Source organism: Cibotium barometz, chromosome 20 (genome assembly GCF_041138505.1).
Source record: "Cibotium barometz isolate CiBa-2024 chromosome 20, ASM4113850v1, whole genome shotgun sequence".
Lineage (NCBI taxonomy): Eukaryota > Viridiplantae > Streptophyta > Polypodiopsida > Cyatheales > Cibotiaceae > Cibotium > Cibotium barometz.
Genome location: NC_141065.1, coordinates 29,557,258 through 29,794,785, shown reverse-complemented (window position 1 = coordinate 29,794,785; position 237,528 = coordinate 29,557,258). Strand labels below are relative to the sequence as shown.

At 46.0% G+C, this 237,528-nt stretch overlaps 1 protein-coding gene across 4 annotated transcripts; it reads left to right on the top strand.

The window, feature by feature from the left end:
- The first annotated feature begins 42,094 nt into the window (after positions 1–42,094).
- On the top strand, positions 42,095–223,458 carry TDP1 (tyrosyl-DNA phosphodiesterase-like protein). Of its 4 annotated transcripts, XM_086814728.1 has the most exons (16): positions 42,095–42,293; positions 50,242–50,427; positions 107,870–108,109; positions 108,220–108,459; positions 109,002–109,062; positions 141,675–141,751; positions 141,944–142,201; positions 142,313–142,402; positions 144,263–144,397; positions 144,600–144,749; positions 153,298–153,401; positions 153,526–153,579; positions 153,726–153,816; positions 194,779–194,853; positions 195,114–195,294; positions 223,021–223,458. In XM_086814728.1, exons 1-16 carry the CDS (start codon positions 42,279–42,281, stop codon positions 223,116–223,118), a joined length of 2,055 nt encoding a protein of 684 aa, XP_086670854.1. In that variant the 5' UTR covers positions 42,095–42,278; the 3' UTR covers positions 223,119–223,458. The 4 variants fall into 4 exon arrangements, with proteins under 4 accessions (XP_086670854.1, XP_086670857.1, XP_086670855.1 ...); XM_086814730.1 differs by lacking the exon at positions 50,242–50,427 and having other exon boundaries at positions 42,151–42,293; XM_086814729.1 differs by lacking the exons at positions 109,002–109,062; positions 141,675–141,751 and having other exon boundaries at positions 42,096–42,293.
- Positions 223,459–237,528: the final 14,070 nt, after the last annotated feature.

Sequence of the window (237,528 nt, the reverse complement as noted above, 5' to 3'; positions counted from 1 at the left end):
CACTCAATGATATTATTGTGGTGAGTTCTCTTGAGATGCCATGACTCACCCAGTAATTGAGTCATCCAATCCTCAGATGGGCACTTGTATTGATAAGTAATCTTAGTTTTCTTAACTACTTCACAGGATCCAAACAAATCTACAAACAAACCAAATGGTACAAACCAACTTAGATGCACATCTCTAGAGCCTGTGGATGGTTTCATGGTAGCATGAACATGAGTTTTTATCTTTACCCTACATGCTTCTGACATGTCTAAGCTAGGATTATACCATTCCTGGGGGTGGCTAGACAACGGTGGTAGTGGAATATACTCCAAACTATGTCTCTCCACATCATACACTGAATCATAAAAGCAAACATTCTGAGATGCCAATTCGCTTGTACTCTTGTTGTTATAGATCAAGGCACCTATCTCTGCATGTAAAACATTTAGCTTTCCACTAAAACATTCTACATTCTGCCATTCATGCAGTGGATGGATATAAAGAGTTGCAAGCAACAAACATGCAGAGTGGATGGACTCAAAGCACAAGGACACAAAGCACAGAGATATAAACTTACTGTTAGGCTTATGTCTTTCACTGAAGTTATCATGATGCACTCTGTGCATATAAACATGTTGAATGAAAGCCTTTGTTATTGTACTCATACCATTTGTGCATCTCCTGAACTCTATGATTCTATCTTTCTATTGCTTGTTAGGGTTTGTTACATCTTTGAGCTTGACCTTGAAATTGCCATGAGTACTTAGTCACACATAAAATCCAATTTAACTTACTGTACTGATCAGGGATCCAGTTACCTTCATCATCTCTCTTGTTAAACACCTCCACTGTGTGAATATTACTGATATTCCTCCTCTTTGAAGACATCTAAATTAATAAAGCTAGACTGCATGATTAATAAATATATATGTTAGATTGTAAGCAACAAATAAAGATTAAAATAAAAAAAATAAATAGCAACTTATTGCTTTGATTTACACAACCTTGTTGCTTTAATTTACACAACCTATGAAAATAAACATAAACACATCAAGACAAAACATTAACAAATCCGCTCCTATGGAAATAAACATAAACACATAAAGACAAAACATTAATAAACCCTAAACCTATGATCATTACTCACATTAAGATAAAACATAGACAAACCCTAAACCTATGATCATTACTGTTGTATTTTATGCCACTTGAAATCATTATTGTGCAGAGAAGATTGTAATAAACAAATAAAGATTAAAAAAACAAGAAATAAATAGCAACTTACTGCTCACAACCTTGTTGCTCCTGTGAAAATAAATAGCAACATATCAAGAGAAAACAGCAACATATCAAGAGAAAAAAAAAACAAATCCTAAACCTATGATCATTACTGTGGTATTTTATGCCACTTCAAATCAATACTGTGCAAAGAAGATTGAAAGCAACAAATAATACTGTGGTATTATTTGTTCATACTGTGGTATTTTATGCCACTTCAAATGAATACTGCAAATGAATACTGTGCAAAGAAGATTGAAAGCAACAAATAAAGATTAAAACAACAAGAAATAAATAGGAACTTATTGCTTTGATTTACATAACCTTGTTGCTCACAACCTTGCTCTAGAGAAAATAAATAGCAACACATCAAGATAAAACGTAAACAAATCATAAACCTATGATTATTACTCATATCCAGATAAAACATAGACAAACCCTAAATATATGATTATTACTCATATCCAGATAAAACATAGACAAACCCTAAATATATGATAATTACTCACAAGAATTTGAAGCCGCTTCACATCAAGATAGCTATCTGTGGTGCAGAGAAGAGAAAGTTCATGTGAGAAAACGAGCATAACTTACAGATGTTTTGTCCAAATGAGATAAAATTTTAAGAGGAGAGAGCTATTGTGTAGAACAACATGACTATAAATTTTTGTGAAGAAAGAACCAGAGTTGCAGAAGATATGGTGAAATTGAATTCCACCAAAAAAAGGGGGAAAAATGAAAAGGTAATGAAATGCAAAAGGAGGGAATGTAAAAAAATAAACATAAAAAATGAAAAGGTGCAAAAGGAGGAAATGTAAAAAGTTAAACATAAAAAATGGAAAAAAATAAAATTCGATTTTCAAACTTCCATGTGCTGACCACAAGATACATTTAACATGAAAGATATGAGATCTAACATTTCTCTATTTTTTTAAGATATGGGCTCTATTATTTTATCGTCTTAAGAGATTTGGGCAAAGATATGACAAAAAGATCCATGTTACATGGATCTAGAATCCTAGCTCTCTCATTGGTTAGGCCAATCTTTTTTTATTCACTCCTTAAGGGGCAAAATGGAGAGTCCATATTTCTCCTATGACTTGCACTTGATTTATAGGGGAGAGATTATATGTACTAGTGACTGTGGCATATGATAGGAGGCAATAATTATAGTTTAGAACCCTATTTTACCTCTTCGAATAATGTTAATGGCTCTAGATATTGTATTATCCACATTGGGTCATATGCTAGGTGGAGCTAGTAATGCTAAAGATTGGCTTTATGCATCTTTATGCATTCTATCGGGGTGGGACTTGATGCTATGTTGCATTGTGGCTATTACATTATGAAGTGTCTCCATTCTTGAAGCACATGAAATAAGCATAAAAAAAGAGAGGTCTTTGCCTCAAGTGTGGGCATTCTATATAGTGTGTTTTGTGTCGACACACAACTTACCAAACCATATCACACAGTGGGTACGAATGAGGATTCTCTTACGGTTCCCTTGGTTGACTCACATGCCATTGTTGGTTTAGCACATATGTCTTCTACTATCATGGGTACAAATGAGGATTCTCTTATGGTTCCCTTGGTTGACTCACACACCATTGTTGGTTTAGCATATAAATCTATTATCATGTCTTGGATTCCCCCCCTTCTTTTTTGTATTTTTTGGAGCTTTTAAAGCCGATGGCACATTAAAAGTAATAGATGGAGTGCGGTTGTTAATTCCATGTTATTTTCTTAAGTTCTCTTCCTATCATGTTATCACTTGTAACATTTTTCACTTGTATATAATCTCGAGGTGATTAAAAGATTAACTTTGGTCCATTAAGGCCCATGAGAAATTGTCACAACATTTGCTCATTATTGAACTTCTCTTGAGGTTTACATCTAGAATTTAAGCACCATAAAATCTCAAATTTACTCACCATGTTTTCCATACTCCTTTTGGCACCACTTGTTATGAATTCAATTATGAAAGAAACTTGCAAGGTAGGATTTCCTATTGATAATTCATTAGTTTTTGACCTTTTCCTCTTCAAAAGAATTGGTGGCCACTCTTGTTGCAAACAAGAGTAGATCCCTCAAACCATCAAGACAAAGGAAAGCTCATAGAAATTCAAGTAAGCTAGAAATCCTACTTTTTCTTTTTAATGGTTTTCTAATTTTTGTTTTCTTTAAAATGAAAAAAATGATGTTATGCCTTGTTGGAAAGGCTTTCCCCCTCTCTTCATTCTTAAATTCAGCCTTTCTTTATCCTAGATAAGCAATCAAATTGTTAGAATTAAAATTTTCATAATGTTTCTCTTTTAAAAGAGAAATTTGATTAGTTTAGAATGCTTTAAACCATTTGGGATAATTTTTAAGTAACTTGAGGATAGAAAAAATTGAAAAATGGTCAGCCATACAAAGGAGGTTATGGCAAAATTTTCTTAAATTTTGTGAAACAAGTTTTATCTTTTATTATTCAAAAAGAGTAATCCCCATCATTTGTGTATTCTAAAAGTGTTATTTTCATTCTATGCATAGAAAGATGCATATTGGAAATAGAAAGATGCATATTGGTTATTTTTTTACTATTATAAAAGAGTGATTTTCATTAGATTTAAATTCTATGCATAGAAAGATGCATATTGGTTATTTTTTTATTATAAAAGAGTGATTTTCATAAGATTTAAATTCTATGCATAGAAAGATGCATATTGGTTATTTTTTAATTATAAAAGAGTGATTTTCATTAGATTTAAATTCTATGCATATTGGATATTTTTTTATTATAAAAGTGTGATTTTCATTAGAATTAAATTCTATGCATAGAAAGATGCATATTGGAAATATTTTTTTAATTATAAAAGTGTTACTTTCATCAATATTGATTTTTATGCATAAAATGATGCATAAAAGAATTTTTTTAATTATAAAAGTGTTACTTTCATCAATATTGATTTTTATGCATAAAATGATGTATAAAAGAAAATTTTTATTATAAAAGTGTTACTTTCACCAATATTGATTTTTATGCATAAAAGATTTTTTTAATTATAAAAGTGTTACTTTCATCAAAATTGATTTTTTAACATAAATAGATGCATAAAAGGATTTTCTTTTATATAAAAGTATTATTTCCATAGAAGTTAGATTTTATACATAAATAGATGCATACAAAATTTTTATATCAAAATAAGAGTTCTCTTTAATCCTATGTTTAAATCCCATGAATATTGGTAAATGAATAAGTAAATACTATGTGAGAGAAAATTCTACCGTTTCATATTCTCTAGGATGGTAATGAGAAAATTGAGAAAAACTATCGAAGTCAGAATTTTAGATAAATGAATAATTTATTCCTCATAAGAATTCATGATTAGTTTTAAATTCAGTTAAGCAAAATACTCAATGAATAAAATTTAGTAAAGTAGTAATTGAAATATTACCCTTCGAGAAAGTTAGTTCAGGGAGAACCTTTCCAGACTCAAACCCTGAATCAGACTATGACCAAGACAATCTCCTTCATCAATTTTAAGAAAAGACAATGTGACCAGTTCAGAAAAATTTAACTCAAATCACCCACCGAATCTGAAATCAAGTTAAGACCCTTGATTCTGATATGAGGATCAAGGTTACAGAATACCCATTGTATTCAAAAGAAAATCAAAACTGAAAACTTGCTTACGCCAGAATGTTGGTGGAGGGAGCATTTGGTATATGTGTTTTTCTAAGGGAAGTTCGGTTGCAACAGCTGGCGGCCGGGGAGGAGTGTTCAAAGGATGGCTCACGCGGCAAAAACCTGCCCAGGTCTTGACTAGCTTGGGTATGGTGAAACAATGGTGTACTTCTAGTACGATGGGCGAGGGCCGACGAAGCGGTCCCTGACGAGTGAAGTGCCAGGACACCTAAGGAGGATCCTGGAGGGTTCTGACCAGGCGATGCACGGGCTCGCGGTGCTTAGGATACCCATGCGTATGTCGTGGAAGATATATATATATATATATGTATGATGACGAGAAAATTATTGTAATCTTTTACTGGATCTCGTTTGCTGACCTGCTGGTCTCAACGGAGAGTCCAGAGTGATACTGTTTTGTGAGAAACAAGGATTGAATGGAAATTTGGAGTTATGACATCTGTAACCAGTAATTGTTTATCAATGGATTGTTTTTAAAAGTTAAAGTTTAAAGAGGAGTGTGTGCGTATCTGTATTCTAAAGCAAAAGTTAAGAAAGGCATTCAATTATGGGTGGGTGAGTACTTGTTTGGTTCTACTAATTCCACTGGTTGGGCAGTGGCTAACCTATGGGCCGGATGGGGTAGGCTGGAATCAGTAGAGTTTTAATAATAAAATTGATTAGTAGGAGTACGCTTCGAACTCGAGTAGTTAAATAAAAGCCTGAAGACTTCTCTAATAAATAGATTAACGGCTGTGCCTGATTCAATTAGGAAAACAGCATTGATCCCTTCAAGTTAAGTCTGTAATAGTTTCCCTTCTATCTGGTTTATTCAGATGAAGGTTAGTTCAGTATCTTGACCTCATTACAAAAATTTGTTAAGAAAATAAATGGTGGAATCGTCCCCGTTTTCCGGGCATGGAAAATTTTCTCGGTTTTCGGTTTTCGGAATGAACCCACCAGCTTAGTCTCGTGCCCAGACATTCCAGGGTGAGGCCCCGAGTGAGAAACCCTGCCCCGCACGTAAGAGGAAGCTACTTCTGCTGGTACCATCTGGGAATCCGGTGCACAGAGGGGGCAGTTGGGATCTCACAGTTGTTGGTATCAGAGCGCTGTTGTAAATTTACGTAACAGCAACAGTAATTGCTTAAAATTTTAAAGTAAATCTGGGAAATAATGTTTTCACTTGTTAATATTATGTTGAATGAACTTCGAAAATTGAAAACTCATAAATTGAATTGTGAATTTTCTAGATGGATACCCCGAATCTATCTCCTGAACTCTCCCAGAGTCAGGATATGATAGCCTTTGCATTCGAGCACCTCATTAACTCTGCTACGACCCGAGTAAGCAGAGTGAGACTCGCATGTCATTTTGAGAGTCTTTACTTTCCTGATCCTATGAGCGACGTCGGCATATGTGGTTCTTTGGAGGACGATGTATTAATGTCAGTACCAGTCATCAGCATCAGAGGCTCAGGCAAAATATTTCCTTAGCCATGATTTTGATAAGGCTAGGGCTTGTTCAACATATACAACTCTTTGATTATTCACCCAGGAACTTCAGAATTTCATGCCGAGTTTTTAGGCTTCTTAGCCGCTTTATCCCTTTAGAAGTAGAATTACAGCACCTCTTTCTGTAATGAATCGTGTGTACCATGGTATGTCTCCTTCACAGTTTTGCTTCTTTATGCGTACGTGATTGAGGTAGTGATTTTGGGAGCCGTGATGCTCTATGTATATATCGAAAACTTTTAATAATAAACGATGTTTTGCAAAAAAAATTTCAAATTATTTTCATGATTGTGAATATGGTTAATAAAATTATCATAGTAAATCTTGTTTCATGAAGTATGATGAAATATTTATCTGTTTAAAGAATAAATCGTAAAAATTAAATAATCATAAATCTGTTGTCAAAGTTAAGTTGACGAAAATCTTGTTTTGTCAAAATCATGAGGCATGCGGCCCGTGCAAGGCAACCGGATCCTCTAACCGCCGATGATGAAGAGTTAGATCCGGATGTTCGAAAAGCCCTGCACAGATCCCAGCCTGGTCCCTTCTTCAAGGGTGAAGGGGAGCAGTTAGGTGAAGTCGTGGAGAAGTGGATTGAGGCTATGGAAGAGTACTTTGATGTAATTGGCTACAATGAGAGAAGTGGATTGAGGCTATGGAAGAGTACTTTGATGTAATTGGCTACAATGAGAGAAGCAAGATGGCTCTCGCCATCTTGGTTAAAGATTCTGGAAACGACCATGGTCGCTTGGAGGAATCACTGCGAGACTAACCGTCTCTCGACCGGAATACCCAAACCTAGACTGATCTTAAAGCTTACCTCAGAAAGAGGTTTTGTCCTCCGATCTTCCTTGAAATTAAAATAAATGAGTTCTTGAAACTAAAGTAGGATAGCCGGACAATTGAAGAGTACCATCAAGCTTTTGCCCTTCTCCTCAAATATTCCCCGCAATTGGATGAAGAGCAGCTAATGGCCAGATTCATTCGAGGAATGAACGAGCCATTGGACACCTTAGTGAAGAATGCCAAACCTGTCTCAATGGCCGAAGCTGTAAGAATGGCAAAGGACTTTGCCAAAGCCTTTGTAGTTAAGGTCCCCCGCACCCTCTAACTTTAAAAGATTCCAAACCCCAGGAAGTACTTCAAACTTTCCTCCCCCAAAGAGGCAGCAAGGCCCAAATCAGAATCAGGATATTGGGAGATTCAGAAGTGAAGGAAGACCCTTCCCACACAAAACACTTTCTCAGGAGCCCCACTGTGAGGTGAAAAAAAGAAAAAAAGGCCATGCCTCTATAACCCTTCACCTCCCAAACTTTGAAATACTAACACAACGGAGGCACCACCAGCCACCGGCTGGAACACTTTTCACTGTTCTCCACCCACCAACACCAAAAAATAGCTCAAAACCACGATAGACAATTGATCATCCAGCAAAAGCATACACAGCACCATACACCATAAACTTTGGAAAATCCAGTGCCATCTTCATCACACTTCAAACAAACTCAGTAATTACACCAAAAACCAAGACTCTGGCTTGGATTTACTGCCAAGGGAATTCACCCTTGCGTCTGACAACCAAGCCTCTCTCTCGGTCTCTACACACTGCACTCTCTGCTTGCAGTCGCCACCCACACAAAAACCACCACTTCTCTCTCTTTAGAGAGCGTCCCACCAGCACCCCTCGACTTTAGCAGCTCTCTCTCTCTGTGTCACCGACCAGCACCCCTGCACTTATGGTACTAGCCCTTCGCACCTGTCTTCAACACTACTAGCCACCTCTGCAGCAAAAACCTTTGCGCCTACGAGGGCGGCTGCTTTATGTGCCAATCACCGTTACTTCCCGCACCAGAGCCACAGCTCCTCTAGCGGACCAAACAAGCGCCTGGCGGCCCCTCTATCTTTGTCGCCAACCCAACACCAAAACCCAACCAGCCTCTCTGTCAACGCCAGCCATACAGTCCTTCTGAGACGGCTCCTTTCACTTTGTCAGCCAGCTGTCCACGCAGCCCTCAGCTTCACTCCACACTGTCCTCTTCGCTGCAGCTCCCTTCCACTGTCGCTAACCACCAGCGGCCTCACCTCACTGACGTCCCCTGGCTACAGGGCTTCACCAAAGCGGCTTCACCTCTGTCGCTACTAGCCTCCAGCCCACTGTACGTCGGCGTCTCCCAGTCGCCCGCAGCCAGCTTCCTTCGCTAGACCGCTTCTCCGGCGGCCCTCTCACCAGTCAGTCGGCGTTGCCAGCCATCTCCAACACCTGTAGCATCCTTACACAAGGTCACCAAGGTGGCTCCCTAGCTCTCGCTTGGCCCTCTATAGCGCACTCTCTGCTGGCTCTCTCGCCTGGCCCTCTGTAACGCACTCTCTGCTGGCTCTCTCGCTCACACACGCTGTCCACCAGCGCTTCACCAAGGCGGCAACTCCACCTTCCCAACCTGACTCGCCAGCCTCTGTAACCCATCTAGGCGGCTCCCCCAGCTACAGCGCCTAGCCTTCTCATCGCCTGTAGCCCAGCTCTCCCATGCACACCAGAGTGCCTGCAGCTACGCCTAGCCATGCACAAACAAAAGGCCACCTTCCTAGTGCTGTGCCCCAGGCTATCTCTCCCATAAGGCGGCTACCACTTCTCCTACGCCTGTGTCTGCAGAATCACCCGAGAGCCTCATCCTGGCACACGACGGCTACCTCCTTTCAAAAAACCCCGACTCGCCCTTCGCCAACCTTCCAGAGGCGACTCTCTGGTAGCAATATAAACCTCCACGTGGTCCTTCAAGCTGGCCACTTATATTATTATTTTTTAATTTTTCTAAAGCCTAGAAGATGGCCGCCAAAAAAGAGACCCCCAAAGCAACCTTTCAGCTATACCAACTCAATCAACCCTGCGTCGCGAACAAAAGAAGCATCCACTCTTTCTCAGAGGCGGTCACCTTTCCACAGCTGCCACTTTTTTCGAATAAGTCGGTGCCCTGCATTTGGCAACCACCCGCACACCATACTGCTGCAATAAAAAACTTCCAAATCTCCAGCATCTGCTCCAAAAAAAAACAACACGCATGTACTAACTCACTGCAAAACCATTCAGTCTGTACACCTGCCAGGGCATTCAGGGCAAAGCTTATTTGCAAACCATGCATCCCATATGTACACAATCTCAAAACACTTCTCAGATTTTTACCTGACACCCACCTCTTTCAAGGATTCAGAGGGATGAGCTCAGAAGTGAGAACCAGTGTTTTGGATGTCAGGGTTTTGGTCACCAGCAGCTGAAAGACTGCCCGACTCCTGCAATGTCAAGGGGATAGGGAAGTCAAGGACCGAGAGTGCAGAGACTAGCCCCTTCCCATCTCATCAGCCATCAGCCATCTGCCTTTGTCCAGAGTAGCCTCAGAACTCTTTCCCAAAACTGGGGCAACCAAAGAGAAAGAGTTCCGCCTCAAACTGCAGCAGCCAGAGCAGTCACAATAGCAGTAGTGGAAGAGGAAAGAGGACAGATTTATGTAGCAATTGAAAACCAAGGGCCGAATTGCCAATCCTTTTAAGCTTTTGATTGATTCAGGAAGTACTCATTCTTTCATTTCCCCAGGATGCTTGCGTAAGCTAGTCTTAGAACAGAAATCAGGGAAACCTATGCAAGTTGAATTGGCCAGTGGTGGGAAGATTCTTTTCACTCACCTTGAGACAGATCGTATTCAGTTCAATCTAGATGGGATTTTATCTGACTGTCAGTTCAGAGTTATACCTTTGGGAGTTTTCGATGGGATCCTTGGAATGGATTGGCTCCACAAAAATCAAGTTGACATTCACTGTAATAATGGAACCATTTCCTTCGCGACCTTCACGGAAATAAAGTTCAAGGAACCGGAATTTCAGGATCCCCAAGCCCAATTGCATTTGAGAGTAAAAAGTTAGACCGTGCGCAGCATAACTACTCGGCTTATGAGCGAGAGTAGCGACAGTTCATGCACTAAAAAAGTGGAGACACTATTTATATGGTGCTACTTTTGAGGTCCGGACGGACCATGAAAGTTTGAAATGGCTTTCAAGTCAAAATGAAGTAAAGGGTAGAAAAGCTCGGTGGGCGGAGATTCTACAAGAGTTTGACCTTCAGATACGTTACCAGAAAGGTAAGTATAACGTGGTGGCAGATGCACTTAGTCGCATGCCACATATTAATGAACTTAGTTTCACAGTCTTCAAGAATGATTTCTTGGAGTCACTACGTGGATTATGTGAGCACGATCCATCTTTTACAGAGGTTTGGTGCGCTGTATGCGTACGCACTTCTTCACAGACGCGACCACCTCCCTCGTTGGCACATATTGCTAGTCCGAAGAGAACAGCCGAAGGTGCAACGGGAAGGGAAGCGAGAGTTACTCCGGAGAGACTAGCCGTGTCTTCTGGGTATAGTTTGGAGCCGGAGAGCTCTGACGTAGGCCCTTCATCACCTTTGACTGCCACGGCTTTAAAGGGGAGTGATAAACTTCGTCGGGGGGAGAAATATGCTAATTACTCCATTGACGACAGGTACTTACTCTACAAGGGTAGAGTATGTGTACCAACTATTGGTGACTTTCGGGCCCACATTCTTAAAGAAAGTCATGATAGTCCAAGTGCGGGTCATCCTGGGATTCAGAAGACCTATGCACTAGTAAAAAGACAGTTTTATTGGCCTAGTTTGTTTAAGGACGTCCAGACTTATATGCTGAAATGCAATAAGTGCCAGGTCAATAAACATGAACGTCTTAAGGTTGGAGGACTACCCGCTGGAGATTCCTCAAGGGAAATGGGAAAGCATTTCCATGGATTTCATTATCGGTTTACCCAAGACGAGTTGAGGGAATGACTCGGTGTGGGTGGTAGTGGACAGGTTAACTAAAATGGCAAAGTTTATTGCCACGAAGAAAACTATTAAAACGCCAGAGTTGGCAAAACTCTTTATTGAACATCTCTACAAGCTATATGGCCTACCTGCAGATATAGTGTCGGATAGAGATAGAAAGTTCAACAGTCATTTTTGGAGGGAAGTCTTCAAAAAGTTGGATACTACTCTGAGTATGAGTACGGCAGATCATCCGGAGTCTGATGGTCAAACTGAAAGAGTTAACCAAATTCTAGAGGATATGTTACGTTCTTATGTTAGTAAGAAGCAATCTAATTGGGAAGAGTACTTGCCCTTATTGGAGTTTGCCTATGACAGCTCCAAACACTCAGCGACTGGATTTACACCATTCATGTTAATGTATGGATTCCAGCCGAGATCTCCGATGGTTGTAGGCCTTGGATACAAGGTCTTTATGATGCAAGTGTTGGAGTTGGTTGCATCTCTAGAACAGATCCAGAGATGTTTTGTAGTGGCTTTAAGATCGGTCAAGGAAATGTGTCTGTGTTTGTAGAGAAATGTGTGAAGGATCTAGACCTTCCCCTTCCAACTATGGATGCAAGAGATCTAAGAGGTGCAGTTTGGACTTCCGTCCGCCCGTTGGCCTAAAGTTATGTTAATGCCTTTTAGAGATTCTCCAAATTTTGGAGAGCAAATGGAAAATGCAGATGGACAAGCCGGTCCTATGGAACCTCTAATTGTGAATGCTATACCAGTGACATCTTTAGAGTCTGACATCAGAACTCGAGAGTCTTGGAAGAGCAAAAATTTCCTTTTATGGGATGAGAGCAACACCCAGATGATGTACAAGGGTTTAATACTGTATGTGCTTCCAGAAAATTGTGTCAACTTTGAACAACTTGGTGAGCATTGCGTAGGTGTGGCTGCTGTTGATAGGGCGCAAGAGGGTACATTAAGTGGAAATGGTTATGAGGTGGACATCAACAACTTAGTTAAGTGGCCTATCAAGAAAATTACAATATTAGACAATACTCCATTGTAGCGCTATGTAGCCTTTGAAGACATGTAGGGTGATGGCGAGCAGAACACTGTTGAGTATCCAACGGTGGCTCAAGAGGTCCCAACCTCAAAAAAGAGAAGCTATACTTTCATAAAAGAACTCCAAATGAGAGAGAACCACCAACTTCGAGTTTCTATTTGTCAATGGATTAGTGGAAAGGGTTGCCTCCATTGATTGTTGTAAAAACAAATGTTGTCAGCTTATAGATCATGACATGATAATGCTCATACGCCAAGATTTTTGGGGACAATCTCCAAAAATTCGGACAGACTATGTATATGATGTGCTCTCTGTGTCTTGGCTACAAGACTCAAAAACAAAGAAGATTAAATATGAATTTAAACTTAATGGGATGGGTGTCTGTTTTGCCGATCATGGTATGAGGTGCATGGAATCCTGAAGACATCCTTTTACTGCTACAGGGAAAAGTTTGAGGCTAGTGTGCGTCAACATGTACATGGAAACACAGGGATAGTCCGAAGAAGCCTTGAGCATACTGGTATGGCTAGAGCACTGCTTGAGGACTTCATCAACGTTAACTCAGAGCGGATGCCTAACAAGAGTAGAACTATGCTAGATGGCTCAAGGGAGACTCAGTTAAGGATACCCGAAACATACAAGCAGGTTGACATATTAGATGAGATCAATACAACGCTTGATCGATTAAAATATGAAAAGAAGTTATCCAAGTCTTGTTTTGGGAGAATATGGAATCAAGAGTATCCCCATGTGGCATTGACAAAGACAAGTGAGTTCTCTAAGTGCAGTTTGTGTAGTTCATTGAGGGCTAGAATGGGAGCCAAGCCACGTCTACAAGAAAGAGTAAAGATCAAGGAGGAAATAAAAGTTCACATGAGTCAGCCAACAGAGTTGTAGAAACATGTACTATGCATGGCGTGCATTTTCAGAGTTACAACCAGAGAAATATGTGTGCATCATCCATGATAAGATGGATCAAAAGAAGACGGCCATTCCTAGACTACAAACGGTACCAAAGGACACAGATTCAACATAGTAGCTGCTGCAGGTGGCATTGATTGGTATGATCACTCATGGACATGGGGAGGGGCATTACGGTCACTTTATCCTATATGGGTTATGGCCATCGGATCTAATCTCACAATTGGATCAATTGCATTGTGTTTGCATAACCTAGAGTAGTTGGATAAGCACCCCCTTGGTGATCTAGCTAGAGATGGGGCTTCAAGGAGAAATGTTTCGCTTCTCCATGCCTTGAGCTCAAGGGAGGATTTGGATTACCACTATGATACTGATGGTAAAGATCTTATGGCTAGCAGGTATTGAGTGACAATACACATGCAAATTCCACAACAACCATTGTTTCAGGAGAACATACATGAGGTCCAAATGATTTACAAGGTGTGTGATTTCAGCTTTTTCGCAGATTGCCAAAGAACTTGCTACTGCAACTAGATAATTGTGCAGGTGAAAACAAGAATAGATATTTGTTTGCATATCTATCTCTTCTTGTTGCAAGGGGGGTTTTTAAAACCGTTCAATTGGGATTTTTAATGGTCGGACACACACACATGAGGACATTGATGCAATGTTTAGTAGGTTCTCAGAAAAATTGAGAGTCAGACAGACCTTCACTTTACCACATTTGATGGACACAACTCAAGCTCTTCACCAGTGCCTTTTTTGCTAACTCAAGTGCCTGACTTCAAGCGATATTGTGATGGATACATTTGTGATGGGCAAGATGCACTTATAGGCCACTCTAGGCCACTTCAATTTCGATTCTTCATGAATGGGGACACACCAGTAATGTAATATAAAGTGCATGTAGCAACACCTGATTGGAGGCCTAGTGACGGAGGTATTCTACTGTGGAAGAAAGATAGTGAAGGTAAGCTAATGTTACCACCAGGTAGTCCACGTTTGTTGTTGATGGTGGTGGCAGAGCATGTAAAGGGGCATGAGGATGTGATATCAGGTATAAAGTATTATATTAGATTTTAGCAAAATCTTAGAAACGGTTCTTTTGTTCCAAGATATTATAGACCTGTGATAGATTACTGGAATAATGTAATCCAAGAGCTTGATAAACCAATTTTAGCATCGAAGGCTAGATTGTACACACATTTTTGGCCAAAGTCTCAAGACTCTCAACAGCGGGACATGGATGCTTCCTTTGAGTATGAAAGGTTCTTAGGTTAACGAGGAGTACAATGATCATTATTGTGGGCCTCAACAAGAGAAACCAAGGGAAGAATTCAACCGAATGCTAGATATCCAGCAAGGGGACTTTATCTTGTTGCTCCCACCAAATAGAGATTTGTATCCTATTTGGCTTGCCATGGCTTAATCAAACATTGATACAGTATTAGGCACCGTGTGCAAGAAAGGGTGGTTTAATAGATGCAAAGGCCTATGCTAATTGTTAGAAGGGGTTTTGGGTGGAGAACAAGGTAGATCCTCGGGTGTGGAAAGAGGCGGATGCAATTGTTTGGTGATGGAGGCCCAGAAAACTAGGGCGTTATATACGAGAATCAAGATACCAGTCAAGGAAGCCAAAAATGCACAAGAAGGAATGCGTCTAGGTGGAGCAGAACAACCTCATGAGAGGAAGACTTTGACAGTGCCTGCCTTGAAGAGTTATGACTTTTGTGGGTGCTATGACTTTTGTGCTTTAAATTTGCATGATAGTAAAAATGCAGCAGTCTCACTTTTGAAATTTTCTATTCCTCACAACCTAATTTGCAAACGAGATTGTTTTTCCACCATCATAATCTACCATCGTACTTGTTCAAGACTTGGTATTTGAATTTAAAGATTGTTTCATTTAATTGTTGCCATTGGAGGTAGAGTTTCATTTATTAGTTTGATCCACAATCATGAAGTCTGTGGGTATTTATGTACAAGACATATGCGGCTTCCTTATTATAGTGTTTATCAACACACCTTCCTACATGATCTATCTATCTCCTTGCAAATATGGAATGGCCCAACGACCATTCTTTATACACGTACAAATTCCCACAATAAGTGAAAAATTCCCAATTTATGTGAAACATACCAATTTCAAAATTCCCAAAATGCAAGATTTTTCCCATTTATCTAATATGGACTTAATAAGTGATACTCATAGATTACTAGAAATTTCACACCATGCTTCATTGGCTTCCTTGTTCATTTTCTTGATAAGCTAGCACGTGCTTTGAACTAGTTCTAATCTAATGATAAGTGTGCCATCAGGCAAACGTTGTGAGGGTGGTCAATTATTCCCCCATAGGTTGTCTCTCCATCTCTCTTTCTCTCTCCAAACTGTCCTTCACAATGATGATTACACCAAGTTAACTTTAAAGAGACCCGAAGTTTACGAGGTGTAAAATTAATGCTAAGGTGCAAGACAATCCAAAATGAGTGATCCCTAAACAGCCAAAACTCAATTCATCATGTAACACAAGCAGCTGCTATACAAAATAAAGGGGGTTACCTAAGATTATGTGTGTCCAAGAGCTTGGGAGTGTAGGGTTTTCCCCTTCTAAGCTAAGTTCAAGGCCAAAAAGATCAAAACTTAAACTTTTGATATAGGAACCATCTTTGAATTAAACAATGAATTGTTTTATATTACAATTCTAGTGTATATAGTAGAATTATAATCTAGTATTGTCTACATATCTATGTGCGTGCATGTGTTTGGTGTGTATACATGTGTGCATGTACACATGTATGCATGTGTGCATGCATGTGCTTGGTGTGTGTGTCTTCGTGTCTGCATGTGCACACATGAATACATGTGTGCATGTGTACATGCATGTGCTTGGTGTGTGTGTGTATACATGTGTACATGCATGTGCTTGGTGTGTGTGTGTATACATGTGTACATGCACACTTTTAGATCAAGTATCCCTTTTATGTCTTGGGTGGTTCAAGATATAGCTTGACGACCCTCATGACTTATGGATTTTTATAAACTTTGTAATTTGCTTTGTTTTCTTTTGGTTTGCTTTATTGTAGAATGTGCTTAAAAATAGTTACAATCTTATGATGTGTTATTCACATGAAACACTAAAAAGTTCTTTGTGAACATTAAAATGATTCTTGAGGGGCTCACTCTATAATATATATATATATATATATATATATATATATATATATATCATGTGTGTTCAAGAGGTATATTTAAAATTCCTTATGGCATGATTTATGAATATTTAAAATGATCCGTTTTTTTAGACAAACTTTTTTTTTCCCAAACTCCATTTTAAAATTCTCTCATGAAGTCAAAGCGTCTTATGCAAGTTAATTTATCACAAAATTATGAATTAAGAAACTCCTTGTGAACTCACATGATACACTTGTACATTTTTAAGTGAACCCCGTAGCAAGGTAAATGGTTGTATTTCTTTCTTGCATTCCATGGGTAGAGTTCTAGAAGGGGGTAGGAAAGGGCATAACAAGCTACAAGTAGCACCCCCATCCTAAGCCCTCTTTTAAACCTCTTTGATAGAGGTGGTCACTCTTTGTCAATCTACTTCAAATCAAGCTTAGTTGATGTATTTGATGCTATGGCCCCCTCCGTTTTAACGTCCTTGTTGGGATGGAGTCATTGACCTATTTGATGATGTGGCCCTCTCCTAATGCCATTGGCCTCTGACTTGTGTCTCTCAATAGAGTTCAAATCAAGCTTCGTCAACCTATTTGGTGCTATACCCCTCAAGAAATGATGGTACACTTGTATGATACACTTTTACATTTTGAAGTGAACCTCTCAAGAAATGATGATGCCATTAGGCCAAGCCTCAATGGCATGCGTCTTTGTGAGGATGAATCGCTTTCATCTAGCTTGTACCCTACCTACTAAGATATAGTCCTTCTCTCAACTTCATGTATCACACTATATGTGTGAGATTCAAAGTGTCTCCATCCTATTTTTAAAAGCAATACACTGTCAACCTAGTTTCTAACTTTGAATATCACAAAATTAATGTCAAGGGGGGGGATTGAGAAGTGGAAACCTAATAAATCATCTATCAAAAACATAAATCTATGCATCAATATGATTGAGGGAAAATAACATTAGGTGACTAATATGTCACCTACATAAGTGGCCTAGAGATGTCTAGTTAGTAGAATATGTTTCCTTGTAGCCTAAGATGCTAACCGATAAAGTTGTAGTCCAAAGAAGGTTGAAAATTAACGCTAAAACACAAGACAAAGTGATAAGCGATAAAGTTGTAGTCCAAAGAAGGTTGAAAATTAACGCTAAAACACAAGACAAAGTGATCTCGAAACAGCCAAAACTCAATTCATCATGCAACAACACAGGCGGCTGCGATACCAACCGAAGGATCCAGATTGATTCAAAGTCACTTCTGAGAGGGGCCGTCGGGAGTATAGTCCTGAGAGGGACCAGAGGGAGGCACAGGGAAGCGTGGGCGCAGGTGGGTGGCGAAGAAGCTGGGGCCATAATCGTGGGAGGGTCCGGAAGGAGGCACGGGGATGCGAGGGCGGACATGGGCGGCAAAGAAGCTCTTTGCAGGAGGCGGCAGGTTGGGCAGAGGTGGTTCATCAGGGAAGCGGAAGGGCGATAGGTGGTGGATGCTGAGGTTGGGAGTGGGCACATCGCTCTTGCTGGAGCCGGAGGGAGGCACAGGCAGGCCGCGACTGCACAGCCCTGGTCCTGCACACTGCAAATTAATAAGCACAACTCAATTGACGCAACGCCACCGCAAACAACAGTAAGTAGAGTAGTTTCTGTAGTTACCAACCTGTGAAGCACGAGAGCATCACTAGCAGCGCTGCTGCGGCGGCGCCGATCAGCCCAATGGAGACCCCAGGAGCCATGGTCCTTCCGCCTGTCGGGCTGCGCTACGTTTATATAGGCATATGCTCATCAGCCGACCAGCCTCCCTCCATTCGAGGTGGCCCATCCTCAATGCCCCCTGAAAGCAGGAGCTCGTGCGCGCACGTGCAACAAGACCGTACAATTCACAAAGGCATGCGCTACGATTCCGGGCTTATAGAAGGAAAAAGATGGTGTGTGTACAAGCCAGAAATACCATTAACCAACTAGAATGCTTGGCTACCTTTATCCACTTGATTGCTTGCTTTTGTGCGTTGTCAACGTGCTTTAAAAGAACGCTTATCATCTTGAAGTGCTCTAATAAACTTGAATTTGAAAGCATACCTAGAAGGAGAGCTAGGCATTCGTAATTGATGAACCTCAAGTCTATACTTATATTTGGCAAAGATCTCAATGTACCTCGGAAGACAAAAAAGTTACAAATTCATTACCACATTTGAATCTGAGTTTTATGTTATTAGTCACGTCATAGGACTTTTGTGCTTGTTTGTGTGAGTGAGGGGAAAAAACAACCATACATAAAGTATGGTGCAGAGTTGGCACAGTCCTCCCCAAAAAATAATAAACATAAGGGAACGTACCCTTCCCCCATTTCCAAAACGACACTTTTGATATCGAAGGTGAACCAAAGATACACCTTCAGTGTTGAAGGTGGCCACCATACCTTCACCACTCTGCATTGCTAAAGTCAAACACCCTCCAAAGCTTAAGAATTTGATACACATTCTACAGATGCTCTAGGAAGGTGTCGTGCTTGTGCCAGCACTCCGACACTCCTATCTCCCATAGCATCTTCATAGACCCTGGCAAAGTCAGATCTATGGCCTCGTACGCTCACAATTTTCTCGTCTTCAACACCTCCCTCATGCTCTAGGAACATGAATCTGTAAACAAACTTGGAAATGGTACTAGAGCCACCTTTAGTATCAATGAACTAGATGCCTACACTTATGATCAATGGAGATTTAGAAGTACCTTGCAAAAAGGATAATTACAAATTAGTTAGCATATCTGAATCTGAGTTACATGTCGTTGTTTAAGTCATAAGAATTTTGTGCTTGTTTGTGCGAGTGAAAAAAAAACCATACATAAGAGAGTTGGCATAGTCCTCCACAAAAGTTTATGAACATAAGGGAATGTGCCCTTCCCTCGTTTCTCAAATAACACTCTCGGTATCGAAAGTGGACCAAAGACACACCTTCAGTACTGAAAGTGGCCATTAGTTTGTTTAATTATAAAAGAGAGAAAAATAGGAATACCTTTGTTAGGGTGCGATACTGAAATCAATGATGTGATAAGTCTCGTGTGATATTATTTCACGATCGTTAATTAATGTAGAGCTATAACCATTGTTGATGTGCACGAGTTATCCGACCTCGTAACTAAAGCCGCAATCTGCAAAAAAAAACATTCAAATCAGGAACAAAATTAAGTTGCAGGCAAAGCTTCTCCTGCAAGTGGCTATCAAGGCTAAAGAGGACATGCTTGAGGAGCTTCTTTCTCCTGATGTTGTTTCTTAGAGTGCACTATTGGCAAGATATGTACAACATCGCCAAGTGTGGTGCTTTGACGAGAGCACCACACTTGGCATACATATCAAGCACTGTCCTCTAAAGTACCATTTTCCATACAAGCACACAAGGGCGGATCACACAAAAACACAACCTAACTTAATATAATAGTAAATCTAGCTCTTCTCACTTTGGAACTCATAGTCTCCTTTCGGCTGTGCGGACTGGGTTTGTGCTTATGATGTGGAATTGACATGTATGAGGTCTTTCCGCCACCTTTTGGATTGGATTTGCTGCTTATCTCTAGAATCAGGATGATGTGATCTTTCTTTCAATTGTTATTGGATGATCCATTTTGTTGTTGCTGACATCTGATCTAGATTATGATAATACTTTTGATGGTTGTGTTGCCACAAGAGTTGGCACGTGATGACTACTGGTGCTTCACATGGACAGTCCCTATTGCCATAACGCTTGCAAAGGTTTCTTCTTCTTGGATCAACACTAAAAAGGGTCTCAACATGGCCTTCATTGCCTATTGTGTTGATTTCTTTGTTTTTTCTTTTATGTGCACAAACATGCGTCTCTATTTTACACTACTTGGTTGGGCAAACATGCGTCTCTATTTTACACTACTTGGTTGGGCAAATCTAGCTCTTATCACTTTGGAACTCATAGTCTCCTTCCGACTGTGGACTAAGAGTAGAAGCGCGTGCGCGCACGCGCACGCGTGTTGGATGTACAACAAGACTGTACAATTCACAAAGGCATGCGCTAGGATTCAGGTCTTATAAAAGTAAAAAGGTGGAGTGTGTAGAAGTGAGAAATACCATGCCCGGGGCCATTAACCAACAAGATGGTGTGTGTAGAAGTGAGAAATACCATGACCACACCATTAACAAGATCAGCTCATAAGTTTTTTCTACTTTGAAAATGAGCTCACAAGTCTTCAAAAACGAAGTAGAATAATTAGCCTAACAAAAACATAGAAAGCCCCCTCATTCTTGAAAAATCGTGCATACCTGAGTGTGTTGAACCTCCTTAAACAAGAACCACCCCAAAAAAAACCTATTTAAAGCCTTAAAAGAAACGTAGAGAGAGAGGGTGAAATCCCAAACTACTTCTCAATCATTTTTGGCATCAATACCCCTCCTCCAATACAAGTAGCAATTAGTTTGAAGTAGCAATTTTGGTGCAATTCAAGCATTCCCAACAAGCGATTACAATTTGCTTCTTCGTTCTTCTCCTCTCCTCCTCCTTATTGTTTTTCTTGTTCCTCGGACATCATAGGACCTCCAAACATGAGATTCTTTAGATCTTCTTTTGTTTAAATTTTTAAATTCACGCCACTTGCAAAGTTTTATTCACCATCCGACGTCGTTCGAGCATGATCGAGTCAAGAAAACCCATACTTTGTGCGTTTGGTCCCTCTTGGAGAAACTTGCTTAGAAAATGTGAGATGAAGCACCATATCTCACCCAAATGACGTCTGAAAACTAAACTTTGGAAGTGTGTGGAGAGAGGTACCCGCACATACTTGCAAAGTTTGGTACCGTTAGATGTTGTGTAATGGGCATGATGGGATCGAGAAAACCCATATTTTATGTGTTTAGGTCCTCTTGGAGAAACCACGGTAAAAAATGTGAGATGGAGCACCCTATCTCACCCAACAACCTCGGATGATGACTAAACTTTGTAAGTGTGTGTAGAGAGGTACCCCCCATATACTTGCAAAGTTTGGTCACACCATTGGACGTCATTCATGCATGACAAAATTGAGAAAATCAATATTTTTACATTTTACCCTTCTTGAAAACATAAGATGTAACACCATATCACGGTTTTGAGAACCCATTTGAAGAGCTAAGACAATGATTAGAGGAGCTAAGAGTATTAGAACAACTAAAACAAAGATTAGAAGAGAAGAGATAAGAAAAGCTAAGATAAGGATTAAGATAACATTAATGTTAAGAGCTAAGATAACATTAATGTTAAGAGCTAATAGGATTAAAGAGACCTTATCCACAAGTATACTCAAATGAGGTTAGAAAGTTGTGTTCCAATGAGCATAGAATTGTGTGCCAATATATAGTAGGAGGTGGAGCTACATAGAAGATTCTAGATTACTATTTTAATATTTATTATTTTTATAAAAATATATTATTTTATCCTTATGTATATTTTTTAATTTCAATAGATAATGTTTAAAAAATCACTATCATATAGTTTTAATATCTAATATGTTCATATATTTTTAATATATTTTTATTAGTTAATATATAATTATTGTTATAATTTAATAATTAATATATATTACTTTTTTACATGTTCTTAATAATATATATAATCTTGTTTTGAATATATTTTTGAATTATTAATATATATTTTTTCTTACTTTAAATGTGAAATATTAATATATATTTTTTCTTACTTTAAATGTGGAATATTATAGTTAATTTTGTTTGGGGTTTATTGGATACATATTAAATTTTAGAAATAAATTTTATGTTAAATATTTATACATTAAACTATAGATTAAAAAATAATTTAAAGTTTAGATGTGTGCATGCATGGAGCCATTGGTGGGATGGAAGATGATGTGGCTTGGTGATTGCCACATGGCAAGGTGATGGTGATGGTGATGTGGCATATTCATGTCTACATACATGCATGACATGGCATCACACATGAGGTGGCATGCCATGTCAACATATGGAAAGTGGCATACAAAGGTGGCAGTAATGAGATGTGGGGGTTTTACATAAGGTTCACCATGCTCCCTTTTTTCTAACAAAGTGATGACATGCCCAGCTCTCTTTAGAGGGGCCTTTTTTTTAAAGTCTAATTTTTACCTAATGGTATGTGCTTTTTAATTCTTTGTTCTACACATAATATTTAAGTAATAATTCTAGAATTTTGTATTTAGTAATGCAAAGAAATTTTAAAGATATTTTGATGGCACTCAAAAAGTGTCATAATGATTTAACACTATATTAGGGAATTTGGCAAGAGCCACATATTCTGGGAACTGTGAAATGGGGAGCCTCCCATTAATTTTGGTCATTTATTGATTTTTGGTAATTTCATTAATTATGGATCTTCCTTGAAATGTGACATAAGGATTAATCCTGGGAATTAAGTGTATTTTTTTGCATTGGGCTCTTTAACATAAGTTCAATGATGGATTAGGTCTCCAATAGATGTTACTCATAAAGCACAATGATGGATCAAGTCTCCAATAGATGTACTCATCATAAACATCATTCATTGCAACATACATTATCATTGCCAACTATTGATTAAAATCCTTTTATAAGTGGTGTTTATAAACATTTTTTAGACCTCATATACTTCAAAAGTCTTTTATTTGTCAAAAAGACATATAAAAGACAAATATAATCGAAAAAACCAACATAGTATTGTTCCACTTTTTTAAAAACAAAAAACATGACCATGGCTTTATTCAGATCATAAAATAAACCAGAGAGCCATAAAAGCATCCTCATGGCCCAGCCATGATGGCCATGCCCACTCCACTCCACACCCATCATCTCTAACCCATTTAACCCCTCCTTTGCAAACAGATGTTTAGTCAAATTTTGATCTTTTGTGGAATCATTTTCCTTTTGTAACTCACGCAAAACACTAACTACTGGATCTTTCCTATTGCGCATCTTCAATATTTATTGCAACAATTGGCATAAACCTAGGCATCACTTGCATTCCATCATTTAGTAACTAGTGCCTAATGTTAAAAACCCTAATATGGGATTGATCATGGTGATTAGCAACATAGATTAAGCATAAACTAAGGTGGATTTAATCACACCAAAAACTCCATGAGAGAGAGAGAGTAGCGCATTAAACAATACTCTTTTGCATATGTTGTTATCCATACAAAGAAAGGCTTCTAATATAGATAGCCATTGACCCAATCTCCTTTACACATCATCATGCCATGTGGCAACTCCTTTTCCACATTCTTTTATGTGGCTCTCACCATTCACATAATATCTTATGTGGCATTCTTATCTTTACACAATATCTTGCACCTTTAGGGTGCGCTCATGTACTCAAGCCCAAGGTTTACTCTCACACATTTTACATAACACATTTTTACACTCCTCCTTAATGTAAACTTGGGTGTGTGCATACAATCTCTCCAACCAAATTTGACCAACTCACCTGTCACCCCTAACAATTTGGCATTGCCAATCTCAACACTCTCCCTCAATGCAAATTGGAGTGTTCAACTGGTGTGTGTACATATGTCTAGCTAGCCTAGACACCTCAAGTCTATTTTAAGCACCATTTTTCTTGAGCGAAACCACCCCAGTGATTTTTAGACACCCATGTGCCAGGGAGAAGGAACCAACCCATAAAGCGCAACACCCATCTCTGCACAACTCAACACACACCACAAATACATCCATTTCGAACACCCATAGGCTCGGGCAAGGGACCCTCATTAAATCTGGGTGAGAGAGTACAATCCTTTTTATGTGTGCAAGTAAGGGTAAGGTACCCACAAAATCCAAGTGGTCAAAAAATACCATGGCTTTTGTAAAGGCGATATTTGCCTGATATTTCAAGGCTATGAAAGGAATAAAAATTACATGTATTAAAGCACATATATCTTCACCAAATATATAAGCCCGTGTGAACAATGCTTAAAAGCTTTGAATATGATTTGACCTTTGCATGTGAGTGGGGGATTATTAAGATCACTTTACACCACATATTTTAGATATTAAGGCTTTTTAAAACGTTATCTTTTAGGTTAAGGTTTTCACTCACACCACATGATTGCTTCGCTGCCTCTAAGAATGACGTCAACAATTGTCTCTCCATGCTCGTTGGCTACTTCAATCGCTCGGAGTCTTTCTTATAGTCCACAATCACCTCGTTTTCAACTTAGGAGACGAATTGCCCTCACCTGCATTCCACGAGCTACGTGTGCCATTTTTGGTGCAAGCTTTTCCTCCTCTCTTCCTTTTTTTGCGCAGTTCTGCAGTTTCTTCCAATTCTCTTCTCCTTCACAGCAACAATGCCGACAAGGCCCACGTCACCTACTTTGTCGGGTTTGGGCTAATCCTTTTATGTGCTATTTAGGACAAAGGAAGATTATTCTCTCTCTTTGAGGGTCAAGATTATGAAGAAGCTATCTTTTCTTATACTATGTCGTGATGCTTTGCTAGGCAAAGAGTGGTTTTTCCATAAGGGCCCTAATGTAGATATTGAATCTATACATAATGTACTTATTTTTAAATACAATAAGAGGTTTAATCTTGTATGTACTTATTTTTAAATACATAAAGAAGCTATCTTTTCTTATACTATGTCGTGATGCTTTGCTAGGCAAAGAGTGGTTTTTCCATATAAGAGCCCTAATGTAGATATTGAATCTATACATAATGTACTTATTTTTAAATACAATAAGAAGTTTAATCTTGTAGGCACCTTATGCCGGTCTCTCTCTCTCTCTCTCTCTCTCTCTCTCTCTCTCTTAAAAACACACACGCACACATATACACACACACACACGCATCAAATGAATGCATCTTACATGTAATGTCTCTTTCTGTCTCTCTCTCTCTCAAAAAAAACACATACACACACACATGCACCCTCTTTGTGTGTCTCTCTCTAAAAAAGAAAACATACACACATGCACCCTCTCTCTCTCACACACACACACATACACATGTATATGTACATGCACTCTCTGTCTCTCACACACACCTACACACACACACTCTCTCAAATGTCGAAGCTCTCTCTCTCTCTCTCTCTCTCTCTCTCTCTCTCTCTCACACACACACACACACACACACACACACACACACACACACTTTTTATAAAAACCATGCTTCTATTATCAATGACTTATGTACAATATAGGAGACGGACTCAAGATAAGTCCATCTTCAAAGAAATTCAGAAGCAATGGAAAAACACCTCAAATTGACTAAGACCAACTATAACCAATCATGGAGGGATCGTCTAAAATTCATTTTAAAGTAAGCATATGCCTCTAGAGGCGCTTGCCTAAACACAATATTTTTTCTCATCTTCCATATTGTCCATATCCCAATATTTACTCCATAGAAAGAAAACATCAAAATTAGGAGAGTTGGGCACATCAGTCCCAACTATCCAAAATTGCTTTCCATATCACCTGCTTGGAAAGCATTGTTACCATATTATAGTAGTGATGTGTGTGAACACACTTAGGACCGCCGGGGCACTTTTTCCCTCACTAGGAGGTTTTTTCCCCCGTGCATTGTATATACGCCCATTATCTTTTAGGGTTGGTAATCTTTTATTTTTTGGCACTCATAATACACTACAGTGTTGTGCTCAAGCTTCCTCATCTTCTTGAAGTTGTGTGTGCATTCCTGCAACCCTAATTCCAACAATTGGTATCAGAGCAGGCTTCCTCCTCCCGGGCAGCATCACCGGCACCTGCCGCTTCATCTCCTCCGATTGCAACGAGGTTTCACGAGCGTCTGCAGGTTAGTATATGCCGTGGGAGAGCCCGTAGGGCTTGTTCGTTTCAGAATTTTGATCTGAAGTCATTTCGCCCTCCATTTTTGCATTCCAAGTACTGCGCAGGCAAAATCGTCCTACTGTGCAGATTTTCTGTCAAGATTAAAATCTGCAGGACAGGTGCCCATTCGTCTGTTTTGGGCTGTGCTACATAGCACAGGTCGATTTTATACAGGTTTACCTCTTACAGACAGCATTTACATCTAGTAGTACAGTCATTGGCCATGGCTGACAACAATGATGTATTCCGCATGTTGGCTGCTGAGGATAAGTTGGATGGCACCAACTATCCATTGTGGGCATATATGATGTGACATGTATTGGTAGCAAAGGGGTTATGGAACATTGTGCAGGGTATTGATGCACGTCCTATTGTGGCTGGGAATGCTGCAAACACATCAGAAACATGTACTGTTGATGCTGGTGCAGGCACAAGTGCTGTAGCAGCTGTTCGAGAACCACCACTTTCAGCAGAGCAGATTCGTTGGGATGGTAGAGATGCGCAGGCTCATGCCTTGATTGCGCTATCTGTCAAACGTACCATTATCCCACATATTCGCTCCTGCAGGACTTCTAAGGATGCTTGGGATGCACTTGCCACATTGTATCAGGCAAGAAATGAGGCTCGTGTTGCTTATCTCCGAAAACAGTTGGAGAGTGAGCATATGAACGAAGGTGATTCTATGGATAGCTTTTTGACAAAGATCAAGGATTTCAAAGAGCAGCTCATTTCTGCAGATGAAATCCTGTCAGACAGTTCACTTGTGCAGACTGTTTTGAATGGTCTACCAGATTCTTATCAGGGTTTTGCTTCCACTCTTCGCTTGATGATGAAAGGCAATCCCAATGCCTTATCATTTGAGGAGTTAGTTTCTGTTTTGCTGCAAGAAGACCAGTCAAGGCAAAACAGGAATATTATGCGTGTCGCAGATCAAGCTTTCGTTGCTAGTCAGAGAAGCGGGAAAGGTAAAGCTGGCTTTTCTTCTAGTAAGCAGAAATCTGCAAATGCTGCGCAACCAAAGAAGGAAGACAAAGATGAGAAGAAGGGTGACAAACAGAAGACATTTTGCAAGTACTGTAAGGGAAATGATCATGTCATCAAAGCGTGTCCTAAGCTGGCTGCGAAAGAGGCTAAGAAGAAAGAGGCTGGTATGGCTGTTGCAGATGCCTCTCCTTCTAACAATGAATCTGCTAATGTTGTGCTAGATACAGAATGGGCATTCAATGCGCAGTGCAGTTATGACCCATCTTTGCATGACACATGTATGTCTGCAGTAGATTCAGATGTATGGTACTTTGACAGTGGTGCCACTAAGCATATCACCTCGCAGCGCAGTTTATTCACTTTCCTTGAGTCTGCTCCCACAGGGAATACTGTCACTTGTGCCAATAACTCCTCTTATCCCGTTGAAGGAGTTGGACAGATTGTGCTGAATGTTGCAAATGGCAACACCTTTACACTTTTTGATGCATTGTATGTGCCAGGGATCAAAAAGAATCTGCTGTCAGTCTCCGCATTTGCCAAAACAGGTTTGGTTGTAAAATTTGTGGATGACAGATGTACTGTTCATGATCTCTCTTGTGGTGACATCATTGTAGCATCTGGTTCACTATGTCGAGGGCTGTATAAGCTCAATATGGATGGCAAATGTGTAGAGGATTCAGCATGTGCTATTATGGATACGCAGGCTATTTCAGATGCAAAACTGTGGCATGCACGTTTTGGTCATCTGAATTTTGCAAGTTTGCTGCGCCTGCAGAAATCTGAAATGGTGTCTTCTTTGCCTAAGCTTGAGGCACCTGTCAAGCATGTTTGTGAGGGCTGCATATTGGGTAAAATGCAGCGTGCTTCCTTTCCCAAAGATGGATCAGTGAGAGCTGAACGCAGATTGCAGCTTGTTCACAGTGATGTTTGTGGTCCCATGCAAACTCCATCATTTGGAAACTACCTTTACTTCGTGACTTTCATTGATGATTTTACCAGGCATGCATGGGTATATCCTTTGAAGGCAAAGTCCGAAGTGTTTTTGTGCTTCAAACAGTTTTTGGTTATGGCTGAAAATGTGTCAGAAAGTAAGATGGGCACCCTCCGTTCAGATCGAGGGGGGGAGTATATGTCTTCAGAATTTAATGCATTTCTGGCTGAGCGTGGGATAAAACACCAATGTACAGTGCCGTATACACCACAGCAAAATGGTGTGGCTGAGAGAAAAAACAGGTCTCTCATGGAAATGGCAAGATGTATGGTTAAGAGTCAAAGTCTACCACATGGTTTTTGGCTTGAGGCTGTCATGTGTGCCACTTATGTACTAAACAGGTGTCCCACCAAAGCATTACAGGTTGTCACTCCATATGAGGCTTGGCATAGCCGCAAGCCATCTGTTGGCCATTTACGTGTTTTTGGTTGCCTGGCATATGCATTAGTGCCTGTGCAACATCGCAGAAAATTGGATAACAAAGCTGTCAAATGTATTTTTGTTGGATATAGTGCTGAGAGCAAAGGCTATCGTTTGTATCATCCACAGACAAAGCGCATTTTGGTTAGCCGTGATGTTGTATTTGTGGAAGATGCAGTTCAGCCCTTGGTTTCATGTACTAAGGAGACAGATATCAGCTCACGTGATGTCTATGATACATTGTTGCCTCTTTTCAGTGGTGCACAGTCAAGTGCAATACCTCATGAGGCAGTTTTTCAGCCTATGCAGGTTTTAAATGATGGCACAGATCAGCCTATATCTGATGCAGATGTGCATGATGCACTTGAGGATGAGAGACAAGAGATTGAGGGCTCTAGGAATATGCCTAGATGGCTGGTGCAGACTTTGCGTGACAGCAAGTTGGATGCCCCTTTGTCTAGTCACACTCGTTCTGGCTCTCATGGTGCCTCTTATGCGTCAGATTGTTATGCATTGGCTGTTTCTAGTATGTGCGATGAAAGTGAGCCTGTTTCATTTGATGAGGCACAAAGTTCAGAAAATTGGATGGCTGCTATGCAAGCAGAATACGATGCTATTATGAAGAATGGTACATGGTCTTTATGTGACTTGCCCCCTGGCAAGAAGGCCATTGGCACTAAGTGGGTATACAAATTGAAGCGTAAGCCTGATGGCACAGTGGATCGCCATAAGGCTAGGCTTGTTGCAAAAGGTTATGCTCAAGAGAAGGGCATTGATTTTGATGAGACTTTTGCTCCCACATGTCGTATGACCACTGTTCGTAGCATCTGTGCATTAGCAGCTCATAATGGTTGGAATGTACATCAGCTGGACATAAAGACTGCGTTCTTAAATGGAGATTTGCATGAGGAGGTGTATGTATCGCAGCCTCGTGGCTTTGTTCAAAGAGGGCAGGAAAACAAAGTGTGCAGGTTAAAAAAGGCTTTATATGGTTTAAAGCAAGCTCCACGAGCTTGGTATGAAAAAATACATGCATATTTGACTGCACATGGGTTTCAGAATAGTCCAACAGAAAGCACTTTGTATGTTAAACGTGTGGATGGTGTACATCTAATCATTGCTCTCTATGTCGATGACATGCTTCTCACAGGACCAAATGAGAGTCATATTGCTGATTTTAAGGCTGATTTGAATGCCTCTTTTGAGATGTCAGATTTGGGGCATTTGCATCATTATTTGGGGATACAATTTAAGCAGTGTGATGGAGGTATTGCTTTGTGTCAGACAAAGTATATTGAAACATTGTTGCGGAGATTTGGCCTTGAAGACTGCAAGCCTATTGCTACTCCAATGGAGACAGGTTTGAAGTTGAGTCTTCATGATGCTGGAGATCACTTTGATGTCACACTCTATCAGACAGCTGTTGGTTGCCTCATTTATGTATGCATTACGAGGCCAGACATTCAGTTTGCAGTCTCACAGGTGAGCAGATTTATGCATAGCCCAGGCATTAAGCATTGGCAGGCAGTGAAGCGTATCTTTCGCTATTTGAGTGGTACTCGGCATCTTGGGTTGTTTTATCCCAAGGGGGGATCATTGCCGCCAGATTTACATGTTTTTTCAGATTCTGACTGGGCTGGTTGTTATGACACACGCGTGTCCACGAGTGGTTTTTGCTTCATGCTTGGAAGCTCATGCATATCATGGTTGAGCAAGAAGCAGCCTACTGTGGCCACTTCTAGTTGTGAAGCTGAGTACAGGGCAGCTTTCACAGCTACGGTTGAGTGTGTGTGGCTCAGACGCCTTATGGCTGATTTGGGTGTTGGGCAGCCATCTGCCACCACCATCTTCACTGACAGTCAGAGCGCATTGGCAGTTGCGCGGAACCCAGTGTTCCATGCTCGTACGAAGCACATTGAGGTGCACTACCATTATGTCAGGGAGAGACTCTCTGCAGGAGAGATCAGTTTGGCTTATGTGCCAACACAGGATAACCTTGCAGACCTTTTCACAAAGGCTCTGCCTCGTGAAAAGTTCGAAGCTTTTCGCAAAGCTTTGGGCTTACTCCCTTTTGTGGATTCGTCCACATAGCTAGACACTTCCCTATACATGAGTGCTAGCTCTTGTTCACCGCATCACTCCAGGGGGGATTTGTTACCATATTATAGTAGTGATGTGTGTGAACACACTTAGGACCGCCGGGGCACTTTTTCCCTCACTAGGAGGTTTTTTCCCCCGTGCATTGTATATACGCCCATTATCTTTTAGGGTTGGTAATCTTTTATTTTTTGGCACTCATAATACACTACAGTGTTGTGCTCAAGCTTCCTCATCTTCTTGAAGTTGTGTGTGCATTCCTGCAACCCTAATTCCAACAAGCATCCTATGATATCATCGGCCAAAATTGTCAAATAAACTCCCTTGTCTCCAAACAAAGCCATAACAAATGTGGTATAGTTTCAGAACAAGCTCCACATCTACTCTAGCTATCCCTCTTTTAGCGAGCATCTCTGTATAATAGGGAGGACACCCACATCGCCAAAGAAACAATCTTTGCTTTAAGGGTAGCTTACTTTTCCATATACCTCGTAGGTATTTTCTCACCATCTTTTGCTCTTATCCATATACCTCGGAGGTATTTTCTCACCATCTTTTACTCTTTTGCATACCCCCATAGAGTGTTGCCATGTGCATGAATCCAAGGTGGTGGAAGTAAATGGTTATACATGTTAGGTGCAATTATCTTATCCAAATTTGCCCTTTTATAGCCTATCATTTTCAACAAGTGGAGGCAACACTTCATATGGCTACTGTAACCTTTTAATCTTCCTCCAAATCGGTCTATGATGGAAACCCAAGTTACTATACACCTACGAAAAGGATAGCACGTTCCTTGTATCATCTGCAACATCTTAGAGCATGCATATACCCACTAGTCTCAAGGCTTTTTTATTTTTCTTGGCCTTCTAAAACAATTCCAAAGCTTCAGACATGAAAGCGCACAAATCTTTCTTTCTCCAAACAAGCAGTGCCAAGTGGAATTGAACTTTACAATGTGTAATCTCACATACAAGGGCCACGTAGATAGCTTCCAATAAGCAAGTTTCGCTTTGAGCCTCTGTAATACCCATTGTGCCACCTTTTCAACATCAATATCCCATCCCGGTGGGGGTATCCAAAATGCCTTACCATTTGATTTAGGTAAAGTATTTGACTTGGCCATAGAAGCCAGTGCCAATCCACACAGCGTAAAGGAAATAACTTTAACTTCTCAAAATTTAAATAAAGTCCCACAACATTACTAAAACAACTCTAAGATACTCATGATGCGTGTGAGATGAGTTGGATCAATTTTAGGTATGAATAAAAGAGTCATCTGCATAGGCATGTGCCATAAAGTGAGCTCCATCCAGTTTTTGCATGCCATGAATCTATCCTGTCTGCGTCAATTTGTCAATGTACAAGAGCAAAGGATGCGTAGCGATTGCATATAGTAATGCACTCAAAGGAGGGCAACCTTGTCTTACTAATCTTCTCAAAATCCAATGTCTAGAGAGATCCTTACCCACAATACATTGGGCAGTGCTATCCCTATACATTGCTACATTTTTGTCCCAAATTCTAGAATAGCCATTACATCGGCTATGGAATCCCATTGCATTGTGTTAATGCCTTCGCCACATCCACCTACATGATTAGCACATCTTGTTTTTGTATATTTGGCGTATTCCATAGTGATATAGGCATTAACAACATTATCCATTATTTGCCTTCTTGGCACAAAATCATATTGTTAAGGTTGTAATCCATCATACAAAGATTGCACTTCCAATGACCATTTGTGTGCCATACATCAATAACGAGATTTTCAAAAGTGTAGTACAATGTATGCTACTTGAGAGAAGCACTTCAAAAAATCCATGAGAGGCCCAATACACCCCATTAACAAAACCCCCTTACAGGACTGCTTTCAACCACTGTGCGAGCCTAAGAACCACCAATCCATTTTCAGAAAAACGCTTGAGAGGGGTGAAAATCGAAGGCATAGGGATGTTATAGTGATGCTCAAGTACCTGATGTTTCCACTACTTTCTGTTATCTGTAAAATCTTTAGCAAGGGCATCATAAATAAACAGCTCTTTGGGAGAAAGACCCACTTTTGTATTAACCAATTTGTATGTACATAGCTACTTATAGCTACATATACATGTGTTCTCCTTCACGATGAGAGTAAACTTGATTGCTAGAATCACCCATGATGAAAACAAAGAGAATCCCACACTTTGACAATCTTCTCTTGCCCCTCACACATACACAATACACACACACACATGCGTGCACACACACAAAGCAAGCGCGAAGAGGCAGTGGGCAATGAGTTATATATATATATATATATATATATACACACACACACACACACACACACACACACACACACAAAGCAAGCGCGAAGAGGCAGTGGGCAATGAGTTATATATATATATATATATGCTTGTCAACCATGCTAAATTGAATTTTCATTTATTCTTTCCCAAACATCAACTAGAAGACTTTATTCAAGTTTAAGGTAATATACACAGCACAAAAATGTGAACGCTATAGCCTGCAGACTGTAGGAAGAGGGGAAGTGAAGGAGAATCTGAGCCGTGCTATTAAAAATCACAAGAAATTTATGTAGCAAGACAGTCACGAACCTGTGACTTCTCTCTCTGTCTCTTGACTGTTCACAAACACACACATGCTCACATGCATATAGAAGAAGAGGCAACACACAATCTCTCTTTCCCTGCACACATATACACATGCGCGCAAGATGGCACACGGCTATGTGTTAAAAAGAGAAGGTCACACGAGGGTCAGAACCAGATTCCACACACACACAGATACACAGGGCACTCTACACACACATACACCTGCATATGCACTAATGCAAACACACTCTCTCCTCCTCCTGCATACACTCTCTCACACATGTACACACCCGCACATGCACTAATGTAAATACACACTCTCCTCCTCCCACATACACTCTCTCACACATAGAAATTCTCTGTCTCTCTATCTATATGTCTGTCTATCTCTCTCTCTCTCTCTCTCTCTCTCTCTCTCTCTCTCACACACACACACACACACACACACACACACACACACACACATCCCTCTCTCTTCACACACACACACACACACACACACACACACACACTCTTCCACACATAGAAACTCTCTCTCTCTCTCTCTCTCTCTCTCTCTCTCTCTCTCTTACACACACGCTCTTACACACAAATACACATGCAAATATATATTATATTTAGACACATTACTTTTAATTTATAATAAAATTTTAATAGGTGGGGATGCTTGATGAGGTGTGCTCACTTTTAAATAAGTGCATCTTAAATGTTATTCAAGGCTCTTAAATAAGTGCATCTTAAATGTAATGCTTTTTGTCTTTTCTTTACAATGAGAGAGAGAGAGAGAGAGAGACCTACAGGTTGAAGTTTTTATCATAACCTTTTATGAAGCTCACCTTTTAAGAAGAATGCCCCTAGTTTTCTCTCAAGAAAATGATTAGGTAAGAAGAGATAGCTCTCCTTTCAAAAATTGAACCGAGATAAGATGAGAATATTCAAATTCACAGAAAGCAACATGAATCTTTCCCATGTCTCCCTTAGTCCTCTCCCTCCTCTCATTTGAGAAGGGATAGCTCTCCTTTCAAAAATTGAAATGAGATGAGATGAGAAAATTCAAATTTGAGAAAGGGGTAGCATGAACCTCTCTCATGTCTCCCTTGGCCCTTTCGCTCCTCCCCTTTGGCCACGTCAAAGGAGAAAACCTTGTGTTTAATAAGACTATAGATAGATAGATAGATATATAATATTATGTTTTTTTTATATTTAGATACATATACCTATACATTTTTTATATTTAGATACATATACCTATACATACATATATATGTGTATTTATAAATAGATTTATATATACACACACATACACATATATAAATAAAACATATACACATTATTTAAATTAATTAATTTTTAATTTAGATATGGGTAGGAATGTGTGGTGAGGTGTGCTTACTCTTAAATAAATGCATCTTACATATAATGTCTTTTGTCTTTTCTTTTATGAGAGGGAGAAAGAGAGAGAGACACCTACACATTGAAGCTTTCATTATGAAGATCCTCTTTTAAGAGGGAGACCTCTATTTTTTTATCTCAAAGAAATCATTAGGTAAGAAGGGATAGCTCTCCTTTCAAAAATTGAAATGACATGAGATGAGAAAATTCAAATTTGGGAAAGCGGTAGTGTGAATCTCTCTCCTCTCCTTTGGCCACGTGAAAAGAGAGTAGCTTGTGTTTAATAACATTATAAATCTAGATATAGATAGATTTCAAAAGGCTCTCTCTCTCTCTCTCTCTCTCTCTCTCTCTCTCTCTCTCGCGTGCGCGTACACACACAGAGAGTTCCTTTTTTTGGGTAAAAGCTTTGTTCTATTACTTCACTGTACAACGAAAGAAGCCCTTCAAAGAAGCAAGAGAAACTTCTTGAAGATTGAGCAAACAAGTCTAACTGCAGTTGGGTCTCTTGTAGTCTATGGCAATCATATAAAAATTAGGGCAAAGACTAAAAGAAGTGTGATTACTTGTGTCAATTTGTGTAGAGTGAAAAATCAAATGATTACGGCTAGTCAGAGTGTCCAAAGTGCCCAAAAACATGTCCAAAGCAAGGAAACTTGCATAATTAGCCAATCTTTGGTGATATCTTCCAAAGATCTAGAATTGCTAGGAGAAATAACATCTTGGAAATCTAGCGGCCAAGAAAGAGATAATTTAAGCAAGTATCCAAATAAGACCAAAGCAAATAAGAGATAATTTAAGCAAGTATCCAAATAAGACCAAAGCAAATGAGACACAATCTCATTGCAATTTCTGCATCTAACACAAGAAGCAAAAGTTATCCTTCTTTGGTCAGAGTTTCACCAATAGGTAACACTCCAATCAAACATTACGAAAGGAAAACCTCCCTACCTTAATGGCAATTTATTGGTCCACATCTGTTGAAGGTTTTATTTCCACCATTTGGCTATCTTGACAATATTCCAAAGCTTATTAGAATAAACCCTAATCCACGGCTAAGGAGTTATCAATCTATATATGCGAGCAGCAGTGAGTTGTAACATGGGCACTTTGGAAAAACCAAGTTCATCTCTCTGTAATATCCAATCTAACAATATGTTCTCTTTGTGAGATAGGTGGAATCACTTCAAATTGCTACACTAAAGCTCTATTTTTCTGCCAAATGGGCTTGTATATATACCCGAATTCCATTTTCTTTGTGCCTGCAAAAATGTAGGAATTTTGCTATTCAGAGAGACTACATCCTAGAGTAGACATATATTTTTAGTGGAAAGAAAATAGACTTTCCTTGGATCTTGAACTACTAGAGGTTCCAAAAAAAATCTCCTCTAGTGAATGCTATCCAATCTGAGTGAGTTAGTTACTTGCCTTTGAAGGTCTTCCAAACCAATGCAAATACTAGAGGATTCTTTTCCAATCAACAAAAACAATCAGTCTAGTAGTGAAGGACAACCCAGTATCTTCCCTTACAACTTACCAAGAAGTAAATCCCAATACATTGCCATTTGTCAAAAGAATCTTTTTTAAGTGTAGTACACATAGCTGATTATGACTATCCAAGAATCTGTTTTAAGTGCAGTACACATATCTGATCATCATGACTATCCAAGAATCTCTTTTAAGTGAAGTACACATAGTTGATCATGACTATCCAAGAAGTACACATAGTTGATCATGACTATCCAAGAAGGCTACACATGGGCAAAGAAGGTGGACAACAAAGTTACTTTTCTTGCCAAAACATGATGATGAATATTTAGAATACTGAGTCCTCCATGCATCTTTGGTGAACAAATCCATTCATATCTCAAGACTAAAGAGCTTTCTTCTGATGTTTGGTTTTCCATAATACTTCCATGGTGTGAGACATGAAAGTAGTAATATGTTTCTTTGTCCATACCAATAGAGGCAAGAAAAACTACACATAAGCCATCGAGATGGATTTTACTATCCTTAGTCACACATGTAAAGGCTAGGTTGAAAGACCCAGTCTGGGGCATTAGAAGCAAATACATTCCACCCCAATGGGTAACCAAATCTCTAACAATATATGTTGGTAGAAAAATTTATCAATACATAATAAATTGTTACTGTAAGTGGCAGTAACTTGGAATCCTGCAGCTCTCCAAACAACTGGAGAGCTATCATAAGGTTTTGCAAATCTTGCGGAGTGTTTTTGGGGAAGAAAAAGGAGTCATCAATATAAGCTTGCACCACTAAATTATGGCCATTAGAAGTCCTTGATTCCTGAGTTTATCCATATATAGAAGTAAAGGGTGAGTGGTAATTGCATATAATAATGCACTCAAAGAGCAACCCTGCCTAACTAATTTACCCAATATCCAAGGACAGGACAATCCTTTTCCCAATATATAACGTGTTGTACTATCTTGATAAAGCCAATAAATGACTCGTTGCATTTTAGGCCTAAAACCAAGTTTTGTCATTTGCAGCTTCAAAATCCTAGTGAATTGTATCAAAAGCCTTTGCTACATCTATCTATAGCAATAGTACATCCTGCTCAATGCCCACACAAGCATTATAGATCTTATCTGTGATTTGTCTTCTCAGTACAAAACCATATTAGGCTTGAGTAGGCCTTTATGCAATATCTTTTTTACTCTCTAAGTGATCATTTTAGTGATGATCGTATAAATAACAAGCATAAGAGTAATCGGGACACCAATCCACAAAGCTAGTTCTTCAATACTAATATGACTAGTCCTTCTTTCCAGGATGTTGGCATAACACCTTATTGTGCCATGATTAATTAATCATAAGCAATAATGGATCCTCAAGCAGGTCCCATAGTTGCAAAAAGAATTCTACTATCAACCTATCCCACCTAGGATATTTCCATTTACCTAAAGCCTTGATTGTATTGTGTATCTCCATAAATGTAAATAACTTTCTCTAGTGTGTGTTTTCTTGTCAAGCAAGAATTGTCGCTAGTTTCTTACAACAATGATCCGAAAGGTAGGTTACTTATTGTATAGTGTGTGCTTATTCAATGGTGGTGAGACTAATGAGTTTGCTTTTGTTTTTGCTTCCATAGTATTTGCTCAAAGAGCTAGAATGTGGTTGTAATTGTAGCATTACCCTTGAAAAATGCTCTCATATGTGGGGATTTTAATAACTCACCGGCAAGAGATAACAATACTCATTGGAAATTCACACATGATTGCAACTGAAAGAGTTGCTTGGCGCAATTCAATGAATCACATGGATGCACTTGATACTTGGCTAGCCACCTGCCCTGACAAGAAGGGGTATACCTTTCATCATAATGCTTGTACAACTTATAGGGCAAGGCTTGATAGATGGTATTTGTTGAATGCAGCCTGAATTGATCCTCTTACTTGTAGAATATGGGTAGATTACTCTTTGCTGCACTCTGATCATGCTCTTGTATGGTTGAGTTTGTACTTTGACATGTCACTAGATGATTTACAATTATTAGCTGGGAGCTTACAAGCTGATTTAACAACAACTATTTGACTAAGTCAAATAATCAGTATTTCTGAGACATGGTTACAGATGTGGTCCTTGCTTTGATAGCTGAAATTTATGAAGATATGGATATTACTTGTTGGTACCATTTTGCATCTCATCCCGTATGCAAGGGGTCATTATAGATTATGGTAAATGGTATATGGGTGAGGAGAGAGAAAATTTAGAAGCTGAAAAATCAATTGTAAACTCTCATTTCTTATCTCCTCAGGAAGATCAAATATGTTATGCCAAGCATTAGTTTGAATTGAATAACTATAGAAAGCTACAAAAATGGCAAGTCAGGTCTAGATAGAAAGGTCTAGATAGAAACCTATCTTGGATAAGGGCTGCTCTTTAAAAGCTTTCTTTAAAAGCTTACATGTAACAAGACAAAGACAATACATCTCATGAGTGCAAAAGGATAATGCAGAGTGGATGCAAAATGTACTACAGTTAGAGTAGAAATGGAGAGTGGACCTAAAATGTACTACAGTTAGAGTAGAAATGCGTAATTGCTTCAGAATGTCAAAGAAATAATGGATGTTTGGGAAGCCTTTGAATTAGAGAGCCAAAACAACTAGTATAATATATACACTATCCATCAAAGAAACCCGTCCGGCCAGCCATAGCATGTTGATTATGTCCTGAAGACATACTATGTCTAGATTCATTCTATGTACATAGTCCCAAACTAGCCTCCATTTATTCAAATTGCTTAAATCCTATACATTATATGACACACCTTCATGACCATGAGGTGCAAGCCATATCAACATCTACTTGTATATTTTGTTGCATATTCTGTGGAGTTTGCATTCCACCTTGAACTGCTGCAGCCCAAAGCTTTCTTGTAACTTCTCCTAATGAGCAAGCTTTACTCTGAGAGGAAGATGATTTAGTCCACATTGTGGTTTGTAACAGTTCGGGGTCTCTGGGTTTTGGGGTCTACCAGCCCTTTGAATCTATGGCATTCTTATCCTTGTTTGCAACATTTTTTACAATCCGTTCAGTCCTAGTGGGCATATGCGCTAGCTGCCCTACTATTGTTCTTATTTACAGCCTGTGTTAGCAACAACTGGCATTGTATTCGCGCTACTTTAGCTCGAGTAGGCTTTTCTTGGCCTAACAATGTTTCCACAGTTGGAGTCAGAGGAATAGAGTGAGCTGGTGGTCTCAACAGAAGTGTAGGACAATTAGAAGCCATGTGTCCAAACTTATGACAATTAGAAGCCACGTGTCCAAACTTATGACAAGTGTATCATGCTCCTGCAAAAACTCCCCATTTTCATAATATTTTTTGCCCATATAGACATCATAAACATCCACTGCAATGGATGGTGGGGTGGGTTTATCTATATCCCATAACACACCTTGCGGGCGCCCCCCCCCCAAAAAAACACACACTCGCTCGCTCGCTCGCTCGTTTCCAAGAATTTTCTTTGTTACACACACACACGCACGCACACACACATATATATTCACTCTAGTATTCAGGAAAAATTATTCACTCACCTTTTAGAAAGAGGACAACCATAATAAAACCAATGATATTTTTATTTTTTCATGACAAAAATTCCTATGGATTCACATTTGGTAGAAACATATTAAAAATGTCATTTTTTAATCTCTCAAGTGATTACAATACCAATTTTCCTTTTTTGGCATAAAGGAATATATTCTAGCTTGTGGATGTTCTCCTCATTGTCACTATCATCACCTTCAATATCATCACCTTCAATATCAATAGGAATATATTCTAGCTTGTGGATGTTCTCCTCATTGTCACTATCATCACCTTCAATATCAATAGGAATGTCTTTCTCTATTTCTATTTCTTTACCCGGTCTATGTGTTTGCTCTTCCTCCATTATTTCAATTGTTTGCTTATTTGTCTTATATAAATTCTCTACTATTTCATCCTCATTAAAGGCATATCTCAAATCATCAACTTCATTCTCATTTCTTTTCCATCTATTTATGAACCAATCTAATCTTGGATGTGAAGCATCGAAATTCTGTTTATTAATAAAAATGTCAAAGATATTTCATTGTTGTGTTGGATGGATATACCATTGTCCTCCATAAAGCATCAACTTTTTGAAGCTCCATTCCTCTTCCTTGATATGGTGTTATCCAATTAGAAGATGGGTAGCACTTTCTTGTCTTGATCATTGTATGAATGGTGGTGCAAAAATTATTGCCTAAAGGATGCTTTAAATAGAACTTCCAAACATCAAGGCTCTATCAAAAATGTTTGTTGGAGTAAGACAAACTTTGTTCTTTAAATCATCTGCAACATATTACATGTAAATTTCTATTCCCATTGAAATATCTTCAGCACTAATATTATGTGACACATTTTGATAATGAGGCTTATCAAGATCTTTCATACAATAGCCTATCATACCATGAAATGTGTGCATGTTCTTCTGCCTTAATGCTCTACACATTATAATGCCACCAATGGGATTATTCTTATCCCATCCAAGATACTTTTTGATGAGCTTATTAACTACAATTATTGACTTTGCATGAATTCTAATGACCATTTGATAGTGTAAATGGAAAACTGTGCCTCCTCTTTCCAATTTCAACAAGGCATTCTTTAGTGATAAAATCATGAAGATTATTTAGTAATGCTTCATCAATGTCACTACCACCTAATGATATTGTCACACTTAGCTCAAGCACTTTCAAGTTGACATTGGATTGATCTAACATTGCATCTTCATTAGACAACTTCTTAGGTCTACCACGACATCTCTTAGGTTCTATGCTTGAAACATCATTGCTTTCATTAGTTGAATTTATGAATTTTCCAATCGTTGTTTCTCTTACTCTTTTTTTCATTTTCAACATTTCACTACAAAATAACAAAAAAGGAATAAGTTAAAAATTCAAAATACATATAGTCAAATTAGTGATAATAAGGTTTATTATTTAAGAAATAATAAGGGCATACCAAATTTAGGAAATTGGTCTAATGCTAGATATCTTTGGCGAATTGTATGAGACTCCGAAAGAACAACGAGCCTAAAATGTACGTGTAATTAATGTTTCCCCAAATTTTTTAAAAAAATAACATAAAAGCTCTTTTCACACTCATCAATGTAGGCCCCTATTCCAACCATTTAAATTTATAATTATTAAATTAATTTTTAAATTTTAATTTTATAATTTTTAAGAGAAGTTGCGATGGATAGTTGAGTGAATAAAATATAGAGACAATACAAGACAAGGTTATGTGCATGGTCGTGAGCTATGTGATGTGCATGAATAGGGGGCCACAATGAATAGGAGTACGTGTATGGTTAGCAAAGGAGGAGAGGCATAAAACTGCAGACATAATGCTTGCTCGATTAAACATGTACAATCAAATGACTGAAAACGTACTGACCATATCTTGATTATACTTTATAATTTAAAAATTTATAATTTTTAAGAGAAGTTGCGATGGTAGAGGGCTTTACCCACGGCGAAGATGCTAATGAGCATGCGTTCCTTCATGTTGAAATCCTCGAAAATGCGTACACGCTCTACGATAGAAAGAAGCGCAAGCTTGACGAAAGCTTGGATGCGATGGACGAAGATCGGTTGCTTGAGTATGTCACCAACTCCGTCAAGGCTAGGCTCCCATGGGGAATACTAATGGTGTCACTGATGCTCCCTCTTCGCAACTAATCTTTCATGTGGTGATGTTTCTTTCAGGTGGACAAAGCGAAGATGAGGCGACAAAGAGAAGATGAGACGAGGAAGGTTGCAACGTTTCAACAATTAAAAAATCCAAAAGATAAAAAACGATCCCATTAACCTCAGCTAACGTTAGTGCTTGAAAACGATAGCTTTGTACGATTAATTGAAAGATTTTTATTTTTCACACATTGTGGCTCCCCTATTTGAGGCGCTTACAAACAAATGAATTGCCTTCCCTACTCTGCATCAACGCGCGAGCGTCATCCTTGGGAGGAGGAGAAGCGCAGGCTAGTTTCACTCGTGGCCTCATGGCGCATTCGCGGGTCGGTGACTACTCTCTCTCCTACACCACAGGCAAAAAAAAGGACGTCTTCCGTTGTGTTTTTTCAGTAGGTCGCGTTCTAACAATATGCTGTATGCTCTCCTACACTACTTCCATGGGCACACTGTGTACAAGTTTCAACTGGAGAGACAAGATGGACAGTTAAGATGGGTTAGATTCAATCATACAGTGGTGATTGATATAGGAACTAGCTGCTGCCCTTAATTCCTGCATTTACCTAACTGATGGTGTGCTTGATGTACCTAATATGGGAAACGAGATGCCCTGCCAGCGACGACCCATTTATGAAATTGGAACTTCAGATTAACTGTCTTCACAGCCTTGGAGAGACAGCTCTGATGGAGCTAGGCAAAACGGCACTCAACAGACATGCCAGATTTCTGTGCAAGACTTTAGAGTGGACCGTTACACAACAGCAGGCACAGAAGCACGTCAGCATTTTGTGCAAGACGGTACACATCAGCAGGCACAGAAGTTTAATGATGATGATGACAGGCTGGTGCAGGAGATGTTGATTCCGCTTTTTCTTTCAGGCAGACTCCACGGTCCAGATCTCTCCTCTGCTGACCCAGCACTGTGATGATCAATGCATGCGATGGGCCCTATGTACGTCCGAGCCGAGGGGTAACTAACCTCATCAAATAGGGTGATGGGACAACTTCCAATGGCTTTCTTACAGTTTTCTGGCTGAAATTCTATATGTGGAATCTCTCATCAAGGATGCCTGTCAGCCATTTTTCTAGTCCTAACATACAACTATCAGTAGCATGTTGTTTTCATGGAGGAGCATTCTGAAGAATGCTGCTGTGTAGCTCCAATGCCTCATTCAGGCTTGCAGAAAGATAGGTCCTCTCTATCTCAGACTGCATGTACCTGGAACCTGCATTGTCCATCCCCAAATTCATCATGCTTGCTTGTTGTGTTCTTGCAAGATCAAAACTTCTTGGAGCATGTCACCCCTCCATGCTTATTGTGAAATCCATGAGAACTAATTAGCCAAGATGATGTAAAACTCATCTTTTTCTCCGGCATGCAACTTGCTCAGCTGACTTGAAAAGTTGCTCACACTGATAGATGACCTGTCTGCCACTGCACAACCTTCATGGAATTGGCTGTCAAATTCTGGCCTTGAAAGCATTTGCAGAAATTCCTCGATTAAGTATTTCTTTCAACACAAGAGACATGTTACTAAAGACAGAGGTGCTTTTTATAGTTGATGAAAGTAGTTGTGCTACTGAGGTGCTACTCGTCCAATCATTTCTTCTTGCTCTTTCCTTAAGGAACTATGTCTCAGAGAACAAATACTTCAATTAGGTATAAATTTAGTACAAAAGCAAAGGGAGGAGTGTAGATTCCTCCTTTCTAAGCCAGAGCGACCTGTGACAATAATAAAATCATGGGATGAGTCAGAAAGGTCTTGCTAAACGTGATCTTTGCAAATCTTGTCCCAATTTCTTTTGAGACCAAGGCATTTACCAAGTTCAATAATCTCGCCTTTCAAATTTGGTGATGTTCTTTGGTCTCACCAATGCCCCTGCCACATTTAATCGTATGATGGATAGGATATTCCGACCCCATCGCAAATTCATAGGTGTATTCTTTGATGACATCTTGGTTTTCTCCAAGAATGAGCAGGAACACAGAACTCATTTGGTCACAGTGTTCGAAGAGTTGCGGAAGCATAAACTTTTCATTAATGCCAAGAAAAGCGAGTTCTTCCTTTCAAAGATACATTATCTGGTCACATTGTATCCAAGGATGGAGTAACAATGGATCTTGCAAAGATAGAGACCATTCGGAATTGGCCAGAATTGCAAAACGTACATCAAGTACGAAGTTTTCTGGGATTATGTTCATATTATAGGCGTTTCATAAGGCATTTTGCTATGATAGCCACCCCTCTACATGATCTCACAAAGAAGAAAATCACTTCAAAAGAACAGGATACTTTCTTGTAGCTAAAGCATGCTATCATATGTGGACCCGTATTAATTGTTCCTGACTTGCAAAAATCATTCGTAGTAGAATGTGATGCTTGTGGCGATTGTATAGGGGCTGTCCTAAATCAAGAAGGGCATGCAGTTGCATACGAGAGCCGTCGTTTGCATGATGCTGAGCTTCATATGGATATCTATGAGAAAGAACTCTTGGCTGTAATTCATGCCTTAAAGATATGGAAACATTATCTTCTTGGGGTTGAATTTGTAGTCAAGACAAATCATCAAAGCTTGAGATACTTTGTATCTTAAACAAAGCTTTCGGAGAAGCACATGAGAATGGCAAACTTTCTTTCCATGTTTCATTTTCAGATCGTGCATACTCCGGGAAAGAAAAATGTGGTGGCAGATGCATTATCCAAGAGGCCTTATGTGGCTGCAGTCTCAGTGGCCTCTCATGGGGACTTATCTGCTATGCGTAATTTGTATCATTTGGATGCTGATTTTTGCTATATATGGACTGATTTGATGGCTGGTCACTCACATGCCTCTTATGTTATCAACGACGGTTATCTTATGAAGGATAATTGCCTATGTGTGGTGAAGGATTTGCGTCCAAAGGTTATGAGGAATGTCACGCTCCATCTTATGCTGGTTATAGAGGTATCATGCCCACTACACGCATGATTGAGAGAGATTTCTTTTGGCCAAGCATGCGTAAACACATTGAGGCTTATGTACGTGCATGTATTACTTGCCAAAAGGTGAAATTTGACAGGCAAAAACCTCCAGGTTTGCTTCAGCCATTGCCTATTCCCTCGCAACCTTGGGAAAGTATTACTATGGATTTTATTATGGACTTGCCTAGATCCCAGCTTGGGAATGATGCTATTTGGACCATTGTGGATAGGTTTAGCAAGCAAGCTCATTTCTTGCCTGTCAAGAAAACCATCAAAGTTGATCATATGGTAAAGCTTTTTCTTGCTAATATCTTCAAGCATCATGGTATGCCTAAATCCATTGTTGGGGATAGAGATCCCAGGACAACGAGCCTCTTTTGGAGGGCTTTATTTGATAACATGGGTACTAAACTTGAGTTTTCATCAGCTTATCATCCCCAAACGGATGGCCAAAGTGAAGCTGCAAATTCAGCCGTGTTGGATTTGTTGAAGTGTTATGTGGCAGATCAAAAGACTGCATGGGAGAAGTATCTTCCACTTGTTGAGTTTGCCTACAACAATACGATCCATGCCTCCACGGGAAAGGCCTCGTTTGAGATTATTTATGGCAAAGTGGTTTTGCCACCCATCCTTCGTATAAAGGATGAGATTTTTACAGCTGATGAATATGTTCGTGACTTGGATGTAGCCTTTGCTCAGGTGCGGACAGCCATTGCAAGGTCACAAGATAAGCATAAAATGGTTGCTGACCATCATAGAAGGGACATGCAAGTCAAAGAAGGTGATTGGGTTTTGCTGAAATTTGAGAAGGCCAGGCTTCGGAAGAGGCCAGGACGAGAAGGATCATATCCTAAGCTTTCTCCTCGCTATTATGGGCCCTTCAAGGTGATTCAAAAGATCAATGAAGTGTTATACAGGCTTGCTTTACCTAGTCATTGGAAGATTCACAACGCATTTTATGTGAGTCTTTTTCGAAAATATGTGGGGCTAGATCCTGATGAGCCTGTCATCAGAGAAGATCCGCCAGAGATTGATGAGCTTGAGGAGATCCTCGAGCCAGAACAGATTGTCTTTCACAAGGAGCGAAAGCTACCTGCAGGAAAGCTTTCCAGGAGATACCTTGTGAAGTTCAAAAATATTGTGAAGTTCAAAAATATTTGCCCATTGATGCAAAGTGGGTAAATGAGGATTATTTTATTGACTACCCACAGTTGTTGCAGGCATATCTTGAGGCTTTTCAATTGAGGACAACTCTTTAGAAGCCCGGGGGGATGTCACCAATTGGCCGACCATTTGGTCCATCTCCAGATTTGTGTCTCGTTCACTTGAGGCCAGGCCGGTGTCTCATGTGACTTCGAGTCACTTGTTTGGTACTGTATTCATCTCAGTTGTACAAGGACATCATCTGGTTCATTGAACCCTTGGAGCATTGTATTTGTTAAATACTCCCAATAATATATCATATATTGAGGGGGGGGGTAGGTGTCCATCTATCAACATTTCATTTCATTTTAAATTTTCAGTTGTTATTAAGTTGTCCATTTAAATTGTGATATTTAAGTTGTGCTATTACGCGTGTGGGTGTCCAACGGAGTCTATTCCCACTTGACGGGATCGGTTTCAGATATCCTCAGCTCTGCTAGTCTCTACTTTGAGGCGGTGGGAGGATACCTTGAGCTGGCCGATTGTGATATGCATAGCATGTGACATGTGTATCTGTATGTATCCTGGGATCTTGAAGAATCCATCCTCGGAGTCTCTAGAAGTGATCTTTGTAGAACTCACACTTCTTACCAATCTCTGACGGAGACACCCATGTCTGGTGTATGTGTAGCCCGAGTAGATCTAACTGGATGATCCGGTTGATTTCTTGTAGTGAGAGATCAAGGTAGGGGGAATCCAAACTATGCTGAAACGGGGGGAGACAGTCCATCTGTATGCCATGTGCATGAAACCACTCAACTACCTTAGAGTACCATGCATGTGTCGGTCATGGTGGTGGCGGTGTCGCTGAGGAGAAGGGCAGTCTAGCTCGTCTCAATCGCTCCCTCTCCCTCTCGCAGTATAATTGCATAGAGGACTCTAGTGCTAGTCTTGGGAGGCGATTTCTGTCAAGCATGTATACATGCTGAATATAAGCGACAGTTTGAAAAAGGACATCTGTAACTAGTGGAGCCACCCCAAACTCTGCATGTAGAATGTCATGTGGTAGAGATGGCTTACTCCTGATCATGCGTGACAACATCATCACCTGTAGCCTCTCTATGCTCCTCCAGTGATCCTTCCCTAGGCCTGGCCCCCAGAAGGTTGCACCATACATAGCCACTGGTTGTAGTAGAGTATCAAAGAGCCAGCACTTAGTGTGAGATTCTTGGAAATGTGCCTGGAAACACTGTCTCTCCATATGGGCTAGGGAGGCATGCCTCCTCGCAAGTCGGTCAGTGGCATCTGTGGTCATGCAGAACAAAGGGCTTGTAAAAGTGACTCCTAGATACACATACTTCTGCACAATCTCCACTGGGGCATCTCTGTATATGAAAGAAAATCATGAGGTGATTGCATAAGATGTGTTGAAGACCATAACCTTGGTTTTGCCCAAATTGACCGTAAGGTCTCTCCCCCCGCAAAATTTGTCCAATGCATTTAAGTGTTTCTGTAGACCCTCGGCTGAATTTGAGATCAAGACAATGTCGTTAGCATATAGCAATATGGGCACTACTGTCTGAGCCAATGGTGAACCTCTACCTTTGAAACTATCCACAAATACTGCGATCTCATCAATGTATAGGCCAAAGAGTGTAGGTGAGAGTGGGCAGTCCTGCCTAACCCCAATAGTGCTACATATATGTCCCGAGGTCCCACGTACTCGGCCGAGTACTGCCTCATATAGTGCCATCACACCCCAGATCATCTCATGTGAGAACAGGAGCTCTTGCAAGTGTCCTATCGGATGGGATTGAGGGATGGAGTCAAAGGCTTTGCAGAAATCGACAAAGGAGCAATACACATGTCTCTTTGAGGACCTCGCCTCCTCTATGATAGCCTGTAAAGTAAAGATATGGTCGGCGTGGAGAAGCTTCTCTTGAAGCCTGCCTAGCATGATGCTCTATTTCCCATCCTCTTTGCCATAGAGCTCATCATGTCCTCTAGTACTTCCCCATAGATTTTGGCCATCGTGTGACCAATCATGATAGTCCTGTAGTTACCTGGGTTTGTGGGGTCAATGGTGTTGGTAGTCCAGGAGGGTGGGAAGCCTTACAAAGTGCTCTGTTAAAAAGACTGGCAAGAATGGGGGCCAATACGTGGTGCTCGTGTGGGCAAAATGTTCCACGCGTAGATCCTCATGATCTTTTGCTCTCCCATTATGCAGCTTTTTAAGAGCCCTAGTGACATTGAAGGAATCAAAGAGATAAGATGATGTAGGCCGAGGGACGTGTGACATTTGTGGTATAGGTTGGTCTGGTACATCATACAACTGTCATGCGTAGGCTTCCCAAAGGCTAGGATCTGCGATAGGTGCAGGTGCTCTTTTTTCTTCAAGAATGTGCCAAGCTTTTGAGTTGTCCTCGCTCAAAAAGAGCTGGTATAACTCTTGTTCTCATTTGGCGAGAAATGCCCGTTTCTTTCGGTGAGTGAATGTACGGAAGATGCGTTGCATCTTATGTGCTGAAATCAGCCCATGTTCCCTCTTGTGTAAGAGGCGAAGCCTAGTGGTTTTGCACTCTTCATCATACCATCCATTCTGGGGTTGGGATCCCACCGGCAAACTTGCTGTGGAGCATGTGGTGTAGGGGAAGCTGGCGTGGGCGGAGTCATGGATGATGGAGGAGAGCTGGGATGTAATGGTGGAGATAGGGAGGGATAAGTTGAGAGCTGAAATGTGGCGGGAGAGGTGGTCCTCATAGATGTCTTGTGGATGACTACCATGAGGTTTTTCTTCTTGCCTAAGCTCCGATCAGTTTCTCTTCTGTTTTGTAAGCAAGAAAAGGAGTACAACAGCATTTTTATTTTCCAAGTTTCTGGACTAGCTTCCTTCCCAATGGATCCAAATCTAGAGCTAGATCGAAGAGGATCATTGGAGATAGTCACCCTCCACACCATTCCAAGATAAGCCGGAGGGGCTGTCACATGTATCAACTCCAATGCTCAGCATGTGTCAAGCGAGGCTTCTCGCTAGGGTTCGGTTTAGGAGCCCATATTGCGAGCTTAGGGGCCAAAGAGGCTTTGAGTGTGAGGCAAGGTACTCAAAATGTGCAACCGTAGGCTGCATACCAACGTGAACACAATTAATGCAAAAATGCAAATTCAAGGCATTTAAAGCAAGTATGCGAGCTGGCCTATGTTTTGACGGCCTTTAAATAGAATAACACTCCCGAGTCACACTGTTGGCTGCTCTTGCACTGCTCTCATGTTCTCTAGAATCCACAGCAGCTATGAGCTGGCCTATGTTTTGATGGCCTTTAAATAGAATCACACTCCCCATTCACATTGTTGGCTGCTCTTGCACTGCTCTCATGTTCTCTAGAATCCACAGCAGCTATGCATAATGCATAGCATGCAGCTTAGATTGCCTATCTCTTCATTAACACATATTCTACAACTCTTTTGTAAGCTGCCAACCAAGGGAGAAAAGACAGAACCGGATGAGTAACGGAAGCAGCCTGCAGAGCAGCAGATTCGGGCCTCAAATAGTAGCAATGAATGCGTATCAGTTGATAACTTTGTATTGTATCAGTTTATAGAGCAACTGATAGAGAGAGGATTTCAGAAGGTTTACTTGCTCTGTTCAAGCCATGTTATTTAAGTCTAGCAAGCAAATTAGTACTTATTAGATTTAGCAAGATTCATTGTAATTGTTCAGTCTAGCATTATACAATCAATAGTTGAGAAAGTAAAGTCTTCCCCTGTTATTCCTCTTTACCTCTTTTCTTATTCAACTTGACGTTGGGAGAATTTTGTTTTGTGCTTGAACAATATTTGCTTGAGCTAAATATACAGAATAGACAACTCACAAGGCACAAGGGAACATCAGTTTGTCGCCTCTCACAAGGCAATCCTCACCTCTATCGCCTCTTTGATAGAGGATTTAAAAGTGGTTTAAGTGTAATTACCTTCAAGTTTTTAGAGGATTTAAAAGTGGTTTAAGTGTAATTACCTTCAAGTTTTTAGAGGATTTAGATTGTATACCCTGGATTTATTATATTTTGGAGCTTTTTGTTTAAGTGTCATATTTATTTGCATTATGTTACGACTCTTTAAAACTCAAGCAAATAATCTTTTGTTTTATTAGATTCAGTACCTTTTTTTGCAGTTGCAAGTTGGTGTTTTAGTTCCTTTTAAAGACGTTGATGTTGTAGACTCCACAATCCAAGCCATCACTCTTTTTGAGGGATTCAATACGATCGGTCGAAATGATTTGCTAGCTGCTAGTAAACAAGTTAGTCGCAAACATATCAGCATCCATGCATCTAATGATGGACTTTTTCAAGTCACAGTGGTAAATTTTCTCAACTTATTATTAACTTCAGTCGTCTTTTGAAAAGTGTTTTGAAACCTCACAAATTTCTCGCAGGTTCCAAGTGCACAGTGCACAGCCAGGCAAAGAGGCATTGTTAACATGTTACCTTATGGGTAGTCACTCTAGGCTAAATGCATACAAGTCTTTTCTTGTATTGAAATGTCACTTGCTTACATGTAATGAAAGGGTCACCCGATGATATTGAAGTCTTTCTTTTTTGTGAGGGAAACAAGACAACAATCTGTTCATTATGGGTGCAAAGCATGGGCCTTGTTTTGTTAATACTTCTTAAATGCTGCTTTGAGATTATTTGAGCTGGACCTTTAAGATGGTCAAGTCATATACAACCAGGAAAGAAAGCCACGTAGAGTGAGCTTAAGCAAAGGGAGAGAATGAAGGAACAAGGTTGTGGGGTTTGTTCGATGATACGAAATAGTGGTGTCAACCAAAGGTCACAACCCTATAGCAAAGTGGGAGCTGTTCAGCTCACTCAAATCTAGGTTAATGATACAAAGAGATCACATATATCACTTTGGAAGGAGCAGTGGCATGGTTGACCTGCTTGGGATGTCAGTAATTTTATGAGGGGAGGATAGAGGGCGGTTGACTTTTCCTCACCTTGACTCAGTACTACCGACATGTTTCATGCTTCTCATTGCAAGGGAGACACAGCTTGTGAGATTATAGCCAACATATCTGCATGGCATGTTTGGAAGGTGACATGTCTACATGCCACTGAGACATCCCTACTTTTCTTTGTAAGTCAAGTTCAGAAGGGTCTTGATTAAAAAATCTGATGCTTGGTACCTGTCACTGCCTCGGCAGCAACTGGATTACAATTGGAATATGGGGTGTCCGCCGCTCCATGTGCTGTTCCATTTGCAGAAAGAACAATAAAGTAATGCCTTGGTAGGCCTGGAAACCGAGGGTGATTGTAAATCTGTGTTTATCTTTGTGGCAGTATCATGGGCATAGAGGGCTTCAAGAAAGCGCCTGTGTGGTAGACTATGGAGAGTCTAAGTCAATCTAGAAGAAACCTTTCTTGAGGAGACAAACATCTTCAAACTACACGATGGTTTCTGAGAGCCATGGATATACCAAGCCATGAAAGAACTGAATGAAAGAAAAATGGAAAAAAACACCAAGGTGTGTATACATCCAGATAGCAGATCATGATCCTATGATCCCTCCTCAGCCAATATCAATCTCAGGGCAGAAAAATGTCAGGCCTGAGAGAGAGAGAAAAGAAGAAGAAGATATATTAATGTCTTGCAAAAGATCCAATGGGTTGATGAGACAAAAGGTGTACAAATTGTCCATGGAATCTCATCATGGAAAAAAAAGACAACATAACAAAAAGAACTAACACTAGTCCCTAGGTTAATGTAGATATGTATGGATCATCATCGTCATCCTCATCATCGTGGATACAAAGTGGGTGTAGAGGATATGGGGGTGTGGGTGTGGAGAGGGAGCTATCTATCGATGTGTGGTAGGGGTCCATACAGGATGTCTAGCATCGGCGAGGGGTGAGGAGGGCCCCTAGATCTGCAGGGCCAAGGAGAAGGTGGGATGAGGTAGCAGCTACAGATGCCAGGTGGCCATCCTGGTATGCTTTTGTCCTCACATGGTTCACCACACAGACTACAGATCCATTTCAGTATGACCCAGACGCCCCCTACACCAGGCTCACACGTGTGGACAGGAACAAGGTGATTCGATATGACTTGCTTGCTACAGTTACACATTCGAGATATATGGATTACCCACAAGAACCCCTACCACCTAAGATGCTGTACTACAGTGACCATTTTCTGAGGCTTATAAAGCATGGATTCATACAGAGGCCAGGGTACCTAGATGTTTTCATGTCGCATGCCATGAGGAAAGCACTTGGTCAGCTCAGGGTCTCATCCCATAGGCTCAAGATTGAGATTGGCAAAGCAGCAGGGATCCCTAGAGAGAGCAGACTCTGTAGATTGTGCCATGGAGTAGAGTCTGAGGAGCATTATATTTGTCAGTGCTTGGTGTATTATGAGATCAGGGGGAGATTCCACTGCCTATTCAGAGAGGGGTTCGGGCCATTATCTCGGGTTATGGAGTATCCAGATCAGTGTTGTCTCGGACTCTTCCTGTTGGAGATCCAACGACACAAATAGTTACTATTCAGAGATCCTCGACCCCGGCACCCATCTCAGTCTACCATAACCAGTTTTTTCCACCCCACAGGAAGACACTCACATGGATGAGGCCACGACAGGGCCCACCATCTCACCCCTCCACTGGAGTTACCCTGCCTCATGCCACCACACTTCGGAGAGCCAGGCAACCTCACCCTCCTGGAGCTTGAGCACCCCAGGCTCACCAGCCCCAAATTGATGAGATCCTCCCCCTCTCTCCGCTATTGCCTAAGAGAACTATAGTGCTAGGTATGGTAACCGTGACCAATCCATGGCTAGTATCCTCTGTATGTACGTGACAGTTTGGAATAAGGCCTCTACCACTATAGGTGATGTACCAAACTCTGCTCGAATGATATGGTGAGGGACAGATGGTCTGTTGCGTATCAATCTGGATAGCATCAAAATTTGTGGACGCACTATGTGCTGCCAATCTGCCGCTGATAAGCATACATTATCGCGAGAGTGACTAGTGTATCGAAAAGCCAGCCCTCCGCCCTGGGCTCCTGGAAGTGTGGTGGCATTATCCCTCTAGGAGGGCAAGTGCAACGTATCCCTGAGATAAAGAAAGAAAGATCATAGTTGCATCCAAACTACGTTTGGATGTAATCCAAACGTTGCAAACGTTTGAAACGTTCACTAACGTTTGGAAACGTAGTGGACGTGCACTTTTGATTTTATAGGTTAAAAAACGGACGCAAGTCAACGCCTTTTTTTTTTCGCTTTTCCTTACGTGCGTGTGGCAGCCAGCCTCTGTGTGGCGCTCAAGTCTTCTCCTGTGGGCGTCTCTATGCGGTGCTCAACTCTCTCTCTCTCTCTCTCTCTCTCTCTCTCTCTCTCTCCCCCCCCCCCCCCCCCACACGCTCAAGTCTCTCTCTCTCTCTCTCCCTCCCGCAAAATTGAAACTAAAGGTCGTATAGTATTAGTAAGTGCTTTAATGTTCATTGATGAATCTTTAAGACTTCATATTTCAAAATTTTATAAGTAAACTCTAAATTTTGTATATATATATATCGGGGGTAGTGTTCACTACGTTTGGAATCTTTTCAGCACGTTTTCCAAATGTACTAAACGTATTGTTCACTACGTTTGGAACCATCTTGAGAAAGATATATTAAACGTCTACTAACGACCCAATGGGCCTATGAGACCAAAGTGATGCAATAATGTCCAGATGAGCTGCCACTTCTTGGAGACCAGATGAGTCTGAGGATGATTTCCAGTCTATTGTTCCAGCCAGACAGCCTTAGTCAGTTGTAGAGGATGAGCCCGAGGCGAGAGGTGAGCCCCAGTAGCAGCAGGAGGCTCCACGTTCTGTTCGAGTACCAAGGTGGTTGTTAGACACCCTTCGGGAGTTAGGTGTTATGGAGCTTCCTTCCAAGTGGACCACAGAGGACGGACCTCGAAGATCGCACAGAGTTCGTGACGCAAGCCATTCAGCAGAGCTCTTACAGGTAAACTATGCTTTGGTGTCTTGTATCATGCGAGACAAAGAGCCCACTTCCGTGAAGGAAGCTCTTTCTCAGGATACTTGGAGGAAAGCCATGCAAGTGAAACTGGATGCCATAGAGAAGAATAAAACTTGGGAGTTGGTTCCGAGGCCGTCAAAATGGTCAGTCATTGGTGTCAAGTGGGTCTTTAAGACCAAGTATACGTCTGATGGGTCGGTGGACAAGCACAAAGCCAGACTTGTGGCTAAGGGTTATGCTCAGCGGCTTGGCATCGACTATGAGGATATCTTTGCACCAATAGCGAGGATGACTACGATTTGGACCGTTCTTGCCCTTGCCTCTTCTCAGCGGTGGCCCGTATATATCAGATGGATGTAAAATCTGCGTTCCTTAATGGTGACTTGCAGGAGGAGGTGTATGTTGAGCAGCCTCCGGGCTTTAAGGTTCCAAGGTCAAAGGGGATGGTTTATAGGCTGCGGAAGGCCTTGTATGGTCTTAAGCAGGCTCCCAGGGCTTGGAATCAAAAGATTGATTCCTTCTTTCTACGGATTGGATTTTAGAGATTAGTTGCAGATCCTAACTTGTATCTCTTTTAGGAACGCGGTTTGGTGAGATGACCGATGTGTGAAGATTTTTGAAAACCCCAAACTCGACTTGTACATGTGTACATGAGTGATGTTCCGTATTGTGGTAAAGTCATGGGAGCACTCATTGACTCAGTGTGGGCGTCATGGATGTGTGGTTATATGTGGTAATCAAGCTTTAGGCTTTGATGGAAGTGTATGTGCAAGGAAAATGATGAGATCTTGGAAGCATAGACTTGTCCAGAGCGTGGTCTGCTGGAGATGGTGTCAATCATTCGGTTGCTCTGTATGTGTGCGTGTCCCAAAAATAAAATGGGTACTTGTAAATTGTATTCGAAAATGTGCAAGTGCATGGGGGCAATTAGTTGTTGGGGGTGCCAATTTAATGTGTGTATGAGGGGTGAAAATATCCAAGATTAAAGGGAAGCATGTGGAAGGGTGATGTGGCTGTGCATGGCTACGTGTGTGCATGAGCTGGTTCTGGAAGGGGAAGGAAAAAGAAAGTGATGGACGTGTGCATGACGGGGGAGAGATGGCGCAGGGAGCATTCGACGGAAGGGAGGATGCCGATTTGGGCCAGGGGTGGCGGTTTTTTGCAAAACGAGGGGGCGGTACCCACGAAGGCAAAAAAAGGAGGAGGAGTGTGATGGAGTGGGCGAGCGCAGGAGCGTGAGCTGCTGTGGGCTGGAACGAAGGACGACGCAGGAGCAGAAGAAAGAGAGCATGGGCTGTAAGAGTTTTGTAGGGACACAGGAGCTTAGAGCAGGAACGGAGGAGCTGAAGCAGCGTGATGCAGCCTGAAGGTCGTCGTTGAATCCGATCATGATGAGAAGGTGTTACGTAGGTCCTGGCTGTTCGTGTGACTGAATGAAGAGAGTCAAGATTTGTTTCGTTGGAATTGTGACATGAGGACCTTCTGTGATGCGATGGTTGTAGGGCTGACTGCTCGTGATATTCTATGAACCAGCTGGAGTATTGACTGATTTTTGTTTCTGTTTGTGGGTGGCTTGTTCCGTGATGAGGAGCATGTTGCCTAGTGGCTGGAAGTCTGTGATTGTGGGTGAAGATAACTATTGTGAGTGAAACACCGTGTTGAGGTGTGTCGCTCGTCGCAGATGTGGGATGTATTCGAGGTGAGCCGAGTTCGTTGGTGTTCTGGGTGTGTTTGTATCAATGTGTGGAAGTGTGACACTCTATAAAGGCATATATAGCTATACCGCTTCCGTGTCATCACTTTTTGGTGCCTCCACTGAGGAAGAAATTTCCTTCGGTTCGTGAAAGAAGACAAGGGTTTGTGTGAAGAAAGATTGAAGAGATGGCTCAGGACTTTCTAGAGTATTGGGGATTACCGCATGAAAGTGCATTTAAATTTCTGGAAAAGATGGAATTTACAGCTTTGATGAAAGACAGGGCAACCCCGGAGATCCTCTCTCAGATTTTGACTTATTGCTTACAGGGTGATGCAAAAGCATGGCTACAGATGTTTGTGACTACACACACGAATGCTCATCAACAGGACCCTGAATATCGTGTAGCTAGAGCTGCATTTTTGGCACAATTTACCTGTGTAAAAAGTCCGAATGATGTGTGGAAAGAGTTGTGTAAAATTCAGCAAAAGGATGGACAGGATGTGGATCAGTACTTGATTGAGTTTGGTAGACTGTGGAGTCTATGGTGTGAGGCTTTGATTCCTGAAGTACCCCCGCAGATGATAAAGAGAGACCGGTTTGTGGCTGGTCTGGAGGCTACCCTCCGTCTGAAGGTGGAGCTGAAAGATCTGGATAGCTTTGAGGAGGCTGTCAGAGTTGCTCGTGAGAAGGAGTGGTAGGTGAGCGTCTGAGGCAGTTGGGAATACAGGAAGAACCGAAGAAGTATGTGAATGTTCCAGAGATGGTGAATGTACATCCTGAGAAAGAAACTATAGCAATTCCTGAACAGGAGGATACTTTGAAGAGAGACATTCATGATGCAGTGGAGCTCATGAAGTCTTTAAGCTTGAATTGGATAGAGTCTGCAGGAAGAGGAAGAGGCATAGGTGTTATGGGAAGGAAGACTGATGCATCATCTGCTTCTGAAGGAAATTCAGCAGATATTGGAAGAGGGAGAGGGTATCCGAGTAATGTGCAATGCTGGAATTGTGGTGAGTGGGGTCATATCAGTCTGCAATGTGAGAAACCAGCCAAAGCTAATGGTGGTATGTATCAGTTGTCTATAGGAAAGAATGATAGGGTGATTGATCCTAGTATGCAGATGAAGGATGCAATTCAGCCCAATGTTCATGAAATCCGTAAGGTCACATTTGTAGACCAGGATATGGGACAGATTAACCTGTTGGAAATGGAGAAGGGTAAGGTTTTTGGAATCAGCCCTGAAGAGTTTTCAGAAGATGAGGAGGAGGAGGATGGAAGTATTGATGATGTGCAGCCAGTTATGATTCAGCCTATGATTAGGGAAGAGATGAAGACTCCACTGTGCTATCTACCATGTGAACAGTTTACTATTTTTTCCTTGCATGTTATCAGGGATGAGGATAAGGATTCCTGTATGTCTGTTTGTCATGATTTTAATGTGGAAGAGGCTGCTGGTCATACTATTAAACAGGCTGAAACTGATTATGAACTTGTTGATTGTACTTCTGACTCTTGGCAGAGAAATCCTGATATGTTGTTTAAGAACATTATTGATGATGCTGTAGATTGTGAAAGTGATGTTAATGCTGAGGAACCTGATGTGTTTGAGTATGGAAATGACTTGGATGATCTCTTTGATTCAGAAATGAGTAATAACTTGCATGTGCCAGTACTTCAGCCAGTCAAGATAGAATGTGATGATCAAAATGTTACTAATGAAGATTCTATGGATGAAGTACATATTGATGATCCGGGTGATGAGTTGGATATTGTAGCTTGTGAGAATTTGGATGATGAACTGAACTGTATTCTTGATAATGCATTGGATGATCTGTTGGAATTGGCTTCCTTGGAGAAGATAACAGATACTTGCATACCAGTTGTGCAGGAAGGGAGTGATGGTGTGATTGATGATGAGTTAGGTGCTATTTTGGATGATGACGTGATAGATTTTGCATGTGCGGTTGTTGATCATAAGGTGTGTGTTTCTTGTCATGCCCAAGAGAATGAGTCAGTTGTCAGTAGTGAGAATGCATATGAGGTTATTGTTGTTGGTCAAGGGGACCAAGATGCTTTGCCTGGCAGTTTAGGAAGCTTAGACTTGGTAGAGATGCCTGTGCAAGATGTCGAGAATCTTGAAGGATCACCAATGGTCTTGAAGCTGGAGAAACTACAGGGAAGTGGCAATGATGAGTCTACAGTGCATGAAGTTGCTATGTTTGATGTTGATGGGCTGAAGGAAAATGAGTTTATGGTGGATACACCTCATGTTGATGCTTAACATATGGATGAGTGGTTTGGCTATAGTCTTAGTTTGGCAGTTTGTCCAGAGGAAGAGTTGGAAACCAATGATGTAGGTTGCAAATTGGATGACCATGAGATGGAAGTTGATGATCAGATGTTTGTTAATTCAGTATATGATCATGAGTGGGATTCAGATGTGTTAGAGAGGAGTAGAGGTGAGGAATGGTTATTTCCATCACAAGACTATGTAAGCTGGTATGGAGGAGGAAATGCAATAGTATATATTGATGATGCCATATATAAAGAACCCAGGGGGTTGCTGAAAATGGAAGATCATGACAGAATGTATCAATGGTTATTTGACAGAGGAAAATGCTTGAAGAATTGGAAGGTGTATGCACCGAGATTTCTGTTTGATCCAAGAGGATAAATAGTCTCTGTTTGTACAGCTGCTGGACATGAATGTCATAGCAGAAGAGTGGGGTTGGGAGCACTCATTGACTCAGTGTGGGCGTCATGGATGTGTGGTTATATGTGGCAATCAAGCTTTAGGCTTTGATGAAAGTGTATGTGCAAGGAAAATGATGAGATCTTGGAAGCATAGACTTGTCCAGAGCGTGGTCTGCTGGAGATGGTGTCAATCATTCGGTTGCTCTGTATGTGTGCGTGTCCCAAAAATAAAATGGGTACTCGTAAATTGTATTCGAAAATGTGCAAGTGCATGGGGGCAATTAGTTGTTGGGGGTGCCAATTTAATGTGTGTATGAGGGGTGAAAATATCCAAGATTAAAGGGAAGCATGTGGAAGGGTGATGTGGCTGTGCATGGCTACGTGTGTGCATGAGTTGGTTCTGGAAGGGAAAGGAAAAAGAAAGTGATGGACGTGTGCATGACGGGGGAGAGATGGCGCAGGGAGCATTCGACGGAAGGGAGGATGCCGATTTGGGCCAGGGGTGGCGGGTTTTTGCAAAACGAGGGGGCAGTACCCACGAAGGCAAAAAAAGGAGGAGGAGTGTGATGGAGTGGGAAGAGACTCGAGCGCAGGAGCGTGAGTTGCTGTGGGCTGGAACGAAGGACGACGCAGGAGCAGAAGAAAGAGAGCATGGGCTGTAAGAGTTTTGTAGGGACACAGGAGCTTAGAGCAGGAACGGAGGAGCTGAAGCAGCGTGATGCAGCCTGAAGGTCGTCGTTGAATTCGATCATGATGAGAAGGTGTTACGTAGGTCCTAGCTGTTCGTGTGACTGAATGAAGAGAGTCAAGATTTGTTTTGTTGGAATTGTGACATGAGAACCTTCTGTGATGTGATGGTTGTAGGGCTGACTGCTCGTGATATTCTATGAACCAGCTGGAGTATTGACTGATTTTTGTTTCGGTTTGTGGGTGGCTTGTTCCGTGAGGACGAGGAGCATGTTGCCTAGTGGCTGGAAGTCTGTGATTGTGGGTGAAGATAACTATTGTGAGTGAAACACCGTGTTGAGGTGTGTCGCTCGCAGATGTGGGATGTATGCGAGGTGAGCTGAGCTCATTGGTGTTCTAGGTGTGTTTGTATCAATGTGTGGAAGTGTGACACTCTATAAAGGCATATATAGCTATACCGCTTCCGTGTCATCACCGACTTAGGCTTACTCCACTTCTTCTTGGGATTGGAGATTTGGCAGACCCAGAGGGGGTTCTTTGTCTCTGAGCAGCGGTATGTTCATGAGTTGCTTGAGGCCTGTGGGATGGAGAACTGCAAGTCTATCACGTCACCGATGGACCCGAACACGAAGCTTACATTGAGCGATCCTTGTGAGGAGGTTAATACCTCTATGTATCGGAAGCTCATTGGTTCATTGATTTGGTTGTTGAACACCAGATTGGACTTGAGTTTTCTCATGGGGCGGTTGAGCTCATTCATGCAGACGCCTTTGAAGACTCATTGGGACGTAGGATTGTGTCTTGCGGTATTTGCAGGGTACGAAGGATCTTGGACTCTTCTATGACACTAGAGGGGGAACGATGGATGGAGTCCGACTCCAAGGCTGGAGTGACTCAGATTTGGGAGAAGATCCAGACACGAGGAGATCTACATCAGGCTATGGTTTTACCCCCGGCTCAAGAGCTATTTCATGGAGCAGCAACAAGAGGCAGCCAACTATTGCCGTGTCGTCTACAGAGGCAGAGTACCGGGCTGCTTGTGGTGCTGCTTGCGAGGTTGTGTGGCTGCGGAGGTTGCTTGGCGAGATTGGGTTTCCACAGAAAGAGCCCACGGTCATCTAGTGCGATAACCAGAGATGTATCGCTATTGCTCGGAACCCGGTCTTCCATGCCCAAACCAAGCACTTAGAGATACAATATCACTTTGTTCGTGAGAAGATCTTGGCTGGTGACATCTTGCTTGTTTATTATTCGCGACGGAGGACAATGTGGCAGACCTCTTCACGAAGTCTCTACCTCAAGCTATGCTCCGGCAGCAGTCCGCCTCACTGGGGTTGGTTCCACATTCAAGAGCTGAGAGGGGGTGTTAGTAGTCATCTCTTGGCTGTATATTATACACTAGGGTCTCTGTTGTGGGGGTGTGCCCGCCCATTTTAGGTGTTCCCCATTTTTCCTCATTTTTCCATTTTTTGCTAGCTGTGGGAGGGCTGTCGGCTGTGTCTACTGCTGGCTGACTGGACTGGTGCTACCCGACTTCTTCCTTAGTACTGGCTGACTGATTTGTTTGCTGGTCGTGAGAATCTCTGGTTGGTGTCGGCTGTTTTTGGGCTGACCGACCAACAGCCTGGGGCCATATATATCGGCGCTACCCCCCACACCTTTTGGTACATTGTGTATCGGATCTTGTGTACAGAGAAGAGTTTCTACAACTTCTCTCTCTCTCTCTCTCTATTCTGCGTTTTGCTTTCTACAGCAGTTGTCTTTCATTTCCATTGTGCATTTTGACAAAATCTTGGCCAAGGTGTGACCAATCATGATAGTCTTGTAGTTGCTGGGGTCCATGGGGTCACCTGCTTTTAAGATAGTCTTGTAGTTGCTGGGGTCCATGGGGTCACCTGCTTTTAAGATAGGTCCATGGGGTCACCTGCTTTTAAGATAGGTACAATAGTATTCGATGACGAGCTGGTGGCGAAGCCCTCACATAGAGCCCTGTTAAACATGTGAACCAGTAAAGGGGCTAGCATGTCCCTAGCATGAGGGAAATGCTTGGTGAGGAGTCCATCATGTCTTGTGCTCTCCGAGTCTGCATCTTGTCAATAGCATCTCTCACCATGCTCAGGTGAAAGAAGGAAAAGTGTGGGGATGAGGTTCGGGTGGATGGGGGAGAGGTGGTTGCTCGGGGGCATGGTAGAGAGAGGTAGCATAGGTGTGCCAGGTGCTGGGTGAAGTAATCGGAGTCGGCAGGGGTGATGAATCATGATCTTGGAAGATCCTCCAGGCCTCCTTATAGTCCCTCCCAAGAAATAGCTAATATAGCTTCCTCGTCGTACCAGCTATTCTGTGGGACAGTCCCTCTTGGTAATGTAGGGGAGGCTCTAGAGTGCGGGAAGGCGGCTGCAGCGGATGTATGGAGGGTGGCTGCGAGTTGTGTGGTAAGCTCATCAAGTAGGATGTGGGGGTCGAGGTCAGAGAGGATGCGGTAGACGTGATCAGAATAGATGGAAGAGGTCTCTCTGGTGAAGTGGTATCTTGGGCGGTGATGGGGCAAAGAAGGTGGTTGTGTGGTGTATCGGCATGTGAGGGAGAACGCCAGGCATGCATGGTCGGCTGCAACACCGATGGGGCGAGGCGAGATACTCTGGAATGAGTGGGATCAGAGAGAGGGATCCCATTAGATAGTCCACTGTACTGGCTCCATGTGCAAAGGGGTAGGAGGTGAAGGAGTTGGATCCAAGCCATTTGGCTAGGCCATTATAAATGGCTGACCTATGAGCCCTGCCGAGGGCTAAGAGATACTCTCCATAGTCTGTGCAGGCTGCTGTATCCTCTGATGTCCGCTCCACTGAAAGAAAAAGTAAAATGAAAACATCAGACAGTACATGTGATCAACAGATGATCCTATGTAGAGTGATTATGCTGTGATCAACTAACGACGATACCCGCCTCGGCCAGAACCGATTTGATGGTGAAGTGAATGTCAAGCCTCTATGATGGGAGCGTGTCATGTTGGCGGAGAACCTCACGAATCTGTCTCTATGTGGTGGAGGGTCCTGATGCTTTGGGTCCGGGACGTCTGGCTCGCAGAATGGATTGAGCTCTCTCGCTAAGAACTCCTCTGGGGCGTGGAGCTGGAACGTGGGTACGGGTGGTGGGCTGAGATGTCGTAGTAACTGTTGTGGCCAATGGATTCTGATGTGGATGTGTGTACCACAAAGAAATCTGTGATGGCTCTCTGTGAGGTGTCCTGTTCAGAGTTGGGGCTGTATCTCAGCATGCTGCCTCAACACTACATCCCTACGTCATCTGAGCTCCATCAAGTACATGCCCAAGCACCTCTGATCCTCAAACTGTATCACCCGTGTGAGTTGTCCGAATCCCTCTCAGAAAAGGCAGTGGAATCTTCCTTGTATCTCATAGTAAGCCGGGCAATTGAACATATAATGGGCCTCATCCTCTACTGCTCCTATGATGCATATTGTGCATGTCCTCTCCTCAGCTCTGCCAGTCTCTACTTTGAGGCGGTGGAAGGATACCCTAAGCTGGCCGATCGTGATACACATAGCATGTGACGTGTATCTGTATGTATGCCGGGATCTCAAAGAATCCATCCTGAGAGAGTCTCAAGAAGTGATCTCTGTAGAACTCACACTTCTTACCAATCTCTGATGGAGACACCCAGAGAGAGAGAGAGAGAGAGAGAGAGAGAGAGAGAGAGAGAGAGAGAGAAATGAAATGAAATGATATATTAACGTCTTCAGAAGGCCAAAATGACCTATGAGACCAAAAAGGTTACAACAATTGGTGGATCTGATACAATGTCTGTGTAAGAAAAGCTAAAAACAACTAAATAACTAACTGAAACTGAAACAACTATGAGGAAAAGTACGGTACTAGGAGCTCCTAATGGATAACATCTGGGAGGAAAACTCCAGCAACAAAGGTAAGCATCATACACATCACTATCCAAAGATGTCTCTCGTCGGTCGATGGCGGATATCCTCAATGTCCTCCATGGTGAATACTTTGATTGGACGTCTCCCATGCCGTGCTAGTATGGTCCTGATCCTCTGTTGTAGTCTCCGTCGATGTCGAGATGGGCCTCTCATCTTGGGGCGCCTGGACCGCCCTAGCTCTATAGCCCGATCAATCAGTGTACCTTCGGTGCGGCTATACTCTGGGGCTATCTGCAATGCCTGCTGGCCTGACTGCTCAATCTCTGGTCAAAAGAAGTCTGTAATCTGCCTCTGTAGGTGTCTCTCCCTCTCTGATCCCCTCCCTCTCAAGAGACCCTCAATATGTCTACGAAGCTCTAGCAAGTATAATCCGAGGCATCTCTGATCCTGGTATCTGAGAGAGAGAGAGAGAGAGAGAGAGAGAGAGAGAGAGAGAGAGAGAGAGAGAGATTAAGCGTCTACTAAAGACCCAATGGGCGTATGAGACCAAAGTGGTTCAATAATGTCCATGGCATATCTCATCATGGAATGGAAAATAAAACAGAAAGAAAACATAAACATAGCTATCTCACTGGGGTGATACAAAACTGTCCATGGAAACTCATAGAGAGAAAGAAAGAAAGTTGTATTAACGTCTTCAAAAGGCCAAAATGAGCTATGAGACCAAAAGGTTACATCATATCCATGAGGTACATCATCCTGGGTACAAAAATTAGTAATAAAGAAAGATAACAAAAATTTGGAACTTTAAAATCTGATCTAGGTACATGAGCAGAGAGCTCTCATATCACCCTAATACATCCCTCATGGGCCGTTGTGACATGGTGCTCAAGGTGGTAAAACTGAGCTGGCGCTGCGATGATGGGAGATGATGGCCCGGATCCTCCTGTGGTGGTGTGGCCGAGGGCGAGGGCCATGGGGTCTGGGGCATCGAGCTCTGCATAACTCAGTGGCTCTGTCGAGTGTCACACCTCTTGGCCGAGCTCCTACACTAGCCTGTGGTCTGGGTATGATGGGTGGATCGGCCCTCGGAGTCCTGGTATGGAAGAAGCTGGTGAGAGCTCTCTGTTGTGCTGGTCCTTGAGCAAGTACAGCTAATCTAGATCTCACTAAGGACTCCCTGTGTCTACGGAGCTCTAGAAGACAAAGTCCCAGGCATCTCTGATCCGGGAAGTCCATGGTCCTAGAAAGTGGTCTGAACCCAGCTCGGAAGAGGCAGTGGAACCTCCCCCGAATCTCATAGTATACAAGGCATCGGCATATGTAATGGTCCTCTGTCTCGGGCTCTGTGTGACAGAGCTGGCATATCCTGTCCTCTGGTGCGGCCGCCCTAGGTCCATATCTGGCAGTCTCCACTCTCAGCTGGTGGGACGAGGTGCAGATCTAGCCGATCGCACATCTCACCCCAAAGGATAGGTGTATGTCCATGTAGCATGGATGAATGATGAACCCATCCTCTGTCAGGCATAGGAGGTGATCTCTGTAGAAGGCCATCTTCGTCCCCAGTGGACGACTAGGTGAATTCCATGTCCTTTGAGTATCCAGTCTGACAATGTCCTTCCTGATAACCCTGTTCCGCTCTGTGCAGCTGAGAGCAAATGACGGGGCCTCTATGTTGTACTGGAAGGGGGGGAGTGCCTCCATCTGCATACCGTGCATGTCAAACCAAGTGCCTACTTGTGCATATTAGCACTCTGTATGTCCCTCGAGTGTCAACTGTCTCGAGGACTCTAGGGCTAGCTGGGGGTATCTATCAAGTGGAAGCTCCCATAGCGTATGCCAATATGTCATTGTCCGGGATAGAGTCTCTGTCACTATTGGTGCAGCCCCCATCCTTGCCCGCACAATCTCATGTGGCACTGATTGCTTACTCCTAATCATGCGTGAGATCATCACCACTAGGGGCCTCTCCACCGGCTTCCACCCATCATATACCTCCTCTGTATCTGTCTCGGTCGGCTCTCTCCTCTGTCTCCTCTTCTGGTATAAGCTAGGACCCCAGATGGGGGCACCATACAGTAGTGCAGGTGTAACTAGAGTATCAAATAGCCAAAGCTTCGTCCTCAGCTCGTGAAACTGTATCTGTGAGCATTGCCTCTCTAGTGAGCCAAGGGTTGCATATCCCCTCATCAATCTAGCGTCGGCCTCCTTCCGCATCGAGAACTGAGGTCCAACAAAAGTGATTCCAAGGTATACATATGAGGTAACATACTCCATAGGCTCTCCACTGTAGATCTACTTATCCACTGTGAGGAGGTGTTAAAGATCACGACCTTGGTCTTTGCAAGGTTCACAGTAAGGTCCGGGCCCGCAAAAGGCCCGTAATGCATCCAAATGCCTTTGCAGCCCTTTTGGTGAATCAGAAATAAGAACAATATCATCTGCATTCAAGAGGATCGATATCAGGACTCCTGCCAAATGTGCTCCTGGTCCTCCTTGTGTGTCTATGTAATCCGAGAGAGAGAGAGAGAGAGAGAGAGAGAGAGAGAGAGAGAGAGAGAGAGAGAGAAGCGTCTACTAAAGACCCAATGGGCCTATGAGACCAAAGTGATACAATAATGTCCATGGCATATCTCATCATGGAATGGAAAATAAAACAAAACAAAGACATAAACATAGCTATCTCATTGGGGTGATACAAAACGGTCCATGGAAACTCATCATGGAATACTAAGAACATAGAAACATGAGAGCAACATCAGCTCCGAGTAGATGGTATACCACTCTCCAAAATATCAAGCATGGGGCTAATGAGTATGGCCGAGAGGTCTCCCTCAGCTATGTCACGTGGAAAGGTAGCTCGATGGCGGTGGAGCATGTCCTGGATCTAGAGCTGGTGAGGTGAGAGAGAGAGAGAGAGAGAGAGAGAGAGAGAGAGAAAGAAAGAAAGAAAGAAAACTATATTAACGTCCTTTAGAGGCCACATTTGACCTATAGGACTAATCAGATACATCCATGTGATTACATTCCAGTTCGGGGGCAACAAAATGAAAATAGAGATAAAACTAAAAATAGTTCAAATTCCCTACATGATCGTAGGAGAATCCTAGATAACATGAAGGATTTCTCTAGCAGCTACTCTTCATTACTACCATGTTTGGTTGTCCTGAAATCTGCAATAACAGCTCTACCTCTACGCTAGACTGCCCATTTTCCTTGTTTCCTTGCTTCGTATACTTTATTGAGTTCTTGTTTCCTGTTTTTTAGTTGAGTGGCTGTGAGTTCATCCGCCATCCACACCTTCGCTCCCTTAAGTGACCTTGTTTGCTTCATGACTTTAATTTTGTCTTTCATATCTGCGTACCTCAAAACCACATGTTTTCCTTTGATTGCCACTGAGGGATCTCCAATGTCGATGAAAGGGATAGCTCTGCACAACTTTCTTTGTAGAATCTCGCATTCCGGGACATAAGTATCATTCGCAATCTCCTCGTCCTCCAATACCTCCACCTGTTCCCAACCCTCTGACAAACCACCCACCCTAATTTCTTTTGCAATCCATTGCTGCTCGTTCTCTTCATTAATCTGTGATATTACTTCTTTAATGAGAATTTCTTTAGGCTGTGGATCAAGTAAATTTACCTGTGTGATTTCCTCCCTGTTTTCTTTTTCGTGTTGTTGTTCCTTAATGTGTTTCTCCAGGTGAAAGATGTTGTTTTGTCTGATGTAGTTTATTTTGCAAGGCTGAATTTGTTTGCTGAAGATGTTGAATCATGCTCAGGAGGTACCGCTCCCATGGTGATGGTTTTTCATTGGGTTTGGTAGGAGGAGAGATAAGGGTTTCGGAGAAGGTTTTCTTGCTGGCCATGTCAAACTGCTGGACTGTTTGAGAGGTTGCTCTTCACGAACCCCACCCCCATGAGGTGCAAGCCCTTACCTGCCTGGAGGTGGGTTACAACCCTACCCTACAACTAAGGTGAGAAATGAAATGAAATGTTATATTAACGTCTTCAAAAGGCCATAATGACCTATGAGACCAAAAGTTACATCATGGTGGATCTGATACAATGTCTGGATAAAAAAACCCAGAAAATGAAAAATAAAGATGATACTACTGGCACCTAGAAAATGAAACTGGAACTGGAAGGTACACTATGGAGGTACCTCCATCTCATAATATGTGCCGCATCGGACACTGGCGGATCTCCTCAATATCCTCTGTGGTCAGCACCCTGACTGGGTGTCTCGCATGCCTCGCAAGAATAATCCGAAACTGCCGCTGCAACCTCCGTCTATGCTGGGATGCCCTCCTCCGTAGTCGTGGGCGTCTGGACCACCCAAGCTCAATCGCACGATCAATCAGTGTACCCCTGGTGTGGGCGGTATCCATGTCCTGCTGCTGCTGTTCAAGGGAGAGGGGAAAGAGGGGAAGACTGCTGTTCAAGGGAGTGGGAAGGAGAAGAAGGGAAAGGAGGAGGGAAAAGAGAGAGAAGAGGAAATGCAGAGGAAAAAGGATGGGAAAAAGAGAGAAGAAGAGAGTAAAGAAGGAGAAGAGAGAGAGTGAGAGAAGATGAAAAGGAAGGAGAAGAAAGAGGAGAGAAAAAGCAGAGGAGAGAGAAGAGAGCGTTGGCTAGAGAAAGAGCAGCATGGGCAGATTTTGGAAGTACATGCGATTTGGAGCACGGGCAATTTGGAAGCTATATTAACATCTACAAAAGGCCAAAATGACCTGTAAGACCAAAAGATTACATCATGTCCATGGACAACATCATCATGGGTACTAAAAATAAAAGAAAGGAATACGAGCTGAAATGCCAAAACTGATCCCAATACAAAGAGTGTCAAGCTCTCACATCACCCTAAAATATATGTTGCAGCATGGTACCCAATGTAGTAAAGCTGAGCCGGCAGGAGAAAGTCCTGTGGTGGTGGGAAATGATGGCTCTGATCCTGCTGTGGTGACGTGATCATGGGCTGGGGTGTTGGGCTCTGCATAGCTTGATGGCTCAGTTGGGTCACTTCTCTCGGCTGGGCTCCTGTATCAACCTAGAGGTTGAGTAGAGTGTAGTGGGTGGATTTTCTCTGAGAGCTCTAGTCTGGAAGAAGGTAGTGAGAGCTCTCTGTGCTGGTTCTCGGGTGGGTGTAGCTGGTTCGGGCCGCAATAAGGACTCCTTGTGTTTGCGGAGCTCGAGAAGGAAGAGCCCCATGCATCCCTGGTGTGGGAAATCCTTGATCTTGGAAAGTGGTCCAAATCCGTCTTGAAAGAGGCAGTGGAACCTCCCCTCAATCTCATAGTATATGGGCATTGGCATATATAGCGGGCCTTTGTCTCAGCCTTTGTATGACAAAGATGGCATATCGTGTCCTCTGGTGCAGCTGCCCTTAGCCCATATCTGGCTGTCTCCACTCTCAACTGATGGGATGAGGTGTGGATCTGTCCAATCGCACATCGCACCCCAAATAACAGATGTGTGTCCATGTAGCACAAGCATATGATGAAACTATCCTCTGCCAAGCGAAGAAGATGATCTTTGTAGAAGACCATCTTCGTCCCCAGGGGCTGAACGGGTGAATGCGAGGTCCTCTGAATATCTAGTCTCACAATGTCCTTCCTGATGACCCTGTTCAGCTCTGTGCGGTTGAGAGCAAAGGAGGGGGCCTCTATGCTGTACTGAAACAAAGGGGGGAAAGTGGTGCCCCCATCTACATGCTATGTATACCAAACCAAGTGCTCACCTGTGCATATGAGCGTTGCGTGCCTCCGTCTAGTGTCAGTTGTTTCGAGGACTCTAAGGCGAGTGGGGAGTATCTATTGTCAGAGTCACGTAGCAGGAGCACACACACCACTCCAAGGCACTGAGCAACGTCGGTGGCTGGGCTCCTATCTCCCAGCCGTTGTCCCCCCCAAAAAGCACGGCCAGAGGAGATATGACAAGGTGCCACCACACCCTATATATGGCTCTTCGACTTCCCATGCTCTCGCATATTAGATAATCTGCCACAACTTCATGCGAGAACTTGAGAGTAGCTACGCAAATTGCCACCTCCAACACCCTCCTTCAATTCGGGCACCTTGATCAAATAGAGGTTAGGACCGCCCAGGACCACATAGGCCAAGCTTTGATACCATGTCAGAGTCACGTAGTAGAAGCACGCACACCACTCCAGGGCACTGAGCAACGTTGGTGGCTGGGCTCCTATCTCCTAGTTGTTGGTCCCCCCAAAAACACGACCGGAGGAGATATCTCTGACAAGGTGCCGCCACACCCTATATATGGCTCTTTGACTTCCCATGCTCTCGCATATGGGATAATCCGCCCAAGAGTAGCTATGCAAATTGCCACGTCCAACATCTATCTGGTGGGAGCTCCCATAATTTGTGCCACTATGGCACTGTCTAGAATAGAGCCTCTGTCACGATCGGTGCGGTCCCCACCTCCGCTCGCACAATCTAATGTGGCACTGAAGGCTTACTCCTAATCATGTGCGAGATCATCATCACTAGGGGCCTCTTCATCAGCTTCCACCCATCATATACCTCTTCCGTATCTGTCTCAACTGGCTCCCCGCTTGGTCTCTGCCTGTGGTACGAATTGGGACCCTAGATGGGAGCTCCATACAATAGTGCAGGTGTGACTAGTGTGTCAAGTAGCCAAAGCTTCATCCTCGGCTCATGAAACTATATCTGTGAGCACTGCCTCTCAAGTGAGCCTAGGGCTGCATAGCCACGCATCAATCTGGCTTCAGCCGCCTTCGCATAGAGAACTTTGGTCCAGCAAAAGTGATCCCAAGATATACATAAGAGGTCACATGCTCCATGGGCTACCCACTATATGTAAACTGTGGTGCTGATCTGCCTATCCACTGCGGGGAGGTATTCTATATCATAACCTTGGTCTCCCCAAGGTTCACAGTGAGGTCCTGGTCCTTGCGAAAGGCCCGTAATGCATACAAATGCCTTTGTAGCTCCTTTGGTGAGTCAGAGATAAGGACAATGTTGTCTGAATACAATAGGATAGGTATCAAGAATCCTGCCAATTGTGCTTCTAGTCCCCCCGTGTCTATCTATGTAGTTAGATATCTCATCAATGTATAACCCAAATAGAGTAGGAGATAGGTGGTGACTCAGAGCCGTGTTTCACCCTGATAGTGTTGTGTATGACCTCCGAGTCACCCCCTAGGGCCCGTGCTCGGCTAGTGGAGAGACTCGTAAAGTGTGAGGATCTCCCAAAGCATATCTGGTGGTATTCCCTTATCTTGAAGTCTCCTCATCAATTTGGCCCGTGGGACTGTGTCAAAATTCTTGCGGAAATCCACAAAGCAACAGTATATCTGATGCTCGTGAGCTCTCCCCTCCTCAATGATCCCTTATACCGTGAAGATGTGATCCAGTGTGGAATGTCCCCTCTGGAAACCTGCCTGCCCTAGTGCTCTGAGCCCCTCGGCTTTTTCGCTGAGCTCATGCTCCAAAATTGATCCATAAATCCTGGCCAATCATAATAGTGTTTATTGTAGCACATTTTGGTGCCTTTTCGCAGGGGCAAGGTGTGATAATGCCATTCCTCAGAATCACAAATGTATTTACACCGCCCGCCCAGTTTTGGAAGCATGTAGTTATTGGGTTCCATGGGGTCACTTACCTTCAGAATGGGCACAATGGTATTAGGAGACCAACTGGTGGGGAAACCCTCACATAAGGCCCTGTTAACATATGAACCAACAGTGGAGCCAACACAGCCCTTGCATGGGAGATGTGCTCGGCAAGCAGCCCATCACGATCCTGTGCTCTACCATTCTGCATCCTATCAATAGCATCTCTCACCATGCTCAAGTGGAAGGAGGAATGGGGGGGTGAAGGCTCAAGTGGGTGAGGGAGGGGTCTGGGGACGTGGTAAAGGGAGGTGGCGTAGGTATGCCATATGTTGGGTGAGGTTATCAGGGTCTGATCCTGGAAGATCCTCCAGGCCTCCTTGCAGTCCCGTCCTAGAAATAACTGCTACAGCTCCTGCTCGAGATTGTTTAGATAGGCTCGCTTCTTCCTCCGTGTGAAACGTCAGAAGATCGCTCGCTTCTGCCGGTAAGTGGTGGAGCAGCCTAGCGCAACCTCCTGCTGCCGGTGGGCACGGGTCTCGCGGCACTCATCATACTAGCTGTTCTGGGGAAGTCCCACCTGGTAGTCTGGGAGTGGCTCTGGTGTGGGAAGGCAGCTGCAACGGATGTATGAAGGGTGGCTGCGAGCTGTGTGGTAAGCTCATCAAGTTGGATGTGTGGGTTGAGGTCAGAGAGGGTGCGGAAAATGATATCCCCTAGGCTGGAAACATCATAATATCATCATAAAGTGGCAGGTATGGAGACTCCCCATGGGTGGCATATCTGGATTTGGCTACTGCAAAGTAGCACACTGCAAGGTAGATGTCTTGGGCCCTCTGCGTCGTGATCCTCACCCGCATGAACTGTGCATCCTCATCTCGTCTGACCACCTGTATCACATGCTGTAGCTCCTCTCTGTATAATATGGCCACTCCTCCTGAGCCTCTCTGCTGTGCGTGGCTTTGGGCGGTGGATGGACTCTCGTCTATATCCCCTCACCTCGGGTAGTCGGCTCCCCTGGCATTGGTTCGTCTCTGTATATATGACCATGTCACGCCCTCTAAATGTTTCCTCAAACAGCCCTGCATCTGTCCGCATAGCGCCATTGCAGTTTCAGACTACAATCTCTAGCTTGGTCTCATAGGTCGCTCACCGTCATGGAGAGCGACGCTCGGTGATAATCACCCTCCCATCTTTGTACACGGCATGGAGAGCGACGCTCGGTGATAATCACCCTCCCATCTCGGTGATAATCACCCTCCCATCTCTGTACACTGCCCACTTCCCTGCCTTCTGCTTTTCTAGTATGCACGGCATGCACTACCTCCTGTGTGCGACCTGGGCTGGTGAGAGATTAATGTCTTCAAAAGACCCAGAGGGTCTATGAGACCAAATTTTTGTTACAGCTTATCCATGATGAAGGCTGAACCATGGAAAATAGAAAACTGTGCCAAACTAGCTACATAAGCAAAAGTATCCATATGATGGTACATGGTGACAATATGTGGTCATACAGTCACACTATCCTCCTCTAGAATAGAATACAAAGCAGCCATAGCATCTCCCCTCTATGATGGGAGCTCGCCATGTTGTCAAAGGAGATCCTGGATCTGCAGTTGCCGGGTGGAGGGATGCGGCCTCTAAGATCTAGGACGTCTGGATCTCAGAAGGGATCGTGCATGCTCAGTAGTGACACCCATCGTGTCTGTGTGGTGCCCGAGGATCACATGTCCGTGTAGGCTGTTGTGGACATGGCTGGTCCTGTTGCTCCTGCTGGGCCACGATAGTTGGTGGCTGTGCCCCAAAGAAATCTGTGATGGAGGTCTGGGGGATTGGTCATACAGTCATACCACAGTGGCACCTGGTTCATGCACCACCCAGGCAGTTCAGTTCGATACGAACGGTTCCGTTCGATTCAAGTGGTTCGGTTCCAGTTCGGTTGAATCCAAGCGACCGTTTTTTTCGATTGTTTTTTTCCCCGTTTTTTGACCATTTTTCTCGCCGTTTCTTGGGCATTTTGGGGACTGTTTGAGGCTTAAGCCTTTGGCCCTTTGCTTGCAATGTGCATGATGCAAGATGCATCCTATATAATAGCCCCTCCCCCAACCCCATCCTCATCACAAGTGCTCATTGCTCGACCCTCCCCTCACAAATACTCATTGCTCAAGATCAATCCTGTCCCTCGAGCTTTCCTTCAAAGCTCAAGCCTCTCTCCCCTCTAGGCTCTCTCAAGCATCTCCCTCTTCCTCAAGCCTCCCCCTCCCTCTCCCTCTCCCTCTCCCTCCCTCTCCCTCTTCCTCAAGTCTCTCCCTCTCTCTCCCTCTTCCTAAATTTCTATGTTTTGGGTAAGTTGTAACTTCTCTAAGTTTTGCATCTGTGTATGTGTGTATAACAATATATATTTTTAAGTATTTTTAAAATGGACCGTACCTCCATCGTATTTTTATTTTCAAAATTTAGCGGTGCGTTCCGAGACCGTATTTGAACGTATCGTACCAAATCAAACTTTTCGTACCTAACAACTATGAGTCATACCATCCTCCTCGAGAATAGAATGCAAAGCAGCCATTACATCTCCCCGTGATGATGGGAGCTCGTCATGTTGCTGAATGAGATCCTGTATCTGTAGCTGCTGGGTGGAGGGATGAGGCCTTTGAGATCTGGGACGTCTAGTTCTTAGAGGGGATCATACACTACTCGTGTCGGGCCACGATAGTTAGTGACTGTGTAATAAAGAAATCTGTGATGGAGGTTTGGGTGGCGACTCGTTGACACCTCTCGGAGGAGGAGGAGAAGAAGAAGAAGAAGGTATATATTAATGTCTTGCAAAAGACCCAACTGGTCTATGAGACAAAGGTGTACAATGTGTCCATGGAATCTCATCATGAAAAAAAAGACAACATAACAAAAAAAACTCAAAACTAACTAGGTAAATGTAGATATATATGGATCATCATCGTCATCCTCATCATGGAGGATTACCAACCTCATCATCGTGGATACAAAGTGAGCGTAGAGCATACAGGGGTGTGAGTGTGGAGAGGAAGCTATCCATCGATGTGTGGTAGGGGTCCATAAAGGATGTCCAGCATCGGTGAGGGGGTGATGTGAGGGCGGCTAGATCTGTAGGGCCGAGGGGAAGCTGGGATGAGGTAGCAGCCATAGATGCTCGGTGGCAGGAGAGGATCTCATCAATCAGGGGCTGGTGAGCCTGGGATGCTCGCGGTCCAGGAGGGTGAGGAAGAGAGATTTTCTGAATGTCAAAAGACTGAAAGGGTCTATGCTACCAAAAGTAATAAATGTGATCTGTGGGTAACTGTATACCAACAAAAACATGAAAGGAGGAAAACTAGCTTTCCAAAGAACAGGCTCACATAAAGAGAAAGAAAAAAAGAAAGTTGTATTAAATGTGTACAAAAGACCATACAGGTCTATGAGACAAAAAGTTACAAAGTTGTGTTACAAAATCTGGTAGGAGATGAAGTGAAACGGATAAAAGAAAATTCGTCTACCTCAAGCCCAAAGCCCAAGGGCCTTGGGCTGTACACACATCATGTCAGCGTTGGTGTGCCATTACTATCCACATCCACATCCATATCCTCAGCTGTAAGGTAGGATACATCCACTGCTAGGGGAGGACGGTTCCGATGTCGTTGAAGTAGATTTCAGATCTGGAGCTGTGACATAGAAGGGCCTTTCCTGTGTCGGGGTCATCCTGCCCGTTGGATTTGACAAGCCCTTTTAATAGTAACTCCCCGTGGGCATGTGTTCATGATAAGGTGGTGGGTGTGCCTGGGCTGAACATCCTCCTGCATAGGGGCACACCGCCTGGTCACCTCCTGTGGTGTCTGGATAAAGTACTTGGTGAGGATTGTGTGTGATGTGTCTCGTCTTGGTCTCTGTGCTCGGCATAGCCTTTCTTGGTGGTGACGCATCTCCAAGAGAAATAGGCCTAGACATTGTTGGTCCTCATAGTCCGAGATCTTGGAGAGGGGGCCAAAAACCCCCTGCAATCTTATCGATGTAGAGGCCAAAGAGGGTGGGTGATAGCGGGCAGCCTTGCTTCACCCCTAATCTGCCCGAACTCCCCCTGCCATAGACTCATATAATGTGAGGACCCCCGGAGTCTTTTGAATAGATGAGCCTTGGGACACTATCAAATGCATTGCGGAAGTCCACAAAACAGTAATACACACGCCTGCCCCTATGCTTGGCCTCCTCAATGATAGCTCTGAGAGTGAAGATCTCCTAATTCCCGCCTGCCCCTTTTCTCATTGCCCGTGTCTCTCTACATGGTTGCTGATTTCTGCCTCCAGGACTGAACCAAAGACTTGGGCTAAGGTATGCCCAATCATGATGGTGCGACAGTTGTTGGTGTCAAAGGCATCCCTGGTTTTGTGGATTGGAATTTTAGTGTTGGTGACCCAAGATGTTGGCATACGGTAATGTTGAACAATTAAACCAGGAAGGGTGCCAAGGTGGCACATGCATGTATAATGTGGTCAGCTTGAAGATCATCATGGTCCTTAGCCTTCCCGTATTTAAGCTTGTGTATGGCCCTAGTGACATTGGCCACAGAGAAGAGAGGATCTGGTTGGTTGGGTTATCTGAGATGTGTCAAAGGTGGGCTGGGCTGGGACATCATAGAGTCTTTATGCATGCACATGCATAAGCGATTGCAGTTTCAGCCATCATCCCTCAGCGTTTTCCTCCTACAGCACTAGGCGCCTCAACGCATGAGCATTCAGCCATCCTGTATCAGCAAAACACATCAGTTCAGCATTCAGCCACAGCAGTTCACCTTGCGTTTTCTGCATCCATACAGTTTTCAGCATTCATCATCTCATCGTTTTGCTCCAGCCACTTGGTGAAGGTAAAACGCAGCATTCATAATCATTTAGAGCATTCATACTCAGTCTAGAACAGTCCCAGACAGTGTGAGCATTTGTGTGACAGGATCCTTCAACACAAATACTTCCGTTGCATGTTACATTGGTATCAGATTCAGCTTGTCCCCACATAGCGTATCCTAGCGTGAGGGCATCCTTGGATGGTCAGATTGCGATCCGGCACGACCACCGACTTCAGAATGATAGCTACAGAGGAGAGTACCCATAAGCCGGAAGAAGTCTCCCCCAAAGGAGACATTGCTCTTCCGACTACAGCAGACACCATAGCTCTTCTTAGAGCTCAGAACCAGGTGCTCATGGAGCTCTCCAACTCTTGGAGGCAACAGCAACACGTCCTTCTCCGCCTCCAGCAGCCCCCGACTACATCTCCCTCTTCTTTCAGATGGAACAACAAATTCAGCACGACCACCGACTTCAGTAGCATATCTACAGAGAGGAGAGTACCCATAAGCCAGAAGAAGTCTCCCCCGAAGGAGACCTTGCTCTTCTCACTACAACAGACACCATAGCTCTTCTTAGAACTCAGAACTAGCTGCTCATGGAGCGTCTCCAACTCTTGGAGGCAACATCAACATGTTCTTGTCCGCCTCCAGCAGCCCCCGACTACATCTCCCTCTTCTTTTAGATGGAACAACAAAGAAGAGAAGACGAGGTCAGACGGAGCGAAGAAAACGCAGAAGCAGAAGCAAGAAAACAACAAGAAAAAGCAGATAGACGGGACTATGAGGAAGCCCAACGCAGGATCGACGAAGACCGACGTCAGGCTGAACTCGCCGCTTGGGAGCACCAACGAGAACTCGATCGAGAACGTATGTTACTCGAGCACCAACGGGAAAAGAAGGCCATGCATCTTAGAAACCAGCACCTCTCCCTAGCCTCAGGTGCCACTAGCCAGTAGTCCGGAGCATCAACTACCGTCATTCAAAGTCAACCAAATTTTAGTAAGCATGATGGTAAGTGTGATCATTTAGCAGTTAATCAGTTCATTCATCAATTTATTGCTCATTTTCCATTAGCTAGGATCACAGATCCTGAGGATAGAGTCCACGTAGTGGCTCCCGATCTCACTGGTGAGGCAGTCACTTGGTGGCAGCATTGGTCTAATCTTTATACAGACTAGACTACAAGTGTCACATCTTTTAGCTGGGATACATTTGTCCATGACCTGAAGACCAGATTCCTCCCGCCCCAGTACATGACCGGTCTGGCAGACGAGTTCTATGGACTCAGACAGAATGGATCCCCAGTGCTTCAGTTTCCCAGCAAGGTTATTACTTTAGGCACAATAGTTAGGGCTATCTGCGCAGGCCAAGATGGAGCAATTCATTTGTGGATTGGATCCTAACATTCAGTTCACAGTTCGTAACTTTGAACCTAGTACATATGACCGGGCTTTGACTCTCGCTCAGAACGAAGAAATGAAAATGAACGGAGGCAAGCGCAAACAGTCATCCCAATCTAGTAACAAACCACAGCAGCAGCAATCTGCTGCACATCCAGGGAAAGGTAATGCATCTTCTAAAGATGCTAAGAAGGACGGCTCCAGTTTAGGGGGTAACAATGATAAAGAGTCTAAGCCTAACAAAACCCCCGATGAAAAGGCTAAAGCAGGCATTACTGGAGGTTATCTTCCTCCAGAGGAGCAAAAGAAGTATCAGTCAGAAAACATATGTTTTGTTTGTCACTTCATAGGGCATGGTAAGAAGGATTGCCACAAATGGCAAGCGGAACAAGCTGCCAAATCTCCTTCTGCCACAATTGCCACAACATTCCCAGCTTCTCCAGCCCCGTCTACTACCACCAATGCGGTTCAACTTTTACCTTCTATGCATCCTATGCCATCCGTGGTATTTGATGCTAAGCAAGAGGATGAGAGCGATGCTGCACAGAAAAGCCTCATCCGAGCTTATGGCTCTGCCAAGGGCCGACAGTTTGTAGTCCTTTTCGATCTGGGCAGTTCTGAGGACGCCATCTCTCCCCAATTGGCTAACAAAATGAGCTGCACATTAGTCCCATATCATCTGGATGTGGACGGGTTCACACCTCGTCTCCGCACCCACATTTCTTAGAAGGCACAACAATTTGCCTTTGACGTTCAAAAGGCCTCATTCCAACGAGATTTCATTGTCTCGCCTTTGTTGGGGTGTGACATGATCTTAGGGATTCATTGGTTCCGTCAGAATGAGCCTATTCCCGATGGGGGGCAGGACACTTTTACTATCTGTAAAGGTTTTCTTGAGCTTGTCATGATTCGTGGGGATAGAAGCATTCTTGGTATCCCATTGATTTCGCATCTCCAGGCCTGACGAGCTATCCGCAAGGGAGCAGAAGGATCACTACTTTATGTTCGTGCTCAAACAGCCTCTACCTCATCCGTAGCATCCATCTCATCTTCAGTCCCTCAGTTTGTCATGTGCACAGTGTGTATCTACCGTGTGCTATACGCACACAAGACTAGCTTCGAGGTTTGGGGAAAAGCTTGGAGCTAGGCAGGCTGATTGGCGAGCCGAGTTAGGGATAGACTAACGGGCGAGCACCCAAGTATGGACGGGCGGGCGTCTAAGTGTGGACGCCCGATGACCGGCCAAGAGCCTATAAAAGGGTGGCCAAGTTTAGTCATTAGTCATATAGAGTCTCGCGTGATTTGTGAGAGCTCTATGGTTAGGAGCCTGGATCTAGTGGAGACGTGCACCTGCTTCATGCAGCCGAGGCCGGCAGCAGTCTCGAGGCCCGCGAGGGTAGCTTCGTGGCGGTATGGGACGTCACGAGGAAGGGATTGGTCGATACGCCCATCTAGTTAGCTCAGCTCGTGGCTCGGTGGGGACAGCCAAGTCTTGTGGCGGTTGTCGTGGTTGGGAGGTGAGTCATGCCTGCACCCCCTTCTTGTTTGTTTGTTTGTTGCAGGTTTTGAGTCATCTACCAGGAGCGTTCCACGAGGAGATCCTTTGGGGATTTGACAGTGGTATCAGAGCATACCTCGTGAACGAGCAAGTCGGTAGGTAGAGAAGATGAGGTCGAAGAAAGGTATGAGTTCAAGAAGCTTGCTGTTTTTGTCTATGCATACTGCTGTTTTTTAGATTAGTATGTTGCTTTTTCATCAAAGAAACCCGTGATGATGGAGAAGATGGTCGGGTAGGGTTGATTTGTTTAGCAAGAAGAAGGCTAGATGCGTTTTTGCAGTCGTATGAACTGTTGAGAGAGAGAGAGAGAGAGAGAGAGAGAGAGAGAGAAAAAACCAGTCGGCTATTGTTGTAAGAGAAAGAGAGAGAGAGGGTCGCTGACTGTTGTATGCGCAGGGTCGGGTGCTGCTGGCCGGGTCTTGCACACGGGCAGTGGGCGCAGGCCGTATAGGCGGGCATCAACAGTGCGCAAGCGACAGCGCCAGCCAGGCGGACGCAAGCGCACATGTGCAGTCGACGTGGGCAGCGTAGGCAGGCAGGTGGCCAAGCCTAGGCGCAAGTAGCCGAAGGCACACGCAGAAGTTGGCGGTGACTTCAGACCCACGCAGGCGACGGGTGGCGCTAAATTCAGGTGGGCGAAGGAAAAAACGTGAAAGCATACCAGCATCCGATTTTAGCTTTTGTTTTTTTTGGGAAAAAAAAAAAACAAAACATACACTTTGCTTTCGTTTTTTTTGGATTAAACCTTAGTAAAGGGTTTAAAGACCCACCTAATGCTTAAAAGTTTTTTTTTAAATTTAAAGAAAACAGAATATATATATATATATATATATATATATATATATATAAACACAAAAGCAAAAGCTCAAGATTGCTTTTGGGGAAGCCTATGTATTCCCCTTAAGCGGGCTTCTTGCCACACATCTCTCAAGTTCTCAAGCTCTCAAGCTCTCAAGTTCGCTAGCACTTTTCTTGTGCAAGATCGAATTTTCTCTCCCCTTGCTCTCTTCAAGATGTCGACCCAAGAATCCGAGTTGGAGCCCCTTATCGAACGTGAAGGCCTGCCGGCTACGGAAGATACCGATGCCGATCTTTTCGACGATTATGTGTCAAAATCAGATTTCCAAGAGTTTAAAGTTTCTCTTGAAGCTTCTTCTTCGGAACGTCAAGCACAAATCGCCGCGCAGATGCAGGCTTTACAGAACTCCATCTCTCTTTTGACCACTACCCTATCTACTCTTTTAGGTATGGATACCTTGGCCTCTGCTTTAGGCCCCAACATTACTCTGAAATAGTTCGGGGGTGAGCAAAAGCAGCATACCAAGGAGATAGTCGACACTTGGCTACATAAGTGGCAAGTCCATTTTCAGTTCCATCCATATGACGATGGGAAAAAGATCCAGCTAGCAGCAGGTTTCCTCTCAGGCAAAGCTTTGCTTTGGTGGAAGGAACTCAACCCTAAGCCAACGACTTGGGCACAATTCGAAGATGTCTTCAAGAAAGAAAGAACTCAAGAACGAGGATGATTATGATGTTGTTGCCCGGTTTACAGCTTTGATCATGACCTCGCAGCACCTCACTTATGAGGTCTACCTTGAGAAATTTAGGGACTTGCAGATGAAAGCTACAAAGATGGATCCCACAACTCTTTTGGGATTCTTTGTAGCCGGTTTACTAGACTCATACCGTTTATAGGTTCAAAATAACAAATGCAAAAAATTTTGCACGAGGCCATTCATTCCGCTCGTATCTATGATGATACCATGGTCTCTTCCAAGTCTAAACCCGTAATCGAGCAGGGGAACAAGCACAAAAGAAAGTTCTCCGCACCAATGGCTAACACGACTGAAGGAAAGTCTTCGGACTAACCTTCGAAGAATTCAAGTTCGACACCAGCGAAGAAGAAACGTCTCCTTAAAGCTTTGAAGCTCAAGAAGGAGGGACGTTGTTTCATCTGCGAAGGAAAAAGGACACATGCGTAACGAGTGCCCGAAGCAAAAGGGTGCAAAGACCAACGCAGGACCCAAGCCAAAGGCAGCTAACCAGTTGTCTTTGACAGGTATGTCAGTTACTGTACTTTCTCGCCCTAGTACATGTTCTGATTGTTTGTTCAACTCTAAAGTTTTTGGCTTGCATGATCTTCTCCGAGTTTATGGAGAAGTGACTGGCCATAGAATCCACATTCTTCTAGACCCTGGCAGCTCACACAACTTTGTTAATTACAAACTTGTGTAGAAATTAGGTCTTGACACAACACCTAGCGATCATACCTATGAGGTACGCCTACCTGCAGGTCAGCAAGTATGGGATCGAAAGGTGGAGACGCTACCAATCCAGATTCAGGACTACAAAGATACTCTGGAATGCTATATTATGCACCTAGAACATGTAGACTTGTTATTAGGGATTGAGTGGTTTAAGACTCTTCAAGTCCAGATAGATTGGTCTAGTCATATTTTTTCTTTTGAACATAGGAACACCTAGTATAGTATCTTAGGTGATTGTATACATCCCTCTCAGGGACCTCTTGTAAATACAGTTGATTTTGGTAATATAATGGATTCTTCTTTGTATACTGTTTTCCATTGTGTATTGATTCCACTTTCTTCATTTCTCATACCTTCAATGGATGTCAATGAATTAAGTATATTTGAAAGCAAAGAATTACAGAAGATACTTGATTCGTTTCAAGATGTATTTCCTAAGGAACTACCATCGGGCTTACCACCTGAAAAGGCAGTAGATCATCGTATTGACCTAATCCCTGGTGCTCATCTTGTCAGTATTCCACCTTACAGGATAAGCCAAGCTGAGGAAGATGAGTTGGCTAAACAACTCGAAGATTATTTGAGGATGGGCAGATCCGTCCAAGTAAATCACCTTGGGGTGCACCTGTGTTGCTTAGGAGAAAGAAGGACAACACCTGGAGAATGTGTATAGATTACAAGAGATTGAACAAGCTGACAATTAAGAACCGTTATTCTCTCCCTAGATCAGATGACTTGATTGACCGATTAGCAGGAGCGAAATATTTCACGAAGATAGATTTACGTACTGGCTATCACTAGATACGTATTCATGAAAGGCATGTTGAAAGAACCGCCTTTCGCACTAGGTATGGCCATTACGAATTTCTTGTATTACCTTTTGGGTTAACCAATGCTCTAGCCACTTTCCAGCAAATGATGAACAATCTTTTTCGTGAACACTTGGGGAAACTTATGGTTGTGTTCCTGGATGATGTTTTGATATATAGTCGTACTCTAGAGGATCATGTTAGACACCTCACGATTGTCTTATCTATTTTAAGACAGAATCGACTATATGCTAAATTAAGTAAATGTGAGTTTTTTATGACAGACATCATTTACTTGGGACACAAGATCACTAGAGATGGATTGAGCATTGACTATGACCGAGTTCAGAAGGTTCTGGATTGGCCTATACCACGAACAGTGAAACAACTTCGCTCGTTGCTCGATTTTGTTGTTTTTCTTCAGAAATCTGTGCGGGAGTACTCTCAACTCACACTACCGATGACCGACTTGTTGAAAGGTCGTGGATGTAAGTCAAATCAGGCTATCACTTGGAATAACAATCTGGATATGGCCTTCAGACTTTTGAAAGATAAAGTCAAGGAAGCACCTATTGTAGCATTACCCGATCCTAGTCGGCCTTATGTTCTTGAAACTGATGCCAGTGACTATGCCATCTGGGCTGCTCTATTTCAAGATGGTAGACTTGTTGCTTTTGAAAGTAAAAAGCTAGACGATACTCAATCTCGTTGGCCAACCCTTGAGAAGGAGCTTTATGCTGCGATTCACGCTCTCAAGGTTTGGAGACATTATTTATATGGCTGCAAGTTTGTGGTATTGACTGATGATCAAGTATGTGTGTGATGCGGATGATTTGAGAGGAAGGAAAGCTTGTTGGACTGAGTTAATGTAAGATTTTGATTTTGAGATTCGTTATCGAAAAGGGTCCATGAATAGTGTTGCAGATGCGCTTAGTCGAATTAGAGAGGTGAATACGTTGTCGTTCACCGAGATTTCTACTGGCTTATTTCAGTCATTGAGAGGGCTTTGCAGGACTGATAGTTATTTTGGTCCATTTTGGCAGAAGATCCAAGACGGGAGCTCATTGATTGACCAAGGCTCGATGACTGAGCAGCTTACCATTCAGGCTGCAGGAGGCCAGTGGATGATTTGGAATGGTTCACTATTCCGTAATGACAAAATTTGTGTACCACAGATCCTGGACATTAGGTCCAAGATTCGGAAGGAGCGTCACGACGCCCCTTCTGCTGGACACCCTGGGGTACACAGGACACTATCGTTAGTGAAACACACTTTTTATTGGCCAAAGATGAAAGGGTATGTAGAAGATTATATTCTCAAGTGTCAAGTTTGTCAAGCAAATAAAGCTGAACGCTTTAGAGACAGGCTGGGTTGTTGCATCCTTTGCAAATCCGAGGTAATAAATGGGAAAGTAAGTATGTCATGTGCAGAGTGTGTATCTACCGTGTGCTACACGCACACAAGACTAGCTTCGAGGTTTGGGGAAGCTTGGAGCTTGGCAGGCTGATTGGCGAGCTGAGTGGACGGACGGGCGCCCAAGTGTGGACGCCCGATGACCGACCAAGAGCCTATAAAAGGGTGGCCAAGTTTAGTCATTAGTCATATAGAGTCTCGCGTGATTTGTGTGAGCTCTATGGTCAGGAGCCTGGATCTAGTGCAGTCGCGCACCTGCTTCATGCAGCGAAGGCCGGGAGCAGTCTCGAGGCCCGCGAGGGTAGCTTCGTGGCGGTATGGGACGTCATGAGGAAGGGATTGGTCGGTACGTCCATCTAGTTAGCTCAGCTCGTGGCTTGGTGGGGATAGCCAAGTCTTGTGGGCTTGCCCACGGCTGTCGTGGTTGGGAGGTGAGTCATGCCTGCACCTCCTTCTTGTTTGTTTGTTTGTTGCAGGTTTTGAGTCATGTACCAGGAGCGTTCCACGAGGAGATCCTTTGGGGATTTGACAGAGTTAGCAGACCTCTTGTCCATACATTAGGACATTATGCTCAGTGGACGATCTTCCGCCCAGTCTCCCACCCTCTCGCCCTGGGGACCATCACATTGATTTGATCCTTGGATCGGATCCTCCTAGCATGTTTCCCTATCGTCTTTCCAAGACTTTAGAGGACGAGTTTGAAAAACACTAATCTGAGCTCCTCCGAACCGGATTCATTCGTCCTTCTTTCTCACCATTTGTTGCACCCATCCTATTTGTCCAAAAGAAGGACAAGTCTGGACGCCTTTGTGTCGACTACAGGGTATTAAGTAAACTCACCATTAAGAATAAGTTTCCTATGCCAAGGATTAAGTACATTTTGGAGCGTTGAGACGGTGCTAGATTTTTCACTAAGATCGACCTCAAGAGTGGTTACCATCAGGTCCGCATTTTTGAAGCTGACATTCCAAAAACAGCTTTGCGGACAGAGCGTGGTCACTACGAGTTCGTAGTCATGCCTTTTGGGCTTACAAATGCACCCGCAACCTTCAACAAAATGATGTCCAGGATTTTCGCAGTCCTCATTGGGAAGTGTGTTTTCATATTCCTTGATGACATAGTAGTCTTTTCAGCCATTGTGGAGCAGCATAAGAAAGATGTGGAGAAAGTCTTGCAACTTTTGCGAGAGGATGAGCTCTACATCAACGCCAAAAAGTCTGTCTTCGACGTTAAGGAAGTTCAATACTTGGGCTATATCATCGGTTCCGATGGGATTAGACTGGATCCATCAAAGGTTCAGAAAATCTTAGATTGGGACATTCCTAAGACCGCCCAAGAAATCCGTTCTTTCGTAGGCCTTTGCCAAGCCTATAGTACCCATGTCCATCAGTTTTCCAACCTTGTAGCACCTCTTACCGACTTGCTCAAGGGGGTAAAGACTCGCAAGTAAAAAGTCTCAGTTACAGGCTAGGCACTTGATGCATTCCGTGCACTCCAGAAAGCCACCTCAGAAGCGCTTGTATTAAACTTAGCATCTTGGGATGAATCTTTCAAGGTCATTACCGATGCAAGCAATGTAGCCATAGGTGCAGTTCTCTAGCAGGACAATAGACCCGTGGCATACTATAGTAGAAAGTTGGATGTCACTGAAAAGAATTATTCGGTTTATGACAAAGAGCTTTTGGGTGTGATCACAACGCTCAAACATTGGAAGCCTTTTCTTTATGGACAGGTCTTCACAGTAAAAACAGACCACCAAGCACTTAAGTGGCCTCAAACTATGCCAAGTGCCCAGTGGAGTGATCGGCAGGCCAGGTGGAGTCAACTCTTCCAACAATTTGGAGGAATGATTGAATACATCCCTGGAAAGCATAACCCAATAGCAGATGCTCTTAGTCTAAAGGCCAACATCAAGGCAGTCCAGGAATCTACCATTCTTGAAATCACGGGGAAGGACTTAGATAGCATGAAAGACCAATATGTTGACTCCCCTGAGTTTGGTACTTAGTACAGTTTGGCCCTCAATTCTGAGCCTGGCCACTATTCAGTACAGAACGGTTGGTTGTTTTACAAGAACCATCTTTGTGTCATTCGAGAAAAGAGAGTAGGTCTTCTCCATGATGCCCATGACTTCTTAGTTGGAGGACATAGGGGTATCAACAGTACCCTCGAGAAATTAGAACGGTCCTTTTATTGGCCAAAAATGAGGCGTGATGTATATTCACATGTTCAAGCCTACAAGATTTGTCAAAAAGTAAAGGTTCCACATACAAAGAAGGCTGGTTTACTTCAACCTTTGCCTATCCCCGACGGACCTTTCATCGACATATCTATGGACTTTGTAGGGCCTCTTCCAGCACCCACCGGAGCCCGGAACACTCAGTGTTTCACCATTGTGGATTGCTTCAGTAAATTCTGCATGCTCATTCCACGCAAGCATACGGCCACAGCCAAGGACGTAGCTCGTCTGTTTCTCAAGCACTGGTACCCAATTTGTGGTTTGCCTAGCACCATTACAACAAGTAGAGATTCCAAGTTTACCTCGCATTTCTGGAGGGCGTTATTTGAAAACTTTGGAACTAAGTTGCAGTTGTCTAATGCATTCCATCCGCAGACAGATGGCCAAACATAAAAAATAACCAGTTGGCCTTTGATGTTCTCAAGTCATATTGTCATGACCAACATCCAAATGGGAACTTTATCTTCCATTGGTCCAAGCTATCTTGAACGACACTCATTCTAGTGTCGGACAGACTCTATATGAAGCAGCCTTTGGTCGCCGTTTCTCTACTCTTTTGACGAGATTGGTGTCTCCATCTCTAGAGGCTAATAAAACCACGGAAGCATTTTCCGAGATCATTGAGTCAGTCAAGGACCGCTCGACCAAAGCACAAGAAGCCTATAGTAGACAGGCAAATAAGTCAAGACGAGATGTCCACTTCAAGGAAGGGGATTGGGTCTATCTACGTATCATGAAACAAAGATTGAAACAAGTGGGTAAATGTTGTTCCAAGCTCTTTCATTACGTAGTTTTGGACCTTTCCCAATAGTTAAAAAGTTAAGTGATGTCTCCATGAAGTTGAAATTGCCTAACAGTTGGACGATGCATGATGTTTTCCGGGTTTCTTGGCTAAAACCATATGTTGGACCAGGAGTGTTTGATGTTTCAGATGAACAGTAGCCGGACGAAGCCGAAGTCATTGAGCTTGAGCAGATCCTTCTTCATCGTTGGAAGCATGGTTCCGGTCGACGGATACGTTAGTTCTATACAAAGTTCCGAGATCGAGGTACCCACGAAGCCGTATGGCTAGACGAGGAATTCTTTCAAGAGTACCCCCAGTTGTTGGCGGACTACTTGGAAGTCATTGTCGCCAAGCTAAGTAGGAGGGAATGTCACATGCACTCTACATTGTAGTGCATGGTGACAAACTGGCTCATCATCATCAGTGCAACATTGTACAGTATTAGTTCCTTTTAGGATGATATTTGTCGTATGCCGTGACCCCATTCTAATCCTCAGTCCAAGATAAGTCAAGCACGAGCTACGTAGGCCATAGCACGTCAGTCAGTCAATCTAAGTCCCTTAACCCACTTGAAGAGACGCATTCATGCATTTACAGTCAGTATGAACTTTAGGGTTTGCATTAGAAAGCATTCTGCATATTGCACATCATTCATTCATGGCATCTAGACCATTGCAAAACCCCCAGATATCATCTAGTATTTATCAGGATATTTACTAGGAATTTTCTGGTATTTTTTCCATCATTTTCAGTATTTTATACATTATTTATGCATTTATTGTGGACATGAGCATTCGGCCAGCTCTGTAGCCAGTCGACTGGCTTCTTTGGTCCATATAAATAGATCAGCATGTTATTCATCCATTCATTCATCATATTTAGCAGTAGAGCATTCAAGTGCTTGGCATCTTCAGCACAAGGAGCATAAGCGATTGCAGTTTCAGCCATCATCCCTCAGCGTTTTCCTCCTACAGCACTAGGCGTCTCAGCGCATGAGCATTCAGCCTTCCTGCATCAGCAAAACGCATCAGTTCCAGCATTCATCTAGCAGTTCACCTTGCGTTTTCTGCATCCATACAGTTTTCAGCATTCATCATCTCATCGTTTTGCTCCAGCCACTTTGGTGTAGGTAAAACGCCGCATTCATAATCATTTATAGCATTCATACTCAGTCTAGAACAGTCCCAAACAGCCCGTCTCTCAGCCTCAGCTTTGCATCCCCTTCTCATTCCATTCGAAAGCGTGCATAGGCTCGAGATTGGACATCATTGGTGCTTCTACAACAGTGTACAGTTCAGCCCAGCTCTTGGTCTTCAAAGGTCTTGCGTTTGGCTTATCGTCAGTCACCCCGTCAGTCTCTTCAAAGATAATAAAGCAAATATTATCTCGGTAACGGGATAGGGGGCCCATCAGTGGGTAATTCGGGACCCCATATGGTGTACAGTTCTCATCTCTCTGTCTCTCATATCTCTTAAAAGTTTGAAGTCTTAAAGTGGATTGCTAAACTCGTGAAACTCAAGATACAAAAGACGGTATGAGGATTTGTGTGACAGGATCCTCCAATACGAATACTTTCGCTGCATGTTACATCCTCCATGCGGGAAACATGTGAATCCTCCAAAATCGGAACATCTAGAACTGAGATTGGAATCTCTGTGTCCATGCATTGGAGTCTCCCACCAATAGGATATCTCCCTGTGTGGAAAAATCTGTAATGTCACTGTAAAGTGGCATGTACGGGGAAGAGTCTTGCTAGAAGAATCTCAATGTGTTTGGTGGGAAGTAGCATACAACAATGTATAAGCTCCGCCTTTTTCGGAAAGCTGAGCTTGACTCACATGAATCTAGCTTCCTCATCCCTTTTCAATACTATGACCTCGTGGCTAAGATGGTTCCTAAACAGTACTGCCACTCCCCCTGATCCTTGAACCCCTCCATCAGTTCTGGTTTCTGCTCTATATGCAGACTCCCATGTGTATCCATTGACCATTGGAAGACCTCTCTCCAAACCCGGATGAGTCGAAGACCAATTGTCACCGCCACGTTGTCTCCATTAAACTGCCAGGATCAGACACCAGTGTCTTGTTGCGATTCCACACTGCTATTTTCAGCATGTCCTTTGTCCCATAGAGCTCGTGCCATCATTGGTGCCTTTTAGTGATGATTACCCTTCTGTCTCTATAGATCGCCATTGGCGCCTTTCAGTGATTACCCTTCCGTCACTATAGATTGCCCATTTACCATGAACTCGTGCTTTTTGGACCTCAGCCATGTGCTCTTTCCTATGTGCTACCTGTATGGGGTTTAAGTCATCTCCTATATAGATCTTTGTTCCTTGCAGGAGAGGTCACTTCCTCAAAAAAGCTTCCCGATTTGCCACCTCTTGGAATTTTAGAATTAGTGGACGTTCCGTATTCCTGTCTTTCCCTACTCTCCATGTGTCTTTGAAGGGTGTCCCCTCAATCTCAGCTATTTGCATACCACCAGACCATCATCCTTAGCTGATGTGCCCTACGGGACGACTCCTACCCTGATATGTAATGCCCTTGTCTTCCTCCTTTGTTCCTCACCCAAGGTGGCATTCATTATCTCTTGGGTATTGGCTGCTGGTGGCTTCTGTTTTTTGACGATCGCTTGTTTGTTTCCTCCTACTAGACTGAGCTTTCTTGGTGATTTCTGCCCATGTGAGTATCTCTTGTTTATCTTTCTCCTGTGCCTCTTGGATGTCTTCAACTTTTGTTTGGACCTCCTAAGTTTGCATGAGGAATTGGGCTTGTAAATCCACCACTTTGAAATTCCAGCTTTCCTCTTGTTGATTGAACATGTTTCAAGCTCTCTAATACTGGTGTTCTTGCCATCTAGTTCAGTCCTCAGGGCTTCAACTGTTTCCCTCATTGTTGCAACCTCTGCATGCAATGCATCTGTGCCTTCAATTGTTTTTTCATATTATTCAGGGCTTGGTCCCATATCTTTTTCTGTGTGAGGCACTCTATCTTCTATACGCCTGGTGTAACGTTCAAGCTGTGCAACTGTAAGCGTTTTCGTGGAGTGGGGAAGAGAGAAAATGGAGAAAAAAAAGCCAAGAACCAAGATCAAGAAGATCAAGAAAACCAAGAACGTTGATCAAGAAAAGCAAGAAAATCAAGGAGAGAGAGAGAGAGAGAGGGAGAGAGGGAGGGAGTAGTTGAACCCTGAAAAGCAGAAAAAGAAAGTCTAAACTGCAGCAAAACCCTAAAATGCAGGGCAGAAATGGTTCAGGAACCCTAGAACAGAGTGAAACCCTACAATACAGAGCGAAATCCTTAATTGCCGGAGAAACCCTAAAATGCAAGTATAATCCCTAAAACACAGGGAAACCATGATGCTAAAACCCTAAAATGCAAGAAAAACTCTAAAACACAGCTTGAAACCCAAAACGAAGAAAGGAGGAGAAAGATACATTAAACATCTATAGAAGGATTTTTGTATTGCATTCAGTGTGCTAAAAAAAAAATTTACAGGATTCTTTTAGTAAAGTTTAAAAAGTTAACTTTTTTAAAATAAAAAGTGCCTAAATGATGGCCATGGAAGGCTACATTGTTAATTTTTTTTTTGACACTCGACAATTTTCTTCAACCAATATGTTGTGTTAGAGAATATTTTCCTTGTAGGGTTTTCTTTGAAACAATATACATTAAGAGATGATTTTTTTAAACGAAAGTCTCTAAAAGCCACAAAAGTGGTTTCTTCTTTACAATACTAGAGTTAATGTCCCAGAGAGAAAGAAAGAACGGAAGAAAGATATATTAAGCGTCTACTAAAGACCCAATGGGCCTATGAGACCAAAGTGATACAGTAATGTCCATGGCATATCTCATCATGGAATAGAGAGAGAGAGAAAGAAAGAAAGCTGTATTAACGTCTACTAGAGGCCGAACTCGACCTATGAGACAAATCAATGTACAACTGTCAATGTCCTCTGGGTGTCCAAAAAAAAAAAGGACAAAATGAACATGAAATAAACTATGAAAGTACTGAGCTAGTGGGGGGGGGGGGTGTGATGGATGGAGCACTACTGTTAGAGGTTCAATATGCAACCTATATGCATAGGGTACACAAGAATGCAATGCAGATCTGTCTAGCTCCAACCAGTACCATAATAGGGGTGTAATATGTGTACATAGGCGATGGCGAGGCAAAAATCCCTCAGAGCATGATCTCCGGGTGTGAGTGTAAGTGAGCTAGCCGCTCCTAGATATGGTGCTGATGTTGAGCCCGTATCTCTGTGATCTCCCTCTGATGTAGTCTGGGAGTCTAGTAGCCTGGTGCTCTCGGTCTCCATCTGGTCCGGAGGTCTGCAGCGCGCTGAAGTGTATCCCCCTCCTGTGTCAGGGTAGGCACTGGGATAGATCTCTGGAGAAATCAGTGAGCTGAGCTGTCACCCACCTTTCCCTGTGGTATGAGTCCGTATCAGTGCCTCTCTGGCCAAATCTGCGCTGGTCTGCGGATTCCATGATGTGGCGGAGTGAGGCATGTCCACTGAAGATGGTGGTGTATCTCTCTCTAATGTCACTATATGCTCTGCATCTGCATACATAATGCTCCTCACTCTCAACCTCCTCCTGGCATAGTCTGCATATCCTCTCTGCTCTGGGGATCCGTGCTACCCTACCTGCCTCAATCTCAAGCTGGTGTGATGACACTCTGGCCAATCGCCACTTGGGCACTGTGAGGCATGTACACATCCATATATCCGGGTCGCTGAATGGATCCATCCGCTCAGATACGCATAAACTGATCTCTGTAGTATAGCATCTTCGGCGGTAGAGGCTGACTGGGTGTAATCCGAGTCTCTTGAGTGTATCGCTGCCATAAATCCTGTCGAAGGACTCTGTTCCTCTTACTGTGAGAGAGCTGGATGTGTGGTACATGTATATCATATTGGAAAGGTGGCAGGTGATCTATGTCGAGACCATGCTGAGTGAGCCACTGTATCATCTGTGAATACCATGATCTCCTATCTCCACTCTCTGCGAGCTGCCTGGACGCCTCAAAAGCTCTATGTGAGAGTCAATCTGATGGCATACCTCTGATCCTCTTTATGAAGCAGATCGTCTTGAAGAGGGCCTCTACTAGCATAGGAGGTGGGGCAAATTCCGCTCGGACAATGTCATGTGGGACGGAGGGTTTGCTGCGGTTAATCCGTGAGAGCACGAGAATCTGAGGCCTCTCTATCTGAGACCATGTGGAAGTGGCGAGCCCAGGTGCCCATACTGCTGCAACATACAACAAAGCAGGGGTGACTAGTGTGTCAAACAACCACCCCTTCGTGCGCGGCTCCTGGAAGTGTGCCTGGTGACATTGTCTCTCTAGCATGGCCAGAGCTGCATACCCTTGTGTGAGTCTATCCCTGGCTGCCTATGCCATAGTAAATCTTCCTGGCGGAGTCACAAATGTAATACCCAACTACACATATGAGTCTACCACCTCTACCTGTCCTCCTGCTAGTGTGAAGATGGCCTATCGTCGAATCGGCCCCTGAGGTGTGGAAAATCATGACCTTGGTTTTCCCAAGGTTCACTGTAAGTCCCCTCTGTGTATAGAAGGCATCGAGTGCATGTAGATGATGCTGTAGTCCCATCCGCGACTCAGAGACCAAAATAATATCATCTGCATATATATATATATATATATATATATATATATATATATATAGAGAGAGAGAGAGAGAGAGAGAGAGAGAGAGAGAGAGAGAGAGAGAGAGAGAGAGAGAGAGAGAGAGAGAGAGAGAGAGAGAGAGAGAGAGAGAGAGAGAGAGAGAGAGAGAGAGAGAGAGAGAGATGAAATGAAATGAAATGTTATATTAACGTCTTCAAAAGGCCATAATGACCTATGAGACCAAAAGTTACATCATGGTGGATCTGATACAATGTCTGGATAAAAAAACCCAGAAAATGAAAAATAAAGATGATACTACTGGCACCTAGAAAATGAAACTGGAACTGGAAGGTACACTATGGAGGTACCTCCATCTCATAATATGTGCCGCATCGGACACTGGCGGATCTCCTCAATATCCTCTGTGGTCAGCACCCTGACTGGGTGTCTCGCATGCCTCGCAAGAATAATCCGAATCTGCCGCTGCAACCTCCGTCTATGCTGGGATGCCCTCCTCCGTGGTCGTGGGCGTCTGGACCACCCAAGCTCAATCGCACGATCAATCAGTGTACACTGGTGTGGGCGGTATCCATGTCCTGCTGCTGCTGTGGTCCATCTGGCGCAGTGATGGCCGGACTAAAGAAGTCTGTAATGTGCCTCTGAGTCTGACTCTCTGTGCGCCTAAGCAGGCTATCTCTATGTCTCCGCAGCTCAAGCAAGAACAATCCCAAACACCTCTGGTCCTGGTACCCCATGACTCTGGAAAGTGGTCCAAAACCCTCTCTGAATAAACAGTGGAAACGACCACGTATCTCATAGTATGCAGTACAATGGCATATATAATGCAGCTCTGTCTCTGGCTCCCCATGGCATACTCGGCATATCCTGGCCTCAGCTGGTATACCTCTATATCGGCCAATCTCAATCTCAAGCTGGTGTGAGGATGTGCGAATCTGACCAATAGCACATCGTACTGCATGAGACAAGTGTACATCCATGTAACAGGGTCTGATCACAAAACCATCTGCTGTGAGCTGAAGAAAATGTTCTCTGTAGAAAGCCATCTTCGTGCCCAGCTCCTCAGTCGGCTGTATCCATGTCCTCCTAATGTCCAGCTGAACTAAATCCTGACGGATGAGTCTGGTAATCTCTGTCCGTGTAAGAGTGAGAGAGGGTGCCTCCAGAGAATACTGGAAGGGAGGCAATCTGTCCATGCTAAAACCATGTGCCTGGAACCAAGATGTCATCTGTCCATACCAACAAGCCGTGTCTCCCTGTAAAGCTAACTGTCGGGAGGACTCCAGGGCGAGGCGTGCATATATGTCTCGGGGGAGATCCCACAAGCCATGTATGTAGGAGACTGATCTCGTAAGAGCCTCAATCACCAGAGGGGCAGCCGCCAGCTCTGCTCGAATAATCTCATGAGGTACCACAGCCTTGGCTCTAATAAGCCTAGCAATCATAGATACCAAAGGCCTCTCCATACCTCTCCACCCGCCTGCGCTGTGATGGCCCACTGAAGGTCCCCATATCTGCACTCCATAAAGCATAGCTGATGTCACTAGAGTGTCAAAAAGCCAGAGTTTTGTTCGAGGTTCCTGAAACTGAACCTGCGAACACATCCTCTCCAAACCACCCAGGGCTGCATGTGCTCTAGTCAATCTAGTCTCTGCTGCTCTCCTCATCGAAAACACTGGCCCACTGAATACTACCCCAAGATATGTATATGCATCTGTATACTCCACAATCTCCTGCCCATATGTAAATGTGGGAGCTGATCGCCTAACCCACTGTGGCGTGGTGTTAAACACCATAACCTTGGTTTTGCCAAGGTTGACAGACAATCCACTATCATGTGCAAACTCATGTAAAGCATCCAGATGACGCTGCATACCCTCAGGAGAGTCAGAGATCAACACAATATCATCAGCATATAACAATAGTGGGATCCATGTACCTGCTAGCTGGGCTCCTCTGTCCCCCAATCTCTCAATGTAGTCAGAAGCCTCATCCACATACATACCAAACAGTGAAGGAGATAACGGGCAACCTTGCTTCACTCCTATAGTAGAGTGAACCAAAGTAGAGACCCCCTCTGGGGTGCGTACCTGTCCTGCAACTGATCTGTATAAAGCCATAATTCCCCATATGAGCTCTGTGGGTACCCCCATCTCCTGTAATCGCCTCATCAATCTGGCTCTGGGCACTGTATCAAATGCTTTGCGGAAGTCCACAAAGCTACAATAAATCCGTCGCCCATGCGACCTGCCCTCCTCAATAATGGCCCGGAGAGTCAAGATGTGGTCAAGAGTAGAGAAACCTCTCCTGAACCCTGCCTGTCCCTCTGCTCGAATGCCAGCTCTCTCTGCCCATCTACTCAACTGCTGCTCAAGAATGGATGCATACAATCGTGCTAGTGTGTGACCAATCATAATAGTGCGATAATTCCCTGGCTGCATAGGGTCCCCTGACTTGAAGATAGGCACGATGGTGGACCTACTCCAAGTCTCGGGTAAGCCTTCGCACATATATATATATATATATATATATATATATATATATATATATAGAGAGAGAGAGAGAGAGAGAGAGAGAGAGAGAGAGAGAGAGAGAGATTTTATTAACGCCTTCCAAAAGACTGAACTCGGCCTATGAGACAAATCATTGTATCTGTGTGGGGTATCCTCTGTCATCCTAACAAAATGAAAAAGTACTGAACTAAAAAGCTGAATCTGGGTGTGCAATAAGTACAATGAGTGGGGGAGGGGATGGAGCTCTACTACTAGGAGAATGCAAAGCTATATGCATGGAGTATACAATCATGATATGCAACCTAGCTAGCTCCATCCTGTATTATACTGGGGGTATAAAATGGTATACATCAATGAAGGGGGTGCCCACAGCTCCTTGAAGAACATGCCTGAGTCTGCTCTGAAGCGAGCCAGTTGCTCCGCACCCTCTCTGTGAATCGGAGCTTTGATCTCGGTCATCTCTCTCTGGTATAGTTGTGGTGTCCGAAAGCCAGGTATCCTCTGTCTCTTGCGGGCTCTGAGTGTCTCTGCTCTCTGGAGAGTAATTCCCTGCTGTGTAGGGGTTGGGAGTGGGGTGGATCTCTGAAAAAATGTAGTAATCTGTGTGTGTCGTCCCCCCTTTGGAGCTGTTTGAGCCTGTAATGATGTCTCTCTGTGACGCTGTATGTCTAGAATGAATCTCCCCAGTATGCGCTGGTCTGCTGCCTCAAAGATCTCGCGTAGGGAATGTGGCTCTCTGAATAAAATGGGATATCTCTCTCTGATGGTGGCTGTATATGCTCTACATCTCCATACATAATGCTCCTGACTCTCCACCTCCTCTCTGCACAATCTGCATACCCTTTCCTCTCGGGGGATCCGTGCTGCTCTGCCAGTCTCAATGTCCAATCGATGTGATGAGACTCTAAGCTGACCAACAGCCACTCGGGAGCCGTGTGGTAAAAAGCCCTCCATGTATCTAGGCCTCTCTATAAGTCCATCATCAGTGATACTCATGAAGTGATCTCTGTAGTATAGCATCTTCAGTGGAAGAGGCTGTGTAGGCGATATCCATGTCTCTCGTGTATAGAGCTGCCATAGGTCCTGTCTCAATACTCTGTTCCTCTCACTATGAGAGAGACGGATATGTGGTGCATCTCTGTCATACTGGAATGGTGGTAGATGATCCATGTCTAGGCCATGCTGTGAGAACCAATGTGTGACATGTGCATACCATGATCCTCTGTCTCCTGCCTCAGCCAGTTGTCTAGATGCCTCAAAAGCTCTGTATGACAATCTGTCCTGTGGCATCTCTCTGAATCTGTCTAGCAGGCATATAGTCTGAAATATGGCCTGTACCATCATAGGAGGCGCAGCAAACTCTGCTCGGATAATGTCATGAGGTATTGACGGTTTGCTGCGTATCATGCGTGCCATCATGAGGGCCTGTGGTCTCTCTATCGTGTCCACCAATGGGTAGCAAGGCCTGGCGCCTATACCGCTGCTCCATACATCAGTCTCGGTGTGACTAATGTGTCAAACAGCCACCCCTTCGTACGGGGCTCCTGAAAATGCGTCTGGTGGCACTGTCTCTCTAGCATAGCCAATGCTGCATATCCCCGTGTCAATCTAGCTCTGGCTGCTGAACCCATGGTGAAGCGCGTGGCTGCTGCAGAGAAGGTAACCCCTAGGTACACGTATGATGTCACCACCTCCACTAGGCGTCCTGCGAGAGTGAATGTCAGCTTACTCCTGCTCTGTCTCGATGTATGAAAGACCAAAACCTTGGTTTTCCCAAGGTTCAGAGTAAGACCCCTCTGTGTGCAGAAATCATCGAGTGCATGTAGATGCTGCTGTAGACCTCCTGGAGACTCAGACGCTAATACAATATCATCAGCATAAAGCATAATATGTACTGAGGTACCTGCTAGATCAACTCCATCTCCGCCTCTCCGTGTAATATGAAGTCAGCCACCTCATCAATGTATAACCCAAATAGCGCGGGGGAAAGTGGGCATCCTTGCTTCATACCAGTGGTGCTAGCAATAGTCTCGGACATACCTCCTGGGCATCTGACTCGCCCAAAAACTTGCTCATATAATGCATAGATGCCCCATGTCATATCTCTTGGTATGCCAAGAGATTGCAGGCGCTGAAAGAGCCTCTCTCGTGGTACTGTGTCAAATGCCTTGCGGAAATCCACAAAGCAGCAATAGAGCTTTCTCTTCCTCACTCTGGCCTGATCAATCATATATCTCAAAGTGAGGACATGGTCAGTGGTAGAGAAAGCTCTCCTGAAGCGTGCCTGCCCTGATGAGCGTAAACCTGCTCGCTCAGCATATAAGCTAAGCTCTTGCTCCAACACTGCACCATAGAGTTTGGCCAACACGTGGCCAACCATAACCGTCCTGTAGTTGCTCGGATTGAGCATATCCCTTGTTTTGTGGATGGGCACTATGGTGTGCATCGTCCACTCCGTAGGCAAACCATCTGCTAGTGCCCTGTTAACAGGTGTGCAAGAAAAGGAGCCAAAGAATCTACTGCATATATGAGATGCTCACCCTGCAGGCTCGTATGGTTGGCGGCTCGTCCATGCTGTAGGCGGCGGATAGCTTCCTTTACCATCGAGTGTGTAAAGAAGCTAGCTGTGGTAGGTTGAGGCTCGTGTGGCTGAGGTATAGGTGGGTGCTGTGGGGCGTGGTATAGGCCCTCTGCATATGTGTGCCATGTTTGTGGGTCTGCAATGGGTGTTGGTGTCCGGGGCTCTCCGAAGTGCCGCCATGAGATAGGGCTATCTATACTCATGAAGAAATGGAAGATCTCTAGCTCCTGTATCTCTGCGAAGGCCCGCCTTTTGCGGCGAGTAAGTCTCCTCATCTCTCTCCTCGACTCCTCCTCTGTGATGGCTCCCAAGGCTCTCTCTATGCGGAGCCGTGAGTATAGGGCTCTGCACTCGTCATCATACCATCTGTTCTGGGGCATAGTCCCAGATCTCGCAGGCTCTCCTGAGTGGACACGATGTGGGAAGCTCTGTAATGCAGCCGCGTGTGTAGGAGTGATGCCAGCTGGGCTGTAATGGTATCCATAGGTGCCAGGGGATCCATGAGTAGGAGCCCATCCTCTACTCTGCCAGTGTATATGTCTGCCATGTCATGTGCGAAGTAGATGGTAGTGTGTGGCGTCGGTATGTGGGGGGCTGGTGATACTGGTGATCCGGCTAGTGAAAATGCCAAGTATGTATGATCTGCCCCAATAGGACGAGGTGGGATGGAGAATGAGGTGACAAGCTGTGATGCCTCCAAAGACCCCATAATGTAGTCTACCACCGTGCCTCCGGTCCGTGTATGACCCCCATGTGGGAAGCATGTCAGCCCTCCTGATACCAGCCATTGTAGCATCCCGTTATAAATAACGAGATGATGCCTGGCTCCCAACTCTAGTAAGTGGTCCCCGTAATGTCCTCTATCTGGTCCAGTGTCCTCTGATGCCCGACTAGCCCCTATCTCCTCTGGATCCACAGGGTGGAGGATCTCCATGTCATCATAGTCATACACCTCACATTGTCTGCTTTGTGTGTGGGCATTGAAGTCACCCGTAAGAAATACCTCCCCTAGTGTAGAATAATGCATAATCTCCTCTGATGATAGACAAGTGTATGGCGAGGCTCCTGTCTCCTCCTCCTGTGGCATGTCCTCTGTAATGACATAGGAGGATCTTGATGGAGGAAAGTAACATAGGGCTATGTATATAACCCTATCCTGTGAGAGCTGTAAGCTGATCCACATGTATCTGGCCTCTGGATCCTTTGCTACCACTCTCAGTCTCCCCTGTAGCTCCCGTATGAATAGAACTGCTACTCCCCCCGACCCTCTCGAGGTACCTTGGTGTGTGGTCCTCCTGTGTGCTGATTCCCACTGGAATCCCTCTACTCAAGGTAGCCCTCTCTCTGGGCTCTGATGTGTCTCTGTCAGAAGTATGAGGTCTCTCCTCATCATAACATGCTCCAGTCGTCCAGGCTGCACCCATAGTGAACCATTACAGTTCCATACTGCCATGTGTATCTCTGTTAGTGGCCTGGTCTGTCCCATAGGCCCCAAACCACTAATCCATGGGCCGGCTATCAATGATGATCCGAGCATCTTGATAGAAGGCCTTCTTACCTTCTCTCCTCGCGTGTAAGACTCGTGGCATGCAAGCTCTCCTATGCTCTAGTTGCATCCTCGTGAGATCATCATCCAAGAAAATAGGAGCTCCCCCTAAGCCTCGTAGTATGACCCTCTTCCTCATGAAGATGGTGCGTGCCTCCACATCCCGAAACTGTATGATGAGAGCTCTCTTCTTTGTCATGTCTTTCCTGGCCCTCTCATAGTGTCCCGTTCCTTCCTCCATCCCTCTTTCTCCTCTTTCCATGCTTCTTTCTTCTTCTTCCCTCCTTCCTTCTCTTTCTCCCTTTTCCAACCTTCCTTCTCTTTTTGTAAAGCTTCGATCTCCTTCTCGACTTTGGAAAGTCGGTTGATGATGTTGTTGATGGCGGAATCCGCCGTCTTCTTGTTTTCTCTAATGGAGATGTTCAGCTTATGCTCCATTTTGACTATCTCCTCTTTGCTTGCACCCTTGGCCATGTCGATGTACCTCGGAGAGATAGAAGCCTAACACTTATGTTGCTGCCTTGGATGCCTGAGCATGGGTAGGTGGGATAAGAGACGTGGAGGGGCTAGCAGATGGGCCAGCATAGCGAGCTAGTCCAGGCGGCGAGTAGGGGCGCGAACAGAAGGCGGACAGTAGCGAAACGAAGGCGGGAGAGTTGCGGGCGGGGAAGAGAAGGCAGCGAGAGAGAGAAAGAGACCCAATGGGTCCAGGCGGCGGCGAGCAGGGGCGCGAAGCGAAGGCGGCGGAGAGAGAGAGAGAGAGGGCAGGGGGGCTGGCGGGAGAGAGGGCGGGGGGGAGGGCTGGCGCAGAGGGGGTTGCTGGTGGGAGGGGGGGCAGAGGGGGCTGGCGTAGAGGGGGGCGACGGGCTGGCGGGAGGGGGCGTAGAGGGGGCTCGCGGAGAGAGGCTTGAGGGGCCTGCGGGAGGGGGCGCAAAGGGGGCTGGCGAGCGAGCGAACGAGAGAGAGAGAGAGAGAGAGAGAGAGAGAGAGAGAGAGAGAGAGAGAGAGAGAGAGAGAGAGAGAGAGAGAGAGAGAACTTTTTAACGTCGTAGGAAACTATCCCAAGAGACCAAATTGATCTATCCGACAAGATTTGAACTCAAGACCTTTGATTCAAGAGGGAAATGAGCTTACCAATCTACCACACTTGGGTGATAGAAAGGTTAGCCCATTTTCCTCTTCTAATTCACACACACACCCACACACCCACACACACATTGAGAAGAGAACTTTTTAATGTCGTAGGAAACTATCCCAAGAGACCAAATTGATCTATCCGACAAGATTTGAACTCAAGACCTTTGATTCAAGAGGGAAATGAGCTAACCAATCTACCACACTTGGGTGATAGAAAGGCTAGCCCATTTTCCTCTTCTTACACACCCACACACCCACACACCCACACACACATTGAGAAGAGAACTTTTTGTCGTCGTAGGAAACTATCCCAAGAGAGAGAGAGAGAAATGAAATGAAATGATATATGAACGTCTTCAGAAGGCCAAAATGACCTATGAGACCAAAAAGGTTACAACAATTGGTGGATCTGATACAATGTCTGTGTAAGAAAAACTAAAAACAACTAAACAACTAACTGAAACTGAAACAACTATGAGGAAAAGTACGGTACTAGGAGCTGAGAGAGAGAGAGAGAGAGAGAGAGAGAGAGAGAGAGAGAGAGAGAGAGAGAGATTTCTGGCAACGCAAGCAGGCTAGCACAGCAGCTCAGGCGCAGCATAGGGGGTGCGCAGCACAAGCAGGGCAGGTCAGGCGGGGATAGGCGTAGCCCAGCGCGAACAGGGCAACGCCAGACGTAGCACAGCCAAGGTGGGCAGCGTGAGTAGGCAGGACCACCAGCGCGTAGCGCGAGCAGGGAGAGCTTGAGAGAAAGAAAGAAGAAAGAAAGCTGTATTTACGTCTACTTGAGGCCGAACTCGACCTATGAGACAAATCAATGTACAACTATCAATGTCTTCTGGATGTCCAGAAAAAAAGGACAAAATGAATATGAAATAAAGTATGAAAGTACTGAGCTAGTGGGGGGGTGTGATGGATGGAGCACTATTGGTAGAGGCTCACTATGCAACCTATATGCGTAGGGTATACAAGAATGCAATACAGATCTGTCCAGCTCCAACCAGGAGAGAGAGAGAGAGAGAGAGAGAGAGAGAGAGAGAGAGAGAGAGAGAAATGAAATGATATATTAACGTCTTCAAAAGGCCAAAATGACCTATGAGACCAAAAAGGTTACAACAATTGGTGGATCTGATACAATGTCTGTGTAAGAAAAGCTAAAAACAACTAACTGAAACTGAAATAACTATGAGGAAAAGTACGGTACTAGGAGCTCCTAATGGATAACATCTGGGAGGAAAATTCCAGCAACAAAGGTAAGCATCATACACATCACTATCCAAAGAAGTCTCTCATCGGTCGATGGCGGATATCCTCAATGTCCTCCATGGTGAGTACTCTGACTGGACGTCTCCCATGCCGTGCTAGTATGGTCCTGATCCTCTGTTGTAGTCTCCGCCGGTGTCGAGATGGGCCTCTCATCTTGGGGCGCCTGGACCGCCCCAGCTCTATAGCCCGATCAATCAGTGTACCTCTAGTGCGGCTATACTCTGGGGCTAGCTGCAATGCCTGCTGGCCTGACTGCTCAATCTCTGGTCGAAAGAAGTCTGTAATCTGCCTCTGTAGGTGTCTCTCCCTCTCTGATCTCCTCCCTCTCAAGAGACCCTCTCTATGTCTACGAAGCTCTAGCAAGTATAATCCGAGGCATCTCTGATCCTGGTATCTCATGACTCTAGAAAGTGGTCCGAAACCCTCTCTAAACAGGCAGTGAAAACGGCCTCGTATCTCATAATATACTTGACAGTGACATATGTAATGTAACTCTGTCTCTGGCTCCATCTGGCATAGCTGACAAATCCTGGCCTCAGCTGGTACTCCTCTGAATCTGCCAGTCTCAATCTCTAGCTGGTGTGAGGATGTACCCATGTCCTCCTAGTGTCCAGCTGAATCAAGTCCTGCCTGATAAGTCTGGTAATCTCTGCCCGTGTGAGAGAGAGGGAGGGTGCATCCAGGGAGTACTGAAATGGAGGTAGCCTTTCCATACTAAAGCCATGCAACTGGAACCAAGCTGTCATCTGTGCATACCAACATGATCCGTCTCCCTGTGATGCCAACTGTCGTGAAGACTCCAGGGCTAAGCGAGCATATCTGTCTCTAGGGAGAGCCCAAGTGCCATGTATAAAGGAGACTGATCGAGTGAGTGCCTCTACTACCAATGGGGGAGCAGCCATCTCTGCACGGATAATATCATGTGGTACGGAGGCCTTGGCCCTAATCATCCGGGAAATCATAGAAACCAAGGGCCTCTCCATATGTCTCCATCCATCAGTGCTACCAGCTCGGCTGTGGTGATCTACTGAGGGTCCCCATATCTCCACTCCATACAGCATGGCTGAAGTGACCAAATTGTCAAAGAGCCAGAGCTTTGTTTGAGGTTCCTGAAACTGAACCTGCGAACACATCCTCTCTAGTCTCCCCAATGCTGCATAAGCTCTGGTCAATCTGGTCTCCGCTGCTCTCCTCAAGGAAAATAGTGGGCCACTGAAAACCACACCAAGGTAAGTATATGCATCTGTATACTCCACTGTCTCCTGACCATATGTAAATGTGGGTACTGACCTCCTAACCCACTGTGCTGTGCTGTTAAACACCATCACCTTGGTTTTACCAAGGTTAACAAACAATCCACTGTCCTGTGCAAAGGTGTGCAATGCATCCAAATGACGCTGCATCCCCTCTGGAGAATCTGAGATCAGCACAATATCATCAGCATACAATAACAGCGGAATCTATGTCCCTGCTAGCTGTGCTCCTCTGTCACCCTCTCGCTCTACATAGTCTGAAACCTCATCCACGTACATCCCAAATAAGGTGGGAGAAAGGGGGCAGCCCTGTTTCACCCCAATAGTGGAGTGAACCATCTCAGATTTACCCTGAGTAGTACGTACCTGTCCCACAACTGTCCTGTATAAAGCCATGATTCCCCAAATCAGCTCTGTGGGCACTCCCATCTCCTGTAGTCTGCGCATCAGTCTGGCTCTCGGTACTATGTCAAAAGCTTTGCGGAAATCCACAAAGCAACAATAAATCCTCCTGCCATATAATTTGCCCTCCTCAATAATAGCTCTGAGTGTCAAGATATGGTCGAGAGTGGAGAAATCTCTCCTGAACCCTGCCTGCCCTGATGCACGTATGCCCTCTCTCTGCCCATCTACTCAACTCCTGCTCAAGAATAGATGCATATAATCTAGCCAATGTGTGACCAATCATGATGGTACGATAATTCCCAGGAAGCATGGGATCCCCTGACTTGAAGATAGGCACAATCGTGGACATATTCCAAGTCTCAGGAAAACCCTCACACATGGCTCGGTTAAACATCATAGCAATAAGCTCTGCAAGCATATCTCTGGCATGAATAAAGTGCTCTGCTACCAAACCATCATGATCATATGCTCTCCTAGTCCTCATCCTGTCAATAGCTTTCCTTACCATCTCAGCAGTAAAGAAAGCACATGTCTCTGGGCATGGCTCCGATGGGTCTGGCAGGGGCGGCTGGCCTGCTGCTATGTACAGAGATGCTGCATACTCACCCCAAATCTCTGTGGAGGTAATGGCTGGTGATGGTGAATGCTCATGGAATAGTCTCCATGCCTTGCTTGAGTCCTGACTCATAAATAACTGATACAAATCCCTCTCTAACTGAGCAAGATAAGCCCTCTTCTTCCGTCGCACTAGGTGCCGGAAGGTAATCCGTGACTGTCTGTGAGTGGTAACACCCATGAGCACCTCTCTCTGTAATCTGATCCTCATCTCTCTGCACTCCTCATCATACCAACTGTTCTGGGGCATGTTCCCAGATCGTCTCCGTGTAGGCTGACTATGGGGATATGCCTCTGATGCTGCAGCATGAAGCGTATCTATCAATATCTGAGTGAGCTCATCTAATGGCCGTCCTGGCTCCTCGGCACATAAGCGTCTGTATATCTCATCCGTGTACACGGTGTCAGTCTCCCTCGTAAAGGTATAACGAGTGTGTGTGGAGACCTGTCCCAATGGAGCGGTGCTGAATTGAAATGTAAGAGTGAAGGACAAGATAGCATGATCCACTGCTATTCCAACCGGCCTAGTGCCTACCATAAAATCCTGAAAAGAGGGAATGAGACTGGGCTGAGCCATAACATAGTCCACTGTACTAGCACCATGCCTATGTGGCAAGGCGAAGAGGGGGGGGGGCCACAGGGCGGCGAACAGCAAAGCGAAAGGGGGGCACAGGCGGGCAGCGAAGAGGGGGGGGGGCACAGGGCGGCGAACAGCAAAGCGAAAGGGGGGCACAGGCGGGCAGCGAAGAGGGGGGGGGGGGGGGGGGGGGGGGGGGGGGGGGGCAATACGGAGACGGACAGGCAAACAGCGAAGAGAGGGGGGGGCCACAGGGCGGCGAACAGCAAAGCGAAAGGGGGGCACAGGCGGGCAGCGAAGAGGGGGGGGGGGGGGGGGGGAATACGGAGACGGGCAGGCAAACACCGAAGAGGGGGGGGCCACAGGGCGGCGAACAGCAAAGCGAAAGGGGGGGGCACAGGCGGGCAGCGAAGAGAGAGAGAGAGAGAGAGAGAGAGAGAGAGAGAGAGATGAGAGAGATGAAATGATATATTAACGTCTTCAGAAGGCCAAAATGACCTATGAGACCAAAAAGGTTACAACAATTGGTGGATCTGATACAATGTCTGTGTAAGAAAAGCTAAAAACAACTAAACAACTAATTGAAACTGAAACAACTATGAGGAAAAGTATGGTACTAGGAGCTCCTAATGGATTAATTCTGGGAGGAAAACTCCAGCAACAAAGGTAAGCATCATACACATCACTATCCAAAGATGTCTCTCATCGATCGATGGCGGATATGCTCAATGTCCTCCATGGTGAGTACTCTGACTGGACGTTTCCCATGCCGTGCTAGTATGGTCCTGATCCTCTGTTGTAGTCTCCGCCGATGTCGAGATGGGCCTCTCATCTTGGGGCGCTTGGACCGCCCCAGCTCTATAGCCCGATCAATCAGTGTACCTCTGGTGCGGCTATACTCTGGGGCTATGTGCAATGCCTGCTGGCCTGACTGCTCAATCTCTGGTCGAAAGAAGTCTGTAATCTGCCTCTGTAGTTGTCTCTCCCTCTCTGATCCCCTCCCTCTCAAGAGACCCTCTCTATGTCTACGAAGCTCCAGCAAGTATAATCCGAGGCATCTCTGATCCTGGTATCTCATGACTCTAGAAAGTGGTCCGAAACCCTCTCTAAACAGGCAGTGAAAACGGCCTCGTATCTCATAATATACTGGACAGTGACATATGTAGTGTAACTCTGTCTCTGGCTCCATCTGGCACAGCTGACAAATCCTGGCCTCAGCTGGTACTCCTCTGAATCTGCCAGTCTCAATCTCTAGCTGGTGTGAGGATGTGCGCATCTGACCAATAACACACCGTACCCCATGAGAAAGATGAGTATCCATGTAGGTGGGTCTAATCACAAACCCATCCTGCGTGAGCTGGAGAAGATGATCTCTATAGAAAGCCATCTTCGTACCAAGCTCGTGTGTCGGCTGTATCCATGTCCTCCTAGTGTCCAGCTGAATCAAGTCCTGCCTGATAAGTCTATGGTAGCGCCCTTGAATCTCATTATATGCTGTGTAGCGACAGATGTAGTGCTCCTCCGTATGTCTGGCTCTATCCAACAAATCTGACATATCCTGTCCCCTGGAGGTATGCCTCTAAATGTGCCTGTCTCTATCTCTAACTGATGTGAAGAGGTGCGGATCTGCCCAATGGCACACCCAGATGGGTATCCATGTAGCTCGGTCCAAGTATAAAGCTATCCTCAGTGGTGCGGAGAAGATGGTCTCTATAGAAAGCCATCTTCGTCCCTAACTCCTGTGAGGGCTCTAGCCATGTCCTCCTAGTGTCCAACTGAATGAGGTCCTGTCTGATGACTCTACTAATCTCAGAATGTGTCAAGGTGAGAGAGGGTGCCTCTAGAGAGTACTGGAAGGGTGGAAGTCTGTCTAAGCTGAACCCATGGAGCTCAAACCAAGATGCTATCTGCGCATACCAACATGAAGTGTCTCCCTCCATGGCTAGCTGATGAGAGGACTCTAAAGCAAGTCGTGCATACCGGTGCCGGGGAAGCTCCCAGGTGCTATGAATGAAGGACACTGATCTTGCAAGAGCCTTACTACGATCGGTGGTGCTCCCATCTCGGCTCGGATAATCTCATGAGGTACCGAGGCCTTAGCCCGAATCATGCTGGAGATCGTGGACACAAGTGGTCTCTCCATCGATCTCCATCCATCGTATGTGCGTCTTGATCGACTGTGACGATCTAGGCTAGGCCCCCAGATCTGTACTCCATATAGCATAGCCGATGTGACCAGCGTGTCAAAAAGCCACAGCTTAGTGCGTGGCTCCTGAAACTGTACCTGTGAGCACATCCTCTCTAGACCTCCTAGTGCTGCATATCCTCTAGTCAATCTGGCCTCTGCTGCCCCCCTCATGGAAAAGAAAGGCCAAAGTGACCTATGAGACCAAAGTTATACAACCATATGACATTTGATACACTATTTGGAAAAGAAAAGAAAGGACTGAAGGTAAGTATCTAGCCCTACAATACATCAGTAGGGAGCATCCGGAAGCAGCAACTAGGGAGAGTGGGAAGCTAATGCTACTAGTCAAAATGGGGTACATGAGTACATGGATACATGAATACATGAATATGGGGGAGTACAAAAGTGACAGATATGGGGGAGAGAGAGAGAGAGAGAGAGAGAGAGAGAGAGAGAGAGAGATATTAAGTGTCTACTAAAGACCCAATGGGTCTATGAGACCAAAGTGATACAATAATGTCCATGGAAATTCATCATGGAATACTAAGAACATAAAAACATGGGAGCAACATCAGCTCCGAGTAGATCATATACCACTCTCCAAAATGTCAAGCATGGGGCTGACGAGAGGTGTGCCTCAGCTATATCACGTGGAAAGGTATTTCGATGGCGGTGGAGCATGTCCTGGATCTGGAGCTGATGAGGTGATCGTGGCCGACGGGGGGGTTGAGGGCTTCGGGCACGCTGGAGTGTAGAGGCTTGGTCCAAGGTAACTCCTCTCGGGCAAGGTAGGGCTAGAGCAGCTCGTGGAGGGTTCACAAGATCCACTATGTCGGTGTCCTCCACCTCCTGGTTCCGGAAGAAACTGGTGATGGTTGGTTCCTGAGGGAGGGGGCGGGGTGGCTGGGGCCTGTGTCTCAAGAAGGTGTCCCTGTGTTTGCAGAGCTCAAACAGGAAGAGGCCCAGGCAATGCTGGTCCTGGAAGTCAACGATCCTGTAGAGTGGACCGAATCCCTCACGAAATAGACAATGAAACCTCCCGCGGATCTCATAGTATACTGGGCAGCGGCATATGTAATGCTCCTCCGTCTCAACCTCTGTGTGGCATAGTCGGCAGATCCTCTCCTCTTGGGTGTCCGTATGAGCTTCCCGGCATCTGAAGATGCGCTCAGCTCTACTTGTCTCCACTCTAAGGCGGTGGGAAGAAACCCGTATCTGGCCAATCGCAATCCGCATGGCATGGGACATGTGAACACTCAAGTAGCATGGCTGCTGGATGAATCCATCCTCAGTGAGTGTGTGTGTGTGTGAGAGAGAGAGAGAGAGAGAGAAAAATGAAATGAGAGAGAGAGAGAGAGAGAGAGAGAGAGAGAGAGAGAGAGAGAGAGAGAGAGAGAGAGAGAGAGAAATGAAATGAAATGAGAGAGAAAGAAAGAAAGAAAGAAAGATATATTAACGTCTACGAGAGGCCAAAGTCGGCCTATGAGAGAGAGAGAGAGAAATGAAATGAGAGAGAGGGAGAGAGAGAGAGAGAGAGAGAGAGAGAGAGAGAGAGAGGTTAACGTCTTCAAACGATTCAGAGGGTCTATGAGACCAAAAAGATAGTACAATGTTTCCATGATGAATATTGAACCATGGAAAAGAAAAAACTGTGCCAAACTAGCTACATAAGCAAAAGTATCCATGTGATCTATATGGTGACAATGTGTGATCATACATTGATACCATCCTCCTCCAGAATAGAATGCAAAGCAGCCATAAGATCTTGCCTCTGATGGGGGCTCGTCATGTAGTCAAAGGAGATCCTGGATCTTTAGCTGTCCGGGTGGAGGGATGAGGCCTCTGAAATCTGGGACGTCTGGCTTTCAGAAGGGATCACACCACACTCAGTGGTAGAGAGAGAGAGAGGCTATGGAATGAAGAGAGTTGCCTGGCAGAGTGCCTGTGGAGAAATTTAAAATTATAAAAAGCAGAGAGCTGGGTAGAAGGATGCTGAATAGGAAGTATTGGATTGAGGGTTGCATAAATATTTTCACTTATCAAGATGAATCAATGAACATCTTGCATTTTCAAAATTCCAGCATGCTAATTACAATTTCACTTTGACTTGAAAGGTTTTTTGTAACTAACGTGTTGTACATGCATATTTGCAGGAAGGCCAAAATCCCATTGTTTTGAGGACGGGAACTGAGAGGCATGAATTGAGGCCTCAAGAAAAGGCTGTCATACACGGTGGAGATATCGTGGAGTTTCTCCCTGGAAAATATGCATTCAAACTAATTGCAGATATTCACGGAAAGTCAGACTCAGAGATGTTTGTAGAGGAAAAGCAGCTCTCGGTTAAGAGGAAGAGACAGGAATTGGAAGATGAATCTTTGGCGAGGGCTCTGCAGGTGAGCATGGCTGATGGAGACTCCAAGATGTGGGTTGCTTTTATCTGACCCTCTTTTCTCATAGGTTGCAATTTTTAAGTATTCTGAACAGATGGTTGTTGTATTTACAGGCCATTGAGGATGAAACTGCACAAAATTCTTACAGTGAACCTGTATCTGAGGCTAGAGTAGACTGTCTAAGCAATGCCGATAGGAAAATGCAAAACAACTCCGCGTCATGTTCAAAGAGTAATTCAAGTTTTCAAGGAGTTACTGAAGGCTACAATCCAAGGACCTTTCAGCTTCTAAAAGTTAGAGGGTTGCCGAATTGGGCAAATGCAGGCTGTGTTGGCATTCAAGATGTCATTGAGGTGATTGTTGAACTTTCTTGTTGAGAGTTACACATGCACTTGAACACATACACAGATGCGTACGCGAGTACGCATGCATGGACATATATTTTTAAGTGTACAGATGCATGTGCGAGGTGATTGTTGAGCTTTTTTGTTTAGAGTTACACATGCACACGAACACACACACAGATGCGTGCACGAGTACACATGCATGTACATATACATTTAAGTGTCAGGTTTCAAACTCATGCCCCCTCTTGGGCAACATGGTACACACCTATGTACGGTTGCACACACACTCACAGCTAGACATCTTACAATAGCCACTCAGCCAAGGGACCCGGTGATCTAACTGGCTCCGAGTATGAGTAGAAAAGATCTCTAATAATGTCTTCTGACTGTCGCAGTCATATGTATGTGTTCATCAGTGTAGTTATTCTTCTACGCTTTGTCTTGCATGCTAGTGTTATCGTTTGGCTTCATGAGTTGCTGTGGTTTATATTACACTGAATGGTTTAGCATCTCTTGTCTCAAATTGCATTTTTATATTTTAATGGCAGGGTGATGTTCTCTTCGCTATGCTCTCCAACTACATGGTAGACCTTGACTGGTTGCTTTCTGGTAGGCATACAGTATCCATGACATTTTATCAGCATTTTCTTGGAGGATGTTGAGGGTTTTTTTTTTCCAAAAAAGATTTAAGAGACTTATTTGAACTATAACAAAACCATACAAGATTCTGAGGTTATCCTGAAAAGGATGATTCCTCATATATGATCATTTTAATGAAGCCATCTGGAAGTTTACAATGCCAAGGATTTCCTGTAGCAGAGATATATTAGTCTCCCATAGACCTTGCGCCTGCACCATCAATGGTGCCTTTAGTGATGATTACCCTTCTGACTATATAGACGGCCCTCAGCCATGTGCCTTCATGCTTTTTGGACCTCAGCCATGTGCACTTTCGTATGTGCTACCTGTAAGGGGATTAAGTCATCTCCTATACAGATTTTGGTTCCTCGCAGGAGAGGTCTCTTCCTCAAAAAAGCTTCCCGATTTGCTACCTCTTGGAATTTCAGAATCAGTGGATGTTCCCTATCCCTGTCTTTCCCTAATCTCCATGCATCTTTGAAGGGTGTCCCCTCGATCTCATCTGTTTGCATACCACCAGACCATCATCCTTAGCTGATGTGCCCTCCGGGACTCCTACTACCCTGATATGTAATGCCCTAGCATTTCTCCTGTGTTCCTCATCCAAGGTGGCATTCATTATCTCTTGGGTATGGTGGCTTCTGGTTTTGAATGATCTCTATTCACTTTTGTTTCCTCCAAATCAGACTGAAGCTTCTTGGTGAATTCTACCCATGTGAGTATGTCCTGTTTTTCCTTCTCCCGTGCCTCTTGGATGCCTTCAACTTCTGCCTGAGGAAATACCTTGTAAGTCCACCATTTTGGAATTCCAGCTTTCCTGTTACTGACTGAGCTTTGTTTCAAGCTCTGCAATCTGGGTGTTCCTGCCATCGAGTTTAGTCCTCAGGGCTTCAACTGTTTCCCTTAGTGTTTCAACCTCTGCATGCAATGCATCTTTGCCTTCCTTCAATTGTTTTTTCATGTTATTTAGGGCTTGGTCCCATGTCTTTTTCTGTGCGAGGTACCCTTTTTTCATGTTATCTTCTATATGCTTGATTTAATTTTCAAGTTTTGTGAGATCCAGGCGGAGAGGCTGAGTCACTTCAGAGGGGGGCTGATTATGAGGGATGACATTCAGGAGGCACTCACTGAGGAGTGGTTCACGCCTTTCGAGCCAGCGGCCCCACGGTGGATGGGAGCCTTTACACAATTGGAGATCCTGAGTGCTGTTAGAGCTTGCACTGAGGATGGTAGATGCCTCTACTATCAGATACAGGATGAGGGCAGACTTCAGAGAGTGGAGGCGGAGTCGCCTTTGGTTGCAGAGTGCATCTTTGAGAGGATACGGGTAGTGGCCGCCGCTTCTCGAAAGTGGCATATTGATCCAGACCCTGCAGATGTGGACTCTGATTGGCGCATATGGGCATATGCTGTGCGCCCCTTGGCCCGGCTCCAGTGGCACCCTGGCGAGTACGAGTGGCATGATCCTTATGTGTCCCCCGAGGCCACAGAGATCACCTTTTTCCTATACACTGTTCGTTTGGGGAGGCATATTTTGACTGCGAGGAGGACGGTCTCTCCAGCTGCATCGGAGTACTGGCGGCTTCAGGGACTCTCACAGGAGTTCCTGGAGGATTTTGGGACCAGGCTCTGGGCTAGCAGACATGCACGCAGGATCTCGGCTTTTCAGTGGGCTGGTTGCCCACAGGTGCTCTGCAGTTGGCACGTGGCTTGTCTACAGTGGCCTTCCGCCGGCCTGCGTCCGATGCGGCCACCCATTGGTGGAGACACAGAGACATTGCCTATGGGACTGTCCACAGGCGCAGCAGATTTGGCTGAGGATGCTGCGCATTTTGGCCCCCCTCTCTCCAGAGGGCATGTATACGTGGGGAGCCGCTGCTTGGTCGGCTTCGTCAGGGCCAGCTCTGGGATACGAGATGGAGCAGGACAGCCAGGCCATCAGATTCATTGGGGGCCAGCCTCGCCTTGTTCCTTCACCGGATTTCTCGACAGCCGGCTGGACACAGGAGGGATATATGATGGGAGCTCCTCAGCAGCCTCACCATATGGTTCACTTGGAGAGCCCGTTGTTTCAGGGCCTTTGAGGGGAGATTGGAGCCACCAGCAGAGACTGTTCGGGCTATCTGGCAGGAGTTGATTCACACCCTGCGAGGACAGCATGACCGCATCCGGGGCGACTCGGATTGAGCGATCTTGCGGCGCCAGGCCTTCCACACCACTTGGCGCAGCGACCCTTTCTATACTCTACACGCGGGTATCCCCCGCTGGCACTATTGGCCACCTGTTTGGATTTCCCCCCCTCCTATTGTATGATATAGCCTCTCAGCTATTTGTACTTTTATTTGTACTTTTCTGCACCTAGGGAGAGTCTCCCTAGGTGCCTTGATTGGATCTCTGCTCTGCCTTCTTATGAGCAGGAGAGGGGTTTTGTAGCCCAGTGGGCTTTTTTATAACTAATGAAAGGATCTTTTCTCGGAATTTTTTTTTTCAAGTTTTGTGATTGTAAGAGAGAAAGAAAAAAAGAAAGAGTTATATTAAATGTCTTCAAAAGACCCAGTGGGTCTATGAGATCAAAAGTGATACAATAATGTCCATGTAATCTCATCATGGTACAAAGAAAACAAAGATTAGAGCTATGAGCTGGGAATGTCAAATCCGAGCCATATGATACAAAGTGGGACCATCATCATCATACAACCTATGGAGCTAACCCCCCGGTAGGGGGAGGGGCCCATCAAGGATATCGAGCATGGGGTTAGCGTGTAGAAGGCTCTGCAGATCCGCCAGGTGTGGGAAGGTAGCTCTGTGCCTCTCAAAGATCTCCTCAAGCTGGGGCTGATGTCTGTGTTGCTAGCGAGGACCTGGGAATCTAGGCCGTTCGGATTGCTGTAGTGGCGTGGCCCGGTCTAGAGTCATACTAGAGTGGGGTTTGGCAAGGGGTCAGGCACTCAAGAATGTATGGCTTGATGAGGCGGTTGGTATGTCATCCATGGTTGGTGGGGTGTCCTCTTGTTGTCAGAAGAACTGAGTGATGGTCGCTTGGGGCCGAGGTGGATGTCTCCCATGGGGTCTCCACTCCCTAATCAGTGAGTCTCTGTGGTGATGAAGCTCTAGTAGGAAGAGTCCCAGGCATCGCTGATCTGGGTAATCCATGATGCTCGATAAGGGTCCAAACCCCTCTGTGAAGAGACAGTGGAACCTCCCTCGAATCTCATAATATACAGTGCACCTACATATGAAGTGCTCCTTTGACTCGACCTCTTGCTGGCACATAGTGCATATCCTCTCCTCACGAGGTATTTGCATGGCTCTCCCTGTCTCTATCCTTAGGCGGTGCGATGACACCCGCAGCTGGCCCACTGCAACCGGCATGGCATGTGACATGTATATGTCAAGATATCTGGCGCTCAGTATGAAACCATCCTCTGTAAGCCTCATGAAAGTATCCATGTAGTACTGCCGTTTGTGTGAGAGTGGCTCATGTGATGTGATCCAGGTATCCTGTATGTATAGTCCCAATAAATCATTTCTGATCACCCGGTTCCTATCATCTTAAGAGAGCCTGATGAATGGGGAGTCCGGGTCATACTAAGGTGGGGGGAGGCGATCCATCCTGAGTCCATACCTCATGAACAAGGTGCATACTCGGCTATACCATGCATAGTCACAGGAAACGACCGTTTCAGTCCCTAGAAACATGTTTCTCCGTTTCAGGACCCCATCCGTTTCCATGGCCGTTTCTTGTTTCCCAAGTAATATTGTCACAGGAAATGGCCGTTTCCACTCCTAAAAACTTGTTTCCCCGTTTCCATTCCTCCAATGTTTCCATTATTGTTTCTTGTTTGTGGTGACTATAATACCATGACTCGTGCCCATCTACTGCTAGCTGCTGGGACGATTGTAGGGCGAACCTCGGGAGTCTCTAGGGGGCCATGGCTTTGATCCTATGAAAGTATGTGACTGTTTGGAAGAGTGCGTCTACTACCATGGGTGTTGCAGCAAACTCTGCCAGGATAATATCATGTGGGACTGATGGTTTGTTGCATATCATATGGGAGAGCATCATGACCTGGGGTCTCTCTATCCTTGGCCATTTGGCCATTGTAAGATCATGTGCTCAGAAGGGTGCTCCATACATCAATGCTGGAGTGACCAAGGTGTCAAATAGCCATATCTTGGTCCTCGGCTCGTGGAAGTGGGCTTGGAAGCACTGTCTCTCCATGGCAGCAAGAGAAGCATACCCTCGCATCGGTCTAGCCTGTGCAGCATGGCTCATCGAGAAGATCGGTCGTGTACAACTCACTCCCAAGTACACATGAGTATGCAATCTCCACTAGGCTGCCCATGTAGGTGAAACTCAGTTAAGATGTGAAAAGAGGGGATGTGTTGAAGACCATAACCTTGGTTTTACCAAGGTTTACTGTGAGATCCCGCTATGCACAAAAGTCCTGTAACGTGTCAAGATGCCTTTGGAGAGCCTCTGAAGAGTCCGCAATAAGCACAATGTTATCAGCATAAAGTAGTATGGAAACAAGGATGCTTGCTAGAGATATGCCTCCCCCCCCTCCTTTATCAATGAAGATCGAAATCTCGTCGATCAAGAGGCCAAAGGGAGTGGGAGATGGTGGTCATGCTTGCTTTACTCCAATGGTATTGGAGATCCCCCAAATCCTGGAGTCTCTGCCATAGTCTGGCTCAAGGCACTATATGAAATGCTTTGCGGAAATCCACAAAGCGAGAGTAAACCTATTGGTGTCGTGCTCTGGCCTCCTCTATGATGGCTTGGATGGCTTGGATGTGATCCAAAGTAGAGAATAACCTGCGGAAGCCTGCCCGCCTTGATCCTCTTTGCCCATGTCTCTCTGCTAATGTGTTGAGCTCAAGCTCAAGTACTAACCCATAAATTTTGGCCAGTGTGTGGCCAATCATAATAGTCCTGTAATTGTTGGGGCCCATGGGATCTTCAGCTTTATGGATGGATGTGATGATATGCGCTGTCCAGGTGGGTGGGAAGCCTTCTGAAAGAGCCCGATTGAACATATGGGCCAAGAGGGGTGCCAAAGTCTCCCCCGCATGTAGAGGAGCAGAGACATGAGTTTTACTATCGTCGTCAGGCCTCTCAGTGGGGACGCAGCTTGGTGATAGAGTGACTGGGGAGTTTTTTGAGATCACTGGACCCCGTCATGCGCGAGCAGGAGTCCGCCAGCTTAGTAGACCGGATGGATCGGTAGCTACTGAGCTCGGGGAGATCAGAGCCATTGCCACTGCATTTTATAGTGACCTGCTTTCAGCGGAGCCAGCCACTGAGGATCGAGATGTTTGCAGACAGACTGTGTGGGCCCATGTGCAGAGGAGGGTCACAGACCATATGCGTACAGTTTTAGGTGCGCCTCTGTCAGAGATTGAGCTTGCCGAGGCCTTGAGGGTCCTACCGCGACATAGTTGCCGAGGGGAGGACGGACTGACGCCGGCCTTTTTTATGCGCTATTGGGACCTTTTGGGGCGAGGCCTCCGCAGGGGCTTTCAGCATGTTTTGGACACTGGGGTGATGCAGCAGAGCTTTTCAGAGGGCTTGATCTATCTTATCCCCAAGGGGGAGGGAGTATCAGATGACATTCGGCATTGGAGGCCTATTACGATCCTCAATACTGTCTACAAGGTCTTAGCAAAGGCCTTGAGTTTGAGGATCCAGCCCTTCCTGGGGGAGTTGATTCATGCTACTCAGACAGGATTTGTCAAGGAGCGCAGTATCCTTGACAACATCTTTACTTTCTGGGAGGCGACGGCCCGAGCTAGATTTCTTGGCATACGATAGAGTTGATTGGGGATTCTTAGAGGGCACTATGCTTCGCCTGGGCTTTGAGCCAGGATGGATCAGAGGGGTGGCAGCTCTGTATTCCACAGCTCGCAGCCAGGTGCTGATTGCAGGAGGACGGGGGCCGAGTTTTGAGCTGAGCAGATTAGTCCATCAGGGGTGTCCTCTCGCCCCTTTCCTTTTTCTCTTCTTTGCGGAGGCTATGAGTATGTATTTGACGGCAGAGGAGGTTGGTTTGAGAGGACTTCAGCTCCCAGTCCGGGGGGAGGATTTGCTTGATGCTGAGTTTGCAGACGACACGGGCTTATTTTTGCATGGCCAAGAGGGCAATCTTATTCGGGCTGAGCAGTCGCTCCAGGTTTTTAGTGCAGCTTCGGGAGCATTGATCAATTGGCTCAAGACAGTGGCCTTTTGGATCAGTAGTGCTCCCACTCCAGCATGGAGCCCGGACCCCGGTTTTAGATGGATTCCTCCAGGCACAGCAATGCGGTATTTGGGATGCTAGATTGGCCTCGATTTGTCACCTGAGCAGCAGATTGCCCCGCTTCTTATGAGCATTCGGAAGAAGCTATTGTATTGGAGTACAGCTCGTTTATCCTTGGCTGGGAGGGTGGTGGTGGCAAATCAGGTGCTGTTAGCGACCATGTGGTACATTACGTCTTGCTGGATTTTCTCGAGCTCTTGCATCAGCCAGGTACAGAGGCTGATCAGGAACTTTTTGTGGTCTGGGCGAGACGGTCAGCCAGCTCGGGCAAAGGTTGCATGGGCAGTTATTACACTTCCGCTGGCTCAGGGCGGTTTGGGCATTATAGATCCAGTCGATCAGAGCAGAGCCTTATTGGGGAAGCTTATTGTTCGGGGGTTGCTTCCAGGCGCTGAGCCGTGGAAAGAGCTCCTCTTGCAGCGACTGTAGGCTCGGGCGCCCCCTGCAGGGGGTACTTGGGCACCAGAGATTCGCTGGATCTTCATAGAGATGAGGAGGACAGGCCTCAGTAGAGGATGGGAGGACAGATTTGCTTTGAGTATCCTGAGAGCTTGGGAGCTGCTGAGACCGGGGCTCTCTCAGCGGCCTCCTTCTTGTGTTGAGGAGCGGGCCAGGCAGCCGCTCATCTGGAGCCCAGCGGTTCGCACGGAGCAGGGTCATATGCTGGGTTCTCGGCCTCGTCTAGCCTGGGGACCTTTAGCGGCAGGCCCAGCTCGTAGTTTTGGAGACTGGCAGGCTTTCTGCAGTCTACCAGAGGAGATTCAGGTGGAGAGGCTGAGTCACTTCAGAGGGGGGTTGATTATGAGGGATGATATACAGGAGGCTCTCACCGAGGAGTGGTTCATGCCTCTCGAGCCAGTGGCCCCACGGTGGATGGGAGCCTTTACACAGTTGGAGATCCTGATTGCTGTCAGAGCTAGCACTTAGGATGGCAGATGCCTCTACTATGAGATTCAGGATGAGGGTAGACTCCAGAGAGTGGAGGTGGAGTCGCCTTTGGTTGCAGAGTGCACCTTTCAGAGGATTCGGGTAGTGGCTGCCGCTTCTCGCAAGTGGCATATTGACCCCGACTCTGCTGATGTGCTCCCGGATTGGCGCATATGGGCATATGCAGCGCGCCCCTTGGCCCGGCTACAGTGGGACCCCGGGGAGTACGAGTGGCATGATCCTTATGCATCCCTTGAGGCCACAGCGATCACCTTTTTCCAGTATACTGTTCGGCTGGGACGGCATATTTTGACGGCGAGGAGGACGGTTTCTCTAGCGGCAGCGGGGCATTGGCGATTGCAGGGACTCTCACAGGAGTTCCTGGAGGATTTCTGGGCTCGGCTTTGGGCTAGTCGACAGGCCCGCAGGATCTCGGCTTTTCAGTGGCTGGTCGCCCACCCACAGGGGCTCAGCAGTTGGCACCTGGCTTGTTTACAGCGGTCTTCCGGCGGCCTGCGTTCGATGCGGCCACCCTATGGAGACACAGAGACATTGCCTTTGGGACTGCCCTCAGGCACAGCAGATTTGGCTGCGGCGGATGCTGCGTATTCTGGCCCCCCTCTCTCCAGAGGGTATGTTTACGTGGGGTGCCGCTGCTTGGTCGACTTCGTCAGGGCCTGCTATGGGCTATGAGATGGAGCAGGGCAGGCGCATCAGATTTATTAGGGGCCAGCCTCGCCTGATTCCGGCACCGGATTTCTCGTCCACCAGCTGGACACAGGAGAGGGATTTACGATGGGAGCTCCTCAGCAGCCTCACCATCTGGTTCACCTGGAGGGCCCGGTGTTTCACGGCCTTTGAGGGGAGACTGGAGCCACCAGCAGAGACTGTACGGGGGATTTGGCAGGAGTTGATCCACACCCTGCGAGGACAGTATGACCGCATCCGGGGCGACTCGGACGAGGCGATCTTGCGGCGCCAGGCTTTTCACACCACCTGGCGCAGCGGCCCCTTCTACACCTTACACACGGGATCCCCCCGTTGGCATTACAGGCCACCTGTTTGGCTATTCCCCCCCCTATTGTATGATTTAGCCCCTCAGTCCTTAGTACTGATGCTTGTATTTTGCAGCACCTAGGGAGAGTCTCCCGGGCTGCCTTGCTGTATTCACTGCTCTTTTTCTCTTATGAGCAGGAGAGATCTTTTGTAGCCCTACGGGCGTTGTTATATAACTAATGAAAGGATCTTTTCTGGGAAAAAAAAAAAGTCTCCCCCGCATGGGAGATATGCTATGTCACCATTTGGTCCATCTCCATTTCTGGAGCCACTTCTATGGGACTGTCACTCCATAGAGCGGCTAGATTTGTGCCATGTTCACATGGGGCCAGGCCAGTGTCCCATGTGAAAGGGCCAGTTTTATGGTGTCACATGGACGGGAGCCAGATCAGTGTCATCCGTGTGCAACCAGTGCTGCGTCACATGGACGGGAGCCAGTTTCGTGTCACCTGTGTGTGATTTGCTTCGTGCTGTATGGACGGGAGCTTGTTGGTGCCACCCGTGTATGGTCAGGATGGTGTCTTACCTATGAGACTATCACTCCATAGGAAGACTAGGACATATTATTTATATTTGTCGCGCCAATTTTGTGCCTGACAAGAACCTCTGGTACAAATTTCATGAAAGGGAGATTTCGTCCATTATTTGTGCACATGTATTTATCCCTGCATGCATAAATTTGTTTTTGCATGACTTGTTTGCGTGTGTCTGCCTGTTATGCCATGCTAGTACACTGGACGGGGACGCCCCCCGTGTACCGTGGAATGCTGTTTGCTGACTTGGTGGTGTGGCGTGTGAACACGTGGTAAGTATTTTCATTTTGCCCTTTTTAAAAGGTAAAATCCATAAACTAGAGTAAACCTTAATTTTTATAAGGCAATGTGTTCACACACATTTAAAAGACGGGCTGGACATTTTCTAGTGTGGGTGCCCATAGTATTAAATGGGTATTAAGGTTTTATAACCTTTGATAAAGCCTTTTGCATGGAACATTTTTGGAAATTTCCCACGTGTGGTGGGTTGGTGGGTTTTCTTTCTCATCATCGCCTGTTGGCTGCCCTTCTTCCTGCATCGCCTGTCTCTCCAAAGGAAAATTTCGGTGCTGTACCTGCCTCCCAACTGTTGCCCCCGCCTGTTGTACTTGAACTGTACCTGCTGCCGCTGGTTTTCCCACGTGCTGAATTCAGTCTGTACCTGCTGTACCACCTGACCAGAACCTGCTGTACCTGCAACTGTTGGCTGCCCATGTGTACCTGCTGGCTGCCCACGTGTACCTGATCAAAACCTGTTGTACTTGCAACTGTTGGCTGCCCATGTGTACCTGCTTGCTGCCCACGTGTACCTGCTGGCTGCCCACATGTACCTGTTGCAAGTACAAAATCTGAATAGTACTTGGCTGGTTGTACTTGCACACATGTGGGGCATCTAATGTACCTGTTGTACCTGCTACAAGTACAGAATTTGAATACTACTTGGCTGGTTGCACCTGCACACGTGTGAAGTACCTGATGTATCTGATTGTACTTGCTCCAAATTGTACCTATTGTACCGGAATTGCACTCATCGTACCAGGTGCCCTCATGTTTTCTCATTTGTGTAATTCTGAAATTTGTTAATTAAAATTCAGAGAATTCTTTAAGTTGTGTAGTGTAGGAGCAAAGCATGTATATGTAGACCATGCTCAAGAATGTTCTTCCTGGTGTGGTCAGTATATTTCCCTGTGTAGTGTTGTTAACCGCGTTCTCAGAGCTTCTGAGAGGGAGTGAAGGTTTGACTTACCAGGGAACTTGGGAGCAAAGCTCATTGGGGAGAACCAGGCCACGTTCCCTCCGCGGTGTACCCCTTGGCCTGCGTTAGTACGGGCGTGCCTGTTGGTGCACGGTCCCGGAAGACCAGTGAAAGGCAGGTGTCCACCTAGTGCCTAGTGAAGGTGGGAATGAGCCTGTGATTTGGGGCTACTTCGACCAACACCACTTCATCGACTTGAACTAGTTTTATTTGGTTGTTTTCACTTCATTGTGGAGAAATCTGGCCTCTCAGGCCCGTGACAGCCGGCCCTTTCCGTCCCCAGTGCTGGTGTCATTTGAATTTTTAGTATTTCCAGTATTTGTGTTGCTGATGTTGTTTCCATTGTTTAATAACAGTTAAATTAAGTGTTCTAAATATGTATATATTGTCTTCCGATCTGTAGGCCTCCTGTAGGGAGCGGTCACATGCTCTGTCAAAGTTTTTGAGTCTTTGGATGGCTCGGGCTACGATGTCGAGAGAGAGAAAAGAAAGAAAGATATATTAAGCGCTTACTAAAGACCCAATGGGCCTATGAGACCAAAGTGATACAATAATGTCCATGGCATATCTCATCATGGAATGGAAATTAAAATAGAAAGAAAGCATGAACATAGCTATCTCACTGGGGTGATACAAAAGTGTCCATGGAAACTTATCATGGAATACTAAGAACATAGAAACACGAGAGCAACATCAGCTCCGAGTAGATAGTATACCACTCCAAAATATCAAGCATGGGGCTAATCAGTATGGCCGAGTGTTCTCCCTCAGCTATGTCACGCTCGATGGCAGTGGAGCATGTCTTGGATCTGGAGCTGATGGGGTGATTGTGGCCAATGGTCAGGGGTCCGGGGGCGTTAGGCATGCTGGAATGCGGAGTCTCACTCCGAGGTAACTCCTCTCGGGCGAGGTAGGTCCGGAGCAGCTTGTGAAGAGAGAGAGAGAGAGAGAGATTAAGCGTCTACTAAAGACCCAATGGGCCTATGAGACCAAAGTGATATAATAATGTCCATGGCATATCTCATGATGGAATGGAAAATAAAATAGAAAGAAAACATAAACATAGCTATCTCACTGGAGTGATACAAAACTGTCCATGGAAACTCATCATGGAATACTAAGAACATAGAAACATGAGAGCAACATCAGCTCCGAGTAGATGGTATACCACTCTCCAAAATATCAAGCATGGGGCTAATGAGTATGGCCGAGAGGTCTCCCTCAGCTATGTCACGTGGAAAGGTAGCTCGATGGCGGTGGAGCATGTCCTGGGGGTCGAGAGAGAGAGAAAAAGAAAGAAAGTTGTATTAACGTCTTTAGAAGGCCAAAATGATCTATGAGACCAAAAGATTACATCATATCCATGAGGTACATCATCCTGGGTACAAAATAGTAATAAAGAAAGATAACAAAAATCTAGAACTGATCTAGGTACATGAGCAGAGAGCTCTCATATCACCCTAATACATCCCTCATGGGCCACTGTGACATGGTGCTCAAGGTGGTAAAATTGAGCTAGTGCGAGAAGGTCTTGGGATGATGGGAGATGATGGCCCAGATCCTCCTGTGGTGGCGTGGCCGTGGGCAAGGGCCATGGGGTTTGGGGCGTCGAGCTTTGCATAACTCAGTGGCTCTGTCGAGTGTCACACCTCTTGGCCGAGCTCTTGCACTAGCCTGTGGTCTGGGTATGATGGGTGGATCGGCCCTCGGAGTGTTGGTATGGAAGAAGTCAGTGAGAGTTCTTTGTGTTGGTCCTCAAGCAAGTACAACTGATGTGGATCTCACTAAGGACTCCCTCTGTCTACAGAGCTCTAGAAGAAAAAGTCCCAAGCATCTCTGATCTGGGAAGTCCATGATCTTGGAAAGTGGTCCAAACCCAGCTTGGAAGAGGCAGTGGAACCTCCCCCGAATCTCATAGTATACAGGGCATCGGCATATGTAATGATCCTCTGTCTCGGGCTTTGTGTGATAGAGCTGGCATATCTTGTCCTCTGGTGCGGCCGCCCTAGGCCCATATCTGGCAGTCTCCACTCTCAGCTGGTGGGACGAGGTGCAGATCTAGCCGATCGCACATCTCACCCCAAAAGATAGGTGTGTGTCCATGTAGTGTGAGCGGATGATGAAACCATTCTCTGTTAGGCATAGGAGGTGATCTTTGTAGAAGGCCATCTTCGTCCCCAGTGGACCACTAGGTGAACTCCATGTCCTCTCAGTATCTAGTCTGACAATGTCCTTCTTGATAACCTTGTTCCGCTCTGTGTGGCTGAGAGCAAATGACGGGGCCTCTATGCTATACTAGAATAGGGGGAGTGCCTCCATCTGCATACGGTGCATGCCAAACAAAGTGCCTACCTGTGCATACCAGCACTCCCTCAAGTGTCAACTGTCTCGAGGACTCCAGGGCTAGCCGGGTGTATCTATCAAGTGGAAGCTCCCGTAGCCTGTGCCAGTATGTCACTCTTTGGAATAGAGCCTCTGTCTTTATCGGTGCAGCCCCCATCTCTGCCCGCACAATCTCATGTGGCACTGACGGCTTACTCCTAATCATGCGTGAAATCATCACCACTAGGGGCCTCTCCATCGGCTTCCACCCATCATATACCTCCTCTGTATCTGACTCGGTCGGCTCTCTCCTCTGTCTCTTCCCCTGGTATAAGCTAGGACCCCAAATGGGGTCTCCATACAGTAGTGCAGGTGTAACTAGAGTATCAAATAGCCAAAGCTTCGTCCTCAGCTCCTGAAACTCTATCTGTGAGCATTGCCTCTCTAGCGAGCCAAGGGCTGCATATCCCCTCATCAATCTAGCTTCGGCCGCCTTCCGCATTGATAACTGAGGTCCAGCAAAAGTGATCCCGAGGTATACATATGAGGTAACATACTCCACAGGCTCTCCACTGTATTTAAACTGTACTGCAGATCTACTTATCCACTATGAGGAGGTGTTAAAGATCATGAAGTTGGTCTTTCCAAGGTTCAGAGTGAGGTCCTGGTCCTCGCGAAAGGCCTGTAATGCATCCAAATGCCTATGCAGCCCCTCTAGTGAATCAGAAATAAGAATAATATCATCTGCATACAAGAGGATCGGTATCAAGACTCCTGCCAGATGTGCTCCAAGTCCTCCTTCTCTGTCTATGTAATCCAACATGTCGTCAATGTATAGACCAAATAGAGTAGGAGACAAGGGGAAACCTTGCTGCAACCCGATAGTGCTGTGTATGAACTCTGAGTCACCTCCTGGAGCCTGTACTCTGCTTGTGACTGACTTATAGAGTGTAATGATCCCCCAAAGCATCTCTGCTGGCACTCCCATATCCTACACTCTCCTCATTAGTCTGGCCCGTGGGACGGTATCAAAAGCTTTGCAGAAATCCACAAAGCAGCAGTATATGCGATGCCCGTGAGCTCTCCCCTCCTCAATGATCCTTCATAGTGTAAAGATATGATCTAGTGTGGAGTGCCCTCTCTGAAGCCTGCCTGCCCCGGTGCTCTAAGTCTCTGCTCCTCGGACCATCTACTAAGCTCATGCTCCAAAATCGAACCATAAATCTTGGCCGAGAGAGAAAGAAAGCTGTATTAACGTCTACTAGAGGCCGAAATCGACCTATGAAACAAATCAATCTTTGGCTACTATATATATATATATATATATATATATATAGAGAGAGAGAGAGAGAGAGAGAGAGAGAGAGAGAGAGAGAGAGAGAGATTAACGTTTACGAGAGGCCAAAGTCGGCCTATGAGACAAAAAATAATACAACTGTGTTCTTCCGATCATTGGAAGAAAAGAAAGAAAAGAAAAAGTGTGCATGTGTCTGGATACAACTGTGAATCATCATGGATCGGTGGAGCCCATATACAAACAATATAAGGGGGGGTGGGGATGTGGATGGAGTGCTAAGGCAAGATGCATCTCTATATGCTGAAGGGGTAGTACAAGCATGCTATGCAGATCTATGTCTAACTCCATCCAGTGCCATAAGAGGGATATAAGATATCATACATCGCCGATGCTGAAGCTGGGAATGGCGTGAGCATGTACCCTGAGTCTGAATGAAAGCGAGCTAGCCTCTCGTGTGTCTCCATCTGGTGTCTCATTTGGATAGCTGCTATCTCTCGGTGACGGAGTCGGGGTGCTCTATGTCCAGTCTGTCTAGGTCTGCTCCTGGCTCTCAATTCCTCTGCTCTCTGTGCGGTCACCCCACGTGGTACATCAGCTGGCATTGGCATAGCTCTCTGGAAGAAATCTGTGAGCTGGGACTGTCTCCCACCCCTAGTGGGAGCGGGTGTCTGGAGGAGTCTCTCTCGAGAACTATGAAGCTCTAGTAGTAGTCTGCCAAGCTGTCGCTGGTCCGAGGCCTCCATCAACTGATGTAGTGAAGAGTGCTCCTCAAACAATCATGCATATCTATCTCTGATCCCCTGGTGGGCTCTACATCTACATACAAAGTGATCCTCAGTCTCCACCTCCTCGCGGCACAATCTGCATATCCGCTCAGCTCTGGGAACCCGTGCCGCTCTCCCAGCCTCTATCTCTAGCTGATGTGACGAGACTCGTAGCTGGCCAATAGCAACGCGAGAGCTGTGTGGCATGTATACATCCATGTACTGCGGTCGATGTATGAACCCATCCCCTGAGATGCTCATAAAGTGGTCTCTGTAATACAGCATCTTCGGTGGTAGTGGGCTCTTTGGTGCTGTCCATGTCTCCTGTATGTAGTGCTGCCATATGTCCTGTCTCATCACTCTATTCCTCTCATTGAGAGAGAGGTAACCCCGTGGAGCAGACTGATCATACTGAAAAGGTGGCAACCGCTCAATGTCTATCCCATGGTGTGAGAACCATTGTAGCATCTGTGCATACCAAGATCCAGTGTGTCCAGCCTCGGCCATCTGTCTGGATGCCTCAAAAGCTCGGCGGGATAATCTCTCCATGGGCATCTCCCTCATCCTGTATATAAAGGAGATCGTCTGGAACAATGCCTCCACTGCCATAGGTGGTGCAGCAAACTCAGCTCGAACAATGTCGTGCAGGATGGATGGTTTACTGCGTATCATCCTCGAGAGCATCAAGATCTGTGGTCTCTCCAGCTGTACCCATGTGGAGGCTGCAAGCCCTGGTGCCCAAACCGCTGCTGCATACATCAAGGCTGGTGTCACTGATGTATCAAAGAGCCACCCTTTCGTGCGGGGTTCTTGAAAATGTGCCTGATGACACTGACGCTCAAGGCCAGCAAGAGCTGCATACCCCCTGGTCACTCTGTCTCGGACTGCCTGAGCCATGGAGAAGCGTCCAGCTGAGCTAGTAAATGTGATGCCAAGGTAAACATAAGAGCTCACCACCTCGACCCGCCCTCCTGCTAATGTGAGAGTAGTGTGGCTCCTAACTGCGGGTGAGGTGTGGAAGATCATAACCTTGGTTTTCCCAAGGTTCACTGTGTGAGCCCCTGCTGTGTGCAGAAGTCATCAAGAGCCACAAGGTGTTTTGAAGCCCAACCTGCGTGTCGGATACCAAGATGATGTCATCAGCATAAAGCATAACATGGACAGTAATACCTGATAGCTCAACCCCAGAGCCTCCTCCCTGTGTGATGTAATCGACCACCTCATCAATATAGAGCCCAAAGAGCGTGGGGGAGAGCGGGCACCCCTGCTTCACACCAATGGTGCTAGCAACTGTGTCGGACAAGCCTCCTGGGCATCAGACTCTCCCAAAGACCTGCTCATATAGCTTGTATATGCCCCACATCATGCCTGAAGGTATGCCTAGTGTCTGTAGTCGCCGAAAGAGGCGCTCTCTGGGCACAGTATCAAATGCCTTGCGGAAATCCACAAAGCAACAATAGAGCCGTTGCCTCCGTGCCTTGGCCTGATCAATCAGGCACCTCAATGTAAAAATGTGGTCGATGGTCGAGAAGGCCTGTCGGAAGCCTGCCTGGCCAGCTGCTCTCAATCCCCCAACCTCTGCATGAGTGCTCAGCTCTGCCTCCAAAACTGCCCCGTATAGTTTGGCCAATCATGATGGTCCTGTAGTTCCCGGGGTCTAGTACATCTCCCGCTTTATGGATCGGCACAATAGTGTGCATCGTCCACTCAGCCGGAAACCCCTCTGACAGAGCTCTGTTGAAGAGATGAGCAAGAAATGGTGCCAATGTATCAATAGCATAGATGAGATGCTCTCCCTATAATCCTGTATGATCTGTCGCCCGTCCATGTTGGAGTCGGCATATGGCCCTCCTAACCATAGGTGGGGTAAAGAAGGTGGAGACTGTGGAGCATGGCTCTGTGGGCTGTGGTATAGGGGGCTGTGCAGGCACATCATAAAGTCTCTCTGCATATGTCTGCCAGGTCTGAGGATCGGCAATAGGTGTGGGAGGACGGGGCTCTCTGAGTCTCCTCCAAGCAGCAGCAGCATCTCTGCTCATGAGCATGTGATGTGTGTCCCAGTACTGAGCCTCCTCATAAGCTCGCCGCTTACGGCGGGTGAGAGTATGCATCCTCGTGCCTGCCTGCCTCTGGGTGATCTCCCCGCGAGCCCTCTGCACTCGGAGACTGCGGTAAAGGTTTCTGCACTCATCTTCATACCATCGGTTCTGGGGCATGCTCCCAGATGTAGGTGGCCGTCCTGTCTGTATGTGGTATGGGAAACTCCTCGCGGCTGTGGAGTGCAGTTCATGTGAGAGCTGGGAGGTGAGCATGGCCATGGGTGCCGATGGATCTAAGGCAAATAGCTGATCATGAACATGATAGTCGTACACCTCGGCTAGGTCCTGAGTGAAGTGAAAGATAGTGCGTGGTGGCTGTATGATGGGTGGGTGGGTCTCCAGTAAGCTCCTGAAAGTGAGGGATAGGTATGTATGATCCGCCCCAATGGGGCATGGTGGTACGGTGAAGTGAGACACCATATCTGCTGCCTCCCGGGATCCCATCACATAATCCATTGTACTACTGCCGCCTCCCACTGGAAAGCAAGTCAACCCACTTGAATCTGGCCACTGAGTCATCCCGTTATAAATAACGAGATGGTGTCGGGCCCCAAGCTTCAGCAAATGTTGCCCATATCCAGTGCTGTCAGCTCCTCCATCAGCGGAGATCCGAGTGGTCCCTGTATCCTCTGTGGCTAGTGGCTCTAGTCTCAAGGGATCCTCAAAGTCATAGATCTCGCACTGTCTGCTCTGAGTCCGTGCATTGAAGTCCCCCATCAAGAAGACTTCTCCCAGTGTCGAATAGTGTAAGATCTCCTCAGATAAGATAGAGTATGGAGACTCACTAGCCTTTCCTCCACCCGGCTCCTCGGTGGTGGCAAACCGTGACCCCTTCGGAGGAAAGTAGCAAAGGGCGATATAAATCCATCTGGTCTCCGAGAGGCGTAAGCTAATCCACATGTATCTCGCCTCCGAGTCTCGTGCTACGACTCGAACATGCTCATGTAACCCATGTCTGAAAAGCACTGCAATACCTCCTGAACCTCGGGAGGTGGCCTGTCTCATCCCCTGTCGGTGAGCTGACTCCCACTGATAACCCTCAACCCGTGGTAAGCCCCTCTCCGGGCTCTCATGTGTCTTTGTCATCAAGTTGATATCCCGGCCCTCCATCACCTCCTCAAGTCTCCTTGGATGTGTCCATAGGACTCCATTACAGTTCCAGATTGCTATGTGTATCTCTTTGTCTTCATGTTGTTTCCTCCGTGTCTCATAGGCCAGATGGCGCTATTCGACCCTCTTCCCATCAATGTAGATGTGACCATCCCTATAATGTGTCTTCTTCCCTTCTTTGCGTGCCACCTTGATCTTCGGCATGCATAATCTTCTGTGCTCCAGTTGCATCCATGTGAGGTCATCATCGAAGTAGATGGGGTCCCCTGGCAAGCTCCTCAAGATAGCCCGTCTTCTCATAAAGCTCATCCTACTCTCCTCGTCCGGGAATTGTAGCACTAAGGCCTTGCCTTTGGTGGAGTCCTTTGGGGTTGTCCTCCATACTCTAGTGAATGGGAGCGGCTCATCCTCCTTTAGTCCTAGCTTGGTACATAGGTTCCGCCCGTCGATCTCGGGCGTGGAGGTAGTGCTCTCTGGTATCCCTGTGACTCGGATGTTGAGGCGCCGGATCCGTCGCATCTTCTCTTCATCAAGAGTAGACTGCATCATGTGTACATCTTCTTGTACCTCCTTCTTGATGTTCTTCTTCGTCACTTGTACATCTTCTTGCACCTCCTTTTTGATGTTCTTCTTCATCAGTTCTACCCATCCTTCGCGGGCCGCCTCCATTTTCCCCTCGAAGAGAGAGAGAGAGAGAGGGAGAGAGAGAGAGAGAGAGAGAGAGATTAACGTCTACAAGAGGCCAAAGTGGCCTATGAGACTAAAGTACTAATACATTCAAAACTCAAGAAAACTAAATGTCCCGAGTAGAAAATGAAAAGCATAAACTGAAAAACAACTAGCTATAACATGTGGCCAAAGAGGAACTAGTGGCGTAATACAACTGCTAGAAAAAGGCATATGTGATAAAAGTGTGGAAGTGGAAAAATGGTAGGCTATGGGAAGCAGCTGAGATAGACTCATTCCATAATGTCTCACATAGGTCGATCCAGCATAGACAAGCTGAAGCGTTGAGGTCATGCTGCACGACGTCGTGCCAATATCGCTTGTATTCTCTGATAATGTCTCGGCTGGGGCCACAGCCCAGCGGGTCATGGACGCCGTGCTCTATATAGCTCTCCAGCTAGGTCTAGGGTGACTCCTCGAGGTGGCTATGTGGGCTTAGTTGACTCGTGCTCAACGGTGCGTGGGGTCGCTGTTGCTCTAAAGAAGTCGGTAAGGGTGCACTGGCCTGTGTCTCGGACATGTCCCCCCTGTCTGGAGCGTAGGATGTGGTCTCGGTGTCTGTGTAGCTTGAGGAGAAAAAGCCCAAGGCAACGCTGGTCTAAGTAGTCCATCACTGTGGACAATGGCCCAAATCCATCTCGGAAGAGGCAATGAAAGTGACCTTGGATCTCGTAGTACACTAGGCACCGACATATGTAGTGGTCCTCAGTCTCTAGCTCCAGCTGACAGAGCTGGCAAATCGGATCCTCAAGGGGAAGGGAGACGGCTCCATATTGACCGGTCTCTATCCTCAGTTGATGTGAAGACGTGCGGATTTGGCCGATAGCACATGTGACTCCAGAATGTCCATGTACCTCGGGCGGACAACAAAACCATGAGGGGATAAGTGGAGAAGATGCTCTCGGTAGAAAGCCATCTTCGTCCCTAGTGGCGCGGCCGGTGTGATCCATGTGCATGCTATGTGTAGCTGAATGATATCCATCCTGATGATCTTGTTGATCTCACTCCGGCTCAACTCTAGGAAGGGGGAGTCCAGGCTGTACTGTAAAGGTGGAAGGTGGTCCATATGCATACCATGTAGCTATAACCATGTGCTAGTCTAGGCATATCAGCACTCCGTGTTGCCCTGTGATGCAAGCTGTTTGGATGACTCTAGTGCGAGTCTAGAGTATCTGTGCCTGGAAAGGCTTCATAGCCTATGTATGAAAGTGACCGTCAGGAAGAGGGCCTCGGCTATGATCGGTGGGGCTCCCATCTCTGCCCGGACTATCTCATGTGTGATAGAGACTCGGCCCCCAAATGGGAGGGCCGTACAAAAGTGCTGGTGTAACCAATGTGTCAAATAAACAGAGCTTCGTCCAAGGCTCATGAAACTGGATGTGTGTACATTGGCTCTCCAGGGCTCCGAGTGCAGCATATCCTCTAAGTGGAGCGAGCACATCCCTCGCCTGGGCTCGGCCATTCTGCAACCTGTCAATGGCGTCTCGGATCCTGCCGACGGAGAAGAAGGTGGAGGAGGTGAGTCGGCTCTCTGGTGGTCGGGGGAGAGGTGGCTGTCCGGGTATCTGGTAGAGCGAGGTAGCATAAGCATGCCATGTCTCCGGTAATGTAATGGGTGTCTGGGCTCTGGGTGTCTGGAAAACTCGCCATGCCTCCTGCTGTCCTGTCCCAAGAAAAGATGGTACAACTCATGTTCCAACTTCGCCAGGTAGGGTCGCTTCTACCTCCAGACATGGCGGCGAAAGATCACGCGCGTCTGGCGATGTGTACACATACCTTGTGCTTCCTCTCGGATGAGGCAGGCACGGGTTTCCTGGCATTCATCGTCGTACCAGCCTTTCTTTGGGACATTCTTGCTCGAAGGTGTGACGAATGGCCGAGTGTGAGGGAAGTACATGGCAGCTGACGTGTGGAGTGTTGAGGCGAACTGTGTCGTGAAGTCCTCCAGTGGTACATGTGGGTTCATGTCCTGCAGAGCACTGTACAAGTGGTTGGCGTAGCCGGGTGCCGTCTCTCTGGTGGAGTGGTATCGGGGGTGTCTCTAGGGGCCGCTCGGTGGTGGCATCGGATCAAAGCGGCATGCAATGCTGAAGGAAAGGTATGCATGATCGGCAGCTACAACGATGGGGCGAGGTGAGATTGTAAAAGACTGTATGTCCGGTATGAGAGATAATGGTCCCAGCAAGTAGTCCACTGTACTCACACTGGGTCTATCTGTCGTGTAGCGCACTTTCGGCCGTCTGCTGTGTGCATGCTTCTTACGTGAAAAGCATGTGAAGGCTTCTGAACCAGGCCATTGAGTATGGCCAATCCATGTGCTCCTCCTAGCTCCAGCAGATGATCTCCATAATGTGAATCCTCCATGTCCTGGGAAGTCCTGTCAAGTCCCAACTCCTCTAGTGCTAGATCTCTGTACATGGGGTTATCACTCTCAAAAAAGGGCACTTGATGCTGTTTCGTACGCGCGTTGAAGTCACCTGCCAACAGCACATCTCCAATGCTAGAATAGTGTATGACATCCTCATAAAGTGGGAGGTATGGTGACTCGCCTGCCCTCTGCATGGGTGGCGTAGGTGGAGACTTTGGGTGCGAAGTAGCATATGGCAACATAAATATCACGTGGCCGATCAGTATGTATGCGGATCCACATGAAACGGGCCTCCTCATCTCTCCTCATGACCTGTATGACATGCTGTAGCTCCTCCCTGTAAAGGACAGCAACCCCTCCAGATCCTCTAGTACCTCCACGTGACCTTACTTGAGGGCGGCAAGTGGACTCCCACCTGTAGGCTCTGACCTCTGGTAAGCGGGTGCCCGGAGCCTGGTGTGTCTCCGTATAAAGTACAATGTCTCTGCCTCTGAAAGTCTCCTCAAACATCCCCACATCTGTCCTCATCATCCTATTGCAGTTCCACGCTGCAAATCTCAGGTGCGTCTCATAGGCAGCGCCCCGTCATGAGCGCGTCTCTGTGATGATCACACGACCATCCCGGTAAACCACACACTTGCCCCCCTTGCGGGCCTCTAGAATCCGCGGCATATATTCCCTCCGATGTGCTACCTGGGCTGGTGTGAGATCATCCTCATGGTAGATTTTGTCTCCCTTGAGGGCTCTCCTCTTGGAGAGAAACCCTCGCCGTGGCTCTAGGTCCGTGAACTTGAGGATAAGTGGCCGCTCCTTGGCAATGTCTTTCCCTACTCTCCATGCACCGACAATAATAGAGGTGTCGGCCACTCCCATATGCCTGCAAATGCCCTTGGCATCCTCCAACGGGCTATCCTTCGCCTTCCATCCCACCACCTGCACGTGAAGTGCGCGGATCTTCCTCTTCCTCTCCTCCTCCATGGCCGCATTGATGAACTCCTCCTTATTCGTCGGTGGCTTGCGCTTCTTCTCTACCTCAATCCACTCGGATGTGGCTTGCACCTCCTCTTGGGCCTTCTTGGCCACTGCCGCCCATGTTTGGATCTCCTTTGCTATGTGTGTTTTGATGTCTTCAAGCTCCTTGGTGACGTGTGTGGGCATGGCCTCTATGATTTCTCCTTCCTCCCCCTTGAGGAGCTTGATCTCCTTCTTGCAAGCGGCCACTTCGTCCTGCAACTCGGCAATGACCTTGTTGCGCTCATGCAAGCACTCTTCAGTATCCGCTTTCCACGAGGCAAAATGTGCTCTCATCTCCTCATAAACTTCCTCTTTCCGCTGCCATTTTCCGGTGGAGGTTTTCGGCGAGCTCGGTGCACATCGTTGCCATGGCGCCTTGTGTGGTCTTTTGGGCTCCCTTGAGGTTGTTTTCGTGGGTCTTACAGATGTCTCGCAACGCCTCTATTGCTTTCTTTTGCTTGCTGTTCGGTGCCACTTCGAGGTAGGTCCATACAGTGGAGTACTTCCCACCACGCTCACCACGTGTACGGCCTTCCGGGGTTGTTCCGCGGACCGCGAGTTTTTCCCTCGGGTGTTGCTCCTGTCATGGTAACCCCTGGACTGAAGGGCTCTCCTGCTGTTCAGACTATATGTGAGTGTGCGCAGAGAGAGAGAGAGAGAGAGAGAGAGAGAGAGAGAGAGAGAGAGAGCAGTAAAGAAAAGCAAGCATTCTTGGCAATGTGTGTGTGCAGTGAGTACCCAGGTTGAAAAGATTGCCGTGTGAACTGTGAGTTGTGTACTTAGTGCAATTCGCTGACCTGAACAACCCTAAGCCAGCAGCCAAAACCCTGAAACGCAGCCATGATGGCCTACAAAACCCTAAAACACACCCATGGTGACCTAGGGAACCTTGAAAACACTAGACAAAACCCTAAAAATGCAGTATCCTGAGCAGCGAAAACCCTAAAGATGCAGACATGATGACCTCCAAAACCCTAAAACAGCCTGCGAAGCCCTAGAGAGAAAGAGTGAGACTCACAAACGGGAGGGCTGGGCGCACAGTGAAGTGGCAGGCGGACTGTGTAGGGGAGGAGTGTGGAGCATAGGAGGAAGCGAAGGACAGAGACAGCGATGGCGAGAGCGGAAGCGGAAATTGAGGGGAGACAGAGGCAAAGAGCGGGATGGCACTATACCAAAGGAGGGAGAGGAAGCGAAGGACAGAGACAGCGATGGCGAGAGCGGAAGCGAAGGAGAGAGAGAGAGAGAGAGAGAGAGAGAGAGAGAGAGAGAGAGAGAGAAATATATATATTAAGCGTCTACTAAAGACCCAGTGGGCCTATGAGACCAAAGTGATACAATAATGTCCATGGCATATCTCATCATGGAATGGAAAATAAAACAAAAACAAAACATAAACATAGCTAAGAGTGATACAAGAGTGTCAGTGTAATCTCATCATGGTACAAAAGAAAACAAAGATGAGAGCTATGAGCTGGGAATGTTAAATTCGAGCCATACGAAATGAAATGAAATGAAATGTTATATTAACGTCTTCAAAAGGCCATAATGACGTATGAGACCAAAAAGTTACATCATGGTGGATCTGATACAATGTCTGGATAAAAAACCAGAAAATGAAAAATAAAGATGATACTACTGGCACCTAGAAAATGAAACTGGAACCGGAAGGTAAACAGAAACCCTTATAGGGTGTGAATATAGTGAGGGGGGGGTACGCTATGGAGGTGAGTGGAGTACAGTGAGGGGATACAATATCATGTGGGACGGGAGAGAGAGAGAGAGAGAGAGAAATGAAATGATATATTAACGTCTTCAAAAGGCCAAAATGACCTATGAGACCAAAAAGTTACATCATGGTGGATCTGAGAGAGAGAGAGAGAGAGAGAGAGCTGTATTAACGTCTGTGAGAGAGAGAAATGAAATGAAATGAAATGTTATATTAACGTCTTCAAAAGGCCATAATGACCTATGAGACCAAAAGTTACATCATGGTGGATCTGAGAGAGAGAGAGAGAGAGAGAGAGAGAGAGAGAGAGAGAGAGCTGTATTAACGTCTACTAGAGGCCGAACTCGACCTATGAGACAAATCAATGTACAACTGTCAATGTCTTCTGGATGTCCAGAAAAAAAAGGACAAAATGAACATGAAATAAACTATGAATGTACTGAGCTAGTGGGGGGGGGTGTGATGGATGGAGCAGGCTCAGTATGTAACCTATATGCGCAGGGTATACAAGAATGCAATGTAGATCTGTCTAGCTCCAACCAATACCATAATGGGGGTATAATATGTGATACATAGGCGATGGCGAGGTAAAAATACCTTGGAGCATGATCTCCGGGTGTGAGTGTAAGTGAGCTAGCCGCTCCTGGGTATGGTGCTGTCTGGGAGTCTGGTAGCCTGGTGCTCTTGGTCTCCGTCTGGCTCGACAAGAGGGAGAAAGAAAGAAAGATTTTATTAACGTCTTCCAAAAGACCGAACTTGGCCTATACCTGTATGGGGTATCCTCTGTCATCCCAACAAAATGAAAAAGTACTGAATAAAAAAGCTGATACAATAATGTCCATGGCATATCTCATCATGGAATGGAAAATAAAACAAAAACAAAACATAAACATAGCTAAGAGTGATACAAGAGTGTCAGTGTAATCTCATCATGGTACAAAAGAAAACAAAGATGAGAGCTATGAGCTGGGAATGTTAAATCCGAGCCATACGAAATGAAATGTTATATTAACGTCTTCAAAAGGCCATAATGACGTATGAGACCAAAAAGTTACATCATGGTGCATCTGATACAATGTCTGGATAAAAAACTAGAAAATGAAAAATAAAGATGATACTACTGGCACCTAGAAAATGAAACTTGAACCGGAAGGTAAACAGAAACCCTTATAGGGTGTGAATATAGTGAGGTGGGGGTACGCTATGGAGGTGAGTGGAGTACAGTGAGGGGATACAATATCATGTGGGACGGGAGAGAGAGAGAGAGAGAGAGAAATGAAATGATATATTAACGTCTTCAAAAGGCCAAAATGACCTATGAGACCAAAAAGTTACATCATGGTGGATCTGAGAGAGAGAGAGAGAGAGAGAGAGAGAGAGAGAGAGAGAGAGAGAGAGAGAGAGAGAGCTGTATTAACGTCTGTGAGAGAGAGAAATGAAATGAAATGAAATGTTATATTAACGTCTTCAAAAGGCCATAATGACCTATGAGACCAAAAGTTACATCATGGTGGATCTGAGAGAGAGAGAGAGAGAGAGAGAGAGAGAGAGAGAGAGAGAGAGAGAGAGAGAGCTGTATTAACGTCTACTAGAGGTCGAACTCGACCTATGAGACAAATCAATGTACAACTGTCAATGTCTTCTGGATGTCCAGAAAAAAAAGGACAAAATGAACATGAAATAAACTATGAATGTACTGAGCTAGTGGGGGGGGGGTGTGATGGATGGAGCAGGCTCAGTATGTAACCTATATGCGCAGGGTATACAAGAATGCAATGTAGATCTGTCTAGCTCCAACCAGTACCATAATGGGGGTATAATATGTGATACATAGGCGATGGCGAGGTAAAAATACCTTGGAGCATGATCTCCGGGTGTGAGTGTAAGTGAGCTAGCCGCTCCTGGGTATGGTGCTGATTTCAAGCCCGTATCTCTGTGATCTCCCTTTGATGTAGTCTGGGAGTCTGGTAGCCTGGTGCTCTTGGTCTCCGTCTGGCTCGACAAGAGGGAGAAAGAAAGAAAGATTTTATTAACGTCTTCCAAAAGACCGAACTTGGCCTATGAGACAAATCAGTGTACCTCTGTGGGGTATCCTCTGTCATCCCAACAAAATGAAAAAGTACTGAACTAAAAAGCTAGAGAGAGAGAGAGAGAGAGAGAGAGAAAGATTTTATTAAGGTCTTCCAAAAGACCGAACTCGGCCTACGAGACAAATCGGAGTACCTGTATGGGGTATCCTCTGTCATCCCAACAAAATGAAAAAGTACTGAATAAAAAGCTGAATCTGGGTGTGCAGGGGATGGAGCTGTATTACTAGGAGAATGCAAAGCTATATGCATGGAGTATACAATCATGATATGCAACCTAGCTAGCTCCATCGTGTACCATACTGGGGGTATAAAATGGTATACATCAGTGAAGAGGGTGTCCACAGCTCCCTGAAGAACATGCCTGGGTGTGCTCTGAAGCGAGCTAGTCGCTCCGCACCCTCTCTGTGAAACTGAGCTCTGATCTCTGTCATCTCTCTCTGGTATAGGCGTGGTGTCCGAAAGCCAGGTGTCCTCTGTCTCCTGCGGGCTCTAAGTGTCTCTGCTCTCTGGAGAGTAATTCCCTACCGTGTAGGGGCTGGGAGGGGTATGGATCTCTGAAAAAATGTAGTAATCTGTCTCTATCGCCCCCCCTCTGGAGCTGTCAGAGCCTGTAATAATGTCTCTCTATGGCGTTGTATGTCTAGAATGTATCTCCCCAGTATGCGCTGGTCTGCTGTCTCAAAGATCTGGCGTAGGGAATGTGGCTCTCTGAATAAAATGGGATATCTCTCTCTGATGGCTGTATATGCTCTGCATCTGCATACATAATGCTCCTCACTCTCCACCTCCTCTCTGCACAATCTGCATACCCTCTCCTCTGGGGGGATCCGTGCTGCTCTGCCAGTCTCAATCTCCAATCGGTGTGATGAAACTCTGAGCTGACCAATAGCCACTCGGGAGCCGTGTGGTAAAAAGCCCTCCATGTATCTAGGCCTTTCTATAAATCCATCATCAGTGATACTCATGAAGTGATCTCTGTAGTATAGCATTTTCGGTGGAAGAGGCTGTGTAGGTGATATCCATGTCTCTCGTGTATAGAGCTGCCATAGATCCTGTCTCAATACTCTGTTCCTCTCACTATGAGAGAGACGGATATGTGGTGCATCCCTGTCATACTGGAATGGTGGTAGATGATCCATGTCTAGGCCATGCTGTGAGAACCAATGTGTGACCTGTGCATACCATTATCCTCTGTCTCCTGCCTCAGCCAACTGTCTAGATGCCTGAAAAGCTCTGTATGATAATCTGTCCTGTGGCATCTCTCTGAATCTGTCTAGCAGGCATATAGTCTGAAATATGGCCTCTACCATCATAGGAGGCGCAGCAAACTCTGCTCGGATAATGTCATGAGGTACTGACGGTTTGCTGCGTATCATGCGTGCCATCATGAGGGCCTGTGGTCTCTCTATTTGTGTCCACCAATGGGTAGCAAGGCCTGGCGCCCATACTGCTGCTCCATACATCAATGCCGGTGTGACTAATGTGTCAAATAGCCACCCCTTCGTCCGGGGCTCCTGAAAATGCGCCTGGTGGCACTGTCTCTCTAGCATAGCCAATGCTGCATATCCCCGTGTCAATCTAGCTCTGGCTGCTGAACCCATGGTAAAGCGTGTGGCTGCTGCAGAGAAGGTAACCCCTAGGTACACGTATGATGTCACCACCTCCACCTGGCATCCGGCGAGAGTGAATGTCAGCTGACTCCTGCCCTGTCTCGATGTATGAAAGACCATAACCTTGGTTTTCCCAAGGTTCACAGTAAGACCCCTCTGTGTGCAGAAATCATGGAGTGCATGTAGATGCTGCTGTAGACCACCTGGGGACTCAGACACTAATACAATATCATCAGCATAGAGCATAATATGTACTGAGGTACCTGCTAAATCAACTCCATCTCCGCCTCCCCGTGTAATGAAGTCAGCCACCTCATCAATGTATAACCCAAATAGCGTGGGGGAAAGTGGGCATCCTTGCTTCACACCAATGGTGCTAGCAATAGTCTCGGACATACCTCCTGGACATCTGACTCGCCCAAAAACCTGCTCATATAATGCATAGATGCCCCATGTCATATCTGCTGGTATGCCAAGAGACTGCAGGCGCTGAAAGAGCCTCTCTCGTGGTACTGTGTCAAATGCCTTGCAGAAATCCACAAAGCAGCAATAGAGCTTTCTCTTCCTCACTCTGGCCTGATCAATCATACATCTCAAAGTGAATACATGGTCAGTGGTAGAGAAAGCTCTCCTGAAGCCTGCCTGCCCTGATGAGCGTAAACCTGCTCGCTCAGCATATAAGCTAAGCTCCTGCTCCAGCACTGCACCATAGAGTTTGGCCAGCACGTGGCCAACAATAACCGTCCTGTAGTTGCTCGGATCGAGCATATCCCCTGTTTTGTGAATCGGCACAATGGTGTGCATCGTCTACTCCGCGGGCAAACCCTCTGCTAGTGGCCTGTTAAACAGGTGTGCAAGAAAAGGAGCTAAAGAATCTACTGCATATATGAGATGCTCACCCTGCAGGCCCATATGGTCGGCGGCCCGTCCATGCTGTAGGCGGCGGATAGCTTCCTGTACCATCGAGTGGGTAAAGAAGCTAGCTGTGGTACGTCGAGGCTCCTGTGGGCTGAGGTATAGGTGGCTGCTGTGGGGCATGGTATAGACCCTTTGCATATGTGTGCCATGTCTGTGGGTCTGCAATAGGTGTCGGGGTCCGGGGCTCTCTGAAGTGCCGCCATGAGACAGGGCTATCTCTATTCATGAAGAAATGAAAGATCTCTAGCTCCTGTATCTCTGCGAAGGCCCGCCTTTTGCGGCGAGTAAGTCTCCTCATCTCTCTCCTCGACTCCTGCTCTGTGATGGCTCCCAAGGCTCTCTGTATGCGGAGTCGTGAGTATAGGGCTCTGCACTCGTCATTATACCATCTGTTCTGGGGCATAGTCCCAGGTCTCGCAGGCTCTCCTGAGTGTACACGATGTGGGAAGCTCTGTAATGCAGCCGTGTGTAAGAGTGATGCGAGCTGGGCTGTAATGGTATCCATAGATGCCAGGGGATCCATGAGTAGGAGCCCATCCTCTACTCTGCCAGTGTATATGTCTGCCATGTCATGTGTGAAGTAGATGGTAGTGTGTGGCGTCGGTATGTGGGGGGTTGGTGATACTGGTGATCCGGCTAGTGAAAATGCCAAGTATGTATGATCTGCCCCAATAGGACGAGGTGGAATGGAGAATGAGGTGACAAGCTGTGATGCCTCCAAAGACCCCATAATGTAGTCTACCACCGTGCCTCCGGTCCGTGTATGACCCCCCATGTGGGAAGCATGTCAGCCCTCCTGATCCCGGCCACTGTAGCATCCCGTTATAAATAACGAGACGATGCCTGGCTCCCAACTCTAGTAAGTGGTCCCCATAATGTCCTCTGTCTGGTCCACTGTCCTCTGATGCCCGACTAGCCCCTATCTCCTCTGGATCCACAGGGTGGAGGATCTCCATGTCATCATAGTCATACACCTCACACTGTCTGCTCTGTGTGTGGGCATTAAAGTCGCCCGTAAGAAATACTTCCCCTAGTGTAGAATAATGCATAATCTCCTCTGACAGACAAGTGTATGGCGAGGCTCCTATCTCCTCCTCCTGTGGCATGTCCTCTGTAATGACATAGGAGGATCCTGATGGAGAAAAGTAACATAGAGCTATGTATATAACCCTGTCCTGTGAGAGCTGTAAGCTGATCCACATGTATCTGGCCTCTGGATCCTGTGCTACCACTCTCAGTCTCCCCTGTAGCTCCCGTCTGAATAGGACTGCTACTCCCCCCGACCCTCTCGAGGTACCCTGGCGTGTGGTCCTCCTGTATGCTGACTCCCACTGGAATCCCTCTACTCGAGGTAGCCCTCTCTCTGGGCTCTGATGTGTCTCTGTCAGAAGTATGATGTCTCTCCCCACCATAACATGCTCCAGTCGTCCAGGCTGCACCCATAGTGAACCATTACAGTTCCATACTGCTATGTGTATCTCTGTCAGTGGCCTGGTCTGTGTCCCATAGGCCCCAAACCGCTAATCCATGGGCCGGCCATCAATGATGACCCGACCATCTCGATAGAAGGCCTTCTTGCCTTCTCTCCTCGCGTGTAAGACTCGTGGCATGCAAGTTCTCCTATGCTCAAGCTGCATCCTCGTGAGATCATCATCCAAGAAAATAGGAGCTCCCTCTAAACCCCGTAGTATGACCCTCTTCCTCATGAATGTGACCCTCTCCGTCTCTCCTGCAAACTGTAGGATGAGGGCTCGCTTGCGTGTTGAGTCTTTCCCGGCTCTCCATGCTTTGGTGAAGGGGAGAGGGTGCTCTTCCTTGTAGCCGAGCTTCATGCATAGAAGCTGTCCATCTTTCTCGGGAGTGGAGTCGGGTGTCTCGGCTATACCTATGACTCGAATGTTGAGGCGGCGGGCATGCCTCATCTTCTCCTCCTCAATGGTGGTGTGAATGATTTGGTTTTCTTCCCTTTGAGTTTCCTCCCTCACTTCTTTACGGATGTTCTTCTTCACCAGCTCGACCCATCCTGACTGCTTGGCTTCGAGCTTTCCGTCCATGTCCTTTGTGATCTCCTTGGAGATCTCTTCTTTGATGGCCGTGAGAGTGTTGTCATTGATCTCCCCTTCTTCCTTCTCAGCATTCTTGATGGCTACCATTTCCACTTTCAATGCACTCACCTCCTCCTTGAGTGCCGTGTTCTCTTGTTCGAGGTTCGTGACCCGTGCTTCGAGAGCTATGATGTGCTTGTGTAGTTTGTTTTCCACCTCATTGAGGTTGGAATCGGATGTCTTCTTGTTCTCCTTGATTAATGCCTTCATTGCCATCTCGAGGGCCTCGGAGCCTCTGGGCCATTCCTCCAAATCACTCTGCAGTCCTTCCCACAGGCAGGGAGGAGAGAGAGAGAGAGAGAGAGTTATGTTGCTGCCTTGGGGGCCTGAGCAAGGGTGGGTGGGGAAAAGCGGGTGGGGAAAAGCGGGTGGGGAGCGAACTGAGGCCTGAGCAAGGGTGGGTGGGGAAAGGGGGGCAGAGAGGCGAATTGGGCAGCGAACTGGCGAGGGGGCCAGGCCTAACGCGAACTGGGCAGCGAACTGAGGCCTAACGCGAAAGGGGGCAGAGAGGCGAACTGGGCAGCGAACTGAGGCCTAACGCGAACTGGTGGGCAGAGAGAGAAATGAAATGAAATGAAATGTTATATTAACGTCTTCAAAAGGCCATAATGACCTATGAGACCAAAAGTTACATCATGGTGGATCTGATACAATGTCTGGATAAAAAAATCCAGAAAATGAAAAATAAAGATGATATACTGGCACCTAGAAAATGAAACTGGAACTGGAAGGTAAACAGAAACCCTTATAGGGTGTGAATATAGTGAGGGGGGGTACGCTATGGAGGTGAGTGGAAGGTAAACAGAAACCCTTATAGGGTGTGAATATAGTGAGGGGGGGTACGCTATGGAGGTGAGTGGAATATAGTGAGGGGGAGGTACGCTATGGAGGTGAGTGGAATATAGTGAGGAGATACAATATCATGTGGGACGGAGGGGTACACTATGGAGGTGCCTCCATCTCATAATATGTGCCGCATCGGACGTTGGCGGATCTCCTCAATATCCTCTGTGGTCAGCACCCGAGTTATATTAACGTCTAACAGAAGACCCCAAGGGCCTATGAGACCAAAAGTAATACAATGGTACCATGGATATAGTGAGCCATGGAAAACTGAAAGAAAAATTAAAATGAAAACATCTGACAGTACATGTGATCAGCAGAGGATCCTGTGTAGAGTGAGATATGCTGTGATTAGCTAATGACGATACCTGCCTCGGCCTGAACCGATCTGATCGCAAAAACTAAAGACCCAATGGGTCTATGAAACCCTAAGTGATACAATAAAGTCCATGGCATATCTCATCATGGAACGGAAAATAAAATAGAAACAAATGAAAACTATCTCACTGGAGTGATACAAAACCGTCCATGGAAATCTCATCATGGAATACCAGGAACATGAAACATGAGATGAGCATCAGCCCTCAATAGATGGTATACCACTCTCCAAAATGTCAAGCATTGGGCTAATGAGTATAGCCAAGAGGTCTCCTTGAGCCACGTCACGCGGAAAGGTAGTGTCACTAATTGGGTGGTCTCTCTGCTTGCGGACCTATGGATGGGCTCCATAGTGTGCACATGACACCTCGTGGCAGGGGACTTACGTCTTCGCCAAGGGTCATGTGGATTGGCACCTCATGGTAGGGGACTGGTGTCTGCACCAAGGGCCAATAGGCTCTATATGAGAGGCTGGGGATTTTGGTCCGCACCCATGTATTCTGGTTGGCCATGTGATGCCCATGAAGCTTGTATCTTGAGAAATCCTTGATAATATGATCTAGACCATAATGGAAATGGATGCGAGTGAAGGTGGAAGCAGGCAGAGCTGGCATGGGTTGAAATGAGGGGCACGAGATAGTGGAGAGGTAAGCGCGTGATCGGCTAATATGGGTGCGGGTGGGATATTGAAGTCCTTTGGGACATAGGAGAGCAGGAGACCCCACCGAATAGTCTACTGTATTGAAGCCTCCACGATATGGTAAACAGATAAGACTGTCTGATGTGGGCCAGCAAGACATCCCATTATATATAATCATCTCATGTATAGCTCCCATTCTCCAGAAGGTGTCTCCCATAATGTGTGACATGTCCTGCATCCTTTGAGGTCCTCTGCGGGCCCATCTCTCCCAAACAGCATGATGGCATCTTCTTGAAAGTCATGCATCTGGACCTATCTCATGGCTGTCTGCGCATTGAAGTCTCTTAACAAGAGAAGATCCCCTTGTTAAGAGCGAGAGAATGAGGGATTATAAAATTCTGTACTTTCACTAAGAAAGTACTTTTAGAGTTTTTTTTTTGGTCAAACATAACCAATCATGTTGATCTTGTGCCCATGTGTTCACTTCGGTACGGTGTTGCAGCTTGTCCACTTCTCAATCGTGTTCCCCAAGTGGTGGTTGTACATGGAGAAAGTGCAGGTTCGCTTGAGCGTTTGAAGGTATGCCATGCATTTGTAGATCCATCGTCTTGGTGCCCAAACACCGGGCTTGCACTTGTCTCAAATTGTTTTTTCTGATGTTCAAGGTTTTCCCCTGATTGCTGGTCTTGTTTCTCCTCATCTCTCACTGACCCAACCATGTTAGCTTGCCTTCTTCTAAAAAGCATTTCGGTCAACGTACTGTATTTGCAGGCAGGGAAGCCCTCACAGTGGCTGTTGCATAAGCCACCACTGCCGCTGTCCTATGGTACGCATCATTCAAAAGCAATGATTCTCATTTATCAAACAGGAGTCCGTGTGATTGTACATACGGCAAACTTGATCTACGTAGACTGGAACAACAAAACTCAAGGCCTATGGATGCAAGATTTTCCTTACAGAAAAGAAGTGAATAAAGGTGCACCATCTCCTTTTGAGGACGATTTGATTGAGTACTTGGAGGCTTTACAGGTTGGTGTGGTCAAAATTTGAACTAGAATTTGTCATAAAAAATGTAATTGCGTCTTCTGGTTGATGCCGTTGTTATGTTCGAAATTGAGAATTTGATTTGCAATGTTTCAGTGGAATGGATGCATTGTGAACCTTCCTAACCATGGCAACACTAAAATCAATGCATCGTTTTTCAGGAAGTTTGACTACAGCTCAGCAAAGGTAGTCAATTTTTCCATTTTGTGTTGTTGAGATATGCTGGTTCCATGTACCCTTTTCAGGATTTTCCTACAGCTCAGAAAAGGTAGTTAATTTTTCCCTTTTGTGTTGTTGAGATATGCTGGTTCCACATTGCCTTTTCAGGATTTTCCTAGTGCACGCAGTACATATTTTTTCCCTCAAACCAAGATGCTTCTAAAGCGTAGATTACAACCCCCTTATAGAGGCAATAAATGAAGTGAAAAGGGGGACTCCCTCCATGGCTAGCTGCTCTCAGAGGGATACCGCCTGCATCAGAGAGGGAGGGAGGGTTGTGTGTGTGTATGTGTGTGTGTGTTGGGGGGGGGGTGTGGGGGTGCGTAGTTGGGCACTGTTAGTGCCAAAAGATGCCACCCTCGTCGTTTGACAAAAAAGGGGCCTAGGCTCTAGGTGCAAAAAAAGCATGACGCCTTGCCTGCATGGCCTGGGAGGATCCCTGAATGCGCTTCTACTATTGGCCATAGAGTGTGAATGAAGTGGGTCGTAGTGCATTCAAGAACCACAATCTTTTTTTTTTTGCCAATAAAAGATCCTTTTATTAGTAAAAGAAGAAAACATCTGCTCAAGAGTAGATTACAATTCTTTATGGAGGTGGAATGTACAAAGATGGGAGGAGGGGGGGAGAAGGCTCCCTCTGGCTTGCCAATCTTGGAGGGAGACTACATCCATGGGGGTGGGGGAATGAGCCACATTAGGGGCCTGTAGTGCCAAATCATATTGCTGCCTTGGGTGTAACAGGGTCCCCAAGTGCAGAGAAAAGCTATATGATGCTCCTGCATCACCTGTCAATCACTCTGTAGTCGCTCCCATCGGCATTGGAGGGTGTGAATGATGTCTGTCCAGACCAAGTGGATGGTCTCTGCGGGAGGAGTGGGGGTCACTAGACCCTTGATACTCTCACTATGGCACGCTCACTAGATATGCCAGGTTGCAATTCTGCTGCTGAGGTCGGAGTGTTCGTCAGCAGGGGGTTAGTGGGCTCCACAAAACTACCAGAACTTCATGTTGTCCAGATAATTAAGCGGATTACCACTCTGTCCAGACTCCATCCTGAGGAGGCGATGAATGCACCATCAGACTGGATAAGCCTTTGGATAAACTCAAAGGCAATGGAGCTGGGATGCTTGAGGGACATCACATCTACTAAAGGTTGCTGGAGGGGTGACTATTGCAAGCCATGTGCCCACTGTGAGGCTTTTGCAGGCAAACAAGCCAAAGAAAGAACGATATCCTCGGTGGATAGAAACTGCTCCACAATTGTTTCTGGAAGTTGGAGAGGTGAAAAGATATACCATGGGCTATCCAGTGCTAGGCAGCCACCCCATGGAGCTGTATCCTGCACCTTAAATGAGCTGAATATTAAAAGAGAGGGTAGCCTGGGTGCTCTGAGGGGTCATGCTAGTGCCACTTATGCCGGTCCTACTGTAGCCAGGTGGGGGGCAACCAAAGCCATCAGGAAGGATCACTGGTGACTTTGACTGGGAAGCGACCAATGTGCCACACTTGCTCACAGAAGCCAACAACTCGGGCCCTCTGGAGGGGAGCAGAGTCGTCTTCCTTTGAAGTATCTTGGCAGCCTTATGGCGTTTGAACTAGCCGACCTCAATGGCCCCCCAAGGGGTCAGGGGAGGGCAAGCCACTCTCGGCGAATGGCCGAGTGGATGTGGTTGATAAGGGTGTTCTCCATCAGCAGCCTGTTAAGGCGCCCTCTGTGTTGTCAGTGGAAGTTGAGTTCCAATCCCTTGCATGTTCATAAATTTATAGACATTACATGTTTGTTGTTATGAATTGTTTATATGTTTATAATGTTCCTGAATTGAGCAGGTGCGGTTGATTGCATCTGTACCTGGCTATCATCAAGGCCATAAAGTTAGGAAGTGGGGACATATGAAGCTTCGTAGTATCCTGGAGCAACATCACTTTAAAGAAGAATTTGTGAAATCTCCTCTTGTCTATCAGGTATACCGATGTGGTGTCTTCAGTATGCATTGCCTCTCTTTCCTGCCCCTTCTGTGGGGCCCCGCACCTCTCCCCTTCCCTACTCCCCTTGTGGAGATTTCTTCCCAGTTTGCATGTAGATTTTTTAACTTCTGGAAGGTAGGTAAGCTATAAAGTGCTTACATGCAATGACTCTTTTACATCGATGGCTTTCTAAATGCAGTTTTCATCTCTTGGCTCTTTGGATGAGAAATGGCTAGCAGAATTCAGCACTTCTACATCTGCGGGATACACTGTCCAAAGTAAACCCTTGGGGCTAGGAGGCTTTCAGATTCTATGGCCAACTGTTGAAGACGTGAGGTGCTCAAACGAGGTAAAAATATTTTTGTGCCTGAATTCTCTCTTAAACTAGGAACTCCTGTGAGTATCTTACCAGAGTCCAGATTGTTATGTGGTGGAAAGTGTGAAGCTCTACTCGCGACGCTTCTGTTGGTCAATTGCTTGGTTAAAGTCAGTGTTGTCAAACATTTCAGAAATACCCTATACGAATCGGGTTGCAGAAACGGTTCATATGTTTTTTATTTTTCAGAAACGTTTCTAAAATATTTCATACAATAAAGGCGTCAACAAATGCTTGATTCAGCCTTGTAAGTTGAAAAATGCAATTTTGTGCATACCCACATATAAATAGGTGCTGCAAAAACACTGAGTTCAAAGTAAAACACCATACAAGTGCATTAAACATGAAATACGGTCCATCATCCAAGATCCATGGCAAACGACAAGTCATGCTGCATGCTGCTTCCTTCTCGTGCATAATAGAGAGTAAAGCATCACAAATGTTACAATGTCTGGACTTTTTTTTTTTTTCCAGAAAGGAGACTTCTATTAAGTATGATTTTTTTTTAACAAAATGGAGAACGCTGTATCATCTGCTAACTCAGAGTCCAATAACTCTTCCTCCGTACATAAAGGCAGCCTGAGACCCACAACACCACGGGCAGCCCAAAGAAATGTAACTCGCGGCGGTGCCCGGGGGACTAGGGCCTTTGACACACTTGTTGATACCATCAATGCATATTAAAACATTTAAACATGGCCACAGCCTTAACATATATCCATCATCACTTTGCATGAAACATAAAAGCTGGACAAAAACATCCACAAATGCTGAAAATGGAGCTTGCACATGTGACACCACATAGAGGCCGGAATGGGCCGACCCCCCCCTCGGAGTATTTTATTACCCAAGGAGAATAATATCATGTACAAGCTTTGAGGGCCTTACTCTCACCATGGGAGATGCCGGATTATCCATATACAAATGCCATAACACAGCTCAACACGAGGCTACCAAGCCGGAACATAGGCTGTAGAAATGCCGAGCCAACAATATAATCCATATACCTCCGTGTGGGTATTGATTCTTCCCCAAAAACCACGGGTCTTCATGCAATAGAGCTGGTATAGCAAGTACAACTCTCCATTCAGCCGGTACAGTAGGTACAGTGGTTGGTACAGTAGGTACAGTGGTTGGTACAGCAGGTACAGCAAGTACAAATGTTGGTACAGCATGTAAAGTGACTAGTATAGTAGGTACAGTGGCTGGTACAGTCGGTATAGTGGCTGGTACAGCAGGTACAGTGGTTGGTATAGCCAGTACGGTAGCCGGTACAACAGGTACAGCAAGTACAACAAGTACAAGGATTGGTACAGCCAGTACAATGGCTGGTACAGCCAGTACAATGGCTGGTACAGCAAGTACAAAGGCTAGAAATCACCTTTAGTATTTCTTCGCGATGGAAGCCTCCAAAACAGTCCCCAACAGCCGGTATTCTTCATGGGCAGCCTTCAAGAGAGAAATGAAATGAAATGTTATATTAACGTCTTCAAAAGGCCATAATGACCTATGAGACCAAAAAGTTACATCATGGTGGATCTGATACAATGTCTGGATAAAAAAACCAAAAAATGAAAAATAAAGATGATACTACTGGCACCTAGAAAATGAAACTGGAACTGGAAGGTAAACAGAAACCATCATTAGGGTAGCCTGTAACGGTGGTAGAGGCTAGTGTGCTCCAATTTATAGATTTGGCCCTCCCATGAGCTAAAATGGCAAGAGAAGGCTACAATGACAAGTGGAGAGCCACACAATAGCTGAAGTGACAAGTGTGAGGCCACTTGTCTCACTTTGGTCCACTTTCTTGCCACATGTCCCAATCTAAGAGATGGGTCCTTCCATAAACTTTATCTCCAAAAATATCCCAACTGGTAGACATTCTGTCATAGGCACTTTGCCAACTCTTGGTATCTGCTCAATTCCAGATGTAATGACGCGAACAGAATTCCCATCAGAGTCGGGCCAAAAATAGCAACTCTCCTAAATTTTAGGAGTGTGGTCCTTTGTATTCTAGGATAATCCCCCATTCCCAAAGCTTGTACTTTCCAAATATTTAGGCATCCTGGCGTCCACCAGACCCCTTTCATATTGGGAAATGTCTCTCCTTTTCTACTTCATTAAATTTGTAAAACACATTTCAGAGGTAAACTATCCCAAAGAAACGAACATTACTGACTTTTCACTATAGAACACACAACATTGCAAACATTACCCATATTTAACCCATATCACTCTCACACTAAGATGCCATAAGTGGTCCACATATCCGCATAAGCTTGCTAAAAAAATAAGCACTAAAGCTAAATGTTCTCAAAAAGCAACATTAATCCATTCGATACTCTCACACTACTCAAGAATGTGTCTACGGTTATAACCTTAGTCTCTAGCACGATACACCTCTGTGAAACTGATCCCACAACTACATATTCTAACTTCACAATTGAGAGTGCAAAGTAATCAGAATTTTCTAATACTCAGTATTTTTAAAATCAATTTCTTTCACTCTCATTTTTAGTCAACAAAACTCCCCTCTGCCATCACTTTTCTAATCAAGGTCCCATCCTACGAAAACTAAGACATCGGCCCAAGGAACCAGTTGGGATTTGCAAGGAACCCACCAAGAATCTTGCATGGCGATGGTTATCTTCTTGTTTTTTTTGGGTATTTATTGTTTCTCTTTTTTTCTGTGTGTTTTGTTTTTCATTGTTTCTCCTCCATCTATTAACTTCTCAGCGCTTTTGTATGTATATTTTTAAACTAGATCATTCCTCTCACTCACAACTCACTCACGAAACTCGAATAGAAGTTTCGGGATAGCCACTCAAAATACGGCTAGAGTATCTTAGCATACTTCATCGACATAGCTCAAATCAAACCTAAGCATAGATAAGATCATGTTGGTCTCTACGAAAGAATCAAGCTCTAAAGCTGATCTAACTAACAAGCCACCATGGAAAATAAGACCAGTTAAGTTATGCTCATTCCCTTTAGGTTCTTTCTCTCACCCACATTTCCCACTTAAAATATTTACTTTTAGAATTGACATGCGCTTTAACGTAAAAATGATGGCATTATTAAAAGTAAGTGTCGAATACACCTAATCTGTCATATCTTTCGCTCCTTCGCTCCAGCTTTACTCATCCAAAGTTCTTCCAATTCGTAATACTCTTCGACGTATATGATTACCTGTTCTCACAACTGAACATTACCTGGACGATAGTGTTGACCTACTTTAATTTTATGTCTTTTTATTTTCTATTTTTTTTATTTTTAATAGAAAAGAAACAAAAAACTTTCAACTTACGTTCCTAACAATGAAAACTAACTACCACTACAGTTGAAGCACAATATCACCTCAATAACTCTGAATCGGAAAGAGCCTCATCGATCTTAATCCCGTCCTTAGATACTACATGACCTATGAGAGTTCCACTTCCACCCCATAAACACACTTCTTGGGATTCAAGGATATACCCACTCCAAAAACACACTTCTCTGGATTAAAGGATATACCCACTCCAAAAACACACTTCTTTATTCAAAGATATACCCACCTCAATATTTCTATTAAACACGTGTTCTAACTTATCGGGCATATCCCAAGGGTAGCGAAAATGCAAAAATCATCTAGAAAAACCTCCATCCATTGCCTTAAAAAGTCTTGAGAGGTTGCTATCATGACACGTTGAAAAAGTAGCGGGAGCATTATATAACCCAAAATGCATAACTCTAAGTAAATGTTTCCCATTCAATTGTAAAAGTCATCTTAGGTTGATCCTTAGGATGGATTGACGCCTGATTATACCCACTAAAACCATTCATAAAGGAATAGAGCTCATAACTTGCTACTTTGTCTAACACTTGATCCAAAGGAAAATGATCCTTGTTTGTTTTATTGTTCAATTGTCGATAATCCACAGGCGAAACCTATTCACTGTAGGCTACGGGATAGATGAATTCCACATCTAATAACTTAGCCAGTTCAGCTTTAACGAGCTCTACATAAATTGGGTTCGTCTGTTGTCGTTGATAGACAGGTCTTGCGTTTGGCTCTAGACCAATATAATGTTGGTATTATTCTTGCTGAATTCCCTTCAAATCTTTGTAAGACCATGCAAAGACAGCTGAATGTTTAGTTAAAACATTCGAAAATCCTCTAGATGAGATCCTTCTAACTGAGAGCCCACTAACAAAGATTTTCCATCAGATATTTTAAATCTCGATAACTCTTTGTAAGACCATGAACACAGGTACAAATCTTTTTGTTCTTTTTAGGAACGATGACAATAGGCGAAATCCATTCACTGTAGGCTATGGGATAGATGAATTCCACATCTAATAACTTAGTCAGTTCAGCTTTAACAAGCTCTGCATAAACTGGGTTCGTCCGGTGTCGTCGTTGACAGATAGGTCTTGCGTCTAGCTCTAGATCAATAAAATGTTGGTATAATTCTTGCTGAATTCCCTTCAAATCTTTGTAAGACCATGCAAAGACAGCTGAATGTTTAGTTAAAACATTTCAAAAATCCTCTAGATGAGATCCTTCTAATGGAGAGCCCACTAACAAAGATCAGAGATTTTCAATCTGGATAACTCTGCTCCGGAATCATGTATGTAGGTAGGCTGATACTTCCTCTAGAAGACCATGCTGATTTGACCCAACTGTCTATCTTCATCTTTCATTACAATGGTCACTGGTACATAGGGCACAATAGCTTGACACTCATGAACTTCCTCCTCTTGCGTCTCCATTAACTTAACCATCAAGCAATTAAGCACTTTCTTCTTTTCTTCACCTTTGTACTCATCTCGTGGCATGATGCTTTCACTCTTGAATCTATCCCTTTTGTTTTTGGACTTGTTTGCCTGGGGTAGTCCATCCTTCCTCGTCTACTTACTTTAGTAAGCTTAGTTTCCATGTCCCCTTTTCTGTTTAAAGGACTGCACTTCCTTCTTTAATATTTGACTTACTGTAGTAAGCTTAGTTTCCATATGTCTCCTTTTCCGTTTAAAGGACTCCACTTCCTTCTCTAATGTTTGGATGTAACCCTCATTTAGGGCTATTACTCTCTTAAATGCCCATAGTCACTCTTGTTTTTCCCTCTTGAACTAGTGAGTGACTAAACACTCTTTATCCATAAGTTGGCGTATAAGTGATTCTCGCTCTTCTATGCTCAAATTTCTATCTTCTAACGTGGCCTCTAATGTTGCAATTTTCTCCCTAAGATAAGTATGCATCTTCTGTATTAATTCCTTGTTGGCACACCTATAGCAAAGCTTGACCTTTATCTATTCCTAGATGTGAGATTAAAAAGGGGCGCCAGAATTCTTACCATAGTGATTTGAGTCCCAAACTCCACACTTTAATAAAGTGTGAATCAAAGTGACTTAAAACGGCAAAATTGGCACCACCGATTCACCATGTAGCGGACCGCCTAGCTCCCCGAACCCTGACCTGCGCCCCTCCGCCTCTGTGGGGCTGCTTCGCCCCGTCCTTTCTCCGCCTCCCTTCCTTCCTCCATCGCTGCGCCCCTCCGCCTCTGTGCCTGCTTCGCCCCCATCCACACTCCGCCTCCCATTTTTCCTCCATCGCCTTTCGCCCGTGCCTCTGCCCGCCCTTCTTCGCCTCATCCTTCCCCACTGTTTGCCCCTGCCTCTGCCCGCCCTTCTTCGCCCTCCAGTTTGCGCTGTTTCGCCTCCCCTCCTCTCCCCGCCTCCTTTCCTTCCTCCGCCTCTTCCCTCTGCGCAGCCCTATTGTGCTGCCCTTCCCTCGCCCTTCTTCGCCTTTGCATCCAGCCATCTCCCCCTTGCTTCCCTTTCCTTTTCGCTTTTCCCTTTTCCACCCTCCCTTCCTTTCCTCCGCCTCCTTGCCTACCTCTTCCCCCTGGTTCGGATTGCTCCTCATCCGGGTTCAAGTCGGCCTTTTTCTTCGATTAGCATCATGGCTAATCATTCTCCCTTGGCCGAGCGAACCATTGTTTTTTCCGAAGCCGAGCTTGCGGTCCTCTACGCCAAAATAGAGAAAGACTCCAAAACGACCCTCATTGCCAGAATCTTTGGATCTCACCCGTCCCGTCTCTAGGCGCAGGATTGGGTCCTGGCGGCTCTGCCCTCCGACCTCGCTCTACACTTTTGAGATGTCAAGTTGCTTGGAAGAGGTTTCTTACAAGTGGATTTTGATTCTGAGGACGCAGCCTCAGAGGTTTTGAAGGGCATCCCTTTGCCATTGGGCCCGAGGAAGATATTCTTTCTTTCCTACTCCAGCTATTTTGACTCTATTGAGGAAGACCAAAACCGTTTTCCCGATTACTCTCAAATTCCCAGGTCTTCCTCGCGCATATTGGCCTATGTTAGAGGCCATCGGGTCTGCCTTTGGGCTGGTTCTTCAAATGCCCCCACTTCACGCCTTGCCGACATCTTCTGTCCAGGTGGTCACTGCCTTGGCGGATGATGTCCCCAGGGTCATGGTTCTTGCGCGTGACATTGAGCTCTTTGAGGACTATGTTTTGCTTCCGGGCCCTTGTGGCCCTTTGAAGCAACGTATGGAGACTGCAGGTAAACCCGATCAGTGCCGGGTTTGTCACCAACAGGGTCACTTTGCTCGAGATTGTCCTCGGGCTCGAGGTCGCAGGAGGCCTCGTAAGCGTGCTTCCTAGGTGCCACCTCCCTTGGTTCCTTCCGGTCGTTCAGTCCGCCAGGTGTGGCAAGCTGTCTCTCACACCCGCCCCCCTGGTGCAATTGATGGGAAGGCCTCCTTGGATCATGTCCAGATAGATGATGTTTCTGGTCATCAGAGGGATGTGTCAGCTGATGCATCTTTGCAGAGAGATGATATCTCAGATCAGGATGATTTTGTTGAGTCCTCTCTACTTGGAGGGGGCGATATGCAGGATGTTCAGCACAGTGGGGATCATGTATTGCAAGATTTTCAGCATGATGCCATTGCCCTTGATGCCCCGCAAGGCGAACATGTTTCTCGTACATATGCAGGTACTGTGTAGGGCCTCGGACAAGGGCATGTCAGTGGACTTTGCCCCGTGGATTTTCCCGTCCTCCAGCATTTTGAGAGGTGTCCTCAGGCTGCCCATCCTCTTCTTAGATGGGGGGTCAAACCCTCTTCTCTTCCATGAGAATCATTTCATGGAATGTTCAGGGCCTTGGAGGGCTTCCCACCCGTGGCTGACATCAAGCAATGAGGCCCATCACCCTCCTTGGATCTGCATATAAAATCTTAGCTAAAGCATTGAGTATAAGGTTGCAGCCGATTCTCCAAAGGACTATTCATGATACCCAGAATGGTTTCCTCCAAGGAAGGAGTATATTTGATAACATTTTTTATTTCTGGGAAGCTGTCGAGTGGGCAAAGTCTAGTTAGCAACCTCTTGCCATTCTTTTGCTTGATTTTGAAAAAGCTGATGATAGAGTGGATTGGGACTTTTTGGAGGCCACTATGGCACACATGGGGTTTTCCCAAAACTGGATCAGAGGGGTGTCTTGCCTATACAGGGAGGCTCATAGCACTGTTTTAGCCTGTGGGGGGCGCGGTGAGCGTTTTCAGATTTCCCGTTCAGTGAGGCAGGGCTGTCCCCTCGCCCCTTTACTGTACCTCATTGTAACTGAGGCTATGAGCAGGTTTCTTCGGGCTGCCCCTGCTGTTGTGGGTCTCAGGCTGCCTTTATGCACGAGTTTTTGGACTCTGAGTTAGCAGATGATACGGTGTTGTTCCTTGAGGCTTCACATGCTTGTTTATGTTCTTTCCGGACAGCCTTGGAGGCCTTTTGTTTGGCAGGAGGAGCTACTATCAATTGGCATAAGTCAGTTGGTTTTTGGATCAGTGATTCTCCTCTTGCAGATTGGGGTACAGATGTTGGTTTTACTTGGATTGAGAGAGGATGCAGTCTCCGTTCTGAAAAAAAAAAAAGTGACTTATAAGTTGTCCATCCACACTCTAATGAAGTGTGAACCTGCAAAATAAAAAAATAAGCTATAACTCTATGCTTAAACAAAGGTTTAGACAATGCTTACCACCAGTTTACATGCCCTGGAAACACATTATCAAACAGTTTTACGTGTTTCACGAGCAGGCTTCCCCTATCCGGAACTGAACAATAGGCGAAAACACCCTTGGCTGTATGAGTTTGTGGAGGACGAAGATGGTGACACAAAGAAGGCCTCAGCTTCTCTAGACACCACTCAGTAGGGAGACCAGCCTTTGGGTACAATCTCCTGAAGGGTCAGACTAAAGAAGCTACCACTGTCCAGCTCCACTTCATTTTTTGAGAGAGGCTCTTCCCCACTCCCAGATGCAGTCCACACAACCAACTTCGACATGGCAGAGAAGATGTTGGATTTCCTCTCACAAGGGGATCTTGGAAAACAATGACTTCCTCCTTTTGGTCTGTTACAGCCCACGCCCTTCCCTCTATTCCAAATCAAATCCAGGGCAGGTTGAGGTCAGGAGTCTCATATTGCTATTTAACTTTGTTTTATGAAGTTCTTGATATGTGGTCATATGCAGGGCTATGGAGCAGGAAATGCAATTCCAAGTCCTTTGAAAAACGTGGAGAAGGAGTTTCTTAAGAAATACTGGGCTAGGTGGCAGGCAGATCATACAGGGAGAAGGTAACTGCGAATTTTGTGTATCATTGTATGCCACATCTACCATATGCTAGTTGTCTTGCTGATAGATTGAATGTTTTAGAGTTAGAAATGACTAGCTTCTTTGGTGGTGCATGTTTCTTTGCAGCCAGGCAATGCCTCACTTCAAGTCTTATGTGCGCTATAATGGGCAAGATCTCGCGTATGCAAATCTTCCTGTCTTGTGCTTTCGATCATTCATCATTGACTTGCTAAATAATACCATCTTTTATTAGCCTTAAATTTGAATGCTTCTTTTGTGATGAGTACAATAGTTTGATATGGTAAGAGCGAAGGACAATGATGCAGGTGGATTCTTTTGACATCTGCAAATCTAAGCAAGGCTGCTTGGGGGGCTTTGCAAAAGAATGGGTCTCAGCTCATGATTCGATCTTACGAGGTCAGATTCACTGTGTATTATGGAAGATTCACTTTGCACCTTGTTGAGTTCTGCATACAGCTTGCATTTAGCTTGAGTTTTCCTATAAGTAAAAAACATCAGTATTTTTATGACTTCAGAACTGAAAGTAACTTATGAGTGGTAAACTTAAAGTGAAAGTATTTTTATGACTTCAGAACTGAGAGTACCTTATGAGTGGTAAACTTAAAGTGCTCTATGATCAGCGAACTTAGATTGTAATATACTTCACGTATTTTATGAATAATGTACGTGTATATTTCATGAGATAGTTGAGATAGTTAAACTCAGGTCTTGAGAGTTGTTTATACAATCTGTCAAGGTATTTCATGGATACATCAGTTCAATTATTTTCTTGGGAACACGGGCTCTATGCCTCCTTTTTCTTACTGATGGGCTTATTCACCTCATTCCGAAGGGTGGTGATAAGACTAACATTGCCTAGTGGAGGCCTATCACACTGCCTGGTACTACATACAAAATTCTTACCAGGGCAGTGAGGATGAGGTTGCAGCCAGTGTTAGAGATAGTCATTCATGACACAGAGAATGTATTCCACCAACAAGGAAGAAGTATCTTTTCCTTTTGGGAGGCGTCAGAGTGGGCCAAGGCAAGTAATCAGTCTTTGGCAATCTTGCTACTTGATTTTGAGAAAGCCTATGATAGAGTGGATTGGACTTCTTGGAGGGTACCCACACACACATGGGATTTTCTCAAGATTGGATCAGAGGTATCTCTTGCCTTTATTGGGAAGCTCACAGCATTGTGCTTGCTTGTGGAGGTCAAAGTGAGTGCTTCCAGTTTTCTTGCTCCATACGGCAGGGCTGCCCCTTAGCTCCATTGTTGTATCTCATTGTTGCAGAAACTTTGAGCATTTTCCTTTACTCCAATGCTGGAGTATCTGGATTGTGATTGCCACTGCGCACAGAGGAGGAGCTTTTGGATGGTGAGTTGGTTGATGGTACAGTGATGTTGCTTGAGGCATCCTACTCATGTCTTTGCTCATTTTGCACTGCCTTGGAAGAGTTTTGTCTAGCAGCAGGGGCCTTTATAACTTGCCATAAGTTTTCCGGATTTTGTGTCAGTGACCTTGAGAGGATTGATTGGGGCACATATGTTGGCTTCATATGGATTGAGAGAGGACACACTGCCAGATATCTTGGATGTCATGTTGGGATAGACATTACACTTGCCAAGTAGTTTGTCCCGATACTCATGAGCATAAAGAAAAAGCTGAGCCCCAAGAAGCTCGATCTGGTGTCTAGAGCCCTAGTGGTAAACCAAGTGTTGCTTGACACAGTTTGTAATGTCACTTCTTGTTGGTGTTATGACAATAGATGCATTAGACAGTCGTGGAGAACTTCTTATGGTCAGGACTTTATGGCACATCTGATACCAGGGCTAGAGTTTCTTGGGGAACTATTATCCTTCCCACGCACGCAGAGGGATTGAACGTCGTTGATTGAGAGATCCAATGCAAAGCTCTGCTTTGCAAGTTGGTGGTTAGAGCATTCCCTCTTGGTACAGAGCCTTGGAAGGATTTCTTCATGTACCATATTCTTTTTTTTTTCCCGAGAAAAATATCTTTCTATTAGTTAATGAAAAACAGCCACGATGGGCCAAATACAACCACGAAGGGTTAGATACAACCTCGCCTCATGTACACGGCGGGGATCAAATAATCATAAGGGTGGAGAAAGATGCACTTCCCCTCTGGCTGGCCACTTTGTGAGGAGAAGGCTATCTCATATAGGGGGAGGGGGATAACCACACAGGTGGTCTGTAATACTGAGTGGGATCACCTCCATTGGTGAGAAAAGGGGTAGGCCTCCAGAGCCTCAAGAAAGCTTCCCGCCGCTTTTGCATGTGGTCAGAGCCTCCCTGCAACTTTCCCCACTGACCCCGGAGGGTATGGATGATGTCGAGCCAAATGCCCCTGATGGACTCCGCAGGTGGAGTGTGGGTACCCTCGATGGCTTCGCTGCATCTAGCTCGCCATATGTGTCAGGCTGCAATGCTACTGCAAATTTCCCTTCTCTAACATGAGTCCGGTCTCTAGTGGTCAGTAGACGGGGCTGACTGGTGTTGCCGAAATGCAGAGGTGAGAAACCTAAAGGGCAAGCGCCCCACCATCCTTCTCATAAGCCCTGACAACCTTAGCCTCTGTGGCCCAAGTGACGGTACTCCAAGAAATGCTCCGGGTCGAGGCCTTGTTCATCGTGAAGATGTGGAGAATCCATTGCCAAACCTACTGAGCCTTCAGGCAATCCCAAAGACAATGTCGCTGAGACTCTTGAGGGTGGCCGCATCTTGTGCAAGTTGTTGGTCATCCTCCAATGGCCACCCACGTGCCAACCGCCAAGCTCCTGTGTGCCATCAACCAGAGAAAGAGGGTGATCTTTCGAGGCCGAAAATTGTCCCAGATCCTCTTCCAAAAATCTAAGAGAAAACGCTGAGAGAGGCCCTATGACTGCCAATTTAATGCTGCTGCCGGTGTGCCATCAATTTCTGGCATCTGAATCCTACGGCCTAGCCGCGCTGTATATGCAAAAAAGGGGGAATCCAATGTCTCCCCCCGATCAGCAGGATCACGCCAAGTCCACTCTCCCAGGTTCCACTGGAGGCGTGTGAGGTCATTTCTCCCATATTCATAGCCGCCATGATCTCTCCCTGGCCACCCTGGCCGGTGGGGGGTCTATGTGCCATTTCCGTGCTTGAAATCCATCACCCTCACCCTCTGTAAGGTGTAGCCACTGAAATCCTCCAAGGGGGGCTCGGATCTCTCTAATCTGCCATGGGAACCAATAGAATATATGAGCAAATCACTGCCCTCGTCTGCTTCAAAGAATGCCAAAAGAATATCATGCCTAGTAAACACGCCTAGCCACAGTTGTGGAGTCGGGTCTGGGATAGGGGTCAGCCACTCTTGAGGAATAGTAGAGTCAATGTCGATGCTAAGCCTGTCTCTACCCTGGATCCCTATTAGGCCTCTCTCTTGAACCTTCGGGGGTAACTGCCTCTGTGCAAGCCAATATCCAAGGGACCTGGCAGGTCCTATGCTCAACGCGCCCCATGATACATGGGGTTGGGCCCCCAACATATGGCCACTGGGTAAATAGATCAGGGGGTTCCAGACCAATGGCTTCCCAAGATGCTCCTCTAATGCTACCGGAGCTATCTGCCCAAGGGTCCGCCTTAGTTGATCCCAAGATCGAAGTAAATCTGTCCTCAAAAGCTGGGCTAAATTCGGGGGCCCAGATTTATGTGAAGATCCATCCAGTTGATAAAATGCACACTGGAAGATGGAAAGTGGAAACACAAGAGAGAAAGAAAGAAAGTTGTATTAACGTCTTCAAAAGGCCAAAATGACCTATGAGACCAAAAGGTTACATCATATCCATGAGGTACATAATCTTGGGGGTACAAAATAGTAATAAAGAAAGATAACAAAAATCTAGAACTTTAAAATGTGATCTAGGTACATGAGCAGAGAGAGAGAGAGAGAGAGAGAGAGAGAGAGAGAGAGAGAGAGAGAGAGAGAGAGGAAACATAGGTGTAAACCTGCTCTCAATATCACCAAACAAGAATACAAGTCCTGAGCAAGAGGGGAAGAAGACCTCATACATAGTTGTTACGAGGCGCGGTTGAGGCGTTCGAGGCGTACGACTGCCTGATCTAGGCGTCAACCAAAAATAATAATAATAATAATAATTTTTTTTGTTGGTTTGAGTCTTTAGACGGGGGCTTTAATGGCCCAAGGCAGCCCCTCTCGCACACACACTCTCTCTCTCCCTCATTCTCTCAAGCCTTTCTCAAGACCCAAAGTTCAAAGTTCAAACTTCAAACACACTAGGATGATGATGTTTTTTATACCCACTTTTGGAGCTCTCTCTATACTACCGGTTCATATCAGTTCATTTCATTTTACTTTGTACCCTCCTTGAATCTTGATGATGTATCCAGATGATGATGATGGACTATTTTGGTCTCATAGGTCATTTTGGCCTTTTGCAGACGTTTAATACAGCTTTCTTTCTTTCACACACACTCTCTCTCTCTCTCCCTCTCATACACACCGTCTCTCTCCCTCCCTCAAGGCTCATACATATACACTCTAGTCTCTCTCTCTCTCTCTCTCTCTCTTTCTCTCTCTCTCTCTCTCAACTTAGTGTATCCATAGTGTATGGAGTGACATCGTTCATGCTCTTTTGGCCACCTGGCCCGTATACAGGGATCATCTAGAGTTGCGCAAAAAAAATACAGTAGATTTATGAGAGAGTGGAACCATGGTATTTTCTTCTCCTCCACTCCTACGAGGCTTTTATGGTAGCATAGTGCAACCAATTGGTTGAGATCACCCTACCTTTTGGTGAGATCTCCCTTTGTACGATTTTTTATTACTTAATAGAAGTCTCTTTTCTGGAAAAAAAAATATATTTTATATTACGAACATTGAAAAGCAAAATATTCAAAACAGTGAAACTATACTTTAAGGAATCTGGAGAAAAATAACATCAAAAAAGTGTGTAAAAATACGTCTCAAGTAAAAGTGCGTGTTGGGAGGTTGGATTCTTTGGCAAAGGGTTTTCTTCTAGGTGGAGTTCAACTCACCTAAGTATATGATTCTGCATGTGGTAAACAAAAATGGCCTTCTTTCTTTGATATTGTCTTGACATGACCTCTTCCTTGTAGAGGAAGAAGACAAGAATGCAGTGGTAGTTACCCTTCTGTTTGTAGGGTTTCCAAGTCTAATTTTGTTAAATATTAATAGTGATTAATGTGGGAATAAACAAGTGCTAGGTGGCTGAGTAAACTAGCACTGAATGTAAGCCTTAAATAAAGCGGTTCCAATGTGTGTGAACAACTGCTAGTATGTACAAGTTCCTTGTGTAGGAAAAGCCTCTTAAAAGGTATATGTGGTGGCATCAAACTTAGAATATGTGGTGGAATCATATGTAGCATATGTGGTGGCATCACATCTAGCATTTGCTTAGAAAGAGGATTGATCCATAATACACATGCCAATACCCAGGATGTACAGTTGGTTAGTACTCAGGATCGATCCACAATACATGCTAATACCCAAGATCTACAACTGGAGTGAGTAATCAGATAAGCTCCAATGTAAACTTTCCAAAGCTGCCATCATTGCCATAGACACATCTGATGGATGAACATTGGATGTAGCAGTAATAAGTGATGAGATTCTTTTTGGAAGAACATCACAATTTAGAAGATTTCCACGTGTAGATGACCTGTAAAATTTTTACAACTCTTTTGATTTGACTCAAAAATTTTGAAGATGTAAAATTTTTACAACTCTTTTGATTTGACTCAAAAATTAACAAAGGCTAGCACATTTATTATATAAGAGCCATCACCACCAATAGCTGGCATTTGACTTTGCCATTAACATAATCCACTGACAAATCTATGGCTACCTAGGAGCGAGTCTGGCAGCTTTCATCCCACCATCTATGGACCTTTGAAGAGTGTTTTTTGACTAAATCTTTCCAAGAAGGGATGTTGGGGATCTTACTAGAGGGAGAGGGGATCACAACAGTGGGGAGGGAATCGCAGGAGGCGGAGGAAAATCAGGGGGTTGGGGCAGGGAGAGGTGGGGAAGGACCACCTGCGGGGGGCGGGGGGGTTGTGGGGCAGCGGCGACCACCGACTCCAGAACCTCAGAGGACGAGGGGGCATCCTTGGTGGGCCTGTCGCCAGGGGCAGGACCGAGAAATGTCACGTATCTACCTACAGATGAAACACTGGTGGCCAAGGAGATCGGCATATTCTACCTCCGCTGAAGAATCGGGTCGCTATCGAGGCTTGGGAGCACAATAACTTGTGGGAGATCTTTCGGGGAAGCAATGCAGACTCTAATGGACGGGATGCATGTTGTCCTGGCCACCCGCTGATGCGGCCATTTGTGGGGACTCCAAAACCTGTCCCATCGATCGAGTCAATGGGTAATACTCCTCCGGAGGCCAAGGAAGTAAGCCGGATACAACCACCTGTGCAAAGGGAGAGGGGTGATGGGATGATGGGGTACTGGAGGGAAGCGGGAGCGCGAGAGGCAACAGGCAGCAGAGAGGCAATAGGTGGCACACACAAAGAAATTGGGGAACCTCGAAAGGGCAAGGAGGCGGCGGGTTGAAAGGGGTGCATAGGTCGAGTTGAGGGGAAGGTGGGGGTGGCAGTGAACTGGAAGGTGGAGGGGGCCTAGGAGCAGCAGGGCGAAAATGCGCCCAGGAGGAAGGGACTAGGGCAACGCACAGGAAGCCTCCGCAGGAGTGAACAGGATGGGCAGCAAACATGGTGGGGGGGGGGGGGGGGGGGGGGGGGGGGGGGGGAAGGGGTGCGCCAGCTTGAGCTCAATGGCAAAAGACCTCCACTTGGACAAGGATATCATGGAAGACGCCATGCAAATGCCATTTTTTTTTTCCATGAAAAGATTCTTTCATTAGTTATAGAAAGAAAAAGGCCCAATGGTCTACAAACCCTCTCCTACTCATAAGAAGGCAGAGCAGAGATCCAATCAAGGCAGCTAGGGAGACTCTCCCTAGGTGCAGAAAAGTACAAATAACTGAGAGGCTATATCATACAATAGGAGGGGGGAAGATCCAAACAGGTGGCATGTGGTACAGCGGGGGGTACCTGCGTGTAGAGTATAGAAAGGGCCGCTGCGCCAAGTGGTGTGGAAGGCCTGGCGTCGCAAGATCGCTCGATCCGAGTCGCCCCGGATGCGGTCATACTGGCCTCGCAGGGTGTGAATCAACTCCTGCCAGATAGCCCGAATAGTCTCTGCTGGTGGCTCCAGTCTCCCCTCAAAGGCCCTGAAACAATGGGCTCTCCGGGTGAACCATATGGTGTGGCTGCTGAGGAGCTCCCATCGTAAATCCCTCTCCTGTGTCCAACCGGCGGCTGTCGAGAAATCTGGTGAAGGAACAAGGCGAGGCTGGCCCCCAATGAATCTGATGGCCTGGTTGGCCTGCTCCGTCTCGTATCCCAGAGCTAGCCCTGACGAAGTCGACCAAGCAGCGGCTCCCCACGTATACATTCCCTCTGGAGAGGGGGGGGCCAAAATACGTAGAATCCTCAGCCAAATCTGCTGCGCTTGTGGATAGTCCCATAGGCAATGTCGCTGTGTCTCCAATGGGTGGCCGCATCGGACGCAGGCCGGCGGAAGGCCACTGTAGACAAGCCAGGTGCCAACTGCAGAGCCCCTGTGGGCAACCAGCCCCACTGGAAAGCCGAGATCCTGCGTGCCTGTCTGCTAGCCCAGAGCACTGGTCCAAAAATCCTCCAGAAACTTCTGTGAGAGTCCTTGTAGCCGCCAATGCTCCGATGCAGTTGGAGAGACCGTCCTCGCAGTCAAAATATGCCTCCCCAACCGAACAGTGTACTGGAAAAAGGTGATATCTGTGGCCTCGGGGGACGCATAAGGATCATGCCAATCGTACTCGCCAGGGTCCCATTGGAGCCGGGCCAAGGGACGCGCAGCGTATGCCCATATGCACCAATCACAGTCCACATCTGCAAGGTCTGGATCAATATGCCACTTCCGAGAAGCGGCGGCCACTCCCCGTATCCTCTGAAAGATGCACTCTGCAACCAAAGGTGACTCCGCCTCCACTCTCTGAAGTCTGCCCTCATCCTGTATCTCATAGTAGAGGCATCTACCATCCTCAGTGCAAGCTCTGACAGCAATCAGGATCTCCAACTGTGTAAAGGCTCCCATCCACCGTGGTGCCGCTGGCTCAAAAGGCGTGAACCACTCCTCAGTGAGAGCCTCCTGAGGGTCATCCCTCATAATCAGCCCCCCTCTGAAGTGACTCAGCCTCTCCGCCTGGATCTCCTCCGGGAGACTGCAAAAGGAACGCCTGGGCCTGCCGCCAATGGTCCCCAGGCTAGACGAGGCCGAGAACCCAGCATATGACCCTGCTCTGTGCGTACCGCGGGGCTCTAGATGAGCGGCTGTCTGGCCCACTCCTCCTCACAAGTGGGAGGTCTCTGAGAAAGCCCCGGTCTCAGCAACTCCCAAGCTCGCAGGATACTCAAGGCAAATCTATCCTCCCATCCTCTACTGAGGCCTGTCCTCCTCATCTTTGTGAAGATCCACCGTATCTCTGGTGCCCAAGTGCCCCCTGCTGGGGGAGCTCTAGCCTGCAGCCGCTGAAAAAGAAGCTCCTTCCAAGACTCAGCGCCTGGAAGCAGCCCCTGAACAATAAGCTTCCCCAACAAGGCTCTACTCTGATCAGCAGCTGGATCTATAATGCCCAAGCCCCCGTGGGTCAGTGGAAGAGTAATAACTACCCAAGCAACCTTAGCCCGGGCCCGCTGACCATCCCGCCGAGACCAAAGAAAGTTCTTGATCAGCCTCTGTACTGGCTAATGCAAGAGCTCGAGAAAATCCAACAAGACGTGATATACCACATAGTCGCTAAAAGCACATGATTTGTCACCACCACCCTCCTAGCCAAGGAAAGCCGAGCTGTACTCCAATATAAAAGCTTCTTCCGAATGCTCAGAAGAAGTGGGGCGATCTGTTGCTCAGGTGACAAATCAAGTCCAATATGGCATCCCAGATACCGCACTGCTGTGCCAGGAGGAATCCATCTAAAACCCGGGTCTGGGCTCCATGCCGGAGCGGGTGCTACTGATCCAAAAAGCCACGGTCTTGCGCGAATTGATCAATGCTCCCGAAGCCACACCAAAAACCTGTAGAGATTGCTCTGCCCTTTGTAGATTGGCCTCGTGGCCATGCAAAAACAATCCCGTGTCATCAGCAAACTCAGAATCAAGCAAGTCCTCACCCCGGACTGGAAGCTGGAGTCCTCTCAAACCAACCTCCTCTGCTGTCAGATACATGCTCATAGCCTCTGCAAAGAAAAGAAAAAGGAACGGAGCGAGAGGGCATCCCTGACGGACTGATCTAGTCAGCTCAAAACTCGGCCCCCGTCCTCCTGCCATCAACACCTGGCTACAAGCTGTGGAATATAGAGCCGCCACCCCTCGAATCCAGTCTGGCTCAAAACCCAGGCGAAGCATAGTGACCTCCAGAAAAACCCAATCGACTCTATTGTATGCCTTCTCAAAATCGAGAAGCATAACAACCAAGTCCTCGCCGAGAAATCTAGCTCGGGCCGTCGCCTCCCAGAAGGTGAAAATGTTGCCAAGGATACTGCGCTCCTTGACAAATCCCGTCTGGGTAGCATGAATCAAATCCCCAAGGAAGGGCTGGATCCTCAAACTCAAGGCCTTGGCTAGGACCTTGTAGACAGTATTGAGGATCATAATAGGCCTCCACTGCTGAATATCATCTGACACTCCCTCCCCCTTGGGGATAAGAAAGATCAAGCCCTCTGAAAAACTCTGTGGCATCACCCCAGTGTCCAAAACATGCTGAAAACCCGTGCGGAGGCCTGGCCCCAAAAGGTCCCAATAGCGCATAAAAAAGGCAGGCATCAATCCATCCTCCCCAGGGCAACTATGACGCGGGAGGGCCCCTCAAAGCCTCACCAAGCTCATCCTCTGAAAGGGGCTCACCCAAAGCTGTGCGCATACGATCTGTGACCCCTCCTCTGCACATGGGCCCACACAGTCTGTCTGCAAGCATCACGTGCCTTCGTGGCTGGCTCCGCTGAAAGCAGGTCTCTATAGAATTGAGTGGCAATAGCTCTAATCTCCTCGGGCTCAGTGGCTAACGATCCGTCTTGCCTACTGAGCTGGCGTACTCCTACTCGAGCATGGTGGGGTCTGGTGATCTCAAAAAACCCCCCAGTCACTCTATCACCAAGCTGAGTCCACTGAGAGGCCTGGCGATGATAGTAAACTCGTGTCTCTGCTCCTCTGCCTCTCTAACCTCCTGGCGTGCCTGGCTCAGCTGGGACGCCACCCACTCACATGTAGGCTGTTGCTCCTGAAGGCGTTGGAGCGAAGCAAGGCTACGTCTCAAGCGACGCTCCCGCTCACGTGTCTCTCCCAGCCGTGTCAAGGCTGTAGCGTGCAAAAAAGAGAAAAAGGAAAAATGCAACTGTTGCAGGAAACATGGTCTGAGTGCAGGAAATGACTAGAGACGGAGAAAAAGGATGAGCCCCTGGGCACGCTGGCCTGCTGCATCCAGGTAAGAGCTCCGGCTATCCTGCCATATCCTCTCAATGTCCTCAAAAAGACCGGGGTCTGTAAGTATCCTCTCTGGGATCCTCAACTGCAAGCTGGTCTCCCGTGTCCTCTCCTCAAGAGTCAAAATAACTGGCGCATGTTCTGAGAAAGAGGTGCCAGCGAGAATGCCAACGGAGCCACCACGCTCCCCGAACCTGTCGTCCACATAGAAGCGATCAATCCGTGATAGATTAGTCCCTCCCTGCCGGCGATCCGACCGAGAAAAACTAAGACTGTCCTGAGAACGGGAGAAAAGCCTCATGCTACCATGCATCAGTGATCCGCAGTGTCATACAAAATCGCTCCCAAGCTGCAAGCTCCGTGCCGTGCACTGTAACATGACTGCCTCCCACCCTATCGGCCGGGTCCTCAAGCATGTTGAAGTCTCCCCCAACACACCAATGTGCGGCCTCGGGCAATGCATCTGTAAAACAAGGGTCCAAAACTCTGCTCTGGCACTAGCATGATTGGGCGCATAGACATTGAGCACACCAATGTGCTCATCGTGCATCCTTAGAATAACATACTGCGCTCTACCAGGCACTGTGACCCCGCGATCCACAATGGCCTGCCCACCCAAGGGGCAAAAACCTGCAAACCAAAAAGTGTCCCATCTACCAAGCATCACCGAACCATATCTCCGAATCCTGCTCTCACTTAAATGGTGCTCCTGCATCATCAGAATATCAATACTGCCCCCAACCAGGCATCTCTCAAGCTCCTGCCTCAAGCAACCACGATAACGTACATAGTGTGCACTGCCAAGGCCCTGTACATTCCATGAGATGATCCTCATGGATGACCTGCCGAGGTGGAGGCTGTCTCAGCCATACGGCGGGCCTTTGCAAGCGGCTTGGATGGAGAGTAATCTCCGAGCAACTACGAATCTGCCCACCCAGTGTGCTACAAGAGTCTCAGACCAGGCGCCAGTGGCTGTCCCATAGCGACTGCCTCCCGCTCGGAGAAAGAATCCTCATGTATGCATACATAGCCAGGGTCTCGCGCTAGGTCTGCCACTATGCGAACCACCAAGTGTCGATTCCCGGAGGCATCCGCACTCCCGGTATCAAAGAAATGTGCCAACTCCCAGAGTCGGCCTACCATGTCTGTAATCTCCAAGTCGCTCACATGGTGAGAAAACTCAACTGCCTGTGTCTGCAAAATACTAAGAGCAAGATCCAGAGTCCACTCCCGATCGCGATTGCCGCAAAGAGGAAGGGAGAAGGCCACCGCTGAATCAAGTGCCTCCTCCCCTCGGGCCGGAAGTATCACCACATGAAGTCTGATAGGTGCTGGCTCATGGGGGCCCTCCGCTCCAAATAGGCGTGTAAAGGAGTAGTCAAAAGCCTCCGAGCGCTGTCTAGTGTCGAGACTACTCAGCCGATTGCGGATAGAGGATATCCGTGAAGCACGAATCGGCATGGTAGGTCTCCTCTGCGGTACACGAGCAAGGATGGTGCTCAGTGCCCGCCGGACTCTGCAGGTGAGCGTCAGGGCACTACCAGTGCCTGTCGGGGAGCTGAGACGAGCGGAGGGGAGGAGGGGGGGGAGAAGGGGGTGGGGAAGGAGACGTTGAAAATGCGGGAGCGGGAACGGGAGGAGGCGAGGGTGGAAGCGAGGGGGGGAGGGGGGAGGGGGGGTGGAGGTGGAGGTGGAGGTGGAGGGGGGGGGGGCACTGGCATCTCCTGATCCTCAGTCTGCGCTGGGGTCTCCTCCTGGAGGGAAGCAAAGCTTTTTCTCACTGGAACCCAATGAAGCTGAGGCTGTGTCTGCTGCTGCGTCAGTCTTTGGGCATGCTGCTGTGGCTGTCTCCCTCTATGGCGCCCCTGTCCAAGCTGCCAATCGGAGGTCTTTGTGGGCTGAGCAGGTGTCCCGGAGGCTGCCTGCCGAGCCGCATCTGGGGACGGGCCATTGGAGGTCTGCTGCTGCTGCGGTGAAGGTCGGGGTCTCCTGCGAGGTCAGGCCTTGGCCAGGTGGCCGACCTGCCTGCATATAAAACACTGGTTCGGGAGCCCCGAAAACTCCACTCTCTGATCGATCCATCCCCCCCCATCCTAGGTAACTGAATGACCTTCGGAAGGGAGGAGATGCCAGGAACCAAAACTCTGACCGAAGGAAGGCCAGTTGCTCTAGCCACCACTGAAGCTGCTGTGGGACCAGTTTCAAGCACCGAGCCCACCAATGATCCTATCCTGGAAAGGAGCGGAAGGTATTCGCGACGGAGTCTAGGAAAGCAAACTGTGACATGGAATAGGCGCTCTCCCTGCTCGGCCGCTGCTGGGTCGAAACCATGATGCCAATGTCTGAAGAAGGCCTGAGCGCCCTTGATGGCAAGGGGACTCATGGCTAGGACCTGGGCCACGCTCTGGGTGTCTCGAACTCCATCTGGTAGTGTCCACGGCGCAGCAACTGAACGTCCAGGATCTTGCCCACATTTGCAAGAAGGCGGGCCTGGAGAGGATCCCGGATCTCCCCTCTGCTGGGGCGGGTGCCAACTATACGGCAGATGGTGGAATGTACCTGGAGGCGTTCCACCTCTACGGCGGCGAGGCGCGCTTCCTCTTCTGGCGAAAGAGAAAGCCTGATGGGGGTATCCTCAGCAAGGGGGCTGCGGAAGAGTCCCTCTGAGGTGAGGCGGGAGGGGCGTCCATCAGAGTCTGAAGCTGAGTCGAGGGCAAAGCGGAGACGGAGGGTCTTGCAAGAACCAAGCTGCACGAAAACGGGGGAAGCGCGGAGCGGGGAGGGAAAGACCGAAAGCGAGGGGGGGAGGGGCGGATGACAGAGGAGAGAAAAAGGGGGGGGGGGGGGAGGTGAGGGAAGCGGGGAGGGGGCGGGAAGGGCGCGATGGGGGGGGGGGGGGGGGGGCGGGGGAAGGGCGGGCAGGCGGGCGCGAAAGGGGGGCGGGGGAAGGCGGGCAGGCGGGCGCGAAAGGGGGGCGGGGGGCGCAAAAGGAAGAGGGGGGCAGGCGGGCAAGGGCGGGACGCGGAGGGGGGGTGGGGGCGTGAGCAGGCGGGGGCGAAGGAGAGGGCGAAGGAAGAGGGCGAAGGAAGAGGGCGAGGGCGAGGGCAAGGGCGAGCAGGCGGGGGGCGAAGGCGAGGGACGAAGGCGATGGCGAAGGTGAGGGCGAAGGCGGGGAGCAGGCTCGAGCAGGGGGGGGCGAGAGCTTCAGCGAGCCAGTTCTGCAAATGCCATTTTAAAGTCTTCTTGCTCTGTATAAAAGGGGATTTACCCACTCATTTGAGGCATAATGCAAAGTTTCATTCCATTTTGTATCCTCTATCCTCTTTTCTACAAACGCATGTAGGCACTTTCAATCCCTTTGCTTATGGGATAACTCACACACACCATCTACACTTACATTACAACCAACTCATGATGGGCAATAGGCCCTACTACAGATATCCCAGTCACATAAGAATTCACCATCCCAGTGAATTAACCATCATCAACCACATTCATATGAGAAGGTGGAGTCATGCTTGCATAACATACCAAGCCATCTTCTCCTTACTGTACCAAGGGCAGCTCTAACCCTCTGCCTCCTTGGCTTCTGAAATCACACCCCATGCACCACGTGGCGCCTACAAGCTTCTCATACAACAATGCTTGACTTTGGAATAAAGGCCCATCCTTTATGACCAGCAAAACCATATGCACATGAGTGAAAAAAAACTACATGTTTGTATGCAATTGCACCCAAAATGTGATTGAAGCACACTATCCATGTTCAAGAGAGGGTTGTTGATGAAGTCCAAATCAGAAATGATGCAATCCTTGTGCCACACAGAAGTGGACAACCACTTACCAGTGGGGGGCTGCAAACCTGTCAGATCATCCATTGAGGAGCCATTGACTAGCAAGTCAAAGAGCCTACCATCAGTGCATCAGCTAGCACCTGAGATGCCACAAAGGAGAATTCACACTACGTTGTCCATGGGCCATTACTGAAGAAGGTACTTACAATCTAGTGATAGAAGGCTGCTGCTGCAGTTGCAGTTGCAGAAGGAAACTGGGGCTGGGCAAGCCCTTGCAGCGGGACTAGAACTGCGGCAGAGACCGAGAGAGAGAGAGAGAGAGAGAGAGAGAGAGAGAGAGAGAGAGAGATTATTTGGAGAGATCTCAGAGGGGCGAATCTTGGTTTCCTGTACATGTTTTAGGGTTTCGTCTGCAATAGAGCTGCTGTTTTAGGGTTTCGTCTGCAAGAGAGCTGCTGATTTAGGGTTTTGTCTGCAACAAAACTGCTGTTTAAGGGTTTCGTCTGTAAACAGAGCTGCTGTTTTAGGGTTTCATCTGCAACATAGCTGCTGTTTTAGGTTTTCGTCTGCAACAAAGATGCTATTTTAGGGTTTCAATCAGAAATTTTGCTGCTGTTTTAGGTTTACACGTGCTGTTTTAGCGTTTTTCCTGCAGCAAAACAGCTTTTTTAGGGTTTCGAACAGAGGTTTTGTTGCTGTCTGGGTTTACAGCTACTGTTGTAGGGTTTCGCCTTCAGCAAAGCTACTGTTTTAGGGTTTTCCTTGCAGCAGAGAGAGAGAGAGAGAGAGAGAGAAAGATTTTATTAACGTCTTCCAAAAGACCGAACTCGGCCTATGAGACAAATCGGAGTACCTGTATGGGGTATCCTCTGTCATCCCAACAAAATGAAAAAGTACTGAACTAAAAAGCTGAATCTAGGTGTGCAATAAGTACAATGAGTGGTGAAGGGGGTGGAGCTCTACTACTAGGAGAATGCAAAGCTATATGCATGGAGTATACAATCATGATATGCAACCTAGCTAGCTCCATCCTGTAGATTGAGAGAGAGAGAGAGAGAGAGAGAGAGAGAGAGACTGGGTTTTCTTTGCTTTTGTACATGGATTTGGATGACCCGGCTGCTACTGTTGGTGGCATGGCTGCCAATAGCCTTAACATGGATCTTATTGAGGAGATGATCGAGAAGGATGTGGGTTATGCTTCAGATGCCTCGGAGCAACAAAAACGTCAAAGGCTTGATGTTGATGCAAGCTACACTCCGGTGAATGTTGGAGAGAATGCAGAGGAAAGTTCTCAGGTACCTTCTCCGGAGTTTGCACGTTTGCTGCAGATCACTGGTGAGCTTCTGCAAGAATATGTGAAGGCAAATAGCGTGCAAATGGCTGCAGTAGATAATGGTGGTGTGGCTGATGTATGCATGGAGACTCCTTTGTTGCTACAACAGCTAGTAGATTTTCATGATCGTGCTGCAATCTTCTTCTTTATTGGGCGTATTCCATTGTTGCCTCGTCTTAGAGCATGGTTGGGCCGCTTGGTGTCGCCTGAGGCACTTGAGGAGATTTATGATGGTCCGAGAGGCTTTTATGAAATACTTTTTCGCACTTCGGAAGCCCGTAGGGCAGTCTTGGAGCAGGTGCCACTCTTTTTGGATGGGCAGTTGGTTCATGTGGTTCCGTGGAAGCCTATGGCAGAGTACCAAGATATGTTGCGCAGGCTTGCCCAGTTTGGGTGAAGTGAAACAATTCCCACCAATGTTTTGGCGTGTTTTACCAGGTCTCATGCGAGTTATCGGTGATGTCTTAGTGGTGCCTCGAATGACATCTAGAAACCGAAATCGTCTATGCATGTTGTGGGACACTGGGAGACCTAGGCTGACACATTTGCGTGTCAATATGGCTGGGCTGCAACCTTTAATGTATGAATTGAGGTGGGATACATTTGCTGGCCACTGTTTCAAACGTGGTGAGATGGGCCACTTTGTCTCCGAATGTCCTAAGAAAGAACAAGTTGTTGCTACCAAGGATATCGTTGATGGGCAGTTGCCCGTGGAAGATGAGCATGATGCTCCCTTTACATGATGCCCAGCACATGGATGTACATGTGGATGTTCAGAATGAGGTTGAGCAGCCATGGGTGGAAGTACGTGGTAAAAAGACCCGATTTGTTGCCCCGCGGGGGGATTTCTCAGATGCTGTTTGGCGGGGGCCTTTGCGTACTCATCAGGGGCCCTTACATACATATGCTCGTCGCCCTTTGGGTTCAGGTGCCTAGCAACAGACCAGGATTGAGAGGCCGGGAGGCCAACTTTCTCAGGGTACAGGGGATCTTGGGGTGGATAGAGTAGAACGCTATCCTATTAGAAGTGGCCTAACAAAAGAAGCACAACAACAATTGCCTCTTGTGTTTGGTTCGAAGGGTGAGGTCATCTCGCCATGGGATAATCATTACCCTTCGGCACGTGCTCGGGAACTCCAAGGGCAGTCTGAGATCACAAATACCATGTCTAAAAATGCAATGCTTCAAAAGGTTCGTGATTTGGCAGATTGTCCTAGGCCTAGTACACGGCCTTGTTGATTCCTTTTCTGGGAAGGCTTATGAAAATTGTACAACGGAATGTAAAGGGTATTTCTTCGCGCCAAAAGCAGTTCAGGCTTTGGCGTACAACTTTTTGTCATGGTTGGGATGTTTTGTGTGCAGTTGAACATAAGCAGCATAAGTTGGCTGGCAAAGCCTATGTATATAAGGGGTTTTATGTTTTCTACAGCGGACATCCTGCTTCGCAGTCAGGTGTTATGTTTGCTGTTCGTTCGCAGTTTCAGCCTTCTCTTGTGATTCAAGATGTTCATGGAAGATTTCTAGTGATACAGATTGTTTGGGATGATACTCCTTTATGGTTGTTTTTTTTTTCCGAGAAAAGATCCTTTCATTAGTTATATAAAAACGCCCGTAGGGCTACAAAAGATCTCTCCTGCTCCTAAGAGAGAGAAGAGCAGTGAATACATCATGGCAGCCCGGGAGACTCTCCCTAGGTGCTGCAAAATACAAGCATCAGTATAAAGAACTGAGCGGCTAAATCATACAATAGGGGGGGGGGAAGACCCAAACAGGTGGCTTGTAGTGCCAACGGGGGATCCCGTGTGTAAGGTGTAGAACGGGCCACAGCGCCAAGTGGTGTGAAAGGCCTGGCGCCATAAGATCGCCTCATCCGAGTCTCCCCGGATGCGGTCGTACTGTCCTCGCAGGGTGTGGATCAACTCCTGCCAAATCCCCCGTACAGTCTCTGCTGGTGGCTCCAATCTCCCCTCAAAGGCCGTAAAGCACCGGGCCCTCCAGGTGAACCAGATGGTGAGGCTGCTGAGGAGCTCCCATCGTAAATCCCTCTCCTGTGTCCAGCTGGCGGACGAGAAATCCGGTGCTGGAACCAGGCGAGGCTGGCCCCTAATAAATCTGATGGCCTGACTGCCCTGCTCCATCTCATAGCCCATAGCAGGCCCTGACGAAGTCGACCAAGCAGCGGCACCCCACGTAAACACACCCTCTGGAGAGAGGGGGCCCAGAATACGCAGTATCCGCAGCCAAATCTGCTGTGCCTGAGGGCAGTCCCAAAGGCAATGTCTCTGTGTCTCCATAGGGTGGCCGCATCGGACGCAGGCCGCCGAAAGACCGCTGTAAACAAGCCAAGTGCCAACTGCTGAGCCCCTGTGGGCGACCAGCCACTGAAAAGCCGAGATCCTGCGGGCCTGCCGACTAGCCCAGAGCCGAGCCCAGAAATCCTCCAGGAACTCCTGTGAGAGTCCCTGCAATCGCCAATGCCCCGCTGCCGCTGGAGAAACCGTCCTCCTCGCCGTCAAAATATGCCGTTGATGGCACGGAAGCGGTAGAGCTGTCTACGCCCTTATAGCATGCCACACTTCCACACACGCATGCAAACACACCAGAACACCAGACCAGAGAGCATGAACAAGACTCATATTTCAGAAAGGACCTTGACCTTTACAAAGTCGGATATCCCAAGATATCCCAGACACCAGCTACACCAAGCACCGCTCGCAATCAGCCCTCTCCAGCTCCTGGTCGCTCCATATTCCTTCGTTCCTTGCTTCTCTGCAGCCGACCTCTGCACTCTCTGCCCTGCACCTCAGTTGAAGGTTCCTCTGCTACACCGCCAGCACACTGTCTGTCCTCATGCAAAGAACCAGTCACCCTTTTGACTTCGTCACAAACTGACAACCAGCCCAAGTCTCACAATATCAAGTGGCTTCCTCTTGACCTGTCTCTGTCAGCCCACACACCTGCCTGTCACTTGTCCACAGCCACAAGCCCACTTCTCTTCTTCTCTCACCACGCCTCTGCAAGGCTGCCCACTCTTTCCTTGCACCTTGCCCTCAGCAGCTCCCACACACGGCTGCTCTCTGCCTACACGTGCCCTTCAGTCCTTCGACCAACTGCGCTCCACAGCGCTCCACGCTCACCTGCAGCTACTTCTTTGCTGCCATCACCTTGCCCATGGTCGGCTTCTTCACCACCTTTGACGCTAGTCAGCTGCGCCTAGCGCTTTACACCACAATCCAAACACACTAACCATTATAGTGCCCTACCGTCACCACACGACGGTTTTGTCCACACTACCTGCACGATCTTCACCCTGTAATGCCGGCTCACACACTAGCGTTTCACCAGCTGCGCTCCACTCCAACAGCTTTACCAAGCTTCCCACATAGGCGGCCTCCTACACGCCTTCACCCACGCTCAACTCTGCAGTGCTGTGCTGCTCTTCACGTTCTCTTCCACGTCTGCAGCTACGCCCACCAGTCCTCGCTGCTTTTCACACAGGGAGGCCCACCACCAAACAGCAACTCACCAGACGACGGCCAACACTGCTGCGCTCCACTTCTTCACATCACTTGGCTTGCAGAGCTGCGCCTCTGAGCTCCTCCAGCAAAGCGACCCCCAGAAGCCCCCCATCTGCAATACGGCGACCTCCTTCGCTTTTCTGCAGCACACACCGACTCGCCAGCTTCTCAAGGCTTCCAAACATGTGCTGGCGGCCACCACTGGTTCCACGCTGCTTTGCCAGCTGGCCATATAATATTAAACATTTATTTTTTATATTGCCTAAAATGGCCACCTTCACTCCCATTCACACCAAATGCCCATGGCTACATTGGCCCCATCATCAATTGCTCCCCTAATCTCCACATACCTTCCAACACAAACCGGCTGGTGCCCATTCATTCTTTGACGCGCCCACACACAAAACTCCATCTTCAGCAGCTTCGTTCCAGACGAGCTTGTGCTTCCAGAATCCCTTCGCTGTCCCTGCACACACTTCCATCAAGACCCTATGTCTGACTGCCGCATCCTCGATGCCCACACTGAGTCAATGGATGCCCCCATGACTTCACCACAACACCAACAGCACTCATGTACACATGTACAAGTTGATTCTGAGGTTCCCACAAAACATCACACACCGTCCCAGCCGAACAGTATACTGGAAAAACGTGATCTGTGTGGCCTCAAGGGATGCATAAGGATCATGCCACTCGTACTCCCCGGGGTCCCACTGTAGTCGGGCCAAGGGGCACGCTGCATATGCCCATATGCGCCAATCCGGGAGCACATCAGCAGGGTCGGGGTCAATATGCCACTTCCGAGAAGCGGCAGCCACTACCCGAATCCTCTGAAAGGTGCACTCTGCAACTAAAGGCGACTCCACCTCCACTCTCTGGAGTCTGCCGTCATCCTGAATCTCATAGTAGAGGCATCTGCCATCCTCAGTGCTAGCTCTGACAGCAATCAGGATCTCCGACTGTGTAAAGGCTCCCATCCACCGTGGGGCCACTGGCTCGAGAGGTGTGAACCACTCCTCTGTAAGTGCCTCCTGAATATCATCCCTCATAATCAACCCCCCTCTGAAGTGACTTAGCCTCTCCACCTTGATCTCCTCTGGTAGACTGCAGAAAGCCTGCCAGTCTCCAAAACTACGAGCTGGGCCTGCCGCTAAAGGTCCCCAGGCTAGACGAGGCCGAGAACCCAGCATATGACCCTGCTCCGTACGAACCGCTGGGCTCCAGATGAGCGGCTGCCTGGCCCGCTCCTCAACACACGAAGGAGGCCGCTGAGAGAGCCCCGGTCTCAGCAGCTCCCAAGCTCTCAGGATACTCAAAGCAAATCTGTCCTCCCATCCTCTACTGAGGCCTGTCCTCCTCATCTCTATGAAGATCCAGCGAATCTCTGGTGCCCAAGTACCCCCTACAGGGGGCGCCCGAGCCTGCAGTCGCTGCAAGAGGAGCTCTTTCCAAGGCTCAGTGCCTAGAAGCAACCCCCGAACAATGAGCTTCCCCAATAAGGCTCTACTCTGATCGACTGGATCTATAATGCCCAAACCGCCCTGAGCCAACGGAAGTGTAATAACTGCCCATGCAACCTTTGCCCGAGCTGGCTGACCGTGCCGCCCAGACCACAGAAAGTTCCTGATCAGCCTCTGTACCTGGCTGATGCAAGAGCTCGAGAAAATCCAGCAAGACGTAATGTACCACATGGTCGCTAGCAGCACGTGATTTGCCACCACCACCCTCCCAGCCAAGGATAGTCGAGCTGTACTCCAATACAATAGCTTCTTCCGAATGCTCAGAAGAAGCGGGGCAATCTGCTGCTCAGGTGACAAATCGAGGCCAATCTGGCATCCCAAATACCGCACTGCTGTGCCTGGAGGAATCTATCTAAAACCGGGGTCCGGGCTCCATGCCAGAGTGGGAGCACTACTGATCCAAAAGGCCACTGTCTTGCGCCAATTGATCAATGCTCCCGAAGCTGCACTAAAAACCTGGAGCGACTGCTCAGCTCGAATAAGATTGGCCTCTTGGCCATGCAAAAATAAGCCCGTGTCGTCTGCAAACTCAGCATCAAGCAAATCCTCTCCCCGGACTGGGAGCTGAAGTCCTCTCAAACCAACCTCCTCTGCCGTCAAATACATACTCATAGCCTCCGCAAAGAAGAGAAAAAGGAAAGGGGCGAGAGGACACCCCTGACGGACTGATCTGGTCAGCTCAAAACTCGGCCGCCGTCCTCCTGCAATCAGCACCTGGCTGCGAGCTGTGGAATACAGAGCTGCCACCCCTCTGATCCATCCTGGCTCAAAGCCCAGGCGAAGCATAGTGCCCTCTAAGAATCCCCAATCAACTCTATCGTATGCCTTCTCAAAATCGAGAAGCATCACAACCAAGTCCTCGCCAAGAAATCTAGCTCGGGCCGTCGCCTCCCAGAAAGTAAAGATGTTGTCAAGGATACTGCGCTCCTTGACAAATCCTGTCTGAGTAGCATGAATCAACTCCCCCAGGAAGGGCTGGATCCTCAAACTCAAGGCCTTTGCTAAGATCTTGTAGACAGTATTGAGGATCGTAATAGGCCTCCAATGCCGAATGTCATCTGATACCCCCTCCCCCTTGGGGATAAGATAGATCAAGCCCTCTGAAAAGCTCTGCGGCATCACCCCAGTGTCCAAAACATGCTGAAAGCCCCTGCGGAGGCCTGGCCCCAAAAGGTCCCAATAGCGCATAAAAAAGGCCGGCGTCAGTCCGTCCTCCCTTGGGCAACTATGTCGCGGCAGGACCCTCAAGGCCTCGGCAAGCTCAATCTCTGACAGAGGCGCACCTAGAACTGTACGCATATGGTCTGTGACCCTCCTCTGCACATGGGCCCACACAGTCTGTCTGCAAACATCTCGATCCTCAGTGACAGGCTCCGCTGAAAGCAGGTCACTATAAAAAGCAGTGGCAATGGCTCTGATCTCCCCGAGCTCAGTAGCTACGGATCCATCCGGTCTACCAAGCTGGCGGACTCCTGCTCGCGCATGACGGGGTCCAGTGATCTCAAAAAACTCCCCAGTCACTCTATCTCCAAGCTGCGTCCACTGAGAGGCCTGACGACGATAATAAAACTCATGTCTCTGCTCCTCTACCTCTCTAACGCAACGCGAGGGGGGGGGGGGGGGGGGGGGGGGGGGGGCAACGCGAAAAGAAAAAAAAAAGGGGGGAGGGCAGCAACGCGCAAGGAAGGGGGGGGGGGGGGCGGGGCGCTGCTGAAGATAGGCGAAGAGGCTTGGGGGGGGGGGGGGGGGGGGCGCAGAAGCGAAGGCAGGCAGGCGGGGGAAGGAGGGGGGGGCGCAAGGGAGGAAAGGCGAGCAGCGAGCAGCGTGCGCAGGGTGAAGGCGGGAGCTTCAGCGAGCCGGCAAACTGTGTTCTTTCTTCTAAACATGCAATCTCACAAACAATATACTCCTTTATGGTTGTTAGGGGTGTATGCTCCAAATAATGCTCGTGCACGTCGTTTGCTGTGGAATGACTTGTGTGCTCTTTCAATCTCTCAAAGTAGGCTTTGTGATGGGAGACTTTAATATGTGTGTCTCCAGGGAGCAAGCCACGTCGCCTCATTCTGTAATGGATGGCCCGGAGAGAATGGCGTGGGAAGCTTTTGGAGCAAGGTCGCTAAAACAAGACATGTGGTCTTGGTTGCATCCAGATGAAAGGGGTTACACTTATGCCTCACAACAGTTTCGGGGCACTTATGCTAGATTGGATAGGATGTATATTTTACATCAAGATCTCTTGTTGCCAGAGGTTCTTACTATGATGGTTGATCAACACAACAGGTTTTCTCGGATCATTGGCCGCTTGTGTTTGAAATGGTCTATCATCCTGTGGATGCATATAAAGGCTTGTTGGGACGCTTGCCTTTGCGCTTAAATCACACTTTTTTGGAGCATGAAGTTTTTGATGTTTATATACGTCACTTGATACGACATTTCTCCACAACAGTGTCCATGGCTGATTATCATGCTTGGCCAGTGTTCCTTACCAACACTCGGAAATTAGCGCGGCATTATGGTCTTGCTAATGCCTGTATTCAAAAACAGCATGTGGCTCTTCTTGAGTCGCTTTTAAAGGGCTTGCAGGCGTTCATGTTTACTGACTCTATGGATGCTGAAGTTGTGGATGCCATAGAATGGCTAAATAAGGAGCTATCTAGGGTGCAGGAAGCACAATATGTTCGCTTTAAACTACTTGCACGTCTTGATGCTTTGCGGGATGCTAACTGTCAATCTTATCGCTTCTATGATAAGTTGCATCAAAAACATATGCGTGAGAATATTGTTAGGCTGATGGATGCCCAAGGCAACCTTGTTACTCAACCTTCTGAGGTTATTCAGCATTGCATCAGGTTTTATGAAGATTTGCTTGCCCCTCGAGAGGATGTCTCGCCGGCTGTCCTGGCTGCAAGGGAGTCATTATTTGCTGAAGTACGATATCAAATTGACCCTGATGTGGCGGTTCAGCTTGATGCTCCTGTTACTCAAGGGGAAGTGGAAGCTGTTCTCTCCAAACTTCCCATGGGAAAGAGCCCTGGTTGGAATGGTATGACAAATGAGTTTTTCCGAAAATATGCTGATCAGCTTGCAGAGCCTTTGACGCTTATTTGTCAAAGGGTTTGGGATGAGGGATATATGCCTGCCGATTGGAAGTTGGGCATATTTCGTTTGTTGCCCAAAGTCCCTTCGCCTACTTCTTTGGCTCAATCACTTATGGTAATTATGTATAAAATCTTTACAAAGATTTTTGCCAATCGCTTGAAGAAGGTGCTTCCTACTCTTATTCATCCATATCAATATGGATTTGTGCATGGCAGGAATATTTTGCATAATATTCTTAATGTTCAAATTGGATATGCCAAGGCAAAGAAGCAAGAGATTGTGATGGTGCAGCTAGATCTTGAAAAAGCGTTTGATCATGTCAGCTGGTCTTTCCTTTCTCAGTTAATGACAGCCATGGGCTTTGGTTCGAAAATGGCTAATTTGGTGCATTTACTAGCTCTAGCTCAATGGAGGACTTTCGGATGGTATTTCTCTCACCTGTTCTCTCCAGCAGGGCTGTCCTCTTAGCCCTCTTTTCTTTGCCATTGCCACTCATCCTATGTTATCTCGCCTAGATGCTATGGCATCGCATGGTGAAGTGGTTGGTTTGCATCTCCCTCATGGCAAGCAATTGGTTGATCAAGCCCTTGCGAATGACACTTTTATGTTTCTCAGGGCCGAAAAAGCCAATATAGATTGAGCAATGGTAGCTTGGAATAATTTTGCATTGGCTTCTGGGCTGAAAATAAATTCAACAAAATCAGCCCTCATTGTATGCACGGAATTTGATCTTGAGACATTAGGGTGGCAAGGCCATGTGGTGCATACAGGAGACATTGCTCGTCATCTTGGGTATCCGGTGGGTGTGGATGTGGACCCCCAAGCGCTTCTTGCTTGGATTTCTGCTCGGATCTCGGCGGATAAATTTGTGTATTGGAAAGCTCAAGGGTGGCCTATGCACGTGAGGGTTAAGGTAGCTCAGGTTATTATACTTAGCATGATTTCCTATTTTTTGCCTTTGCTACCTTGGACGCACAAATCTCTTCTCCGTTTGGTTGCTCCCATTCGGTTTATGCTGTGGAAGAGGCAAGGAAATATTATGGGCCAAACATGGATAGCTTGGAATCACATTACGATGCCCAAAAGAATGGGTGGGACTGCTTTACTGGATGTCCGCTTGCATATGGTGGCGCGTAGGTGGGCGCTTTTTCAGGATATGTGTTTGCAAGAGCAGCCTTGGGTATTCATGGCTCGTGACTTGATTGAGTTGGAGGGATTGGCACATGGACGGACACGTGTGCAGGCTTCATGGTGGGACATTGTGAATGCGGCTCATCCTGTGTGTATTCGCTCATCTCACATTTTATCGCATATTCTCCTTTCTTGGCATGAAGTCTTGGTCATGAAAGACTACTTTTGAACTCTTTGCAGTTCGAAACATTTGTGGAGTCGCGTGTCATTGTTTGGCGAGACAGAGATGCTTCATGCATACGACTCAACCGCATGGTCAGGTTAGGCTTGGTTAGAATCCGAGATGCTGTGATACCTGGTCGTGATAGGCCATATTCGTTTCGTCGTATTCGGCAGCACTTCAGGGTTCCTCAAACATTTCAGCCACTATGGGTTGACATCATGCATGCAGTTGATCCTTTTACTCCATTGCCTCGGCCATCTGCAGATCAGCCTTGGCTTGATTGGGCACTCTGTAAATCTGGTGACTTGATATCACTTTCAGCTAACCAGGTCTACCATAAGCTCGTATCAGAGAAAGATTGGGTTTCAGCCAAGGCCAATAAGGTGTGGGGCTTGCACAAGTCTAAATCATTGTGGCAGAAAACTCTTATGCGTGGTTGGCAGTCTAAACTCCCTTACCAAGGTAAGGTTTTCATTTGGAGGATGTTGGTGGGAGGGTTACCTACACGGGATCAGCTCAGCCGTCGTAAAATTACATTGGTCTCTTGCTTCTTCTGCACGACATGCACTGAAACAGTTATGTATCTGTTCATGAGTTGTCCAGTGGCCCGTCAGATTTGGTCTTTTGTCTCTCGCGTTTGGGAGGGAGTAGAGAGGTCTACTGTTTCGGCTCATCAGTGGATATTTGGGATTTGTCCTCAAGTCATTACTTCAGACAGTCACCTTGTGATATTCCATTTCCTTAGATGGACAGGACTTTGGCATATTTGGACTACAGGTAATGGGTTCATCTTTGATTCCTTGTCTGGAATACATGGGCACATTCTACGTATATGCGGTTTGCTGTGTTGGCAGTTTTCTTCTCTTCTCTCAACTCAGCTACTAGATGCAGATGTTATTTCGGTGTGGTCTACGGCAGCTCGGCTAGCTCATCTTTGATGCTTTTATCTGGGATGCTTATTTGGCTAGGAGGCTTTCTTATTAGTGTACAGGTTTGCATGGTCATGATCCTTTAGAGGATCTTTTGTGGGGGTTTTTTTGGGGCAATAGGTTCTATGTGAGCCATGTGGCTGATGTACATTTTTACATATAATATAAAACACCATTTCACGAAAAAAAAACCATATATTAAGCGTCTACTGAAGACCCAATGGGCCTATGAGACCAAAGTGATACAATAATGTCCATGGCATATCTCATCATGGAATGGAAAATAAAACAGAAAGAAAACATAAATATAGCTATCTCACTGGGGTGATACAAAACTGTCCATGGAAACTCATCATGGAATACTAAGAACATAAAAAACATGGGAGCAACATCAGCTCCGAGTAGATGGTATACCACTCTCCAAAATGACGAGTATGGCCGAGAGGTCTCCCTAAGCTATGTCACGTGGAAAGGTAGCTCGATGGCAGTGGAGCATGTCCTGGATTTGGAGCTGATGAGGTGATCGTGGCCGACGAGGGGGTCGGGCACGCTGGAGTGCAGAGGCTCGGTCCGAGGTAACTCCTCTCGAGCGAGGTAGGTCCAGAGCAGCTCGTGGAGGGTGCACAAGATCCACTATGTCGGTATCCACCTCCTGGGTCCGAAAGAAACTGGTGATGGTTGGTTGCCGAGGGAGGGGGCGGGTGGTTGGGGCTTGTGTCTCAAGAAGGTGTCCCTATGTCTGCGGAGCTCAAGCAGGAAGAGGCCCAAGCAACGTTGGTCCTGGAAGTCAATGATCCTGGAGAGTGGACCGAATCCCTCACGAAATAGACAGTGAAACCTCCCGTATACTGGGCAGCGGCATATGTAATGCTCCTCCATCTCAACCTCTGTGTGGCATAGTCGGCAGATCGTCTCCTCTCTGGGTGTCCGTATGAGCTTCCCGGCTCTGAAGATGCGCTCGGCTCTACCTGTCTCCACTGTGAGGCGGTGGGAAGAAACCCGTATCTGGCCAATCGCAATCCGCATGGCATGGGACATGTGAACACTCAAGTAGCCCGGCTGCTGGATGAATCCATCCTCAGTGAGTGTGAGGAAGTGGTCTCTGTAAAAGTGCATCTTTGTGGGGAGCTCCGGGGGTGTGATCCATGTGCAATTTGTGTAGAGGCTAAGAAGATCTGACCGGATAACCCGGTTGGTATCCTCGTGAGACAGCCGGAGAAAAGGGGAGTCCAAAGTGTACTAAAGGGGGGGTAGGTGGTCCATGCAGAGCCCATATATTGAGAACCAAGTGGAAACTAGTGCATACCATACTTCAGAGTGCCCCTCAAGTGCTAGCTCTTTGGAGGACTCCAAAGCAAGCCTCGGGTACCTGTGGGGATCCATGTGACTGATGGGATGGAGGTATGTGACTGTTTGGAAGAGTGCCTCCACTACCATCAGGGCTGCATCAAACTCTGCCCGGATAATCTGGCGTGGGACTGATGGTTTGCTGCGGATCATATACGGGAGAACATCATGACCTGGGGCCTCTCAACTCGCTGCCAATTCTCATCGGATAAATCTGGCCCACAGAAAGCTGCTCCATACATCAAGGTTGGTGTGACGAGTGTGTCAAAAAGCCAGCCCTTCATCTTAGGCTCCTAGAAATGTACCTGGAAGCACTACCGCTCAAGTAAGCTCAACGCTGCATATCCCCACATCACTCTGGGATGTGCTGCGGGAAGCATGGTAAAGCGTGGGCCACTGAAAGTGACATAGGATGAGACAATCTCGATAGGATCCCCTCTATATGTGAAGCTCAATCTGGATGTGACAGGGCGAGAGGTATTGAAGACCAACATCTACAGCTCCACAAGACTGGCTTGAGAGGATCCGCACCCGCTCGCTGAAGCTCCCGCCTCCCCCTGCTCTGCGCGCCATCGCTCCCCCCCCCTTCTCGCGCCTTTCTTCCTTCCGCCCCCCCGCTTGCTCCCCTCTGCTCGCCGCTGCGCCCCCCCCTCCTTCCTCGCTGCTGCGCCTCCCCCCCCTCTTCGCCAGTTCGCCCCCCCTCCCCTCTTCGCCTTTTCGCCCTCCCTCCCCGCTGCCGCCTGTTCGCCCTCTCTCCCCGCTGCCGCCATTTCGCCCCCCCCGCCTCTTCGCCTCTTCACGCCTGCCTCCCATCAGCAGCGCCCCGCCCCCCTCCTCGCGTTGTCGCCGCCCCCCCCCCTCTGGGCCTCTCCTCCGTTTCCCCCCCCCCCCTCCCTCCTCTGTCGTGCTGCTTTTCACCCCTTGGGGGTTTTTGTTTTTTTTTTCCTCATCGTCATCCGTCCTTCCGCCTCTTGGTGTGCAGCCCGCTTCTAGCAGGTTTTCCGCTTTCGCCTCGCCTTCGCTTGAGCTTCAGACTCTGATGGAGACTCCTCCCGCCTCGCCTCAGAGGGACTCTTCCGCAGCCCCCTCGCCCGCCCCCGAGGTCATCCCCATCAGGCTTTCTCTTTCGCCGGAAGAGGAAGCGAGCCTCACCGCAGAGGTGGAACGCCTTCAGGCTCACTCCACCATCTGCCGTATAGTCGGCACTCGCCCCAGCAGAGGGGAGATCAGGGATCTTCTTCAGGCTCGCCTTCTTGCAGATGTGGGCAAGATCCTGGATGTACAGCTCTTGGGCCGGGGACATTATCAGATCGAGTTCGAGGCCGCCCAGAGCGTTGCCAAGGTCCTTGCCATGAGTCCTCTGGATATCAGGGGTGCTCGGGCTTTCTTCAGGCCTTGGCAGCATGGATTTGACCCAGCTGCGGCGGAGCAGGGAGAGCGCCTCTTCCATATTATAGTTTGTTTGCCTGGTCTCCGCCGGGAGTATCTTCCGCTCCTCTCCAGGCTCGGAGCATTGGTGGGCTCGGTTCTTGAGACGGGCCCCTCAGCAGCTTCAGTGGTGGCCAGAGCAGCTGGGCTACCTTCGGTCAGAGTGTTGGTATCTGACATCTCCTCCCTTCCTAAGGTCATTCAGCTACCTAGGATAGGGGGGGGGTGGATAGATCAGAGAGTGGAGTTCTCGGGGCTCCCGAACCAGTGCTTCATTTGCAGACAGGTCGGTCATTTGGCCAAGGCCTGCCCTCGCAGGAGACCTCGACCCTCACCACAGCAGCAGGCCACGGATGGCCCGCCCACAGATTCGGCTCGGCAGGCTGCCTCAGGGACACCTGCTCAGGCCACAGAGACCTCGGAGTGGCAGCCTGGACAGGGGCGCCGTCGAGGGAGACAGCCACAGCAGCGCGCCCAGATACCGCTGCAGCAGCAGCCACAGTCTCAGCCTCACTGGGTTCCCGTGAGGAACAGATTTGCTCCCCTTCAGGAGGAGACCCCTGCAGCGACCGAGGACCAGGAGATGCCAGCTCCCCCTCCTTCACCCCCCCCACACCCACCCCCTCCCACCGCCTCGCGTCCACCATCGCCTCCTCCCGCCCCCGCTCCGGTCTCGGCAGCGGCTCCCTCTCCTCCTCCCTCGCCTCCCCCTCCTCCCCCTCCGCCCGCCTCGCCTTCCCGGGAGGTCCTGGCAGTTCCCTGGCGCTCACCTGCAGTCCGGAGGGCGTTGAGCACTGACCTCGCTCGAGCATCACAGAGGAGACCTATGCCGATTAGGGCCTCACGGATTTCATCTATCCGCAGTCGGCTGAGTCGCCTCGGCATTCGATAGCGCTCGGAGGCGTTTGATTATACCTTTACACGGCTTTTTGGAGCAGAGGGCCCCCATGAGCCAGCACCCATCCGAGTGCATGTAGTGATACCTCCAGCCCGCGGGGAGGAGGCACTAGACTCAGCGGTGGCCTTCTCGTTCCCTCTATGTGGACCTTGTGACCGGGAGTGGACTCTAGAGCTCGCTCTCAGCACGTTGAAGACTCAGGCAGTTGAGTTTTCTCATCACATGAGCGATTTGGAGGTTACAGATGTGATAGGCCGACTTTGGGAGTTGGCTCATTTTTTCTTGGATCCCGGGAGTGTGGATACATCCGGGATTCGGCATTTGGTCGTGCGCATAGTTGCAGATTTGGCACGCGACCCAGGATATGTGAGTATCCACGAGGTTACTATGTCAGAGCAGGAGGCAGTCGCCATGGGTCACAGCCACTGGCGCCTGATCCGAGATTCTTGCAGTACACCGGGTGGGCAGACTCGCAGCCGTTCGGATGGGGACTACTCTCCATCCAAGCCGCTTGCGAAGGCTCGCCGCACGGCTGAGACAGCATCCACCTCAGTAGGACATCCATGAGGATCATCTCATGGAATGTACAGGGCCTTGGCGGAGCACACTTTATACGCTATCGAGGCTGCTTGAGGCAGGAGCTACAGAGATGCCTGGTTGGTGGCAGCATTGACATTCTGATGATACAGGAGCACCACTTGGGTGAGAGCAGGATCCGGAGATATGGTTCGGTGATGCCTGGTAGATGGGACACTTTCTGGTCTGCAGGGTTTGGTCCTTTGGGTTGACAGGGAGGAGTATGCATGGTTATTGCAGATGCATGGCGGCAGGCCATTGTGGATCGAGGGATCATTGTGCCTGGTAGAGCACAGTATGTCATTCTGAGGATGCATGATGAGCTATTGGGTGTGCTCAACATCTATGCGCCCAATCATGCTAGTGCCAGAGCAGAGTTCTGGACTCAGGTTACAGATGCATTGCCAGAGGCCGCACATTGTTGTGTTGGGGGAGACTTCAACATGCTTGAGGACCCGGCAGATAGGGTGGGAGGCAGTCATGTTACAGTGCACGGCACGGAGCTTGCAGCTTGGGACCGGTTTTGCATGTCACTGAGGATCACTGATGCATGGCAGCATGGGGCTTTCTCCCGGTCTCAGGACAGTCTAAGTTTCTCTCGGTCGGATCGCCGGCAGGGAGGGACTAATCTATCTCGGATTGATCGCTTTTATGTGGGCGATTGGTTGGGGGAGCGAGGGGGCTCCGTCGGCATTCTTGCTGGCACCTCATTTTCAGATCATGCGCCAGTTATATTGACTTTGGAGGAGGGGACACGGGAGCTCAGCTTGCAGTTGAGGATCCCAGAGCGGGTACTTGCAGACCCCAGTCTCGCTGAGGACATTGAGAGGATCTGGCACGATAGTCAGTGCTCTGACCAGGATGCAGCGGGCCAGTGTGCCCAGGGACTCATTGATCTTAGCTCTTTTCTGCACGCTGCAGCTCTGACACGATTGGGAGAGATTCGCGAGCGGGAGCAACGGCTGAGACGCAGCCTTGCTTCGCTACAGCGCCTTCAGGAGCAGCAGTCAGCATGTGAGTGGGTGGCGTCCCAGCTGAGCCAGGCCCGCCAGGAGGTTAGAGAGGCAGAGGAGCAGAGACATGAGTTTTACTATCGTCGTCAGGCCTCTCAGTGGACGCAGCTTGGTGATAGAGTGACTGGGGAGTTTTTTGAGATCACTGGACCCCGTCATGCGCGAGCAGGGGTTCGCCAGCTTGGTAGACCGGATGGATCGATTGCTACTGAGCTCGGGGAGATCAGAGCCATTGCCACTGCTTTTTATTGTGACTTGCTTTCAGCGGAGCCAGCCACTGAGGATCGAGATGTATGCAGACAGACTGTGTGGGCCCATGTGCAGAGGAGGGTCACAGACCATATGCGCACAGTTCTAGGTGCGCCTCTGTCAGAGACTGAGCTTGCCGAGGCCTTGAGGGTCCTGCCGCGACATAGTTGCCCAGGGGAGGACGGACTGACGCCGGCCTTTTTTTTGCGCTATTGGGACCTTTTGGGGCCAGGCCTCCGCAGGGGCTTTCAGCATATTTTGGACACTGGGGTGATGCCGCAGAGCTTTTCAGAGGGCTTGATCTATCTTATCCCCAAGGGAGAGGGAGTATCAGATGATATTCGGCATTGGAGGCCTATTACGATCCTCAATACTGTCTATAAGGTCTTGGCAAAGGCCTTGAGTTTGAGGATCCAGCCCTTCCTGGGGGAGTTGATTCATGCTACTCAGACAGGATTTGTCAAGGAGCGCAGTATCCTTGACAACATCTTTACTTTCTGGGAGGCGACGGCCCGAGCTAGGTTTCTTGGCGAGGACTTGGTCGTGATGCTTCTCGATTTTGAGAAGGCATACGATAGAGTTGATTGGGGATTCTTAGAGGGCACTATGCTACGCCTGGGCTTTGAGCCAGGATGGATCAGAGGGGTGGCAGCTCTGTATTCCACAGCTCGCAGCCAGGTGCTGATTGCAGGAGGTCGGGGGCCGAGTTTTGAGCTGACCAGATCAGTCCGTCAGGGGTGTCCTCTCGCCCCTTTCCTTTTTCTCTTCTTTGCGGAGGCTATGAGTATGTATTTGTCGGCAGAAGAGGTTGGTTTGAGAGGACTTCAGCTCCCAGTCCGGGGGGAGGATTTGCTTGATGCTGAGTTTGCAGACGACACGGGCTTATTTTTGCATGGCCAAGAGGCCAATCTTATTCGGGCAGAGCAGTCGCTCCAGGTTTTTAGTGCAGCTTCGGGAGCATTGATCAATTGGCGCAAGACAGTGGCCTTTTGGATCAGTAGTGCTCCCACTCCGGCATGGAGTCCGGACTCCGGTTTTAGATGGATTCCTCGCGGCACAGCAGTGCGGTATTTGGGATGCTAGATTGGCCTCGATTTGTCACCTGAGCAGCAGATTGCCCCGCTTCTTCTGAGCATTCGGAAGAAGCTATTGTATTGGAGTACAGCTCGACTATCCTTGGCTGGGAGGGTGGTGGTGGCAAATCAGGTGCTGTTAGCGACTATGTGGTACATTACGTCTTGTTGGATTTTCTCGAGCTCTTGCATCAGCCAGGTACAGAGGCTGATCAGGAACTTTCTGTGGTCTGGGCGGGACGGTCAGCCAGCTCGGGCAAAGGTTGCATGGGCAGTTATTACACTTCCGCTGGCTCAGGGCGGTTTGGGCATTATAGATCCAGTCGATCAGAGTAGAGCCTTATTGGGGAAGCTTATTGTTCGGGGGTTGCTTCCAGGCGCTGAGCCTTGGAAAGAGCTCCTCTTGCAGCGACTGCAGGCCCGGGCGCCTCCTGCAGGGGGTACCTGGGCACCAGAGATTCGCTGGATCTTCATAGAGATGAGGAGGACAGGCCTCAGTAGAGGATGGGAGGACAGATTTGCTTTGAGTATCCTGAGAGCTTGGGAGCTGCTGAGACCGGGGCTCTCTCAGCGGCCTCCTTCTTGTGTTGAGGAGCGGGCCAGGCAGCCGCTCATCTGGAGCCCAGCGGTTCGTACAGAGCAGGGTCATATGCTGGGTTCTCGGCCTCGTCTAGCCTGGGGACCTTTAGCGGCAGGCCCAGCTCGTAGTTTTGGAGACTGGCAGGCTTTCTGCAGTCTACCAGAGGAGACCCAGGTGGAGAGGCTGAGTCACTTCAGAGGGGGTTTGATTATGAGGGATGATATTCAGGAGGCACTTTCAGAGGAGTGGTTCACACCTCTCGAGCCAGTGGCCCCACGGTGGATGGGAGCCTTTACACAGTTGGAGATCCTGATTGCTGTCAGAGCTAGCACTGAGGATGGCAGATGCCTCTACTATGAGATTCAGGATGAGGGCAGACTCCAGAGAGTGGAGGTGGAGTCGCCTTTGGTTGCAGAGTGCACCTTTCAGAGGATTCGGGTAGTGGCTGCCGCTTCTCGGAAGTGGCATATTGACCCTGACCCTGCTGACGTGCTCCCGGATTGGCGCATATGGGCATATGCCGCGCGCCCCTTGGCCCGGCTACAGTGGGACCCCGGAGAGTACGAGTGGCATGATCCTTATGCATCCCTTGAGGCCACAGAGATCACATTTTTCCAGTATACTGTTCGGCTGGGACGGCATATTTTGACGGCGAGGAGGACGGTTTCTCCAGCGGCAGCGGGGCATTGGCGATTGCAGGGACTATCACAGGAGTTCCTGGAGGATTTCTGGGCTCGGCTCTGGGCTAGTCGACAGGCCCGCAGGATCTCGGCTTTTCAGTGGCTGGTCACCCACAGGGGCTCAGCAGTTGGCACTTGGCTTGTTTACAGCGGTCTTCCGGCGGCCTGCGTCCGATGCGGCCACCCTATGGAGACACAGAGACACTGCCTTTGGGACTGCCCTCAGGCACAGCAGATTTGGCTGCGGATGCTGTGTATTCTGGCCCCCCTCTCTCCAGAGGGTATGTTTACGTGGGGTGCCGCTGCTTGGTCGACTTCGTCAGGGCCTGCTATGGGCTATGAGATGGAGCAGGGCAGTCAGGCCATCAGATTTATTAGGGGCCAGCCTCGCCTGGTTCCGGCACCGGGTTTCTCGTCCGCCAGCTGGACACAGGAGAGGGATTTACGATGGGAGCTCCTCAGCAGCCTCACCATCTGGTTCACCTGGAGGGCCCGGTGCTTTACGGCCTTTGAGGGGAGATTAGAGCCACCAGCAGAGACTGTTCGGGGGATTTGGCAGGAGTTGATCCACACCCTGCGAGGACAGTACGACCGCATCTGGGGAGACTCGGATGAGGCGATCTTACGGCGCCAGGCCTTTCATACCACTTGGCGCTGCGGCCCGTTCTACACCCTACACACGGGATCCCCCCGTTGGCACTACAGGCCACCTGTTTGGCTCTTTCCCCCCCCCATTGTATGATTTAGCCGCTCAGTCCTTTAGACTGATGCTTGTATTTTGCAGCACCTAGGGAGAGTCTCCCGGGCTGCCATGATGTATTCACTGCTCTTCTCTCTGTTAGGAGCAGGAGAGATCTCTTTTGTAGCCCTACGGGCGTTTTTTACATAACTAATGAAAGGATCTTTTCTCGGAAAAAAAAAAAAAAGAGGTATTGAAGACCATTACCTTGGTTTTACCAAGGTAAAACCAAGGTTAACAGAGAGGTCCCGCTGAGTGCAAAAGTCATGTAAAGCATCCAACTCTCTAAAGCCCTTCAGCTGAGTCTGAGAGGGATGATGTCATCTGCATAAAGTAGTATGGGGATCAATATGCCTGCCAGTGTGGGACCAGCCCCGCCTAATCCATCAATGAAGCTTGAGATCTCATCAATGTAGAGGCCAAAAAGAGTGGATGATAGAGAGCAGCCCTGTTTCACCCGAATACTGCGGGAAATCTCCTGTGACGCACCTCTTGGGGCTCTCACTCGTCCAGTGACGGACTCATAGAGGGCGATGATGCTCCAAACCATGTCAGATGGGACTCCGATCTCCTATAGACGGTGTAAGAGGCGGGCTCGGGGTACAGTATCAAAAGCTTTGCGGAAATCCACAAAGCAGCTGTAAATCCTCTGGTGTCGTGCTCTACCCTCCTCATGATGGCACGGAGGGTGAAGATGTGGTCAAGGGTAGAGTAGCTCTCCTCCGAAAGCAAGCCTGGCTTGAGGCTCTACATCCCTGGCTCTCTACAAATGAATTGAGCTCCGCCTCTAGCACTAATCCATAGAGTTTGGCCAATGTGTGGCCAATCATGATCATCCTGTAGTTATTAGGAGCAAGTGGATCTCCGGCTTTGAGGATGGGGGTGATGGTGTTGGTGGACCAAGAGGGTGGAAATCCTTCACAAAGGGCTCTATTAAAAATGTAGGTTTAGTAGGGGCGCTAGCGTATTCATGGGCATGCGAGATGTACTCGGCAGTGAGTCCCTCATGATCTTGGGCTCGCCCATTGCGTAGTCTACGAATGGCCTTGAGGACCATGCCCTTTGTGAAGAAGGTGGAGGTGGTGGGGCGGGGATCTGGTGGTGGGAGTAGGGGTGGCTGATGGGGGATATGATAGAGGGAGCGTGCATAGGAGTGCCATGTGTCCGGGTAGGTGATCGGTGTGGGAGGGCGATGTTCTCGGAGTTTCCTCCATGCCTTTTTGCAGTTCGGCCCTAAGAAAAGTCGGTATAACTCATCCTCTTTCCCAGCATAGAACTCCCATTCCTTGCGTTGGGTGAGCCGTTGAGAAATCCGTTGCGCTTGGCGCTTCGTGATTTGCCCAATCCGTACCTCATGCTTAAGATGGGAGCGTGTGGCCCGACATTCGTCATCATACCAACAATTCTGGGGCATGGAACCACAAGGTGGCTTAGCGGTAGACCGCCACATGCAAATGAAAGAAGCTGTGCGGATGTGTGGAGTATGGTGGTGAGTTGTGTTGTGAGGGTGGATAGGGGGACAATAGGTTCCACATCTTGGAGTTGGCGGTAGATGTGGTTGGAGTAAACAAGGTCAAGCTCGTGATCAAAGAGGACCTGAGTGTAATGTGAGATATGGGGGGGGGGGGTGGAGGGACGGGTGGTGTGCAGGTAAGAGTGAACGAGAGGTAGGCATGGTTAGCTTCAAAAGGGGGTGGCGGAATGGAGAAGTCGGGTATAAGGTGTGCCAAAGCCGGAGATCCCATATGGTAGTCCAGAGTGCTAGTACCTCCTGAGTGAGGGAAGGAGGTGAGGGCGCCGGAGGAGAGCCATCGGGACATCCCATTATAGATAACAAGACGATGTGCAGCTCCCAGCTCTAAGAAATATCTCCCATACACTGTGACCTCCTCACGGTCTTGTGATGATCACTACAGTCCTGTGTCAGTGATGTCCAGCTCCTGTAGTCTGATAGGGTCGTCTAGATCGAGTAGTGGACCTGCTGACTTCTCGTCTTGGCGTTGAAATCCCTAAGCAGGAGGACTTCCCCCAACCGTGAGAACTCCATGATATCCTCATATAATGGTAAGTACGGTGACTGGCCATGTTATGCGGCGTAAGGGGAGTGGCGTGGTGCAAAATAACACACAGCAATGTGGATGACTCTATCATTGCTAAGCTGTAGCCGCACCCAAAGATATTGTGCATCCTCGTCCTTCCGGACGAGGATGAGAATCTGTCGGAGATGGGATCTAAAAAGGACAGATATCGTGCATCCTCGTCCTTCCGGACGATGCTGAGAATCTGTCGGAGATGGGATCTAAAAAGGACAACTACCGCCCCCCAGAGCCACGTACTCCTCCTGATGTGCGAGTCTCGCCTTGAAAAACTGACTCCCACTCATACCCGGCTATGTATGGTAAGCCCCTCTCAGGGCTCTGATGAGTCTCTATATAAAAAATGACATCCATGCCTGTTAGAATCTCACTCAAGCCTCCTGGATTCAACCACAACATGCCATTGCAGCTCCATACGGCCAACCCTAGGTGTTTGGTCTTATAGACCCTGCGTCCCTATTTGGGACGGCGCTTAATGATAATGACTCTTACCATCTCTGTAGATAGCCCACTTTCCTGCTCTACGGGCCTCATGAACAGTCACCATCGCCTCACGCTGGTGTGCCACCTGTGTTGGAGTGAGATCATCTCCCATGTACACCTGTGTGCCCTTGAGGGCAGCCCGCCTGTCTAAGATTTGGACCCACTGCAAGTCCATTTCGAGCACCATCACCAACAGTGGGGGTGAGGGATAGTGGTCGCTCAAGGCAGAGTACACTTTAGAGTAGATGGGACCCAAAGAAGGAGGAGGAGCTGGATGATAGTGTTGCGTGCTTCTTCTACCACAATGCCATTGTCTTTCAGGTTGCTCGTAGCATCTACTTCAAGGACATGGTGGGCAAGATTGCAGAGTATGGATCCACCTACATCATAAGAGCCATTGAGAACCACCTTACTAGCGAAGGAGAAGGGTACAATTGCTGCAACTACAGAGATTGTTAGGTCCTCTTGGGACAGGAATGGCATCACACTTATTTGCAGATGGGTGGAGTGACAGTCGGCCTAGATCCATTCATGGTGTCATTGCCTATTCCAGAGTGCAATCTAAGTCTGTCTGCTGGTGGCATCAGGGAATCTAATGAATGAGGGGTCGCTCTCGTGTCATATGCTTTCCTACCCTTCATGTATCTGCAAAGGGGAGGCGATCCCATCCACTCCTAGCATCTGGCAAAGCGTCATGGCATCCTCCTTTGTGGAAGCCCCTGCCTCTAGCCCCCGTACTCGCACATGGAGGGCCCTATCCTTCCTGCGTTTCTCCTCCTCGAGAGTCTCATGTATGATGCTCTGCGGGGGTTTTTGCTTCTTCACCACCTCCACCCAATCTTTCTTAGTGGTCTGCAGTTCTTCCTGCAGCTTTCAACTGCTCCAAGTCAGTCCTAAAACCCTCCTGAATATTCAGTTCCCCTTCCTCCATTGTATGGTCCTTGACCGTAGCCTTCAGAGCTTCCATTTCTGCCCAGAGTTCCCCTATCATCGGGGCAGCCTCTGGCATTCCTCTTTGTTGCAGCTGGGTCTCTTTCAACATCTGAATCACCTCTTCCTGGTGGTTCACTTGGGCTGTCAGTTCTTCAATCTTGTTGTTCTTTCCCTGTATCTCCTTGCGGAGGCCTTCCAACTGTTTTTCATTTTGGTTCAGAACCCTGTCCAGCACCTTCTTTTGTTCGCCCAGTAATTTCTTGCTGTTGTCCTCCACTGTCTTGATGTATGCCTCCACCTCCTGTAGGTTCATTGTGCTATTTCCCCCTAGTTGCTGCCTTGTGGGCCTGAGCAAGGGGGGAGCTCAACGAGCACAGTGCAGCGCGCAGAGCAAGGGAGGCGAGCACGTGTAGCGCGGCAAGGGTGCCTGTGCACAACAAGGAAGCAGGGGCGCAGTGCAGCAAAGAAGCGAAATGACTGAGAGCAAGGGTGCGCTGGAAACAGGGAGGCGGAGGCAGGGGCACGTGCAGAGCAGGGCATCAAAGGCGCAGCGTGGCAAAAAGCAGCAACAAGGGCCACTAGCGCACAGTGTGAATAGAGGAAAGGGGGGGGGGCATGCGCAGCTTCATGCCATGAGAGAAGAAGAAGAAGAAGAAGAATATATTATCGTCCTCGGGAGGCCGAAAAACGGCCCATGGGACCCCCACGAAGTAAGTACAAAAGCTGTAAACAAAGCCTCCTCCTTTCATGGGAGGGAAACTAGTGTGTGGCCAATTGCGTTACAAGGTAGTCACGGTGCTTGAGAATTTTGATGAAGTATATGCCAAGGGCAGCAAGTTGGCCATGCGAGAGCAAATTCACTAAGTCGGTGTATCCTTCTAAAGTGGTGCTGAAATCTCTCCTCATGTGTTGATATTGTGGGCATGTTAAAAGAACATGCTCCTGTGTCTCCACTGCTCCCAGACTACATAGCCGGCATAATCTTTTCTCTCTCGAGACACCGCTCCATGCTCCTCTCTCAATCTCGAGAGTGTGTGACCGGGTGCGGATGAGCGCAAGACCTTGCCTGGCATTAGCAGGAATGGGTGTGCTTATGTATTTCTGAGCATTATCTTCTTCTTGTGAGTATGTGACCCAGTGGTTTGGATTAATATGCGAACAGTAGTATTCATATTTAGCCCTTTTTTCTGCTGATTGCCATTGGCAATGTAGTGCTTCCAATAATGCTTGGTGGAATGCTATCTCGTCTACTTTGTCTGGTGATGTATCTAGGTACGAGGCTACACCCCATCTTTGGAACCAGCCCTTGATGTCATGCATCCATCCTGATGATAGCATCTTACTTTTGTTTGTCTTTTGTGGTCTCTTACTTGCTTCCCATGCTTTCCTCGGTAGTCTCTCTACCTTCATGGATTTGACCTTCCTTATGTACTTAAAAACCCTTTCAAGTGCTCGGAGCTCAATGGGTCTGCTGCCTGTTTCAAGGAGTAATATAGAGTAAGGAGTGGTATCCAAAAATTTGAGGGGCATCTTTCAGTTGAGCAGGCTCTGTTTCCCTGACCAACTCTTCCAATCTATCAATGCATAGGCCAAACAAAGTTGGTGACAGAGGGCAGCCCTGTTTGACACCCATATTGCTGTAAAAAGAGGTTGACATTCCATTTGTGCCTTTGAATTGACAGACCACCTTCTCATAGAGTTTATAGACTGCCACCCTTAGGTCATTTGGCACCCCTAAGTGCACCATTCTCTCCCATAGAGAGAGAGAGAGAGAGAGAGAGAGAGAGAGAGAGAGAGTTATATTAACGTCTACGGGAGACCCCAAGGGCCTATGAGAGCAAAAGTAATACAATGGTACTATGGATATACTAAGCCACAGAAAACTGAAAGAAAAAGTAAAATGAAAACATCTGATAGTACATGAGAGAGAGAGAGAGAGAGAGAGAGAGAGAGGAGATTATTGCGGATTTTTTTAATTTGTATTTTTGGGGAATAATGAAGGTGAATTGCAAAATTGGAGGGAGAAGGGCCAAATTGCAAAATTGGAGGGAGAAGGGGCCATAATGCAAAATTGGGGGAAAAAGGGGGCAAATCAGAGAATTGTTGTGTATGGGGGGGGGGGGGGGTGGAGGGGAGGGGGGAGGGATAGATTTGCAGAAATTAGTGAGATGGGGGGGTGAGCAGGAAATGACGGAAAAGGTGAGAGGAGCAGGAAACCAAGTGTAGAAGAGGCAAGGAGGAGAAGGGTCAAGTAGGAGTTGGGGAGGGAGTCGAGTAGGGTCAAAGCTTGCAGTGCCCACAAACACGAATGAAGACAAAAGCATGGTGACGAAACGCTAGATGGGCAGCACTGCAGATCCCCATTACTGATGGTAACGAAACCCTAAAACAGAGAAAACACTTACTAATGAAGAAACCCTAGAAACAGCGAAAACACAGTAAACCTTAACCCTAAAGTAACAAGAAGAACACTAGAATAGATGGAGACCCAACAAACGCTATCAAACGCTAGCCCTAAGCCTCAAGTTCTGGGGAGGGGGAGTGGTTGAAGTCAACCCCTCCCCAGCAGGATCACCAAACTTGCCTACACCTGTACACAACTAGACTGCCAATAAACAGAGAATAACAAAATGGAATGAAACTTGCATTATGCCTCAAATGAGTGGGTAAATCCTCTTTTATATAAAAGCATGTAGGAAATTCCAATCCCTTTGCTTATGGGATAACCCACACACACATCTAGTTTCACGTTACAACGAACTCATAACGAGCAATAGGCCCTCCTACCGTTGGGGAATGGGGGGAAGAGCGAGGGAGGGGGAAGGGATTCTTTGGAATCACCACATTCTTGACTAGCTTGACAAGCAGTGGTTATTTTTTGAGGAGTCATCTTTATTCCTTGGTTGGCTCTTTACTTTTGTATGTTTTGTTATACTCAATAGAAGGCTTCTTTAAAAAAAAAAACAAAAAGGTCACTAAAGGAATGATCTCAGATTTCTTTTGAATGATTGAGGGTTTCCCCTTTTATACAAGAAGATGAGAGGTTAAGCCTCTTTCCAGAAAACAGTCAATGTTTACATCAGTTGCTTTGAGATTGTAAAAGTTTACATGCATGTGTGTAAGTATCTTCTTTAAGATATAATCCAAAGGTACTAAATACTTCTTTGAGTCTTACAGTTAGGAGTGCTCTTTTTGCCTTTTGTGCAAAATACTGGAAGCAGCTTCTCATGTACAGGTGGCAGAATAAGAAATGTAAGTTGAAACAAGTCTTTTTGAGGCCTTTTGATAAAAGGGTTTTTGTCTAGAATCTCACTAACGCTAAGGTTCTCTTCCTTACTTCTCATATTTTTTCTGTATAAAATATATTTTTAGAGTTCTTTTAAACGAGTAGGGTGAAATTTGTGTTATTTTCCTAGACTTTGTACTAGGTGCTATTGGAATTTTAAAAAAACATGGCATGTTAAAGAAATGAGAATGCAGAAAAGAAAGCTAATGGCATTGTTTTTCATCAGGAACATTATGTGGAAAAAAACTTGGGAGAAGCCATCCAAGAACCTGATAGGCTCAAAGATGAGCAGAGAATCAAGTTTGCTACCACATGTTACGAAAGTAATAATGATAGAGAACAAATTTCCAACATACTGCACTTTCCTATCCCCTACAGACTCCCACCAAAAAGATATGATTCAGAAGGTACTTATCACTGTTTCTATGGGATATTTGTAGTCTTGATGGAGCTCACATGACTAGAAATCAGTTATGCAATGTAATGCATGCATGCTTATGAGTGAGTGTGTGTGTGTGTTGAGAGAGAGAAAGAAAGAAAGAAAGCTGTATTAATGTCTACTAGAGGCCGAACTCGACCTATGAGACAAATCAATGTACAACTGTCAATGTCTTCTGGATGTCCAAAAAAAAAAGGACAAAATGAACATGAAATAAACTATGAAAGTACTGAGCTAGTGGGGGGGTGTGATGGATGGAGCATTACTGCTAGAGGCTCAATATGCAACCTATATGCGTAGGGTATACAAGAATACAAGAGAGAGAGAGAGAGAGAGAGAGAGAGAGAGAGAGAGAGAGAGAGAGAGATATTAAGCGTCTACTAAAGACCCAATGGGCCTATGAGACCAAAGTGATACAATAATGTCCATGGCATATCTCATCATGGAATGGAAAATAAAATAGAAAGAAAACATAAACATAGCTATCTCATTGGGGTGATACAAAACTGTCCATGGAAGCTCATCGTGGAATACTAAGAACATAGAAACATGAGAGCAACATCAGCTCCAAGTAGATGGTATACCACTCTCCAAAATATCAAGCATGGGGCCAAAATGACATATGAGACCAAAAGATTACATCATGTTCATGGAATACATCATCATGGGTACTAAAAATAAAAGAAAGGAACAAGAGCTGAAATGCCAAAGCTGATCCAAATACAAAGAGCGTCAAGGTCTCACATCACCCTAAAACATCCGGCATACCGCCCTGCTTCATGGTACCCAATGTAGTAAAGCTAAGCTGGCGGGACAAAGTCCTATGGTGGTGGGAGATGATGGTTCTGATCCTCCTGTGGTGACGTGAATGTGAGAGAGAGAGAAAGAAAGAAAGGAAGGAAGTTATATGAACGTCTTCAAAAGGCCAAAATGACCTATGAGACCAAAATGTTACATCATGTCCATGGAATACATCATCATGGTACTGAAAGTAAAACTAAAAGAAAATATCCATGAAAAAAACACAAAGAGTCTCAAGCTCTCGCATCAGCCAAGAATATCTCGCATAGGGCGCTGCAACATGGTACCCAATGTAGAGAGAGAGAGAGAGAGAGAGAGAGAGAGAGCTGTATTAACGTCTACTAGAGGCCAAACTCGACCTATGAGACAAATCAATGTACAACTATCAATGTCTTCTGGATGTCCAGAAAAAAAAGGACAAAATGAACATGAAATAAACTATGAAAGTACTGAGCTAGTGGGGGGTTGCGATGGATGAAGCACTACTGCTAGAGGCTTAGTATGCAACCTATATGCGTAGGGTATACAAGAATGCAAAGCAGATCTGTCTAGCTCCAACCAGTACCATAATGGGGGTGTAATATGTGATACATAGGCGAGAGAGAGAGAGAGAGAGAGAGAGAGAGAGAGAGAGATTTATTAACGTCTTCAAAAGACCACTAGGGTCTATGAGACAAAAAACGTGTTACAAAGTATCCAAGTGTTACACTGATCTTGGTCAAACAAAAAAAATAAAACACTGGAAAAAGACTACTAGCTATAAATACAAGTAGCATCCTCAAGAATAAGTCAATGACTCTGGATAATGACCCAAAACCCTCTCTAAACAGACAGTGGAATCTCCCACGTATCTCATAATACACCGGGCATCTGCAAACATAGTGCTTCTTAGTCTCCACCTCTAGGGAACAAAGTGTGCATATGCGGTCCACTCTACCAATACCCTAGGGCCGGGGTGGATGTCTCCCACAAGGTCTCGACTCTCTAATATCCATGAGTCTCTGCGGCGATGAAGCTCTATTAGGAAGAGGCCTAGGCACCACTGATCCTTCTTATGCAGGGTACTACACGCATTGGTATTCTCAACCTCTATGCTCCTAACCATAGAGGTGAGAGGATTGCCTTTTGGAAATCTCTCACTACATTGATGCCTCTTGCCGACCATTGGATTATTGGTGGGGATTTTAACATTGTTGAGATGCCAACGGATAAAAGAGGTGGACATGAGGGCTTGGTGCATCGTCTTGAAAGAGCGTCTTGGGAGAGGTTTATACTCTCCATTCATGGTAGAGATCGTTGGCATGAGGATGACATTTTGAGGAGTCCATCCACTCTTCTTTATTCATGGTCTAACAGGAGAAGAGATGTAGGATGTATCTATGCACGGTTAGACAGATTTTATGTGGATGATTGGGTGCTTGACAGAGGTGGACATACTTTGATTGCTACAGGCACCTCCAAATCGGATCATTGCCCAGTGGTTTTATGTATCAGAGATCCGAATTGCCATGGATCAGCACCCCATGTACGCATCCCTGATCATTTGTTTTGAGATGCAGAACTATCGCGTCGTATGCTTGATATTTGGAGATCTCATGACTTCTTACAGGCCTCTCAAAGCCTGGCCTCTGCTCTCTGTGATATTAGTGACTTTTATCACACATGTGCCCTGTCTAAGAGGCAAGAGGCCTTGGACTTAGAAAGGGCTATTAGACGTAGATTGGCTGCCTTGCAGAAAGAGCACGAGAAACATCCTCATGCTCAATGGGTTGCAGATTCTTTATGTATTATTAGAGCAGAACTTCATCACTCTCTTGAGCAGCGCGCGGAGTATCGTTTCCATGCCCAGGAATCCTTTTGGACACAGATGGGTGGCAGATGTAACAAACATTTCTTTGCTTCTCACGGCCCATCTCATGCCAAAGATAGTGTCAGGCACTTGCAGGATTCACATGGCACTCTTCACTCAGATCCTCTCATGGTTAGACAGATTGGCACCAATTTCTATTGCCAGCTTCTTAGTGCTGAGCTGCATTCTGATCTGAGACACAGGGCACAGAGGAAGGTTTGGAATGCATTGCCGCATTGATCACCGAGGAGATGTGTGCCGCTCTGGATGCCCCTTTTTCTATGTAGGAGTTCAGTCATGCTCTTCATGCCTTACCTCATGGCAAGTGTCCAGGGGAGGATGGCCTCTCCCCTGTTTTTTTCACTACTTTTTGGGTTGAGATTGGGGCTGAGATAACATCGGCTTTGCAGGAGATGTGGGATACAGGTTCTATGCCTTCTTCTCTCACCGAGGGGCTTATTTATCTTATTCCTAAGAGCGGGGATAAGACATTGATTGGCCACTGGAGACCTATCACCTTACTTGGGACTGCCTATAAGATTCTTGCTAAGGCAGTGAGCATCAGATTGCAGCCAATTTTGCAGGATGTTATTCATGATACCCGAAATGGATTCTTACACGGCAGGAGCATCTTTGATAACATTTTCTCGTTTTGGGAGGCCGTCGAATGGGCTAAAGCGAGCAATCAGCCATTAGCCATTCTGCTCTTGGATTTTGAGAAGGCCTATGATAGAGTGGATTGGGACTTTCTTGGGGGTACTCTTAGTGATATGGGCTTCTCTCAGAGATGGATCAAGGGAGTTTCATGCATGTATTGCGATGCACACAGTAGAGTTCTTGCTTGCGGTGATAGAGGAGAGCGGTTTCAGATTTCTCGCTCATTACGACAGGGCTGCCCATTAGCCCCTTTATTATATATCATAGTTGCAGAGGCCATGAGCATCTTTCTCTGCTCCAGTGCTGGTATTTCAGGATTGAGGTTGCCTCTTCGTAGTCATGAGGAGTTGGTTGACTCTGAGTTAGCTGATGACATAGACCTATTTTTGGAGGCTTCACATATATGCTTATGTTCCTTCCGGGTAGCACTAGAAAGAAAGAAAGAAAGAAAGATTTTATTAACGTCTTCCAAAAGACCGAACTCGGCCTATGAGACAAATCGGTGTACCTGTATATGGGGTATCCTCTTTCATCCCAACAAAATGAAAAAGTAGTGAACTAAAAAGCTGAATCTGGGTGTGCAATAAGTACAATGAGTGGTGAAGGGGATGGAGCTCTACTACTAGGAGAATGCAAAGCTATATGCATGGAGTATACAATCATGATATGCAACCTAGCTAGCTCCATCCTGTACCATACTGGGGGTATAAAATGGTATACATCAATGAAGAGGGTGTCCACAGCTCCCTGAAGAACATGCTGGGTGTGCTCTAAAGCGAGCCAGTCGCTCCGCACCCTCTCTGTGAAACTGAGCTCTGATCTCTGTCATCTCTCTCTGGTATAGGCGTGGTGTCCGAAAGCCAGGTGTCTGTCTCCTGCGGGCTCTGAGTGTCTCTGCTATCTGGAGAGTAATTCCCTGCCGTGTAGGGGCTGGGAGTGGGATGGATCTCTGAAAAAATGTAGTAATCTGTGTCTGTCGTCCCCCCTCTGGAGCTGTCTGAGCCTGTAATGATGTCTCTTTGTGGCGTTGTATGTCTAGAATGAATCTCCCCAGTATGTGTTGGTCTGCTGCCTCAAAGATCTGGCGTAGGGAATGTGGCTCTCTGAATAAAATGGGATATCTCTCTCTGATGGCTGTATATGCTCTGCATCTGCATACATAATGCTCCTCACTTTCCACCTCCTCTCTGCACAATCTGCATACCCTCTCCTCTCGGGGGATCCGTGCTGCTCCCTCTACTCTCTGCACAATCTCCATACCCTCTCCTCTCGAGGGATCCGTGCTGCTCTGCCAGTCTCAATCTCCAATCGGTGTGATGAAACTCTAAGCTGACCAATAGCCACTCGGGAGCCGTGTGGTAAAAAGCCCTCCATGTATCTAGGTCTCTCTATAAATCCATCATCAGTGATACTCATGAAGTGATCTCTGTAGTATAGCATCTTCGGTGGAAGAGGCTGTGTAGGCAATATCCATGTCTCCGTGTATAGAGCTGCCATAGATCCTGTCTCAATACTCTGTTCCTCTCACTATGAGAGAGACGGATATGTGGTGCATCCCTGTCATACTGGAATGGTGGTAGATGATCCATGTCTAGGCCATGCTGTGAGAACCAATGTGTGACCTGTGCATACCATGATCCTCTATCTCCTGCCTCAGCCAGCTGTCTAGATGCCTCAAAAGCTCTGTGTGACAATCTGTCCTGTGGCATCTCTCTGAATCTGTCTAGCAGGCATTTAGTCTGGAATATGGCCTCTACCATCATAGGGGGCGCAGCAAACTCTGCTCGGATAATGTCATGAGGTATTGACGGTTTGCTGCGTATCATGCGTGCCATCATAAGGGCCTGTGGTCTCTCTATCTGTGTCCACCAATGGGTAGCAAGGCTTGGCGCCCATACCGCTGCTCCATACATCAATGCCGGTGTGACTAATGTGTCAAATAGCCACCCCTTCGTCCGAGGCTCCTGAAAATGCGCCTGGTGGCACTGTCTCTCTAACATAGCCAATGCTGCATATCCCCGTGTCAATCTAGCTCTGGCTGCTGAACCCATGGTGAAGCGTGTGGCTGCTACAGAGAAGGTAACCCCTAGGTACACGTATGATGTCACCACCTCCACCTGGCGTCCTGAGAGAGTGAATGTCAGCTGACTCCTGCCCTATCTCGATGTATGAAAGACCATAACCTTGGTTTTCCCAAGGTTCACAGTAAGACCCCTCTGTGTGCAGAAATCATCGAGTGCATGTAGATGCTGCTGTAGACCACCTGGAGACTCAGACACTAATACAATATCATCAGCATAAAGCATAATATGTACTAAGGCACCTGCTAAATCAACCCCATCTCCGCCTCCCCGTGTAATGAAGTCAGCCACCTCATCAATGTATAACCCAAATAGCGTGGGGGAAAGTGGGCATCCTTGCTTTACACCAATGGTGCTAGCAATAGTCTCGGACATACCTCCTAGACATCTGACTCGCCCCAAAACCTGCTCATATAATGCATAGATGCCCCATGTCATATCTGCTGGTATGCCAAGAGACTGCAGGCGCTGAAAGAGCCTCTCTTGTGGTACTGTGTCAAATGCCTTGCAGAAATCCACAAAGCAGCAATAGAGCTCTCTTCCTCACTCTGGCCTGATCAATCATACATCTCAAAGTGAATACATGGTCAGTGGTAGAGAAAGCTCTCCTGAAGCCTGCCTGCCCTGATGAGCGTAAACCTGCTCGCTCAGCATATAAGCTAAGCTCTTGCTCCAACACTGCACCATAGAGTTTGGCCAACACGTGGCCAACCATAACCGTCCTGTAGTTGCTCGGATCGAGCATATCCCCTGTTTTGTGAATCGGCACAATGGTGTGCATCGTCCACTCCGCAGGCAAACCCTCTGCTAGTGCCTTGTTAAACAGGTGTGCAAGGAAAGGAGCCAAAGAATCTACTGCATATATGAGATGCTCACCCTGCAGGCCCGTATGGTCGGCGGCCCGTCCATGCTGTAGGCGGCGGATAACTTCCTGTACCATCGAGTGGGTAAAGAAGCTAGCTGTGGTAGGTCGGGGCTCCTGGCTGAGGTATAGGTGGCTGCTGTGGGGCGTGGTATAGGCCCTCTGCATATGTGTGCCATGTCTGTGGGTCTGCAATAGGTGTCGGTGTTCGGGGCTCTCTGAATTGCCGCCATGAGACAGGGCTATCTCTACTCATGAAGAAATGAAAGATCTCTAGCTCCTATATCTTTGTGAAGGCCCGCCTTTTGCGGCGAGTAAGTCTCCTCATCTCTCTCCTCAACTCCTGCTCTGTGATGGCTCCCAAGGCTCTCTGTATGTGGAGCCGTGAGTATAGGGCTCTGCACTTGTCATCATACCATCTGTTCTGGGGCATAGTCCCAGATCTCGCAGGCTCTCCTGAGTGTACACGATGTGGGAAGCTCTATAATGCAGCCGTGTGTAGGAGTGATGCCAGCTGGGCTGTAATGGTATCCATAGGTGCCAGGGGATCCATGAGTAGGAGCCCATCCTCTACTCTGCTAGTGTATATGTCTACCATGTCATGTGTGAAGTAGATGATAGTGTGTGGCGTCGGTATGTGGGGGGCTGGTGATACTGGTGATCCGGCTAGTGAAAATGCCAAGTATGTATGATCTGCCCCAATAGGACGAGGTGGAATGGAGAATGAGGTGACAAGCTGTGATGCCTCCAAAGACCCCATAATGTAGTCTACCACCGTGCCTCCAGTCCGTGTATGACCCCCATGTGGGAAGCATGTCAGCCCTCCTGATCCCGGCCACTGTAGCATCCCGTTATAAATAACGAGACGATGCCTGGTTCCCATAATGTCCTCTGTCTGGTCCAGTGTCCTCTGATGCCCGACTAGCCCCTATCTCCTCTTGATCCAGAGGGTGGAGGATCTCCATGTCATCATAGTCATACACCTCACATTGTCTGCTCTGTGTGTGGGCATTGAAGTCGCCCGTAAGAAATACTTCCAGTGTAGAATAATGCATAATCTCCTCTGACAGACAAGTGTATGGCGAGGCTCCTGTCTCCTCCTCCTGTGGCATGTCTCTGTAATGACATAGGAGGATCCTGATGGAGAAAAGTAACATAGAGCTATGTATATAACCCTGTCCTGTGAGAGCTGTAAGCTGATCCACATGTATCTGGCCTCTGGATCCTGTGCTACCACTCTCGGTCTCCCTTGTAGCTCCCGTCTGAATAGAACTGCTACTCCCCCCGATCCTCTCGAGGTACCCTGGCGTGTGGTCCTCCTGTATGCTGACTCCCACTGGAATCCCTCTACTCGAGGTAGCCCTCTCTCTGGGCTCTGATGTGTCTCTGTCAGAAGTATGATGTCTCTCCCCACCATAACATGCTCTAGTCGTCCAGGTTGCACCCATAGTGAACCATTACAGTTCCATACTACCATGTGTATCTCTGTCAGTGGCATGGTCTGTGTCCCATAGGCCCCAAACCGCTAATCCATGGGCCGGCCATCAATGATGACCCGACCATCTCGATAGAAGGCCTTCTTGCCTTCTCTCCTCGCGTGTAAGACTCGTGGCATGCAAGTTTTCCTATGCTCAAGCTGCATCCTCGTGAGATCATCATCCAAGAAAATAGGAGCTCCCTCTAAACCCCGTAGTATGACCCTCTTCCTCATGAAGGTGACCCTCTGCGTCTCTCCTGCAAACTGTAGGATGAGGGCTCGCTTGCGTGTTGAGTCTTTCCCGGCTCTCCATGCTTTGGTGAAGGGGAGAGGGTGCTCTTCCTTGTAGCCGAGCTTCATGCATAGAAGCTGTCCATCTTTCTCGGGAGTGGAGTCAGGTGTCTTGGCTATACCTGGTTAGTCATTCACCAAGAGTTGGCAGCAGGGCCACTCATTAATTGGCACAAATCTGTTGGTTTTTGGGTTAGTGATTCACTGAGAGTTGATTGGGGTGCAGAGGTTGGTTTTACTTGGATCAGCAGAGGATGTACTACTAGATATTTGGGATGCCAAGTTGGGATTGATATTTCTCCTGCACAGCAGTTTGCTCCGATACTTATGAGTATCCGGAAGAAGCTCCTCCATTGGAGCTCCAGGAGATTAGATTTAGCCTCCAAAGCTTTGGTGGCTAATCAGGTTTTGCTTGCCTCAGCTTGGTTTATTGCCTCTTGTTGGTGCTTCTCTCATGCGTGCATTGGCCAATTGCGGAGATTGATCCGAAATTTTCTCTAGTCGGGCTTGGATGGCACCTCAGACACTCGTGCCAAGGTAGCTTGGCTCAGAGTTATTCAGCCCAAAAGAGAGGGGGGCTTGAATATTATTGATCCGGATGCTCAATGCAAGGTGTTGCTTTGCAAACTTGTGGTCAAAGGTTTCCTACCAGGCACTGAGCCTTGGAAGGATTTTTTCTCGTCTCAGATTTCGAGATGTACACCCAAGGTCGGGAGAGACTGGATGCCCAACACATGTTTTTTGTTCACAGAGGTTGATATTAGGGCGCCATCTTCCCCTCTTATTGCAGCCATTGTCAGAGCATGGAGAAGCATGAGATATTTTTTGCGACAAAGGCTTCCTAGGTCTTTGGATGAGGCTGACCGACAACCTATTATGTGGAACGAGTTCATTAGGGATGAGGCTGGTCGGCCACTTGGTGCATCTCGTTATATGCAATGGTCAGGATGGGAGAGATGCACATACACAGTTCTTTGTATTGATCAGATTGATGCAGCTATTCCGCATGAGTGGCTTTCTGGGACCTTTCACGGAGACTATCATCCGAGTTGGCTGGGAGTTTTTTCGAGGATAGGCATACCTTTGCAGGTCATTGCTCTGCCAGGCTAGGAGGATACAGATTTCCTCATGTATTCTATCATGCCTGGTGGGAGATTGAGGAGATGTAGTATGGAGGAGATCATACCAAACACTAGGCTTAGTCCAGTGAGGATTGTTGGTCGCACGGGGAAGCACTGGTTCATTGACCCTTCTCCTCAGATAGTGACTCATGGCTCTTGGTGTTTGTGGCTATATGGTGGCAATCCTTCAGATATCTTCAGTGGGATCCAGGAGAGTGGGAGTGGATTGATGCCTTCGATCCTTTGAAAAGCCTTCCTTTTTTTAGTTTCACTGTTCGGAATGCCAGGCTTCTCCTCACTCGACAGATGCATAGGATCCCTACTCTTTGGCCTCATTGGGAGAGCTATGATATTTCTCCAGTGCTACAACGCAGATATTGGCATAGACTTTGGCACTCATACAGAAGGAGCCAGATCTCTCATTTCTTTTGGTTATTCTTACATGGTGGTCTCCCCACCAATTAGTGGAGATCAGTTTTTGGTGTAGCACCTTCTTGTCCTAGATGTGTGGCAGATTCTGAGTCCGTACAACATTGTCTATGGAGGTGCAGCATTGCACAACAGATTTGGAATCCTGTAGCCCAACTTATGGGCCAATTGAGTGGCCGAGCCATGCATGTGACTTGAGGAGCAGTTGCTTGGCTCTCCCAGTCCGGTCCGCAACTTTTTTATGAGGGCAGTGGTATAGATTCTATTTTTTTCATTCGTAGAGGTATTGCCCAGCATGGTTTATTGCAGGATTTTCCTCACTCTGATTATACACCCCCTAGACAGAGGATTGACACCAGTTGGGAGATTATTGCCAGTATTACAGCATGGCAGATCTGGAGAGCTAGATGCATGGAGGCTATTGAGGGTGTCCAGATTTTTGGGTCTTAGTGCATTAGTACTATATGGGGTGATATCATCCACACTCTTATGGCTCCTTGGGCTCGCATTCAAGGGCCCTCTCGTTCTGCACACAGGCAAAGCGTGTGATATTTATGCGGGAATGGGACCATGGCATCTTCTTTTCCTCTAGTACCACAGGTCTAACATGGCATCATGATGCTCCTCAGTGGGGTTGAAATCACCTTACATATTGGGGTGATTCTATTCTCTTCCGGCTTATAGCTGTGATTGTTGTATGTTTTTCTCATACTTAATAGAAGTCTCTTTCTGAAAAAAAAAACCCCTCTCTCAAGAGCTATTGGAACCTCCCTCGGATCTCATAATATACGATGCATCTGCATATGCTGTGCTCCTCTGACTCGACCCCCCTCTAGCATATAGTGCATATCCTCTCACGAGGTATTTGCATCGCTCTCCCTGTCTCTATCCTTAGGCGGTAGGATGACACCTCATCAAAAAGTCTCTCTCACCTTCCCTACCTCTACTCTTGATTGTTGAAGCTCTTCTCTCTTGAGAGCATCTCTATCATATGGGATATAACTAGATCTACATTGCTAGTTGTGCTGATGCCTCCACAAAAGGATAACCCCAAATAATGTATCTAGAAAAAACACAAAGACCATTATGAAGAAATTACAGGAGAATTACCTTGAGAAGAGATGCACTATGTGAATGCTTTCTGTGGCTGCACACCACCCCTACATAAGAACCTAGTGCCTCAATACTAGAGAGGGGGACAAATGTCAAGTCCACCTGAGCTGTACGAAATCACGTAGCTTGGCTTTGCATGCGACTCCTGCCAGCACCCCACCCGTCAATAGAACTTTCTTTCTCAACCAGGTGATCAGATATGATTTATTGGGACCATACAAGATATATATTTAGCCATGGAAGAACTAAAAAGCAAGTGAAAAAAAAAGAGAACTTCCCAATCCATCTGTGTGTGGTGGAGTGTCCTGATGCTCTGGGTGGGGGCGTTTGGCTTGTAGAATGGATCGAGCTCTCTCACTAAGAACTCCTCTCGGCCATGGAGCTGGAGTGCGGGTATGGGTGGTGGGCTCTGAAGTTAGAGGCACTTGTATGGATAGTGGAGGCTGATGTGGATGCGTGTACCACAAAGAAATTTGTGCTAGCTTTGTGGGATGTGTCCTGTCGGGGCTGGGCTTTTCTCTCAGCATGCTGCCATGCTGCATCGGCACTAGTACATTCCTGTGAGGTCCAAGCTCCATCAAGTACATGCCTAGGCATCTTTGATCCTCATACTATATCACGTGTGCGAGTGTTCTGAATCCCTCTTGGAAAAGGCAGTGGAATCTCACCCATATCCATAGTAAGCTAGACAACTAAACATACAATTGGCCTTATATCATCTAACGCTCCCATGGTGCATACTCTGCATATCCTCTCCTCCTGCTAGATATTCTGAGCTTTGCCAGTCTCTATTATGAGGCGGTGGGAGGATACCCTAGCAGGCCATTTGTGATATGCATAGCACATGACATGTATATTGTATGTATCCCGGGATCTGTAGTCTCGAAAAGTGATCTTTGTAGAACTCACATTTCTACCAATCTCTAACGACAACACCCATGTCAATGTATGTGCATTGTGCAATCCGAGTAAATCTAACTGGATGATCTGGTTGATCTTATGTTGTGAGAGGTTGAGGTAGGGAGAATTCAGGCTGTACTGAAATGGGGGGAGACGGTCCATCTGTATGCCATGTGCACACTTTGAAAGTGTGTGTCGCATGTGGGGAAAATGTGCTTCAGTGTGAAGGTAAAACTGACCCGGTGTCCTTAGCTCGCATGGTCACCACTATAATTCTCACAAATCCTCCCTATGGTGATGATGTGAACATGTATAGAGATCTAGCAGATCAATTTCCAAAACATAGTAAGCCTAAAGCTTTTCGGAAAGCTTCAAACTTATCCTTGGGTAGTGCCTTGGTGAACAGATCTGCAATGTTGTCTTGTGTAGAGGCATAAACAAGGCTGATCTCTCTTGCATGCAGCCTCTCTCTAACATAATGTTAGTGCACCTCAATGTGTTTCATATGAGCAGAGAAAATTGGGTTCCGTCCACGGCAATACCTCTTTGACTATCATTGAGATTGTGATCCCACACGAAGATCTACCAATAGTCTTCTGAGCCATATGCACTCAACTGTTGTTGTGAATGTTGCTCTGTACTTAGGTTCACAAGATGAAGTGGCCACTATTGGTTTCTTCTTGCTCAACAAAGAGTACCCAAACAAATGCAATTACCACTAGTGGACACTTGGGTGTCAAAACAACCAGCCCAATGTGAATCGCTGAAAGCATGCCGCTGAAAATATTTACCCCCTCCCCCCTCCCCTCCGAGCATAGAACAATCCAAGAGACTAGGTGCTCTTTTGGACCCGAATACACGCTTCACAGCCTACCAATGCTTAGATCCTGGACTATGCATGAATGTGCTTACCATAGTCAATGTCTGGTCTCGTATTGCACAAGTAAATCAAGCATCTAATAGCCTGGCTGTAAATCGTGCATCTAGCATCGTGAAGACTCAGCCTAGCACTTGGATCCATAGGAGTGGAAATGGGCTCACAATCTTCAAGTTTAAACCTTTTCAGCAGCCCTTTATGTACTTGGACAGCAACATAATAATGCCATCCATCACGCTGGATAAGCTGTATACTCAGGTATTAGTGCAACAGACCCAGATCTGTCATCTCAAATGACGAATGTAATTCAGTTGTGGATGCTGAAATGCTGTCATCATTAGGTCTCGTGAGTAGCATGTCATCCACATAAAGTATGAGCACAATCAAATCCTCTACATCCTTCTAAATGTAGAGGGTGCGCTCAGTTGGGCTATTGACCAATCAAGTATGCATGGATTTTCTCATACCAACGTCTAGGAGCTTGTTTAAGACCATATATGCCTTCCTTACCCTGCATACTTTATGTTCCTGACCAGGTTGCACAAAATCAATGGGTTGCGAGACACATATTTCTTCATGGCTCTACCAAAATGGGAGCTGAAAGGAGGCTGTCTTGCAATGTTTGCAACCATCTAGGCACAATTCGTGTCTCCATCTAGGTCGCCGGGGCGGGGGCTGGGGTGGTGGGGGTGGGGGTGGGGGTTTGTTTAGGATGGCTGACATTGTAGAGCGGTACAATGACAAGGAATAGCTCTTCCCATATGTCAACCTTTGTATGGCTGTACGATGATGGGAATAGCTCTTCCAATGAGGCTTTTACGAGGGAGTCACCTTGGCTCGGGGAAAGCCCATAACAGAATGTCAATTTCGGGCCACTTCTCTAGGGAAAGATATTCCAAATAGCCTCTAATTCTGTGTAATGAAATGCCTCGTTCATCCTTCAATGATCGGAGCAGATATCATGTGTGGTCAAACCCCTTATCAGGCCTGGCATGAGAGCCCAAGTGTTGGCCACTGTGATCTTTTGAATCACGTGTGCTGTTGTGGGCCCAAATTACCATAGATATGAAAGTCAATCCTTATAACACCACCTTACTTTGGAGGGGGGTTTGTTGGGATTTGGAGTCTCGTATGTGCGTATCTACCTTTGTGTGTGTACCCATAGTGTACGTGGACCCTTGTTGGTGTACCCACTTGTGTATGTGTGTGAACTGCCCCTAAAAGGGTTATTGTTCTTGTATGTGTGTGTCTGAAGGCTCACTTATGTGTGCAGGTGAATAAGTGTGCATGAGTCCACTCTTAGAATAAATATCTAGATATTATACCTGTTTGACATAAGCAATGATGTGATTCAAATGAGCCTCTAAGGCTATAAAATCATTGTACTTGGTGAATCTTTAACAACACATCAATCAATATCATTGAGTCGTGCAACACATCTCTCTCTTCCTCTTGAGTACCCTCTCTCTCTCTCTCTCTCTCACCACACATGCATAACATGGCTCTCCATCAACCACCTTAGAGCTGCACCTGTGCGACTGAGAACAACAAAGGCACGACATCTGAAAAGATGTGCTATTCAGTCTCAGTGCCATACCTTGCACAGCTGGAAAGTGTTAGTCTTTTTGTGATTGCACATCCCCATATGAGCTAATGATAATGGCCCACTGGAATAAAGGGATTGGTATTGTGGCAATTAAAAATTTCCTTTCGTTTAAGGTTGAAACACATATTTTGGACAAAAAACCACACAACTCCCGAGAGTGCGCCATTGACATAGTCCGCCCCACCCTTCCAGGTGCTCCCTTCGGCCACAGCCATGACTCCCACTACCTTACCTCTTTCAGTGGCTGGCTCAGCGGTGCCACCCTCGTCTTCCGTATCTACTAGTGCGACAATGGTGGCTCCACAGGTACAGTCTCCGCCTCCATCTGAATCATCTGAATCTTCTTCCACCTCATCCGACAATGCTGATCCTCAGTATTCTCCCTTTGATGATGACATTGTTATTCCCCCTTCCGCCCCACCTACTCATTTCCACCCCATCCACTTCCACCCTGTTTCCATGCACCATTTTCATTTGTCACCGGCATCCACCTCCCACACCACTCCCTTCACCATCAATTTTATTGACCCGTCTCCATTCCACCTTCCCAACTTCCCCTTCCACTTTGTTCAGTCAAGCCAAACTCGCCCACTTAGGCCTGACAGGGCTCGCATCCCCGGCCTTTGCCTGCGCTGGATGCCTCCCTTTGTGCCGCCCTAATCACCAACTTTCTGACAATGCTCAATGGTCAGCGGGTTGACTTCAGCTTTCATCGCTCACATCATTGGTCCACCAGAAATTCTGTTCTCCATCACCGTTTTCAGATACTCACATAATTGGCATTCACTCGTCGAGCTCTCTGTTGCCACCATTGCCCGATTGGCTCCCACCCCTTCCCTTCCCAGCCCCCCGTACCATGCACCTCTATATCCTATTTCATTACTATCTCTTGCTCCGAGAAATCCCACATCACCACTACCTTTTGTTTCCATCCACTACACTGAGGCTTTTCACTGCTTTTGTGCCGGCCGACCGTTTCCCTTCCACCTTCTCTTTGTGTGAATCCCTGTGTCTCCGTTGCCACCGATTTTGGGCTTAGCTCAACAAGCCTGAAATTGTATCATTCACTTTGGCCTTCTGCTCACTTCCTCACCTACCTCCTACAGCAACCCCCCATTGCACTTACCTCCCTGCCAGCAAACCACCCCCCCCCCCCCCAAAGCCATCCCGCATCCGACCTCGGGTGCAAGGGATCTACCTGCCTCATCCTGCTGCACCATCCCTTATGCCACCCTGGCGGTCATGCCCTCTTCCACAGTTGGCACGGTACCATTCGGCTGCCTATGGTCCTCGCCTACACCGGTCTCCACCCTCTCTACTTTGCCTCTTTCCTCGCCAGCAACAAGTTCAGTCCACTTCTCCTACCTCGCTACCCGGCCACAACACCCTCACCACTTCCCCGCTACTACACGCGGCCACAGATCGTCATCTGAACCTTCACAGCTAACCCCCTCCTACTATGGTGGTCATCACACTTCCTGTAGCTGCTTTGATCATCGCTTCCGGGGAGCCCTCTCTTCCTACACCTACCTTGGTCTCCACATGAGAGTCAATTTTCGTGTTGATCGAGTGACACCTCCGAGCGCATTGAGCTTCAAACACTCCATTTCTTAGAATGCTCTAGATATCTCTGTGGGTTGATCTACCTTGCTTGCGATTCCTTGATTGTTAAGAGTGGTTGTCCTTGCCACATAGTCCGGTTTGGATAACCTTTGAAATCAACCCCAAAGAAGGTAATGTTTCCATATGGCTAGTGCATGAATTACAGCCAAGAGCTCTTTCTCATAAATGCCAAGAGAGAGCTTTGCATCATGCAATCTATGGCTCTCATAATCCATAGCATGTCCTCTTGATTTAGGACAGCTGCTATGCAGTTTCTAGATGCATCACATTCCACATTGAATGGCTTTTGCAAATCCGGAATGATCAACACTGGACTGGGAAGTTGCATCTTTCAATTCAAGGAATGCATCTCTCTCTACATCAGTCCGTTTGAATATAGCCTTCTTCTTTGTCAAGTCATGCGAAGGAGCAGTAATCCATGCAAAGTGCCGAATGGATCTCATGCATCAATCTCAAATCGGGCCAATTTTAAATTGGATTAATCTTTGCAGAATCCATCCACACTCCGTCTTTGGACACAATATGTCCCAGGATAGTGTATCTCTGCCAAGAAGAACTCAACTCTTCTTTGCATTTATGAAGAGTTTATGCTTATAGAGTTCTTCAAAAACAATAGTCAAATGAGCTCTATGCTCTTCTTCAATCTTTGAGAAAACTAGAATGTCATCAAAGAAGACACTTATAAATTTCCTGTACCCACGGGGCATGTGATCCATCATTCTATTGAATGTAGCCGGGGCATTCGTAAGACCAAAAGGCATAACAAGATACTCATAAAGTCCAAATGTTGTTGTGAAAGCAGTTTTATATACATTCTTAGACACCACATGCGCTTGATGATACTTACTCTTGAGATCAATTCGGCTAAAGCATGCCAATCTATCGAACTTGTCAAGGATGTTGTCTATGGTGTGGAATTGGAAAGCGATTCTTGATGGTGAGTTTATTCAAAGCCCTATAATGCACACATACGAAAAGATCCATTCTTATTTTGTTTTCAAGAGGACGGATACACAATATAGGGAAGAGCTTGGCTGAATCAAACCCTTCTCAAGAAGTTCATTTACCTGCTTCATGATCTCCTCTCTTGGGATGCACTTACACGATAGGTTGGCCTATTAGGTAGTGAGATACCCGGCACAAGATCAATGCGATGATCTTTCGATTGTACGTGTGGCGACTCATCAGCAAAACAATCATTGTACATTAGTTTTCTTCACCCGATTCGGTACAAAAATCAAGTACGCAAAAACACTCTTTTTCATTACTTTCTTAATTTATACATGAGATACAATGTGGAATGTATCACCCTCTTCACCAGCATTAATCACATACTCTCGGCCTTTATGCATGAAGGTGATTGTGTTGGTCTTGTAAGCCTTAGACAGATCAATGCACAAGTACCAAGGCTTTCTAAGCAATATATGACAGCCGTTCAAAGGCGCTATAAGAAAGTTTTCATGATCCACATAGCCTTGAATATGTATGCGCAACTTGCTAATAATTTGGCATAACCTGCACTTCTCTACCAACAAAGACAGTCCCCGCTTCAATTTGAGGATCCATGTCCCTCCCCACTTCATGTAGATATAAAGTTCTCAATTGCACAAAGATCAAACATGATTAAAGCGGAATGATCCTTAAGTTGTCCCCAAGCTTTATGTACAACGTTATCTTTGCTATCATGTGGAGTATTCCCTTGCACATCGAGAACCATATGCACATTGGGCTTTGGTGCATTCACATTATCACGCTTCTTCTCGTTTAGGCATGCTTTTGCAATATGCTTAGTGCTGCCACAAGTAAAGCATTTCCCCTCACTCATATATTGCTCTTTCTGCTCAGCAGTGAGACCATAGTCTTTCACTTTGAAGGGGCGCTTCTTGGTAGATTTATTTTCAACCTTGGACCATTTTGTCTTGATTTTGGTCCTTTTTAGGTGGCTGTCCATTGTTTTGTAAGTTTTGGATAACCCCTCTTTGCCTTGGGATGAGGGTTCTTATTGGATCGACTCAACTTGAGTTCCAACTGCTCGGTAGTAGTGGCAACTACGATAAGTTGTTGTAAACTGTGACTAGGATACATTTGTAGACCCACTTTGTACACGAATTGTAATCCGATTGAATTTCCGTCTCTAGAACATGCATAAATGGAGACACCACCAAAATCACTTTCCAAAACTTCTGCACATATACATTCACCGTTTCTACTTCACCCAATTCCACTTCATTGTTATCGTATTTAATGCATTGGGAGGCGAGAACTAGCATAAAATCTCTGCTTGAACACTTCCCATGATCTAACAGGATTTGGCGTGAGCTTCTGAGTAAGCCACCATGAGCAACATTATATCATGGATTTCTAAGTGAAACTTTATCACTAAAAGCAATATCAAACTCGGTAATAAAAGCAAGTGCCTTTGATGCATCATATTCCCCATGATATGTATCAAACTTAACAGATTTGTCTCCAGCTCTAAAGTCATGAGACTTTGATGCATTAGCTTGCATCTCAACATGTTTTCCTGTATGCATGTCCATTGGGATAGCCCCTGTGTGACTGGCATCATTTTAGGAACAAAAGGAGATGCATTGGGCACGTGCCTTGTAAACATGAGGCACGGCTGGCCCCGGCAACATACATTGGTGCATTCTCACCTATAACTTCTCTCTCATGAGTATACTCGAGGGCATGAGTAGCATGAGAGATACGCAGAATACCTGCACCAACAGAAAATGCAGCCCATGTTACATGTGTTGTGCATGCACATTTTCAATCGGCAATGGCAGACCACTATCTTAACATTGCATCCTAGGTACATCTTCAAGGCGTGAAAATGCCGAGGATTCCTCTCTAGTTGTATGAGGATTCACCCTCTTAGGACATGTGCTCTTGTTCAACCACCTGTGCGGATACCAAGACATGTGGGATAGTCCATTTTCTCGATGGGCATCCTTAGTACGAGCCAAGTATGCACGTGCTGCATCCCTCAGTTGCATATGCAACTCTTGAGCTATCATTGCCATTGCATGATCCATAAATGATTTAGGTTTCTTGGCCTTCAAACGATCATGTACCAATGGATCCTGGTGGTAGAGCTTCAATTCTTTTTTTTTTGGTCCATAAGAAGAGCTTGTATACGAGTAAGTTTGGCCCTTAAGGCTATAGACTCTCCTTCTTGTATTTTCTCTTTACCACTGGATGACTCTCCCACATGTTCCTGTTCCTTGGTATCATAGTCACAGGAAACGGCCGTTTCAGTCCGTTTCTCCGTTTTCAGGACCCCATCCATTTCCATAGCCGTTTCTTGTTTCCCATGTGATATTGTCACAGGAAATGGCCGTTTCCACCCCTAAAAACTTATTTTCCCGTTTCCATTCCTCGAACGTTTTCGTTCCCGTTTCTTGTTTCTGGTGACTATGCTTGGTATGCACCACATGAGTTTTTTCTTCTGTAAAGCATTGGAAGCATGCATTCCATTTCCCATCTCTTGAGTTGGCATCTTCAACATTCACTGTTGTATGGCTATCCATAGTGTTCTAAGTGTAGAGATAGCTAGTGTTCGTGGTGATTGTCTTTCACAATGGAAGTAAAAGAGAACCGTATGCTCTGAACCAATGTAATTCCACCGGTCGGTGTGGAATGCTTGGTTGAACACAATGCTAATCAATACACTTAAATAAATACACTGAGATTTTATGGACAACAAGCACAATACAAGATGTTAATTTGTTGAATTGACAAGAGACGTACAATGAGCTGGAACGGCCCATCCCTCTCTCAAAAATAGTGTATATTAATCTTGGGAGAATCAAGTACATAGTGTCATGGGTATTTTTGACTAGATTTCCATACTAATGCATATGAATACAATATTGCAAACAATATGGTTGTCGGTGAAGATCTGCAATTCACACTACCCTCTCAAGTGCCATGTTCCCTACCAACTTCTCTCTATTGTTCCACCCACACATGGTAGAAGCAATCTGCGGGAGAGCACGTAGGACAAAAGAACACTACATAGGGTGTAGAGAACCCTGGGAAAGCTTCCCCTATGATTCAACTTGAGAAAGGAAGGCTGAAATTAGGGTTTCCAGCCAAAAGACCAAAAATTACAGCAAGAAAACGATTGTTTTGCTGAATTTCAGCCATTGGGATGTGTGTAGGAGAGTGAATACGGCATGGAATTAGTCTTGGGAGCTTAGAAAACACTCTTACAAGCTTGGATATGGTATTGGGAAGGAGGAAGTGCAGAAAATACAGCCAAAAGGCCTCATGAAGGGAGGCGCCAGCTTCTAAGAGAGAAAGAAGGAGAGATTATGAGATGTCTACCTTGGGTGGTGTCAAGCAGCGAGGAAAAGTGAGTTGGGGTGCAAGCTGGGATGGACACATGGCTGGTTGCTCTCTTTGAAGAAAGGGGATAAGGTCTGGGCGATGGACATTGAGCTTTGTCCACCTCGAGACATCAGTGTGTACGAACAGACCTGGCCGTAATTTATAAGTGAGTTTGTTCGCCCAAACAAAATAAAGTGGTACATACTCACTTATAAATAAATGCTAGTTTCTAAGGCTAGGTTTTGACCAATACTTCCACCTGTCACATGCCACATAACCATGTCAGCAGACAATTTCACATTCACAGTTCTTGGGCAGGCGTGTCCTTACCCAAAACTACACATTGGTCAAGCAAGCATGAAAACAACATGCAAATTTAATTTGTAGGCAAGCACATAAAGATGCTATGCAAGGCAACATTGGTATGGACAATCCCCATTCATGAGACTATACCAAAATAGATGTGTTCCAGGAAAGTACATGAGGTACTAGACCCAATGGAACACCAATCCTCGAGACATTTTCGGGCATGTATACACATGCATAAGCTAAGCGGAAAGCCAAATCCACAGTATCACATGAGTGGCAGCATATGCAACTGCCATGGATGCCAGTCCAATGTATAAACATAATGAGAAAGCACGGTTGGACCAGGTTGGGTGGCAAATGGTAGTATACTGAGTATCGGCATATATAGCGGGCCTCTGTCTCAACCTTTGTATGACAAAGCTGGCATATCATGTCCTCTGGTGTAGCTGACCTCGGCCCCATATCTGCCTATCTCCACTCTCAACTGATGGGATGAGGTGCGGATCTGTCCAATCGCACATTGCATCCCAAATGATAGATGTGTGTCCATGTAGCGCGGGCGTATGATGAAACCGTCCTCTGTCAAGCGAAGAAGATGATCTCTGTGGAAGGCCGTCTTCATCCCCAAGGGCTGAACGGGTGAACGCTAGGTCCTCTGAGTATCCAGTCTCACAATGTCCTTCTTGATTACCCTATTCAGCTTTGTGTGGCTGAGAGCAAAGGAGGTGGCCTCTATGTTGTACCGAAAGGGGGGGGGGGGGGGGGGGGGGGAAGGAGGAGGGAGAACGAGCCGAGGGTATCTATCTGGTGGGAGTATCCAGTCTCACAATGTCCTTCTTGATAACCCTATTCAGCTTTGTGTGGATGAGAGAAAAGGAGGAGGCCTCTATGCTACACTGAAAGGGAGTTGAGGGGGGAGAACGAGCCGGGGGTATCTATCTGGTGGGAGCTCCCATAATCTGTGCCCAGGGTTAGTTCCGTACGTCGTACGACTGAAATCGTACGTATCTGCCGTACGGTACGGTACGGTACGGATTCGTACGATATCGTACGATTTTTTTATATTTTTTTATTTTTTGGGTGGTGTTGTTGTTGTTGTTGTTGCGTGGAGCAATTTCAGTCTTCTAGAGAGCCATTCATCGCCCTTTGCAGCCTATAGGAAGCTGTTTGTCAGGAGCGTGTGCACTTGCCATTGCTATATTAGGCAAGCGATCATATTGCTTGATGAGGAGGAGGACGCAATCTTCATGGAGCTCTATAGTGAGCTTCCATTGCCCCCTCATGATGATACCCCACTGCCTAGAGAGCCCTTGTTTGATGATGATGGCAACCTACTTAGCGAGAATGATCCCCAGAGTGTCTCGTCCACCTTCGAAGAGTCCTCTTCAGAGAACTCTCTTGATGGACACTCTAGTAGTGATCATGTTGATGATCACGCAGATGTTGGTGATGTAGACTTTTGATATGTTATAGCTCTCTAGGCATTGGGCATCTATCTCCTTCTAGCCCATCGATGATGTATTGTAGTATGTAGTATCATGTATGTACGCATGTTGGCGGTCGCCCATGCCATGAGTTTTTGGCCTATCCTTTTGTAGCAATTTTGTACTCTAATGGCATGATGACATTATGTTCATGGTTCTACTATTTTGTAACTTCTTGTCTACAATTTTTAAGTTTAGGAAGTATTTTTTTTAAAAGCGTACTAATATCGTACCGTACCTCAAAAAATTTTAAGGTACCAATTAGTACCGTATTTTATCGTACCGTACCGTATCGTACCTTTCGTACTAACTAACCATGTCTGTGCCAATACGTCACTATCTAGAATAGAGCCCCTATCAGGGTTAGCGCAGCCCCCATCTCCACTTGCACAATCTCATGTGGCAGTGATGGCTTACTCCTAATCATGTGCGAGATCATCATCACTAGGGGCCTCTCCATCAGCTTCCACTCATCATATACCTCTTCTGTATCTGTCTCAGCTGGCTCCCCCCTCCGTCTCTTCTCGTGGTACATAGTCGGACCCCAGATGGGAGCTCCATACAATAGTGCAGGTGTGACTAGTGTGTCAAATAGCCAGAGCTTCGTCCTCGGCTTATGAAACTATATCTGTGAGGACTACCTCTCTCGAGTGAGCCGAGGGCTGCATAGCCACGCATCAGTCTGGCCTTCTGCATAGAGAATTGCGGCCCATCAAAAGTGATCCCAAGATATACATAAGACGTCACATGCACCATTGGCTCCCCACTATATGTAAACTGTGGTGAGGATCCGCCGATCCGTTGCGGTGGGGAGGTGTTAAAGATCATAACCTTGGTCTTCCCAAGGTTCACAAAACGAGGTCCTGATCCTCATAAAAGTCCTGTAATGCATCCAAATGCCTCTGTAGCCCCTCTGGTGAGTCAGAGCTAAGGACAATGTCATCTGCATACAATAGGATATGTATCAAGACTCTCGCCAATCATGCTCTTGGTCCTTCTTGTTTGTCTATGTAGTGAGACATCTCATCAATGTATAGCCCAAATAGAGTAGGAGACAGGGGGCAGCCCTATTTCACCCCGATAGTGTTGTGTATGACCTCTTGAGTCACCCCTTGGAGTCGATGTTGGGACTCACTCACTCACACACAGCAAGGTTTCCTGCAGATTAGGGTTAGAAACAAGAAGCTCACACAAAGAAAGAGAGAGAGCAAGAGACAAAATGTGGTGATCACAAATGCAAGTCAACCCTTGCATGTGAGTCACATCCATATAATATACAAGTACAAAAGTTATATGGATAAGTGTCCTTTCACACTTGATATCCAAGGGGAAAAACCTCATGGGAAAAAGTGCCCTTGGTTAAGCCCCGTTCACACGTAGCACTACTATAAGTGAGCATATGCCTGCAAATCCACCCTCTAGTGTAAGTGTGAACCTGTACAAGGGAGGAGATCACTATCTATATGAGAGTAAGCCCAAAGCTTTGCGGAAAGCTTCAAACTTCTCTCGAGGTAAAGCCTTTGTGAACAGATTTGCAACATTATCCTGTGTAGGGCAATAAGATAAACTAATCTCCCTTGCATGTAGTCTCTCTCTGGCATAGTGATAATGAATCCCAATGTGCTTGGTACATGCATGAAATACGGGATTTCGTGCCACGGCCATAGCACTTTGGCTATCAGTGAGAATGGTGGTGGGTGTCTGCTGACACTCACGAAGAAAAACCAATAATCTCCTCAACCATACACAATGTACTGGAGCTGTGAAGACTACCCTGTACTCAACCTCGCAAGTAGATGTGGCAACAGTGGGTTGCTTTTTGCTCAACCAAGATATGCATGAACTGCCAAGAAAAAAACAATTCCCACTGGTGGATTACCTGGTATCATAAGCACCAGTCCAATCTGAATCACTGTATTCATAAAGTTGATAGCTGTCCTTCCTGGGATAGAACAAACCAAGATCCAGGGTACCCTTAAGATAACGGAAAATGCGTTTGACTGCTTCACAATGCTTTGTGCCCGGGCTGTGCATGAATTTTCTCAACAAAGACACCCCAAAAGATATGTGAGGTCTCGTGTTACACAAGTAAATGAGGCATCCCACTGTCTGGCTGTAAATGCCGGCCTCAAAAGGCTCACCAATATCATGCATAGTAAGCCGTACACCTGGTTCTACCGGAGTAGAAATTGGCTTACATTCTTCCATGTGAAACCTTTTTAGCAAACTTTTTATGTACTTAGTTTGCTACATAACAATGCCATTGCCAAGATAGTAGTGTAAAGGCCCCAAATCTGACATCAAATTCAGCTTTCAAATCAACCTTGAAATCTGAAATTTGTTCTTTAGTCGCACACATTATAGTTTCCATCCAAAAGTTGTGAGGTAACTTTTGTGCTTTCACCATGCATCTTGCCATCTCCATGAGAGATTTGTTTTTCCTCTTAGCTACACTATTCTGCAATGGTGTATAAGGCACAATACATTGGTGTTTGATGCCCTTTTGAAGCATATAATCTTTGAATGCATTTGACATGTATTCTCCACCTCTATCTGAGCAAAGTGATTGGACTTTACATCCACACAGATTTCAGCCATTGCTGCAAAGTGTCGAAAGCATGTAAACACCTATGCTTTCGCTTTCAAGGGGTAAACCCAAGCAAACTTGGAGTAGTCATCAATGAATGTGACAAAATAAAGATGCAACCCTATGGATGGTGTCCGCATTGGACCACATACATCACTGTGTATGAGCTGTAATTTACTTTCAGCTCTAATAGCTCCATCCCTGGGGAATGGTTTTTGATGCATCTTTCCCAAAATACACCCCTCACATACATGTCTTGTTGGAGACTCAAGAGGCGGCATATTATCAACCATGTGATGTGTCAAGACTTCTCTGGCAGACGTGTGGAATGATGTCATGATTGAATACATGTGGAAGGGCTCCATGGAAGGATTGGTATCTTGGTGTGAGTTCCTGGCATGATTTATGAACTCATGGAAGGGTGGTATATGTAGTGGCCAAGCTTATGGCAGTAGTGACATTTTTCCTTCTTTCTAGGCTTGTTTGCATCCCCTTTGTCAGCCTTTTCACCACCAGAAGAGGGCTGTCCATGACCAGCCTTACTAGATTGGTGTCCCCTATGCTTAAAGCTCTTTGCTTTACCCTTATCCTTGGCTGTAAATGCTTTGTCTCCACCACGGTTGCTAGATAGGTTTGCTCTTGTTTGCTCTTCCTGCAAGAGTAAACCCACCAGCTCTTCAAAAGTGACAAGATCAGCACCTCGTCTCACAGAGAGGTTGAGAGAGGTGTGAAAGCCCAAACAAGAGGGTGGTAAAGAATTAAGAGTGTTGGTGACCAGATGTTTGCCTGGGATAACCTCATCAATGTTGAGCAATTGTTCCTACAAATCTTTCACTTTGGTGAGATGATCTGACATGGAGTCACCCTCATCCATAGAAATAAGATCCAATTGCCTCTTCAAGTAGGCAACTCTTGCCTCGTTGCGTACCTCAGACATTGCTTCCAATGTGTCCCATGCAAGCTTCGATGTCTTGCAGGACCGAATGTGTGGAATAGACCTTTTCACCTGAAAGGGCTATCAAGGACATGGCTTGTGTATCCCTGGAGTCCCATCTCTTCTGCTCTTGTGTGGGAGTAGGTTCTACTTCAAGAGCTCTTTGAGCACCACTCCTTTGAGGCATTGCCGGCTGTAGGGTAATCTTATCAATCATGAATACTGATCAAACACATGAACATGCCAGAGAAGAGGGAGAAGAAGACAACTCTGCACTGTACACCACACTAGGGGCCAGAAGATGGGCTGAACCCCCCCCCCCCCCCCCCTCTCTCCCCTTTTATGGTTAGATTACCAAAAAGGAGTCTGCCTCAAATGCAACCTTGCGGGTGCCCAAGGATTCTCCACTGGCTAGCACCTGATTCTTCCAGTACAAGATGAAAACAATAGCAAAACATATGCTGAATTCGGTGTTCATTCACAGAACAAGAGAGCTTTCTTAGCTTAGAGCACATGCAGGACAACCATGGACAGCCCACAGCATTCCCACATCAGCCCGAGTTTTAGAGTTCTCCCTGCCAGAAATAACCAATCGTGTGCTTTTTAGGTCCAGAAAGGGGCGCCTACAAGCCATCAGCCCATAATCTGTCTAGTGCCCGTCCTTTGGCCGCTACGTGTATTAAAATAGTCATGCCCAGTGTGTATAACTTATAAGTTTGCCTGGTCACTTATAAGTGAGTGTGGACCTGCATCAATAAATATTAGTATGTGAAATCATAAAGTTGTAAATTGAGTTTTCCGTCCACAGGGTGCCCAGGCGTCCCCGGCCCCACGGACAACACAGGCAGTAATCTCGCGCATTGTCCAGGAAAACAAGACAAGTCATCCAAATATAAAATTAAGGTCATACACACACATGAGTGCAACTAGACTTGAAGAAACACCCATCTACTCAATTGTATCAAGTAAAGTGTTCAGGGATCCAAAATCCTTCCGAAATCTTCCCAAAACATAAGTACAAATAATCACCAGGATAGCTAGTCCAGGAAATCACATCATGTCAAGCTCCATGAGCCATACATGTACCGTCATGTGACGCTCCATATGCCACACAAACACACCATGTCAAGCTCCATAAGCCATACATGTATGTCATGTCATGCTCCATATGCCACACATGAACAGTAGAAAAACAAAAGCAATGAGGAATTTTGTGACAATAAGATCATCAAGTGGAATGTGTGGGTCGAGGTCGGAGAGGGTGCAGAAAATGTGGGCAGAGTAGGCCCAAGAGGTCTCCTTGGTGAAGTTGTATCTCGGGTGGCAATGATGTGGTAGAATAGGTGGCTGAATGGTGTACTGGCATGTGAGGGAGAAGGCTAAGTATGCATGATCAGCTGCAACACCGATGGGGCGGGATGAAATGGTGAAGTCCAGGATGAGTGGTATCAAGGAGAGAGCCCACCAAGTAGTCCACTATGTCCGAAGGGTTAGCAAGTGAAAAAGCTAGAACCAGGCCACTGGGCCAGTCTATGAGCCCCACCAAGGGCCAGGAAGTACTCCCCATAGTCCGTGCGGGTCGCCATGTCCAGTGATGTCCGCTCGATATCCGTGCCCACCGTGTTGATCCCCTAGCACATGGGATCATTTGTCGCGAAGAAGGGTACCTGTGCAGGCATTGAAGTCTCCAGCAAGGAGGATATCCCCTAAGCTGGAGAACTTCATAATATCATCATAAAGTGGCAAGTATGGAGACTCCCTACGGGTGGCATGTCTAGATGTGGCTGGTGCAAAGTAGCACACTGCAAGGTAGATGTCTCGAGCCCACTCTGTCCTGATCCTCACCCACATGAACTGTGCATCCTCATCCCGTCTGACCACCTGTATCACATGCTGTAGGTCCATTCTGTATAATATGGCCACTCCTCCTGAGAGAGAGAGAGAGAGAACTGCTGAAGGCCAAAGTGACTTTTAGTACAATTTATATACAGGGGCATTCCATAGAACCATCAATACAAAAATGAGAATTCAATATATTTTTTGTTAGGTGGTGAGTGTGAGGGAGGTTAGTGACTCCTGCCCAAGCACTCTGCAAGGCCTGCAAGTTCACTCTATGTACAGACACTGGAGTTGTTAAGGCTAGTGAGGATTTCATCTTACATGGGGCTGTTTGATGAACTGTGCATCTGTCCATGGAACATGTCCATAATCCCCCTTTGGGTTCTTTGTGGTCTCCTCGTGGTCATGTACAATGCATATGCACATGCACAAGCACACATTTGTTAAAAGAATCAAGCTCTGTTCCATCGTTTCTCTCTCATGTACCATGCCTGAGAATGTCTCTCGCCTTCTTTGCAGACGTTCCTTGGTCTTGGGATAGGCAGTACTTCGAGCCTGATACATATGGGGAGCTTTGGCCTCGTGTCGTCAAATTATATGGCACAAAGGACAATTAGTGGGCTTCTCTTTGTAGTTGGACTTTATTATAATCTGTTGAAGGTACTGAGTCGCTAAAGACGAGATATTGTATGACATGAAGGTTGGAAAAGCAAGTAAATGAACTTTGACGCTAAGATCTCTCTCTGTCACACACACACACACACACAATGTTTGTGAAATTTCTATTCAAAAAACTGTTCCTTAGTTACAGTCTTTTCAATTAAAGACCAAAAATGTATCTGATGCCAAGCATGGATCGATGCATCCATTAGGCTGTTTTTTGGTGGCAGGACAATTTTGATGCGCCAAGAAACTGTTGTAAATGATGATATAAAAGATGATAGCAATTCTTTTGCATGAAAGTCTCAATGGTGAAAGTGCAAGGGCACACTTACAGGCAGGTAAAGTTATATTAATCATTTGCATAATATATCTACATATTGTACACATGTGCCAGTCACACACCCATGCAGTACTAGTCCACTGACTAGACCCACTGTATAATAGTCACTACAGCATGAAACCCAGAGTCCCTTCATCACCCACCACTATGATCTACAATAGCCAACTTTGAGACATTGTTGCAAAAGCCAAATTGGTTAACCCCATTATTCTAAAGATGCTAACTCTTAAACGGCCATCCAAGATGGCTTGGTACTCATAAACTATAGGCAAGATTACATTTGTGGTATCACTCTCACAATAGTACCTAGTTTATTGACTATACGGAAGATTGCATTTATGGCATCACTCTGAAAATAGTACTCTAGTTTATAAACTGTAGGCAAGATTGCATTTGTGGCATCACTCTAGTACCCTAGTTTATTGACTATATGCAAGATTGCATTTTATCCTCTTTACTAAGCTTATATGCTGGGTTCTAAGTGAAGCTGCAACCAGGTATACAGTCAAAGGTTTGACAAAAAAAGGCACTTTCTAGCACAGAATGGAAATATCTGACCATTGTGTAGCGTGACTTCTTCAAAGGGAAGCCACCTCGCTCTTTTGTGTACATGCATCATCCCCAGCCAACTTATACTTGACCTTCCTCTCTAATATCCTATGCCTTATTCAATCCACCAAACACCTTGAATGCTGCTTGCTTTAGTTACATTGTGCAAGGGACCATGAGGGAGTGCTGGAGAACTATCTCACAATAGGGGGACGAGAGCAGCAAGTCTTGCAGATTCTTCAAGATAAGGTTTTGATTAGGATTTGGAAACTAACATCATTTTTTCCATTTGTAAGGCAGGAGACCACATGGATGCAGCCAATATGGTACAGTAATCATAGAATACACTATGGCCTTACTTTGCAGATGCCCTTGATTATTATTAAGATGCCCATGTAGAACCATATAGAGTAGCAAGGACTTGAATTTCTAGAGCATGCTCTATTCACTAGCAGATCATAGAACCACTTGATAGCAATCGAGCAAATGCATGCTGTGCCCACTTTTGAGATGTTGAGACTTTGGCGCATGTCGGTGCATGTCCTCTTCAGAGCATCATCAAAAATTCAAATGGGCTGTTAGCACCTGTGTTAAGGGTTTCAAGGATTGTTCCAAGGCCCCAACTAGAGAGTATAAACTCCATCAGGCAAGTGCTATGACACGAGAAAGGCACCTGAAACAAGATTCTTGAATTGTCATCACGTGACTCCCTTCACAAGTACAAGGACAATGATGAGAAATGTATGGATTCAAAAGAGCCTGCAGGGGAGTAAACAATGAACATCCACAATGCAGCCTGTACAAGGGAAGCGAATCAACACATCAGAAGGAATTGGCAGGATGCAGTGTGTTAGGGTCCCCAAACTTAGGCAATACGAGCTCAATGCCTAAGTGATAGACCATGAATATCAACTTTCAAGTCCACTCTTTTGGTGCGTGTGGTTGATTGGGGAGATATCAACCAGATAGCCGAAGGTAGAAAATCACACACTCAAACAAGGAGGGGGGGGGAGTCTTCTAATGTCATAGCCAAGCTAACAGACCAAACGCAATCCATAGAATGGCACCAATGTGGAAGGAATAGTAGAAACCCAGATTCTCTAGATTAGGAGCTGGATTCATAGAAAGAGTCCAACAGTTCAGCTATCTGACCACTTTGTGAACTAATGGCGGGACTCATGAGTCACACCTTCTTCCAGTTCATAATATACAAGTTAGCTTGTGGCAGCTTCATGCATCTAACGCTTATTTGCGGGATTAAGGCTGGGATAGGATATAATGTTAATAAGTGGATAAAATGCAGCACCCTAAGTGATGTAGGCCCAGGGCCCAACTGAGAGATCTTTCTCTGCTACGGCCACTAGTAAAAAGTACGTGAGATAGTAAAAGCATGCATGCAAACTGCTCTCTCCCAATCCCTTGCACGTGATCCCAACACCAACAAAATCAAACAAGCTAACTGCCCTTGATAGTGGTGGTCACATATGGATCTCAGAAGCAAACTCCATATTACATAAGCTCTGGAATTTTGAAGCCCAAAGGATAATCGATTGAAGATAAATAGACATGATATACATGACGAGCCTGCTTTGATAAAAAATGCAGAGGTCACAATGCAGGGGAGGTGGGGAGAGGGATCTCTGTTTGGCAGATGGGGCAGTCCTTGTGGGACTGGAGCCCACTGGTAGATGGGTGGTAGGCTTGGTCACAGGAGGGCAGCACTGTTTTGAAGTGTGCCAGTCTCAAAGGCATTGAGGCACTTTGATCAGCAGATCATCCCCATCACCTCCTCTGTACAGGCAGCAGGTCAGCATGGCAGCTGCCTGCAGGTCAAGCCGCACCATGATCACAGGAGCCATGGAGGAGGAAGGAAAGGAAGGCCTGAAGAGATGCTAAGACAGCTCGGCATGGCAGGATGTTGTGTGATGGTGGTAGGATCAGCCTCTACGCTAGCAACACCAGCAGGCAGTGTGGACGGCAAGCGTGAGGAGTGAGGAGACAGTGCATCATATGTTGTGGCAGAGTACCAGACCGAAAATGATCACCATGATGATGATGGTAAGAATTGTGGGCAGGGTGTGAACAAAATGCTGCACAGTACCTCGCTCCCAAGTTTTAACATTCACATCCCAATCAATTAATTGATTAATAAATTGAAGAAAAATAGACATGATGAGCTGCTTTAAGAAAAAATGCAGAGGTCACAATGTAATTTACTATTTCACAACCAAGTGGGCCTCCATCACACTTACCATTTTAACAAGGTATCTCTAAAATCGAAAACTTGGGAGCATGAACAATTTAAAATCCCAATTCACACTAGATGCCAATCGTACGTTAGTGCATTGGTAAGGAAGGAGTTTGAGAGTCCCTAGGTGATGGGGTCAAATCTCATCTAGTGTGTGTTGAGTAGTGCACTTTCAAATTCCCAGTCAAGCCCAAAAATATATATATATATAATAAAATAAAATTCCAATTCCTTAAGAAAAATAGCCTCTTCCACTTCATTGGCCAACCAATTTTGCCCTTCCCATAGAGAAATAATTGCATCCATATGTAATGGCATTTGATAAAACCCTTTTGGTCACACTAGATAATGTCCTTCCAATCTTTGAGTCTGAATGCTAATGCCTTAGCGACAATCTTGTAACATTGCACAAGCTTATGGGTCTACAATTCCTTGTATTTTGTTTGTTTTTCCTTGTCCGTGTTTCTTTAAACTCCGAAATCCAAACCTTTGGGCACCATGCCCTTTGCCCTTGCACCATATTCCAATAATCCTCCACAAAGAAACCCTAGGCCCAAAGAAATTATTCAATTGCTTGGCCATCTAGTTTAAGAGAGTTTTCTAGCTCCGTTCCCCGAATGTTGTTCGGAGTTCTTCCTTGGAAGGGGTTTGCTGAATTGAAGTTTGGCATATTGACTTAGCACGATGGGCATTGCATTTGTATATCTCTTCCAAACCTGCATCTTATGATTGTTAACCTCCTCACACTTTTAAAGGAGCCATATGAACTTCCATGAACACCTCCTCACACTTTTGAAATAGGTGTGCGAATTTCAATCAATGTCTCCTTGAGGTCTTTTTCATTTCATACAATCTGCCATTGATGTTTATTGTTTGGATGGATTCACGGCTGTGTTTGACTTTTAAGCACTTAAAGATCCCTTCTTTGATATCTCCATGCATCCAATGGAACAACGAAACTTATGATATGGACGCCTTCCCTATTTCCCATTTATGCTACATGGTATGGTTGTTCTTTCCTTGTCTTCTACTTACAAGTGCATGCATGGGAGCCCCAAAACTTGGAAAAGGCTTTTATGTGGTCTATTTTTTCTTTACATATATCCCTTGACCTCTGGAAATTGGTGGCTAGACCCACATATTCTCAAATTCAAGTTTGATTGTGGAGCTTAGTAATGAGTTAGCCTTGATATAGAATCTCCTTTGGGGTTGTGAGAAGTCCCTTGTACTTTTCAATTGGATGTGTTAACCGCTCCGTATAGGATAATATGGTTTCACCTATTCGACCTACTGTAAGGCACTTTGTCATCTTACTCACTCGAATGGACACTTATCCTTTGTAAGAAAGCATTGGAACATATAAAGCGGTATTATCTTGTGCTGAATGTCAAATAGGGAAAATTCTAAGGACTCTGTGTACATGCTTACTTAAGACTAGTAATAGTGGTCATGCAATTTTTGAGTTTGGTCAGCCTAATGTGAAAACTAGTCACTCGTATATAAGTCATTTTTTAATAATAACTGATATACAATAATTCTCTTGCAATAGAATACTTGTGAGCTTCCCTCCTTCTCTACTCTTGCTTGCTTGTGCTCTATTGAATCTTGCATGCTTGATGGATGCTTGCTAGATAGAATTGCTTATAGGTTTTGTGCTTAGAGTAGCTTTCTTTTCTTCCCTTGCCTTTTGTGAAAGGTGAAGGACCATCTCTATTTATCTCCATCTAGGTGAGCAGAGCTCTCTCTACACCCCATTGACAAAGTAGCATTCCGGAGTGAGAACAAATTGAGGACACAAGACGGATGACTAAGCTAGCGCACCTACATGGGAAGTTGCATTTGTGGCCCGAAGGCATGTTGGAGAGATGCTGCAGCCAAGCACATAAATCCACATGCGCACACACACACACACACACATAAAGAAGTATAGTCGTGAGAGTACAAGGAGAGGCACATAAAGCAATGTTACGTGATAAGTATTGAAAGTACAATATAAGATGAACCCTATAATGAAATAAGGACGGGTTCACACCTAGAGTGCATGGGGGAAAAAACAAGTGCTTCGATTGGTGCTATTAGAGTTCACCTATTACTGTCATGACATAGATGTTTACAAACCCTCCTAGAGTGATGATGTGAACATGTACATGGAGATGGCAGATCAATTTACAAAAGGTCGTAAGTTCAAAGAGTAAGCCCAAAGCTTTGCGAAAAGCTTTGAACTTTCACAAGGAAGTGCCTTTGTGAATAAATCTACCATGTTATCCTTTGTAGGTACATATACCAAGTTGATCTCCCTTGTAGAGAATAATGCATCTCAATGTGCTTAGTGCAAGCATGAAACACTGGTTCGTGGCAACTACCAATGCGCTCTGACTGTTAGTGAAACTGGTAGTGGAGGACGGTTGTCCAACACCGAAATCAACCATGAGGTAAGCCAACACACTCAATTGTAGTTGTAAAAGTTGCCCTATACTCAGTTTTAGAGCTCAAAGTGGTCATTGTTGGTTGCTTCTTACCTCAGCAAGACGAAAGCAAAAGCCAGTAGTAGCGGACACGTTAGTGTTATAGCATCGAGTCGAATCCAAATCTATAAAGGCATGTTGTTGTGAATCACTCCCCTTGGGATACAACAATCCAAGGTACTGAGTGCTCTATAAGTAGTGGAAAATCCACTTGACGACCTATCAATGCCTGGAGCCTGGGCTATGTATAAACCTGCTCAACTGTGAGACCCCAAACTGAATGTCTAGTTGCCTTGTGTTGCATAAATAAACCAACCAACCAATAGCATGCTGATATAATGTTTGATTAAAAGACTCTCCGAAATCTTGAATGCTAAGCTTGAAACTTGTACAATTGGTGTATAGACAAGCTTACAATTTTCAAGATCAAACCTTTTAAGCAGTTTGTGTATGTCCTTTGATTGCATAAAGACTATGCCATCATCACGCTGTAAAAAATGAATACCCAAGTAAAAATGCAATTGACCTAGATCTGACATCTCAAATGATGAATGTAATTCAACTTTGAAAGCTGAAATATGTTCCTCATTAGGGCTTGTGAGTAGCATGTCATCAACATGCTACTACAAGACGATGATGTCATCAATGTACAAGAAAATATACTATGTCCTCTTGACATCAAGGATACTTTTAGTAAAAAATTTAGTTGTAGATCTCAAATGACTGTTGAACACCTGTTAAGCACATATACTGTACACATAATAGCTCCCATCCAAAACTAGTGAGGAAAGTTTTGGCCCTTGACCATACATCATGTCGTCTCCATAAGAGATATTTTTTCTCACAGAAAAACCATTTTGTTGAGGTGTGTAAGGCATGGTACACTGATGCTAAATGCCTCTTTTCAACAAGTATGCATTAGACTCTTTGGGCATGTACTCCTCCCCTCTAATTATATCTAGAGTTTGAATCTTACATCCAAATACATTTTCAGCCATGAGCTGAAAGTGCTTAGAATCTGGAAAGGTCATCAATGAACACGTAACAAAGTAGAGATAACCTCCAATTGATGATGTCCTCATGGGACCACCACATACATCACTATGTATAAGCTATAATTTTTGGGCAGCCCTCACTATAAACCATCCTTGGGAAATGGTACCCGAAGCATCTTGCCTAAAATGCAACCCTCATAGACATGCTTGACAACAAGTGGTGGCAATGCGGAGACCACATCATTCATTTGCAAGCGTAGCAAATTAGCAAAGTTGAGGTGATTAAATCGAGCATGCCATAGCTCTGCATCTATCACATTGTACCTAGACTACATGTGCATCACATGCAACTCTCTCGTATGCCTCAAGTCTGTAAAGACCATGACATAAGGTACCGGATGCAACAATAATATCTCCATCACTACAATCATGTACAGTGTATCTATCATCCATAAAACAAACCATAGACCACTAGGCCAGTCCTCGAAATTGACAAGAGATTCTTTTTGATACCTAGTATATACAATACACGAGAGAGTGATCGTCCCACCATTTGAAGCAGTGAGCTCAATCCATAAAACAATCCACTAGGCCAGTCTCCTAAAGTTGACAGAAGATTCTTATTAATATCTAGTACATACACTACACATCATCCCACAATTTGTAGCAGGTGAGCTCAATCTTTCCAACTCCTTCAACAAGATAGCTAGAGTTGTTTGCACATGTAAATGTGCCCCCATTGTTGGGAGCATCTTCCAAGGAAGAGAAGAGATGACATTGTGATGTGATGTGCTTGCTAGCACCACTATCAAAGGACCATACATTAGCCTATGTAATTGCCATGCATACATCATGTACAAAAGGATCATCACTACAATGTACCTAGAATATCCATTCATCTTGAGCATAGCTAAAATCCTTTTTGTCAGCACTAGGTGTTGATGCATCAGCCACCACAGACATGCTAGAGATTTTCTTCTCTGTCTCTTTTGCAAGCCTTTTCTTGCACTCATTTATGTAGTGCCCTGGCTTCCGATAGTAATTACATTTATCCTTATTCTTGGGCTTCTCACTACCACCCTTGTCTACATCCTTGCAAGAAGAGGCAGTTGTCCCACCTTTAGCCTTATAGCCACTTGCACGATGCGATCCCTTTACCTTTGCCTTAAGCGGAAAAAACCTGATCACCAATCCTCATTCCCTACCTGTTTGTCTGCCAAGATTTCTCCTCTTGTAGGAGAAAAGAAACGATCTCATCAAAAGAAAAGGCATTTGCATTGCCTTTCATGAGCAACTGAAGTGTAATAGCAAAGCCCTAATATGAGTTAGGCAATCCATTTAGGATGGTAGTGACAAGCGAACTGTCTGAAATAAGCTAATCAATGTTGGCTTGTTGCTCTTGAAAGGCTTTCTCCTTCGTGAGATATTCATCCATAAGTCACCCTCATCCAAACACATGTCCAACTGCTTTTTCAGGTAGGCCACACGAGCCTTGTTGCACACCTGATATAGTGTTGCAAGGGCGTCCCGCGCTAACTTAGTAGTGACACATGAATGGATATAAGGTATAATACTCCTCTTCACTGAGAGAGCAATGAGGGAATGTGCATGTGCACCTCTAGAATCATATCGTCTTTGATTTAGTAGGAGGTAGAGGTGCTAGTATGATTGAAGTGAGTGCAACACTTCTTGTAGAAGTAGTAGGAGCAAGCTACTGCACTGCGAATACTGGTGGATGTAATTCATCTCCTATAACTACTTCTTGTAACTTCATCTCCTGTAACTATTTCCCAAAGCTCTTTGCCTCATCATATAAGCCCAAAATGGGTAGTCAATCACATCAAGGTTTGACAGAAAGCATCCCAAACACATCATTACCAGTCATACTATCTACAAGTGTACTCTCTATACCCAACTAAATGCAAGTGATGCAAAACCCTCAAAATATTGCAAGTATGTATGCTACTGATCACAATGAAACATTGCAAGTAGCTCTCTAAAGGCCTACAAAAATATTGAAAGCAGTAGGGATAAAGATTATTTTTTAAGTTTTTGTAAGTTTGATTAATGTATTTTGATGCCAGTACCATCGATGAGTGACTCCCGCATGCACCCCCCATGCTCAGTTTAGCTATGTTTTGGGACAAGCTAAAAATTTGCAAAGGTGTTTTAGAGGCCAAACGAACTCTGATTTAGATGATTTTTGGGTTGGGAGACTCGAGAAGAGACAAAGAACACAATGATGAAAAAAAAGTTTGAAAAAAATATTTTTTCAAAATGGGAGCTGCAATGGTGGTACCACGAATAGAGCTGGGCAGCGCGGCGCAGGCAACAATGTGTGAACCTCCACAAATTGGGCGGCACGTGGCGGAACTACCTAAATCAAAAAAATGAAAAGGGGGATGGTTAATTGGACTTCCAATGAGTTCGTGTGTGTACGTGGCTTCTTGGAGCAGGCTATTGAAGATGGCCAGGCTAACATATAGAGTGGCAACTATTTTTCTAAGCTTCTCCTTCTCCAATGGAGCTTTGAATCCTTTACAAATGAAGGCCTATTTTTTCATTTAGGTACCCAAGGGGTCTTGTGAAGAGACCAAGATGGAAAGAGGAGGTGGTTAAAGCTATAAACTACCACCACATTAAAAAACGGGTTACTCCAAGTGAGTTGTCTAACTACTGCAGATGTGAGTCTCCAGAATCACAAAGCATAAGTCTTTGATACCAAATGTTGGAGAGATTCAATAGCCAAGCACATAAATCCACACACACACACACACACACAAAAGTATAGTCATGAGAGTAGAAGGAAAGGCACACAAAGCAATGTTGTAGCTTATGTGATAAGTGCCAAAAGTACAATATAAGATGAACCCTATTTTGGTGTTCTGGCACTCGATGCCACATGGCACACCTGTGGGAATGAGCTGCTATGTGACACTTTAACACCGTCCAATCGTGCAAACCTTGTCCCAAGCTTCTGTGGGGAAGAGTATCCATGGTTTTGAGAACGTGAATCCAATCCTCAGAGTCGGTGGGCTCCATGAGGAGCTCATATTCTTGGTCCTCATCTTCACCATCCAACATCTTGTTACAAGCTCTAAAGATATCAATTGACGTGGTCCGAGTGGTTGTGTCAGACTCATTGGCAAGAATACCTCGACCAATGGGATGAGTCTTTCCTATTTTTAAGTATATTTTTAAGAATTGCTTACCTTTATGTATGTAAATGTGATTGGTTTCCCAATCGTGATGGGGCTCTCACGTAAGGCCTTTCGAGGATCATGGTGTATGACTTCTCTTAAAACCCATCACCGCAAATGTGTGGTGGGGACGCCCACATGTTTAGCTGTGTTCTTGCCTTAGCAAGCTTGACCATGAGGCTCATGTCTATCAGTTTTCCCCAAGCTTCCTAGTAGTCCTTGATGATTATGTTGACACCTGCACCACCATCCAAAATTGCAGAGATCATCGTTCCTTTATAAACGATAAGTAACACGTTCATTTCATCGCTTCAATAGTGTCTCAGCTTATCCATGGGAACTTTTGGCTATCCTTTTGTCTTGGGTATGGAAGGAGAGCGCTCAATGTGACACGACTCTTCCTCTCGATAGAGGAGCATTATTTATGTATATGCCCACCTATTATGAGATTTATGGGAATTCTATTCCCTTTCTCGAGACGGATTTGGCCCTTTCTCAATATGCTGATCACAAATACTTATGTATGTACCTACTAGAGCTCCATCATCATCAGGACACCATACTCAGGTAGTGTCCAAGGAGTTCCAGCCAATGAGATGCTTCTCAAACCTCCATTATATACTTCTTTAGATTGTCTCATCTTGTGACGCAGGAAGCGACATGGACAAAGGGATCACATAGGCCATCGACATACCAAAGCATGGGACCCATTGGCTCCATGCACCCGTAAAGTCACTAGAGAGAGAGCCCAATCCTAAACTAGGCGTCCTCTGTAACCTCTATGGGATGCCCATTATTTTATATTGGATGCATCTTTTATTTATATCATCTACCGAGATTAATGTATTTAATTAGCTATGTACGCTAGTATGATGTCTACCAAGATTAATGTGTTTAATTAGCTATGTGTGCTAGTATGATATGGTCAGGATTAATGTCTTTAATCAGTTATGTGCACTGACTAATATTATTTTGGATAAGGTGATGATTGAGCGGCGGATTATGTATTAATCGACGGGTGAAACATGTGTTGGACCACTATGATATATTTTGGAAAACATGGAAACACCTTTTATGGTTTCATATTTAGGCATTAATATTTTTATAAGGTTACGGCCTCATACCTTTGTACATACCAAAATAGTATTTTATACTTTTGGCAAGCCCAAGACTTTACATTATTGCTTGCTATATTTTTGTAGAGCTTTTACTTTCATAAACTCAAAAAACAATTGTACTTTTTTTTTGTAGTTATCTTTTTGAAAAGAAAGGTTTTTCTAATACATATGAAGATGAGTGGTACAAGGGTTGTGCACACTCAATCCAGGGGAGATTCAACCCAATCTTGTGTGGATGGTGATCTCTACTCTATTCTCCACCTCTCTTATTTTGTTTATTAAGGTTTATGCCTTTAATTTGTGAAAATATATGTTATGCTCTAAGTTTTGTGTTGAGAAATTAGAATTCCTTCTCCAAGGGTCTTAAAGCTCGTGACAGTGGTATCATAGCTTTGGGAACCACTCAAAGCGAAGAATTTTTTAGGAAAAATTCCAAAATCAAAGTTTATGTAATTATTTAGTGCTAAGAAGGCCTAAGGTTTGATTTTTGGGATTCTCCCATCCTCTCCAAAATCTAGCCTTATAGATGGCTTGAAGGTCACTCCCCTATTCTCAGATTTTCATAAGCTCCCCAAACCAAAGAATCTATAATAGATGGTGTTGAAGCAAGTCTCTAATTTTCCTCTACAATTTTGAAGAAAATAAAAGAAAATTCTCTCTCTGTCCCCCTATGCGCTGCCCTCTCTCTGTCTCTCTCTCTCTCTCTCTCTCTCTCTCCCCGTTAACGCAAGAATCACCAGCTAGTATTTTTTTCTCTCCAGTAAATTCTTTCTTTTTTCTCTCTCCTTTCTTTTCGTTTCGCATGGTTAGCTTTCATAAGCTTTGCCAAACTTAAAAGCTTTAAACAAAGCTTTGTTTTAAATATATATATATATATATACATTCTTAAAAAAATATGCACGTTTTGTTTTATATATATATATATACATTTCTTTAAAAAAAATATGCACGTTGCCTCTCTTTTATTATATTGATGCACTCTTCCTCTCTTTCTTCATGCAGCCCACCCCTCCCCTTTCTTCTCTCCCTTGCATATCGACTTTTTTCTTCTCTTCGTTGTTGCGCATCCAGTTATTATTTTCATTTTATTTATTTTTACTTCGTTTAGCTAAATAGACTAAGTTAATAGCCTTAGCTAATATAGCATAGCTTAAATATATTTATTATCAAAGCTTCTAAAGCTTTGATTTTTTTTTGACCAATAATATTTATTTATATTAATTTTTTTGGGACCAATAATATTTTTTTTGAAACCAATAATATTTTATTTTATTTTTTGGGACCAATAATATTTATTTATATTAATTGTTTAAGCCTAACATAAACTAAACCTAGAAAACCAACTATCTACTCTTTTTTAACCTCATTCAAGATTTTACATAAAAAGTCCCATCTTTTATCCTCACACAAGAAACAAGATTGTTCTCACGAGATCTAATACCCCAACAATAAGCAAGCCTCCATCATGGCCTCAGGAGTGCAACCACGGGGGGATTGTTTTTCTAGCATTCCCCCATGCTTTGACCAAACCTTGACTGTGGGTCTAGTTAAAGCTTTGATATTTAAAAGCTTGCTATTAAAAGCTTTAAAGCTTTCATCGACTAAGCTTTTTGCTTAAATGCTAAAGCTTTAAAGTTTTGCTGAATTACCCAAAAAAATACAACAAACAAACCTTAAAACTTTACTTTTGAAATCTTTATATTCTTCCTTTCTCTCTCGTCGTTTGGCGTCGGTTGTTCTCTTGCTAGCTATCGCCTTGGTTTTGTTGTTTTTTGCCTTGTTAATAGAATAAGCTAATAGCTATACTCTAAGCTATTAATTAAAGCTTTTGCATTTCCAAGCCTTTTTTTAAGAGCTTATAAAATTCATAAGCTTCATGATAAAAAAGGGAACATTTAACGTGTAAGCTTTCAAGCAAATTGAGCATCCAAGATTTGAGAATAAAGGAAAATTCGATAAGTTTCAAAGGTTTTGTTAAGATTTTCTTTTTGTAGATTTCAAATTTTTTATCTAAGGTTGATTTTTACTAACAAAATCAAAGATTTAAAAGGCAATATATCATCAACGACCTTCATTTTTTTGGGTTTCTTTGTCACTTCCACATCCAAAGTGCTAGATCTCTAGCAAATCAAGAGCATCAAGAGCTACAAGCAAGACGACAATTTCAAAAAAAAATTTCGAAGATTGCTTTTACACGTTTAACCAAACCTTCGAGGGCAATTTCAGCATCAACATTTCACGCTTCTTCAACATCTTATTCTGCACAAGTCAATCATGAGGATCGTCTTCTCTCTCGAGAAAGAGGGTAATTCTACACATGAAGGTATTTTTGATGATCCAGGTATGCCTAAACCTATTGAAAATAAAGTTTCACCTTATATGGTTCCTAGAAATAATTAAATAAATGAAAGGATAAATTAATTGACAAGGAAGTAACATATGCTAAAATTAGCCCCTAAATTTTTTGGACCTTTCAATATTATACAAGAAGAATCTATCATTGACCATGAGACCATCACTACACGTATAGGCAACACTTTTATTAAGTATCTTATGCCACATGGATGCTAGAAAAGTTTTTCCATTCTTACCAAAATCTCATCCAGGATGCATCTTTTATTTTATATCATCCTACCAGGATTAATGTGTTTAATAAGTAGTGTCAGCTAGTATGATATGGTCAGGATCAATGTGTGTTTAATCAGCTATGTGCACTGACTAATATTATTTTGGATGAAGGCAATGATTGAGTGGCGGATTATGTGTTAATCACGGGTGAAACCACTATGAGATATTTTGGAAGACATGTAAACACCTTTTATGGTTTCATATTTAGGCATTAATATTTTTGTAGGGCTAAGGCCTCATACCTTTGTACATACCAAATAGTATTTTATACTTTTAGTAGGCCCAAGACTTTATATTATTGCTTGCTATATTTTTGTAGAGCTTTTATGCTCATAAAGCACTTGTGCTTTATTTTTTTGGTAGTTATCTTTTTGAAAAGCAAGCTTTTTCTAATACATATAAAGATGAGAGGTACAAGGGCCACACTCAATCCAAGGGAGATTCAACCCAATCCTGTGTGGATGGTGATCTCTACTCTATTATGTACCTCTCTTTGTTTATTTAATTTTGTTTATTAAGGTTTATGCCTTTAATTTGTAAAAATATATATTATGCTCTAATTTTGTGTTGAGAAATTAGAATTTCTTCTCCAAGGGTCTTAAAGGTCCTAACATCCTTGCCCCCAAATATCTCACATGTGAGTTGCAAATCTAGGACATCTGCTAGCAACACGAACCAAAGGAGGTGGTCTTTATCAAACATGGAGACAGATCACACTATCATTGATTGAGACAAACATTACTCCTACCCCATTGTACACATTGACACCTTTTGTTACTATCACTGCATCACCATAGTACACTTGAAAGTTGCATACATCA

What these genes read in the sequence shown, in the direction of transcription:
- TDP1 (XM_086814728.1), top strand. An exon ending in GCAGATCATACAGGGAGAAG is followed by an intron (nt 153,402 to 153,525) that starts GTAACTGCGAAT and finishes GTTTCTTTGCAG; the next exon opens with CCAGGCAATGCCTCACTTCA. An exon ending in AAAAAGATATGATTCAGAAG is followed by an intron (nt 195,295 to 223,020) that starts GTACTTATCACT and finishes CCTTCTTTGCAG; the next exon opens with ACGTTCCTTGGTCTTGGGAT.